General features: G+C 41.6%; 19 protein-coding genes, 1 long non-coding RNA gene and 2 other non-coding genes across 56 annotated transcripts; 12 read left to right on the top strand and 10 right to left on the bottom strand.

Moving 5' to 3' along the window:
• Window positions 1-3459: 3459 nt before the first annotated feature.
• trnad-guc (transfer RNA aspartic acid (anticodon GUC)) lies at window positions 3460-3531 on the top strand. Its single transcript has one exon. It is a non-coding gene; the product is annotated as a tRNA-Asp (tRNA).
• Window positions 3532-4006: 475 nt separating this feature from the next.
• On the top strand, window positions 4007-4078 carry trnad-guc (transfer RNA aspartic acid (anticodon GUC)). The gene has a single exon. It is a non-coding gene; the product is annotated as a tRNA-Asp (tRNA).
• Window positions 4079-5930: 1852 nt separating this feature from the next.
• Window positions 5931-22468, top strand: lonrf1 (LON peptidase N-terminal domain and ring finger 1). Of its 3 annotated transcripts, XM_085911743.1 has the most exons (14): window positions 5931-6691; window positions 8157-8275; window positions 8659-8781; window positions 10635-10832; window positions 11421-11634; window positions 11742-11844; window positions 12205-12319; window positions 12398-12519; window positions 12600-12758; window positions 12914-13076; window positions 13192-13344; window positions 15108-15261; window positions 17454-17578; window positions 21736-22468. In XM_085911743.1, exons 1-13 carry the CDS (start codon window positions 6079-6081, stop codon window positions 17573-17575), a joined length of 2358 nt encoding a protein of 785 aa, XP_085767869.1. In that variant the 5' UTR covers window positions 5931-6078; the 3' UTR covers window positions 17576-17578; window positions 21736-22468. The 3 variants fall into 3 exon arrangements, with proteins under 3 accessions (XP_085767869.1, XP_085767871.1, XP_085767870.1); XM_085911745.1 differs by lacking the exon at window positions 15108-15261; XM_085911744.1 differs by lacking the exons at window positions 17454-17578; window positions 21736-22468 and having other exon boundaries at window positions 15108-16413.
• Window positions 16823-29708, bottom strand: LOC147056943 (calcium-binding protein 2-like). Of its 2 annotated transcripts, XM_085911748.1 has the most exons (10): window positions 29653-29708; window positions 29391-29492; window positions 28923-29061; window positions 27439-27440; window positions 25198-25234; window positions 24830-24860; window positions 24127-24270; window positions 21726-21835; window positions 19865-20012; window positions 16823-17559 (listed from the first exon to the last, which is right to left on the bottom strand). In XM_085911748.1, exons 1-10 carry the CDS (start codon window positions 29706-29708, stop codon window positions 17531-17533), a joined length of 798 nt encoding a protein of 265 aa, XP_085767874.1. In that variant the 3' UTR covers window positions 16823-17530. The 2 variants fall into 2 exon arrangements, with proteins under 2 accessions (XP_085767874.1, XP_085767873.1); XM_085911747.1 differs by lacking the exons at window positions 25198-25234; window positions 27439-27440 and having other exon boundaries at window positions 16824-17559.
• Window positions 29709-44074: 14366 nt separating this feature from the next.
• doc2g (double C2-like domains, gamma) lies at window positions 44075-64540 on the top strand. Of its 2 annotated transcripts, XR_015066021.1 has the most exons (11): window positions 44075-44619; window positions 44967-45046; window positions 45397-45471; window positions 48689-48798; window positions 52682-52808; window positions 52887-52943; window positions 53377-53501; window positions 57458-57539; window positions 57893-57989; window positions 59170-59294; window positions 61927-62074. XR_015066021.1 is itself a non-coding variant. In XM_085911746.1 (10 exons), the coding sequence occupies exons 1-10, from the start codon at window positions 44085-44087 to the stop codon at window positions 62064-62066; spliced, it is 1428 nt and encodes a 475-aa protein (XP_085767872.1). In that variant the 5' UTR covers window positions 44075-44084; the 3' UTR covers window positions 62067-64540. The 2 variants fall into 2 exon arrangements, 1 of the variants encoding a protein (XP_085767872.1); XM_085911746.1 differs by lacking the exon at window positions 59170-59294 and having other exon boundaries at window positions 61927-64540.
• A 1600-nt stretch (window positions 64541-66140) lies between these two features.
• tmem134 (transmembrane protein 134) lies at window positions 66141-68965 on the top strand. Of its 2 annotated transcripts, XM_085912320.1 has the most exons (8): window positions 66141-66355; window positions 66659-66912; window positions 66984-67051; window positions 67340-67426; window positions 67493-67569; window positions 67661-67705; window positions 68510-68563; window positions 68652-68965. In XM_085912320.1, the coding sequence occupies exons 2-8, from the start codon at window positions 66703-66705 to the stop codon at window positions 68732-68734; spliced, it is 624 nt and encodes a 207-aa protein (XP_085768446.1). In that variant the 5' UTR covers window positions 66141-66355; window positions 66659-66702; the 3' UTR covers window positions 68735-68965. The 2 variants fall into 2 exon arrangements, with proteins under 2 accessions (XP_085768446.1, XP_085768447.1); XM_085912321.1 differs by lacking the exon at window positions 67661-67705.
• A 3244-nt stretch (window positions 68966-72209) lies between these two features.
• On the top strand, window positions 72210-75390 carry aip (aryl hydrocarbon receptor interacting protein). Its single transcript, XM_085912863.1, has 7 exons — window positions 72210-72421; window positions 73096-73278; window positions 73356-73544; window positions 73649-73825; window positions 73905-74046; window positions 74497-74726; window positions 74803-75390. Exons 1-7 carry the CDS (start codon window positions 72323-72325, stop codon window positions 74806-74808), a joined length of 1026 nt encoding a protein of 341 aa, XP_085768989.1. The 5' UTR covers window positions 72210-72322; the 3' UTR covers window positions 74809-75390.
• Window positions 75391-75472: 82 nt separating this feature from the next.
• On the bottom strand, window positions 75473-78309 carry cdk2ap2 (cyclin dependent kinase 2 associated protein 2). Of its 3 annotated transcripts, none has more exons than XM_085912864.1 (6): window positions 78202-78309; window positions 77790-77860; window positions 77255-77398; window positions 76978-77069; window positions 76376-76496; window positions 75473-76028 (listed from the first exon to the last, which is right to left on the bottom strand). In XM_085912864.1, exons 2-6 carry the CDS (start codon window positions 77812-77814, stop codon window positions 75961-75963), a joined length of 450 nt encoding a protein of 149 aa, XP_085768990.1. In that variant the 5' UTR covers window positions 77815-77860; window positions 78202-78309; the 3' UTR covers window positions 75473-75960. The 3 variants fall into 3 exon arrangements, with proteins under 3 accessions (XP_085768990.1, XP_085768991.1, XP_085768992.1); XM_085912865.1 differs by having other exon boundaries at window positions 77790-77840; window positions 78202-78268; XM_085912866.1 differs by lacking the exon at window positions 77790-77860 and having other exon boundaries at window positions 78202-78266.
• A 6468-nt stretch (window positions 78310-84777) lies between these two features.
• On the bottom strand, window positions 84778-91532 carry LOC147056948 (G protein-coupled receptor 83-like). Its single transcript, XM_085911606.1, is given in 4 exon segments — window positions 84778-85507; window positions 86457-86590; window positions 89688-89813; window positions 91122-91532. Coding segments are annotated over 4 exon segments (1401 nt in total).
• Window positions 91533-97750: 6218 nt separating this feature from the next.
• ankrd49 (ankyrin repeat domain 49) lies at window positions 97751-100435 on the top strand. 4 transcript variants are annotated; one of them, XM_085912686.1, is made up of 4 exons: window positions 97751-97963; window positions 98555-98780; window positions 99443-99942; window positions 100130-100435. In XM_085912686.1, exons 2-3 carry the CDS (start codon window positions 98565-98567, stop codon window positions 99917-99919), a joined length of 693 nt encoding a protein of 230 aa, XP_085768812.1. In that variant the 5' UTR covers window positions 97751-97963; window positions 98555-98564; the 3' UTR covers window positions 99920-99942; window positions 100130-100435. The 4 variants fall into 4 exon arrangements, with proteins under 4 accessions (XP_085768812.1, XP_085768813.1, XP_085768811.1 ...); XM_085912687.1 differs by having other exon boundaries at window positions 100133-100435; XM_085912685.1 differs by having other exon boundaries at window positions 99443-100435.
• A 4326-nt stretch (window positions 100436-104761) lies between these two features.
• Window positions 104762-117518, bottom strand: LOC147056950 (uncharacterized). Its single transcript, XM_085912761.1, has 9 exons — window positions 117194-117518; window positions 111550-111644; window positions 111196-111277; window positions 110464-110815; window positions 109397-109468; window positions 108208-109232; window positions 107125-107951; window positions 106564-106800; window positions 104762-106139 (listed from the first exon to the last, which is right to left on the bottom strand). Exons 1-9 carry the CDS (start codon window positions 117286-117288, stop codon window positions 105886-105888), a joined length of 3039 nt encoding a protein of 1012 aa, XP_085768887.1. The 5' UTR covers window positions 117289-117518; the 3' UTR covers window positions 104762-105885.
• A 2792-nt stretch (window positions 117519-120310) lies between these two features.
• On the bottom strand, window positions 120311-126331 carry cntf (ciliary neurotrophic factor). 2 transcript variants are annotated; one of them, XM_085913120.1, is made up of 4 exons: window positions 125925-126331; window positions 124213-124524; window positions 123725-123884; window positions 120311-123003 (listed from the first exon to the last, which is right to left on the bottom strand). In XM_085913120.1, exons 1-3 carry the CDS (start codon window positions 126042-126044, stop codon window positions 123726-123728), a joined length of 591 nt encoding a protein of 196 aa, XP_085769246.1. In that variant the 5' UTR covers window positions 126045-126331; the 3' UTR covers window positions 120311-123003; window position 123725. The 2 variants fall into 2 exon arrangements, with proteins under 2 accessions (XP_085769246.1, XP_085769245.1); XM_085913119.1 differs by having other exon boundaries at window positions 120311-123884.
• Window positions 126332-126678: 347 nt separating this feature from the next.
• On the top strand, window positions 126679-127845 carry LOC147056952 (uncharacterized). Its single transcript, XM_085912606.1, has 2 exons — window positions 126679-126951; window positions 127126-127845. Exons 1-2 carry the CDS (start codon window positions 126869-126871, stop codon window positions 127757-127759), a joined length of 717 nt encoding a protein of 238 aa, XP_085768732.1. The 5' UTR covers window positions 126679-126868; the 3' UTR covers window positions 127760-127845.
• Window positions 127835-134319, bottom strand: zfp91 (ZFP91 zinc finger protein, atypical E3 ubiquitin ligase). 2 transcript variants are annotated; one of them, XM_085912604.1, is made up of 12 exons: window positions 133459-134318; window positions 132545-132585; window positions 131929-132045; window positions 131699-131738; window positions 130924-131040; window positions 130738-130836; window positions 130476-130658; window positions 130347-130397; window positions 130134-130212; window positions 129807-129921; window positions 129630-129729; window positions 127835-129535 (listed from the first exon to the last, which is right to left on the bottom strand). In XM_085912604.1, exons 1-12 carry the CDS (start codon window positions 133860-133862, stop codon window positions 128590-128592), a joined length of 2292 nt encoding a protein of 763 aa, XP_085768730.1. In that variant the 5' UTR covers window positions 133863-134318; the 3' UTR covers window positions 127835-128589. The 2 variants fall into 2 exon arrangements, with proteins under 2 accessions (XP_085768730.1, XP_085768731.1); XM_085912605.1 differs by lacking the exon at window positions 132545-132585 and having other exon boundaries at window positions 131929-132032; window positions 133459-134319.
• Window positions 134320-136290: 1971 nt separating this feature from the next.
• On the bottom strand, window positions 136291-158368 carry rbm47 (RNA binding motif protein 47). 14 transcript variants are annotated; one of them, XM_085911358.1, is made up of 8 exons: window positions 157973-158361; window positions 157287-157430; window positions 143043-143910; window positions 142629-142956; window positions 142302-142325; window positions 141720-141929; window positions 139429-139616; window positions 136291-139001 (listed from the first exon to the last, which is right to left on the bottom strand). In XM_085911358.1, exons 3-8 carry the CDS (start codon window positions 143877-143879, stop codon window positions 138753-138755), a joined length of 1836 nt encoding a protein of 611 aa, XP_085767484.1. In that variant the 5' UTR covers window positions 143880-143910; window positions 157287-157430; window positions 157973-158361; the 3' UTR covers window positions 136291-138752. The 14 variants fall into 14 exon arrangements, with proteins under 14 accessions (XP_085767484.1, XP_085767485.1, XP_085767487.1 ...); XM_085911359.1 differs by having other exon boundaries at window positions 157287-157434; XM_085911361.1 differs by having other exon boundaries at window positions 157287-157434; window positions 157950-158361.
• Window positions 158369-163354: 4986 nt separating this feature from the next.
• Window positions 163355-168876, top strand: LOC147056955 (protein NSUN7-like). Its single transcript, XM_085913250.1, has 12 exons — window positions 163355-163391; window positions 163709-163912; window positions 164401-164459; window positions 165113-165249; window positions 165321-165473; window positions 165559-165742; window positions 166254-166467; window positions 166540-166677; window positions 166748-166849; window positions 167334-167451; window positions 167980-168100; window positions 168169-168876. Exons 1-12 carry the CDS (start codon window positions 163355-163357, stop codon window positions 168874-168876), a joined length of 2175 nt encoding a protein of 724 aa, XP_085769376.1.
• A 568-nt stretch (window positions 168877-169444) lies between these two features.
• Window positions 169445-204391, bottom strand: apbb2b (amyloid beta (A4) precursor protein-binding, family B, member 2b). Of its 2 annotated transcripts, XM_085912496.1 has the most exons (18): window positions 204232-204391; window positions 193708-193811; window positions 192501-192575; window positions 189374-190376; window positions 183541-183785; window positions 182776-182901; window positions 181871-181942; window positions 181560-181610; window positions 180116-180201; window positions 179776-179836; window positions 177827-177973; window positions 177540-177667; window positions 173958-174072; window positions 173726-173813; window positions 173567-173647; window positions 173294-173409; window positions 172945-173124; window positions 169445-171601 (listed from the first exon to the last, which is right to left on the bottom strand). In XM_085912496.1, the coding sequence occupies exons 4-18, from the start codon at window positions 190356-190358 to the stop codon at window positions 171431-171433; spliced, it is 2652 nt and encodes an 883-aa protein (XP_085768622.1). In that variant the 5' UTR covers window positions 190359-190376; window positions 192501-192575; window positions 193708-193811; window positions 204232-204391; the 3' UTR covers window positions 169445-171430. The 2 variants fall into 2 exon arrangements, with proteins under 2 accessions (XP_085768622.1, XP_085768623.1); XM_085912497.1 differs by lacking the exon at window positions 181560-181610.
• Window positions 204392-206148: 1757 nt separating this feature from the next.
• Window positions 206149-213682, top strand: haspin (histone H3 associated protein kinase). 2 transcript variants are annotated; one of them, XM_085912518.1, is made up of 17 exons: window positions 206149-206435; window positions 206801-206929; window positions 207279-207416; window positions 207752-207883; window positions 208244-209912; window positions 210059-210188; window positions 210263-210315; window positions 210425-210598; window positions 210682-210767; window positions 210878-210940; window positions 211024-211115; window positions 211277-211356; window positions 211470-211558; window positions 211723-211865; window positions 211958-212060; window positions 212185-212389; window positions 212602-213682. In XM_085912518.1, exons 1-16 carry the CDS (start codon window positions 206281-206283, stop codon window positions 212384-212386), a joined length of 3438 nt encoding a protein of 1145 aa, XP_085768644.1. In that variant the 5' UTR covers window positions 206149-206280; the 3' UTR covers window positions 212387-212389; window positions 212602-213682. The 2 variants fall into 2 exon arrangements, with proteins under 2 accessions (XP_085768644.1, XP_085768643.1); XM_085912517.1 differs by lacking the exon at window positions 212602-213682 and having other exon boundaries at window positions 212185-212541.
• On the bottom strand, window positions 212731-227814 carry fam184b (family with sequence similarity 184 member B). Its single transcript, XM_085912520.1, has 18 exons — window positions 227429-227814; window positions 222736-222924; window positions 221401-222039; window positions 220320-220455; window positions 219341-219489; window positions 218673-219218; window positions 218420-218527; window positions 218033-218331; window positions 217449-217593; window positions 216745-216864; window positions 216391-216550; window positions 215995-216125; window positions 215788-215903; window positions 215335-215709; window positions 215149-215263; window positions 214899-215006; window positions 214045-214406; window positions 212731-213471 (listed from the first exon to the last, which is right to left on the bottom strand). Exons 1-18 carry the CDS (start codon window positions 227576-227578, stop codon window positions 213399-213401), a joined length of 3921 nt encoding a protein of 1306 aa, XP_085768646.1. The 5' UTR covers window positions 227579-227814; the 3' UTR covers window positions 212731-213398.
• On the top strand, window positions 218672-222203 carry LOC147056959 (uncharacterized). Its single transcript, XR_015066095.1, has 4 exons — window positions 218672-219248; window positions 219319-219436; window positions 219891-220805; window positions 221884-222203. It is a non-coding gene; the product is annotated as an uncharacterized LOC147056959 (long non-coding RNA).
• A 1616-nt stretch (window positions 227815-229430) lies between the features above and the next one.
• ncapg (non-SMC condensin I complex, subunit G) lies at window positions 229431-237049 on the top strand. 4 transcript variants are annotated; one of them, XM_085913013.1, is made up of 22 exons: window positions 229431-229532; window positions 229823-229939; window positions 230025-230243; window positions 230536-230764; window positions 231083-231228; window positions 231315-231399; window positions 231483-231675; window positions 231750-231899; window positions 232045-232185; window positions 232275-232398; window positions 233030-233119; window positions 233588-233776; window positions 233879-233989; window positions 234176-234295; window positions 234704-234943; window positions 235034-235215; window positions 235516-235681; window positions 235926-236093; window positions 236176-236299; window positions 236493-236540; window positions 236618-236687; window positions 236779-237049. In XM_085913013.1, exons 2-22 carry the CDS (start codon window positions 229832-229834, stop codon window positions 236906-236908), a joined length of 3033 nt encoding a protein of 1010 aa, XP_085769139.1. In that variant the 5' UTR covers window positions 229431-229532; window positions 229823-229831; the 3' UTR covers window positions 236909-237049. The 4 variants fall into 4 exon arrangements, with proteins under 4 accessions (XP_085769139.1, XP_085769138.1, XP_085769141.1 ...); XM_085913012.1 differs by having other exon boundaries at window positions 229496-229755; XM_085913014.1 differs by having other exon boundaries at window positions 229507-229600.
• Window positions 237050-238386: 1337 nt separating this feature from the next.
• lcorl (ligand dependent nuclear receptor corepressor-like) lies at window positions 238387-252375 on the bottom strand. Of its 5 annotated transcripts, none has more exons than XM_085911637.1 (8): window positions 252178-252375; window positions 251454-251519; window positions 250706-250794; window positions 250494-250620; window positions 249968-250192; window positions 249744-249825; window positions 240066-245065; window positions 238387-239977 (listed from the first exon to the last, which is right to left on the bottom strand). In XM_085911637.1, exons 1-8 carry the CDS (start codon window positions 252269-252271, stop codon window positions 239970-239972), a joined length of 5691 nt encoding a protein of 1896 aa, XP_085767763.1. In that variant the 5' UTR covers window positions 252272-252375; the 3' UTR covers window positions 238387-239969. The 5 variants fall into 5 exon arrangements, with proteins under 5 accessions (XP_085767763.1, XP_085767762.1, XP_085767764.1 ...); XM_085911636.1 differs by having other exon boundaries at window positions 249744-249828; XM_085911638.1 differs by lacking the exon at window positions 252178-252375 and adding an exon at window positions 251884-251950 and having other exon boundaries at window positions 249744-249828.
• Window positions 252376-284198: the final 31823 nt, after the last annotated feature.

The following is a 284198-nucleotide window of genomic DNA, read 5'->3' on the forward strand; positions in this document are numbered from 1 at the left end:
GTAGCAAGTGGCGACTTGACTGGGACAACTATGCATTTGGTTTACGTGCCGATGCTCTCGCTCCCTCGATCACTCTTCACTTGGCCATGAGGAGCTGGCAAGGAGCCACAAGCCTCCAGAAGGCCTCCAGTTTGGGAGATTTCCTTTTACGTATCTCATTAGCAACAAGCGCTGCCAGCCTCACGTCATCCTGAAACACATGCGCCGGAATGTTAGGAGATGTGCATTTTGTGCCGAGAACCCAAACACGGCAGGGAGATTACGGAGGGCCAGATAAGGCTGACCCTGAGTCAGCGTGCATTCCTCCACACTTGTCTGAGATTCAACCACAGAAGTGTTCCCACATTGATAAATGAGTACAAAACATATAAGTGCACGCTTGCATGTGATTGTACGTTTCTGGGCGAATGTCATTAGAAACTCTGGTCCTCGTTTACATCTTAGAATTAGCCACATTGTTATTTACACTATTTTCAACAAAGCAAGCACTTCTAGCCAATTAGAGGAGAGGAGGGTCCGTCAGGAGGTCGAATCTCGGATTCAGGAGGAGCAGTGTGGTTTTTGTCCTGGCCGTGGAACAGTGCACCAGATCTATACCCTCGGCAGACTACCCGAGAGAGGGAGTTGGCTCGACCAGTCCACGTGTTTTGTGGACCTGGAAAAGGCGTTCGACCGTGTCCCTCGGGGAGTTCTGTTGGGGGGCTTTGGGAGTACGGGGTACCGAACCCCCTGATAAGGGTGGTTCGGTCCCTGTACCACCGATGTCAGAGTTTGGGCCGCAGTTCCGGCAGAAAGTCGAAAAGGTTCAAAAATGCAACTGGTTCATGAAGCTTCATTTTCCTGTTATATACATTTCAACAAAAGATGACAGCATCAATTACCATTCAGCGTCAGACATCTTGTAAGAGAGAGAAATTTGACTTTATTTTAATGTCTTGTGAGTCTATATTACATTCAATAACAGATGTTCAATACAGCCAGAGATCACTCTTAAGTCTACATATTTTCTACATGTGCTCATGCAGATGATCATACCGTACATAGCATTCCGTCACGTCATGTAAGGAGAGCAACATTTGCCCGCTGGCCTCTTTACCACTCAATTGAGTAGCTATGTCTGGGTAGAAGCAATCCCATATAGCTGCCAAATATGACACACGTTATGGGTCACAGTTGATTGGTACTGTGCTTGTACGTGTATTGTGACAACACTAGTGAGGTACAGTATGTCATCGTGATATTGCGTTAGATTTGTTCTACAGATAACACATTAAGTCGCTTTTTCGAATTAGAATTCCCTGTGGGGAGACATTTGATGTTTGACAGTTTTGTTATTATTTTTTTATTTGCGAAAACACTGTTGCCGTCGCAACGCTGAGTTCCACAACGCTAAATATGAGGGTCTAAACATGCACAAAACCACTTAAAAGTTTGCAAACACATTTTGCTTAGCAATAGAATCTATATTTCATTAATTAATTGTGTGAACATTCAATAGTATGATGGTTTTCAGCGGCACCCCCTACAAAATTTCAAAGAAGAAGCCCGGGTTGTATGTTCCACCTAGCACTACAGCAGGTTGGTTTTGCTGAGCATAGCTTGAAAGATCCACCCTGCCCTCTGGTGGCCCTTTGTAAAGCATATTTTCACCCGAAAACAAATCACACCTTCATCCATCTACCTTCTACCGCTTGTCCGGGGTCGGGTCGTGGGGGCAACAGCTTTAGGAGGGATGCCCAGACTTCCCTCTCTACACCCACTTCATCCAGCACAGTTGAATGCCTTCTCCAGGTTGACAAAACACGTGGACCTTTTGAGCGAACCTTTATGCACCCTCAAGGATCCTGACGGGGGTATAGAGCTGGTCCATTGTTCCACGACCAGGACGAAAACCACAATGCTGCTCCTGAACCCGAGATTCTACCTCCCAACAGACCCTCCTCTCCAGCACCCCTGAATAGATCTTATCAGGGAGGCTGAGTTGTGTAATTGGGACACACACTCTGGTCCCCTTCTTAAAGAGGGGAAACACCACCCCAGTTTGCCAATCCAGAGACACTGTCCCTGATGTCAACGCGATTTTGTAGAAGCGGGTCAGCCAGGGCAGCCCCACAACACCCAGAGCCTTTAAGAACTCCGGGCAAATCTCATCTACCCACGGGCCTTGGCACCAAGGGGCTTTTTAACTAGCTCTGTGACTTCGACCCACCTCAGAGATGGGAGAGCCCACCTCAGAGTCCCTAGGCCCTGCTTCCACAATGGAAGGCGTGTCAGTGAAATTGAGGAGGCCCGAGTTTTTGCCTCTGCAACCACCGAAGCTGTGTTCCGCTAGGCCATCTGGTCCACCCCATATTGGCTGCCTCCGGAGTCCCACAGGCCAAAACGGCCCGATAGTACTCCTTCTTTACCTTGACGGCATCCCTTACCACCGGTGTCCACAAGCGGGTTTGCGAGTTGCCGCCACAACAGGCAGCGAGCACCTTACAACCACAGCTCCGGTCGGCTGCCTCAACAATTGAAGCACGGAACACGGTCTACTCAGACACAATGTCCCCCGCCTCCCCCGAGATGTGGGAAAAACTCTGCCCGTGGTGGGAGTTGAAGCACTTTCTGATTGGGGATTCTGCTACGCCCCTCTCTTCAACCGAATGTCCAAAACACGAGGCTGCAAATCCGATGACACGACTATTAAGTCCATCATCGAACTGTGGCCTAGGGTGTCCTAGTGCCAATTATACATGTGGACATCCATGTAATTGAACATGGTGTTCATTACAGACCCATCCCCCCACCCAGAGATGGAAGGAGGCTACCCTCTCGGTCACCGGGGTGAATCCCAATGTGCAGACACATAGCCAAGGAACAAAAAGTATGCCCACACCTGCTCCGCATCTCACAGTGAGCATCTCCAAAGTAGAAGAGAGTCCAGCCCCTCTTGAGAGGACTGGTACTAGAACCCAAGCTGTGAGTGGACTATGTCTAGCTGGAACCTTTCTGCCTCGCACACCAGCTGGGACTCCTTTCCTGCCAGAGAGGTGACATTCCATGTTCCGAGAACCAGCTTCTGTCGCCGGGGATCAGACCACCAAGGTCTTTGGCCGCCCCCCAGCTCACTTTGCATCCGACCTCTTTGGCCCATCCCACAGGTGGTGAGCCTATGGGAAGGGGGAGCCACGTTGCCTTTTTGGGTTGTGCCCGGCCGAGCCCCATGGGTGAAGGCCCGGCAACCAGACGCTCGCTTTCGAGCCCCGACTCCAGGCCTGTCTCCAGAGGGGGGGCCCGGTGACCCATACCCGGGATAACTGAATTCATTTGTATGCATCACAATAAGGGATTTATAAACTGTGCTTTATCTGGTCCCTCACCAAGGACCCTTTCATCTTGGGTGACCCTGCCAAGGTACCTGGTATTAACCGTAATTATACAAAAACAACTTTGAGTGGTCGGTCTTTCACCACTTCCTCGTTAGTATAGTGGACAGTATCTCCGCCTGTCACGCGGAAGACCGGGGTTCGATTCCCCGACGGGGAGTTAAAGTTTTTCTTGTTTTCCAAATGTTCTGTTTTCATTTCCAAGAGTTCTGAGGTTCCGCATCGACAAGTGCCAGGTACTTCTAATTTCCACAATCTAGACTAATTCAAACCGTTCCAACGCCTAACAAATTGTCTTTGCTGTCCATGTATTTGTTCAACACTGCACTCTAGTGGCCATTTATAAAAGCATACACTCAAAACCAAACCACACCTATTCAAACTAAATATTTCAACAAAATCACAAATCTTGCACATTATTTAAGAAACCAAGAAGATAACAGTAAGATCTATTTTTATTCTTTTATACTGCCACAAATAATGATAATAATAAAATAAATAGAGAATAACAAATAATTTATATCTCAGATCCGTTTTGAATATGACAAGTGCTTCATAAAGCATCCTTTTTGGGCCAGAGAATTAGCACATTCTTAACAATTTATATTGTTTAATATTTTCCAATTGTTATCCCTTCCTCGTTAGTATAGTGGACAGTATCTCCGCCTGTCACGCGGAAGACCGGGGTTCGATTCCCCGACGGGGAGATAAGCGTTTTGCTTCCCTTTTTTTTCCTTCTGGCTATCTGGAATTTCTGAATTGCTGAAACTATAAATGGATAATTACTAATACTAGATATAGCACAGATACTACTAGCCTTATTTCTCTCATCCCCATGCTGAGGAAGGGGGTGGTAATGCACCATAAATATTTGCCAACAGCCAAAAGAAGGAAGTCATGGAAGAAGTTTAAATTTAGCATGCGACTTCTGCCACGACAAGGATTTAGTATTGACAGTCCTGAAATAATCTTATCAGAATTTGAATTTCTGTCAAAACTTAACTATCTATTTGTTTAATGTTCATATCAGTGTCACTTGTGCACATCAAAAAGCAGTTTCTCATTTTTGTGGAAAAGTTGCAAATGCCTTGACACATCTGTGCAAGTTTCCAACATGAACATTGTCGTATTGATGAAAACGTATCAAAATTGGTCTCAATTGAATCGTGTAACACCCCACAACAATTCATCATGTAAGTCTTTACAAGCAAACTAGCTGAACATGTTGTCACAATATATTAAGCATTTTTTTCCTCTAGATTTCTATTAGACTTTTAGTTTGAATGACTTTCTCTCGTGAAGGGAAATGTGTGAAGCACTCGATCTTTTAATGATCAGTAGTTGCAGTGGTCAGATTGAACTATTTGTATCAAGTCCACTCACTGTGTTTGGAGAATGAAATGACCCAAAGAAAGTCAAGATTGTAGATGGAAACATTTTGTTTTGGATACTCCTTTTCTGCTAAGTGTTCATGGCAGATTCACAGCTCCAATGAGTTGAGCTGAATGAATGAATTTAAAACTCAAATGAGCAAATCAGCAAAACTATATACAAGAAAATAGAGGTATTCCACTTAAAATTGGAATGTAATTCCTAAATTGTAAAGATCATGTAGTAGTTAAAATCTTGAAATAAAAGCTATGGCTCAACAATTTGATTTTAACTCAAGAATCAGACAACCTCGTCTAAAAACAACACTCGTAGACTAATTTCATCATAAAGTATACCCACATTAAGTCCTATTATTACTTTCAAGGCAGTGAAAATATCAGAACTTTTTTTAAGTTTATTTTCATGGCTCCAATGAACAGAAATAGGGCATGTTGTCACACCTGCTCTTCCACAATAGAGCACTTTGCATGTGAACTAATCAACTTTTGGGTTGTCTGGCCAAGACAGAGTAACGCAAAGGAGTATTGGCCTATTTTGTTTTGTAGGAATACCAGTCAATCGAATTCTCATTGTAACATCTGTCTCTGATCTTAAAATAATAACAGAGTTTAGGTGTATTATTTCAGATGTCATCATTTGCTAATTTAGAATTATTAGTCAGTTCAAAACATGAGCAAAGCAATGTTCAAAAGCCTGTTAATTTGTTAATTTATTTTGCTTTCTTTTACAACCATTGTGCAAGTTAAGGGAAAGTATTTTGTGTGTAAAATCTTGATGTTATGTCAGTTAATAGTACTGTATTGTGTTGACAGCAGAGATTACTGATACTTTTGAAATAAAAAGTACATTTCGGTCTTTTTTTTTAACTTTAAGTGACAGGATAAATCATTACTTTCGCTTTTACCATACTTTTTTCAAACAAGTAGGCCACACAATGTTATTGCGTTCCTCTCTGGTCGTTGCGCAACACATCACAGGTTCTGTTTGAAAAGAACTGAACTTCAATCTACAATATAAAGTCGGCAAGGAATTCTTTTTTAATTCACTTTATTAAATTGTTATTTCAGTGTCAAAGAACGTCTTGTCGAAGCATTAATTCCTTCACGTCCTCTTTGCGGTTATGAAACTTGACTCAGGCAAGGTTTTGTAACCCAGTCGCACCGGCCAATCACGGGCGATCCTGTGCTCACGTGACGTGAGTTTTTATGTAACGAACGAGTGTCCACAGGGAAAGTCGGTAGAGTACCAACTCGAGGAGATGAATAGTCGCGTTACCCGAGGAGACAGCTATTACTCGTAACATTTTTCTTTCATCATGTCGCTCCAGCAGCCAGGTGAGGAAGCGATGGGGGAGAGGAGCGCTTTTTTGATAGGCGCCGAAAATGACGACGTCCCCGAGCAGGAGTACGTGGACCACCATCAACTCATCCTGCTAAAAGCCAATGCTTTAACCTCGGAGAACTCTCTTAAAGATGCCATTTACTGGTTCTCGATGGCCTCGCGTTACGGGCCCGTGAAACCCGAACAGCTAAGCACGTTTGTGGACTGTATAGTGCAAAATCTAAAAGAAAAGACTGCCTGCGGGTCGGTCTTGCCCCCCAAGCTGGACACGGAGGAGCAGGATAGCTGCTGGGATCAAGTGTTTGACTGCCCCAATTGCAACCGTTTTTTAGGGGAACCCGTGACGTTAGCGTGTGGACACTCATTCTGCAAGAGATGTTTGCAACGAGGGCTGCTCTCCAGGTGCAAGTTGTGCCACGAACCGGTCGGACGCGAAGGCAAGCCCAACGTGATTTTGTATGGACTCTTAACTAAATGGTTCCCCAGCGAGGTGAAACGGTTCAAAAAACTAAGCGAAGTGGATGAACTGTGTCTGCGGAATCGCTGGGTGGACGCCGTAAGACAAGCGAGCGATATGATCCAAGCAGGTGAGTTTTAAACTTCATTCAACGAGATTTATGTTGACAGTGGATGTTTGCTTCCTGCTATTGAGCATGAACATCAGATTACGTAGACGCGCCTTGAACGGGTTGGCCCCTCGCCGGGATACGTGAACGCGTCCGCCATATTGAATGTGGCAAATTTCAATTTTCGCTATAATTTGCAAAGTACACAAAGTCAATCCCCCACTCATACAGTAATATATTTCACTGAAAATGTAAGCCAATGTCGCAAAAGCTAAGGAAGTTTTTTTGTGTGTTTTTTTTTATCACTAAACGTGGTATAATACGTCCTTTTGTTGTTCAACTGGGTTTATTGTCAAGCAGTTACCATAGCGACGTCATTTACGGTCTGCGCCGAGTTTACGAAAGGTTCACACACGGCGCATGCGCATCGGGGTCAGCTTGCGTAAGTTAGGTCGTGACACTTATTGCAGGTTTTGTAACTTGCGGGGGGGCTGGTCTTAATGGTTATATATGCTGCAGTGCAACCAATGGCATTTAGACAACGAAAATGGTCATATGCATCACTTGTGACTCATGATTAGGCCTCTTACTGTAGGTTTGGTAACACGACAACAATATGAAAGAGGGGGGAAAGGTGGCGACTGTTTTCCTGCAGCAGACTGTGAAAGTAGCAGGCATGCAGTTTGAGGATATGCATTTGAACATCATTAAATAATCCAATACTATGGTTCTTGCATGACATTGCAATGGTTATTTCAAAGTGGGTCAATGGGGTCAATGTATAGTTACGCCAGCAAAATGCAAACTCTTGAATTGCTCTTGTCATTGCAGAAAGAATCTTGATCATCCCGTTCATGTAAAATGCCAACGTCCCCCAAACAAATGACTACATAAATGCATTTGTTCCTAAACAGTTTTTGCTTGTATCTTTGTTTTGTGTAAAAAGCCAAAGACAGCTGACTAATTGTCTAATGCTCATGTTAGACCTCTGCTTAAAATGCAATACAATACAATAATATCTTTATTTATATAGCTCTATCACCACTTTCACATTTTGCCATAACAAAGTGCTTTACAAAGACCTAAAATGATATATGCAATTCAAAAATTCAACAGGAAGTATCACATTAAACATTGGCAATAATACAAATATAATAACTGTCCCTCCATATGACTTGTTGTTTGAAGCGGTTATAGATGAAATAGGAGAGATTCAATCTCCCTTCACCAGTGGATCGAAGGCGTCTGCTCCAGCTAAATTGGGAAAAGAAACACTACCTTAAGCATCCATTGACGAAAAGAGAGACATGAGAGGATGGTTCAGTTCTCCCGTCCCAAATAGACCCGTCCGATTCAATTTCAATTACCGATTGACAGTTGTTGTTGTTGTTTTTTTATTGTGACACAACCCTAACAGTTACACAATGTTTTTTGAGATGCATGAAAATAATCTTGCCTCTGTTTTTGTTCCCCATGCTCTTTGAAGAACCCAAAACAACAGGGGATGTACGACTCTCAAGAGCAGAAGCATATACATCTCTAAAACAATTTGATCTAGCTCTGGAGGACATTGAGTTTTGTCTTGCATCTAGCTGTTCCGCTGAGGTAGGTCAGTCTCAGTCAAAAATCAATCAGAATGAAAACATTCTTCATTCTTACTTGTTTTTTTGTTTTGTTTTGTTTTTTACCTGTATGCTCCAAGTAGACTCAATACACAAGCAGCATCACGCCAATATTTTGATCATCAGCTCAAAAGAATGCAACTATGTCAGTGTTTGTTTTATTAAAGCAGTGAGCACTAATTCTTTTTGTTTGTTGTTTGCTCTTTATCAAAATATGTTACAGTTACAGTTAGATGTGCATTGTTGACTTTCACTTCAAATTAAAAGCGAAGACAACGGCATGATTCCTTTGTTTTTGTTTGTGTCTTGAAGCTGTAAATTCGGTGATTGTAACAACCTACTAAGTTTGATGTTACGTCCTGGTAGGCTTTGTTTAGGAAAGCCATGGTGCTTAACGAGATGGGGGAAGTCGATCAATCCCTCCAAGTCTTCCTCAATTGCCTTGCTGTGGACGAAGATTTCCCCTGTGCAAAACGACAAGTAGAAAAGGTGAGCTAACTGAAAAATGATGTGATGTTGTCTGACTGAGTTGTGGCCACAATCTAATTTTCTGCTTTTTATTACTGTTTGTTGTGAGCGCTATAATCTTTGTTGAGAGACATGTAGTAGCCAATGTGAGAAATCCCCTACTAAATCTTATGGAATCCCCAGGGGTGAATCTGGGCTCCCATATTGAATTGTCATAAAGATCTTAAGCGGCGTATGGTTATTCTATGCAATCAATTGACCCTGCCCCCTCTCGCTGCCAAGCCAAGAAATAGAAACTAACAAGGTTAGTTTGTTACTGATATTTCTTGCCTTGTGCCTGTTTCAATACTTGCGTTGCCTTTTTGAGTGTTCATGTCTTTCTGACTTGACTTGAATTTTGGGACTTAAGCAAGGAATCACTGTTAGTTGGCAATATCCAAAGTTTAATTTTATCAGCATGGCTGAAGGTAGAACTTTGGCATTATGAATTCAGAACAGGGTGATATAACTTTTATTTATTATTATTATTATTATCATCATTGTTATTATTATTATTACTACAATACATCAGGTGATAGTTTATCAACTGCTTATGTGAACATGAATTGCAAGAGAAGCATGACAAGTCCTTTAGGAGAAGTTAGGGTGTGGCCGACAAGGTAGTTTAGATCTAGCATCTAGTGCAGCCAAGTCACCAATTAAAACACAAAGGTGTGGTATATCTGCTTCGTCATGATCCTGATGGCAGATGTGCCATCTTAAGTAGGTCAAAAAGTTAAGCCGTTTTGGTCAACACCCCTGATTGGAACGCAGAAACGAATGCATTAAATACTCAACATAAAAGAGGTCGCAGAAAGTAGTTGGCTTAACTTGAGAAATGAACCGATAAACAATTTCACTTGTCACCGCTGTATCATCTCGGTTATGCTCGCTAAAGAGCAGGTCTTGTGACGTGACAAAATTAGCTTCAATCAACAAAACCAGCTCTGTCGCTGTTATGCAAGAGGAACACAGTTGACTCATTGTATACAGTTGAACCTGATTTTTAACGGCACCTTTATCTGCTCACGATGTTTTGATATGAAATTCTCACAGTTGCCATAATCTTTGTGTAATTCTCTGTGTAAACTATCGGGCTGCCTCGTTTAGTATTGAAATGTATGTGCAGTTTTTAAGAATGATAACAAACACATCTTATGTAAGTGTCCACCAACAAGCACTGTGCTGTACTTTATACACTTTCGTGTCAAAATGTTCTAGTTTTTTTTCCTGCCTCTTGAGGGCATGTCAGATAAAAAGTTAGAGAAGATAAGCAAGTATGGTAACTCATCTTGTTGTCTTTTTCTATCTCGAAGTAGTTGAGTTTGAATTAAACATGTCTGCTGCTTGCAGCAAAGCAGATATATCCGTTTTCAAACCATTCATTGTGATCATTTAAAACAGCCAGTTATGATCATTTGAAATCACAATCAAGTGATTCGATGACATGGTGAATGCTGTAGAAAGTTTTTACCTTACAAGCTGACATGAACCTGGGGGGGTGATTTAGAGCTCATAATGACTCATAAGATGCTATTATTAGAATAGGTAGACATACTGTCTTGGCTGCACATTTATTCATTTGTAAGTTTAATTTGAGAATGACAATTTGGAGATTGACTAACAGCCATTTGCGCTGTGTTTTTATGAGATACTTGGCTTTGAAATAATTTTTTATGGTTCCAATGAGACTTACCAGCTTTTTATTGGACCGTGACAATATTTCTGTTTACACCAATTCCAATTGTTATCTTGTCAGAAGATTTTAAGGGTTTCTGTAGTTGTTGAGGCCTACATAATTGACAGACAGATCACATGCTGTTTGTTTTTAACAGATTTTGTGTGACCTGCTCTCTTCGGCTAACAACAACATCAAGGTCGGCCTGAGGGAAACGGCGCAGAATACGTCACCCCACTTGCGCAGTAAAAGCCTTGTGGCCGGTGCCCAAGTCGGGTCACAAATTCCAGTCCAAAGACAAAGCCAACATCATGTCCGCGCTGTGTCGGCACACCAGCAAACAGACAAGCAGGAGGTCAGATAAGTCAAGACGACCATCGTAATTATTTGAATCATATCGCATTGCTTTCCTTGATTGCACATGTAGCACTGTAAATAAAATAATAAATTAACCAAATCTATTATACAATTAATTGACAACAATTTTATTAATTGAGTAATCATTTAGAGATCATATTTATCTTAACATTTTCCAAATCCTCGGATTTCAATCTTTCAACAGTAGTCATTCTCTGATTTTTCTTCATGAAAGCAGACTGAATATGTATTGTTTCATCAAAAAGATCTTTCAGAAAAGATGTTTCATCTGCTTTAACTTGAAAGACAATGACCAAAACTTGTTACTAAATCTGTTTTAGAGCACATCAAACCCTCTTCTGTGATATTAGTACTTGTTTTTTCCCCCCTTAACAGTAAACAAATGGCCAATACATTAATGATTGGTTAATAAGAAGTAATTGGGAAAATAAACGTTTTTGTAATACACTTTGATGATAAAAAAATGCATCTGATTATTTGATTAATTGATCAAATAATCTATTCTAAAATTATTGGATAGTGACTGTCCCATGTATTAATTTGAATTGTTACTTTTGTGCCACAGAAACGCTGGGAGAGTCTTGAGCGTACCAGTCTGAGTCGAGCTCATTCCCTGCGATCTAACGGCCCCAGTTCTGGCGAGCTGGGACTGAAGAGGGTGTGCTCCGCCCCTCAGCTTGGCGACCAGGAGAAGGCAAGTCTGCTGAAAAGGAAGTTGTCCATTTCTGACATTGAGCCTTGCATTGTGGACAGCGGAAGTAGCAAGTATAAAAAACAAGGTATTGTGTGGCACTTTTTTCTCTCTCCTGGTTTTCTGATTATTATTACAAACAAGTACAAGAGTCATACAGTTTGAGTTAACCTCGTGTTCTCTGTTTCCCTCAAGGTGTGAAAACTTCTCCCAAAACAGCAACCAAAGCTAAAGCTTACAAAAGTGTTGTTGAGGATCTGATTGATGCCAATGACCTTGAGTGCTCTCTCTGCATGAGGTGAGCCCACATTTACACTCTTAAGAATCTGTATGATGATATAAATACAGCATTAGTCTCTGGGATTGACCATCAGACAAAGCGCTTTGGGGGGGGGGGGGGCATAAAGAACTGAAAGAAAGTAGCAATAAAATGAAATAAAATGAAACACACTTAATCTGTATGTATATAAAATAGACAGTTAACTACCCATTCAATAAGAACTCAGCATAAGTAATTCCAATTCAAAGTACGGCTTAGGTAGGAATCATTTGGGACATAAACCATGTCGTTTCTACAAAAATACATCCTGCACTGACAAAACTTGAAAATGAACCTCGAAAGCCCTGTCTAACCGGGCCAATGCTATGCCCAAACCAGGTTATTTTACGAGCCTGTGACGACGCCGTGCGGCCACACCTTTTGTAAAACCTGCTTGGAACGCTGTTTGGACCACATGCCACATTGCCCCCTGTGCAAAGAGAGCCTAAAAGAGGTAAGGGCATGCTCGCATGGTGATTGATCTTTTCTCTATCATGTATGATTAATCATAAACCTCTCCCCCCCTCTGCAGTATCTAGCATGTAGAAAGTACACTGTGACAAGCATGCTGGATGTGCTGATCAAACAGTATTTTAGTCAGGAACATGAGGTGAGGTCCAAGATTCACCTGGAGGAGACCAGAGAGTTTTCTGAGTAAGTTAGCCATTGCTTCTCTTTCCTTATCTTCGTTTAGAGTCGGGTTGTAATTTTCTCCTGTTCTGTCCCGACTGCAGCTTGACAAAGAACGTGCCTATCTTTGTTTGTACCATGGCGTACCCTACGGTGCCTTGCCCGCTGCATGTATTCGAGCCACGTTATCGCCTCATGATCCGCCGCTGCATGGACACGGGCACGCGGCAGTTCGGGATGTGTATCAACGACACCCAGAAAGGGTAAGCGAAAGGGGTTTTGTGTACGTCGCAGTTTCATGAGCTCTTGATGTCGGAGGAATTTGCACACAAGGATCATGTTCATGTGACTGATGACTTCAAGTCATTAGTTGCCAAACATCTTGACTAAATTAACTCTGTGGCATCCACCATGACAGGTTTGTCGACTACGGCTGTATGCTCATCATCCGGAGTGTTCACTTCCTGCCTGATGGTAGATCCGTGGTGGACACTATCGGAGGGAAGCGCTTCAGAGTCCTGTCCCGAGGAATGAAGGACGGTTATAGTATTGCTGACATTGAGCATTTGGAAGACACGAGGGTACGAACTGTTCCCTGAAATGTTGCTTTGTCCTACAGTACCTGAGTGATTTACTCTTTCACTTGGCACGACACAGAATCCAACCGTCACCGGTGTGTTCATTATTGGCTCTTAGGTGGAAGCCCGAGAAGAGCTCGAGAGCCTTCAAGAGCTCCACGATGCTGTATACAATCAAGCTCGTGTCTGGTTCCAGAATCTCAAGATCCGCTTTCACAACCAGATCCTTCAGCACTTTGGACCAATGCCTGAGAGGGAAGCTGATATCCAGGTACAACTCTTGACCCCCTCTGTATAAAACAGATTATGGCCAGTGCCTCCGAATCAATACAGAGATGCAGTCCTTTCCAGCTGGTTCAATCTTCGATTTTCTTGTTTATTGTTCACCCGTTTATCATAGGGAATATGTTTCAGATCCACTTGCAATAAGTGAAAATCTGCATTTTTAAAAAAGTCTAAAAACAATCCTCACGGGACAATACACAGGAACATCACATCTAAAATTCAAACCTGGGGACAAGTTTAATTTTAAATGTGAAACTTCTTCACCATCCGAGAACAGTCCCGTTGCCGAGATTACCATGACCGGGACGATTGAGAATCCACACAGACATGTCCTCTGGATAAATTCATTTCGACATCCATACTTGTCTCACTGCATGATCAAATGTTTCATAATGGACCTCTCCATGACTCAAACAAATCTCATGTCTGGGATTTGCTGCCGATTTTATCTTTTTATGTCTTGTCCAGAAAAATCCATGACCAATAATGTGCTCCTCTGATGTTAGAGTCCTTTAAAATGGTGGTTCTGGCATCCGTCCTTCAGCTTAGTAGACAGACATTGTATCAATTAGTGACAGTGAAACAAATATTAATAGTATTTTTAATTTCACAAATGTTCACCAAAAGTTTTAAACAGATAAAAAAAAAAGTTGAATATAATAAAACACAAAACAAGCAAAAATAAGTGTCTATCTTCAAACCAGAACCCCAAAATACACTCAAAATTTGGCCTCCACTATTTTTAGTGCTTTGTGCAAATCAAAAATGTGCCCTTGTAGTCTCTTCAAATGCTTCAGCCATGTCTCCAATAGGATAAACCGCCATTAGTCGGTCATATAACTTCTGATCAAGAGGAAGGGTACTCTTGTCATGAACACTTTGTTTTGCATCATGGAATTTGCCTCTTGTTTTATATCTGAAAATACCACCTCCATTTGAGAAAAATGCAAATTTGACAGCCAATAGCTTGTTTACTTTCGTTTGGGAAGGCCTGCATTACTGTGGGCTTAAGAGCCTTAGAGGTGCATAATAGCACGTTGTGGTTGGGAGGGGTGCTCGCCTCTTTACGCCAAAGAGGATTACATCTCGACTCCCTCAATAACCTGCGGGGCGGAGCCTTTTGACAGTATTGGCTCAAGAGCTTTATGGGTGCTTCATAGCTAATCTTACCTCCACTGTTGCATCACAAGTGTCATGGAGAAAATCCCCTTGTCGGTATGGTAGACGGTCGAGGCTACGATGAAGTACAGCTATGATCACATTCATGATTCCCTAGTGGATGCACTTAGCAGATATCCATTTGTGGGTACACGGAAATGACAAGAATAAACACACGCGCGAACATTAGCATACCCTTAAGTCATGTGCTTGTTTCCTGTCGTATTACAGGTACAAAAGCATGTGAGAATATTGCAAAACTATTCCCCAAATTGTGCTGTTCAATTAAAATTAGGAAACTCGTATTCTAGATTTATTAAATCTCAACAGGCCAATTACCCCTTTTTATAAGCAATATTGTAATAAAATGTTTTTGACATGGTGATTTTTTTTTTTTTTTGCTGTAACTTTCATGATATATTTAAAACTACAAAAAAATAAAACCATTTCATCCATGTGTACTGAATCTTTACACAAGTTTCAGTTTTTGAAATTAAATAAACCAAAATAATCCTATAAATTGTTGAGATGTGCCTGTATACGGCAGTTCCTTTCAGATTTTATTTCCTCCCCCCTTTTTTTTTTAACAAGGCGACTCCTAACGGACCTGCGTGCTGCTGGTGGCTGCTGGCTGTGCTGCCCATCGACCCGCGCTACCAGCTGTCTGTCCTCTCCATGACCAGCCTCAAAGAGCGTCTGGTGAAGATCCAGCACATTCTTACCTATCTGCAGAGCATCCCTAACAGTTAAGAGCTTCTTCGTCTCGCCTCCACCACGCCGCCAATTGGAAACTTTAACATCCGATCCTTCCGCTCACAGCTATGCTGTGAAAAACATTCTTGAACTTGCGGAGATGTGGCCAAACCGCCTCAGGGATTCTTCCAGTGACGCACAATATTTTGTTTTCTCAAACATGAATCACGACAGATCAATTGGCTCTTGCCTTTCTGGAATGTGGTGAGGAACTTCCCGATGCACAGTAGTGTTGTTGAGGCTTGTGTACACCATTGAAGTGGACATCATTTAGATGGACTGAGGATGTTGGTTTAGATCACCTGTTGAAAGTGGGGTGAAAGGGGAGCGGGCAAGATTCTGTCGGGAAAATCCAGAATGCTGCACAAACAACTACAAGAGGATAAAAAGGTCTACATAATACCCAAGTGCAACCAAACTGACATTGATGGTCCACGCTGGCCTGTTATCAGATTGCCCACATGGTTGTCTTGTTTCCACTGTCTTGTTCACTCTACTTCCATCATGTCCCAAACTTCCTGTTGACGTCAGATATGTTGTTTCCACGTGGCCATGCTCAAATACTCATGACCACAAATCGTCACCCTGAATGCACGCTTGTCAAAATCTTCCTCCCACAGTGGAATATTTACTGCAAAAATCTTCCAAGGCTTGTCACTTAGAACGGGAGTTATTTATGAATCCAACAATATTCAGTTACTCCTGCTGAATTAAGTAGAAGAATTACAAATGTTTGTATATTGTGACCTTATTTTTTTTGTGTAGACATTTTGAGTCAGGGGTATTGCAATATGAAGACACCAAACCAGTATATATGCATCTAGAAGGCAAAACTTTAATATTATTAATATTCCATAGACGCCCCCCTCTCATTGCTTCCATGAGAGAGCCTGTTGCCTTACACAATGAATTTGTGGTTTGAAGTTACACTATACTTGGTTTACCATTCTTTTACATCTTAATGTAAAGTATCATCAAATTAGGATTTATTTTTCCAGCTGTCCAAAGCACCATTTCTTCACTACATTGGAAAGATACAAATTCATGGCTGCTTTACGTGAATCAGTTGTTAAGACATTGTTTTATCTTGCTATTTGCTGCGTGTTTTAAGTTAATAAAAAATACGTTTTTTTAGTAGGGTCGAGTTGGGCCTCTGTGTTTTCCTTTAACGTTGCCTTTCTACATATACACTCCCCGAAAAGGTTTTTGGGGGGAGGAGTCAGTAGCTTTTTATCGTCTTCCGAGGGGCGTACAAGATTTACTTACTTTATTTTATTTTTAAGTGTACATTGCGTCCTGTAATTTGTCAGTTAGCCAGAACCCAGCGAATTCTGTTGCTGCTTAGAATACACTGGCTGAGGTTATGGTTGTTTAAAGATGCAGTGGAAATGTATTATATTTCCATCGCACTAGTGTTGACTTTTAAACCAAGAGCATCAGCTTGACTCTAGCTGCTAGAGGAATGACAGTGCTTTGTGAAGCTTCATTTCCCCTAACTAACAAAATTGTAATTATAGGAAATATTTGGAAAATACTTTGATGGCCTTAAATTCAAACTACCATATTTCTGGACTATACGTTGCACCTGAATATAAGCCACATCAGCTAAAATTAGGAGAAAATCCAGTTTTGTTTATATATGACACACCAGACTATAAGATGCAGGTGCTTAAATGTTTAATTTTTCAAATGTAAGAGAATATACACAAATTATACAATATTATAAAAATCCAAAGATAAACCGCACTGGACTCAAGCTGCAGTTTTCAAAGCGTGTGCAAAAAGTAGCGGTTTATAATCCGGAAAATACGGTAAGTAAAAAGCAAGTTCCACGGTAACTAAGCGTGCCTATCTAGGCCTTCGTATCCTCGCGCTGGTTCTACCCTGGGGCTCAAAACCCTGTCAGAAATCTGTATGCGTAGCCCCAGTTAAATCATTCCAGCATCTTATTTGAGATAAATATTTGTAAATCACTTGTATCAGTCAAGTTTACCCCTTCAGCCCTGGGAAGGAGAAAAAAATCTTATGTTAGCATGTACTGAAATGACTTATCCAGTCTTTATTGCATGAAGGCTTCACTGCGTACCCTTTGCTGCCACAAGGGGACGACAAAGTAGCACCAATGTTTTTCTATTACTGTGCTTTATAACTCACATTGCACTAACCGCCTCTTTATTTTGAAAGCAAAACGTCACGGGACAGAAAGAAGTAACTCAGAGGAGCAGAGTGATTGTGGTGCCGGCCTCACCCTCCATCAGACATCACCGAGCAGAGAGCATCATCATGAACTCTGCGGAAGGAGATAGAAGGTGATGATCACAAAATGATGCTGGTGTACATTATTATCATCTCACACTGAGTTTATTCATACACCTAAAAGTTTCACACATGGTGATGTGATGTCATCAACAGCAGGTTAATGAACCACAGAAGTGGTGATCTGCTAGAAAGAACAAAAATAAATGGGTGAGGACATTCCAGTTTCATATCCCTTTTTTTTTTTTAATAATGGCTGATACCTTTTCTCAGAATGCATGAAAAACAGATCCAAATACTTACTGTGCCTGTCTGACAAAACCCCGTGCCCCATGCCTGACCCCCCCCCCCCCCCCCCCCGAGTGAAATTAGTCTAGAACCGCCCCTGAATTAGAGCCAGGAGAACCCCTGGTCATTGTATTAAAACCAAAGTCCTCAAACTCACACAGGGTTAAAATGAGTTGAAACCAGCAACTAATGAGATTACCTCCGCCTTTATTGGTTGTATCAGAGATTCTAGTCCCTGCCCATCAAGCCAGCCAATCGTCTCTATGAAATCCATTCCAAATCAACTCACCCAACCTAATCAAACCTATTGTCTCACAGGAAGCCTTCTCATTGTCTACATGCACATAGAGCTTTTGACTGGATGGGCACTTAAGTTTAATGCCAGATTAACCCACTATCTTTAGCTTTCATGGAGACTCTTATAATTCTCTGGAAACCATTTACTAAAAGAACATTGGCACTCATTAAAGAGATATTGTTGAAGATTTTTTTTTCCATTTGAATTTAGTCTTAACAAAGTTGATGAGCGTAGCTGCAAGAAGAAGCAGCCTTTGAATGCTTTTACTGCGCACCCAATATAACGTACGATTATTTGTGAATTATCAATAATTCTTCGATATCGTAGTCATCTTTTACACAACTTGCCTCTTAGAACAAATGTATACCACATGCATATATTGTATTATGCATAATATGAATATATGCTTTGCATATTTTTTAACTGATTTGGTGCCTGATTATTAAGATCTACAGAACTTGAAACTGAGCCAAAGGGAGGGCGGAAGAGAGCAAAAGTAAAAAGAAAAAAATATATTAAAACATTGTGACTCAGTCGCATTGTATATGCTGCAAGCGCTTTTCCCCATATACTGTAAATCAGTTTGATGTTCTTTATACAAGGCTTGTGATGGCTTTTCAAAATGATGATGTGAATTTGAGGTGTGAGGCGGCAGAAGGCACAAATCTATAATCCCACTCAGGGCCTATTGGAAGGTCTACATGCGGGGCATTCATTTATTGTTGCACCTTGTTAGACATTCTGACCATGTGACACCTTCAAACTGTACCCTAGAGGCTCGTTGATGATGCCGAGAAGGAGTACTTGCTTATGGATCCCTTTTCACTAAGACACGCCTTTTTATATGTTCTCGATAATTGCAATAGATTGGATTGCTGAGATGAGACAAAACAAGTCACACTTTTGTCTGCTAAATCATGCATTCCCCTGCAATCGTGTGAGTGTGTGTGTACGTGTGTGTGTGTGTGTGTGTGTGTGTGTGTGTGTGTGTGTGTGTGTGTGTGTGTGTGTGTGTGTGTGTGTGTGTGTGTGTGTATATATACGACATGTATTTCCTCTGCAGGTAATGCAATTTCTCCTAAGTCCTTGAGCTGTCCAGCACAGTGTGTTCTCAATGTGTCGCATGTGACACACGTGCAGGCATGTGTATTGATTGAGGAAAAAGCACAATTAGATTGCAAACCTCAAAGGCAAGGCTCCTTCATGTAATCGAGCCTTTTTGCCCTTTTCCTCTCTCTTGTTTATCCTTTGCTCTTGTGTTGTCTTCTTGTAGTTTTGTTTGTTTGGTGCTCCCTGCCTTGTGTTGAAGTGTTTGTTCAATATATGTTTTGACTCACAGGCAGACAATTAATCATACTTACACTATTAGAAGAAAAATTGGGCATAATTGCTAAATTTTTCATTTTCTCTCACATTGTGATAATGGATGGATATAGCATTCATATTTTGCACGTATTTTGTCATACGTCTTGGTAGGAAGTATGTGGTCCTACGTGGCCCCCCCAGTATCACAGATGAAAAACTGTGGCCCCCTCCAGCATTCAATGCTCATTCCTGAGCCTATCCCAGCTGACCTAGGGCATGAGTATTACCAGGTCCCAACGAACTTAAATCATTGCTGCTTGCTCATTGATTTTTCTGGTGACGAATGTTTAAGCCTTGGTGACTTGCGGTCATTCGACTAGCTTTACATCTCGTTCTATCCTTGACGTTGTTCTTTCCTCCTGCCGCGACCCCCAGTTCAGCTGCTCACCATCAAAGTCGATGTTGCCATCTTTGTTTAGGTCAATGTCACCGAGAATCTCCTCCAGCTCGCCTTTCTTCAGCTTCTCACCAAGCAGGGTCTTCATCCCATCCTTCAGCTCTTCAAGCGTGATCTTACCATCCCCATTACAGTCAAACTGCAAATGAAAGTCAAACCAAAGGATGTGGAGGATTAGAGGAGGAGAAGATGAGAGGAAAAAAGGGAAACTTTTTCGGATAAACAGAACACAAACAACAGTGAGGGTTTTAGAGGTTATTAAAAGCCGCATTAAAAAGCCAATTAAAGTGTTTTTCAGATAGAGAAGAAACCGATTGAATGTTGTGGAGCTTCTACGCAGCTCTGTGTGGCCCCTTGAAAGCTGCAAACAGCTTAAATCTACAGATGGGGCAATGCTGACTCATGACATGTTAGTCCTCAAGTGAGAACATCTTTGGAAGTGAGGAAGGGGCTGGAAGCTAATTTTCATTTGCACCCACCATGGTGCCTGGAGTCACTCATGTGTCTCTCCTTTGACTGATTATTTATGGTGCTGACAATGACGCAAGAAACACTCCACTGAAAACATATGACCAATGTGTTGAAAAATAAAAGTGCTAACAAGCTAGACTGAGAGCAAATTAAGTTATATTTTTGGTGTTGGCAAAAAGGCTGCAGTCACATGAAAATATGTTTAGTCTATAGGCCAGGCATCTCCGAGGAGCAGCACCTTCAATTGTACAAATGATAATGATTTTTTTGGATGAAGTGAATTCAATATTAATCATGAAATAATAAAATAACTTTTTATTACTTTTAAAGTAATCAACTTTACCCATACAGTAAGGTAGTGTTATGAGAGCATATTTAATTCCAGACAAGCTCTTAATTGTATCTTTAACTGGAGTGACAAAGCAGTCAAACAAAATCATAAACCAGTTAGTGGATGTAATAAAAGGCTCCTAAAATGTGATCCTATTTGATGCATGAGACTATATTCCAAATAAGACTCTACCCATATAAATAAAAACCAAGTGCACCGTAGCATTTCAAGCATTCTTTAATATTTATTAGCACAGACGCCCTTTATGTCAGTGTCATGCATTCGGCAGTCATGATTAATAACCCCCCCCCACGCACGCACACACACAGTGCTCGGGTGAGATGCTTGCTTACAAATTCCACAAATAACCTAATTTGTCTTGGCCACATCATGATTTTGCTCGGAGGAGGAGGTGGAACTTAGAAATCTTATTTTTCTGACTTTGTGGCAGACCGTGCATTTGGTACCTCGCTGGGCCTGCAGTGGGGTTTTACACAACTTAATCCACCTCTTTATAATTCGACTATTATGATGCAATTACAAAATCATAATAATTCAATACGATACTAAAACACAATATGTACAGTATGTGCAATTGTTCTACCGACTTGAGCGGGTCGGGAATCAATATGTGGACTTGACATGTTTCTACCCTTGCTTATGTGGGATGCCTTTGGCTGTACAGCAAAAGCATTTTGGTGGGTTAGATTTTAATTTGTCACTATATTGTTCAGACATTAAGTTCAATACCATGTGCACTGTTAAGGTAAAGTAATATTGTGTGAGTGGCACTGTTGGTTTAAATTAAGGGTTTAAGAGAATGGAAACTCAGTGTGCTTTCAGCCATATGTTGAACTGAGTGTCACTTAGAGGAGTCAAAATAATGCAACAACTGGTTCATGAAGCAAATTTTAAGCTTCATTTTCCCTTCACTACTTTTGTTCAACCTCCTCAGATAAGAGCCACACACTTTTGATGGCATTGGATTTATTTATTTATTTATTCATTTATTTATTTATTTATTTATTTATTTATTGCAATGATTCTTACCTGTTTGAAGGCGCAGCGGAGCTCCTTGAGCCCAACCATGTGAGCTGTCTCAGCCAGCATCCTCGGGCCCATTAACTCGCAGAAGTCATCAAAGTCCACGTGGCCACCCCCTGCAGAAGGAGAGCAAACTAACTACGCTTGTATGTGCAGGTGGGCAATATTAACCTTGTTTATGCTGAGCAAAACAAAGCAATGACATTTTTACTGCACATTAATCTGTTTTAATGTAATGTTTTTTGGCCACCTGAGGGCAGTAAAACAAAGTGATGGCACAGCAACAAGTCAAACTCTCCTAATGAGTGTCTGCAAAAGCTTATTTAAACATTAGCCAGGTGCTTAGTTATCTCTCAGGTATGGTGGATCCATCCACCTGGTTATTTACTTTTGGCTCTGTCTGGATTCATCAGAGAAAATATAGAAACTGCTCAATACTTAAAAGTGTTATGATTTAATCACTTCTAAATACTTGACTGTGCTGTGATTTAATCACATATTACTGACAGAGGAAGTGTTATTACAACAAAATGGAACTGCAGAATATCACAACACAAGAGTCACTCATGACCCGGGGGCCACATCTTGCCCACTACATCATGAAAGGGATCACACAAGAAGACATGCATAATGTGCCTTGAAATGTAACATACAGAGATCTTGACGTACGTCAAAAAGTTGTATGTACGCCGGACTATCTTGAAAGATTAATTGATGCAAATAAAACACCCATTTTGAATTCTGCTCATACTGTTCAGGGTAAAGCTGGAGAAGCCATGCTAATTGCTAACCTAACCTAACATTATCATAAAACACAGAGAAGTGCTTGCATAATTGATTGCACTCGGTGAAGATGTGAACTTTTTCCACGAGCTTCTCAAGAAAGACATTAGCTCGCCAGCCACTGGTTAACTGCCATATGCTTGTCACGTGATCAAATGTTTTTTTTCATAATGGTGACAGTTGGAACAAAATATTCCTAATATAATGAGTTTCAAAGGGAAAGAGGTTGAACAATCTCACAGAACAGACTGACACTGGTTCCACTAGGAAAGCTTTGTGGGCAATTAATGAATAAACTGTGTTTCCCCCCCATTATCGTTGACTTGCAGCAGCAAATCAAAACGGTAATTTAAAAAAACAGCAGCTGAAAAACTCAGAAATGTGAGACAGCTAATTATGTGATTTCCACCCAGCAAATGATTTTCTTAGTTGCCCTAAAGGTAAGGTACATTTTTCTTGTAGAGCAGCAGTCTGGGATTTTTTTTTCTGCCTTAAGTGGGTCAGCCTATAATCACAGTATGAAAGAAAAAAACTTAACTAAACGTCATAGGAGAAAAATATTTTTTTTCAACTGAGTGTGCTTGACTGATTATGGAAAAAATATATGATTTCATGGCATTGTTAGTTCCATAGAGATTTAACAAGAAAATAACTAAAGCCTCCCTGTAGGGTCAATTTAAATCAGTAGCATGCATGAATAATTCAAATCACTGTATATAGTACAAATGTGAGAAAACACAATTTCCTCATAGCTGTGTAGCCTGCAGATGCCTTTATCATCTATGTCTAGATAGATAGGTAAATATCGTTCAATTTTGACATTGACAATGTTACCTGCTCATCATTAGGACAACTCTAGCGTTAAATTTATTGAAAACATGCCAAGTGGCGTAGTTACAGCGCTAGAAATAACATCTGGACTCTGGTCCTCTGAGATTACAGCTATAATTCTCTGCCATCTTGATGACCACTTTGTTTTGTTTGCGAGCAGCAGTATTTAGGGGAATAAATGCTATTATTCAATCTTGTGTGACATTGACTAAGTATAGTATTGCTTCAGTTCTGATGAAGTCATGACATTTTTTTCTGTTACATTTAAGGTTTATGATCATTTAAGGAGCTGGTCATATGAATGGTGCCATAGAACACGTCAATTAATGATCTCCTGTATGTTAGTGTCTTCTGGAATATCAAAGGCACCTATGTTAGATTTTTTTATTATTTTTTTATACAGCCTCTCCCTTCATGTCTCATTTTCTCAGAATTCAGAATGTAAAAGCTGAACAATTCACTGTCAGGTCTGTTTGATGAAAAAGAATCAAGAGCAGCCCCATTTGTGACCACTGAGAGGGAATATCTCAACACACGCTTCAACATACAGGGTGAGGGCCATTAATCAGTCTGCAAAAATGCGTCCAATGTCCCTGGCTTCAAAGACAAACATCATTTCTGCACATGGCAGTAAAAAAGTGCTGCACACATGTCACGATGTTACATATTACACACACTTGCTCACCTGAGATAGACTCATCAATCATTGAATGACGGAATGGCTGACATTGAATTCTGAGGGAGGAATCACATTCACGCAGTCGCGTACAAAGCCGAAAAAATTAATACACACATCTCATCTTGATCTGCTGGATGATCTCGATCAGTTCCATCTCCGTAGGCATGTAGCCCATAGTCCTCATGCAGTCAGCAATGTCTTTGTAATGTATGAATCCATCCGCATCATAGTCAAACTCCTTGAAGGCCTCTCGCAACTCTAGCACACACAAAGACGCACACAAATCTTTAAAGGGGTGTTATAAGAAGAGACCAAGGGATATAAACTCAAAAATATAATATAACAAGATGTGTCAGAATACGTCTTAAATTTGATTCAGCAAACTAACGGATCGATGACATATGGCAGCATCTTAGTAACTCAGTCCTTTCCTACTGTTTCACTCTATAAAAATGACTGCTGTGAAAATGGTCGTTAAAACAATGAAGCTGTGCTGGGCTGAGACATTAATACATAAGCAGTTCAGTCAACACGTCTCCAAGCAGATAAACTTCTCTCCCTCCATACAAAAACTCCTGTATCAAAGGAGAACCGTTTGAGAGCTTTTTTTTAAAAGGCAAAATATTGAAATGAGAATGAGAGCAGACTGTCCCTTTAGAACACAATAAATAATTTTCCGACAGATGTGATCTTAAGATCTGACTGTAGTCACAAAGCAGAATGACATATCTTCACAGACGTAAATCTAAGCATGCTTGTCAAAGTTCAGTGATGCAATTGACACGTGGCTGCCCGCGTCACCCAAAAGGCATCTTACCATCTAACTCCAGGGGCATTAACTCTCGCTCCTATGCAGCACAAGGAGGAAAGACAATAGATTTAGTTACATGACAGGATTGGAATAGAAGATAGAAAAATCACCTTGATTTCTAAAAAGGTCAAATTCCCTTGAGAAACGCTCCAGAGATAATCATTTTGTTAGAATATCACGCATATCGTGTCGGCACAGCCGCGCATGGTGACAATAAACTAATGGGATTTCACCCTGCAACATTTCTTTCACATTTGCAAAATGACGCAAGATGATACACTCCTTACACACACGCGCGCACACACACACACAGCTGCAGTTTCCAGAGGGATCCGGCATATGCTTAAACTGTGCGCATACAAACACACACCCACACGTAAACAAATGTAATGGTGAGTCGTACTGATTTTGCTGTGTTCAGACAGAGAAAGATGGCCGCATATCCTTGCCAGTACAGGAACACAAAACACATCATTTGCATATCTTCTTGTGTGTGGAACGTTCCGTATTCTCTGCTGTATTCATTTGACATTTGCTCAGGCTCACTCTCCCTCTCCTTCTGTTTCACCCGAGCCATCCACTATAACGCTTTTCATGCAAAACTGTAAGTCAAGAAAAACAAACTGTAAAGTGTAGCAAAGGTTGAGTTTCACTTCTTAAAGACTTGCAGCATGTCTAACAGGGCAGGAATGCCTTCTGATCCAACCCTGCCCCCCCCCCCCCCCCCTCAAAAAACAGGCTTGTTTTTGAAAAGTGACAAGTACCTTGTTTGTTGCCCATGAGCGTTAATGGCACCTAATTTGCCTCAGTCCTCAAAACAATTGTCTCATTTGCATATTTGTAAACACACGCTGTATTTAATTTGCATATGTAATGTTTACTTGCGCTGATTCAAAAAAATGAACCAAAAATGAAACAAGTATGGTTATTAAGATATGTGCACCTTAAATAATAATAATAATAATAATAATAATAATGATAAGTGTTCAAATGGTACAGGGCTGCGCATAATTTGTCTCCAAAAGCATCATCACATCCACATAGCAAAGCGAGGAACATGAAAGCTCACATGTTCTTAGATAAGACTTCTGGAGATGCTGCTTGGCACAAAGCCCCGAGATATCTATAAGCTCAAAGAAACTTGACTGGCACCCCAGTTTAGGAAGCATATAAAAGCCTCTGATCATTTTTTTCTTTCTTGAAACCGCACAACATGAAAATGAAGGCCGTATAATCAAGTCAGAAGTAACAACTACAACTCAACATTTATAGCATTTGCAGTTTGCAGTTTTATTGCCATTCTTGTTAAATTGACACTTGCAGTCCCTTCTCGGTAATTGGAAAGTTTTCACAATGATGATTTGCTTGCCACCAAAACCTATTGCATGTGCTTGGATATTTTGCTGAGGAACCAAATCTGGGATACGTGTATTCACCACCCCTCCAAACATTTTTATGGATTTTCTTTTTTTAAATAATCCCAAAAGAACAAAAACATCCCTCCATCCATTCTCTGTACCAATTTGTACTCCTCAACTATGGTCGCATGTTTGCAGGAGTTAATCACGTTTGATTTTTGGACGAGAGGTACCTTGAAGTGATCAGGCAAAATGAGAAACACAACCATTCACACCTCATCTTGAGTATCATGCATGTTTTTGGAATGAGGAAGGCCATGCAGGCATGGTGAGAACTAAACTGGAAGAGCAGTGCCCAGAATTGATCCTACAACTTCTGTAATGTGAGACAGATGAGCTCACCAATAAGCCACAACAAAAACAAATGATAAAGTTGGCAGAGATAACGAAATGGTACAAGTTTCATCCATTAATCACAGAAGGTCATTTTGTAAAGTGCTGCACCGCCTCAGGAAAAGTAGCAACCCCTGTAGTGTCTTAGAAGCTGGGCCACATGGCCGCCATGCAAACAATTATTCTCTGAGTAACATTGCCAGCTGAGTTAAAACACAAATCCAATGCCAACACGCACTTGTGCCAGCAGTGATTCCACTTTACCGTATGTAGAACTCTGCCTCAAACGCTAAAACCGCTCATAATTTATACAAATGTCTTCATTTTTAATATTGTTTTCGACACTGCAACATTGAAGAGCTGTTACGACCTGGGGAACCTTGGTTGTCTTTATCTTATCAAAGATCCTATGGTCCACAAGGGCATATTTAGATGGCAAGGTCAACACATTAATTGGATTTTTCTTCCATCCACAAAGGATTTGATAGCCATGCAGGCTCCCATTGCATTAAACCCATTAACAGTTAATTTCATTCTGTCTGCCTTCAGTTGAGCAGCTACTGCTTTTCAAGCACGAATACAAATATATGAACAATACGTTGATGTTAACACACGATTGAATGAGATTTTCAAACACCTGTGCATCTGCAACGCATGTTCTCCCAACACCCAAATGCAATATCTGTTCTCGGTATCTTCTGCTTTGGCAGTGTCAGGCATGCAAGGCATCAACTCTCTTTCATTATCTATTTGTCTTGTCCAGCCTCCTCTAATGAGGGCTGACAGTAAACTTAGCTAAGGGGCTAATTAATACTGAGGCAGGGATTAGGATCACTGCAGGGTGAATGCTCGGTTCGCTTCAACTTCTTTGCCACAAAGTACATTGTGCACGGGGACCCAATGCAGGCCATTCTATTTTTCTGGAGGTGACAGCATGGCAATGACCTAAGTTGAAGGTTATCTTGGAGCTGTTTTCACCTCTAGTAAAAACAATCAAATGTGTCCTGTTAGTTATTGAAAAACCCAGTTAAAAACAACATTCAAATATTCAGGCAGGTGGCTCCCTTTGGTGAAGATGGTGCACTTTAATAAATCCCTCCCCTGTGATGACAAAAAATGAAAACTGTGTGTAGTTTTATAATGAGGTCTCATCAGGGGCTCATAATGTTCCTTGATGAAAACGATATCACCATGGTGGTAATAACAGGAAACACAACAAAGCTGAATCAAATTCATAATGTCCCTCAACAGAGGTCTGTTTATCTGACTAAACGATCTCTTATTGCCATGATACTCAATTTATTTCATTGAAAAAATACAATTGAATCTCTAAATTTGAAAGCTCCACACATTATCTGGGAAAACCAAGTCACACAAAACCTCAGACGTGTTGTCCATTATTATTATTATTATTATTATTATTATTATTATTATTGCATTTCTGTGTCTAGAAGAAGAGTCAAATAGGGTTAAACAGCAACTCATTCATTTTGTCCTTGGCAATGCAACGTGCCATTAATATCCCAGACTTATTGTTCCCCTGCAATTAACACAAACCTAAACACGCCTCCCACTTTAAAGTGGCATTGCAGGGCAGAGGGCCAGCCAGTCCAGGTTAGTAGAATTATTTCTAGAGGGTCTTTATTATTCTGCTCTTTGTTTGAATTAATAGAGTCTGGTATGATATTGAATTTTCATGGTCATTTGACCTGCTCTATATAGGCAATTACTGGCTTGCAAATCAAGCATCCATTTTAGTATTGTCATGGTTCGCTGCAGATATCACCCAGTGGTTAAATTCTCAATCAATAGTCATTGTTTCTGCACAACAAATGCTTCTACTCTGTAAAACAAAGTAACTATAATATTAATTCAATATTGTATCTTTTGGGAAATGTATACCTCTTTTTGTATTCCACTCTGCCTTGCATTCTAGTTAACTTTAAGGGCTCTATTTTTGTGCCCAGTGAAAGGTGGGGTCTAATTATGCGCATGGGTGGAGTTTTCCCATTGATGTTTTTGTAGAATTGCACAGTTAGAAATGGGTGTTTGCATTGTTGTGGGCGTGAACACAGCTGTCTATCTTCCGGGCCAATTGAACCGGCTCCTGTCTTTACCTTTCAAATCAGCGCACGAGAGGTGCACAATCTTTTGACATTTCGGAAGCAGAAATAGACTCGCTTGTTTTTACGCTTGGATGCATGTGTGCTGTCTATGAAAATAGAGCTCTAGATGTTTGATTCATTCAAGGTAAAAAAAATTACTTGACTTAACAATTCAAGTACAAAATAGATTTGAGTACATTTTGGGTGTTTTATTGAAACATGAGGGTGCTTTGTTAAACTGACCTGTCCAAAAAGTTTATTAAGGTAGGCGACGTAGGCAGCGGCCACCGCCGAGCTGTTGCTGAGACTCCGTTTACTGCGTCGACGACTTTCCCCGTCACCATTGGCGTTGCTCTTTTTTTGAGTCGCGGGAGACTTTGAACTGCAAATTTGTGCATTTCGCAACATACCACAGGCTTTTTTTAACCTCCCAATGCAATTCAATTAAACACACGTTTTCGGGGACAAAATTCTCATAAAGCTACAGCTGCATCAAACCCACTTTGAAGTTACTGCTTGGAGAAATAATTGAAAAACATGAGCAATCCAATCAGTTGATGTGGCTCATTACATTAGTCATTGGAGAAACAGATGAAGTGTCCTTTAATTTAGCTCTTTAAGGGCTTGTTTTGCAGCCGATGCACCAATCAGTGACTCTAATGCTCTCTTTCTTTTAATCAGTGTTGACGAGAAACAGAGATTGATAATGACCAGAATTTCTTGGAGAGGCTGAGCTGAAGTGCCTTGTTTTTAAATCTGCCAGTGGTCGGTGATCTGCCGGCTGCTGGACCCCGCCCCCCTCGAGGGGACATGCTTGGAGGGGGAAAAAGAAAACATGGTTCAAAATATTTACAATAACTCGAGTATTTCAAATTATAAATAAAAACAAGTTGATGTCTGCCTGTTGGCAAATATACACATTTGTTATCAAATCATTCCTCATTTTTGACCCATAGTGTTTAAATTTACGAACCTGGCTGCAGCTGATGGTCGACTTTCTGGTCCTCCCTTTACACTTTTTGAAGACATTCTGCTAGAATGAAAACAACTTTAAAAAGTGAAATTCCATCCATTTATGTTGGTTGACTTTGGAGAATAGATGGGAAATGGTTGCCAATTAATCATGTTGCACATATAATCAATCAACCAATATTTGAAGTGAAAATAATGCCTAGGAAGTCACACAAAACCAGAATTTGAATTATCATCACGCATAACAATATACAAGAGCTCATAATACCAGCACTAATAAGTTCTTTAATTGTCTCACAAGGGAAAATTCTATTTCATTAGTTTTTTCATGCATATAAACACAAAGCTTGATCTGCATGAATGCAGCCATCAAGGGAGGGATTGATGTCGGCGGCAGCCACTGCCGAGCACACCCAAAGTTGTGTTCAAGGGTGCATTGGTAGTGCTCAAAAGTAAACCGGCATCTACCCACCAACCGCTTCTAACTTCTCTATTTCTGTACACTATTCCCTTAGTTGAAGCATTGTGCCGTAGCTTAGCCCCTACAGAGCAAAAGCGTTGCACTTTCTGAGGCAACCACTGAGCAAAGCTTAAATTATATTGAAAATTAAGTGGAACTGACAACTTTGAAGTTATTTTACTTGTCTCCTTAAAGTGACCCCTTTCGTTTTTGTTCCTGTGTAGTACAATACTTGAGTTTGAGAATACTAAAAAGTAGGAGGAGAGCAGGAGTCAGACACAGATGAAATTCAAACACCTTAAGGTAACAGGCTACATAATGAAATGTTGTGCAATGCAATACAATCACATATAAGCAATGAAAAAAAGAATAGGGGGCGAGTCGAATGATTCAAGAACTGGGATGGGGCTTACAGATGGGTTGCGATGGAGAATGCTATGCAATTTGGAAGACAGGGAAGCAAGACAGGGAGGAAGATTGAAAAAGTGTGTGTGGGGGGGGACTTGTAGAAGCGTAGAGTAGACACTCATGCTTGACTGTTAGTGGGGCAGATTAATGTTCTGTCATGGACCTCTGTGATTCCATGGCCTGATGATGAAGGACCACGTTTTATGTAGATACAATATTTGCATAAACGCTTCAATCCACCAGCGCACATGCCACAGAACCGACGCAAAGACAAGATAGCCATGATCTGCTCCAGCGGCTACCGCTCGGCCCGCTGCCTACGCGTGAGCCCTAATAGGAAGAGACACGAAGATCAGCCAGTCTTCCGAATTACACCCGACCGCTTCATGTGCCAAACGAACGGCATTGCCAACTCCCAGTGGGTTACAACGTGCCATGACTGAGTAGTGATTGCCTGTCTGTCACGCTTCCATGCAATCAGCGTGCATGCTGATTGCAACACGCTGCAAGCATGTTAAACTGTAAAGGGGGAGGGTGATGTTCCTGTCCTTGCCATTAAAGTCGGGAGAGCCTCTCATGTAATGTTACTTGTGACCTTCAACATTCATTGGCGACAACAATCGGTACACCAAAACAATGTAAATGGATTCATATTTAAAGCTAGAGTTGAATATGAAATATCAAGAATAGGTAAAAAAAAAAATCATACACTGCTTAGTATCCTTAGAATAATTTTTTGGGCCAGAGTTTATGTTTCTTACAGTTGCAACTTTGCAATAAACCAAACCAAACTTTACAAGCATTTTTCTGAACACATCTGGGCAAAACAATATTTGGAATTTTTGTGATCTCTTATTGTTTGCCCAAATAATTGCTCTCGTTGTCATCACTTGAGTGCAAATCCCATCAGGGTAAACAAACACACTCCGACTCATCAAACACAACACAAAGTGTTGAGTGACACTGTGTGCCTGCAACTCTCCTCTCTAAGTGGTCAATTGCTGTCAATCATGGAGCGGTCACACACAATTTTATATCCCAATCACGCTAATTGAAACATTGAAATTGGGACTCACGTGGATTGGCCTGGGGAATAAAAAAAAAATAGAAGAGGCTGCTTGAAGGGCCTGAGTGGAGTGTTGGAGGTTAGAATCTAATTGGAGATGGTCGAAATATATTTCACAAGAGCCACCGGAGAGAATTATCTCATTGTTGATCTAACATAATTAACATCAAGCTGTATTTCTATGACATTTGGCGATAATGCACAGATACATACACACAACTTCAACCTCGGATAGTTTCATTTTCCCCTAATGAACCTAATTGTCGATAAATACAACACCTTCTTATCTAGGCAGAAAGCCCAAAATCAGTCGAGTTCATTTGGAATGTTTATTGACTAAATTGGGTTCAGTTGAGGTAAGGCTTGACATCTCTTTGTATCCTCCTGTCTGGAAACAATCTATTCCAGAGGACGCAACCAGCCAATGCCTAATACAGAAGCAGCTGATAGTAATGCAATTGGTTGTGGTACTCCATTTTACCTTCACCGATTTGAACATCTCTCTACTGCTTCCTCTTAGCAACCCCAGCTTACTCACCACCACTGATTTTGTGTCAAGGCTCTAAAATGAGATTGTCTTCATCAGCATTGACACTGATAAGGGGGTTGGGGATAATTCGACCTTTTCCTCACCATCACACATCCATCCTTGACTTTGTAATTTAAAGAACATTTTCCTCAGATCGGTTTTAAAATGGAGCGGTGGAGTCGGATTTGAATTAAGTGATGTTGTCGAGAGCAACAGGGAAGAAACACAAGACCAAAACAAAACCCTTTTGAGGTGTGGCCATGTTGGATTGAGGAACGAAAAAAAAAGTCATTTAATTAAGCAGAGAAATATCTGTCAGTGTCATTAGTGTGTTGGGAAAAAACATGCTCTGTAACACACTCACAAATGAACCATAGCCGATTCCTGCTGCGTTAAATTATTGAGCATCCCAAAGCAAAACAAGATGACACTTGACTATCATTCATGAATACAGCAACTTTGCAGTCTTACCTTCTTAAACAGGAGCAAAGAAAATATATTTATTTCCTCCTTGTTTGACTGGGATGATAAACAAGGTGTGTATGCAAAGCCTCAGCTAACCTGTGGATTATATATTAAAGGTGATTATCCTGATAAATAGAGATGCTGCTGGCCTGTTGTACAGAAAGGGCAGTGATCATTTAAGTGGACCGAGGGGTGGGGGGAGTGTGTCTTGAGAGGTATTTACAGTATATTCTATTTCAATTTGGTTTGAATGTCCTAACGATTTAGCCTATTGCTACATTTGTGTAGTCTTTGTAGAAACAGATTGTAACATCTTTGAAATGATGTCCAAATACAGCCATTTAGTTGCAAACATTGGCATCAATGCAGCGTGTCTACCGTCTTTCCAAATGCAATGTTCTTGCATTTAACTTCCTGGTGCTGTGCTTGATACGAGAACGAGTTGTACTTACCGACGGTGCTATTTGAATCAAGAGGGTGGAAAAGGTAGACATTAAAAAATATATATCTTTCTGGCCTTTGCAGTGCAAGGTCATGGTGGAATTGGACAACAGTGCATGAAACAGGCACTGGGCTTACTATTGCAGCCGCCAAATTTTGGCCCTATGAGATGCTAATCGTAACTGACATGGTGTCAACAAGCAGATAGAGGTAATGTATTGGTGACCATAAGGGGTGAGTGGTGAGTTAAGCCACTGCAGCAAAACAGTGAGGAGAAATGTCCAAGGTTCAGAAGGTTAATGAACTAACAGCTTCAAAATGTAGATTCCACTAAAGCCTAAAGTCCATGTAACAATGCTTGATGTTGATACATACCAAGCCCAGCCAAGGCCAGAGAAGGGCTTAGCCCCCCCCCCCCCCCCCCATGGGCAATTACCTATTGATTTCTCCACTCTTTATTGAATGCCAACTTGTCAAACAAACACTCTGATGTCACTGTGGAGACAGTGTCCATTATTAGAACACGGTCCGAATTGTTAGGCTTCAATCAATAATATCGGCTGTACTTCATCAATGGCGAATTTAGAAGCAAGGGTAATTATCTGTAGATACCTCGAACAAAAGTGATCCAAATGTTTGAGAGTTCTTTTGTCACAGTGTGGCAATGTCTCTACTTGACACTGTAGCACAAATCTTTGTTGGAATGGTTATAAAAAAAAAAGGATACATGAGCGCAGTGCAAATACAGTTTCTAACCAATTGAATTTGTTGTGATTTTTAAGCTTGATACTTATTATATTTTTATTTTTCCCCTCATTATACAATCTTTCCTCCTTCTCTTGAGCGACTTTTCCAAGGGGGTAAAGCTACTGCTCTGTGCAATCAAAATGCAGTCATGCCCAAATGTGCTTAGTGCATACAAACCAAGTTCTTATTTCGCACTTTTTTCAAGAGTGGAAACGCTTCAATCTTCCCCATAAAAACTAGCACAAATGTGTCGCATTTCGTGCAGCAGTCAGCTCCTATTGGAGTGTCTACTTTGAAATTATTGACTTGGAGGGAAAATCAGCTTTGATATTTGGAAAGGATTGGCTGGAGGCAGTGTGGCACAGTACAGACATTTATAGTATATATATATTTTTTTAAACAGAGAGCAGCAAACAGAAAGCAAGATGGGCCAAGTTAGGAAGGCTGAGGCGATCGTCAGGAAAACGACGAAGCGGGAATGTCAGGCAGACAGAGTTGGAAATTATAATTCTATCTAAAGCAGGAGTCAATAGGAGGAGCCTAAATACTACCGGCCGATTGATGATTTGAAACTTGTGCGCCGAAGTAAGCAGTTTAAATATTCAAGTGGGCGTGGCTGAGCATGGAGCAGTGGAGAGGTGAATGGAAAAGCACAAAGAGCGCATAGGTAAAAGTCTCTAGCCAGATTATGAAAACATTCACCAAATTGTATTCATTCCTCCGGGTACAGGAAATCTAAGCTGCGCAACAATTAAACGTGTTTGACAGACACACTCCGAGCATGAGGCATCACACTTAATTTATACAGTATAACCTTTGGGGTGTCTAGCCCATTGTATGTTGTTTACATGGAAGACAAGGCAAGATTAAAAAAAAAAAAAAAGGGCTTTTGGAAGGATCTTGTAGTTAATGATGTGTTCACTTATTGGTGAGTGATAATGTCATATCAGGAACTAATTGCCTGGCCTGTTACCTCATTAAGCACAGCATGACATGGTGCCACAGGGCGCTGACTGCACACTTCCCTGCAATCACTGCTGACTCGATGCCTCCTTACATTCTCCACTCATAACTCATTTGACGCTTTTGTTGCTATTTGATTGCTGGGATGGTAATATGAAAAGATGATGGCATTTAACGACCGGTTCAAAGATTTGATTTCTTGCTATTCGGATCGTTCTGACATTCACCCACAATGCGGAAGTCTATTCTCACTCCTGTCGATTTCTCAGGCATTGTTAATTTATCTCTGTGCCTCTTTATCTCGCTTTCACGCATATCTCTCCATCTCATTCTCAAGCATTTCATTTTTTGCGCATATGCTTCTCTGTTTGATCTCGGTTTTCCACCTTGCAAGTCACCTTTACTCTCCTGATCTGCAATGGTTGGCTCATCTCTCTCTCTCTCTCTCTCTCTCTCTCTCTCTCTCTCTCTCTCTCTCTCTCTCTCTCTCTCTCTCGCTCTCTCGTTCGCTCCCTCTCTCTCTCTCTCTCTCGACATCTTTCCGGCCTCTCCACTGACTTGCCTCCGGGCCACACTGGGAATATGCTGATGGGGCAAACCGAGTTAAAGATAGATTATTTATCATTGCAAGGTGAGAAACAGAAAGGGAAATGGAAAAAGAGGTAGAAAAAAAAAGGTGTGTGTAATTAATTATAGCCACCCTAAAGCATATCAATGTGCAGGTGTTATTTTCAACCCCTTAAGAGAGTTGCCTATTTTCAAATGTTTTACGATGCATCAGCACTATGGCTTTTGTTGAAATTGGAAACAGATACCCTGGAGCCTGAACATCAAATAAGACATTTATTGAGATAGTGTATCAATGGTAAACATTGATTATTGTTATTTATAAGCTGCTTTACGTTTCAAACATACTCACTTTTCAAAATGATTGAAAACACGTGTCACATTTGAAAGTAGACAGAGCAGATGATGTTCGCCTGCAAGCTTGCACGCAAAGCCTTCCCCAATCCATTAAGCCTACTAACACTCTTCACTTTATTTTGCAAAATCTATGACAAGGTTCTTTAATCGCAACACTGAATTGCAACAAGAGCGTCTGGTTTCAAGAAAATGCCCAAAAAGAACAAGAGCGAGAAAAATAAAAATATATCCGCCATGTGCCCTTGGAGAATATCACTGTCAGTCAGTCATTTTATTTGACAGGGGTAATTTACTTCATTCATGAATTGTTACCGGGGCCTGTCACAAAACAGGAGAAAAGGGAAAAATTGTTCGGTGACATTGAATTTGAATTTGGATAAGGCCAAAAAAAAACAACATTTTGCACATTGCCCCTGCTTGTCAAAGTTAAGGACAAATCACAGGTAGGGTTAATGGGATCTGTCTGTGTCAGGGCAGCATTAGAGCGTGAGAATGAGAGACGACGAAAGACTGATAAAATGTGGGAAAAGGGAGAGTGGAAGGTGAGGTGCTTGCTAGTAGAGGAGAGCAATGACGAAAGGAAGCAAGAGTTGAGGCAGTGTGAGAGCGGAGTTGTTTCCTTTTTTTTTTTTTTTTTGCGTGCAAGTCCAGGGGGCATGCTGGGCTAAATTTGGGGGATGTGACACATGGTGAAAAGAGTAATGCACCTTGACAGACTGGCACTCCACCGCCAGCTTGGCCAATGATGCTCTCTAAAGCTGAGTGATGTGTAGCGCAAGCAGCACCTGTGACACCAACTGCCACCCTGCGGAAGCCTCAACAACTCGCCACCTGTTAAAAATGCACTTGCTCGTGTCCCACTGCTGTTTTATCCATTCATTCATAAAATTCAGTTCATCCACTCTCATTGATATGGATTAGCTCAATTTAAAGGATTTTATTAAGATGACACCGTTGCTGGAATAAAATAAGAACTTGCCTACTCCTTTTAGTGGAAACACATTATTGCAGGGCATTTTTTGTTACCAGATCGACTTTCAAAATTAATTGAAAAAGAATACAATTGGACAAACATTTATTTACTAGCTTCAAAGCTAATTTGTAGTTATACATCAATTTGTTGTGTATGTGTGATAGTATGAGGCACTCGTGCTGCATGTGGGTTCACGGTCATAGTCCTCAGAGAGAAATCATAAGTATGATGTGGCCTGATTTGAGAAATTGAATTTGACACTCCTGCTATAAGGCCTTTACCATAACTTGACCACTGGCACATCTAAAATGGGGGGGGGGGGGGGGGGGGTAGCGGTTGAAAGCATGAGGTGGCCAAGGATATCTCAGGGTTGTTGACAAAAAAAAACATACCCAAAACCCCCCAAAATCTTCATAAAACACTGATGAACATATCATGTAGAAAAAAATCGATTGTAAAATACAACTTCGGCAATTATCTGGCCTGGGACCTGGGAGTCCAAGCCTATTTCAGGGGGCATGTGGATTAGTGCCCCTGTCCTCCCCCCCCAGCTACGCCAGTGACCTTGACCAAATTGCCATTGTAAAATATGAAACTGACAATGACAACCCTAGGGTCTATTTGTGCAACAAAATAATACAATCTACGCGTATTTACAATATATGCAAATATCCCGCCACAATCGTGCCTGTTAAAAAAAAAAAAAAACATTTACAGACCGCACTGCCTCGCATTAAGCAATCTATTTTCAAGCCATGTTCTTCCTCCTGCAATATTTCTTTCCCGGTCTGGCTGTTGCAAAGTCAACACTTTGTCTGTGGGGGGGGGGGGCAAAATATGTGTCATGCATCACAGTGTTACAGATTCATCTGTTAAAGAATTGGTCTGGCTCCTTCCTGAAATGTCGCTGGGGAAATCCTGCAAACTCAATACGACATGAGTTTCCCCACTGTTATAAATAACGGCAACGACCTACATTGTTGACTGTGTAGATTGTGCATAATCATTGTGAAGATTGAATCGGGACAAATCATGAGTAACGAAAAAACATCATTCACCTTGTTATTTCCTCTTCTGTCAATGTCATAAAGAAATTACCCTACTCGACTGGAACTTAAAACCCTTCAAAATAAACAAAATACAGTGAGCATTTTTTCAGCTGTACAAAAATTACGACTTCAGTAATGTAGACCCAAAGTCAGAAGAGCTTTTTTCATACTCATGATATCCAATTCTAATAAAGCTTCTGGCTGTTCATCTCTCACTCTACTCACAAGTTAATTGACCTATTGTGCTGTTTCTGTGACTTTAAACCTTACAAACTGTATTTGCTAGAGGCCGCTAAAAAATAACCTGGTGAATACAACTTGGAGTGTGTATAAAAATGTGCACTCATTTCCAAGGCAATCCAATTTATTTACTTCTGACAAAAAAACATGACGTTGTTTACAGACAATTTTACGGCCCAGCATGCCATTAAACAGAAACGCCAATTACATTACTGGCCTCGGTCGGGAGCACGAATGACACTCACTGAAGAGCGGATAAGATATAAGATCTTCACAGTTGTAATCTAATAAGTACATGTACCACAGAAAATTGGAGCCACTCTTCCAGAAGATACTTTCATTTTGTAAAAGATGCAGAGGAATGCGTTTCCAGTATGAGTGAATAAGCAGGATTTCGATCTTTATCACAAAATGTATGCAAATTCCCAACCAGTGCAAACCCAAATGCTAAAAATTCCAGTTGCACAAGTGTGGCAGTCTGCAAACGGGGGGTTACTTAATCTCTGAGTTAATGGCTTGCAAAGAGGCTGGGGAGGCTGCGGTAAGAGTCTTAATGGAAAAACCTTCGCTGCATTGTGCCTTGGTAATGGGAGGAGTTTATCTTGCCATGCAGAGGGATGCCATGAATGCTTCTCCACAAATTGATTGTATCCTCGCTTTCCTTCTATTTCAATCCAGAATCCGGATGTTTACGCTATTATCATAATATATTATTATACTCGTGAGATGTGTGAGAGCTTTAATTTTGCGAGCCATTCTCAGTTTCGTCATGTTTTCAGTTTCTCTATCATTAAGGTGGTTTTATTGTTATTTCTTAATAGAGTGGACTCACTGTATCATTTTTATACGGTCACACCGAATGACCCTACAGTTCGTCGTCAAACGCTTCTGATTTAATTACCGGATCATCTTAAAGATAATGTCACTGTGGAAAATTTGCAGACGAGGTCAACATAGCTCAGGGTGATTGTTCAGCCTTTATTATGTGGGCGTGATTGATTGATTTCTTCCTCCAGGCGAGTCTGACCACACTGATCCAGATAGGTCCACGTCAATCGACTTGTCTGGTCTTCCATCCCAAACACATAATTATTAAAAATACCGTCATCACAAAGTAGTTTAATGTCTGAGTAAGGTGTTCGCAACAGAAATGAAAGAAAGCCTGTAGGATTAAGTCATATGGATATTAAATTAAAAAAAAAATAATCAGAATAAGGAAACAGTTTTTTTTTTTCCATAATCCTGTTGACATTTTCTTTTTAAACTCATTCCTTATAATCAAATTGGGCGGAGGTGTAAATAATGAATCTTAGCAACATGACAACGCTATCAAGAATTGCTTTACTTTTCCTTAATGCCAAAATAATTAGGGATGAAGACATTTTGTGTGCATCACTGCAGGCGTTTGTACAAACACGGGGACTGGTTAGAAAACTTCTGAATCTAATTAAATGTTTGGATTTCCCTTCTAAATTTATTAAGAACATCGGTCGTTCAGGAAATTGCACATGCTTTTTGCAGCATGAGGAAAAACAGAATTTCCCCCAATGTAAAGAAATGAGTTTTCACTGGTCAGCAGGTCACTTGCGAGCATTTTGCCAGTGCAGTGAGCTCAGGAAGTGCTCACCTTTTCATTTTTAGCTCGGCGGCAGAGGGTAAAAACCCTGAGAGGATTGTGTTATCTATACATTCTTTCCAAAGTGGGAAATCATAGAAGTCCTGCAAGGTCAATGTGAGAAATGCTTCTTCATTCTTTCCGGGTAAAACTGAAGAATTCCCTTTCTGGTCAATACTGCAGTTTTGGATCCTCAAATTCAATGACTTCCGCCTCATTGTTTTGACAGTACATTTCTGAATGCACACCAATGGTCACAACATTTGCACAGTAAGTGAGATTCAGAACAGGGCTGTATGAAAATTCTGTTCTGGAAGGCGTTAATTAAAACAGTCCCAACTGAGATATTTGTGGGAAAACTGGGTACTCCTTGGTCTGATTTTGGTGGGCACCAGGGGCGGAGCTACATCGTTGGTGCTGCCCATTGTCATTTTCTGGCTACCCCCCTTGTCAACCCAACACCTTGGGGAACTTTGATTGCAGTGATTGATTGTTAGCTTCCCAATTGGTACATGAAATAGAAGAGGATTATGAGACAGTGGAATAAAGCAAAGCAACGGCAAAGAACATGACAAACAATGCCTTTTTCTTACACTTGTTCCTGCTAGATTGTGAGTGTGGTGTGCATTGTTCTAGATATGTGTGGATTTTATTCCATGAAACCATGACTGTTGATGGTATAATTAAAAAAAAAAAAAAATGACGCATACGAACACTTACTACACACTCTCACTGAAAAAATTCTGGCTACGCCCCTGGTCTACACAGCCAACCAAAAGGAGAAGGACAGATGTGACATAGGGGGCTCTGCAACTGCATCAGCCCTCACTGTTATGGGTATTATGTGCTTTAAAAAAAATCTCCAACAATCAATCTAAAATCCCATGTTTTCAAAATGTCTCGGCATCTCTCTCTTAAACCTTAATTTCACGGCGTTTGATCCTGTCCTGTCTGTATAGTGCATGGTTGGCTTTGGTTCACTTTATTACCAAGGCTGACGCTTACTGCTCCACGCGCGCGCACGCACGCACGATTTATTGTGTTCAAGTCAGTCAATGTGATGAATTTAATTTCCGTTCCTTCAGCGAGTGAATTCTCATTTCATCCTTTGCCTTTATGTGTGTTGTGGACCTGTCTATCCACAATCACAATATATTCGTCTGTATTTTTATTGCCACCATGCGCGCAAAATCCATACCTTTGGTTGTTGGTCTATTTATCACCACATCCTCCCCCCCTCCTCTTTTCTCTCTCTCTCTCTCTCTCTCCTTTTCTGTCCCTCCACCCCTCCCTCCCTCTCTCTCTCTTTCTCTCCCTCTCTCACCTGCTGCGCTGCGAAAGTGAGTGTCCAATGTATGACATGCACAGTCTGCATTCGACTGATGAGGATTTTAAGTGGATACGTCACAAACAAGGAAAAGAGGAGAGGGAGGGACGGAGCAGAAGAGGAGAGTAAGCCATGTACGGAGAGCTAGTGAGAGAGGGGGGCTATATTGACTCAAAGCTGGTCTTCATGCTCCTTAGTTTGTGTGAGAGAGAGGCAGACGTGAGAGCAATTAGGATGGAGTGCTGGCATAGATGAAGACTGCCCTGGGTATGTATTTGGTGGCTGTCTGTGTCTATTCGTGCATGTGCCTCTGCGTATGTCTGATGCTCCGAGCGGATGAGTTTGTGGGCACACCAAGCTTCCAAGTGCTTATCGATGTCATCGCAAGCAGTGATGTGGGGATGTCGTTACATAAATGCGATGTGAAATCACTGAGTGAATGGAGGGAATGATATTGGATCATGGGCTCTTCATATTGCTGGAGGATTTCAATTTGTGGGATTTAAATTTTCTGACTTCCATGTGTGTTTGAATTAGTTTGGGTAGAGGTGTCTGCTGTTTAAAATGCGACTTTACAACTAAGTTGTGGCTTTTGTGACAAAGATGCTTTGCAACAATCGGTTGAAGATGTTTGGATTAACAACAGTGATTTTTTTATTTGGCCTACGCTGGAAAAAAAAGTCCTTTGAATTTGAACATGTACGCCTACATCGGTCACACATGGGTGAAATGTATTGTTTTGATTTTGAGCCAAAATGAGGGGTAATTGTGTCAGTTAACCCACATTTTAACCAAGTGGACCTTAAGCATCACCCCCACTGAATTTTCCTCTTCAAAAAAGATGGCTTAGAGAGAGGATGGAAGCACAATTTTAATGAGTCTGAGCGAAATTCCTTCCATTTTAAAGACTAAGGCAAGCAACACAGAAAGCCGAGCTGACTGCTAAACACAGACTCATTCGACAAAGTTGGTTGATGAATATTATTGCTGCAAATCATTTGCAAGTAAAATCAGTCAATGGTTTTCATAAATGTCGAACAAAACGGAATAATTGTGCCCACTGGGATATGTTGCGTTATTTTTTCTGTCACTGAGATTTCTGCATATTGGAGCCTCAGTGACAATTTATGGGCTAAGTTAAACACAATACTTGAGATCTCAACATGGACAAAAAATAGTGTCTCTTTCGGTCTTGATGAATTTATGAAATGTTGTTGTAGCACTGATGATATACTCTCCACTAAATTCAATTTATTACCATCCTCCATCCATTCACGTGTATGCAGTGAGTTGTTGCTCTATTTAGGACAGAAATTTAGTCTTGTAAAGCTTGACAAGTATGCAAAATTGGTAAATGACAGAAGCATGCAATTTATAGGTGCAGGAAAGTACGCTCATTTAAAAAATATGGCTTCCACTTTGGGCATTTTAGGACGATTAATATACCTCTCCTTCTACATTGCACATGTCGTTAAGGAAAGTTACTCTGTCTTTTTACATCCCTGCATAGGGAAGAGATCATGAGCTGCTTACAGAGATAGCAGAATTCTGTGAAACAGTGGAGGGCAATTAATTTTGCAAAGCGGCCACATGAGAAACTGGAATGTCTCCACTTTAAGAAAATTTAGAAATATTATTGTATTGATTCCAGAAGGATGCTAAAGCCCAGGCAAAATCCCCAGTTTAGCCACTCCAGAATTCATTTGATATTCTAAAATATATTTATATATTATTTTCTCAGCCCCCCCCCCATAAATCATTCAAGCCGTCCTTTAGCCCCAGGAAAGAAAAAATCCTGGAGCCGTGCTTGCTTGGCTCAATAAATTTCTACTTTTGATATTGTCTGTAAAAGTATGAAATACACATTTAGGACCAAATTATAGGTGGTCATTAATATTCTATCTTTACACTTTGAAAATTATAACATCAATTTCATGGTTAGGACTTTAGTCAGGACTCCCAAATATCCAGATAAGCATCAAGTATCGTAATATTATTGACAGTGAAGTATAATGATACAGTGATGACTTTCTATACACCCAATACATACAGTACTATATACGTAGTATGAAATTGTAGATTTGAGGACAGTATTATCAGGCCAAATTTTCTTGGTCCCTGTGTGAAATAAAATTGTTGCTAAAATTACCTTTATTGTTGATTGAAGGGTCAGAAAAGTTGCTCAATATATTGAAAACATTGCTAAATTTGCAATGCTGCAGACACAAGTTGCAGCTTTTATTCTCTACTTGGCTAGCGTCCTCCCGTGTACCTAAAATAAAAGCATAACTTTCAAAATAAAAGTAACTTATGTTTGACTTTGGCTTCATGTTTATTGTGAGGGCCCATCAGAGACTTTAAAGAGTCAGAATGTGGTTGTGCGGGCTATGGGCACACCTCCTTGAAAGAATGCCAGGAAATGTCTCATTATCTATTGACCTGTTCATTGAGACTCATAGATCACTTTTCGATCATTATCAGGACTGTGACCCTCATTTGCTTTTATTGACTCATCACAGTGTTGAATCGGGCACTGTGTTCATGACCAGAAATGTTGAGGATATCAGTAATTTTATGTAACGAAAAAAGATATTAAATGGAATAAAACTTTTCACAATAGTCACAATCGGCAAACGATTTATATGATGGGAGTATTTATCAATACTCATGGGAGTATTTATTAACCACCCATGTCGTGTTTACACATCGGAGTTCATCACTTAAGTAGGACCAGAACGGAAACAATAATCGCAAAATTGTTGTAAAAGGATAAAAGCATGAAGGAAAAAGATGCTCTGATTGGTCAGAGGGAACTAGGAAAATGATGGCCTGATAGTAAATGGAGTTTGTTCACAGTTATTATGCTTCATTTAGAGGTAAAACATGTTAATGACTCAGTTAGACTCTGAGCGGTATTATGTAAATATTGCTGGGGAGAGGCGCTGACAAACACAAGGAGTTCAGGGGAGAGAAAAATCTCATGGGGTGATGTGACATCACATGTTCAGACTTTACAGTGTTACATTGGAATATTCATCCAAAGCACAGACTCGGTGCGCCGACATAAAGTGTGAGTCACACTTTATGAAGTGGCAAACGTTGTGGCAACTTGGCAAGTTCTATTTTGGCATTTGAGAGCTCGGATTCGCATGGACAGATGAAAAGTGAACCATATTTCTCTCTTTTTCTCCCCGTTGTCAGTGTGGAAGATGTGATGTGAATTCAAATGCAACGGATGCTGTCCTACAAAGTCAGTTGCTATGAAAAGTTGGACACTCAGGAGGAAGACGTGTGTTGTTTTGTTTGTCTCCTCCAGGGCCGAGGCGCCGGTTGCTGTCTCTTCAACTTGTCTTCTTTTCCTTCTTTATCCCAGTCCAGTTCAGCAGCCCACATGAGCGTCTCCAAACCACCGCCGCCCCCTTCCGCCTCCCACCTGACCATCCCACCGTCCTCAACTTCCACGCCCTCTTCATCGGCCTCCTCCCCGTCGGCCCCGCCCCCTCCCTCGCCCGTCAAGATTTCTATGCAGGAGCACTTTGCCATCAACGTGTGCCCGGGTCCCATCCTCCCTATCCCGCAGATCTCAGACTTCTTCCCGCGTTTCCACGATTATCCCTGCACGCCGCCACCCCCGCGGGAGAAGAAGATCCTTAAGGAGGAGACTTTCAACGGGGAGATGGGCGGAGGCTTCAAAGATGGAGAGAGGCGGGGGGACAACGATGGAGACAGAGAGGAAGTAGCTGACTCCGATGATGACGACAGTAAGTTCCTTTCGAGTTTATGTCCGTGTTTGTTCATTTATATGGAAATCAAAAAGCATTGCAGCAGAAAAAGAACAGAGCCAGCGCTAAAACTTGAAAATGGAGAGTCATCTTTTTCCATTCAAGGCCAGTTTTTCCTCCGGAGAAAACAGCATGCGCTCACAGTGTAATTTGGAGAAAAGTGTTCACCCATGACACTCTAGGTCCCTGCAGTGCAAAGGAATTTCAAGCTACAAGACGGGTCAATTCTTATTTAGCAACTTTATATTTTTATGACTCACAGCTTTTGAGTGCATCTGTGCGGCTGAGTCCCGTCAGTAATTGGTGTCGTCTTTGTTGTTTTCCAGCCTATTTGGGGACGTTGGAGTTCACCCTTCTCTTTGATCAGGAGAATAATTGTCTCCATTGCACCATTCACAAGGCAAAGGTAAGCGCAACTTTGATGTCTTCTAGACATCCTCCCTGAAATGTATCACACTTCATAGCTAGATAGACACAGTTATTTGGACCAAGGACACCAGCCTTACATACTGTAAACTGTCGCATGAGTAAGAATTATGTAAATCCTTTTGAAAGAGTCCCTAGAGGACACCACAATTGAGTCGAGGGGAGTCAGACACAGTGGCACGGAATAGAAAGGCCCGGCAGCCTTATTGTGATGTTTGCTGTCTTTTTCTGACCCTGTTGTTCGTGCGAAATGTTCAAGGACGTGACGTCACATCCGACACTTCAGTACACTTGTGAGTGTGTGTGTGTTTTGTGTGTGTGTGTTCACAGGGACTGAAAGCCATGGATTCCAATGGGCTGGCTGATCCCTATGTCAAGCTTCATCTTCTTCCTGGGGCTAGCAAGGTCTCGACTCCAACATCACCTCAGTGGCTATCAATATACCACATAACATGCGGTTAAACCTTACACAAACAAAACAAAAAAAACACAAGCATGTTGACTTTTATAAATCTGGGCCATCTTTTCTGTGAAAAGGCTTTTCCCAAAGTGTCACAGAGCAACGGGCTTATTTAGCGCGTCGTGTCGAGCCGCAGAGCAGGGAGCTTCGCGGTGGGCTCTTTCTTATTGCGCCTTGTTCAATACGCCGCTTTATCGAGCACAAACACGTTCTGCTCGGCTGCGCTGTTCTTGTTTTGTCTCCGGCTCAAGCTGGTGGGAAGATAAGGCATGCCACAACTTGCAGCCCCATGCTTTTGGCAACCTGTTGTTGGCCATTTTAGCTCAAGGTAGTTATGAAGTGAGGCTGTGATAAGAGAGAGAGGGCATGGTAAGCCACGATAGGTTCAATGAGGCAGCTTTGGTGAGATCAAGATGCCAACCATCGCGCGGTCTGGGGCGTCTTTGTCCCGCAGCCCTCTCCTGTGTCTGCTCCCGCATTGTTCTTAGTCTCGCCGCTCGCTTTCCACCGTTATCGTCGTCTCTGTCTCACCATATCGCTGTGACCTTCTGTGACCTTGAAATATCAACTCAGAGAGGCGGGAAGGGAGAGGGAGGGAAGAGGGGTGGGGTAAGAGAAGAGATGCGGAGTGAGGGGGGGGCATAAAGGGAGGGCAGCAGCAGGTGGTTGTCATGGAAACAGAGAGGATTGTTACACGGCTCACGTCAACAGGCGAGTGTTGATGGGAGTAAAGCGGCGGGTAGGCGGGACACAGGGAATGCGTCAATGAGGAGGTAAGTACCCGTGGACCGTCATTAGTTTAATATCCACCAGACGGGGGCCACGTCACTTGACAAGTGGGAGCGCACACACGCTGATGTGAGTATGACGGACGCGCTCGCCTACTCGTGCCTGCGTTCAGTCGATGCATGTGAAGGAGGGACTTTTAGCGGGAACGGTGGCGCACATGTTCCACCTCACAGTTTATTTCGCTCTCGTCATTCAGCATATGTCGTTTAAAGTTAACGCAGAATCTGCTCAAGAATGACTCGTCTCGGCTGTGGAAGATTCAGTTAAAGTCAGAGATTTCATTTTAAATGTACAACCCATGTTTGAAAATAGTTGATGGATAAAGTTCTGAACGAAAGTATGTAGTACTGAATTCTGGAGATACAGAGTTATTGATAAAGGGACAAATTATGATGGTTGTGACAAAGGTTTTTAGTAGCTTGTGTTAGGTTATGCTCATTAGAATAATACATATTGATACATTATCAATGGTTATCAGAGGAAAACAAAAACAATACAGTTCTGCTACAGAGTGAGAAGAACAAGGTTGACAATACCTTTTTTCTACTCCAACCCACTCTTTCGCATTAGGAAATCGTAGTGACAATGTGTCAAAACCAAGTCAACTCTTGTTTAATCACATCTCTAGGAAAGAGTAACTGAAGGAGAAAAGTGCAACAAGTAGACAACGGATGCATGCGGACAGATGGAGGGAACTGACTGAAAAGAAATGCGAACGGGCAGATGGAGGATGAAGATAAAACATTTAGAAACAAAGTTTTCAAAGACGGCTGATGATGAAGGCACAGACACAAAGGAAACTGAAATCGTGCTTAGAGCATAACGTGGTGGTGTGGACTGAAACAATCAATCATAGTCAGTAAAACAAAACGTGTGTTTTTGTTTTACTTCTCAACAAACAAAGGTGAATGATGACGGGGTCTCTATTTTGCGGATGTGGGGACAAAAAGAGACAAAGAAGGGCAGAGGAAGGAGCTGTGGGTCTCGAGGCTCTCGCAACAGACTCAGTGAGAAGACGATATAGCATGAAAGATGGGGTGTTTATCTTCGGAGCTGCAGACATGAGCAGGAGTAAGTGATGGAAGAGCATTCTGGCTTTTTGTAGCAGCTGCAGAAAGTGGTCATAGGGCAAGCAATTCTGGGACATGAGTATTACCCTGCACAACACCTCTAATGAAATATGAGACACCATTGTCCAGACTCAAATACTTACCATTTAGAAAGTGTTGTTTCAACCCCACAGGGCAGCAATTTGGGCTTCAGCCTTGATAAGTTATCGTCACAATTTTTCTTTTTCGGAGAGTATTACCAGGGTTGGAACTAGTGTCGACACGATACGACAGTTTGGACTTCCCTACCCTAATATCAAGACTGAAACAATAAAAAAAAATAGGAAAAGCATTGGAATAATCTTTCCTAATCCATCCAATCTATCTATCCATCCATACATTCATCTTGTTCCACTTATCTAGGGTCCGATCGCTGGATACAGCAGCAAGTCCTTACTTCCGTCTCCCCAGCCCCTCCTAAAAAAAAAATCTTGTATTTTATTTTATTTTTCTTTTTTTAAATATTTTTTAATTATAGGAAGGTACTAGCCCTAGTAGGAAGTCTTATTTTAAATAAAATACAATTTGCTTGCGAAAATACTCAAACACTTTAAATGTCATAATATTTTGCGTACAGCCAACATTTTCATGCACACATAAATTTGGGGTATTGAACTCTTATGTCATGTCACCTGTCATGTAAAATGTCAGCCAGAATATCTTGCTAAGATGCTTGGGTCAAAGGATTTACACTTATTTTTGGAATTGAAATCTGTCAACTATCAAGTAAAGACAGGCATAGCTGATTTGGGTCAAACGTAAACTGAAGGTGATGAAATGTTTTTATTTCTTTTTTCTGTGATATTGACATGAACTCTACGGTCAAATCCTCAGCAGGATGAAAACGTCCCTAAGGCAACTGTAGGAAATGAAGCAGCAAGCGAGGAGATGGGCGCACCATTAGGAGCCTGCATGCAATTCACTTCCCGGAAAGCTTTAAATTTTCATTCTGATTGTGTTGGGCACTTTAAACGTCTCCTGCATTTGGAACTGCCGTTGAGGCTCTGCCTCATTACATTGCGAGGAAGACAGATGGACAAGTGAAGAGAGGGAGGCCTCGTGGCCTCTCACGCTCGCTCAACAGATGTCCGAGATCTCCTCAGGGGCCGAGATAAATTATTCCCTCGCGGTCATTTTTTTTTTTCTCTTCTCAATCCTTTGTCCTTTTTTTTCTCTGATCTGATGAATTTGCTATCCTAGCCTTTTGCACATTTCTCTCATCCCCTTCACACGAATGCTGCTCAGATGTTTTTTCCCTCTACAGGCCAACAAACTTCGCACAAAGACTCTGAAGAACACACTAAATCCAGTTTGGAATGAGACACTGGTGTATCACGGAATCACAGCGGCTGACATGACCACCAAAACGCTCAGGTAGGATCTCAGCTTCATATGTCACTATCTTGCAATTTGTGGTGTTCCCCAAGCGGACAACTGACCATTTTCATGCAAAGGGGTGGGGGTGGGGGGGGGGTGAGATTCTGCCCGCAGCTCAGTGCGCGTTCATCTGGGCTTTTCCAAGTAATTTATTATTGCAGCCAACTGCCACACTTGCTGCTTCTCCTCAGGTGTCAGCTGTGCTGAGATTGTCTCCATATGGAGTGGCTGAGGTCAAACATTGGCAACTTGACCCAAAAACTCAAATACACTTTTGCTGTCCCGTAAGATGATTCAGAGACTGGCAGGGGAGCGTATACGCTGCGTGCAATGAGTGTCACAGTGGATTCGTAATCGTGTTGGGTGACTTTGTTTATCCTGAGGAAACACAAGCGCACACACACAGACAGACACACACACACACACGCTCAGTGCATTCATCTCCTTTGAACACAAATGCAGCCAGGCAGGTGCGTCCGTGTGTGTGTCCTCCTTTGTGTATCAAGGGTAACTGGTGGAAGTACGTCCATACATATACGGCTCCTCCTCTGGATATAGACAAAACACACTCTGCCAAACATAGCTCATCTCCCACAAACAAAACCACAATTTATAGTTCTTCCTCAAATGCACCACCACACATACACACACACGCACTAGCAGAGATCCCTCAAACTAGAGAAAACCCATCTGACCTCTATCCAAGGACACAGACACAAACAGCATGGTGGTGCTGGCGAGCCAAAGAGAGGAGGAGGCGGAGCATGTCCGAGAGTCAGGGGTGGTTCCAGAGAAGAACAAAGTGAGCAGGGTGGGGTGGGATACAGTGTGACAGATGCTAAGTGGCAGATACAGACTGGAAGAAGAAACTTGGGATGCTAAGACGAAGGAAGATGACAGGGTCAGCGGAGAGAATCTGACTCAGAGATCATTGTGGGATTGATGTATTTGAGGACTTAGTGAATGGCAACAAACAAAAGAATGCGGACAGTAGGAAGCTGAGCGCAAAGGAAAAGCTCAAATCCAAAAAGAGATGAGAACTTGAAAGAATCAAAATCTCACCGGTTGTGGTTGTATGCCAGCGCCACACCGCAGCCAATAAATGGAGTTTGCTCTCATTATTTCACGCAGAGCAAAGCAGTGTTAGGGAACGGCAAAAACAGAAGGGCATCCCCAGAGAGATGTTGACTCACTGGCTCGTGCCCTGCCGCATTCTACTTGGCTGCTCTCTGCTGCGTGTGCGACAAGGGGGACGCTGTGCTGTTTGATCCGCACGCTACATGAGCCAAACACTCTCTAGGGATGGGATGGTGCTGCCGGTGTCGACCCTACAGGTATTAATTAGTCGAGCTGGGTGAAACTGCAAAAAGACCAAACTCAATTCAGTGATGGATTTCATCAGTAACCGAATCACATCAGGACCCTCAAAAGCAAAGTTGTCTATCATCTTGTCTGTCAACCATGTTGACTTTTTTTCCCATCATAGAAACAATCTATGAAAAATTGCCTTTTTATAGTCTTGGATACAAATAATTGGGTCTCTGGAGTACCTGTCCACCGAGGTGTTTACTCATCCATCCGTCCATCCGTCCATCCATCCATCCCATCCCATCATTTGGATGCTATGGCAAAAGGGATTCAACTGTCCATTAAATAGAAGATGAGTTTCCACATCCATCTGCTTTAAATAGTCCACTACAGTAGTACAATTAATACAAAATTGAAAGTTGGTAGAGCAGTCCTGCCAGTTTTTAAGGATGATCCAGCAGAATGACCTAATTAATGTCCTCAGTGAAGACTTCACGGTTGGACTCTTACAAGCTTTAATCCTTTAATTGATGCACGAAGGCTGCCCGAAGTGCTCCGATCTTGATTGAAAAACCAAACATGGTGACAAAGATGGACTAAATCTGCCTCTGATTAGCTGCCGTCTGTCTAAAACTTTGACATGTTTATATTTATTTCTCATAAAAGTTCAGTCAATTCAGATGTCGTTTTTGTTTTAATACTAGTGAATGTATTGTTCTGCTTTGACATCTAAATATGAAGTACAGTAGCTTTTTTTTTTTTTTTTATATCCTATTTTGTGAAGACTTGATTCAATATCATGTCCAAATACTATTCAATCTGTATCAGTCACTGCGGTCTGCCTCTCCACTGAGGCACCTTTGAAATGGTTAAGACAGCCGTGACAGTGATAATGTGCAGTTGAAAAAATTCCCCTCACAGCAATTTTCGTGCAGCTCATTGCGCCAAAAAAAAAAAAAGGTTGTGAACTGCATACCGCACGTGAATTATGGGTGTCCTTTTTGGATTTGATTGCTAAAATGGCCATCAGGCTGGCAGTTAACAGGGGAGAGATGTAACGGTACATTCACACCTGTGTGTGTGTGTGCCTGTGTCTCTTTCCTCGGTTTCTTCTATCTTTCTATCTCCCCGTCAAACTTTCTAATAGACTTGCGCTGTCCTCTGCCATGGAGAGATAAAGGCAAATGTAATACTTAATTTTGTATTGGATGCAGTCCAAGGTTGGATTTGGCTGCTGAATGCCTCAGGTGAGACATTCAGTCAGGCTCAGAAGGGGTCTTGAAGGAAAATATTCTAATCAGAAGTTAAAGAAAGACCTCTGTCTTGTTGTTGTCTTAAAATACAGAATTGACCTTTATTGGCACGATTGGGAGCTTTTGATTCCTCTGCTTTTTGAGGATGTCGCTATGGGACTTTTATGATAGGCTCTTTCCAAAACAAAATGGCAAAAGGGGGAAGGAATTCCCATCTCGAGTTTAAAAGTAAACTATCAGCCTTTATGTATTTTTGATTTATGAGGAAACTACAATTGTTTTTCTTGTTGTTCTTTTCACAGAAGCAGATACAATAGGATTCCACTAATGTTTCCTTGTAGGTCTAATTCTTCTTCAGCGTTTGTACGCTTTGCAAGAGCAGATCGGCAAAGTAATAATCGCAAGCTATAAAATGCAGCATCGTTGAAAGGATGAAATGTTGGCGGTAGTGATGATGAGAAGCACAGCAACATGTCTGTCGCTGTTGCAGTCCTTTTAAAACATACTTTTTCTTAGAAGGTTGCATATAATCACCATTTTAATTCAAATTTAATCAAAATTTAAATTTTACGAACATGAATTACAACTTTGCATTCATTGCCGGTTGGCTATGTTGATGGCATAAAATCATATCTCTCCACGAGCATCTGTTGAGCTTTTAGAGGAAACGTGGGGTAAACGGTGCAAAGATTTTCATGTGGGCGCTTTTCCCGGAACTGGTGTGACATTTCACCACAACCTTTATCTGATCTCCAACCCATACGACACATCCAGTATGTGATGGAGCTTATGCATATAAATCACTAGACAGCTGTGGTCATGAGTCAGTTGGGGAGCTACACTGCCGAACATCCAAGGGGACTGGAAGAGTTGAAGAGTGTGTTTTTTCATGAGTACAAAACAGCGTATATCTGAAAGAATATAGAAAAGAGTCGCTTCCATTAGCATGAAAAGGAGTCCTTGGTGAATAAAATCCTAGACGAAGGATCTAGACGGAATTTACAGCTCATAACAAATGACATCGCACATTATCTTGATATTCGCCCGAGTTTGCTACAGTCTGTCATCTTTTTTTCTTCACACCATTGTAAAAAGTTGGTAAGGGTACTAAAATCCTTTTAATAAATCAGAGCCCGGTCATACTTAATCGTCACACAAAATTGACTGGCCGACAGAGGATTGTTAATTTCAGAACAGAAAGGATAACAAATGTGCCTTTTTGTGCCAATTGTGTGTCATTGTGTGACTCATCGTGCTAATCGAATCCCCAATTTTGTCTTTTGCGCTGACGCATCTTGTCTCGTGTTGGTGTCATGCAGGCTGTGCGTATGCGACATGGACAGACTGGGACGAAATGAATTCATCGGCGAGGTGAGAGTGGCTCTGAAGAAGCTCAGAGAGGGTGACAACAAACGTTACAATATGGGCTTGGAGAGAATTGCACAGGTAGGGTTGCGATGCCTTGTCCTGTATATTTCATGATCTCTCTGACATCACCGCATGTCCACATTTCTTTGGTTCTAGAACAAAGAATCCAACAATCAAGCAGTGGAGCAAGGAGCGCTGGTGGCAGAGGAGGAGGTACCAGCTTTATCTTTTAATCAACAATAATTTTCTCTCTCATTTTGCATCGACGAGAGTTTCTTATCTTTCACACCGCAATATCCTACAAAAAAAAATGCATGCCAGGGAGACATCGGGCGCATTACAGGGCCTACTGAATTGCCAGTCCGGTGTGGTTCTCCACTGGTTGTTATCGAAACCCTTCTTGTGATTTTAGAGACGCGTGTTAATAGCGTTTGGCCTCAAGGGGTAATGGAGTAGTGTCATGTTCCTAAGCCCAGACAAAGCTTTTAACTACAGTGTAGACTTTCACACAGCAAATGCTGAAGGCTTAAAAAGGAAACTGTAATTCTAATCTTCTCTGGGTGAATTCTGGAGTAGTACTTTTTCCTAGTAGTGTCCCCCTCGGTGTGTGTGTTTGTTTTTTTAAATGTGTGTTTTCTGTGGCCAGCGGGGACGCATCCTGGTGTCGTTGTGTTATAACACGGAGAAGGGCTGCCTGCTGGTTGGGATCATACGCTGTGCCCATCTGGCCGCCATGGACTCCAATGGCTACTCTGACCCCTTTGTCAAAATGTGAGTCACATCTTTTATGAATCGACCGAACTTCCTCTCTTTGTTTGTAGACGCTATGTAAATTGATTTTGGAGGAAATGTTCCCGTTGCAGCATTTGCAGAACATTGCACCGTGTCCATATTTTAGTTCGCCGTTGATCAGTTCTCATCACACCGTAGCAAGAGTAACAGATCAAAAGTGTTGCATGTATAAAAAATAATCCACATTTGAAATTTTCTCTCTAGTTAGCAAAAACCTTTTAAAAATGTACTCTAACTACAGCTGAGTTTATTTTTGTCTATTCATCTATTTACGATTTGTTACAAACTCAAATTTAAACAAGCAAAATCATTTGTCTCAATTTTGTCAAAGATCTACTTTAACACAAAGACAAATATGTCATTTATAATAATCATAGCCTTTTTTGATATTTGTTTTGTACAATTCTTCTTTTTCATTCCTAATTTCTGCCTATTTCTTTTTTCCTATCCTAAATTCTGACTTAAATTCAAGTCCTATTTTTTTCCTTTTCTTCCACTTTGTCAGACTTGTACTTTTGTTCTCATTCATGTGGTGACTTTTTCCCCCCAGTCAAGTTTTTTTTTTTTAATAGACGACACTTTGACTCTGACAGGCAATGACATCGTGTTTTGTCCACTTTGATAGAACCGAATAGTTATTTTCTGCAAATGGACAAAGGTGACACTTTTGCAGACGTTCTCATTCGGGTGACCATAGCGGGGCAGACATTGTGGATACCATTTCACACTGTGTACATAGAAGGGAAAAAAAACTTCAGCTTTCTCTCACTGAACTTGAAGTATTGACCATTGCCGCAGCACATAAGGCTGTAAATATCCTGGATTGAGCATGAGTCACTGAAGGAGCGCACAATGAAGGGTTTTCAAGAAGCATTACTTGGTCAAAGGCAGTTAATGGAAGAGAGCTGAAGTGTTTTGTTTTTTTTTTATCTGCAAAATGCTGAATGACGCGATTGGCCGAAAGCTCCGCAAGTGGGAAAGATGTGCTTCACAACCACGCACTTTCTCTGATATGCACATCTTTTCATTTGGCCCTGAGGCATTGATTTGTTACACTACTTCACATTCTACTTCATCCTGCCCATTTGCACTACATGCAAAAATGTGCACAGAAGTTGTATCTCACACTTCTTTTTCCCTTTCATTTCAAATTTTTTATCATTCCCTTTATTCACTCTTGTACCTGCGATCGTCAACCTTCTTTACCTCACTTGTTCTTTTAAATCATGTTTTTTTGTGATTTACCAATGACTATGTAGACCAATGTCAATAGTGTGTTGTGTGTGTTTGTGTGTGCGTGCATGCGTGTATTTTGTGACTGAGTCGACTTTCGGGGACATATTTCAGACTAAACACCAGAGACCAAGCCCATGACCCTGCTGCTTGAAACATCTGCCAATCTGCGTGTGTGTGTGTTTGTTGTTTTTCTGGGGTTTAAAATGGAGTAATTTAATAGCGAAATAGCTACTATTGGATAGCTGCTGCTGCCGTTTATTAAACTGGCTTGTAATCCAAATCATTTAATGGTTTGCGCTAAAAGGATTTTTATCAGGATATAAAATATTATCAAACAGATTAGTTTTGTTCACGTAACTTTTTTCTTTTACATTAGAAGCCTAAAATTAAATTAAACTGTATGAGGACTCGAGCACAGTACAGCGCCATCTATCCAAAATCGTATTTTTTAATGGTTTAACATGTCACTTCACCTTTTTCCTCACGTTGCTGTCTTTGCCTTTCTGTGAAGATCCGTATTAGAAAACATCGCATGGTACGAGACAAGTATGAATAACTGTGAGTCACAGTTAAGCTTTTTTTTCAGTGACGTGTATTCAGTGTAAAAACCACTGAACATGTTTTTAAAAAGTGCAGGAATAATCCTTCCTATCTCTGCGGACCAGTTTCCTGTGTTCTGAAATATTTTGAATGCAAGCGTAGTTGTATTGGGGCTGTGTAGAATGGTTTTGGCTGAGGCATTGCTATTGTCAATATTGCATTTGTTTGTTTTGGAAAACTGGAAATTGGAATTCCCCCATCTGCGCTGCATTGGAGCCCATGCAAAATGAGATTCGGCACAGGTTGGATTAAGACCCCCCCGGAGCCTCATCCCCAGGCTTCTGTTTACCGGCTCAATTGCTACTGCTCTTTGGCTGCCTTCTTCAAATTACTTTTTACATTATCTTTATTGTACACAAACTTTGTCATTTGAGAGGATTGTTTAGTTGTGTTGAAGAAACTTATGGCATACTGTGCTCCCTTCCAATTGCTTATTTAATGACTCTGCCTCTCGCTCATCAAACAGAAAAATTGAAAAGAAAATTGTTTCTGATACCTGCTTTCCTTTTCATTGCTGACACAAGCGTATGATGAATCACATTTTCCCACCACCTTGTTGTCTCTCCATTTTCACATCTTTTGCTCTGGTTCCGGTGCCGCTGCGACAATCCATCCCTTGCCGTTAGCTGTCTGTCACCCGTGGGGTGGATGGGAGAGGTTGCGCAAGGAGTGAGACCTCGCACCACCTGAAAGTCTTAACTCAGAATTCACACCGATGACTCCCACCGCCCTCTGGCAACCTGTCTGGTGCCTCTTTACTGGAGCGTATCTCCTCCTCCAACCTTGGCATGATTAGGATCTCGCTGTGGTCTTCTGTCACTTGTGTTTCTTTGTCCAAAGGACTTCTAGGTCACAATTATCTTCGAAAGAATTATGATAAACGTGATGTTTCCATTTAGTTCCATTCAGCAAGGTTTATTGTCAAATAAAGGCAAGAGATAAAAAGTAGTCGGATTAACGACTTCCATTCCAGAAAAGTGCGGGTACAATATATTTGGTGAGCTCTGATATTCAAATGGAGCATTTCATTCCACAAAATCTGTTTGATTCCGTCGTGAAAGTTCATCTGATTGAAGTTTGAGATGTAAGGGTGAAGGTCAGTCATCTTGCTCCTTTCTGCACACTAGAAATATGAAGAGAAAGTACATGCCTAGCCTTTTCCAAAATTGACAGGAGCAATCCACCAACACCAGCTAATTAAAGGCTAAAATCACCCTCTGTGGACAGGTGATAAAAAAGTGCCCTGTAACTAAAAGGGTAATTATTTCAATTGACTTGATTTGCATTTGGGCAACGGTGCTGCACTGGTTAGCACGTCCGCCTCACAGTTAGGAGGGTGCGAGTTCGATTCCACCTCCTGATTCTGGCTCTGGCCCTCCCTGTGTGGATTTTGCATGTTCCCCCCATGCCTGCGTGGGTTTTCTCCCGCCACTCCGGTTTCTTCCCACATCCCAAAAACATGCTTGGTAGGCCGATTGAGCACTCCAAATTCCCCCTAGGTGCAAGTGCGGATGGTTGTTCGTCTCTGTGTGTATTTGGATTATATGTCTTCATAGTGGCTGGAAGTTTATACTTAGCTATCTATTAGATCATTTTGCCTACTACGTTTCAGGTCAGCAAGGTAATATTGCAAAATGTCTGCTCCAGAATCCTTTTTTTTTTTTTTTTTTTAATAAAATCAACCTTTTTTCATTTTAATTTTAAGTGTCTTCTATTCAGTTCAGGCTTGAGTGTGCGATCATAATGATGTTTATAATGGCACATGGTGGTATTGCCAAGGTCATAGCAGCTACCGACTTGTGGTTTTTTTTCCCCAGGTAGATAACATAGATGATGCTCGCATAGATAAATTGTAGAGGAGCATCTATGGAGGCGGAAGCCAATTTGCAGTATGTAGCCCCCATTCATCTGTGGTTGAGGTGCCCTTAATCAAGGCGTCTTAGTAGACCACTGTGTCACAGTGTGTGATTATGTTCACTAATTGATGAAGGCTAATAAATGATAACATTTGACGTCTGCATTCAGTGCCGCAAATTTGTCTTACTTTTATACTGATGAGTGATGTAAAGGTTTGACAGTCTTTCTTCTTGTCCTCTAAGCATCTTACAGCCAGACATGGGGAAGAAATCCAAGTACAAGACGTCGGTGAAGAAAAAGACTCTCAACCCTGAATTCAATGAGGTACACGCTCAATGCATGTATTGGAACAGTGAGGCCAATTTGCCTCATTTTGCTGAAAATCCAAAATATCCGGGTCCAGATGATGAACATATAGGACAAGAGATCAACATTCCAACTTGTGTTTCCTGGTAAATAGATCTCGATTGAGTACACATCTAGACTAAAAACATTATTTGTTGCCAAATACACACACACATACTTTTAGATGAGGCATATTATTGGAACTGATATACTTAAAATACATTGAAGTGAAAAACACTTGACATTTTGTTGACTTGAGTCTTTTCTTTAGCAGGTAAAAGTCACGCAGTCAACTGATGTAATTGATGTGTTTGTGTCTTTATTGTGCACAGGAATTTTCCTATGAGGTGACTCTGGACTTGCTGGCTAAGAAAACCCTTGAGATCTCAGTGTGGGACTACGATTTGGGAATGAGCAATGACTTCATAGGTAAATTGTAATGATATTGCCATGAATGAAAGATAGCTAGCTTGAACTGGACTAGTTCGAACCAAAATGTTGGTATCTCTTACTGATCTTGAGTTATACAATTCTGTTGCAGATATCCATAATTAATACAGAAACTTTGAAGTTTGTTTAGCTTCACTTTGGATTAAGAATGGGATTTGATTTAAACGGATATGCCAGTCAAAGCGGGTGAGCAAATGCTTTTGGCAATGTAGTCTATGTTGATGATAAGGAGAAAAAAGATGAGAGAATGTAGCAAATTTCAACAAGTATCAAAACCAGGCCGAGCGTGGGTGGGGGGAACGAGCAAAGGAGAGGTGCATTAAAGAAGGATGCATAAAAAGTGCTGCGAGATGAGACTTAATTATGATGCATGGGGAGTCTGATCGAGCTGGCAAAATAGACATTGAGCATATCAAGGAATTTTATTTTATTTTTTTTGCCAGCTCTGCAGTGTTCATCCTTTTATGCTTGTAGAATCACTTCCACCAAACAGCTTTGCAGCAGCCTGGTGTGCACATGCAGAAGATAAAACACATGGGGGGGGGGGGGTTCAGGAGTGATTGGAAGGCTGAAGGGTGGTACAAAGAAAAAGATTAGTGAGTTCGAGGTGTTATGTTCAGAGCTTTTTACCATGTTCGGTGTGTGCACTGTGCAGCGCTCTGGTTGGTGGGAAGGACTCACTGTTGAGATAACCCAGTGAGTTATTAGCCCCGCTGGGACAAAAGACCGTTAGTCTAACTCAATTGTTATTCAAAGTAAGGTACGAGAGGGTTTGGTTTGGTTTGGTTTGGTTTAGTTTTATCTGTTGCTATTGACAGTGATGATTATTTTCAACTTTTTTATAATTAAGGTATTTTTGCATTGTGCCTTTATTAAAATTTAGGATTTTTTTGCTTCAACATTTCAAATTTAAAGTGGTTCATCATGGTTTTTACTCTTGTATGACAGGAGTGTTTATAGAGTAACATGTTAGTTTGTACATTGACCATACAGTTTATTAAGTCACTATGATTGCAAGAGCTCGATCTACATACAAAAATGTCTGATGCTCGACCAACTGAGCTACCTAGGCTCATGTGGAATTTTCGCTCATGCAACAAATTTTACTTAGAAAAACATGCAGATGTGTCGAAAACCATGACTGCATGTGTCATGTCAGGCAAAGGTGTTTGAGATGTTTGAAGCTGCTGCAGAAAACCATCATTACCACCACCACCACCATCATCATCATGGTCCCCATCTTCATCATCATCATCATCATCATCATGAATCTCATCAAGAATGGTGAGCTCTAAAGATGACAGTTTCACATCCCAAAATAGTTACATCTTCAACAATGTGTTAATAATTAACTTGGCTAAGAGTGGCAAGTGCTGCAGTAAGCGTACCTGACACGTTTCCATCTTTGAAAAGTTACAGGCACCAAAAAACATAGACTGCCTTTACAGTTAGTACAGCTTTTCTTCTCGGAACATTTTCTTCAAGATATTGGGAGTGTGTCCATCCATTAAAAGAAGAGTTGTGAGGTTAAAGGACTTGCCCTAAATCTCTCCAAAGTTCTTTCATATCAAATTCATCCAATTGTGTCCTTTGCGACCTTGCTTTGTGTCCGGGGACAAGAGACATTACATAAACTGTTCGTGCCAGCATAGAATAGCCCAAAATGTCAAAGGGGTCTATCTAATCGTGCCTCCATTTTTGTACCACTCGCCTAGTTCAAGGGTGAGGCGCAGTCTATCACTGTTTTGCAATAGTACCTCGACTTTCAAAACAATAGTTACAATCTCCAAAACCTCACAAGTTTGAGCCAAATATGCTCACCACTAGTATACCATGCTGCCTGTAATCCAATCAATGAGTGATTAATGACTCAATTAAGAGAGCCCTGTTTTGCAGACACCAGTAAAGCGTCATATAAATCCGATGCGTTATTACTTGGTGCCCTTGAAGCTTTTCCAGTCGGAGCTGGGGGAGTAAACATTTTTAGCACTGGAGGTTTTCGCGAGGGGCAAAGTCATGTGAGCGGGCTGCACAGCTGCTCCTTTCCTACCTGGGTGTCAAACTGAACTTCATCATCGCTCAGTTCCTCCTCAGCAGTTCCTCTCCCTCACCATCGAGCGCAGCCGGGTTGTCCTGAGCAACCCTCAGGGAACATCTGTCGACCTCCATTCGGAGTTGGTGGGAGTGTTTTGGAACCATGATTCTATAAAACAGGGGTCGGCAATTCCTTTTGGACGCGAGCCAAAGAAAATTCTGACAATGGCATCACGGGCCATTGCTTTTTTTGGGGGGGCGGGGGTCACTACTAATTAAATTATTAATTATTATATTATATGAAAATAAACATCATCTTACTTTTAAAATGCATTTAATTTAATTCCATTTGAACAGACCTTGTTATGTTGTTAATTTAATGAAATACAGACTATTTTTTACCGTGCCCACTGGAGAAGGGAGACAAAACACTTTGGGGTTTTTTTTGCATAAGATTACGCGCACTCGTGTAACAATACCGTTCCGACCTGTGCGTCATGGATAACTGAAAAAAGATGTTCCACCTGTTGTTGTCACTAAGGACTATATACCTCAATAAATGTTTCGAATTTGATGGGATTGTTGTATGGCATACAACAGCCTGGTCCGAAACCCTAATCTTGGAAACCCTAAAAGTAGTCCCAAACCCTCGGCGGAAACCCTAACCCTAGTTTTAAAACCTAGTTGGGAACCCTACCGGCGCTTTAAAACCGTCGTCGGAAACCCTAACCCTAATTTGAAACCCTAATTAGCGATCCCAAAACCCGCTGGAAACCCTAGTCGGAAACCCTAACCCTAGCCTGAAAGCCCGGTCCGAAACCCTCATCTTGGAAACCCTAAAAGTAGTCCCAAACCCTCGGCGGAAACCCTAACCCTAGTTTTAAAACCTAGTTGGGAACCCTACCGGCGCTTTAAAACCCCCGTCGGAAACCCTAACCCTAATTTGAAACCCTAATTAGCGATCCCAAAACCCGCTGGAAACCCTAGTCGGAAACCCTAACCCTAGCCTGAAAGCCCGGTCCGAAACCCTAATCTTGGAAACCCTAAAAGTAGTCCCAAACCCTCGGCGGAAACCCTAACCCTAGTTTTAAAACCTAGTTGGGAACCCTACCGGCGCTTTAAAACCCCCGTCGGAAACCCTAACCCTAATTTGAAACCCTAATTAGCGATCCCAAAACCCGCTGGAAACCCTAGTCGGAAACCCTAACCCTGGTTTGACAGCCTGGTTCTCCAAATTACTTTTGGACGCGGGCCAAAAAAAATTGTATGGCATACAACAACCCCATCAAAAATATGGGGTTGAAAAAAAATGTTTTTATTTTTTAAATTTTTTTCTTTAATACATCATATTAACGTCATCTCGCGGGCCAGACAGAATAGCCCCTATTTGCCGACCACTGCCGTAAAACCTCCCTCAACAGGTTCCGACGTTATCTCGCCTATGTGAGCGGAAAGGAACATAGAAAGCGAATTCAGAAAATCGAGATCATTTCCAATCCTCCCAGCAGCGTCGTTTCAGGCAGAGTTCATTTCTGAGCCGAGACAAGCCGCACATCAACAAACCCTGGTGGCTTGCGGCTGTCATTTTGTACACCGTTAAAAGGCAGCGGCGCCATAATACTATTTTATGACATTTCATGCTCCTTTAACTGTGCAATGGCAACCAGGGGAAAAAGGCTGTATCATAACACCCGCTGTCGAAAATGACCGTGCTTCTCTTGCAGTCTGTTTGCTCCATCAGCTGGCTCATTTCCTGCAATATTTGTCACCTCCCACCCATCATGCTCACTAGCTTCACCTACTCTCCTAATTCCCCAGCCAAACATTTTTTTTTCATCCAACTCACATTCTTACTGGTGTGTTTTCGCCCTGTGCTCACCAGGTGGCGTGGAGCTAGGCATCAACGCCAGCGGACAGAGACTCAGACACTGGTTCGAGTGTCTTAAAAACAAAGGGAAAAAAGTGGAGTACTGGCATACGCTCACACAGCAAGGAGCCCCGAGCAGCGACAAGACGGACTAAATCTCACCAGACACACAGTAAACACACATTGCACATCCATCCCCCTGAAAGAACAAAGAAAAGAAGAAAAACTGCAATAATAATAATAATGTCATCGTGATGAAGATGAAATCCATCATTTAATGCCGACAGCTCCGATTATTTGTAAATGATCTTCATTCTGACATCAGTGATGTTAAAAAGGTGTGGTGTTTATTTTTTTATGGTGAACCAAATTGCCCTCATAAATGTAACAAAAGGGATAAACACAACGTTGTCATTTAGACCTCGTGCAAGTCGCTCTGATGTCCTTGTTCAAATGTACAACTAATGAAGAGATGATTCGAATTCACTCCGTGAACGAGGCCAGCGACTGCGTGAGGCCATGTGACTCTATGGGCCGGATTTACAAAGATCCCAAATAAGGGGCGCTAAATTGTCTGAACAGATAGCGAGCGGCATGTTTTTAGCAGCAAGGTGTCAAAGTGTTTCTTCTTTCTTATTTGATTCTGCTTTCAGAGGTACTTCTTCAAAGATGTAAAATCAGCCATCGCAATTGGTCTCAGGTTTATTAAATCACATCGAGCATGCCTAAGACATCGATTGCATATGCTTTTACCAAAACGAAATGTATTTTGTGCATTTGGTGGACGCAGTCCGAGGTGCTCCCTGTTAGCTTCTTCCGCATCTGTTTGCGTGACTAGTCAAGTTTGTGCCTTTTTTTTCGCACAAGAATATCTTTAGTAAATCAGGCCCACAGTGTCCAATACACCATTGCTACGCTGGCTTGTATAGTAACGCAGTCTCATTACTTTAAAAGCACAAAAAGATCCATTCGGTGGATTTGTTCCTTTAACATGTCAAGTGTTTTGAAACTTTCATTGTCTTTGTGACTGTAATCTATGTGTATGTGTGAAGCAGGCAGTGAGAATTTATTTGAGTGCCTGGATTTGCAGCATCTCTTTTAACATGGTGCACAACTGAACTTCAAGAAGCACAGTCTGTGGCTCAATGTGAATCTGTGTGTGGATGAGACAACAGAATAAGGGGGACGGACACAAGGACAGGAATGAAGTAGCCCAGCAGACAGCAACCTTCTGCTGCCTCTAGTGGATGTTTTCATTCCTGCATGGAAGGCACAACTGACAAGCTGTCAATCACGTGTCATCTCATCGGCTCACGATCATAGAAGTATTTTTGAGACGGCCGCACAATCCAATGAGATCCGATACAAGAACTGCATTAAAAGATATCCGTCACAAAGCCTTTGAGGGGAAACTACCAGTTGTAATATTTTGGGACATTTTGATTCAGCTCATGTTTTGGTTCTCTTTTGATTGTGTGCCTAATGAAGTGTCCAGTGAGTGTTTATGCCTCAATGCATTCACTTTGCTGCATACTCATCGACGTGCAAAAAAGATTGATGTTTGAGTGGTGAGCTTCTCATTCTTACTCCAAGTGTATAATATCAATCAATAAATGATGCAAGTTTTATTTCCTGCAGGCTAATATCATGCCGTAATTCATCCGTTCGCGGTGCTGTCACTTGATTTTTGGGATTGACATTGCTTTCAACTCCTCTAATACATCCTAATAAGTGTGTCACTTGGAGACTCACGACATAAGGACTTAATGACCATTTCTGTGATCGGTTCTTTTTATAATACGAGTGAATATCAGGTTTATTTTCATACACTAAGTGGCAAAGATGACCCAAAATCTGTCTGTGGAAAAGGTGAAAGCTGGTTGTAAACAAAAGTATCTCCTGCTGAGTCTTGGCTTGTTGACAACATGTGTGTGTCATTTATCAACAGTCCTTAACCGGGCTCTGGTCAACTAACGCACGCCCAGAGACCTGAGGGATGTTCAGTCTAATCGATTCATCGAGTCCTTCGACAACCTTGTGAATGTCTTGTTGGCCACAGAAAAAAAAAGAGAGTATTCTGAATGGGAAAAAGGACTCAGGTTTAAAAAGAAAAAAAAAAAAAAAGCTATGAACATAACTATGAAAACAGCTAAGTCTTTGGATGTCTTTGACAAAAAAGGCTTGAGCGAACATGTTGGCTCCTCCTTTTCTTTCTCTATGCATCAAAAGCTCCCAGTGTGATGAGATAATCAAACCAAAATGAAATGATTGTGATGGATTCTTTGTCAGCGGCTCTGTCTCTCCCTCTTGCATGCTTTGCTCACATTTGATCTGCAATGTAGCTGCATGCTTAGCAATAATCATCAGCTTGTATTAGTGGAGCATACTGATATGTTGACACTTTGTGGCATCAGCGTGCTTTTTTTTTTTTGTGCAGGATGTCATTCAGGATGTTTGTATGTGCTACTTTGTGTTTGACACTTGCCTTCCGAAACGCTCCGAGTGGTAAAAATGCAAAGAAAGGGAGGGAGGGAGTTGTGAGAAGTCTGTTGTTTATTCAGTTAGGATCACAGTGTGACTGGCATCATGTGGTCATGTTGTGTCACTACTTCTCAAAATAAACAAAAGTTGTTTCACCACTTGTTTTGTCTTCACCTGTTATAATACCGGCAGTTTCATTCAGGGGGGATTACTCACGAACGACATTGGAATCACATTAGTTGGTTGTAATAGTCAACTGGGAACAGTTCTGAGATGGAAGGATGGAGCAATTGCTATATCAGATTTCCGGATGAAGTCTGTTCCTCAGATATCTCGCAACACAGAGCAAATCCATTGAGAAGCCTTGGGCTACATGCAAAGTGGATATCAGGACACCATTTTTAATAACTGATTAAAAGGTGCTTTCAAGGCCTGAACCAAAGTCTGCTACGCCGCGGCGCTTTGATCTCCAAATACAGCACTGCAGCCAAAGACAAATTATAATGACTTGGTGGCTCGTCCAGATGGGAACACGAAGGAGACGGGGGTTAAAATTTTAATTATTAAAATAGTCAAGTCAATTTTATTTACAATATGTTGCGCTGATTTATGCCAGAGGTTATCGCAAGGCACTTTACATATAGGGCAGGTCTAAAGGCAAGCACCTCAGCCATTCAGCCATTTCCTTATAAAGGAAAAAAACTGCCTCAAAAATGTAAAGCCTCTGAAAAAAAAAAATCTTTGTAATGACAAAACAGCACCTCTTCTAGGGAATCGTCTTGTTTGTTGCACATGCTCGACCACTTAAGAACTGGAAAACAAATGATTTGCCCACACAGTAGATACCAACAGCAATGAGATTATTTTTATTTTTTTAATTTGGAGAGGGGAAGAATTGAAGAGGTTGATTACACCATGAGTAACCATTAATTCTTATTAGCAGCACTTTGAAGCAAAACACATTTGTGCTAGTTTCTAGATGAGTGGCACTTAGACCTTGGTGCGTTTTGAGTACATAATTCATTTTTCCAAAACTACTGTGGGGAGATAAAAACATAGTTGATATTAAACTGGTGTTTTCATCATTTTTGTTTGGTTCATGCACTTGACTACCAGCTTTTGATTTATTCCAATGTGAGTTGCTCTTTCCACCATGAGTACGTCAAAAATGAAATACCAGCAAGTCTACCAGACCCTTCCTCCCTTCAGTTGTCAGACTTGTGAACCAGTCATCCAACTCGCCCGTGCAACTGCTGCTGTGTTGTGGCCCCTAGATTATCTGTGAAAATTTTACATTTGTTTCCTCCACACGACCTGAAAATATTAAAGTTGTAATAACACAGTTTACCACTAGATGGCATACATCAAGCATTTCTTCATAGAAAAAGAGAACACCAGCTTTGCAGGGCTCCTTCAAGAAAGCCAAGTGAACCTCTACAGTGCATCCTGCAGGTGATTGGAAAATCGTTTTTTGAACAATTTGCAGGACAAATATAGTGCAATATTAGCATATCGCACTTTAAGGGAAAAAATGATATGTTTTGATATATATTCTGCCACAAATTGGCTTTTTTATTTTTCAAAACAATTTATGTAGTTTTATTGTAGCTCTAAAAAATAACTTTACGGTACTCGTGAATTGTCTGGTTGAACTTGAAAGAAGCAAAACTGTGGTCAACAACACGGGTAACTCCATCGATAAATCGATCCTCGATTGAGCGCGCTCCCGGACATCCACTGGGCGTAATCAGGCATGTGCAATCGATAGCCGGCTGCTGAGGGGGGAAAACAACTCAAAAGAGCGAGAGAGTGGGAAGTTTTGGGAACGCATTTGAAGCTCTCCAAAAGCTCGCTACCAGCAGCTTCCGCTGATGTTACTAGAAATTTAGGAGATATGTAAGTCTTGTGTCAAACGTCTTGGAGTCCAGCTGAACTTCTGAGAAGAAAAGAGTGTTTGAAGATAGTAAGTTTTCCTCTTGGTCATCTGATCGTCTAGCGGAAACAAAGACTGAGATCAGAGCAGCTTAGCCTTCCTGTTTGCCCTAACACGCAAATTACTTGATTTTTCCGCTCACAAGTAAAGATTTAACTGGTGTTAACTAGATCACGCAGGAAATCAGGGTTAACTTATAGTTACATATCTTTGTACTAACACTTTAGTACAAAAATCCAATTTTAGAATTGCCTTTAAAAAATGCTGTCTCTATTTTTATGCTCATGATTATGAGTTGCGATGACATCTGTTCTTATTTTTCCCCAACCACAGTGAACCTCAAACCACAAGCCATCAACGCGTAAGAGGCAATCACCATGGCAACACAGTTCACTATCGACGACGCTTTCGTGTTGGAGGTGGATGAAGAAGGAGGCATGTCTGGGGTGGACGCTGAAGGATGGGATGCTCGGGACAAGGACAGAGAAGCAGAGCTCACGTTTGGGCCTCTGACTTTCTCTAAACCTCAACCTCATCCCTCACCCGTTTTGCTTGCCTCGGCCGAGCACAGTAACCTGAAGTATCAAGTAAGATTCACCGATTGCACAAATGTGCTTTTGGTGTTTTTGTTGCTTTACCGTTTTCTGTTCTATTGTAGAATTTGGAAAATGAAGACCCTCTTACCAACAATGGCAATTCCTCTTTTAACAACTTCTTCAAAATCAGGTTGGCCCAAATCTGTTTCATGTTTTTAATGAACCATTACAAACAAAACAAAAACTGCTGATGTGAAATATTTAAAGACACATACTATAAATACATGGAGTGCCTGCCCACAAATTACGTGTAAATTTAAATAATCAATTCAGTCGTTTCGCTGGCCATGTGTGAGTGAGTATTGTGGAAATGTGAGGTTGCACTATATTTTTGTGGAAAAGTGAGGTTGCACTGTATTTTTTTATGAGTTTGTGTTTTGTACTGATACAGTTGAATGTTGTTGTTTTTTTTGCGCAGTGACCCCGCCACTCTGTCTTACTGCAGCTCTCAGTGGTCCTTCAGCACCTTGAGTTCTGTCACACAACTTTCAGCACATTGTTGCGGGTGAGATTGCATCACACATACAAATATACAAGCTGGTCCCTCAATGTACATGAATTTGTTGAGCAGGTGGGTTTCTCATCCGCTGGTGAAGAAAAACAGAAGAGTTGTCCTTGCTTCCTTCCTTCTCCTGTTCACTGGAGTTGGTAAGTTTGATGCCCACATGGGCCCAAACACAGCCCATTTCAATTTGAACCAGACCCTGGTAATTTGCACGTCCTCTTTTTTTTTTTGTAGCTCTTATTTTCACTGGCGTTGTCATACAGCTGAATCCAATTGCAGGTAAGAAACATAAACATCTGCTTTTTTATGTGAGAACATTTATAATATCAATATCAACAGACAATAGAAAAAAGAAACTGTATTGTCTGTTCTAAAGGAGGGAGAAATTCCTCTTTGGCAAAACAGACACACACCAAAACATTTTGTCCTTTACATTACCTTCTTGAGTTCACACATCCTACTTTTTTTAGTTGAATTTAAAAAACAGAACGCAGCTGGTTTGATAAGATGAAAACATTTTTACTTTGTCAAAAAAATTGTTCCTGATAGTCATCTCTACAACTTTCAAAGCGCAGTTGCATTTCCTCAAAATGACTTCCCGATTCACTTATCCTCAGTATAAATGCTGTGCAATTTATTGTTCGTACGATAAGCGTTCTTATCAGCAATTTTACCTCTAACTTTCAACACTAGGTGGTGCTTGCTGCTCTGATGTGATATTGCTCATGGGGGAATGAGATTCGAACTCTTTCACACGACTTTCAGTTCCTGGAACATATGTTCTTGGGCTGCAAAAAAAGTTTTATGTCAAAGTCCATTGTTGTTTTACAGTCATCGAGCAGCTTACATCCATGGGAAATTTACAGTATCTTACAAATCTGAGCACTCCACTCACATTTTTGAAAATATTTAATATAAATTTTCATGGAACAGCATTAAAGAACTGAAAGTTTTCTGACTATTTTTTTCTCAAGGGAAAGACAAGGGTAAAAACCAATGACATTATTATGAACCCCCAAATCTAGGGCTGGAATCAAATGTAATTTATTATGAATACAAGCTAAGTATTCTGTTCTCTCACAGGTGTTTCAAGTGCCATCTTTTTTGTGCCTGGATTCTTGCTCTTCATTCCTGGAGGTAAAGAAATGCCAAGTCTCACTCAGAAGTTTTTTTTTACATTCTGGAATAATAATAATAACGTTCTTCTTCTATGAACTCTCTCCAGTGTACCATGTGATATACATCAGCTGTGCTGTCCGAGGAAGAAGAGGCTTCAAGTTGTTCTACCTGCCTTATTTTGAAAAATGAGGTTTCACCGAATATCACATGACCCACTTTTACTTTTGTTCTTTTGTCAATACATTGGCAAAGCACTGATGTATTGGGTAGTTTTTCTTGTTGTGATAACCACTGACAGTTCTTGACTTTGTTGGCTTTTTCCACTACATGAATTGACCTGTGTACTTTCATGGACATATTGTATATCTGTGCTATGTAACTACAGACTGTGAAAATAAAATAAAAACTTTTGTAAATTTTTATCTCTCCCTCTACTTTACTAAAATGCAGCGCAGCACAGTGAGGCAGTGGTTAACATTTGGCTTTCAAATAGTGTGCCCTGCTGTATGGATTTTACATATTCTCCCTGTGCTTGTGAAGATTTTATCTGGGTACTGTGGCTTCCTCCCTCATTCCAACATGTGGGCTTGTTTTGAACATTTCAACAAGACAAACTGATATGCAGCTCAGCACAACGCACTAAAAGCTTTCATAGTCACAATCGACTGCAAGCCCGCCAACCATCAGGGGGCGCTGATCAGCCGAAACGTGTTAAATTAGAATCGGCTGTCTTCGGTAAACATCGTGTTTTGTCGTCATTTACGACTCTTAGTGATGTGCATTCCAGTTCTTTTAAGTGGACCGAATCTTTAGAAAAGGTTCACTCAAAAGATTCGTTCAAACGAATCGTTGAACGAATCGTCCCCCCCCTACACACACACTGAAAAGTGAAAAGTGCCACACCCGCCCTCACCCCCACTTTCTGATTGGCTGTTGGATCTGTGACGTCACTCGGACACTCCATTAGATACACCGCCATTTTCAGGTGTTCCTCATAACAGGCCACTTCATTAGGGAAAAATCATGGTCAAAGCTTAAATGAAAGTGAAAAGTGCCACACCCAAACAACCCCCCACTTTCTGATTGGCTGGTTGATCTGTGACGTCACTCTGACACTCCATTAGGTACAACACCATTTTCAGGTGTACCTAATCGCAGGCCACTTCATTAGGGAAAAATCATGGTCAAAGCTTAAATGAAAGTGAAAAGTGCCACACCCAAACAACCCCCCACTTTCTGATTGGCTGTTTGATCTGTGACGTCATTTGGACACTCCATTAGGTACACTGCCATTTTCAGGTGTACCTAATAACAGGCCACTTCATTAGGGAAAAATCATGGTCAAAATTTAAATGAAAGTGAAAAGTGCCACACCCAAACAACCCCCCACTTTCTGATTGGCTGTTTGATCTGTGACGTCATTCGGACACTCTATTAGGTACACCGCCATTTTCAGGTGTTCCTCATAACAGGCCACTTCATTAGGGAAAAATCATGGTCAAAGCTTAAATGAAAGTGAAAAGTGCCACACCCAAACAACCCCCCACTTTCTGATTGGCTGTTTGATCTGTGACGTCATTTGGACACTCCATTAGGTACACTGCCATTTTCAGGTGTACCTAATAACAGGCCACTTCATTAGGGAAAAATCATGGTCAAAATTTAAATGAAAGTGAAAAGTGCCACACCCAAACAACCCCCCACTTTCTGATTGGCTGTTTGATCTGTGACGTCATTCAGACACTCTATTAGGTACACCGCCATTTTCAGGTGTTCCTCATAACAGGCCACTTCATTAGGGAAAAATCATGGTCAAAGCTTAAATGAAAGTGAAAAGTGCCACACCCAAACAACCCCCCACTTTCTGATTGGCTGTTTGATCTGTGACGTCATTCGGACACTCTATTAGGTACACCGCCATTTTCAGGTGTTCCTCATAACAGGCCACTTCATTAGGGAAAAATCATGGTCAAAGCTTAAATGAAAGTGAAAAGTGCCACACCCAAACAACCCCCCACTTTCTGATTGGCTGTTTGATCTGTGACGTCATTTGGACACTCCATTAGGTACACTGCCATTTTCAGGTGTACCTAATAACAGGCCACTTCATTAGGGAAAAATCATGGTCAAAATTTAAATGAAAGTGAAAAGTGCCACACCCAAACAACCCCCCACTTTCTGATTGGCTGTTTGATCTGTGACGTCATTCAGACACTCTATTAGGTACACCGCCATTTTCAGGTGTTCCTCATAACAGGCCACTTCATTAGGGAAAAATCATGGTCAAAGCTTAAATGAAAGTGAAAAGTGCCACACCCAAACAACCCCCCACTTTCTGATTGGCTGTTTGATCTGTGACGTCATTTGGACACTCCATTAGGTACACTGCCATTTTCAGGTGTACCTAATAACAGGCCACTTCATTAGGGAAAAATCATGGTCAAAATTTAAATGAAAGTGAAAAGTGCCACACCCAAACAACCCCCCACTTTCTGATTGGCTGTTTGATCTGTGACGTCATTCAGACACTCTATTAGGTACACCGCCATTTTCAGGTGTTCCTCATAACAGGCCACTTCATTAGGGAAAAATCATGGTCAAAGCTTAAATGAAAGTGAAAAGTGCCACACCCAAACAACCCCCCACTTTCTGATTGGCTGGTTGATCTGTGACGTCACTCTGACACTCCATTAGGTACAACACCATTTTCAGGTGTACCTAATCGCAGGCCACTTCATTAGGGAAAAATCATGGTCAAAGCTTAAATGAAAGTGAAAAGTGCCACACCCAAACAACCCCCCACTTTCTGATTGGCTGTTTGATCTGTGACGTCATTTGGACACTCCATTAGGTACACTGCCATTTTCAGGTGTACCTAATAACAGGCCACTTCATTAGGGAAAAATCATGGTCAAAATTTAAATGAAAGTGAAAAGTGCCACACCCAAACAACCCCCCACTTTCTGATTGGCTGTTTGATCTGTGACGTCATTCAGACACTCTATTAGGTACACCGCCATTTTCAGGTGTTCCTCATAACAGGCCACTTCATTAGGGAAAAATCATGGTCAAAGCTTAAATGAAAGTGAAAAGTGCCACACCCAAACAACCCCCCACTTTCTGATTGGCTGGTTGATCTGTGACGTCACTCTGACACTCCATTAGGTACAACACCATTTTCAGGTGTACCTAATCGCAGGCCACTTCATTAGGGAAAAATCATGGTCAAAACTTAAGTGAAGGTGAAAAGTGCCACACCCGCCCTCACCCCCACTTTCTGATTGGCTGGTTGATCTGTGACATCACTTATGGACACTCTATTAAGTACACTGCCATTTTCAGGTTTGTTCGCGAAGATTCTCAAGTGAGTGACAGACAGCGTTGCTGCTATGTCAGCCGACACACGTTATGCCGACATTGATGTTTTAATTTTGTATTTGTTGGATTGTAGTTGATGGTGTTATTATACCGAAATCCAAATCACTCACTGACTCACTGACTCACTGACTCGTTCACTCACAGATTCGTTCAGTTGGTGAACGGGAAATGCAATTCGCGACTCGTTCGTGAACGGGAAGTTAGGTCATTTTCTTCTTTGTTTTGTTTTACGGCAAGGTGGCACCAGCTCCAATGTGCATTACTTACACATACTGGTTAAAGTCACATGAACTGGAAAAAAAACTTAGGAAGTGATTCGTTCACTCTCGTTCACCGAAAATATTCGTTGTTTTGAACGAATCGTTCACTCACGAGCCAACACAAACGACTCTGCCAAGGATGGAGGAAGAGGCAAGAAAGCTATTCGAAGAAGGGATCAGTAAAAAATTGATTAGCCCGGGTAAAGGACAGCTTTCGACCTTCCCCGATGGAACAAAGGTAAAGTTAAATACATTTGTGGGTCACTGTGTTTAATTTAAGTCTTGGGGAATGCTTAGCAAACGTGACGGAGCCCGTTCGCTAATGCTAACTTGTATCTGTTGTCATATCTAGGCTAACATTTGAGTTCTTTTACGCTACCTAAGCATTTTTCTTATTCCAAGATATAGCGTCGACGCACATCGAAGAAACTGGTTGTTAATCGTTTCGTGGTTTAAAAGTATTCTTTTTTTCTCCCTCTTTCCATGTTTTCCCTTCATCCGATGGACGGATATGGGCGGGACAGAATGGCTTGTGTTTATCACTGCTGATTGGTTGGGTTACTGTAGCAATCAATTTTCCATAGATGTGATTGGCCAAGATAGACTAGACTTTGTCAGCCAACTGTAGATATTTTCCGTTTTTAATACAAGTACGTAATCTAGAATGTAGACAACGGAATACATCTTGTTCAATTCGAAAAGTGAAGCTAGTGTATTACATAGACTACACATATTGTAATCCATCCATTATCTGTACCGCTTGTCCCCACGGGGCGTGCAGGAGCCTATCCCAGCAGTCATAAGGCAGCAGGCAGGGGACACCCTGTTGGAACAAACATTATTAGCATTGCACTTATGGGCAACCGTTTACCGTTTATTCTTCAAATAATTACCCACTCTCTGTTCTTCCAGGTGGTCTTCCACTACCGCACCAGCCTGTGTGATGGCACCGTGCTGGATGACTCCAGGGACATGGGTGGATGCAGCAAACCAATGGAGCTCATCTTGGGCAAGAAGTTTAAGCTAGCTGTGTGGGAACAAGTGATCATCACTATGAGAGAAGGAGAAATTGCAGATTTCACATGTGACGCCAAAGTGAGCGAGCTCCTTCGATAGGATGTCAGCGGTGCTTTTGTACACATCTGAGACGGTCTTGTTTTTTTTATTCTCAGCACACCGCACTCTACCCGCTGGTGTCCCAGTCGCTGAGGAACATCAGCATTGGGAAAGACCCCCTTGAAGGCCAACGGCATTGCTGTGGCATTGCTCAGATCCATTCCCACCACTCGCTAGGCCACAAAGACCTGGATCACCTTCAGGCTAACCCACAGCCTCTTGTCTTCACCATTGAGCTGATGCAGGTGTGAGCTGGGGGTTTGGTAGACATTTGAGGTTTAGAGATGATTGTCATTGTGTTGTATGCAGCGACTGCAAGAGCTGCTGGTGATCTCCAGTATTCTTGCAGGTTCTTCCACCGGGCTCATTCCAACTCGATGTGTGGGCAATGACAGATGAGGAGAAGCTGGCCTCCGTGCCTCACATCCACGAGGAGGGCAACATGCTCTTCAAGCAAGGCCGAATCCAGGAGGCCATGGACAAATACTACAACGGCATCGCCTGCCTGAAAAATCTACAGATGAAGGTGAGTGAGATCTGCCTCAGGCTGTCTCCTATCAATGCTTTTCCACTATGTCTGACCCCTGCTCAATTTTTCATTTCAGGAGCACCCAGGAGATGAAGCGTGGATCAAGCTGGACCACATGATCACACCTCTTCTCCTCAACTACTGTCAGTGCAAGCTACTTCAAGGCCACTACTACGAAGTTATCGAGCACTGCTCATCCCTCGCATTCAAATACGAGGGTAAGGCTCAGCTTATTATTCTGTATCAGCTTGGCCTTCAAGGCAGATGTGAATCGATGTGATAAGAGTAGAATTTATTCACACTGACCATCTCGCTTTCCCTTTTTACTGTCTTCCTAAGTAGCCACTTTTAGCTCTTTCAATTCATCAATAATATAGTGGTTACATCACATTGTACATTTTGCCACTTTTGGCCAATCCACTATATGCGGAATGTCACAAGACCAAACCCGTAAAATGTGATCCTTGACTTTGTGTGCATACCACTGGTATTAATATGGTTAAAAAAAAAAACATGACGCCCAACTATAAACAGAAGTTGATGTTCTATGTGAAAATATTTATTTTATGAATGGTCAAGCTCTTGAAATGCCATAGGTTATTATTTGCGCAACATAATGTTGGTGGGTGGACCATCATGGGTTTGACATGCTGGTCCTTGTGTGCCAGACAACGTAAAGGCCTTTTACAAGCGAGCGAAGGCCCACGCAGCAGTGTGGAATGAGACGGAGGCCAGAGCGGACTTTGCCAAGGTGCTGGAGCTGGACCCGTCTCTGGGACCATCGGTCAACAAGGAGCTGCGGGCCATGGAGGAGCGCATACGAATCAAGGAGAAGGAGGAGAAGGGGCGCTACAAAGGCCTGTTCGACTACAACTCACCACCGCCAACTGCTACCACAGTCAGTTCAATATTGACTCATTTTCCATCCTTCTCTGTTGTATGCCCTACAATTATTCTTTTGTTATTCTCATCAGGGTTGAAGAGGGAGTGGAATGCAAAGACACCTGTGAATTTCAAGACAAGCATAGCAAACGCCGCATGCTGGTGTTTGAGTTTGAGCTCCACTCACAAGACAAACTCTGCCCTCCATTAGACACTCAATGTTCCCATTATGCTTCGTATTTCCCTTGGAATATTTAATTGCAGACAGCGACTCAAGGCCTCAAACATCATCGTTTAGTCTCGGTTGTATGTACTTCTCTGTTCCCTCATGTAAAACGTTAAGTGCCACACAAGCCGTTTTGATGCAGTCTCTTACTTTCTTCTAATCGCTGCTAAATTGGGAATATTAGACACCTCTTTGTCTCTTTGGAGATCAATCTCGGGAGTGCTTTCTTCTTGTCCATTTGCCTGGCAGATGGAGACTTTGACGACAATCATCAAACACATTTGGACGTTGTTTATTTCTATGTTCTTAGTTCATGTAAACAACCTATTTAGTTTGTTTCTATACTTTCTGTCACTCTATGTGGAAACAATTGTTGAATGTGTCTTACCCTCATCAAATGTCACGCAAGCACCAATTGTGTAATCCTAATAAATGTGTTTATTCATGCATTTAATTACCTATTCCCCGGGTGGTCCAATTGTTATTTCAAAACAACTAAATGTATCTGTCAAATGTGGAAGAAAGACGCAGGTGCAGAATTTTTTTTGTCATTTAATTAAGATATACATACTGAACTGCAAAAGTTTGGTTTACAAAATTCCCACAATAACAAATTGACTTGAGATGTACAGTACATAGTTCTTGTTGAACATTGACTAGAAAATAGGACCGATGCAGGTGAGCAGGAAAGCAAATGGCCTCTATTCATGAAACTCAAAAGAGCAAAAGGAAAACATTTCCCAACTTGAGGACAAGTTTTGGTTTTAACTTAAAGGAAACATCATTTGGTATTTCTGGCTGTGTTGACCACTAGAAAATGGTTCACTATGCTTTTTATTCACAGCTCGACTTAAAATCTCCACATCACGCCTGAAAATTTGGGGAAAATATTAGTTTAAAGAGAAGGGCCTGGTGGCATGACAAGGACAATGCAACTGTAAAAAGCAACCAGAAAGGATTAAAAGAAAACAAAAAAGGAAAAACAGATGATGGGAAAGGGAGAGGGGCCGGGGGGGGTTAAAGGTTATGTACGGGCGCTCCTTTCTGTCTCTGCCAGACACTCCCTGACCAGTGCACGCGCATGAATGATACCTAGAAAAGATCAAACTTTTGAGCATGGAATAATAAGGTCATTTTCTTAAAAAAATATATAATCAGCCCGAGTCTACTCCACCCTTCATTAGAAAGTCAAACTTTTCCAAGAAACCTTTTACCAGACATGCAGATGACTGAAGCAATTACAGTCAATTAGGCATTGTGTTTAATAGCTATCAAAATATGTGATTTTATTTTCACTGCATCAATTAAGTCTTAATTTTTGTGTTCTCTTGTAGCACTCCTCGCCAATCTTAAATCTACATCAATTGAATCGTGAATAATGGACTCTTGCTACTTTAACAAAGTGTCGGGCATGCAGATGATCAAATGGTGTCTAATACCTCTCTTTAGTCTCTCCATAGCACTTTTGCTTCCAGCATATGTGGGTCGGATCTCGCGACTCATTTCCTCTATGACTGACAGAAGTTCGCTGTAAGTCGACCCTTGACTGACCTTGACGGGCTGATCGGGATTTTTCAGAAAGAGAACGAGAGATGCATCAAATCATCAATTACAACTTGACTTGGGCGTTAAATGTGACCAGAGCACATATTGGTAAACTCATTACTCGCATATTCCATTGAGATGAATTAAAAGTGCAATGCCAACTGTGGTTCTTCTTGACAGTAATGTCATTTCTCCATTTCCTTTTTCACTCTAGGCAAGCAGCAGCATATCCAAAGCTGCTTGAACCTTAAAGTTTGGCTCGCAGCGCAAAGAAAATTTGACCAATTGGCGTAAGCAACTCAAACCCTCCCAAACATGGCTCAGGTTGTTTGCGTAAATTGTCAGCCAGCATGTGGGCAAGTCATAAATGTCAAATAAATTGTTGCTGTTCACGGTAAGGGGAAAAAAGTTGGAGTATCTCCAACAACAAAGCTCAGCAGTCTCCCATTCAACCGTTGTGACTCATCACGGATATGCTGGAGTGCGGCTAGCATACCTGAACAAAGCCCATGGAGGGTGGGCCAAAGTCGCTGAAAGCTGGCCGGAAGTTTGACGACGATGGGAGGGAAGGCGAGGGCACGGAGGAGCCTGAATACACACAATAAAGTCAGCGCTCAACAAAACACAAACTTAGTGGTACCTTTCAAACTCACTCGCACTTGACCCCCGCGAACCATGTGTCAAATTCAACAACAAAGTAGATTTTTTGTCCATTGCGTATTTCTGAAAACAGGTCCGAGTGACTGAAGCTTATTTGGTCGGTGAACACAAACCAGGCGGTGTGTGGTTGGAGCCAGACGGCGCAGGCGCAATGGGCTTGTAACTCATGACGATGTCCACTGGCAGCTCCCCGTACGACGCACCGCTTCCTTCGTTTCGCTTATACAGCTTTACTCCTGGAGATGAGCTCCTAAGAGCTGAGCATGAGAAAGCATTAGCAAATTCTTGACTTTACTCGTATTCCTACCATCAGGTCTCGTAATCAGACCAGCAGTAGGAATTAGCAATAATCATCACCATCATAAGAACATCATAAGCACACTTTCTGCCGAGACATTTGGTATCCATGGACAGTTTAACACAAGTTGCAACAAACACGTTTTTATGCAATTTTCGAAACGTTTGTCACGATTCATGCGTTTATAATTATTTTTGGTGACAAAAGGTAAAGCATAGTATACAGTCGACACTACAATTGTATGCACACATATTTAAATATATGAGAATATCACAAGTAACGTTACTAAACACACCAACTTCAAAAGGGAAAAAACATTCTGTAGTGGTTATTAGATGATGCCGGTGTACCTAGTGAGTTGGCCGCTCCGTGCATGTTGGCGTCTCAAGCCGAATACGTCTCTTTTCATACAGAAGAGATTCTTGTGACAGCCATCAAATTAATCACATAAACGCACCGTTAAAGCGATTGAGTTGATAGGTTATCATTTTGAGTAGTTCTTATGTGTGGAGGTAAGCGTTCAAGTTAAAAATGGGCTTGACTCGATAGGGGCATGAATGAAACAAAAGCTGACGTTAGCTTAACAGGAAGGTACAATGCTAAATGTAGCTAGCTCTCGCCGGTTAGCACAACAATGGGAGAAAAGCAGTGCTGAGGCATTTCTAAGAGTAAAGACACGTCAGGTACAACGTCTAGTTGGAAGTTACATGTAGGTTGACTGTAAAGAGGGCAAAATATCACAAAGGAATGTTCTTTGAGTACCTTTTTAAGAAGATTTAATATCCTCGAGGGGACGCGATGGTTCTTCCTGTGTGTAACGGAGTGCGCATGCGCAATAGGAAAATGAAGCGTATCGCCGTTTTTATTTATTACATTTTAGGTCACACCATTGGTCAATTATTTGACCAATGGCGTAGCTGCACAGAGAATATGAGTATGAATGAAGTGACAAACGGCAGTCTCCCAAACCAGTTTAATGTCTGCAAAATAGCTATTTTTTTCTTCAGATTTCAAGGAATGATGCACATTGATGGAAGAATGTGATTTAAAGTATCGTCGAGAAATTTTCAAAGTTTTTCTTTTTCTTTTCTTTTTTTCTTTTTTTTATATAATCAGTTTTCATAATCCGGGACCCTCAAAATAAAGACAGTTAGTTACCATACATTTTACTTATGGAAAGAACACACTTTTGGGTTTATTATGACATACATTGTATCTTTATTCAAGACAGAAATGATGATGAAAGAATCTCTGTCCATGCCATCTGTGGAGTCACCGAGCTGTGTTCTTTCTCTCTCCCTCTCTCCCCTGCCAGAAGTTATGGTGCTTTGGTTGCTTCTTTCATCATATGACAAATATCCTCCACATTTCTGTCGCTTCCTCTGAAAATGGCTATTTACAGCTTTTCAGTTTGCGTGACATACGGTAAAAGCCTGTCATGGACAATTGAGGTGCATCATAGGAGGTGCATTAGGCTCTCGCCATGTGTGATGGTCTTAAAAATGTCTCTTTTCATATCTTTTAGGCATGAACCTGATGACATGAATGCTGGGGCGACACAAGCCGAATGCTATTGTTTATTTACTTCTTTGCTCTGTGATCATTTTTTCATTGTAAAACCCCCCAAAAATCAAGAAAATCAAAACAAATAGAATAGACCAACCAGAGGTTTGCAGCAAACATTTCAATGATTTTGACTTGGAAGATGAAGTGTTTTGTTGAGTTTAAAAGGCTCCTCAAGATCGAGTCAGCATCTCAATATAAGGGCTCTCAACCTAATCCCCATCACTTGCTGTGGTAGCCCAGTAGAAATGAACTTCGCATTGCAGAATGAGGTAAAGGTTAAAAGAATCCCAAAGAGTAATACAAGAAAGAGGTCAAACCAAGAAGTCAGCCGACACACAATGACATAGAGTGACAGTTGACAACATAAAAGAGACTGTTATGATGAAAGCCATAGGGTGTCAAGCAAAGCACACGTGTCTGCTCGTGGTTGTGTTGTCAAATTGCTTCAAGGTCAGTAATTGCCACAGTGTGTACCTCAGCTGAGTTTGTTCCTTCGTTCATTCATTCTCTGACCCATTTATCTCCGCAATCCTTATGTCATTTGTTTGATTTCACAACACGGCCACCATTAAATTTGAACAGAAAATAATAGTTGTGCTTATTGCCACATTGGGAATGTTTCTAGGTAAGAAAATACAGTTTGCTGCTATTCACAATGCGAATGTACCGAGTCTGACCCAAAAGGTCAACATGCAGCGCGCAGCAAATGAGCTCTCCTCATCTCATCAGAAGCGTGACAAATGAAATACCTTGGCCCTTCTGAACCTCTATCTGCAAGTAATGAGGCAGAACCCTCCATGTCACCATAACCAGCTAGTAGGAAGCCAAACAAAATTATGCTTTTGAATTTTTTACTTGTGGCATTACGCAACTGACTTCAACTGACGTTTTTTTTTCATCACACAAACACACACACACACACACACACACACACACACACACACACACACACACACACACACACACACACACACATATACGGCCTATAAATGATGGTCTGGCCCCATCCCCACACATTGGAGCTGCTCGCTGGGAAAAGGTCCGGCTCTCCCAATTACCCAGCACGCCACTGAACCATTGAATTTGAGTGAGTAACAAGTGGCAACAAGTCAAGCTAAAATTTTCCAGCCAGTCAAAAAGCTCGCGAGTTGTGCCTATTTACTGAAGGAGCCAATCAATGCCATAATTGATCGCTGTACAGCAGGTTGGTGTTGGAGGCCATGTGCACAATGCAAACGTGTGTGATCCAGTTTCATCCCAGTCAAATACTGAATAATCATTCTAATTGGTATGTAACTACCTGTCTCTGGTTGTCCTTCATGTGTTCCCTTGATGGCAAGAGTGGAAAGGGAGCAAGTCGAATACCCCTTAGCATTTATCGATTACATTATTCTGGGAGAATAACAGAGTCTCTGAGTTCAGATTACCTAACCGTAACTGGCAGACACGCACAGGGGAACGTAAGCTTTCACCAATGTTACATTTGGGCATCTTTTGGTCATCTCATCAGATTGTTTGTCTCTGTAATCGTGTGTGTCCTGAAATAAAACAAATAATAGCCGGTCCTGTCAGGTGAATCTGAAATTTGATTGGTTAAAGAAATACAGATTTGTTGTCTCATTGCTTTGTTACATTGACCAGCGGACTCTGGAGGCTGTTACGGTATATCCTCAGTGGTATTTTCCTCTCACATGAACGTGCAATACATTAACACAGGTTCGTTAAGAGACATGACTGAAAAGAGAGTTGTGGATTTCACACAAACACCAGCTGGTTTACTAGTTTGATACATATATTGTAGACATACAGAAATTTTATTCATTGAAGGGCAGAAGTACATTTCATATCAACATTTTCATTTGACAATGGGGACAGAGAACACGCAATACATGATGTTGTTCCTATTTACAGCTAGCATTAGGGGTGGTACATTTCCGGAATGTTTCCAAGAAATTTCAGTGTGAGGTTAAAGACGGGAATTTTGGATAGGTATCATATAACCAGCATGAATATTAACGTTATCGAAAAATGACATAGCAGACATATGTGAAAATAATACAATGGAAAAAGTATGGCACTGGAAAAGAATCATTTGAAAATAAGACTGTATTAATTTTTATCCATTCTGGTGGACAATTTTGGCTGTTGAAGGACAAAAAAGATAATATTGAGTTAAATTCACTCATCTTTCGCCTAGTCCCTTTAGAATTGAACAAAGATCATCCACTCTACATATCTACCTGCAATGTCTCATTCAAAACATAAAATAAAAAGTGCTCCAGAAGACTTTGAGTGACCATGAGAGATGTTTTGAACCTGGTAAAAGCGTCAACCTATGCATGTTTTTAGTATTGTCTTTGTTGCTCTGAAACTATTTTCCTAGCGACAGTAATAGTTTGCTTGTACCATATAGATTTACTTATTTATTTTTTCTAGGATCAAACATCTATAGAAGCTGTAGTGTAAAAGGAAAATCATTACCCTTAATGTTAACCTACTGAAGTGGAATCCAAGGCCGTTATTAGCCGCAACATGTTTGCAAAACAACTGCATCGCAATGTAGAAGAAAGTGTTTACACTCAATCTCGACTGACTTCCGAGAAAATTGCTGTTGCATCAGACTTTTCGTATGCAAAGCACGGTCTCGGTGTATACTGTGCATGCGCACAAATATATCCACAGGGGTCAGAGACTTACATTTTGATTAATTTATGACATTTACCAGAGGTGTATTTGATCCATAGAACATCTTGTTTTAGTCTTACAGCTCTTGGATGAGTTGGAGTCTATTTCAGGCAACCATTGGTACACATATTCACACCAATGAACAATTTACAGCCTTCAGTGAACCTAGCATTCATGTTTGGAACGTGTGAGAAAGGTGCAAGCTAAAGGGATCGTGCATAAATTATATCGCCATCCATAATGTATGAATCTTTTAACATTTGGTGTTACTTCCCGCAAAAGATTCCCATCCAACAAATCAAACTTTATCTTACTGATTACTTACATCAATAAAGATTGAAAATTCGCAGATGTCCATGGAACATATTGTGGTCATCTTCAACTGTGCAGATTTTAACACCCGTAATTTTCAGACTATAAACCGCAAGTGTTTTAAATGAAATTTCCTCATTTTTATTACCTGTGTTACCAAAACAAATCCTAACAAGCCAGTTACGGTTAGGTAATATGAACTCAGAGACTCTGTTATTCATCTTTTTAAACTATTTGAACAGTTTTTCCTAGTCTCTGATTTAAAAACTAGTTATCCATCATTTTTTTCTGTAGCCTCTACTGTATGTAATATATAGAAGATGTTGACATCATAATGGCCCTCCAAGGGAACCGATGACAACAATGCAGCCTGGAACAAAAATGTGCTTGACACCCCTGACCAAGAACAATACAGCTAGCGAGGTGAAAAGGTCAAAGAAATGTCAACAACAAGGAGCAATTATATTGACTCAAAGGCGAGAGAAGTGCAAAGAAATGAACGAAAACATCTGAAATGAAGCAAGCTAAAAATTAATCTGGGAAAGGTTGATCGACAAAGCACAGCATGTTCAAGGATATTCATTTATAATATTGGATATGACTGTTGTGGGAAAAGGGTAGGAATACATTTGGACATTGTTGTTTTGGTGAAAATTAAGAATGTAGAAGACAGCATTCTATTCCAGCCACAAATGAATCTTGAAAAATATATTTGAATCATTTGACATTTTGTGTTATTTCTAGCAAAAAACATCCTCATCCAACAAATGAAAACTTTTGCCAATTATCTTCACTTCTTACTCAATGACCATGGTATGAAAAATTTAGGTCTCAACTGTGTTTTTAAAATTGAAAGGATGGGTCAAGGATAAAACCAACTCATGAAAGAAGAATGAAATCAAACTAAAATATTGCCAGTCTTTGTATTAATAATAAAGATAACGTGATCAAGATTAAACAGACGTAACAGTGAGTCTAAAAGGCAGGTCTGTAGTTTTGCTTTTAAAAAATATTCACATCCTAAATTGTATATCTTCAGTTAGGCGATTAATCCAATGTACACCAAAATCATAAAACGATCCCTGAGTGTTTGTATTCGTGACTCGATTTACAAAACAAGAAAAACGAAACATCATTTATTTTTATACACAGAAACGTTATAAAGCATTTTGATAGAATTTTTTTTCATGGTCATAGACAACCACAATTATACCACGTGGTGTCTGTATTTTAGAGACAGACAAACCGATAGCTAGATTGATCGATACTCGGTTGCCGTGCTCACTTCTCACTCAGTGATGATTGAAGTATGAAATGCTGTTCACTTAAGCACACACCCAACTCAACGTGACACTGAACAGCATACAGTACGTCTATTAAAAAAAAGTAAATACATATGGTGGACTCCTGACTTTTTCATGCTTAAACAATATCAATTGTATTGATTTGAGATATCTTAACTATGAAATAAAAGGATCCAAATGCTTTTGATTGTATTGAGTTGCGCAACTGATTACACTCTGAGACTGCTTAAAAAGAAAACATCTTTTCAAGTGTTGGGAGAAATAAAAAGCGATTTATATCATAATGTTGCATATCCAGGTAGATTAGAAGCAATAGTCTTTTTGTAGCCAAAGGACGGCCCTCATTATCCATGCTTTCCTTTGTGCTGCAAGATACAGCGATGAGCCACAGCATTTTGAGACAATATGAGATTAAATAGCTTTTGGGTGATAGGCAGGGGGCTGAATGAATTTCCTCTCGATTCCAAGGCAGCTCTAACATCAGAGCTCTATACAAATTTCTCCGCCTTTCAAAAGATAATACTGCTGGGTTTTGTTTGACACTGATGCATGCGAATTTATTTAACAAAGTTACGGACGATGGTGCAACTGAGGCCTTTCTATATGTGGAGTTTGCATTTCAGTTTTATGCATGTCTTTGGCTTCCCCTCACATTCCAAAAACCCATACGTTTGGTTCACTGAAGACACTCATTTGAATTGATGTTTGTCTCTATCCATTGATTGATAATTATTGTCCTGTGGCACATCAGTAGGCTGCGAGAAACCATCAGGTGTAATTATGCAATTTTAGCTCATTATTTATATAAACATAATGTATTCTGGCGTATCTACCTAACTATTGAATGGACTTTTGTTTGAGGCAGATGGCACATCCACTTCTTGTGACGTTTTTAACACATCTTGAGCTTTGTTTGGAAAAAAAAAAAAGAGGCTGCAAACAAAGGTCTGTAGTTCTTAATTGGCCAGAGTGAACCCTGCCAGTTGGGATGGGCTACATCTCATCCATGAGCCAATGAGGTGGTGCCACAGAATGTGAGAAGTTGCCAATAATATTTTGCATACCTCAATATGAGGAATAACTCTTATTATGAAAAACTAACAGCGCATTACATATTGGGTGAAGTCCTATCTCAGTGTCAAACTTGTGTAAGGGCTGTATATTTGATTCAACCCGAAACAGATTGGGGAAGTGGTCATAATATTGTTGATTATTAAGAATTGCTACGTATCAATGTCTTAGCAAGAGTTTTGCATCTTGTGCCCGGGTTTCAGCGTTTCATGAGGAGAAACTATTTGTTCACAAGCAAAACCTAAATGGATTTTCAGCGGGTTGATCGATAGGACATGAGTCTCATGAAAGAAAGAAAAAAAAACCATGAACTGAGATGATGCCACTTTTCCCAAAGAACCAAAAGGAAATGTAATAGAAGTCGTGAAGAGGTAATCAAAGACGTCCTGATTGCACTGTGTCACGGGTTTAGTCAGCTCATAGCCACAATGGGCTCGACGGATAGTATGTCAGTTCTCCCCGTGAGGGCCCGTCTGGCAGTGAAAAGAGAGTGCGTGTCCTTGAGATAGGGCGACTGCTGGGATAAAGCGTGGTTCTTCTGCACGGATGGGTGGCTGGGCTGCGGCAAAGCCTGCCTCTCTCCCAACGACTCATCGTTGTCAGGCCAGGCGGTCCTGCGGCACGGAGGGCACGCGGCGGCGGGTTGCCGCTCAAGCTCCAGTTCCACCGTCACTCTGCGGCTCCTTCTGCATACCCTCAGGAGAAGACGTAGCTCCTGGCGGAAGGTGGGGTTGAGACAACAGTAGATGAACGGGTTGTAGCAGGTGGAACTCATAGCCAGCCAGTGAAAGCAGAAGTAAAGAACGTTGGACGAGTTGATGGCGTGGCTGGACAGCAGCACCACGTAGCAGTTGAGCGGGAACCAGCAGACGGCGAACACGGCCACCACGATGAGCAACATGGCCAGAGTACGGCGACGCTTCTTCCTCTGGGTGGCGTGCTGAGCCCTAGTGGCGTCGCCGATGGCATTGTGGTGCCATAGCCGGTGGGCCAACGTAGTGTAAGATGCCGTGATGATGACGAGGGGCAGCATATAAAGGAGTATGAAGGTGAGGAGGTCAATATACTTCCAGTAGACGTCCGATGGCTCGGGGAAGTCTGGGAGGCACAGGCTGCGCTCCTTTTCTTGACTGCAAAAGAGATCAAGCTTGAAATTAGTCAACAATTAATATTTAAGGCAGAGAAATGAAAAATGTCAAATTAAACGGGCTTTTAAAGTGGCTTTTCTGGAGATATTCATATGAAAAGAAGCAGGCAAGTACATGAGATGTTTTCACCTTAACAATGTGACAAAGAGCCATCTACTTGTAATGTTCTGAATAAAATATGAAACGTGCACTTCAAATATATCTGAGAAAAACAGATACATTCACAAAAAAAAAAAAAAACAATCCCTGACTAAACTGCATTTCTGCCTACATGGCTTTTCTCGTAATAATGTTCAATTTGTGCTATTTAGCTTGAGTGTTTTAAGGGCAAATGACAAGATTTTAAATATCACAATCATGGTAAGTAGACCACTTAGCATCACAGAATTCAGAATTCTCAGAATTTCTCAGTATGTGCTTTATTTTGTGGAGGTTTTTTTTTTTTTTAGGCTTAGACTTGTCAATCAAAGAAAGTGTTCTCTGGGATACAGACAAAATTTGAGATTGATTGCAGCTATGAATAAAAAGTCCATAAAAAGTCCCCAAGAAAGTGACAGAAAATGCCTTGAGTCCGGACATGTCTTTCACACACTCAATGTAGTTGCGATTCAATTATTGGAGTTATCACTGCCTATGCAATTTATAATGATTTCATCATACAGTATAACGTAGAATCAATTATATAGTGCCCGCCTGAAAAAATTCGCAGTACATTTAAAACACCTTGAAATATCCTCAACCGTCTAATGCACCTGCACGATCACTCACAATCATATCATTAACTGATATTTCCATCATTATTCAAATATGATAGCAGTTAGCAACCACCTTATTGCCATGGTGACCAAAATGTCATGCTCCTATTCTTGTATCAATGACGAAAATGTGATTCAATGATTCATGCTAGGTTCGTGTGCATGCGTGTCTTTACCTGAACCTGAAAGTGAAGAGTTTCTGATAGATGGCATGTGGCAGGGAGAAACAGCTGGCCATGATCCAGATCACAGCCACCCAAACACTGCCCTGAGTGGGTGACATACGAGGTCTAAGAGGATGTAAAATTACCTGTAGGAGGTCGCACACAGAGAACAGGTCATTAAATTCGTCTCACACAGATGAAAAAGCTCTCAGAATTCCAGTGTGTACCACAGAATTCTCCTGCTTTTCTGTTTTAATCACATTTTTGACGCCACTTATCAAATTCTATGTGATTAAATCTTTCCCCACAGGATTCAAATCTCACCTAAGACACTAAAAATAAACCAGAACCTTTGGAAAGGCCCACATTGGATGAGCTGTTTCAATAAAAAAACTGTGCACCAGGGGTGGCGGACTCAGACTCAAGAAACCAAATTATAGGATTTGCTTGGCTATCTTTCTTAAGACACAACTTGACTTTTTTTTAGTAGTCTTGAGTCTCGAACTCAACTTGAACTACAAAAACGGAAAAACCTTGCCTGTTTACGTTTGGAACTCAGCTGAGGCCACCAAATGAAGAAAAAGTATTACGATGGGAGCTCAGAACACTATTAGAGCCCGATCAGTGACCCATCTTCTAACACTGATCTTTTATCGCTCGAGTGAGTCCATGTCTACACGTTTTTGTGGTAATTATTCGCAACTATACTGTGTGTGCGTGTATATATATATATGTGTGTGTGTATATATATATATATATATATATATATACACATATACACACAAATTCACAAATGTATCAGTCCTATCGAACAAACGCATCGTGAACAACATTTCTAGAACTCGTATGAAATGTCGCTGTCAATATTTCATTCTGCAGCAGTATCTCTCTCGAGTCTCCAAAGATACAATAGGTTATTCACGGTGAGCCATTTGCAACGCGTACTTGTCATCACACGACACTTGCCTAAACAGCTGTCCTCCCATTTCCTTTTGTAGCTGCTGCACTCTATAGTCAAATCAGCCCAGGTCTAGCAATGTCATCATCAGCAATCTCAACAGAAGCTCTTTGGCATACAGAAACAGGTAAAATGTACTTTTACTTTCCACTCCTCCCCATATCAAATATATCGGGTGAGTATAATGAAGTGCTGTGGTTGAATGAGTGTTATAGTGTTCCTGTAGGACCTGCAGGAACTTATTTTTTCCAACACCTTCCATGTGAGCGTCACAAGGGAGAGCTGCTCAATTGTATGATAGTAAAACCTCACTTTTGAGCTTTCGGATGATGCTGGCCTTTGCTTTTAGCGCAGAAGTCAGCGTGCTCCACTTACAAGCTGGCAGCGAGGCGGTAGGGTGGTTTCGGATCCTGATAACATCACCAACCGTGTTGAATTTTTTTTTACCTTGATCACCTGCCTCTCACGCCCTTGACATCACATTATTGATATTACATTTTACTTTATTTTTTAGCTGAATTCAAATTAAAGTCAAAAATGATGAACACCTTTCCTCTTGTCAAATCTGATCATGAGTGAGTTTGCTTCTCCACCTCGCCTACACCTCATACTCTCATCACGTTACAGGTAACTGTTAAGTATGTATAGCATCAATACATGTATTATGCACAATGCAAAAACATTGTACATCAATTGAAAACTTTTAGGTTTTTTTCTATGGCCATGGTATTTGACATATTGAGATCCAAGTTGTTACATATATATATATATATTTTTTTTTTATTATTATTTTTTTTTTTTAACTGCTATGGGAATGAGAGAATTGTAGCACGATATATACTCATCAAAGTGTGTTTAAACTAAAACATCAGATGTTCAAAGAGAGTATTGAACTACGATAGCATGCTTCCCCATAGAAGTGATAAATTGCACTCAGCCAGGATTTAAATGCTGCACCTGCTTTCATACCAAGTTGTAATCGCTGGCTGGCTGCATGAGTGGTTATTTGAACACTGCGGTCTGCCTGAGAAAAAACAGCACGCAGCTGAGAGAAGATATTGAACAAAAATGCTCTAAAATAAAATAGAAATGAACAGAACAGAAAAAAGCAGCACACATCTGAGAGAAGATATTGAATAAAAATGCTCTAGAATAAGCAGAAATGCTCATCGAGTTGAATCCCTAAAGACAAAAAGATCTGTTCTTGTCAACCTCAAATTGATCCCAACTTGTTTGTTTTAAAAGGTTACCATAAAAGAATGACAACAAGAGGAGTAATCAATGTCTTGGTCAAAATGTTGCTATCATAAAACTATCATCAAGCGCACAGGTGATGCTTGATGGAACTGGCAGGTAAGTCTAGAAAATAAAAATAGGCTTAGAAACTTCACTATATTTGAGAGAAGAAACACAAAAAACAATAAGTTGAATTAAAAAAAATGGTCTGGGGGAGGAAAACAGTGCCTAGAGAGAGGAACAGGGAGAACATGCAGTCCACACAGGGAGGGCCGGAGATGGAATCGAACCCACACGCTCCAAACTGTGAGGCAGATGTGCTAACCAGTGCTCCACTGAGCGGCTCATACAAAGGTATTTAAAATCTAATTTCATAACATTGATTTAGTTAATTTGTTGGCAGAGTCAGGAACATTTATGGCGACTGATGAATATACAGACACAATCTGGCATGTAAAACAGGTTTCAAGGCTTGCTGGGATTTAAAGGCACTGTTGCACGTTGCAATCAAAAATTCAATTTTATCCCCAATTAAACACTTTAATTTATATGTGCTATTTGATGAAGAACGGAAATTGAAAAGCTGTCAATGTGTTCTGTGTGCAAGTGTGTTCTGAGATGCTCACAATAACACAAACTCACAACAAGAGAAAAACAATATGGGAATGTGAGATAAACACAATGCAAAAAGTTATTTATTAAGAGAAAGATTTTTTTATATATATAGCACCCTTAGAGGACGTCATTTCCCCTTATCACAATCCTCAAGCTTAATTAAAATCATAATCCCCGAGATAAAAATCAAGCATTATACGTGAGGAGAGCTGGACAAAATTCCAAACAGTGATTAACCTGCCCATTCTGTTCTCACTAGAAATGAGTATGACTTCAACAACAACTGCAAAATGGCAGTAAACCAGTGTAATATTATGTATCGCTATTACGTTATGTGGAAAAAAAGAAAATATATTTATACTGAGCACTATGAAATGTCATGGCACTGGTTAAAGGATATGCATCGGCAGCTCGTTCAGGTCATGCACACTCACCTGTCGTCGGTCCAAGGCGATAGCAGTCAGTGTGAGAGTTGACACATGCAGGGAGCAATATTGCACAAAGCGACTAATGTGACACATGGTTCTTCCAAAAACCCAGGTGCTGTGTACAAAGCGGACCTGTGAGACAGACAGACAGACACGCACACATACACAGATCCCTTGAGGGAAGATGAATCAAAACGCTACGTTTACACTTATTTCCAGGTGGCGATGGCAACCCTGTCTGCCCAAAAAAAACTGTGTGCCACGAGAATATGGCCATTATTCCCTCATTCAATAGTTTTCTCACAGTATCTATGAGAGTTCGTGATGGAGGAAGGTGCAGAGCTGAAAAGTGCCAAGGGTTCAAACGTACACCACGGTTCAGTAGGGGTTAAACCGTCAAGTGGATGTATTCATTTAACCACGGAAGCGATCGTTATGGCTTGAGGCCGCCACTCACGTTTTTTGGGAACAATTTGAATTGCCCACTAAAATCAGTGATGGGGTGGGCATACTGTCACTATACATAAATGTTTGATATTATGTTCAAAAATAACTAAGCAAAAAAAGACTCGCCAGTAATTTTGGCCTGTCATGTTTGCTTGTTATTGTTAGCTAGCGAGCTACTCTGCAATTGTGGCCTCTCACCAAAAGTCAGCTGGAATCGCCTGCAGACTTTATTCACCATCGATTATGCAAACGTATAATGCTGCCTTTAAAGTTGGAATATTTTATTCAGACTCAAGTGAAGTGAATTTTTAGCATTTAAGATAGTTTTTGCCCCTTACATGTAGTCAAGGACAGACCCATTACCGAATGTAATTTAAGTAAAACAAGCAAGCAAAAGGAGAACACTCAAAAGACCCACCCACCTACCCACTCCAGCTCCTGAGATCATCATCACCCATTGTTCTTAAATGCTACATCCAACAGAGAAGTACTTAAGTACGTGCAATAAATGCACTTTGGAAAAATAGTTTATTTTTTTAAAGTTGTGTTTATCGTGTATTATCATGTCTTTACAAAATGCAAAATTATTTTTCTTTATTAAAATCATGCAACAAAAACATAATTTGAGGGGTGCTGATTGAAATTTGATAATAATGCAATTTATATTAATTATGTTAATTTGCTCTTAAATGCAACATCCAACACACAAATACTAAAGTACGTGCAATAATTGCACTTTAGAAAAACAGCTTTTTTTTAAAAGTTGTGATTATTGTGGATTATCATGTCTTTAGAAAATGCAATCTTGTTTTTCTTTATTAAAATCATGCAACAAAAACACAATTTGAGGTGTGCTGATTAATTGCATTTCACATCATTTCAATGAGGACATTTGATACTAATGTAATTCATTAAGAGTTGGAGTCAATTTTGTCTTTTTTTTTTTTTAACTCATGCAAATGTACCACATTTTGGGGGAGAGTGTGCACGTACCAGCGTGAAAGGCGTGTTGAGCAAAGTGATGAACACATCGGCCACAGCCAGGTTCATGATGAACACGCTTGTGGCCGACTGGGTGCGTTTGTTCTTCACAATCACATGACACACCAGCGTATTTCCGAACAGGGAGATGATAATGATGACCGAGTAGGCGGCTACCAGCAGCGCCTTGACGCCCAACTCCTTCCCGCGCCGCCTGTCACCACTGGCCAGGGAACGCCAGTCTTCCAACATGCCTTCGTCAAAATCCAGCAACAAATAAGGCGAAGTTCTGTTGCCCAACTTCTCTGATGTGTTCGCAACAAGTTCCCCGTAAGAAAGCATCCCGCTCGCCTCAGGTGAGCTGTCGTTGACTTTGTTGAGTTCAACTGCTGCTGTTGGGTTCGTGACCATCCAGAAGACCATTGCGGTCAAGCACACAAACCCACTCCTCATCATATTGGCCAAGTAATTATACTCCTCGATTTGGACTCTCCTCTAAGTGGATAAAGGTGTCCGCTGTCCGCCTTGCAAGTGATGTGATGCAGGAGACGACGGAGGGGGAGCGCGCAACAAGTTGCGAGGCGCACTGCTTTTCTTCAGCTTCAGTACTGCAGCGTGCGCGCGCGCCCGCCTGCCTCGCGTGTTGTTGCTCCATTGGGCCACAACATTAGGCACACCCGGCTATGCTGAACAATAACTTTTGAGTTAAGTACAGTCATAACTACACCATCGTTTTTTGTTTGGCTTTTAGGTTTTAGGATAAAGTGCCATTTTGAAGTATTTCTGATTACTCTTGCAAGTTATTTCTATTCCGCCTGACGGAACTGCACCATCGTTCTTTGTTTGGGTTTTAGGTTTTAGGATGAACTACCACTTTTAAATGACACTAAGTATTTCTTAGCACTGATGCAAATTGTTTATTTTCAGACTGAGTTACATCACGTTTAGATTTAATAAGTGGGCCCCTGCCAATAGAATTTGATGCCCCCCCCCCCCCCCACCCCCAATGTAATTCCTTATTGCAGCCAGGGCTCCTTGTTGCATCAACTGATGAAGCTTACTCGAGGGAGAGGCAAATTTTCTTCGAAGAAAAAGACAGAGCAGTCCAGTTGCAATGCTCTGAGAATATTTTGAACGTGGGAAGCAGAAAACCCACGCAAGCGCTGTAAGAACATGCAAAACACCACACTGGAAGGCTTGACCCTGGATTCAAACCCCCAACTTCCAAACTCTGAGGCCAGTGTATATATTTGACAAAGTTTACATCACTTGACAGCCCCAGGCATTAGAGTCTAATGGGTTGACTTTGTTCTGATGAGCGGCACTCTATGTTGGAATGAACTTTTGATAGTACCTCAAATGTTCCTCCTTGCATCTTTTTTGAAAAGTGGGATTAATATATTGGCAATTGGCTATGTCTATTTGTTTAGTGAGAAAACATTTTGAGCGTTCATCGCATTGTTATTCATGTCATATACTGCCTCAAGTCAAAACATCTATATTTTGTGCTACCAAATGGAAAAACCTTCTGGCTGGGTGAACTGTGTGCTTTTCTCTGAGTCTTCCTCATTTTCATAATTCTTCACAGCCTGAGTTGTATTTATAATTATCATTGGAGTCCTTGCTGTTGTATTAGGTTGGATTTGGGTGATTTAGTCATTCAAAATGTGTGGGGGAAACTCAAACTCCATTTTTTATTTCAATTATTCCACAGAAATCATCAGATTACGCATAATAAAATTATGTCGAGCATTTTCTGTTAAATGGAATTATTGTTGTCCCTGATTGAGAGGGAATAGAATGCAGACATGAGATGTAATGATAAGAAATGAAACAAACAACCTTTCTTGAGTTTTAAATCACCATTGGTGAGTACAAAATGTAAATTAACATTCCTGCACTAGGCAACAAGCAGAGTAAGTCAGTATTTCAGACATAAAAGTGGCCTTTAAATCCCCTTGTTCTCTGTTTACCCGAGTTGCAATTCTTTTTTTTTTTTCCCTGTCTAAGCAGTTGCATTTGTCTTCACAACTTCTCACAATGCACTGTAAAGAAAAATAACTCTGAACTTTTCTTTTTTTATTCTTTGAATTGTAATTATGTCCTTGGTGAGTTTGCAGATGTAAGATATCTTCCTCATTAGGCCAAACGTGCTTCTGCATACATACATACATTTTCTGTAACACTTGTCCCCACGGGGGTTGCGGGCGTGCTTGAGACTATCACAGCAGTAGGCGGGGGACACCCTGAACCGGTTGGCAGCCAATCGCAGGGCACACAGAGACGAATAACCATCCGCACTCGCACTCACACTTAGGGACAATTTGATGTGCTCAATCAGCCTACCATGCATGTTTTTAGGATGAGGGAGGAAACCGGAGTGCCCTGGAGGAAACCCACACAGGCATGGGGAGAACATGCAAACTCCACATAGGGAGGGCCCGAGGTGAGATCGAACCCGCACCCTCCGGACTGTGAGGCGGACGTGCTAACCAGTGCGTCACCGAGCTGCCCCTTCTCCATTCACATATTTAAAATAGACACCGGGCCTCATTCAATGCATGCTCACATTTGTGCATGTGCACGGAAGCGTTTTGTTCACATTAGAAGCCGCATTAGTCATGTGAATGACTAGAGATCAGGTTTAACAACCAAAACAATTTTTAAAATTACGCCCTGCAGGGTGAACAAAGCCCTAGTTATTTACTAATTTCGCCAAAACAACTTGATAGAACTAAAAACGCAAGGAAGCTTCATTTACCTGATCAAAAGCTACACAAGAGTTTTTTTTTTGTATGTGGAAACTGATCCCTTTATCATATGCACGGTGATGTAACAAAAATTGGCAGGTATGCATGAAACCAATGGTGATTTTTGCAGGGAACATTTTTTTTTTTTTTTGTGAATCAGGAACATCGAGATCTACCGCATCTAAAACATTTTTGTATTTAGATTGAAAATCAAAAATTGATGAGAACTTATGATGCCTGCTGTGGACATGAGAGTGACCCTTGCTTCAGTTGTTACCAGCTTTGATCATGGTAAGTGACTCACTGCATTATTTAAGCTCCTACTTTAATGTACTACATGCTGTCTGATTTGTGATCAAGAGAATTTTCCAGCTCTTTCACACGTCTAAGAATATGGTTTCTAAGGTCTTAGAGAAAATGCAGTAATGGTTTCTCATTGTCTGCTTCTCTCATGAACCCGAATCAAATCAGGCTGAATAATGCTCAGCAGCGTTCAAAGTGTACCGCCACCTCTCATTCAAAGTCAGGTGGGAGAGGCTCAGTACAGAGGGACGTGGATAGGACACGGCACTTTGAGCTACGTGCCTACGGCAACCCTGCATCACTGGGGACAAAGTGTCAGCACATTTCATGTTTGTGGACGGCACAAAAAAACAAAAAACAAGGATGCCTGCACATTGTGCCGCATACACAAACGTCCATAAAGTTCTTTCTGATGTTTTAGCTTACCTGCCCAACTCAACTCGAACTAACTTCATTTATAAGTGCTCTAAAACAAACACTGCTGCATTGAGCAGGACTACTTTGGTAGCATTCTGTAGATGAGGACCAACATCTCTCCAAATCTTTTGGATAGACACAAGAAAACGTAACGTCCTTCGGTCTCGCTTTATCATGCATTTGATGAGGCCTAATTCTCGATTCTTTGAGCAGTGCAATCACTAGGAAACTGCCAATTACATTCTTATTTTGAATCACTTAGCGTGGGATGAGTAGCTTTTGAAAGCGGTAATCATCGGATGCTCCATTTTTTACAAGTATGTAAGGACTTGTGTACAAGATGTTGATTTTGTCAGATATTTTTTATTTTGGTAAGGGGTGGATTAGATTATTATTATCGGATCCCGTGCCAATCCCAGCAGTCTTAACTCTAAACTGGTTGTCAACCGATTGCAGGGCACACAGACAAACAAGCATTCACAATCGCACTTACAGACAATTTGGAGTGGTCTACTGGCCTAACATGCCTGTTTTTGGAATGTGGGAAAAAACCGGAGGACCCGGAGAAAATCCACGCAGGCAAACTCTACACAGAAAGCCGAGATCTGGGATCAAACCACTCAGCTCTGAATACGTCAAGGTATTGCTAGAGGCCACATCTATTATTCACGCATAATTAAAGATAATAAATCCATGAATTTCCACCCCAATTGAGGATAGGGAGGGTCACAAAATAAAATGAGCTCCACGCAACTGCATCGATCTGGTGCTTCTTTGGCAACAAAGCCATAAATAAATTATGTGCACCCCTGAACATAAACCACAATAACTGAAATGATATTAATACAATATTAGATAATTAAATAGTATATTCTTTTGAAAAAATGAACATAAGAGCTCCATTGACTTTGGGCATACGGAAGGTACAGCGTTTTATTCCCATCTTGTTGCATGGTCCACATGATGTATGAAGCTGTCAGTAGACAAGGCAGGAGCAAGACTGACGTCTCCAACAACCAGACTGAGGACACCAGAATCATAAATGTTGAAATAATATCTTCCTAATCACAGCATCTGTGAAAGCCGTCACATTAGCTACAAGTCGAGTTTGAATGTAAGCAAACTGTTGACTAACAGCCAAATAGTTCATCAACTGATGAGTAACATGGAAACAGTATTTTCAATGTGTACGTAGTTGTCGTTATCACAATTCTTACTTGCAGTACAGAAACTTATCGATACTTATTTTTCCCTCTGGATTCAAACACTGCTTTAAATCAAAATGTTTATCAGGAGCATAAAATGGAGAAGTCCCCCAAGGACATTTATTTGTATTCTAAGTTCACCTATATGGTTAAAAAAAACAAAAAACATACTGCCTTCAAAATCCAATATAAATACTGAGGTGCCACCATTTTTTCACTTTCTCATCACAGCCAGGAGCAAATTACCTTTTTGGCACTCCATCAACCATTTTTTAGCTATGAATACTGTTTTACTATTCAAAGTTCTAAAATCAGGGTCAGCCTTGAAAGCATCTTTAACAAATGAGGAATGATCAAAAATGTTCTTCCTCCAATTGAGCTGAAATCAATGCTGTGAATTCATCAAATTCTTTGCAGATGCCTAGGGCTGAGACTAGATGAGTTATCAATAACAACGGCAGTACGCCACAACAAAGCGTACACAAAGCAATATATGTGATGCGTTGCCACTTGCCAAGTAGTACGATGTGGTCTCAACTGCTCAACATGCAGCAAATAATCAACAAACTCCAGCAGTGACTGTTCTTGAGAAACCTGAGGGAGGATGCAAATTGGACACATGACACACGTGAGACCTCTCGCTGTGAGGCTATCGTACAAAAACAAAGCAAAAAAAAAATAAAAAATTGCTCAATTTACAAAAAATATGTGAACGTTTTTCTGAGCTGCGGCTAGGGAACTCAAAGAATTCTTTTGAATGCTTTAGTGCAAGGCTGTCTTTTTTACTGTGTGCTGTAGAACACAATAGAACAAATGGAATCTTGAATACTAATCGGTGCCTAAATAATAACGTTAATTGAAAAGGAAACAAAATGGAATGGAATATTGTTATGTCATTAAGAATATTAGCATAGCATACGTGATGGAAGCTGGACCAGTCTCATTTGCGTTGTAAGGTTTGATGATGTAATCCATTGGAAATTGCTAATAGTTTTGGGGGAAACAGCCTTACATGTTTTTTTTTTTTTTTTTATTGGCCCTATGACTGGACAATGATCTGTCTGGGGTCTACTTGAAGGATAGGCTGCAGCTCACCCATTTGTGAACATCAGACACAAATTGACAGTGATATATGATCATTTCTGATGGGAAAAGCTACAAGAAATGAGCATCAGGTCAGGGCAAGATAAACAGGAAAAGCTGCATTAGACTGAATTAGACTTCTGAAGTGATCAGATACACTGCGGGGATTCAATGTTTGAAATACTCTACTTTTACTTTGGTTTACATTTGATGAAAGGAGGAGGAATTTAATTGCATTTGTTGCTCAAAGATCAGAAGATTAGGGTATGGTGCCAACAGCCACAATTACAACATACAAGACTTTTAACATCTCACCAGATTTTAGGGCAGTGAGTCTGTTAAGGAATAACTCAAAGAGCATGCTTTATCTTTGACTTTTTTTTTTTTTTTTTTACATTTTGCTATGTTAACCATTAAAATTTGAGAAATATATTGATGACCATACAACCATAATATGAACTTTATTGAAACAAAGCAATTCGCATGTCTCCGTTGTGTGCTTCCCTGTAGAATCGTGTCACAACAGAATGTGGAAGAAAATGTACTGTATTGAATTGAACAATACAAAAATGTATTTCTGTCAAATGTGTTGTTTTTGTTCTAGCCCCCCACCCCCACAAAAAGGGGGAAATATTTATTTTGCAATTGCTATTATTTCAGCAAATATAGATTTTTGTTTTCGTGCATGTATCTTGGATGAATGGAGAGTGGCAAACTGTGAATTTCGCAGTTTACAAAATTACCGCTAGATGTCGCAACATTCAAAATGTAGGGTCAAAAAAACAACAGAAGTCAACGAAGAGGAAAACGCATCACATTTAATTGTGGGTAATGTAGTGTTTGAAACGTCATTCTCATTACATGTTGATTCTTAAAAACTACATTTCCCTAACACAGCAACAAACCAGCTTTGTTTTGAATCCGAAAAGCCGAGGGGTGACAATTCAAAATGTTGTGCGCTCGTTCTTTAAATACGAATTAATTTTGTGACCATGACACTTGCTTGCGCTGCATTCTAAAATACGTTGTCTCGATGCCCGTGATTTAATCGAACGCCATCAAACAACAGCATACGTAAAGCCGCAAATCTTGACAGGTAACTACACAGAACTACGTATATTCAAAATGAAACACGCACAAAAACATTGCTCTTGCATATGGGACAGCTTTAGGACCATGCATTTTCTTTCATGAGCTGTAAATGGAAACCCGAAGATACCTGGAGCAGAACAGTCTATAGGGTTTTATTTATAGCAGCTCTTATGAATACATAAGGTGAAGACCCTTGAAAGCAAAAACATGTTTTGTTAAATTGGCTCTCCAGAAAGAAGCATGCCAAATTTGTCATCATCATGGTGAAAAATCTAGCTCGCTTCTCCTTTCAAATGGGCGTGATCGCTGAATGCGCTGAAAGCACGCCTCGCTCAACTGTTAATGGTCAATCCAATATTACTACCGTGGAAAACGACGATAGCATGATGTCGAATTGCAAGAAGGTACGTACACCTTCCAAAGTGAAAAGCTGTGCTGTGCAAGCTATGCAATCCAACCAAACAACTATTCAACTCGAGCTTCAACTTGGAGGAAGAGCCTTAAGACCTTTTCACATCGCACTCAGCAGGAAAGATGGACGAGTACTGTATGCCACTACTCATTGCTTTTTTTGTGTGTGTTCTTCGACACACAGACGCGCCAGCATGGAGTTTCCAGATGATTTTAACCAGTTGGAGCTTATAAATACACACAGCCATCTGATTCCACGAGGGGCTAATAGCCTCTGGACTGGGAGTAAGGACGAAGAGGGAGAAACGGAGGATGAAGAAGTCCATAGTGAGGAGTGGTACCTACAAAAAGAAGAAAGTCTCAAAGACAAACCAGCAGAACTCATTCTCTGGGCTGCAGAAAACAATCGTGTAAGAATTTCAGTTTATGTAGACTATCGTGTTTAAAATAAACGATATGTATCTGGGTTGCGTTCATCATTGAAGTGCAGAGATAGGTCACACATACAGTAAGTCCTAGCCTTCAAGTCCCAAGTCCTTTTGTCTTGGACATGTCAAGTCAATTATCCCTTTAATCATATTTACAATTTCATATGCCGGGTTGTTTCCCTTGAATTACAGCGAGCACTCATTCGCTCGTCCGTCTCTACGAATTGCCGTCACGTGCGGCGGTTCGTTGTCATCACCCTCCGGTTACTGCCACCAAGTAAGGCGACTGCCGAGGTTCTGGAATATCAGAGGCTGACGACAATGAGCCGCAGTAACGTCGCAGCCTTGCTCCATTCTATCCTTACAGATCCAAAATGTGGAATGGAAAAGTGACCACTTGAGGCTGAGCAAAACAAAAGCCAAACAATGCGATTGTTGAAGGCCAAATGATGCGAGTGGGCCTTGGGCACCCCTGGTGTACTTCATTTTTTGAAGTAGATTGCTAAAGAACATAGTGCATTGCTCATGGAGCACAAATCCTGTGGAGTCAATCATTTTGCAGGCACTTTTTTTTTTTTACTGCTACCTGAGAGCAATTACTATGCAGCCAGAGAGTAAACCATCCATTATCGATTGCCTCACAGGTGTCCACAGTCCAAAGATTGTTATCGGCAGAGGTCTCGTTGGTGCACAGCAGCGACGATGATGCTTACACCCCCCTGCACCGGGCGGCCTATAGCAACCACATGGCCGTGGCCGCTTCCTTGCTGGCTGCGGGCTCTAAGGTAAACTCTCGCACCGTTGATGGTTGGACGCCCCTCCACAGCGCGTGCCGCTGGGGCCAAGTCACCATGGCAACCTTGCTCCTGCATCACGGCGCCGATGTCAACGCGCAGACCAACGGAGGTCTCACGCCTCTACACTTAGCGGCCTCGCACAGCAGTTCGGCCAAAAGTGACTGGCGCCACACTTTGGAGCTCCTCCTCTCTCAGCGCCACCTGAAGGCGGGGCTTCGCAGTTACAGCGGGGAGAGCGCCAGTGAGCTGGCTCGACGTAGCGGCCCCTATCACTTCCTCTTTGAGATGGTAGAAGACTGCGCTAGTATACTTCCCAGCCTGTGAATGTTTTCTTCAAGACCTCAGAGGTAACCCTCGGACAAATTCTTGGTAACTGTTTTAAAATCTCTTTAATAATGCCAAACTGCATATTGACAGAATTGAAATTCAATGTGCTGAAGATTCAACTTTCACATGATAAATGTTTGCTGAACTAAAGCTGGCAAATTTGTTTTTCCCTATCCTTTTTATTTTGACCCTGTCCTTTCCTCTCAGAAGAATCAAAGGCCATCAGCTGATAATGAAAGTTTTTGCTTCTCTTCAGACGTCTCAGACATTTTGGAGGTTACAGTAATGCTAAAAAAAAAAAATGGTCCTGTCTGTGGTGACAAATAGTCAGTTTGCGTTTTGTGTATCTTTGGAAATGAACTGTGCTTTGAATCAATTGTTATTACGATATCACTCCTGACGTTTTCCAAGGCATGGTTTTCAAATATTGTGCAAAGCACAGGTCTGTCTCCTAGCAACCTGAGCACGTCAGACGCACAGGGCAATTGTGTTAACAATAAAGTAACACTGCAAGTCGAAGTACCTAATTAAAGTCATTGCCTACATATTCTGAACACTTGAACCAGCCCATACGCTAAAAAAAAACAGTCTAACTATAAGTGTTAAAAATACAGTGACTTCCTCTGTTTTTCAAACTGTAAGACCTCGCACTGATCTTTTGTGCGCTCCTGAGAATCAAACATCTGTCTGCGTAATTACAATTCGCTCAATAATAAATATGCACAGAAGCAACTGAAGAACGAGGAAGCGGAATGACTTGTTTTTGCCCCCCGGCTTTAACATCAGAAATGCAGATGAATGAGTCAGCCTGCAGGTAGTTGACCTCGTTTATGTCGTGTTTTATGGGTTCTTAATGAACGGACACATAATTGATTGCTTTTGAAATGATCAGAAGCGACTCTTGCATGTGTTGAGGATAACGTTTGAATTCAGTGTCGTAACGTTACCGCAATGCTGCCCTTACAAAAGCAGTACTGTCTCCCTACTGGTCACAAAACCTTGGGCATTACACTCCTTGAACTACTTTATGCAACATCCTCCATCTGTGGAATGAAATGACATAAAAAATAAAAAAAAAAGAGTACTTTCTTTCCCATTCTTTATGTTAATGAAGAAAATGGGGACCGTGTAGTCTGTCCATTTTTGAGAGCAACTTTAATGGATTTACATTCTCTAATCTCTTCTGAAGGGTTTTACCCAGACATGACCACCTGACAGTCCCAAAGATGAGACATACAAATATTCCCATAGCGCTTCAGGCAGTTTGACTTTTTAGCCCTCCTGCCAGAGAAAGCAATTGTCTGTTGAATGGCAGTGCAAACCATTTGATCTCAAATATGAGGTTTTTTTGTTGTTTTTTTGGTACAGATGCAGATTCACTTTGTTCATTTGGTAGTTCAGTTGTTGTGGCAACCTGCGCATATCTACCGGAGTCAATTAGAAATGCGAATGTAAAAGCAATTTGATATTCGCAGCCGCAGGGAAAAGTATTATTTGTTCCCAAGGAGGAAAACCCTTTAACATACAGAAAGGTCACTTGGTCCTGCCTTCTAATGAGCTCCCCTTTAGTGCATTTATAGTGCATCAGATTTTGATCTTAAATCAAAAATCAATGCTGTGAAAAACAGCAGTGCAGGAATTGATCTCTGAAGTTTGAAGCTATGACATACAGTAAATAAGACTTGCCGAATAAAGGTTAAGTGAGTCATAACATTGGTTGTTCCAAGACTGTGAGTCATAGTACCTGATGTTCAAAATAGTAAATTAATTCATCGTGGTACTCGCTGGGTTGGGTTGAAAATCTTGAAAAGAAGCTTTTCGTGACAACGTTCTTCTGTGACGTACATGGACGAAGGCTACTGAAAATGGTACGTTCTTTCTGTGGTCATCTTGCTCCCTGCATCTATGTCTAGAGTGAGTTATAATAGTAAACCTTATCCACCTATTGTGAACCCAAATCTGCATTTACTCAAAAATAAAAAAATTAAAAAAAAGATGCCACAAGAAAATCAGCCCACTGGCAACGATGAAACCCAATGTCTAAATTATGTCAAAATGTTGCAATCTCAAAGACAAAAATGTTGGTTCTCAATTATATGATGACATTTGACATGTAACAGTCTTCTAGAAATGGCTCCTTGTAAGTCTTTATCACTTAGCAGGCATATAAAAAAAAGTCACTGATAGGCGGTAGCACCGCCTCTATTGGTGAGGGAGGCTGGCAGGAAAGAGTAAAAGGAAATTGCAGTGAATGGATAATCAACACGGCCTCATGACAACATAATAGTGTTTTGTGTGTTTTCTATTCACTTCTTCTTAATTCATATTCATAATATACTCTCTGGAGTCTATCAGCGCACATTCCCTGAAATATTATTGTCTGAGCTCCTGTCACATTTGAAAATAAAAAGCATTCCTCTGCTGACAGCTTTTATAAAATGATTGACATCAGTTATGTAAGAATGTATGACCAAGCGCTAGCATGGAGTCAACGGTTTTCAATGCCATCTATGCGGGGCCAAACACTATCAAAAGCAGTGAGTGAATTTTTCAACTTGGATGAATGAATTGATTGTACCTATTTCCAACTGTGCTCTCCACTTTATAGCATGAGTCATTTATCATTTAATTCATTTTTGATCATTTTCATTTGATTTAATCTGATTTCAGTTTCCATGCATTGCACACACACACACTCACGAAGCCAACTAAAAACCACCACACCCCACTGCCGTGAACATATTTGATCCACCTCACTGTATTTGTACGGTCTCCATAAATGACGATTTTCTATATTTCAAGGAAGGATTTTGTCCTTTTTCTAAAGACATCCTGCGACGATAACTGCGTTGGGAGGGATAAGTGGAAGGATAAACGGTGGTGGGGGATGTGGAGGGCAAAATATGAGAGATTGCAACACTGGAATAGATGACAGCTGTGTATGACTCATTAAAATACTCAAAGCCACTGCCATTGAAGTCTAAAAACACACAAGAAAGGTAGCCCTGTAGCAGAGGTTACTTCTGATCAACTTTTACGAAAGGAGAGGAGATGGCAAAGCTTACAGACCCTCAAGAGTTTCCCCCAAGTGATTCGGTTACAATATTTAAAAAATATAGTACAGAACAGTATTTAGAAACAAACATGCATATAAATATAAACGTGAAATACACAGGAATATAACTTCAAGTGAAAAAGAATAGAAAAGGAAGCAAGCTAGAGATTTGCTTTATTTAATCTTTATTCAGAAAACCTGCAAATAGTCACCAGGGGGTGACATGCAATTTGTGGCCAAATGACAAAAATATTCAGATCACATTCACGGAGTGTCTAAATGGCTCGACATAGATGCTGAAGTAGTCGTGATCGGAACCTTGTTGAGGTCTTTACGGACAAATGATGTTGAGACATAGAGCAGCATAGAGATGTTATATTACAGTGACAATACTGAAAACCAGAAAATTGAACACTGGTAGGGGGTGATAGGAAAAGAATAAATCAAACTGTGGATCATTCTTGGAGTGATGAAGGATAAAGATTCTTCACTGGTGATTTATCGCTAAGTGTAAATTGAAGTCACTGTGAGTGTTCTTCAGATGCGTGTGAAGTATGGATTCTTGACACTTAAGACCAAAACAAGAAATACCAAAATGGAATTAAAGTGAAATTTGTTTAAAATATACATTATTTCTTTTTACTTACCCAGAACAAAAGCAGAGAATAAAGACGACTATATTGTACCTTTTATCATTGATTTTTAAAAGGCCAGCTATTCACCGAACGATGGCGTCACACAGTTTGAAGAGCCGATGTGCAAAGAAGTCAAATTTGTTGACTACAGTGAAGCACTGGAGTCAAGCTACGAAGTAAGCTAATGCTAGCGTTAGCAAGAAGCTAACGAATGCATTTAACACATTTGTGTTCCCAAGAATAAAACAACACCTTTGATGCAATTCATCTGATACAACTACTCAAAATATATCCACAAGTGACAATATAGAGCGCTAAAATCAGCAGAAAGTGATGCAATGCCATGAAAACGAGGGCATCATAGACACATAATAATATGAAAGTGAAATACAGCTGATAAAATGTGTGTCATCTCAAGCTTACCGCTTTACTGTGTCCGTTGTTTCCATAGATTGAAGGAATTGAACCCTCAATGAAACTTAGTCTTTGGGCAAATCCTTCTCTGTAGTGACAATATATTGGGATTTCTCAAACACTCAACTTTTAAAATGCTTCACAAAGACAAGCAGATGTGGGAACTTCGTCATGAAAATTTTAACCAGGCACTGTTTTGAGGTTTGTGTGTATTATTTCATCCAACAACGGAACATTTCGAGCTCTCCACTTCGGAATCCTTGAGGTGTTACCTTGGACTACAAAAGTCTCTTGAGTAATAAAGATGGCGGATTTGTGAAACCGTTTGGCTGCACCCATTGCCTTGTTTGGTAGTGCCGCCCCAAAGACTGTGACGTAGGCGATAAAAATACATAGTAATAGAAAATGGATCAAATAGTTGCCCAATAAAATGTATTTAAAAGATAAAAAAAAAAGTGGATTTTCCATGATATATCTCCTGTAATACTGTTTTCGTTGTCCCAAATAAAATCAAATAAAAACTACTACTTCATTGGAAATGGGTTTGAAGAGAAGAACCAATGGGAACATCATTTACAGGGATGTCTATTGAATAACAAATGCTTGCTTTGTGGTGCACTTTGAATGGGGAAGAAGAAAAAAAGAATAGTTAAAGTCCTGTGAAAACTGTATTTTCCAAATTAGAATTGAAAGTTAAAGATCATATTTACAAAATAATAAATAAATCACAAGACATAGGGCTTTAAAGTTTTATAAGACTTATAAAAAGAAAACATAACAACCAAAGCATGTCAAACTGTTCGTTCGTTTGTTTCTCTGAGAAGTATTTACAAAACAGTATTATATACAGATAGTAATGACTCAGAAATGAAGGAGGCTACATATAGTGTTTTTTTTTTTATAGTGATAATATATTTTTTATATACAATGTAGATAGCAAGGACTGGCAAAACAGATTCAGCAAATTTGAATTAACTTTAAGCATCCATCTTGGGTTTTCACAGACTCTTGAATTATGGATGAAGAGATTCTTTAATGCAAAGTTCAGCTGCAACTGAAAAATAAGCCATAACAGACATTCCAACTAAGATGGAAACGCAGAACAATCACTTTTCAAAGTTTGTAACTGCCTACGCTTGAAGGAACATAACACGAGGACGGGTCTCATAAAATAGATATCCTGCCTGTAGGCCGATATTGTTGCACATTTTACTGCTGTGGATAACCATTGTCGCAGAAAAACAACAACACCGTTCCTCAATGATGAAACTGCGAAAGGGAGAGTGGACGTACACTGGTCCAAACAGCTTTGATAAAGGTTCTGTGAGTGGAAGTTTGAACAAAACATTGCAGGTACTGCAAACCTCACAACTAAACATTCTGATATCACATTTACTCTCACATGAAATGTACCACTTGCAACTTTGGAATTGCTCGCAAAATGTAATGTACCTCCATTGAAAGATTTTAGAAGGTTAACTAATTGAATCGTAAATAGTAGACGTACCATAACTTTATTCAAATGTAATAATACTAAAGGCAACACTGAGGTCAACGGCACGAATAGAAGAAATAAATGCATTTGGATTCTTCTACTCTAACAATGAACGTTTTTCTCTACCTCCATTGAAAGAAACGCGGGTGTCTGTGTTAAACTTCCAGTTACATGGACCCCTAATGCTACTTTATCAAACAACAGTGTAGAGATTAAATGCGGCACAAGTTTACACATTAAAGAGATGTCCAAATGGAACAGTGTAGGCTGCAGTCATTGCCATGTATTGCCTAGCACTGCTGTTTTACCACAATAGAGATTTAAAAAAAAAAAAAAAATAATACTCTCCCTCCCGCCTCCTCTCTCAGCACACAGTGAGGGGCAGCGGTTCGCTCTCACGCCGCTGATTCTTCTTCAGGAGCTGAATGCGATTGTGGCAATAAAACTTAATGGCCCGCCAGTCCCGTTGGTTGCTGACCAGCAGAGGGCATTGTTGCAGACAACGCTCACAGTCGGCTTTAGCAGGTACGCGCAGCTCATTGATGTTTTGGGTCAGGTGTTCCTCCACTGCAGCGCGCTCTGCCTCGGACCATGGACGCTTTAGAACGCCACGCTTCCCTGCCAAAAGACATTTGAAGGAACACAAAAAAGGTTCATCCATAGTGGTCAGTGATGGAAGCAGGGGCTGATTGCAAATGTTTTTTGGCTCATTGTAAATATTTGTTTTAAGTGATGCCTATAATCATATGTATTTATATTTCTCAAAGGACTATCAGCTGCTGTATGTTTAAAAAGGCTAACGCATCAAATTGCAGAAAATATATTATGTAATGTTTTGGCACCATCTTGTAGCATCTTGATGCCACCGCATGATGTTGAATTGTTTTGAGCTTCACTCCCTTTACTGCCATCTTGTCATTAACATTTTGATTGAAATATTCAAGAAATTATTCCCATCCCGTTTAGCATTAGGATGGGGTCCCTGATCAACCAAAAGTTTGAGAACTCTGTAACGTCATGTGATCCAAATACAATGTCTTACCCGAGCCTCTCCTTCGACTAATTGGCAGTAGAGGAGGAATAGGTGGAGCATCTGGCTGGGTGTTTTTGAGCTTCTTAGGTCGTCCCACTCTGCCATTGTTCTTGCCCTTCCTCACGTACAGCAGGGTCGGAGTGGATTTTGGAGCTGAGGCAATGGTGGGGGAATCTGGCTTCTCCGTTACTTGCTCCCCTTCTGATTCTGCCTCTGAATAAGAGTCTGCGGAGTTCCCTGACATAACTGTGAATGAACAAAGAGGAAAGGGGCGACTTCAGTAATCTACCATTATTGAGCCAAGGCACACATTTTATAAACCATCTCAAAGAGCTCCACTTGTCAAAAATAACAGGAAAGAACATTACTGTCTTCTGCCATCTAGTGGAAGACCATTGAATTGTTCAGCCTGCCAATTTCTTTGAGACCAAATAAGTGAAATTGCATGATTTCCCATGGCACACCCTATGATCTCTCACAGTGGCAGGCAATCAACAACAATCAAACACCTCCCATTTATCCGAAGGCAACGATAAATATCATCAGTGTCCCTCGTGTGGTCCGACTCACCGTCCAGCTCCAAGCAGATGTGGTTCAGGCTCATGCCTCTGAAGAGAACGCCATCTCTCTCTCCACACAGCACAACACGGCCCACTCTGCCCATTAGACCTGGATCTTGGCCAATTCCGGCACAGTTCTGTGTCACGTGGTACTCCCTCTCCAAGAAGTGCTCCAGCCTTTCCACCGCACCACCTCCCGGCTGTCCCGGCTCCTCTCCTTCTCCGAGAAGCAGCAACTGGGTCAGGATGGCCACCTGCCGCCGTACCCTGGTTTGGGTGAGGGCTCTGGGATTACGGGTGCCGCTGGAGCGGGCCAGGCTTCGGAGGAGGTCTGTGCCTCGCAGTGGCGTGGCAGGGGAGTGGTAGGGCCTGGCGAAGACGTAAGGGTTGACCGGGTCGACACCCACGTCTTGGCGCGTCTGCAGGAGGATTTCCAGGCAGGGCTCGCAGTGAGGGGGCAGAATGAGGGGCTGGATGCGCCCACGCTTGCCCTGGACGCCGACCCGCGGGAGGTGGGAAAGAACCAGCCGCTCAAAGGGAGACAGTGAGGCCTCCAGAGGGGTGAGAGCAGGGGGAGAGCCAGGGGGTACGGGAATGGGGCACTGAGGAGTGACACGCGCCCGGTACTCTGTGATAGACAACTTGGAGACCTCGCACTCCCGCCGTCGGTTGTACAAGATGAGGAGAGCGAGGCTGGAGTGGCATAGGAGGCGCCAGGCCTCGGCTGACTGCAGCTGGCGAGACAGCGACAGGAAGGCCGAATGCTGCAGCCGGCGGAGGTACAGGACGAGGGACGACAAAGACGACAGAAGGGGCAGCATCTGGTGACGCCCGGAACTGCGGGAAAGCCAGACAGCAAAGTGAGCAGGATTACAAGTCACTTTTTTTTTTTTTTTTATTGTATTTTGGCAGTTACTGACACTTATTCAGGTGCGACTTGTATAGATTGAAATTAGAACAATCCCCAACCCCTAACTGTTCCGTTGGATTTGTAGTTTACGCTTTTAACGACGGAAAGGTTTTAGTTTAAAAAAAGGTTTATATTAACGAGAATCTGATTCAAGGCCAATTGACGGCATTTCTTAAGTGTTACCTTAACGAGTCTTTTTCCTTATCCTCTGTGCCACTTTCATCTTCCACGTTCATCACACCATTATCTTCCTCTTCATCCTCCTCTTCTTCCTCTTCCTCCATTTTTTGTTTCGGTATCTCTTTGGACAACTCGTTTCTGAAGGACTGAGCGCAGCCGACCTCGACGTCCTCCTCTTTGGGCTTCTTTGCCTGCACGACCTCCATGACTTCTTCATCTTGGTCGTCATCCGGTCGTTCTTTCTTTAGTCTCCTCCCTCCTCCCTTTCTGGGCAGAGTCACAGCCACCGGGGGCGGGCTCCTCTTCAGGACCGACACCGCCACAGCGTTCTGCCCTCGCGGAGGCGTCGCTGCAGATGAAGCCGGGGCCGGCGGTTGTTTGGCTGCGGTAGGAGGACATAGGGAGAGGTCCTGAACACCGCTCTGTTCTACTCGGCTCTCTGTCGCGCCAGGTGACGCCGCCGTATCGTGAAGACCGTGGGCTGCGGTGACATTTGTGTTATGCGTGTGCAGGCGGGGCATCTGAGTGTAACGCTCCACGAGGGCAGAGCAGACGTCCGGCTGGTGGGCGTGGTGTTTGTCTAAATGGCGGCCCAATGAGCGGAAGTGGCGCCCGCAGTACTCACAAGTTTGGCGCATGGAATCAATGGACACACCTCCTCGAGGGACGTCCGTGTTACTCGTGCTGTTGGGGCTGAGAGGAGCGGGAGCTTTAAACATGGGCTTGGTTGAGGTGGAAAAAGAGGAACTGGGAGAAGGGAGAGGACGACTGGAAGAGGCAGGTGCGGGTTGCCCTGACAGAGTCCGAGGGTGTGTCTTTTTCCTCGAAGGGGTACCACGCCTCTTCTTGCGCCGGCGTGGGGTACGCCCGCGGGGGCTTGCATTGTCCTCATCTCCTGCATCGGACTCACTGGCATCAGAATGAGAGATGGGTGAGGAAGAGGGGGAAAGGGACCAAGAGGGGGTGACATAGTCCTGGTACTGTTGCTGCTTTTTCACTCGCTGGCTGGCGGACACGGGCTCGTCCTCCTTAGAGAAACAGACACGGAAAGACACGGTGTTTGATAATAGTCAGATGGTAATAGTTGATGTGGTAAAAAATAAAATTATGTGCATGAATCAAAACAACTTAGAAGAACGGTGATTCAAAAATGGTCAAATTTGCAAGTAAACATTACCAGGAGAACATCTACCTTTTTGACGTTGTTATTCTCCATATCAGAGTTACACTCATGTTGTGCTGGAGACATGGAACCACGGAAACCCTGAGGAACACAGATTATTAATGTCTGCCTGATGATGAAATTTGATTGACCTAAATCGAGTCTTTATCAAAGCTTAACACTCGCATTGGATTTCTTCCAAGACTTTTGATAATGAATATGATTTTGAGAGAAATTATGCTCTCCTTTCTTAACCACTATCCTCACAATGTGAATTTACTTCTTCGAGTTTAAATGGAAGTGGCTATCATCATTTTGTGGGGAAAAACAGGATCTATAAAAAAAAAAAACAGGATTTAATGGAAGCCATTAAAGAAATAAATATCAGCCACTAACAATGGTTACAGTTAAGCACTATAGGTAGGTGTTGTAGCGCAGTCGTCACCATGGTAACCCCATGCCCTAGCTTAGTGTGCACGTGTGTGTTTGTAGTGTTTGTGTGTGCATACACCTGTGTATAAAAAGCAATGTGCAACTGAACCCATTGTTGCCTCCTTGATGCGATCAATCTCTAAGGTGAATTTTTTATGGTTACAAATGATCCAACACACAACATTTATGCTGAAAACATACAAATGTGTGTTTTCAATTCACATGCAAATAGAAAACTATAGCAGGTCGCATATGGCAGCGCAACACATTTGTTCCCAGAGATAGTCAGCACAGAGATGAGGTTTCAGCTGTTGTTTTGGCACTAACATTGAATTGTGTATTAATTACCTTCACATTAATACCTTTGTAAAACATTTGGAGGTTAACTTAAAAGACAAGGTCTTCATTACAGCCCAATGACTGCAGGGATTTAGAGCTAGAAAAATCGAGGTAAAACAAAAATAAAAAAAGTGTTATGTGAGCAGCATGAGCTTTTCCATTCAATTTGGTCTGCTAATGTTTTTGTATTGTTAAAGCTCATTTTTCCCTGGGTGACAGTAAGATGAAGGTAAAATAGTGATTTAAGTCAGAAGCCGTTTTGTTTGAGTTCTATTCAAGTACTTAGTAATAAAATAATAGTTATTTGAATACTTGAACGTACTGACCAGGTTCTCGCCCCATTCGGTCAGACTGTAGTCCACAGTGATCTCCTCTCCTTTGGTGATGTCTCGGATGGCAATGACCACCAGTCGCACTTGGCTGCCACAGTGAACCTCTCTGATGCGGCAGTTAGGGGAAGGTGGGAAGGAGCCGGTTGCCGGGGCGGTCGCGGAGGCGACCGGGGCGGTCGGTGCTGTCGATGTTGGGGTCACTGAAGGGGCTTGAGCGGAGGTCGCCGGGACAGGAGCGGGCACTGGGGTTGGGGTCCGAGCTGAAGAAGAAGCCGGCGTGGAGGCTGAGCTGGAGCTAGCCTTAGATGTGTTGGAGATTTTCTCATGAGTCGGCTCTGATGGACCACTAGAAGAAAAGGCAGCAGCAACTTTTTAAATGTAAAATGATAGACTATTGCTGCTTAGCTCCCATGTTATTGAACTGGTTCTCTTCTTTTGAATATCAAAACAATGATATAATATATAAATTAATTCATAAATAATGTGCATTCTTTCACCAGGACACAAAAAATAACACATTAAATAGACGCATTGTCCATCAGCCTGAATGGTTTGTCTCCTATCGGCAATTGGACTAGCGACCAAAGATTTTGGGTGTGTGTGTATCCTCCCACTTGCCCTAAGTCAGCTGTGATGGGCTCCAGCTCACCCTCAACAACATAAGCACTGGAAAATGGGCGGCTGGATGGACGGCAATAAGGATATCATGAGATAACCACCACTTACCATCTGTTGGGAGATGGTTGTGTCTTGGGGACAGACCCGTCTACTGCGGGACGTTTACTCTCAGCTGCTTCCTTACGATCACCTGATAAGAGTTACAGCAATCCTTGTAAAAAGGGTTACAAGTACGCACAGACCCACTCAAACAAACAACTACACTAACCAACACACACACACACACCCTATTCTTCTCGATCACATGCACAGCTGCCCGTATGTACAGAATCAGACACTAACACACAGAAGTAGGTCACACTCAATTGAACTAGCTCCGCCTCTAACAATCCCACGAGCAGATGCACACACACACACAAATACAATTGCACGTCATCAGGAAAATGGCATGTACACACGCACTTCTGCTGAGTGTCTGCTCAGAGTTGTTCTCCTCCTCTGCGGACGTGACAAAGACTTTCACGGGTGTCCCTTTCCGTTTTCTTCCGCAGCCACGCCTGGAGAACACACACATACACAATTTGTATTTAGTCAATCAGATCATTGATCAATGAGCTGTTGACCGTCTAAGAGATTGATACGATTGGTCTTGGGTCGTTCTCATAGAAGCTAATAAAATACAAACTAACAGCAATAAGGACTCAATAAATAGATGAAAACTATTTTGCTGGGTGCGTGGAGTGCATCTTCTTTAATAGCCTAACTTGAAGATTGTTTTATTTCCACAAGAGGTGGAGAGCTCAACAAAACACTTGACACACAAGTAACCACCGTTATATGTGAAGCTACGAGAATAAACATCGATTTGATCTTCAGGTGACTTGTACCAATCTCTCAATGTCTTTCCTTAACTTTCATTTCTATGACACTGAAGCCCCTGTAGAGTAGACCATAAAAAGATTGTGTGTTGGATTTAGAAACATCCATCACTGTCCATAAAATTGTGTGTTGCAGACATAGGGAGATCTAGAAATTATAAAAAATATACATGTTGGTGTGGGGTAAGACTTCAATAAAAGAAAAAAGGAGCACAAGAGAAAGCAAAGTGTGTATAGAGAAGAGAGAGAAAGTGTCATTCAGCACAGATATCAACCAGAACCACAGTCGTCGTATTGATCCAATCCACTCCACTCCCATCTGGACTCTTGTGTGCGTGCAACGACTGACCACATCAATCTGCTCGTGTCTCTCTCTCTACTGCCCCTTCTGGCCGTATGAGGCCGGATTTTCTCTTTCAAATCATCATTTGAAATGTGATTTACAAATCCATGTAAAGCAATTCATGCATTTGTTCAAGAGTGGGCACCCTAAAGTGTAACAAGTTGGCTTTTCCTCAATTAAGAGAATCAATTTATGTATTTCCAATGGCTAGAGAGAGTGACTACACCCATATTCAAATGGCCGTTCCATCATCCACAGTGTTTATTCTGTTGGGGCCACGGGGGAGCTAGAGAGACGTTGCAAAGACGCACCCTCGACTGGTCGCCTGGACAAACGCAGGGGTTCTAAAACCGGGGTCCTTGGGCTGTATCTGTATAATGAATAATTACCTCCTTTTTGCTCGATTAACCCAACATCAAGGTATGAATTACAAGACTTTATCCTTCAGTGTTTGTTTGACTTTACATTTTGAAAAACAAATGTGTCAATTATATTTTTTGAGGGCGTATTTGAATGTCAATATCAATCTCTCTATTTGAAGTCATGTCATTTGTGGACGCTGTGCATGTTTGAAATGGTTATGGCTAAGTCATGGATTTAGTCAAGGTCCTTTTCATTTAGGTTGGAAAGTTGATCAACAAATCATTGTCACAAACACAACCCTTTGTTTTGATATATTAGTGCTGCTTTTGAAAATAACTCCCTTTGACCTGTAGAGGGAGACACTGACACAGTGGCCACTTCCTTCGTCACCTGTAGAATAATAAAGTTGTCAGCATTCAAGGCGACGCCAAGTTGACTTGTGTGCACCTCACTGAGCTTGTGGCAACTTTCTTGCTTGTGTTTATATGACTTTGGCCTCCTTCAATCTTCTTCTCTCTCTCTCTCACCCTCATCATTGATTTGGTCTTTCTTCTGTCCTTGCACATTTCGCTCCCTTCACTTCAACCCAACGCACACACAAAAATACACACAAGACTCACATGTGCATGAGCAAACAGACATACAGCTCACAGTCCACATGTGCGCATGTACACACGCACACACAAACACACACACACACCTCCCCCTTTCTAGCCCATATGCACACACACACAAACACACACTCACTCAGTGACACACACATACACACACAAACACACCCCTCCCTTTCAGGCTTACAGGCACGCAAACACACACACACACACACACACACACACACACACACACACACAAATATCCTCTCTCTAGCCAAGCTTGCACACACACACACACACACCCTCCCCCTTCACTAAAGCTCACAAACACACACACACACACACACTCACACACACACATACGCTCTCTCTCCCTCGCTCCCTCTCCCCCCCCTCTCTCTCGCTCTCTCACACACAAATAACCAAACCCACAGTCTCATGTTCCATCTCACTCTCTCTCACACACACACACACACACACACACACACACACACACACACACACACACACACACACACACACACACACACACACACACACACACACACACACACACACACACACACACACACTTTGTTTTTCTCTCAAACACACAATGGTGATCTAATACACAACCGGCACCTTCTCAAACGCACGTATAACTGCCGTGATAAATTGTGTAGTCATGTTCATTAATACACATTATTCATTCTCCTCTCCCACTCACAAACTAATACGACACGGACGTGCATGCACATATACGCACGCTAGGCACTCACACACATCCTCTTCATACACGCCAGCTGCATATATGACCAGATTAAACACAAACGCAGATACAAACTTACACCGTAAGCTTCATGTACACTTTGTTGTACACACAGAAACCTACACACACACACACACATATATATATATACACACAAAATCTTCCATAGTTAAACAGAAAAACACACGCACATCACCACCCTCATTCTTACATTTACCATACCACCCACACACAGGCATGCATGCACACAACTTTTGCTTGGAGCATGTGTACACACACACACACGCACACACACACACACACACACACACACACACACACACACAGACACGCAGTCACACAGACACACACACACACACACACACACACACACACACACACACACACATAGTGTCCTTCCTTCTTTCATAAACAAAGTAGATGCATAAACACAGTCTCCTTCCCTCCATATGACAAATACACACACTCGCACACATTGCCCTTGTCTAGTAGACCCACAAAGCTTCTGCCTGTCTCACCCCTCACTCACACACACACACACACACACACAAACAAACACACACCTCGCTTTCTTCCTGACTGCAGAACAAACACACACACAAGCAAACAACTACACAAAAAGTACACACACGCACACACACTAAACTGCATATGCACTAGCTACCAAGCCCTCTTTTTCAGTTTCCAAAACACACACACACACGGTTACCCTCCCCTTCAAAGCTTGCACGCACACAAGACGCACACACACACAGACACTCACCCGCCCCTTCAAAAGCTTGCACGCACACAAGACACACACACTTGCACACTCACACACACACACACACACACACACAAACACTCACACGCACACATACACTGCGTCACACACCCTCCCTTCTCTTTTCCTCTTAAACACATACACACACACTGTACTCTAGCTGCAACACACACCTTCCATCTTCTTTTTGAGACGCACACGAGCGTGAGCACACATATACACGCGTACACTAATGCACGATCTGGTTTTGTGTGTGCATCACAAACAGACATTGCACACCAGTCCTTGAAGCCATACACACTCTTCAGGTAGCACTTTTTACCTTGCTTGATGCTCAATTTGTCTATATAGTACACACAGACACACACACACACGCAACAGGTAAACACTAGATACTGATCATACAATTGATTATTGGCCCTTCTGATAAACCAAAACAATCCCTTAGAGTCACATACACTCACTCTCACACTCACACTGAGACTCACACTCTCTCTCTCTCTCTCTGTCTCACTCACTCACTCACTCACTCACTCACTCACTCACTCACTCACTCACTCACTCACTCGCACGCTCACACACACCCTCCCCCACTCATCAGACACACATGTACGTGCAAACACACACCCTCCCCTTCCTTGTGCCTCTAACACACTTCCCCTCTTTCGTTCTCTCTCTCACACACACACGCACACACAGCATTATTCACAAACACATACCATATATACACTATATATGTATATATACAAGATATACACTGTATATATATATATATACATACATACATACTATATATATATAATATGCCCCACTCACACGCATGCACACACATGTCCTTCATGTCACATGTCTGTGCGCCTTCTGACACATGGCAAACTCACCTATAGCACCCCATTCACATTGTCATTCAGCACAAACACAAAATTACACTCGCTCAATATCACACACACACAGACACTCATGCAAGCACGCACACACACGCATATACACAGGCGCACACACACACTCTTAGCTCTTTGTCACACACTCCTTGCACACTGCTCCCCCTCCCATCTTGCTCCCTCTGAGACACACACACGCATACACACACAGGCACACACACACAAAGACACACACAGGCACACAAAGATACACGCACACAAAGACACACACAGGCACAAACACACAGGCACACACACACACACACACACACACACACACATAGAGGCAAACACAGGCACACATACACACTCATGTCTGTCTCTGTCACGCACACACTCACTCCCCCTCCCATCCCTTACACACACTCCCTCCTCCTTCCTCTGCTCTCGCACACACAACCATGCAGCAACACACAAGCACACACACACACACACACATTTGCACACACACACTGCCCTGCCCTCCCCCTTCTCTCTCTTTCCCTCCCTTGCTCTCTCTCTCTAACACACACACTCAATACACACACACACACACACACACACACACACTGATATGCACAACACACGTTTCCATTACTTGAGAGGACATCACATTGACTTGCATTTATTTCTTAGCAAGCAGTCACTTCTGACTTAACCTTTGACCTTGCCCATACTTAACACATTATCTTAAACTTCAGCTCTGTCATCATCATTGTCATGGCAACCTGCTCCTGGACCCCAAAAGGCAAATGAGGGCCTCATAAGATGTGATGTATAAACAGATTTATGTCCCCATAGCATACGGATAACCACATATTCTCGCTCTTTTGAGCGCAAGCACACACACACACACACACACACACACACACACACACACAGAATCACAATCACACACACACACACACAGAGCTGCTCCTTTCTCTCCCCCCTCCCTTACGTGTGCGTGTCCTCTCCAACTCACACTAGCTCACCACGTACACGTTCACCCACGCGCGCACACACACACGAGCACGCACTTCCGCACACTCACGCGCGTCACACACTAACACACTCGCTCATAGAAAATAGTAATAGCAAACATGAAACTTTTTTTTTTACACACAACGGTGACTTTTGTAGAGTTTATGCACCCTGGACGTCAAAATACCAACATAGTCCAGCTGTAAATTGGGAAATGTAACACAATTTATTCAAAAACACATTTGACCTGTTCTGTTAGGGCTGTTTGGGTGTTAAGTTCACTGTCTTGTCGCACACACACGTGCGCGCGCGCACGCTCGCCACTGATGCGTTTGATGTAAATCGTAGAAAACAAGCGTGAAAACAAAAAAAGCGACTTCTCAGTGCGAGCGATTACAATTCATACATGTTTGCAACTTGTTGTCATAAAGAGGACACGCTCCGTCATACACGCGCATTACACACCCACACCGGGTCTCGCTGTCATTGGTGAACTGCGTGAAATGTTGGCCCCCGTGTTTTGGTCCTAACGGTGACGGTTAAACGGCCAACTCACCCGCGCGGCAGCGCTGCCGCTTTGACGCCGTCTCCGTCCCTGTCATGAGCGTGTGTCTCTCGGTACTCGTGTGGCGACCGGTCGGTCTCCGCCATGTCCGCCGCTCAGCCTCTCTCGCCTGAGCCGCCGCTCTTCAGCTGCTCAACTGGCTCTCACCAAGGTTATTACAGACGATTCCACTATGGCAGAGCGTAGGGGTAGTACAAGGCCCATACCCGGGGAAAACGGTATTCACTTTAGGATTTTTACACGGCTCAATACGGCAAAAGCAGGGCGGGTGGCTAATTATGAAACTACCACTCAAAACGACACTTTACCGATGTAAACAAAGAAGTCGTATACTACATACAAAGGTGATCGTCACCTCCATGACGGATTGGACGTGCCCACAAAGCTGCTGAAGGGCGGGGGGAGTACACAGCATCTTCGTAGTGATTCGCGAGTATACTTTTCAATGAGTCGTCACAATAAAATGATGTAAACCGATCAACAGTCCACCTATTATGAATAAACGCTTGAAAAGGCACAGAGAAACACGTATTTCATTGTTTTGTTTTTCTTTATAGCATGCGTTCATTTTATTATTATTATTAGAAACCTCTCCAAATGTTTCTTCCTGCGCATTTCAAAATTCAATTGGGATAGACTCAAATGATCGACATCAACTTATACTGTTATAGCCACATGTGAGATTGTATCATAGGTGTTTATAGATGTGGATGTGCTATAATGTAGGATTGTTTTTGTTGTCATAATTCAATGATGGCGTAGGGATACATAAGTCTGACTTTGGTGCAGGTTGAGTTCTCACTCAGTGACGTGTGAATGTGTAAATGAGCTCGAGAGCATGTGCAGCATCCCACTGGCTGACAGCGATGGGTGGGCACACTAATGATTTGGGTGGAGTGGTGGTCAAGTGCTCATGTGCTTTGGCCTTGTTGAAGCTCTTGTGCACCTCAAACATCATATTTAAAGAAAATTATAGGGGTCGATTTGATTGGCTGTGACTAAAATGACCACTCCCACAGCTGCGCAGGCCTCCCTCTCACAGATCCACCGCCCTCCGCTAGTCTTGTGAAATTACCAAATCATACATAACTTTCCTCCAAAGAGATTTACGTCAAAATATCCACATGATCTTCTTGGATTGATTGCCAATCTCAAGAAATATGCAACCACCCAGGAGATTCTTGTATCAAGATAATGACCCATAAACACAAGAACAAAGGAGCTCATCGGGTGCAAGAAGTACAAATTTTGGATTAGCCAAATCAAGCATCAGACTTAAACCCTATGGAAGGATGCATTAAAGACTGAAGAGTGTAAAAATTGAAGGAGGTTGTGTATATGCTGGAACTGCTAAAAGAACTATTAGATATGTATTTTATATGAAACTTCCAGTAATACCTGGAAATAAAAATAATGGCCTCACTGTTTCAACGCTTTTGAAGGAGTAAGCACACACACACACACACACACACACACACACACACACACACACACACACACACACACACACACACACAATTTGCAGTTTCAACAACTGCATGCACAGACAATCCACAAACACACACTGTTCCAATAGAGGACACTTGCTCACCAGCACATAACCACACAACACACACGCACGCACGCACGCGCACACGCACACACACACGCACGCGCGCGCACACACACACACACATACAGATACACACGAGGGTACACACACACACACACACACACACACACAGCATTCATTTCCCTTTCATTCAGCACAGGCACATATTGTGCTGCTGTAACACTGTAACAGACTGCACGCACGCGTGCACACACGTATACACGTTCACAAACACTAACACTCAGACACACACACACACACACACACACACCATTTGTAGCGCTTGTTTCCAGTTCTCCCTGCACACACACACACACACACACACACACACACACACACACACACACACACACACATACACACACACACACACACACACACACGCTCTCTCTCTCTCTCTCTCTCTCTCTCTCTCTCTCTCTCTCTCTCTCTCTCTTCTCTCTCTCTCTCTCTCTCTCTCTCTCTTCTCTCTCTCTCTCTCTCTCTCTCTCTCTCTCTCTCTCTCTCTCTCTCTCTCTCTCTCTCTCATACACACACACACACACAAACACACACAGGCACCACACACAGCAAGTCACACGTACACAAACACACGTACACACAGGCACGCACACACGCCCTTCCCCCTATCTCTGTCAAGCACACAAACACACTAACGCACGCACACATACACACTAACGCACGCACACATACACACTAACGCACGCACACATACACACAGGCACACGAACATGCATACTCCCTCCTACGCAGCACACACACACGTACACACGCTTTCTAACTCATACACGTGCGCGCGCACACACGCACGCACGCACACACACACCCTTCCCCCACTCGGTCTCTCTCTCTCTCTCACTCACTCACACACGCACACACACTCCACATACATGTCCTCTTACTTTTTTCTTCACTAACTCATTCTATTTTTCTCCCTTTCTCTCTGACACACACAAACACACGTTCTCTGCTTCTCTTACACCCACACCCACCTAGCCACCGAGACACACACACACACACACACACACACACACACACACACGCACGCACGCACGCACGCATACCCCCCCCACACACACACACTTGCACACATTCACAGGCAAGCGCTCACACAAACACTTGCACACACATACTCACTGGCATGTACGCACACAGTATTCTGCTTGCTCTACCCCTTCTCTGTCTGTCTGCCTGTCTGTCTTTCACACATGGAGCGCACACACACACACACACACACACACACACACACACACACACACACACACACACACACATACACACACGCACAGTCCCCCCCTCCCACACACACACACTCTTTCCTGCCCTCGCTCCCCTTCTCTTTTTTCATCTCTCTATCTGACACACATACACTCACAGCAACAGCACACACTGACATGCGCAGAAGCACAGAACCACAGAAGCACACACACACACACACACACACACACACACACACACACACACACACACACACACACACACTTTTTCTCTCAGACTTTTTCTCTGGACACACGCACATGCACACACAAATACTTTTCCACAGGCATTCTGATTGCCACTCCTTTCCTAACAACCACACTCAAGTGAAAAGATGCAGGCACACACACTCACACGCACACACACACGCACGCACTCACACACATGATTGTGGTGCCTGTGTTGGTGAGGAAGTCAAAGCCTTACATCATCCTCACCTCAACCACATTCCAACCTCAACTTTAGAACAAAGTCTTTTTAACCTTCAAACTGACTTCTAGAAGTCAATCAGAGAAGGTCCATCCACAAATGATAAGTGAAATGAAAGACAGCAAGGCTGCGGCCCTTTCCCTCAAACAAAGGTGCATCTTGCATGCTTGCATTGGCCCAAAGCAGCACTGCATTCTTAATATTCTACATTAAAACAAAAATCAAAATGCTATTCTCTCAACACCAACCTGAGACATACACACACACACACATACACAGAAAGACAAGAGGCTACCCAAATTAATGGGAGGGATCTATTTATTTCACCCCATACAAATCCAATCAATAATAAATACAATTTCAAACAATATCAAACATTTGCATTCAAACCATAACCTGCCATCGGATATACTGTGCAAAAGGCTCCCCATTAAATTAATTTTTGTTTGTTTGTTTCAGCAATGCTATGAAGGCCAACGGGAATGTCACTCAGTAGCGAGTACATCTGTGCTAAACTATTAAAGGGGGTGTCAACCTTAAGGTGTTCTTTACAATAATAGATTGTATCTGCCCCCACTAAACACAGCATTCTGAATAATATTACGTTAGTAGAATATGAGTTAAGCAGAAAAATTCACTCATTTTTATCCATCTCAGGGGGCGGCTATTTTCCCACTTGCCGTCGACTAAAAACGACATCACAGTTGCCAGGTCTCAGGTCACAACCAATCACAGCTCAGGTTCAGAAAACTAATGATCAATGAATTGTTCTCTACACCCATCCCCAATTCATATTGTCATTACGTTGACAATTTGCAATCTGAATACATTGATGTTAAATATCACACTTTGGTACCACTGGAGTTTTATCACTAGAGTGCAGGACTGGGATTACCATTTCTTGACCATTAAACTTAAAAAATGGAGGGTGATGTCACAGACCGGCATTTATAAAGAATTTCTTTTTCAGGCAACCATTGTGACTAAACGACATTAATCAAATATTTAATGATCATAACAGTCTTTACAATGTGACAATCCCTTTATGCTTTGTTCATCTGTCTTGGATGAACACTCACAGACCATTTCACTGGATTATTTACATCATGGTCTGTGTCGTGTAAAAAATGAAAGAAAATGTTTGGTTTTAACTCAACAAGTAGTCGTCTCACAATGTGTTGATATTTTTGGGCTATAAGTTGTGGATGTTGTGGTTGGTATTTTGTTTTTTTAGATATATTTCTCTCTATAGTATGTGCAGTCACATGTAAATTTCTTAGTGAAAACATCCAAATGTAACATTCCAACTAAAAGCAATGTAATCTCTGTGAAGACGGATAACCTTAGTGAGTTTAATTCTTTCCATACAATAAGAAAAGGAAACCAGGCAGTGTACAAAACTACATTCAGAGAGTAAACACACAACAGTAACTGCACCAGGACGTCAAGAAAATGCATACATACACAAAATAACATTTTCTTAATACAGTGAAGTCAGCAGTGCAGACAAAGCTACAATATGTGAAAAAGGAAAACAATGTGGCCATGCTGGCACATGGGCTCTGAGGCTGCATGCAGACCCTGTCTGTGTGCCACACAGCTTCAGAGTAATACAAAGGCATTACATCATTGGCCTAAGCATGGTGACATTAGTTACCTCCAAGAAAGAACAATTCCAAAATGTTTGCATCCGTGTAATCCCAAGGTTGTAAAACATTACCTCTTTGGTTGTTCTCCATTCCGTGAAAATAAGCCATCGTATTATTAATCAGACAGGAAAAACCATTTTCATTTTGACACTTCCCAACCATATTTTAATGGTCATGATGGTGAAGTATTGGAAGTATTTCTTTCCAAGGTGGTTCTGAGAAGTGCTGAATTTAATGATACTCATATCCCACAGTGCTTTCTCACCTGGAATGTAAATCAAGCCCAGTCCACTTGTTGTGTACTGTATTTTATTTATTTTTGTTAATGTATGATATTTAATTTCAATAGTTATTAATCAATGAGTCAATAATATTGGTAGTAATAGAGGGACCCCTTTCAAATTTAGCTTCGGACTCTATAGAAGTGTGTTTGGAAATAACCAAGTGTGAGCTAAAGCAGAAATGATTCAATGTAATTCCAAGCAATAAACACTAGAGGGTGCTGTTACTCAAATTCCCTCTGTGCTATGTTTTATGTGGTCCCAAGATGCTAATGTGTTTGGAATGATTTATAGCCAGTGTTCAACACTAGTCGCAATACAGTCCAGTCATAACTTGCTGTATTTCTTCTCAAAATGTGTCCCTTGACACAGAAAGAAAGAAAGTTCTAAAGAAAGAATAGCTCTCCAGCTTGATAACCTGATAGCATATTATGAATTGATGTTTCCCCCATGCGGTACAGTTCAGTTGGGCACACCAAGATACAGTTGCGCTTGTTAAATCCTGATTAGGCTTGCATTTTACATCACAGTGTATGTAGGCCAAGGATGGATAAGATCTTCAATCAAGGGCCACACTTTTTTTTTCTTTTCTTACTGTAACAGACAAATGGGCCAGGTCACTAAAAGGTGACTTAAAAAATTAACCTGTATGGAAAAAAAAAAATATATATATATATACTTAAACAGTAAGATAATTATTTCTCCTTTAAATTCTAATCAATTAACCAGGTAAAGTAGTATTTCACAAAATAACGTGTACATGAATGTAGGTATATATAATTACAGCAAACCAATTTCTTAATGAGATAAATGAATACAAAATAAATTAAATAATGAATAAATATATTTTAACAAACCCTTTTTAGAGGGGGAAAAAAGAACAGCTAACAACAACTATTACTGGATTCTTGATTATGGAAATGTTGGATGGGCTGGATTTAAGAATGAAGCTCGCCATATGTTTGCCCACCTAAATGTTAGGTTCGTAAATAATATGACATCGTAGCAGCGAGAGTGTGTGTGTGTGTGTGTGTGTAATCCGCCCATGGATTAAAACAAAGATAAAACACAACACTGTGCTGTGTATCCGTAAACAAGATCCAATCATTCATTTTCTATAGCACTCATCCTCAATAGGGTCACACTGACCTGGAAGGGGCATTGTAATCCCTACAACTTTATTCAGTTTGAGCATTTTGGAAACCTTGAAAAAAATAAATGTGCAAAAATATATAGGTACCAAAATGAACTGAACCGCGATGCTCATCTTCACATAATTCTCGTCTGTGTGGAACCGTTCTCGCTACGATACTACCTCATCTGCGAGAGCTTCTGGTACTCCTGTAACGCGTGTTCCTCACTCGCTCTTTGGGGAGAGCTTGCAAGATGGCGACGGCCGTCTTGGCCCAGTAGTCCACTTCTTTGAAGACGCGGAAGACCCACAGCTTCAGCTCAAAAACACTCATGTTGTCCGGCTAGGGATGAGAAGGCATCGTATCAGCACCTCATTATCTACTCAACTCTTCACAATGGTGGGAAATACCAAAGTAGCCGACTTTGTGATTGTATTGTATTTCTAAGTAGATTTTTTCTGGTACCTGTATGTGAGTACTACTTATTAGTTTTCGTGATAACTTTCACTCCTTACTTTTAAAAATAGATACATGCATGTAGAATTTCCAAATGACAAAAGTTTTTTTCCGAGTAAATATTCCTTCAAATTTCTTTCAGTGTTCAGTGAGAGTACTTTTGCCCCCTCTGACCATTCATAAGGTGTCAGTGTTACCATCCATTGGGGCTTACCTCCAAGCTGTCATTCAAACTCGGGGTCACCACTGCCGCACCGCCCACAGCTTTAACAAGTTCTCCAGTGATGTTTATGAGAAACCATAGCCTCTCCTTCACCATTTTCCTCAGGGTTTCGTACTCCCCCGTCCCATTGCCCATCTCCTCATCCTCTTTGGCGATAGCTTGCTCCATCAAGCCTCGACACTGGAGCAGGGCCGTGTGCAAGCGCCACAGCTTGTCTGGGGTGTCCAGCTGGGAGGAAGGAGGAGGGACGGACACCAAACGACTGTCCTCTATGACATCTGCGCTGAGGTTCTCCCTCTTGCTCTTTATAGGGAACAATTGCATGAAAACAAAGTAAAGCCAAAAATTGACAAATTGATATACTCAAACTCAAATTACACCGATGATGGTGTGTAATGTTTGCTCTTCTCGAGCAGTTCTATAGTTTTCCACCGACAAATGATTGTTGAATTAATAAAGCTCTGTCAGTAAAAACAAACATTTACCTTTACCGCCATGTAAATGTGCAACATCACAGTAGTTTTGTGACAAACTATGACACATTTTTACTTGCATACATATGAACATTTTGTCACTGTCATTGGAAAAGATTTTTGTCATAAAACGAGTACATGCTTTGGATCTAGAATCACCATGTCATAGCCACCTTTATTGCACTTTGTGGTAACTTCATGATTGCTTTTAAAATGTATCCTATTTCACAGATAAGAGCAGAAAACAAATAATGAGGGTCAAATGAAATCTGGGAAATACCAGAGAAAGTTTTGTGCCAAACCACTCCCTCGCTCACAAGCCAGATGCGTGAATAGCGGGAATGAGCAATAAATTGCCTGAGGATAAACTAATTGCTAAAAGAAAAAAAAAAAAATCGTGTAGATTGCAGATGAAGGGGAAAAGACCCACACACACATTTCTTAATGCTTCATAATATCCGGTTCACAAGAAACTCTTTATCTCTCCTTAACATGCATTCCTTGTCATGGCTCCTTCCAGTTACTTACACACACTTTTATCACCCAAAGTTGAAAAACAGAATGGTTGCGTAGGAGGGCACCAGTATACCGACATCAGTTTAAAGGATGAATGGAGTTCACTAGTAGCGAACCTGTTGGGGCAACACCAGAGCATGCCCAGGGCATATACGATAAAATAACCGCCGGCTCAAGTCATGACCACGCAAGGTCCCTTAAGTGCAATTAAGGGACAACAGAACCTGGAGCCCTTTCTTTTTTTTAACTATTGAGGGAAAACTCAAGACGGGGGGAGTCTTTATTTGAGCTATTATGTATCAAATGTATCTTTTTTTTTTTTATTTAGAAAAAAAAATCTTCCAGAACAGTAAATGCATTCTCCCGATTTATTTCATATTACTTTATGTAGTCCTGGATGCTTAGTGCATTATCATTTGGAATGTTTTGCAAATCAACCCCATTCAACGCTTGTATTTTTTATTTATTACAATCATTATAATCCCTCAACAATGAATGGTCGATCATATATATACTTGGCCAAAATAGAGAGTTCCAAACTCCAATTTTGGAGAGGGCCCCCATGCATGGAGGCGTGGGCCGGTTTTGGACAGCATACACAAGCACGTTAAATGTGTTCATTTTCCATTAAGCCCTGCTCTCTCCCTCAGACACAAGAAAACGCACACTGGATGGAAAGTAGAGCCTAACGTGTAAACTCTCACTCGTACTCACGTAAAGTTCCAGAAGGTTAGAGACTTCCAAAAGCAAAAGTTCGGCTATAGCAGCCGCTCGGGCCGCTGTCGTCCTGCCTTGATCTGGCGGTCCGTTCACGCCGCTCCGCCGGTCTGCCATATCGGACCTCCGCAAAGCTCCGGTAGACTAAAGGGCTTGATCATACGAGGAAACACTGAATGACGCCTAGATCACCCCGGCAACGGATTCCCGGTCATTCCCGAGTGACTTCAGCCTTGCTCGAAACTTCTCTCAGTTTCAAACTCACAAGAGCCTCTTGTATGTTTGGGGGGGGAAGAAGCCACACGTTTCTGACTCGCTCCGTGCTCGACTGCAGGATTTACGTCCAACTCTCCGCCCAGGAACCTGATGCCAGCACCGAGGAATTTGGAAGGATGAGCGGGGGCGGAGAGCGGAGCGGAGCGGGAAGACGCAGCTCACTCCACAAAGCTTTTATTTATAAACTTTTTTGCTGATTTACCGGTGCTGACAGACGCTGTTCAAATGGTCTAAATAAAAGTATGTTGTTACCAGGAGAAAGGTCTTTATTTGTTAGGGGTGTCTATTTGTTGTCCATATATTTGCTATATTTATGACTTCACTGCTGGCTGTCGGTTAGTGATAGACTCGGCTGTGTTCCGATTTAGTCCGTCAGAGCGCGCTGGTGGGAATAAAATCCGTCGTAAATTGAAGACCCCCTGTGCAGTAGGTTTAATGTGATGTTGCGACATAAAGAAGCAATACCAAGCACGCGCTGTAGATGTCAGTCAAAGCACCTGGAACGTAAACAACTGTAGAACAAGAAATTAGCCGCTAACATCCTAGCATATGTTCCATCGATTGAGGAAATGGCGACGATCTCAGCTGTTTATACCTTATCGCTTTGATATTTACCCCTACAATACTAAATGTCATCCAAGTTCATATAACGAATAGGTTTAGACATGAACGCTCTTGTTGGATACAGCGGTTCATCAGAGTCCGACAGTGATGGAGACTCAGAGAATGTAAACAGTGATCAAGGAGGGTAAGTTAAGACATACAAATGTATGCATGCTATTTTTTTTGCGTTTTGGCTATTGGATAGCCGATGCTAGCTGTTAATTGACATACGTGCTGCGCACAATGCCTTCGAGTGTAGCTCACTTAATTTCCACTGAATAATGTGGCTTTTCTTCTCTGCACCTATCTGACCAAATAGCACCAGAACGGATCTCATTGATGGGGCCCCACCTGACAAGAAGACCCGTAACTTCTTGCTGGAGACTGGTTCTGCCACCAGTGATTCTGATGAATCTGAACACGGAGACCCGGAGCCTTACAAGTCAAGTAGAAGTCAGACCAGCTTGTCTACTACCTCTTCCACGATCAGCCCTCAGAAACTGCCACCTCCTAGTCTGCACGGCTGTTCAGAAAGCAGCGTGTTCGCCAACCCATTTAAAGCTCAGGCCGAGCGGAAGCTCAGTGCCTTGCAGAAACATGTCCCGCTCACAATGCAGGCCAAGCCCACTCAGATTGGAGGGAAGAGGATATGCGTTTCCTACAGGAAAAGTGGAAGATGTAGATTTGGCATCAAGTGTAAATTTGCACATGACAGCGACCTCCAGACTGCAGTAATTCCCAATGACTCTCATGCAACGAGAGGGAGTGATGAGGGAGAAGTCGGGTCACGCACAGCCAGCTCCCATAAACATCCGAAAGAGGCCGAGCAGGATGCATCACAAGGCCAACGGGTGAAGAAGCGGAAGGTTGGTGTAAGCGACACGCTGATGCCTCCAAAGAAAGCCATGAAGCAGTACAACATGCTGAGGAGCAAAGAACGTCACAACATGTAATGATAATCTCAACATTTGCTGTGACACTGGTTAAAAGTGGCTAATTCTCACCTAGACAACTAATAAAACAATGAGTTTGTTGTTAAGACATTTATTTACATTCTACAAATGAAGAGCTGGCTTATCTGCTTCAACAGCATCCTGACCACAAAATCCAAACTGAAAACAACAATCTGTACAGGTTGTCACTTCAGATGAAATTCTTGAGCGATGAAAGACGGATTAATTTGCGGTACTTACAACAGTCAAGTTTCATGTTATATAAATAAAACATTCTGGTTTTAATCCTGACACAAGACTTTGTTATAGACAAAACAAGATGTTTTAACAATTAATGATTCATCTGTTAAAACTAAGTTCATCTTAAACTCATGTGTTAGTGGCAGCTCAATAATCATTATATATTGTGGACTTAATAAATAAACAAACACATGGCTTAATTAACACTTAGTCAAAGCTGTTCAATTGTTAAGATTTCTACAGTGTGTTTTGGGTGTCATTCAATTCTCAAGCTTGTATATGAGAGGACGCAGACCGGATGTTATGCTGTGACGGCAATGACTTCAAATTACGCCATCATAGTGCCTATTCATAGTAATAGCATTACAACACTCAATTAGCATACTCACATAAAAAGCTTACAGGAATACTATGTACAAAGTTACACACGGACTTATGGTTCCCTGATATGCTATTCTAAAAAAAAAAGCTAACAACGCTAACAAATATGACTATTAGTGATCCTACATAAATCTCTTAACTTTGCATGACAGTATGGTTGTAGGTGAGTGACATCGTGGCTTCTTTAGTCTGCGAGCACCCTCTTCATTTCAAATGGTGATCTGCTGCACGTCTGCTGCAGTGCTGTTGGACAGGACGTCCCCTTGGTCCATTTGTTCCCAAGCTACGGTGCTCGCCCCCACCCCCTCTGTTGAATGGAAGGCGTTTGCTGGTGGAGAGGAGGCCGCTAGCGCAGGATTGTTCCCGTTGGATGCCACATGGGGCCGGGATGGAGAGGGGAGCGGGGGGCCGGAGGTGGTTGTCTGCAGGGTGGTGAGTTGCTGAGAGTTGGTAAGGACTGGGATCTGCTGCATGGCAGTCTGGGTCTGGCTGACGGGGTGGAAGGTCATTTGAACGATTTGCCCTTGGCTCTGTTGCTGGGAGGGGTAGGGCTGAAGAGGCTGGAGTTGAGGTTGGGACTGAGCCACCACCGTCGGGGAGTGCAGGGCGAGTTGCGGGGGTTGTTGAACAAACTGGACGGGCATCTGGAGCTGGAGTTGAGTCTGTTGCTGGTGGTCGGCAGGCGACGGGGGGTCGATGGGGGAAAGAGCAATGGTCACCGGCACCTGCATGGCGTGGAGTGCCTGCTCTTGTCCCAGGAGAACCACCTGGTGACTGACTTGCGGGGTCATGTGACCTACCTGACCCACTTGAGACCCGGCGTGTCCTTCCTGGCCCAGCGGCTGGACCTGCTCCTCCTGGCCGCCTCGGACCATTTCCAGGCCGCCGCATGCCGCTTCTGCTTGCGCGGGATTTACCGGTAGCTCCAGCATGGACGCGGGGGTCGTGATGAGGGCGCCGGCGTTGGCCGCGAGCGCCTCGGCTATGAGTACCTCTGGGTGACTCTTGGCTTTGTGGGCCACCACACAATCCTTTTTCTCAAACTTCTTGCCGCAAATGGAGCAGGAAAACTGATAGCTGGCGTCGGCGTCGTGCTTCTTCATGTGCCAGTTGAGGGATGCCTTCTGGCGACAGGTGAAGCCACAGATCTCACACCTATTGGGCACAAGAACATGCTCCAATCAACAAGTAGGGAAAAATGATGTGATTTCACATCCATGCAATTTGTGGAAATGACGGTGGCACTAACTGGAGGGGCTTCTCTCCTGTGTGGATCATGCGATGCACAGCCAGATTGTGGGAACTCTTGAAGGCACGAGCACAGAACTCACAGATGTAGTCTCTCTGGTCTAAAAAGAAAATTACAAAGAAACATCAATGGCAAGACAAATAAATATCATCCACATTTCACCTCCAAATGAGTAACCTGTATGGTGTTTGGCATGACGAAGTAGCTGCTTCTGAAGTCGGAAAAGTCTTCCACAAGAAGGATGAGGGCACACATATTTCTTTTTGAGCAGGTGCTGGTACTTGATATGGTGCTGGTGCAAAACAGAGCAAACACAACAGCTGCAAGGTTACATAACCCGTATTTGTATAAATCTGAACGGCCCAAAGTCACTGCCACTAACCTAGGCTAAATTACAGTAAATATTTCGATATAAAAACACTTGTCGGTCATACATTTAAACAATAAAAAATGATAAATCAACAGTAATGACGACATTCAGAGCAACAGGTCAATTGTAGCTACCTGCAAGTAGCGAGGGTGAGCCAGGACGGTGCCACATCCTTCAATTTCACAGCGGACGTACTGCACTGGAGGTTTCTTTCTGAATGGGAAACGTCATCAATGTCATCAGAGCTGGGCATACTCAAATCTAACTCCAAGTATTAACTGATACATTGTAAAAATAATGAGGGGGAGGGGCTTTAAAGTGTAACCTTTGTAATGAGCGTAACATACCTTCTTTTGGGCAGCCGTGGCGTTTTATCATCTTTTTTCCGCCGGCCCCTCCTATATAGATGTAGAACAAAGTTTGGAAGTTACAATTCCAAGAACGAATGCAATTTAACAAGCTACTTTATATCTTACTTCCTCGGCCCATCTGGGTCATCCGTTAATTCGTCTTCAAGCTTCACTTCCAGGTCTGGATTCTCTAAGTTTTCAGAGCCCTCCATTATTATCTCTTCCGCCTCTTCTTTCTTGGGTGCTTTCTCTTTTTCTTTCTTGTCCTTCTGTCTCAAAGGAACTCGGCGCTTTGGCTTGGGCGCATCGCTGAACAAATGAGATGCCACAGAGTCAAAACTATACGTAGTCAGTAAAAACAGCAATTGCACCATTTTGCAGCACATACACAAATCTTTCCGACTTGGGGTCATAGCTCTGGTCATTTAAATCGTCTCTAAAGGGAACATCTTCGTCACTGCTTATAATCTCTTCCCCGTCTGCTTCACTAAAATACAATAAAACACACACACACCATTATGAGAAAAACGATATTAATCTTTCAGTCCAAGTGTTGCATTTGAGTCACGTTTACCCCTGAGGCTGTGAGACTGAAGGTGCGTTCAAGTCATTTGTGTCACCCTGAAGTTGAGGGTCCTCCTTATCTGCAAACTGACCACCGACACCTTCGCTCTTCTCTCCTCCATTTTTTCTGAAAGGGGAGGAAAAAACCCAACAGCTCAATAATGAGATATGTTGCCGTCATCACACAATACAAGCACTCAAAAGTACATGTAAATGTACACATGAGGTACACTTGCACAATCAACTGAAATTAAATACAACAACCCCCCCCCCCAAAAAAAAAACCGTTTAAAAAGATAACATTTCGCGGTGGTGGACAATACGCTAACACGTAAACAGCTTTCACTACGACGCAGCAGTTCTCTTATGTAATAGGTATAACCAATTTATTATTTAATAATATATGAACTGAATTTTTACAGCAACCCAAGGGCACCTTACAGTAAGTTATGGCAGTTGAAAACAATGGCCCCCAAGTTATGCACGTTAAGCGATTGTGTTTGTTTGTACACATGCGCTTTGATGACCAGATGATGCTTGAGTAGTTTTGTCTTTGACTCTCCAGTCAACCGACATGACAGATTTGAGTATTATATCTGAAACTAGATCTTGAAATGGAAAGCAAGTTGCTAGTTTATGCAAAAAGCAGAATACTTCAAAAGTCCTGCTCACATTTTGCTCATTAATCATATTTGTAAAAGACAAAACGTTTTCCCAGCGAAACCAACTTGAGGAACCTACGTTGAGTAAATCTCAACTCATTTTAAGGAGCAAAATAAACTTACATGTCATACTTTTCTTTAACGTTCGCCTCCCCTGAAGCGGCTAAGAAACAAGAAGAGAAGGCATCAGTAAATACAACCCAAATCCACTGTCTTTAAAAAAACCACTAATTCTTTCCCGGTGCATGTTATTATTTTCTGTTTTTTGAGTCTGTAAACGCCCGTGTCATATTTGGAGTAGAAATCAGCTTAAGGTTGCCGTAAGCTCACAATGACGCAAACAGGTTGCTCACCAGCTTGATTCTCTATTCCGAGCTCAGTTTTGCACACTGGCTTGGCAGAGCAGCGGACGGCCCTGCCGGATGAAGGCTTGGCTCGACTCTGGGCTGGAGAAAGCCTGGAAACAGGAGCTGGGGAGAAGGAACCATTCAATATTATTTTCATGCCCAGATTGATACTGTATACTCTCCTATACACCAAAAATTAAGGTGACATTTCAGGATGAATCTAAAATGATCTTTTCAGGGCGAACTTGTCTAACAAACATTTGAATGCATCAAAATCAGAATCAGCTTTATTGGCCAAGTTTGTGCATTCCGAACAAGGAATTTCACTGCAATAAAGCTTTAGAGAGACTGGAAGAGTCACAGAAAGGCAGAGTTCCAGATGTCTTTGAAATTATATTGTGGTTGTGTTTTTTTGCCATTCAGCTCCTCATTAGAGAAAAGCATGGACATGAACATAAAGACTAAATAGTAAATTCTAGTTGAATCCTGAAATTCCATCTCAAAGCTGAATCTGCCAATGTTTTTTGGAGTCAAGTAAATAAATCATAAATAAATAAATCAGATTTGAAAAAAAACGGATTTTGTGTCACATGAATGCAAAGGTTACAAAGAATTCAATTACCTTCAGCATTAGTGGTGGCTTTCTTGGGTTCCTCTGCAGAGCTACATGAAGAACAGAAGATGCTGTTATTCAACTAATTGTTGTGGCGACCCACAGAAATTCACCAGGAACAGGGAGAAGTTAAGTAAAAAAGATTCTTTATAATGTCGTCGTCAAAACATGGTACGTGGTTACCATCGGGCAGTGATGGAAAATGAAGCTCTAAATCTGCTTCATGAACCAGTTGTTGTATTTTTGAATCCTCTAGACTAGGTGGTACTCTGTTCAACAGCAGGCTGAAAGTAAACTGACTTGTCACACCTTGAAACCCTTTATTGAAATCAAAAGTGCCATCTAGAGTCAAACATTATAACAACTGGTTCATGAAGTAAATTTGAAGCTTCATTTTCTCATCACTGCCATCAATCAACTGTCACAACACCCTTCGGTCTTTATACCACCCTTGTTTGTCCACATGGAGGACATCCTGTTGCCAGCAGATGCAGAGGAATTCCTGACACACCCATCCTGCTCTAATTTGGCACTGTTGATGATTATCTGATAAATAAATAATTTGGCTATTTCCTGGAGAGTGGAGTCTGTAATTACCCACAAGGGAGAACCATTCACCGGGAATCTGTACCTTTAAGGGAGGGGAAGGACCTGACATGTTTCTTGGGTTTCAAAGGAATTATAAACATGAAAACTTGAATTACAGTCACTGGTTGCGTGCCGTGTAAACAATCAATTCATCTCATTTACCGATTCTCCACATTGTCTTAATAAACCAGGTAAGTTCCGCCCCACCCTCCCCATGCAGAGAAGGGGGACGCATTGCATTGTATGCTGAAGGAGCGTTGTTGACGTTAAACGCTGTTTAAGGTTTCCTTAATAATTCCCAACATGTCTTGATTAATAATGGTGCTCAAACTTACTCGACGCCTTGCGGGCTGTCACCTGCGACGCCATCACCAGCTTCCACCGACCCCGAAGAGTCACCGTTTTTCCTCCGACGAGAGTTGCAAACTTTCCTCCGTTTGCTGGTCCCGGCGTCCAGGCTGTCCTCGTCTTCGTCCTCTTCACTTTTGTTGTCCTTAAGCCAGGCCGGGACAGCCCTCGTCGAGCGGTCCCGTAAAACCCTTCCAGAGCCTTGCGTAGCTCCATTGACGGCCGCTTGTGTAGCGGGGTCGCCGGATCTCGTGCGGGTGGTTCCCCGATCCCTGAGCCCTCGCCGCGGGGTGACGGCCGCACTAGCGGTCGTGGTCTGTTCTGCGGCCTTGTGCTCCACCAGCTCTTTGCCTTTATTTACATCCTCAATTCGGTCATTCGTCGCTTCCATCACCAAGAACGCTCTCAGCTTGTCTTCAGTTCCACAGAAAGTCCAAAGGGTTTACTTGTAAAAGGAGGAATAGCGCACATCTAGTATGGAGACATTTTGATGTCGGGAGGCCTTTATCCGACTGTGGGGCATTTTCTGCAAATGCGCCAGGCTCATCGCAAATTATACACATCGATTTATTGATGGCAAAATGAAAAGTTTTCTCAATTATCTATTCAGCAATAACCCGATATAACCTTAAAGAAGCAGCCGCCGTTTTCGCGTTCTTAAAGCTATAGTAAACCTACTTTCTTCGAGCGGCTCCGGAGCGCGACCATTTTGTGCGCTTTGTTGCGTCTCCTTTAAGCCAAATACAAACCAAGGGGGAACGTTAAGGAGAGCCGCTGCGCTTTAGCAGCAACACAAATCACCTGGATTCGGTTGCTCTGTTCAACACTGGCCCGCAGTCCGATGGTGCCAATTATAGATCTGCGAAAAACAGCAGCAGCCGTGAGGGCCGTAGAGCATGCTGGGAATTGGAGTTCACATTGTGACAACAATAATTCAATTTCCTGCCCTTTGAACAGATTTTCATTTTTTGTTGCTGTAATTATTTTTCCAATGTTTATATGAATGCTATATTTAATACTGAATGTTGTCAATACTAACCTAAGACGCAATAAAATGATACAATGTACATGCGTATTATTACTGTATTTTGTTGAGCAATATTGTGTTGAATTTTTCTTTAAAATATTTCTTCCCCCACGGTACTATCAACGATAATATCCGTGGAGCCAAAATGGCTGACGATGACAACCTGCACCAATTTTGCGCCTGTCAAAATAATAGTTACTACAGTTTTGTCTAGTGGCCACTAGATAGCGTTATTGACTATCAAATCTGTCTGGTGGCCAAGTTCATGTCATACGCATCTTTGGCAAAAATACAAGCACCAGTACTTTGGTAAAAGCATACGTATTGTGAAAAAGAAGAAGTAGGGCTACTGATTCAACTGTGGTGCATCAGTAAAATAAACAAATCAATAAACTAGACAACAGACTCTGAAATGTATCCTTCTTACTTTATTGGCTTACTGACTAGGAATCAAACACGTGCTGTATAAAAGGCAGCAACATGTACCATGTTTGCTTTTTACCCTCTGATCTCATTGTTTGGGTAAAAGAAAAAAAACCTGAAATGCATTCTGAATGAGCTGCAGCTGTTTTGATATTCTTTTGAGAGCATTTAAGAAAATCAATTCTTCCGGAGCATGGACAAGCTTCTAGTCTGCTTGGAGAAAGACAGTATGTTACCAGCAAATATTTTCTTCATCATCAATAAAGCTCTGCTATCTAAATATGTCATCTGCAGCAAACTTCTCTTCCTCAATAAACTTTTTTTTTTTTTTTTTTTTACAGTGTGTCATCGTCCATTCAGGATGACACACAAGGTAACAGTCATCTGACAAATAAAACTTAACCAAAGTATTTGTACTTCAATTCTTTCCACCACTCCCCAACAGTTTGTAAAAGTAAGTTGGAAAATGTCTCAAAACATTATACTATATGTTATTTGCTGTCTCAAACATTAAATTTAAAAATCTACATGTTTTCTTGTGGGTTCCCATTTTAACACAAGACTGTGTAGTGTCAGCTGACAGATGGTGACAAAGTTAAAGAACGTTTTGCATAATTTACTGTATTTCTGTTCTCAAATCCTCCCTGCACTCTTTGGTGGGTGTAGCATGTTTCTAGAGCAAAGTTGACCAACAGCAAAGGAGTTTATGAAACATTTGTCTAACTATTTGATCATAGTTGATCTATAAAGACAAGGATGTGTGTCCATTCACCAAGGTTAGTGCCAAAGTCCCCTGTCTTGCAAAACATTTATGACCGCTACTCATTCCACCATTTAAAAAAAAAAAAAAAACTTTCCACAATTACGTTGTTAAAAGTTAAAGTGTGGCAATCATAGTTTGTAGTTTTTTTTTTCCTACAGCAATTGTTGCCCCAATTAAAGGGTACAAGAGGCAATCCACAACTGAATGCACAAAAACAAGTGTGGAACGTTTCATGTTTTGATATAAAAGTTTTATACAAAACATTTGAAAAATTTGCAGGGGCATCAAAATATCACTAGGGAGTTCACAGTTCTTTGGCAAAACAGGAAAAGTATGATGATGACCACATACCAAGCAATGACACATAATTATTTTTGAAAATGCTTTTATTTATCTATTTCTTACTATAAATATAACAAGGAAGAAAAAAATGCATTTTTAATACAACCCCTCAGATAGAAGTCAGTCTTCATAGGTCTACAAAGGTAAAGCACATGTTGGCAATAAGGCACAAACTAAGAGTTTGTATGGTGACAGACACTATGGTTAAACTAGTCTTCTGTGTAATGCAGCTCCATACCAATGAGCGGTGTTGTCGTGTGGATGAAATGCAAGCAAATGAAAAAAAAAAAAAAAAAAAAAGCAGTTTGGAGTGATGCACAACCAGGAAGTGACATTTGTCAAACATGTTTTAATGGCTGTTGGTCCATACTTTTTATAGCTTGGCCAAGACTGAACTACACTATTGTTAATTAGCACTGCAAAGTTGTTGTCCTGGCTTATAAAATGAAGCTTAAAGACCCACTCAAAACACCTAATCCAGTTCAAAATAGTAAAAAATAAGGAGAAAAAAAAAGAACATCACACAATACAATAAGTTGAATGCGTTAAACTATTGGACACTTTGGCAAGGAAAAAAAAAACATCTCTACTTTTGTTACTCAGACCTTTGAAAAATCTCTAACAATGTTAATAAAGAAAAGTTTTCAAATATATTAGACCTTTTCTTCTCACTTCATACACGATATATGTAATGCATATATTAATTAAATATATCCCAATGTTTTGTCATTATATAAGAAAAATAATAAAAGCAGTCATCACCAATTATGGGCTTAAAATGGTGAGTATGACTTGTGTGTCTCTTGTTTTTTAACCTATGTCAAATTCATAACTGGTCGTGATCTGAAAAAGTGTTGGAAAACCCCGACTTAGACTGATGAGCTGTCCTTCATAATAACAATAAAGAGTTGAGATAATGCACTCCGGTCAAAATGGCTGTTCTGTCATGTGGTTGCTTACCACTGCGAGCTGGCGGGACTGAAAACTCGTATTTTAGGTCAACACTAGGTCTGCATTGCTCCAGTTGTTTCCAGTTTGAAATCACACGTGCAGACTTTTTTTTAAAAAGTGCCTATTAAAACATTCGTCATTGTGACCACGGAGAACTGACTCTGCACTCTTAAAAATAACCCAAAGTGGGTAAAATAGCAAACCCAGCATTGGGTCCAAAAGAAACTGAGCCAATGCTAGGGCTATTTTCCACAGAATATTGGTCAAGATTTTGATCCAACATGGGGTAAGAACTATCCATACGGATGAGTTAAAGCTACCAAGAGTCAAAATATGCAACCTTGGGTAAAAGTAACCCAGTGTGCTCAAAATCCACAGCACCACAGCAAGTGGGCTAGGAAAACAACCCAGGATTTTTTTTGTGTGTCAAGTAGCCTGAGTGTATCTCTTCGTCTGTTCCGGGTAAAGAAATGAAGATAGTATTTTTTATGGTGGAGGTAGCCTTGTGATGTTAACCCAATACTGCAACACTGCAAATTCACCAGACCTGTGAGTCATATAAGTCTGGAACCATTTAAGAATCTTTCCACTTCAGATTTTATTATGAAAGGCACAGTGGAAGATTTAAAAAAAAAAAAAAAACAGAGCAGGGTGGCATAAAAGGTATGTGCAAGGCACCATGGTGAAGCCTCTTTTTAATATCCTCACACTGCAGTGTACATAAGCTAATGTCCATAAAGAAAAGGCCTCCATCCTCTTTGCATATTTGTTCACCTTTCACGAGTCAAACATTAATTCTAAAATTCAGTCTCAGTCCCCAGTGAGATAAAACATATACGTGATGTCGCCATTTTTAGACATGAAAATGTATAATGTATACATGTTTGCTTATTATCTGTCCAAAAAAAACAAAACAACTGGGGACTTTTCTTCAAATCAGGCACGAAGTGAGTTCAAATAGTTCAAGCAGCGACACTGAAACGAGCAAACTAGTTATAGGCCGTTAAACCGTTTGAAAACCTTCATTTGAAAAAGAACCACAACAACACAAATAGAACTAAATGAGCCAAATAAGTACCAAACAGGCATATGTGTTTGAAGCATAAACATTCAATCAGCATGGACGGTCAGCGATAGCACTCAACAAGAAAAAAATACTAAAATATACTAGTGGGGAAAAAAAAATATTAAACATTCATTAGTATATGCAAAACAGCCGGCTTCAGTGGTATCCTTTCATGTCAGTAGTCCTGAACTTTTCTTCCCCCACTTTTCCTTAAAAAGGTTATTTTTACCCCCTAAAATACAAAGCTAAACCTACAGTAATAGAACCTTAAATATATGTCTTCTCTTTATAAATACTTGAATGTACCTTCAGGGTTTTGTTGCCATAGCAACCTGATGATGTGGCCGTGGGTCAGTGACAAGGTGGTGTTGTTTTTGTTAGTTTTGCTCACAGTTGAGAGAAGGCTGCCTCCGCACAGAAGTAAACTTCCTCCATCAGAAGATCGCCCCATCGAATTTGCATAATCAAGTGTGTCATTAATTGCTTTGGTTTAAGATGAAACGAGGCCAATGGGTTGGGGCACACGGTTCCACCATGTGTGCTCATAATTGTTTTCCTCATGGGTCACGCGCACTTTGGGTCTGCTCAGAGAGTACCTGAGTCCACAGGTATGTACTTTAAATGCACGCTGTCGAGAAGTCACAGCGGCGGATCAGTCACAGGCAGAATAACGCTGGTGTTTACTTCACGCGGGCCGAGCCACCACACATCAATACTGGTAGACGTCGTGGATGGGCAGCTGGAAGGTTGTGGCCGGGAAAGCCTGCGGCACGGCGTAACCGGCGTAGCCTCCGTACGCCGCGGCCGCAACTGCTGCGTTCTTTTGCAGGGCGGCCAGGGCGGCTGTGTTGGCCGCATAGTTTGTGATGGGGACGTAACCTGCGCCGTACAGGCCACCGGCTGCTTGGATGCGCGGCACATTGTGGGCCATGGCATAGACGGGAGTGATTGGACGACCCTGGGGAATGAAGGCCAAAGAAGATGAAAAACTGGCAGGTGTCAAACTCAAGGACCGAGGGGCCAGATCTGGCCCGCTACATCATTGTAAGTGGCCCACTAAAGCACGTTTGTCTAAGTACTCTAGATTTCAAATAGATGGCCCAGTGTACTGTGTTGAAAAAAAAAAAATCGATGACTTGATTCATTGACTGCAACTTGACTATTATCACATTATATCCAATGACAAAAAAATCTTTAGTCATTCAACTATGTGATGCTTTTATGCACCTATGATTTTCAGTTGGTGATGAACAATGTTTTGCAACAATGTCAACTATAATCTAGCATCATTATTTGCATACTCTTCAAATAGAAGGAAGTCTAACAATAAACGATCAAGGAAATAGGTACTTCATTTGTACATATTTATGAGATGACGCACGTACCTGAAAAGGTGGAGGAGTGGAAACCGGCAGAACCGTGGCGGCGGCGGGAGCCGTGGTGTGTTCAGGGTGCTGCATGGCCAGAGGGTTAATAAGGTGCTCCACTGCGTGCACCTTGCCTTCCTCCATAAGCTTGGCCGCAGGGGCCGCACTGAACACTTGGTACTGCCCGGCCAGAGTTGGCAATGCCACTGCAGATGGACATAGACGTGAGCGATTGTTTGGGATCACAGAAAATAGTATAGAAGGACGCGACGTGGCATCTGACTAACAGCAGAAGACCAGCACATTCGGTACATCCACCCATGCTCAAAAAGACACACTGATTAAAACACAAAATGCTACAGAAGCTAAAGGACAGAATGTTAGAAGGAAAGAATAAGTCAAGCAGGTGGTATTTGAATTTTAGAATGGTTTCAATTGTGAATTAACTCCATTGCATCTTTTCTGTTGTTGTTTTTTTTGGGATGGACAAAAGTTTTTTCAATCCCGGGCTGATCTTGTGATCTGAAAACAGTCCACCCCCCGGCTCACTTAACATTTAACAAAACTTCCAATCAACAAATCTTGCAATATTAGTTCAACAAGAAACAAGTGTATGTGGTACGTGAAGTATCGTTTGTGTGATGGAGCGGACATTGCGTCATTGTCGTATACTGTTGAAGCCAGAGCTTGTGCCGCTCCCATTAATGTACGAATACATCAGTGGCTTGGTATTTATTCTACAATTTGCATTTTAGAAGTTATAATAGTGTAGTAAGTGTCTCGAGGTGTGTGACGTCTGCATCTATAATATGGTTACACAAGTCAAGGAGCCAAGAATAAAAGAACTACTTGGCAGTTACGTACACATTCCGTTGCAAAACCAACACAAACCACTTACAGGCACCTTCTACAGTTGAGTAAATTCGCGCCCTTGGCCACAGTTTAAGGAAACTCGGCACATGAAAGTACTTTTGGAATGAATGTTAATGCTTTCGTTTTTATTCATAATTGGTGACGTCATAAGTCATTCATTTCAGTCAGCAGGAAGTCCCACAAATGATATCTGAACACAATACAGTAACAAATGCTTTGTTACTATTTTGTGTTACTGGTCCTGTTTTTGGTCAGAAGAGTGAACGCATAGTAACAAACAAAGTGAAAAACATTTCTTAAGCTTGAGAAAAGGTTTAGAATTTTGATTCCAGTCTTGACTGAAACTGCAGTGAGGTGATTGACACAGAGCGCCACCCCTTTAAAAAAACAAAACAAAATAAAATTGTATTTTCAGAGTCTGATTAGATATGAAACTACAATTCAGTCAAAGGCTGGAGTTGCAAGTACATATGAATAAGAGGTTATGGAAGTACAGGTCTCGATGCATATTATTTACAACTATGTTCAGACAGACAACAGCACTGAGTGATTCACATTTCGTTTCATTGCTTATTTTGAATTATCACTCAAATTTTCTGAAATGACTTAAATTTACTAGCCAGCAAAAAGCTATTAACGGACTTACTGGATCCCATTTTTTTCCCACGTTAGCGTGCAATGTCGGTTACAATGCAGCCACCCTGTGAGCCGGTAACATACTGTAGTCACCTGACACTCCAGATGGCCTGTTTGACAAAAGTTAGTTTCACAAATCTACGTGGGAAAGAGCCAATTGAGACTGGTTGGAAAATGGCAAGTACTTCGACAGCATGACGCTGCACTTACATTTAAAGTTAAAAAGTGCCAACTTGACAGTGAAAGCATGCTTTCCATCAAGATAAATCTGCTATTACTCCGTTGTTTTTTTTTTGGTGGAGAAATATCTTTTAAGATCGAAAACTACCGAACTTACCTAACCAGTTCTGTTGCCATGATCTCATTTTGATGAATTGTTACAAACTGACTTCCTCATACTTGATTGGTGATTTGACTTGATTTGGCGTGACAAATTTCAAACCCCTACAAGATTATTAGCAGAATGTTGTTATCAGTCTGAACAATCCGTAGGACGAATTTTAATTTTTTTTGCATTAACAGCAGTTACTATCTGAGCACGCAAGAAAGGACAATTTCATTCTTTGAATCATTTGACAGTAGCAGTCCTTTAGCGTGTCCATCCAGCAACAACTATTATTTTGATTTTACAAAGATGTTATTTAAACCACAAAAGACAGAGAGAGGAAGAGTTCTTACGGGAATACGTGCAACGACCACCGATGCCTGTATTCTCCGCAAGAACAGTGCGGGAAGAAGAAACAGATGGGAAGGCTTTTGAGATGGGTGAGGGTAGGGATGGCTATGTCTATCTCACTGACTTGTGCCTGGTTTGATGGCAACTGGGTTGACGGAGGCAGCAAGCTCCAGACTGGGCATCAGTTCATAGGGCTTTTCGGACAGCTTGGTCTTACCCTCATGGTAGCGGCTGTAGATGCCACGACCGGCAGAGTAACCCCCCAGGTACGAGCCCCGAGGACCAGGGGTACGGTTACCTGTGGCGGCGCGACCACGACCTCGCACAGTACCTGCTTGAATACAACGGGGAATGGGATTACTGGGGTAATAGTTTGGGACTTGCCGTTGAAATTTTTGCGATAGACAACTGGCTAATGGGCAAGGTGAAGATGTCATTGCAGTGTGGATGAAAATTGAGTGGTACAAGCAATGCTGGTTTGAGTTAAGTTGGTATTTAAGGGCCATGTTATTCCCTTTCGGATGTTTTGGGTCCTAAATTGTATCTGGGCTCTGTGATGTTCTCTGCCATGTCGTGGATATTCATCCATGAGATGGCGGAAGGAGACAGCGCAGCAGGAAAGGGATGGTGTTAGAAAATGTATAGTTTGTCACATAGCAGGAAGGCTAATTGTTCATTGAAAGAATAAGTAGAAATGAGCAATTACCATTGTTCTGTATCAATGAGGTTCCTTTGGAGAGAAAACCAAAACACAATGATTGTTGAAAGTCAGATGGATTAGCCTGCTTCCACCATATTCAGTCAATCAGCAAAGATAACGGGATTAACATTCGTAACATCATCACCCAGTTGTTGTCTTTAATCATTTAAAGGACAGACATTTGTCAATTCAAGTTTATCTTGATCAAGATTGAGTTTCCCTTAAATTAAAAAAACTTCACATAATTATAGGTTTTTAGCGACTGGATTCCCCAAGACCCGCAACTACGGACATTTACGGAAAAAATTAAGAAACTAATGAAAGTGTTCTAACCTTTCACAAAGTAGTCCCTGTTTGGTCCGATGAGTGTGTTGTAGGGATAACCGTAGTAGGCCAATGTGTAAGGGTCACACTGGTAGACGTAGTTTTGTTGAGGAGCTTCTGGAGCAGCAGAAACGCCCTTTGATGCCTTCTGGCGAGAATACTGCTCTTTATCAACTGGCTTGGCAAGCGTGACCTCAATGCAGGAGCCCTCCACTTCTGTTCCATTGAGGTGATCCATGGCCAGCACGGCATCATCACGGGATGTGAAGTGAACAAAGGCGTAGTCACGGATTTTCTTCACTCGCTCTACGCAACCTGGGTTCCACTGACTGAACACCTGGTTGATAAAGAAAACACGGTTATTGTTTCTCGAAACAACGTGATTAGCTGAAGTCTTCCATGACTACTGTCAGGGAAACAAACCTGTTTAATGGTTTCTTCGCTGGTCTCCATCATAAGATTCCTGACGTAGAGTATTTTCACTGTCTCCATGACATCTTCATCCACATCAATTTCTGGTTCTGCCCAGTCCACCGCAATCTGGTGACCCCACAGTTGAATGCGTCCGGGCATCAGTTTCCTGCGGGCCATGGCGGCCGCACGGTGCGACTCGTATTCTACAAAGGCAAAGCCACGGTTCTTCATCTTGTCTGCAGCGCTGGCGTAAACAATCACATCTAGCACGCCCTCGGTCACCTTGGAGACCTCCTCCAGAATCTCCTCGCGTTTTTTAGTCTTGGGGATGCCGCCAATGAAAAGACGGCAGTTGTCTACGGAGGAGCAGACCCCGAGGAGCCTACCGGGCCGCACCTCGTAGTTGTTGAGCTCCCGCACGGCCCGTTTGGCCTCGTGTTTTTCCGTGTACATCACAAATGCGTAGCCCCGATTCTTCCCATCAAAGTCCATCATCAGGCGCATCTCATAGATGCGTCCCACAGACTCGAACACGGGAACCAGCTCATCCTCGTAAACATCTCTTGGGATTTTGCCCACGAAGATCTCGCATCCCCTCGGCGGGGATGGGCCGTTCCAACCGGGAGGAGGGCCGTATTTACGTTGGCCATTTTCCTGAACCATGCCGTAGCCGGTGCGCTCCATCAAGGCCACCAGTGTAGCCTCATTGGGAGTCCCTGCAATACCATCCGGAATGCTAATCTGTCCAAGGAGAGCGTGGTGGGAGGCAGCGGAGGGTTTGCACAGCTTGGAGGGGGCAGTATTGTTGCTCATGGTTGAAGAGGAAGCAGGATCTTCGGCTGTCATTCTGACAAAAGCATCCAATTAGATCTGTGGCCTAAGGAAGGCAGAGAGATTGAGAGAAATCATTCTTTAGTTTCTGTCAAATACATTTAAGCATCCTTGAACAAAACAAAGATTATTGGAAACCTAGATAAGGTAAGGCTTAATACGACAATCATCTATAAATCCTCAAGTTGCCTCACTATCAGTAGTTTTACAACCCTGTTTTGTTCGCTTCTTAAGACTCTTTTCTGATCTCTGACCCCCATAAGAGAGATTGGCAAGTCATAAAGCCTTAAACTTTCGTTCAAGGTTCACCGAGGTCGGCTCGGTCACATGTTTACTATGACGGAGGGCCGGATGGACCACTGATCTGATGTGCACTGTACCTCCATGCACGTTTCACTGTTTGGCGCACAAGAAGGTGTTGGATATTTAACTCCCCTTCTCAATATGAATGTAATGTGTGTGTTTGTGTGTGTGTGCAGGTGCACTTGCATTCATTTTTATGAACACTGTACCTCCATAAAAAGAACAGTGAACAATCAGGCTCCTAAGCGTAAACCTCTTATTGCTTAACACTGGTGGCATTCAGAAAACAAAAATCCACAGCATTGAGTCTCTAATCACCGCAATGTGAGGCAAGCAATCATCTCAGACTATGCGTGTGTGGGTTATGTGCGACTGTGTGCTTTGCGTCTTTCGATTGTTGGGACATTTGATGGTGAGCACGAGAAAGTCAACAAAGGTAGAAACTCTGCAAAGCCAAGCAAACCATGGTAACGCAAGCATTCATTTGACCTGACCCAATATTTCATCAACCCCACCCAAAACACACACCCACACACACTTTACAATCGCCATGAAGAAGAATTGAGATTTTTTTAGTTCATGCAAAGGTGCGGGAGCCAAGAGTGACGAAACAGGATGTTGCTTATTTTCTATCATCACTCATTAGCTGAGTGTGACGAGGTTAAAGTGACATATTATTAGACTGTTTTATGTTCCTGAGTTTTTATAAGCTTAAAAATAAAAACAACAGTCAAAAGGATTATTACAACGCAAGGAAGGACCACCTCTCCGACTGTGTGGACCGGTAGTGACATTAATCTAATCCAATCATGACACATGAGTGTGTGTGTGTTGTGCCAGAGAGGCAACAGGTTAATGATTAACCCACCACCACAAATTGTAGCTTTTACTCAAAAGTGAGCTTTACTCCGAACCTAAATCTATATATCAGAGCGAGACATCAACAAAAAAAAAAAAAAGAGCCAAGAACACACTATCTCAAATCTGACCTGTCTCCATTTTATGACAACAGGATCATGTTAAACCTTCAAGTCATTCAACAGCTCTTGTGGTTAAAGGTTGTGAATGAATCAGGAGAGATGTTAAAGGGCAAAGACTTGATTGACTAATCTGCCAGGTTAAAGAGTCACTGCAATGGCTCTGAGAGATCAGCCACATGTTTATAATTGATAGAAGCACCTGACTACGTGTGTACTAACAATGTGTTATAGAGGACCACATTGTTTTATGAGTGCAGAAAAGGCGTTTACGAGTATCCTCTGAACTCGGCCATAAAGTCATCTTATAGTCTGTACACAAGGTTTGACGTTGATGAATAATTCCACACAGTAGGAAGAAGAAAGAATAAGGCATTATGGCATTATCAGTCATTCTGCCTTACAATAATTACAATGCCAAGTTCTGCTAAGGTATCCATTGAACAAAACAATTATTTTTCAAAATATGTTTTCATTGAAATCACTGTCGTAAAGTCAGCGACATTTATTACTGTATGATTATGATTATTGTTATTGTAGTTCACAGTACATCATACTGAGCTGTTCCCAATCAGTTATTTTATTTTGCACCATTTGATGACTATGATGCAACCAAAGTATTTGTTGACAAATTGAAGAAAGAAGAGTATTTGCAAAACAACAACAACGCACATCTCATTTTCTATCCAGATATTAACAATGCAAACAGGCCCAAGTTACCATGCAAGCGTTGACGGAAACACAAACAAAAACTTTAACACACATTGCTGCATTTTCACACAGCCTCAAGTCAAAATTGAATTCTAAATTTCCCTTCCAGGGTTGAGCAAATGTCATAGTGACTGAAGCAAGAGACAAACAAGGTGAAGTCTTAATAAAGAAGATTAGGAATGAAAAACAAGAGAAGTGAGGATAGCTACCAAAGTTGCTTTTTCACCGCTGGGCCGTCTGCTCTAAGGAGTGCTGGTCCACCTCCATGAGAGACAGGTACAGCGGGGCACTGAGCACACACAGGCCGGCCTCCTCTACACAAACACTGCAAGCATGAGCGATGATCGGGGTGGAGCTTCAACAGGTACAAATCTTCATGTGATGTGTGTGTGTGTGTGTGTGTGTTAGAAAGAAGGAAGGAGAGATGGCTGATGGGAAATGAAGTTGTCTTTTTTTGCTTAGAGTTGCAGAAAATGAAAGGTGGAAAATAACAGGAAGCTTATAGAAACATCCTCTGGTTCTTTGAGGGGGGGTTTTCCGGATGATTTCTGTCCTGTCTGCACAAGATGAGAGCGTCTTTGGGCATGTGGGTTTTTTCTTTTTTTGGTCTCCGGCTTACTTTAAGCAAACAACACACACCTTCCTGGGCAGCTAAGTGAGCTAGAGAGCAGAAGGAGAGGGAAAGAAGGGTACAAAGTCCCCAGATGAGAGGACTTGACTTGCTCTTGTAGTTTCTGTCTAAAAAGAAAAATGCTCTCAAGTGCAGGACAAGAGGGAGTGAAGGACAAACTAGAGCAGATGGGATGAAATCAAGTGAGTGAGATTAAAGTCTCAGTGTGTGGTCGGTCAACAGTTTGCAGTTTGCTTGAGTATCAGCTGTTACTGAAACTGGCACCACTCCTTAACGACCAGGAAAACAACTGATAAGGAAGTCGAAATAGCACCAAGAACAAAGGGAAAAGACGAAAAAATTTGTCATCATGGCTTGAAATCTAAAAAAAACAAAAAAAAACTCCACTTCACTGCGATCGCTTGTAAAAAGTTCGATATTAGCACAAGCCAGTCAGAATCACGACATGCATCAGGTGATCTGGGGTGAAGGGGATGTGCTGAATTTCAGAACCATCAATGGTTAACTGTGAACTCTCTCTATTTTTAGGAGGGGGGTGGAATTGATCATTTGTTGAAAAGTTTCAATATGGTGAAATGAAACCTTACCTGAGATGTTTAAAATGAGATTTAAAATGTTGTTATTGTTACAAGATGAATGATTTATTTTGAGCATATCTCTTTATGAGAAAAGCACCTAAAAACTCTAATGGGACAACAGGTTAAACTGAGGCAAAGTTGTCACTGTATGACTTTGTTCTCCTTTAAGGACAGCCAACACACACACACACACACACACACACACACACACACACACACACACACACACACACACACACACACACACACACACACACACACACACACACACACACACACACACACACACACACACACACATACATACAAGAATCTGCCAAGCAGACAAAAAGGCAGGAATAAAGTCAGCAATAAAACAGTGCTTGTAATCAGTATCTTGGCCTCTGAGCCCGTTTGGTTTTGCAAGTCATCCATGAAAGTAAATAAGTAGCATGTCACGTGTGTAAAGGGTCACAGAGAGCGACGTGACCTGCAGGAGTGCTGTGTTGAGGCTCACATTGGACTTTTACAGGAAGCGCTTCCTCCTAATCATATGAGGACACCGAGAACCAGCCTCAAAACACTCAAGTTCCTGTTGTGATATCCCACACATGCTCTATAACAGCTGACAAACCCCATCTCCTTCACAACAAAGAGCCAATATAGATTCAGGAGCGAGAAGTGATGACACCATATTTTCTGTCTCTTGTGCATTCTCCAAGAAAATGAATGAGCAAGTGAAACAAGTTGATGAAGGAGAAGTGGGAGCTGCGGCTAACCCTTCAGGACACATGATGTCCTCACAGCGGAGGTTCACACAATACGTCTGTCAACACTCTGACGACTTCCCTGGAGTAGTGAAGGACTGGCTACATTCACACTGATAATTTAGTCAAGTGATAATTTGACAAGCCTTTTATTTGCTTGGATAAAGTTAATGTTTATTAGGTAAAGAGAAGGATACGTGTTAAAACTATACCTTGAAGATAAAACTATTGTTAAGTTTACAATGTGTCCGTATAATAATTGTTTGTGTCAATGAATGGTGCTTGTTCCCTATGCATAGTTGCACCGGTACTCATTTTGTGCGGGCTTGATTTCCAAAAAGCATCAGTGAGGCGAGATTGGAACTTTTGAAGAAATAAAAAAAACTTCTTTTTTTTTAATTTCAAGATGTGTGCACTGTTTTCCCAGCTTCAATCAAGAATACTAACAATATAATGCTGAATTAAAATAATAAATTGAAATAATGATGAATTACCGTGAACTAGTGATTACACGTCTGTTTGTAAACATTTTAAACATGAGCATAATAATTCTCAAAAATCTTCCCAACAACTAATTTATTTTTCTTTCAGTTTCATAGTTATTCCTTGGGCTGGACTGAACCAAAACTGGCCCCTATGTTTGACACCCATGCTCAGACATGGTGTAACAGTGAGTTTGAATGGTTGTTTGTCCACACATGGTACCCTGCGATTGGCTGCTAACCAGTCCAGGGTGTAACCAACCTTTCACCCAAAGTCAGCAGGTCACCCATGACCCATAAGGATGAGCTCCTGGTTATACCTGATTATTAATACACAAACATCATAATTAAATGAAATTAAAAACTTAAATGTCAGCATTTTTACACATGCTCAAAATTTAAAATGGAGATTCCCACTTGCTTTACCCTATTCCAGCATATTGTAAAGAGATGTACAAGAAGTGTCAAATTTTGATAAAATTGTACTTCAGCTGCGATTTAATAAAGTGTCCCATGTGTGTATTTCTCCACTGGTCGGTTTGTCTTCCATCCACCATCATTCCTCTGGCTCACTCGAGCTCAAATAGAGTGTGTGTGTGTGTGTGTGTGTGTAGGGGGGGTACATACAGAATTGTGACAGAACTTAGTATGACTATCGGGTGCGGGGCATGATGTATATAGGAAGATTTACAGACAGAGAAAAGAGGGGACTAACTGTTCCCCCCCACGATCTCGTCAGGCCTCCCTCGGAGCTCGAGAGCCCTTCAAAAGTGAAGGTGGCCTGAAGAATTTCAGGTCAGACAGAGTGTGTGTGCGACTGCCCGCAGCCTGTTCCCACTTCACCACGGAGAGATGATTCCAGCTCATTTACCTCAAGAGCCCCCCTGCCTTTAGGAGCCACTCGAAAAAAAAAAAAAAAAATTGCAATGTAACTGTAGACTTTAAACTCAAAACAGAGCATTTGGATTATCTGATTGAGCAATCACTTAAACCTTGATTCAAACCTTAATAAAAGGTTGCAGAATGAAGTTTGTGTCCTTGATCAACATGCATCACCATTAATATAAAGCTGATTTTGCTTTGGCTCGGACAAAAAGGAGTTTTGCCTTCTTGGCCAAACACATTCCTCGCGTTAATCAGCCGGCCTGACAAATGCAACAACTTTAAAACAATTATTGGAGCTGACGGTGATATTGTCACTTACTGGGAAGAAACGCTTAAATTCAACACTTAAATTGTGACTTTGTTCAACGACTTAAACGAGGAAATATGAACAACTTCATTCCTGCATTTTTGTCCTACAACATTACTCCTCGCCCTTCACCATCAAACATTGGTCCGCCCATTCGACAAACACATCTTGAAACGTCCGTGTCACTATCTGTGGAAACCGAGAATTCCAATCAAAAGTGTTTCTGTGGCATGTTTGGTTTTCCCTTAGATCTAGTTCACACTGTTTCACAACACACACACACACTTATGGACACAACAAACAGCTCTTTTAGTAGGGCAAAAGTCCACAGATTACAAAATATATAGCCTGGACACACACACACACAGACGAATGGACGGATGCACACACGCACGCACGCATGCACGTACACACACACACACATAGTCATAGCACAGTGTCCTCATGCCACTCCACTGGTTCCACTGGTTTCACTGAAATGGCCATAATGACCTCCAGTCCAATCCATCATTGCTTCCAGGTGTTCTACTCCTTATTTCTCACTGACTGAATGAGGTGAAATGAGGAAGGACAACAAGCAATACTTTTCTCGATACAGCGAAACGTTCTACATTGCAATATATTATTTACATGTTCAAATAAGAACGTAGTTTTAGCCGTTACCCTGTAACGGTTGCTTACTGAGGCTTCATTAGAAACGTGCCTTGAAACAATTCATGTCGAGTCGAAATAATGTCCATGTCACTATGTTTCAGATAGTTTTAAAATTGAGACAATTGGCTGCTCAGAGACATAGTAAAGAAGACAAAAGACTTGAAGGTGAAAGTCACCACTGTACCTGTGGGCCACACTGAGGAGTACAGATGTCAAGCAACAGGTGGTCCAAGATGCAACCTCTGCGTTTAGAGTTTGTCTTCTTGACTTTGCCGACGGTAGATAGAGGGAGGCAGCGAAGCAGAGCGGATCTCTGCCTGCTTGCTTCTGGCACAGAGTGTGGAGCTAAGTAAAGGTGCTTTTGTGTTTACTCATTCTCAATGACTAGAAAAGAGAGGTGGGGCTGTTTAGTGCAGGTAACCCCCCCCCCCCCCCCCAACCAACCCTCCAGCAATACACACAGAGGCACCACCTATTTATTCTTTCTCTCAGCTGATAAGGAATAAAGAGGGGGCAGAAAAGGGTGTGACAAGAAGAGATGATTGGAAACAATCAAGGAAAAGCTTGTCAGCGTGGAGATGTGTTTACAGCACTATCTCATACACGTGACCTCTTGAGAAAAGCTTTCATGAAAATGATCAAGTGAAACAGATAGAGGGGTCTTCTTTGTGGTTTGGAAACATTTCAAGTACAATCTACGGTGTTCAAAAGGTTTTCTTCTAACATGGACAAATGCATCCGAGAGATCTCAGAAACAGCAGTAGAATGCCAATCATAGAGGACTTGATCTATAAGACGCAAGAGCTAAGTTCTTTTTTTTTTTTTTTTTAAAGGTTTAAAAGTTTTTTTTGTACGTTGTCAGCTATAAAAATGATTTCTGGTCGATGTCTTATCTGGGTTAGCCTGGAAACCACAAGACAGTTGTGCCATGTTATAAAAAATGTGATTTGATATATAACTGATAGGCAAATTCATGTGTATGTTTTACTTTGGTGCTTAAATGATAATTAAGTATGCCCCCCCCCCCAAACATTTAAGTAAAACAGTTCAATCTGAGTAAACCAGAGTATTTTTTTTTAAACATTGACAGATGACCTGCAGAACAATATTGGTCAGCAGTGCAGTAAGACTAAAGTCCACATTGTAAGTAAATACATTTAAACAGGTTTGAAATAAGATGCTTTGAACTGATAAAGGTTTCGCTTCTGGAAATTTTGCAGCACAAAAGACGTGATGAGATTACAGCGGCTATTGTTTTCATTTTTCATACTCTGAATTAATTCAGTGTGTTGATTACATCTGAGATTTCCCCCATCAAACAGTCCATCCATAGACTTTTCAAGTGGCCCCAAAAAAATGAAATATTTGCACAATTTATAAATGCATCATTTTCACTGGACATCAATCATACACTAGACAAAATCTAAACTGAGTAAACATTTTAAATAGATGTTAACCCTTTTACAAGTTCAATGTAAAAAAATCAAAAAATGTAGGTCAAGAAGCAAATAAATAAATGAATAAATAAATAAATAAATAAATAAATAAATAAATAAATAAATATTAAATGTATTTGCATTTTTGCAAATTCTAGTCTTGACAGTGTTTCCAGCAACACCATCAAATACCCAATATCTATCACTTTTCAGATGTGGATCATTCATTGACCACAAAATGATCACTCATAAGCCGGCCGGATATCCAAAGTGACTTTGACAATTCACTTTCAGCACTGACCTAACTTTAGCACACTTAGACACACAATGAAGTGAGACAATCTGCAATAAAGACTAAACACATCACATTCCAGTCATTTTTGTCAGACACACAAAAGGAACATGTGCAACTTTAAACACAACCTTGAACATTTTTTTAGTGCACAAGCACAACGCTGTTATCACGTGCGCTGCAATTGCCAATGTACCAGTGATACATTAACCAATGGCTCTGTTAATGAAGGACAGGATTCTCCTCTCTCTCTCTCCCTCTCTGACTCTCTCTCTCCCTCTCTCTTTTTCTTTCTTTCTTTCTTTCTTTCTTTCTTTCTTTCTTTCTTTCTTTCTTTCTTTCTTTCTTTCTTTCTTTCTTTCTTTCTTTCTTTCTCGGGCACACACACACACACACACACACACACACACACACACACACACACACACACACACACACACACACACACACACAGAGCAAAGTTTGCAAATGGACAAATTCTGTGTTCCCGTCAACATGGTGAAATTAGAAGTGAAGGCCAAACAAAGTCATAAAGCCATTTAAGAGGCGGAGGAGAGCCCAATTCCGAGATACTAAATAGCAGAAATACACACCAAGACAAGCTCATGTGTGCAGACTAGACTGACACAGCACACATTAATATATATATATATATATATATATATATATATATATATATATATATATATATATATATATATATATATATATATATATATATATATATATATATATATATATATATATATATATATATATATATATTTTTTTTTTTTTTTTTTTAGAAGCAAATATAGGAAGAAGGTGGATGAGACACGGGCTTGGAGGTGATAGCTATCAAACATGGGGGAACTGGCCATACTGGTCTGCTGTAAACCCACACAGTGATTTGACGTGCGGTGCCATTTTTAATCTTAAATTCGCTTTTTGCTCAAATAGTTCCATATATCTACAATATACATGTGCACAGCAAAATTAAAAAAAAACATGCTGATGCCAAAAAGACATTGTAAGCCAAACAACACTTCCCAAAAGGGAAATGTGTGTTCAGTTGTAACATTTCCTCATTCAAAGGTTTCACCTCACATCCTGAAGCAAGAGTCAGCCAATCGCAATGTCCCCGCTTATCATGAACGAAAAAGACTCAGCACAATCACAGTGACGCTCTGCCTTACACTCACCTCAAACGGGAGCTGACATATTTTTTCTCCATCCTGATTAAAGCCGAGTTCTCTTTTGCCTACTCTTTTGTCTGCTGACACTCTATCATGTGCCTTGCGGCTAACCAATGGCAGATCAAGCACAATCAAAAAGAAGTTTGGCAAGCTAAATGAGTCAGACAAAGCATAAAGTCAAATAAATGCATATGACTCATCAGCCATGAGAGATACTACAAGCAATGAGACAAAAAAAACCTGAGCTGATTCCAAATGGCAGTTATACCACTTATTCTTACAACTTAAACTTGAAATAGTGGTGTCACTGTTTGCACAACATCCTCCAACATTCATTGGAAGACAAATTGAGTAACACCGAGACAAATCATTCAAGTGAACAGTTAAGATGGGACACTTCATACTATTAAACAAGTTTAATGAAGACTTTTAGTTAACTCTCCACGCATTGTAAAAATGAATGAATAAATAAGCGGTTTGGAAGATAAATGTATAACCGTACCTCATCACAAGAGTAATCCACCACTGTGTAAAGGGGAAGTCAAGTCAAAAAATGCTTTTTCCCGTTTTTATCCATTTCAGGAGGCGGGGGGGCATTTTGCCACTTGCCTCAATCTAATTTTGTAAATTTGCATTAGATTCATGAAATGTTCCAAGTTAAGCTCATTAAGTGTTCCCCCCCCCTGAATAGAATGCCACTTTTATTAATCCCCTGAGAATGTAAGCTGTGTGTGATGTGAGGTAAAGTTGCAAGCAATCTTCAACTTCAAATGTTTTCTTTATTTGAGAGATGATTCTTTTCACACACAGTCGCACCCACAAACGCACATACACAGGCACTCTGGCAAAGCAAGAAGGATATAAATAAGCCGGTTGGACTGCCATATTAACACCCTCCAAATACAAATTCCTAAACACACAATGACTAAGCTCCTGAGCAGTGTCACGAAATAGGGATTTTATGACAAGAAACAAAAGGCTGAAAAACAGTTCCACCTCTTTTCCATCTCGTGAAGGATGGACTGAAACTGTTCAGAACGTGTGAACAAGATGTGTAGGTTATATTTGTGTGGCCTTCAAAGCATCTCTGTTTTTTTTTAAATTTGCTATCATTTATTAATTATTTTATCATCCAACTATTTGTACAAGTAGTACATGCAACTCTGCAGAGGCAACAAAGGCAAAGGTCCTGGTTGGGCCAAAACTAAAGTAGGTGATCCAGAGTTGTCGCAATGACAGAGACAATATTCTCCTAATTAGGCTACAATGTCACAAGCAAAATGATTTAAAGGCAGACGTTAATTGTTACCTATTGTTGCTTTATGGCTTTAAGGCATAATTTAACTTCTGTTTTGTCAGACCAAACTAAGCCGTTGAACAAGACAATCAAGTCGACAGATAGACAACTCTTTCCGACATCAACCTCTGCGTCACAAAGCGCACCTCTGTCGCCTAGCAACTTAGATGACGGAGGATAACAATCATGAATGGTAACATAACGTAGCGATTCGAGTCTTTGGTGAAACCCAATATGGAAAAAGTGCACTGCATTGTTTCCCTTTGGTCTCGGTGGTCCTCTATAAACGCTCCGGGGGGAAACAAGTCAATAGAAAGAGACAGATATCAATTTGTTTAGGCCCTCAATGAATTTCAGTGATATACGGATTAACTGAATGGTCTGCCAGAAATGCGTTCTAAATGTTGCATGGGCAGACATTGGCTCAGAAGTCCACCCTAATGACAAAAAAAAAAAAATTCACAGCCTAGTAGATTTGGAGAGTTTTTAATGACTTTATCACACAAGCTGGTGGTCATTTAAGTTTAAGTATTAAGGTGGCTCAACATGTTTGACGCAGTATGTTTGAGTTATATCTTGACAATCGCACATTCCCTCACCTGCAATTCAAACAACTACCTCATTGTGTGTAGTTACAGGTATGCAGTGAGATCGGCCAATCAGGTGCATTTGTGCAGGCTAATATGTCTCGCGCTGATTTAAAACTATTTTTTAAAAAGTCCCATCCCAATAAGAGACAAAAGGAGGAGTGAAATCAAGCATGATGACAGAGGTAGTAGCGTTAGGGGAAGAGGAGAGTGGAGGGTTCAGCTGTATCACCACAGTAGGTGGCCCGGGGTTACGCCGGGGGTCAAAGGTGGGACGCGTGGAGAAGGACTGTTGTTGTTGCAGCCTTCACAATGGGTGGATGTCACCTGTTTACACACGCGCATAGTGCATCACAGAGGCTGGAGATTGCGCAATAACCTTTTTATGAGCAGAATTGAATTGGAACTCATACAAGAGCATGTTATGCTCATCATGACAAGGATGAATGAGGATATTGACATGCGGGATAATATGCTCAGAAATGGACCACATTAATGCAAAGTGGAAATTGAGATTTAGTGTGCGAGTCCCAGCTCCAGTTTTTGCAACAATTGACTTCTTTACACATTTTTACAAAAATGTTATAATGTGACACCATCCATCCATCTTGCACAGTTGATTGATGTATAAAACAAAAAGTGGATCGGCTTAATCCATTTCCCTAAGCGTCTATGTTAACAACGATTTATTAAACATTAGTTCACGCTGGCGTCAAATACTGGTTTGAACATTCGAGGAGCTACCGAGGGAGGCCAATAGAGAAGAATGCCACCATTGTGCTTTTCAGGTATGTGTGTGTTTGTCACTAACAGAGAGAGAGCAGCGGTGATCTGATCAGATCTTCTTACAGCTATTTCATAAACAACGCAATAATACCAACAAGTTCCTCCCTTGCAACCACACGTTTCTTTTACTGGGCAACTTTTTAGTGGATTAGGCTTATGACACGCACACACACACACACAAGCAGACTTAGTGTTCCGTTTCCCATTGTGAACATGAGATAGTCATGTGACAGTCATGTGACATGGGCCAATATGTTGTTTTTCTGTGTTCGACAAGATTTCTTTCAAATATAATGTATATATTACAACATGAGTTTCTTTTAATACCAACTGCTCTTTTTCCTTCCCTGAAATCTGATATGGCTCGAAGGCAATTGCTGATACTGCGCTTAGGAAAAAAAAACCCACGAGATATGAATTCCTGTCTTGGATGACCGTGTCCCTTTTGCAATGGAGTAGCGATCCTGTGAGATGAGATACTAAGTCTCCCTGTTTTTCAAATAATATATTCTGTCATCAGGTCTGACCAGTACTTCGAGACAACCGACGCACCTCGCAGATCACGCGCTCGCACGCAGACACACACACACACACACACACACACACACACACACACACACACACACACACACACACACACACACACACACACACACACACACACACACACACACACACACACACACACACACACACTTGTGGAAGTATTTACAGTATTAACAAGGAAGCAGCCTGGAATGGAGGCTAACACACAAATAGAAAAATGGGAGTGGAAGCCACATTTCAGTTTTCAGCTGGGATGAATGGATGAATGATACAAGGAAGTAGTGAAACTAACATTTTGTAAGAGAAATGAAAGAAAAGAAAATCCAGTACTAACAAGTGAATTTGTAATACAAGAGTATCCAATGTCCGATCATCTAAATCACTGATTGATTTTTGCCTTGTAAAACAATTTACATTGTTAGCTTCATATTCTGACACTTTCGTTTCCTGTTTAACAATACCCATAGTAAATAATCACAAACTTGCAATGTGGCTTGGGTGATAAATAATTTTGGATTTAACTCTTCTGCGTCGCTATACCGGACTGACACCAACAATTTCCCGAGCGTTTAAAACTAAAATGATAAAAGGAAACAGCTCACATTATCACACGTGAACTTCTCCAAAGTCACGCCGTTACCTCAACCACATCCAACGTCTCCGTTCCCCTCAAAAGTGCAGCATCACATACAGAACGAGCAAATCTCGTTTGTACATCAGCAAGGTGGCCAAGGCTAAAGTGGCGCCCTGCTTAACCAGTTTTGGGAAAACACATGGGCGAGATGACGAGACAAGACAACAGCGAAACACGTACACACACATGCATGCACACACACACACCTCAGCACAAATAAACACAGTCGCTGTCCCATAACCTTGCAGTGAAGGTTAGAGCCGTCAGCTGGGTCAGTGTGAGCACTGGACCAGCTGAAGAAATGTCCTTCCAGATACCCACTGTGTCTATCTCAATCAACCCAAGTGAGAAAACAGACATGTTTCCAAATAAGCCCATCACAGCAGGACACCCACCTGGAGGATGACAGGGATGTGTCGTCTCGCGTGCTTTGGTTCTTCTGGCGACGTTTTGGGACTCACTGTCCAGGGTCACGTTCTCATCTTCACTTGCCGTCCGTCAGGTTCTGTGCGGTCTCTCGTTGGCTGCCCAAGCACCTCCTGTCTTCAATGAGAGGCCCCCCCGCACACCAGCACCAAGAGCACAATCAGAATTGTTCTATCATACAAAGTATCAAATAAGCGCACACTGAAAAAAAGAGGACAAGCCAGAATTTCTGTTCCTCTTTTGGCGTTTTTTTGGATTCTGACTCAGATCCTCTGTTTGCCTCTGCTCCAGTCACGACAGCACTTCTTGTAGACGCAACAGCAGGAGACAAGAACTGATTTTTTTTTTTTTTTTTTTGAGAGACGGGGGCATTAGAGCCCACAAGGTCTTCAAACAGAGGGGAGAGGGAGAGTACAGAATTTGAAGGAGGGAGGGATGGAGGGAGTAAGGGCAACGATAATTAGTGAGTCTGTACCTGACTCTCACTGACATAAGCCCCGCATTCCTTGGAAGCGAGGAAAGGAGGAGGGTGAGGAAAAAAAGAGGGACAAAGTTCCAGCACACTTAATGAACCCCAGGAAGTCATCAGAAGACCCCTCCACACACAGCCCACCACCAGCAGCAGCACTCACAGAGAAGAGAAAACCTTCCTTACAGCACACCATCGCTGACTTGTCACTCCAGCTTTCAGGTGGATCCCAAGTCACCGCTGTTCTCCGTCCATGGCTTTTCTGCTTCTGTTCTCGATCCTTCTTTCTCTTTGCACCTGTGTACGGTGTAAACAGTGGCTCCTTCACAAAACTCACCAAACCAGAATGGGACTGCCCAAACCCCCAACACTGCTCCCTCCCGCCCTCCTTTCTCTGCTATCGCTCCGGATGGGAAATGCTATCCTTGTGTGTGTGTGTGTGTGTGTGTGTGTGTGTGTGTGTGTGTGTGTGCGTGTGTGTGTGTGTCTCCAGCCAATCTTTGTTCTAGTGTGCTTTTGCGTGTGTGTGTGCGTGTAAGTATGCGTGCTTAACGGCACAAACCTGAATTGTAGCCACCAGAGCAACATTCCACCTAAGAGTAGCACACCTTAGTACAAGCTTTCATTAAGGAGCACATCCACCGCAATGCCCGTAAGGCTACAGGTGAGTTTTACACACTCGCTGATGTTTACAACGCCGAGGTCACCGTCACACGCTGCCTTCATGCTATAGGGTTCCCTCCCGTGACGTAGCTCCCGCTGTAATGACGAACTCTCAGGAATAACAACACACATACTCTCACATTTCTCACTCCCTGATGTGATCCCAGGGAGAAGATGGCTACCCATGACTCTGGGGTGGATTCTCACATGGGCAGTTTCTCATTGCTCTTTTTAAAACTCATTTTGTATATTTTTCTTTCACTCAGAATTAGGGTACGATTTATTCAAATTTGCCCAAAATGATTTGACCTCTCGTTGTAATATAGGGCAGTACATGACCCAGTGAAAGTGCAACAAAAACACCTGCCTTCTAGTGGTGATTGGTGATATCGCAACTTAAAACCTGATTAGGCCAGCAGAGAAGGCTTTGCTGGTTTGATGATTCTACCATTGCTCAAATTGCTAGGGGCATCCCCTGCATGCTACAAAATTACCGGCTCAACTGGTGTTTTTTTTTTCTTTGCTTGTCATTCATATGTTTTCACTTCATCACTATTTTAATCCCGTCATAGCGCATGTTTGATCATGCAGAGTAGTTTCAACACAACAAACACTCGCATTCCCCCTTCATTCAACTCAATGTGTGTGTGTGTGTGTGTGTGTGTGTGTGTGTGTGTGTGTGTGTGTGTGTGTGTGTGTGTGTGCGTGTGTGTGTGTGTGCATGTGTGTGTGTGCTTACTTACCTGAAGATCTCGCAGGAATCAAAGTGGGGCGGGATCATGCACTTCCTTCTTCCTTCTCTCCAGCTCTTTGCAAACACCTTGTCGTCATGGAGACCAGTACAACCGGAACCTCTCCGAGCACTAAGGCAACCAATCGTGCTGAGGGATAGAAGAGAGGAAGCTGGATTTCTGTTTAGAGCAGTAACACACATACACATGCATAGGTTAGTGCATGCACACTCGCACACAATGTGCACGCAATGTGCACACACAGTAGGGAACTTGTGTGAATAGGAAACTGAGATTGAGTCAGATGTGTTCACACAGAGAACTAACGTTTCAACAGAGTGGTTGAACTCTGTGCTGGGTGGAGGCAGAGGCCGTTGGATGTGTTGCTCAATGCACAAATGCTTACTTAACACATATTTGTTTACTTAAAACATTAGGCCTCACCAAAAGTACGCACAAGCATGAGTAACCATACTATATTTACACAGTGACCAGTAGACAACACAGATTCTTCCAAGTTGGCATTGACAAGAGATAATATAACAATTTAACAAATACAAAATTTAGAATCTTAAATAGTTTCATATTATTTGGACCTTATTGTTCTTGATGTTGTATGACATTGTGCCATTTAAATGTTCACACAACAACCTGCAACAAGTTGAGTCAACCAAGCCAGCAGATGGGATGGGGTGGGACATTGTACACCTTGTTTGAAAAACGTTTTGCTACATCATATCGTTTCTTGGAATACAAATATGAATATCCAAGAAAGATTCAACAAAGGAGCTCTCATGCATAAATAGGGTCAAAGTTCTGACCTAGTACTTTTCCACTTAAGCAACTGCAACTAGTAGGTGTGTGGTTCTATGTAAAGTTATTTGAAGGGCATGCTGAGCGTGTGTGTGTGTGTGTGTGTGTGTGTGTGTGTGTGTGTGTGTGTGTGTGTGTGTTAGTATGGGTTCTCATACATTGTAATTGGCTTTTGATGAGTGAGAGATCAATTCCAAACTGATTATCATCAGTAACACACATGCGCATGCACACAGGCACACACACACACACACACACACACACACACACACACACACACACACACACACGAGGTTGTCATTGAAGTCGAGCAAAAAATCTGACTCGTCCCCGAGTGTTTGCATGGCAACATCTATGGCAAATAGCATATTTTAGCAATACTGTAATTAAAGTAAATATATTAGACTGGAACAATGTGACACATTGAAACAATAGACCTGACTCATTGAATAACTGATAAGGTGAGTATATAACCCGAGAATTAAGACTATGATGCATAAGTGCAATAAGGAAAGCAAGACGGCCTTAAAGCAGCATTGTACAGCTTCCTGTAAAGATTAGACCTTTATTGAGAAAATTCCAGCTTGGCTTAAGCCCACATGACCCGCCATCCCCAGCTGGGCCGATTATTGAATATGGTGTTGTAAACGCACGCACACACAATTGTGGCCACACACAAACACAACACGCACTGCACAAAGCAAGCAGAGTCCTGTTGTGAGGCGACAATGATGACGCGTGTTGGACGGGATAATCTCTCCAGCTGGACTCCCACCCGTGGACAAATGAGGTTCATTTGGATGAAAACCATGCCATGGTTTTTCCACTTACTGATTAAGCCCTTCATTTTCAATAGTCACTGCACTTGATATGAAACCAAATAGCAAAAACTAGATTTAATATATTCTTTATAGCTCGCTGCTTACTTCGCCTCTTCCAATATTTTGTAGGTCCCAAATTGTGCTGGAGTATTATTGAAAAATTCCTCGCCCTGCTGGTATGATGGGGGAGTACATTCTGTATTTAAACTACTAATGCCAGGTGAGATGTTTACTGATAAGTAATGGATAGAAAAAGTCTACAAGCCCTGTTCACTTCCTGGAATTTCATAATGTAAAACTAAATAAGACCACGATAATCATTTCTAAACTTTTTCCGCCTGCACACTCTCTTAGTGGGCGTGTGGCTGTGTTCAGAATCAACACACTTGTACAGCCGCATTATCACAGTTGTTTATTTTTATTTCTTACCTTAATTTAATTTTTTGGAGGAGGTCATATTTCACATTAATGGTGGAAGAAGCTTTGTTGTAATTTATCTTGCTCTATTTTGTTATTTCACAGAGACAAGGCATTTGAGGGGTGTGTAAACTTTATATATCTAAGAAGGAAAGAAAAACCACGGGGTCACCGTGATGTTGTTATTGCCTAATGCAGCCTAACCTTTGTACTGAAGGAGATTGAAAACACCGCAATAAATTAAATGGAAAACGTCATTGTTATGAAACATGTAAATTAATCCATGATACAATTATGGGTTTTGTAGGGTGTGAAAATAATCACCAGTGCCAGTGCCATGAAATATTGTTTACTACACATATGGCAATTATAATCTTTAATAGAATAATTTTTAATTGTGAATAGATTGTAATTTATCTATGCCAGCAATGAAAAGTGATGGAGAGAAATTAATGGGGGTTTTTTCACTACAAGAAAGAAAGTGTGTAAAATCAAAGAATATTACTCCTTGTGCTTTGTGTTCAACTTAACAAGCCAAGATTTAAAATCTGTGAATTTGTGAGTTAAGTTCTTTCCGTTTAGCTTCCTTGGAATTTTGGAGGGTGTGCTGTGGAGCTGGAGACAGCAGGTGGCAGAATCGCTCTTATTTGAGACCTTGAGTGAGAAGTTTCAAAAGGAGCCAAAAAAAAAAACTTTTGTAAAGATAATATGTTTCGCATACTATAATCAACACAGAAACATTCTTATATGATTTTTTTTAATTGTTGGCGTACATTCTATTAGAAATCCCCTGCATGACACGGTGTGGTCTTACAAGCATCTGACTGTCGCAAAATTAGGGTAAATAAAATTTCCCATTGGCAGTACAGTTCCTTTCTACACAATTTCCAACTGCAACACACAATTTGAACAGTACCTTGATAGTTTCTAAATGCATTTTAATATAAAAATATAGCTGCTTTTCATTAGATTTTGTATTAATGTGACAATGTTGTATTTTTCAAACAAAAAATGCAGGCGTGCATGTTTCACAGCAAGACAGATCAGTCAGATTTATCATCATTATGTTCTCTTTTAATGGGTTGAAAAATTACGAGTAAGTAAGGTGTTTACAATTTAAAATATCCAAGATCTACCTGATCAAAAATAAAATTAATAATATAATGTATTGTGTTCTCTCTATCTGAAATGGTAGTTCTTCTGCTCATTATCATATTGTTGCCATGGCATTATAAACTAGAGCGACCACGTTCCAGCACTTGATCATGCACAACAGAGGAAAGGAAGGTTATTAAACAGGACAGTGCGGCGAAGGACTACTTTTAGGCAGACAGGTTAGTTTGTGACAACTCTCAATGGTCTCTAGCTCTATAGAGAAAAGCTGAATGGAGGAAACGTGCTGCTCTGCTGAGAGGACTGTGGATGACAAAGGTAAAAGTCTGCTATAGAATTTTAAATAGCTCATCATCACTTATGCAGATTACACTAATCTCCTGTAGCCTCTTCTTCCAGAACCAAAGCTTCTCCTGCAGCATTGGCTATGCTCACACAAAAAAATAATAATATTCATGCATTTTCATTTTTTGCACATATGGTCCATTCCAACCATTCTTGACGGCTGTAAAAGCCGATTAGACCCTCAATGTTTCTCTGTATTAATATTAATCCACTTTAATCAGAAGTGAGTGGATTTTGGAATTTAATCCTCATTGTCAAGTCATGTCATCAATACTGTGTGTGCGTGTGTGTGTGTATGTCATGAGTGAGGCAGGTCACAAAGACGTGTACTGCTGTGCTGACCATTACTAATTAATGCCACAGGAATCCAAGAGGGTGTTTCATTGCAACAGCAAGAGCCCAATTACCCTCAGCAGCCTGCAGACTGAGTCTCACACTCACAAACAACTAAAGGTGGATTATTCAAACCACAATAATCGGAGTCCTCGGGTTTCGCTCACTTAACAAACAATAGTCGTCATTGCTCACGTGGCTCAATAAGGACATGTTAGTAAAAGTGAAGCGTCTTACATCTCAGTCACCTTCCACATTCTTTCTTTGTCCACTTCGCATAGCTCCACTAAGGATGTCAAAGTACAGGAATGGTCAACTCGTGCCAAAAGCTAATGGAGGCCAAGGAGGCACTCGCCTCTCGTCCACTTGGTGAGATCGAGCTGAGGATAATTCATTATTCATCTCCAACTATAGATAAAATCTACGTATGATCGATGACTATTGATGTATAAAATTTTGTGAATAGGCAAGTGGAGAAGTGTGATGGTCTTAATAAATGCATGGATGTGCAATTCAGAAGTGAACCATTATTTATTTAGTTATATGTATTTATTTATATATTTATTTATTTCCCCACCCAAAGACTAAACTCCAGCTCACACAAGAAAAGGATGCTTTCCCATGCATTGTCATCACATGGCTTTTCTTTTATTCTGCCACTTCATCCTTGTCTTTCTTTTCTCTAGCTATCACCCTCGCCGACATCCCTCCTCCATCAGATCAAGCTTTCCTGCAGGCGGCGGCCATCTTCCAATATCTACGTACGGAGAAGCCGCTCAGGCATCAGTTTCTGAGTTATGAGAAGAAAACGGACACGCTGTCTCTGCCGGGAGGTGGAGACAAGAGAATTGAGCATCAGGCCTTCCAGCTAGCCTTCAGCACTCTCAAATGTACATCAAATTAGGATAATTTCTTTCATAAGTATATTTAACTATTTTAAAGTTTCTTTTATAAGGAAAATTGAATATTTAAGCATTAAGTCTGAAGAGAACATGCCACGCTGGCCTCATTTTGAAATCCAGAAGATTCGAATTACATTTTGGTTGTATTTTGATAATGTCATAATTCTTGCAATAATCCGTTAATAATGCCGAAACAATAAGACTCCCATTTCATTAAGGTTTGTCCTCTCAAACAAGCAAAACTCTGACTATATCATTAACAGATTTATAAAGTTGATTTTTTTAAAAAAAGCCATAATAATAGTAACTCAAAATAATGAAAACGTATCTCAATATACATCTGCACTGTAAAACTAACCACCATTAATTTAAAATCAATTCATCTGATTTTGATTCATCTTGGACGCTTGTAACTAATGTTGTGGCCAGTGAGTGTATATTCTTCAATAAAGACTTGCATGTTGTTTTGCTACCAGACCAAGATTTACTGGAGGAGATGCTGATGGACAGCCATTTCCACATGGCGCAGAATATTGTGAGTCCCATACTGTGTGACAAAAAGTCCAAACACAATTTTAACGACACCCTCACTGACCATTAAAGTGCCTGGTAAGATAGCCGTGCGTCGTCGTTCTCCGCCACATCAGAAAATGGGGGGAAAGAAGGATGGACTTAAAAGGCCATTTGTATTCACATCTGTGTATATCGTCGACCCAGTTACAGTTGTCAAATGATGAATTGGTAACGCAGGCAACTGGGAGTCTGTAAATGACACAATAAAACATGTCCGAGGACACATCCATAGACAACGAGAGTGTGTACGAGAAAGCAAACGACTGCATTAAAGAGGGTGAGTGAAATGCAACTAACAAGCTGACGGGTTGATAGTCTGCTGCCGTTAAAGTGACAATCAAGCACACCAGGGAGGTAAAAGTTGAAACAAAAAATAATAATGGCAACTCCTCACAGAATCACGGAAAACAAAAATACTTGTGTGGATGTATTCGTTAAACAGTTGCACATCATTGTAATCCATTGGAATTAAATACAAGAGTTATATCCAAAACTAAGACTTCACAATAGATTCTCTTTTTTGTTTGTTTACCCTGAAAAATGCTCTGGGTCAATAATTGTAACCTGTTTAATAATTACAATAGCAAATCCAACTCAAATTGATCTTCTTTCCAGCCTAGTGGCCTCCTGCCACTAGCAATGGTGATGCTGTGTGACTTCCGTGATCGGAGCTTTATGCCGCGGGAGCTTTCGACAAAGGAAGGGGACGAGCCTCAGCAAGAAGTGAGAGATCTTGAAAGCAGGCTACACAAGTGCGTATGTGATGAAGCATTTACATGTGACCATCCAAAATGTGTCTAACGCATGCACGCTTGCGTGTCAGGTATAAAACCAAGCTGGCAGCCTCTCTGGCACGCTGCAGGGTCAAACACAGCCTGAGGAGTATTTCTTGCATTTTGTCTGAGCCCGTGAGGAGCAAACAACAACAAGCCAGATGTCTTCCTCTTTATGCATGGGTCAACACTCTCAAAAGCAGGTCCGACTTGACTTCAATGTCAGATCCACAGTGGAAACGTAAAGACAACTGTCCACCCTCAATAATCTCTTTTGATTGTAAACAGTGTGGAGAAAGTATGTGAGGAGTTGCAACTTTGCGGGATGTCCGAGGTGGACCATGTGGCTGAAGTGGGTGAAACTACATTCAGTCGAGACCCCCTCTGTCTCGACACATTCATCCTTCCCCGAAAGTTTCTCGGCTCCCAGCAGCTCAGCTACCTCACTGCGACTCACATACTTAACATACAGGTAGTAACGTTGTGTGTGCCGAACTACTAGCAAATCGAAGGTAGCACTCAATGGAGACCCCAAAGTTAGACATTAAAGCGAGGTAAACCAAGAGCGAATTTAAATTTTTATTCATTTATATATATAATATAATATATAATGTAATTTAATTAATTTTAATTTGTTTTTGTATGTCAGAGGCAAAATGACTCTTTTTAGTTTGCAGAACTGTTCAGTCTAATATTTTGACCCACGACCCTGACAAGTAGTTTGGATGAGGTTTATTGATTTTTTATTTTTTGCCACTATATGAAAACACAAAATTACAGTAACTGATGTGATTTTGAAGTAGAGGTATAATGATGGGATTTATTATTAGTTGCATTTTTTTTTTTTTTGACAGTTGCTCCTGGTGGACTTGAAATTAGATGAGAAATGCAGATAAAACTATTTTGGAACAAAAAAAAAGACACTTGGCCATAGTGTGAGTTTGTATTCACGACTCACCGCGCTGTTGTGTGCCTCTGTGCAGGACAGGAGCACAAGCTTGGTAGTGAGTGCATTATGCCCCCTCTTATTCAACGGCACCGACGTTCTGGTGGCGGGTTCCTTCTCAGCCTTGACTGTGGCCCACGTGGCCATCGTGGCGACCGCCATGTCAGTCGGGGTGTTGGTGTGTGGTGGTGATCACACCACATCACAACTTGAAGACATACACGAGCTACTGAAACACATGGACGTAAAAAGTGAGCAATAAACGAGGTAGAATGTGCAAGTAAATATAAAATAGATCTTGATGTGAAGCTCAAACCCTGCAGATGTGCGCATCCTCTCTGAAGCATTCTTCAGTCTGGATGAGTGGGACTGTGAGCGTTTAAAGGTCATCGTGGTGTTTCCTCAATGCTCGTCGTCTGCCCTCAGTGATCCCGTGGAGACCATCCAGCGTGAACGTGGAGGTGTGCAATGATCCTCAATGAGAAAGGCTATGGATAAATGCTTAGACAGACATTTCCGTTTTCTTGACAGACTGGAATCTGCTGCAGGACCTGTCTCGTGGTTTAGTGTCCCAGAGCAACATAAGCAAACTTACAACTCAGCAAGCAAGACTACTGGCCCGTGCTCTAACCTGTAACACCCCCCCCCCCCCCCCCACACACACACACATAAATGAAGATGGATGAGATGCAATGACTTGAACAATCAGCCAAGCTTGCAATTCTATATCCCTTAAATCCTCTCATGAGTAGGTTTTCTCAAAATATGTCAGGTGTGATGTTCTATTCAATGCAATATTTTTCTATTCTGCCTTGGCCAAAATAAGAATTGTGTCACTTGAACCATCAAGCCTAAATCTATACTCAGTGGTTATATTTTTCACACTTTACCCCCTATGGCATAATAATAATAATAATAATATAAAATAATAATATTCTCTCTCCAAGCATGAATACATTCATGCTTATATGAATAGAAATATGCCTTCCTTCTTAAGAATCTGCTCGCAACGTTTGCACAACACACTATGTCAAATGGAACAAACCCCATGAAGTGAATGGTATGCCGTAGTTCTATTTCCTAATAGTTAGTCCTTGTCATCATTGTTCTCTTCAAGTCCCACAGGTTCAGACCGTGCTCTACTGCACACGTTCAGTGTATGTCGAGGAAAATGAGCAGCTTGTGAATAGAGTGTTGGAAAAAACATACACTCCATCCAGACTGCGGCCATTCAGGTAAACGCACAGTTATGTGGCTCTGTCACTAAACTGTGGTTCAATGGCTCATTCTTTTTAGAATTTCTAATAATAAAATAAAATACAGTAGTAATAATAAGAAGAAAGACAACCCAAGTCAAGGCGAGTAGTTTGAATGCAGATATGTTGTCCCTCCTTCCATGGCAAGTGTGTGCAACCATCTACAGGGAAGTTCTTGTGCCTTTGGCTTCCTCACATTTCGCTTCAAGTGGCGTAATTGCGATTTCACGGCTAGTTGGATTCTGTCACTCACGGTGCATTTTGCCTTCAATACAAAACCTTTGGGCACACATTTAAACTGAAAGTGATGGGGCGGTCACCTTAATAATGGATTTTCTCTAAGCCATAGAAGAAAAATGTGCTTGAGATGAGGGAACTGTTGAATTGTTCCGTTTTTTGCTTATTTGCAGTCTAAAGTGACACTTACTTTTCATAAATGCATTTAAAGCATGTTCCATATGTTCCAATGTATTTTTACCTGTCATGTGACTGCTGTTGCTTCCTCAGGGTGAATGGACCTATTTTCCCTGAAGAAACTCGGTCTGGAGACACAGCAGCCTGCAGGTTCTTCAGGTTGGAACCCTCTCCGGTCACCAACGGCTGCTTTGTGGCCCGTTTGTCTCGCCAGGTAGACTGTGAAGCGTGTGTGGAAAAAGACAAGTAGAACAGATCTGAGTTGAAGCAATGGCTTTCCAGGCAGATCCAACTAAGGTCGAAACAGTCCAGGAAGTGCTGGCGAGGGCAGTGGCCAAAGGTCTCCTGGATGGAAATTTCCCTGGAGAACCAAAGACAAAGGAGAACAAGAAGAATCCCGCGGGACATTCAGACCAGGAAAAGGACAAAGATGAAGAAGAGCTCGAGGGGGACGAGGATGGAAAAGAACCCGGACGCAAGAGGAAAGTGCAGAGGAAAAGACGTAAACATAAGATCAAGTCCAAAAACTCCAAGGAGATCTCCGAGCAACATTCAACTGGCCACAAGAAGAGGAAGAAGAAAGTAACAACCCAGACGCATCATAAGAAGCGTATAGTGAAGAGCAAAGCAAGAAAGATCCCTCGGCTGACACTCAAGTTAATATCCTCCACTAAACCTTTCAACCACGTGTTTGATGCAGCAGCCAAGCTGGAGTCATCCGTAGCTTCTGCTAAAAAAGATTCCTCCCCTAACAGGCCGCAGCCCAACAAGGGACCGGCAACTACGAGTATAGAAGGACGTTCAGTGAGAAGCTACATGGAAGAAATGGCCACCGAAGAGGCCATCATGTCAGATTTGGTCCTTTCGCTCACCTGCAGCTCTATGAACAACGAGAGCGACACGTACCTCAAGCAGACTTCAGCCTCCACATCCCAGCATGCTCAGAGGTCTACATCATCATCATCTTCATCAAGTTTTAACTTCATCTAATAAAAAAACTGCATCAAACATTATTACAGAGTAAAAATAAATCATTTAAAATGTCAACAAATGTATTTTGCCAGTCACGTTGAAACAGGATTTGAAAAGAAAACATGAATCCTGCTCATATTGTAATTTCTCATAATCACGCACATTGCCAGCAGAGCTCTCCGACCATTGCTTGATGCCATTAAATGCTTTTGAGTGAATGTGTCATTGCAGGTGACATCGTAGTTAGCTTTTTCACTCTAGTGGGAAAATAATTTAGCAGTAACACCAAATCAGCAACAGATGTAGACAGACAATATAACAACACCTGCAGGCATACATTCTTTATCCTCCACACAACCAATATAACTTTTCATACACATCTGTATTATACTGCCCACTGGTGGCCAAGATGAGCATACCAAAAGGGGCACAATGTGGGGTGGGGAACTAATTGTTGACATTTTCATTCATTTCACCAAAGAAAGATGATTTTTAGATCAAGATTTTGAGTTACAAGCATGGTCAGAGAGCAAATAACTGTTGGGTTAAAACCAGTTAAGTTGCAGATCAGATGCAGACAGATGAGTCCATTTTAAGATGCTGTTTATTCTCACAATTGGTTACAGTGATAATGTGTACAAATCGGTGAGCAGCAAACAGGAGCCTACACATCCATTGGCAGGAAATGGAGTGTGTGTTGTTATTGTTTGAGACACTGGGAGTCCTCCGCAGCCTCCTCCTCCCCCAGCAGAGAACTTCCAGCTCTTGGTTAATAGTTGCACTTTTCTTTTTTTTTTTTTCTTACTGCAAAGCGGAGCCTGTTGGAGCGTTGCGAGCACTGAAACAATAAGTCAAAGTGAGACTTCACCAGCCTCCATGAATAAAATCAGTATATACCTTTATAAAATAGAATAAATAAAATAAAAATATTTCTGTTCAGTACATACAGTCTTCTCTCGGTCGTCCTGGGGCATGCAAGGCCTTGTAATGAATCTTGCCATGAAAAGAATGCATAGATAATCGCTTATCAGGCGTCAACTTAATTGACAACTGTGACCAAAAAGTCATTATTTGCTTTCCTCATTTTCTTATCTACAAGTTATATTTTACACTTTGGCCATTTGGTGAGTTCTTAAAAAAAAAAAAAAAAAAGGCAATCAATAAAATAAAATAAGGCATTCAAAATGAAAGGAATAGCTTATGACAACAATAAATGGCAAATGTTACCTTACATGAAGACTATGTACATACGTTTGACAACCCGTTCACATTTCAATCAGACAAAAAAATAGCAATGGGAAAAATGTGCTCATTTCTTATAACGTGTGTTGCATGGCCTAAGTCAAAACACTTCAAAAAAAAAAAAAAAAAAGAGACTGGGATTTGCTTTTTCTTTTTCCTTCTCACAATATGAATAAAATGACAGCAACAAGTATAAAAGCACATTGCTGGGGTCCTGACACTGAGCAGCACATCTTCCAGCAGCAGTAGCAAGCCCACGTTTGCCGTGCCGGGTACGAAAGCAGCAGTCTCTCTGTCACCCCACTCAGTCTCGTGCGTCCTCCACCATTATGGCTATCATCCGTCATCATCCAAAATGGCGAGTATGTATGAGGGGATGATTCGGGTGACAAGTCACCGCTCGTTTAGTTTTTTTGACCGTCTGGACGATTATCTGTCTTTTCGGACTCCTTCGGTATGTAAAAGCAGAAGTGGTGTACTGGTATTGCCTCTAGTGTAATATTTGTTTAGGAAAGGAAGTTTCATGCGGGATCATGTCGAGGGACGTACGTTTTTTTTTTTTTTTTTTTAAATCACGTCCTCGTTCATTGGAGCCGTCATGGTCATACTTCCTTAACCGGCGCATTTTACAGTCTTCGGCCTATTAGGTGTGAGAGCAAGGGGGGGAGACCATAGACAGAAGTACATAGACAGGACCTGTATTAGGTTGACTCGTTTTTACGAAAAATCTTCGCTTTTGCCATACTGGATGAGGCAGACAGACTACTATCAAATATTTTTACAATATATTATCCCATCAATTAATCTGCCATTTTATTTAGCATGAAAGAGTATAACTGCATCTCTACGACTCTTTCCACACCCAAATGGGAGGTGACGGATAATTCAGTGCTCGAGGTGATGTCTATGTGGAACTGATGTCTATCGGTGATGCGCCATCAAACGCTGACGAGGTGGGTGGAAACAAGCTTGGTCGAGTGTGCGGGGTCATGCTGCAGCACGTGCAATAATGACGGCTAATCGACGCCGTGGCGTCTTTCTTGCCCCGCCCTGAGGGGGATGCGAGGCGCTTCTATGTACACTGTTCACAATTTGCCGTCTCACATTGAAAATACGCTCACAACTGATGAGCATGATTGAGTCTTGGGGTTTACTTTTGGCAGGTTGGGGGGGGGGGGGGGGAATGACCAAACTCCAGAGGGTCTTAGCTGTGTTACCATGGTTACAGGAATCCATGGTACTTTCTGCAGCGATGCGGGTAGTTAGTTACCATGGTGACCGGGTGCAGGGTAAGGCCGGGGGAAGTCGGTAGCGCTCGGTGCTTTCCCGGTCACTGCGGTAACTCCGTGACGGGTCGCTTCTGTTTGAGGGTGTCGATGAGGGAGAGGACGCCCCGCTTGACGCTGGTCGAGACCCGGCGGGACACAGAGTCGCCAGGCGGTGACGAGCCGCAGGCCTTCTGGGAAAGCGGCCGCGCCACCAAGCACTTCTGATACCGCAGCTGAGAGAAAGGGGAGGGGTCAATCAAACGGAGTCAAGTGCGTATTCGCGTGTTAAAGGGGAAGCTGATCAATAAGACTGACTGATGACTCGTGTCATTGTGAATTAGTTGATAGGTGTGAATGCGCATATGTGTGTGCCTGTGTAATATCTCAGTGTACATGGAAATAATATATTTTAGGGTCAGATGTTTGTAATCTCGAGCACATAAAAAACTAAATATATACACAAATGCCATTGTCCATTGAATTTTTTCCCCCAGGTTCTTTTCCTGCCTTTCTTCTTTGGTTTTGCTTTGTATTTTTTGCATCCTTATTACTTTTGCTGAAACCTCTCATGCATCCATTATTTGCCAGACCTTTTCTCCTTTCTTTTTGACCTCTTTTCTGCCTTAATTCCTCTTCTGACCCACATTTTCTGGCACGTCAACCTTCCTGACCTCCTTTTTCTTTCAGGACTTCCTTAAGACACACTTTTTATTCATGCAACGTCTTCAAATTAGTAAACCAATTGAAAAAGTATACATGTACTATCATCCCACCCTGCCACCCTAGCCAAACTACTTATCATCATCATCGACATAATATGTCAAGTGTCCTGGGAGTGCAATAGATAATTTAGTTCCTCCATGAATGTAATATTTTCTTCTCAGAAATGAAATGTTTTACTTTGTAACAGATATATATGAAACTTGGATGGAGAGAGATTCCAAACATCTTTTATGTCTCTTAATTACAAATCAACAAAGCTAAAGTCTGTAACTTATTTCAAGGGCGGCTGCATTTTTTCGTGCCTTGCATCTAAAGTAATTCATCACTCCTAACTTGAGTGCACACATAATACCCCGAATGCAGCCCTTCCATTTTCTTTTTATAAATCAAATGTAGTAAAAGCCCTACAAGGCAGATAACTTTTTATCTTCCCATTTTCAGCATAAGCCACTTTCACGCAGCAAATTGGTGCATGAGAGGCATAAAGCCCGCCCTTTCAGACCCAACTTACAAAAGTGGGGCATGGCTATGTCTGAAGTATGCAATTGCAACAACGTCTTTTAACAAAAGGGGCCACAAAACTGTTAATCTTACCTGACATTAACTTGGAAAAGAAACAATTTGTAATTTGACATCATCAGCCTCATTGTGCATTGGTACATTTTACACAGGGCAGCAAGCTGGGGAAAAAGATGTAAAATGCCAACGAGGCTAGTTTTTTCATTGATGTGTTTGTTTGGAAAATTCCGGAACAGCTATTTTATTACTTGTATGCTGATGAAGGAAGAACTCATGAACCCGTTTTGTCATAGCCACAAATCCTTCAATACCCGGAGAATCTTTAACAACTTACCATACAAGCAGCCTGAACAGCCTCAGACACACTTCCGGCATTGGGTTCGCACCAGAAGACATGACAGTCGAAGCGATGGCCGCCGGCGTCCATGATGAAGGCGAATGTACGCACGTCATGTCCCACGCCCATGAATGACAGGAAACGTACACGGCACTCTACCAGCACTTCCTCTTCATCCTGGTTGTCAATAGTCACATTTAAAAAAAAAAAAAAAAAGGGGTGACCTTTTAATAAATCGGACCACTGGAGCAGATGAGCTTTGGGTGTTACGGCTTAAATCCATAATCTGTTATTTTTTTTATGTGCGGTGCTGTTCAATTTTTCTGTCATTAGAGGAGCAACTGACCTTGTCTTTGCTGATGGTGACTGTGGCATCGGCCACGTTGAGGGCCACTGGAGTCCAGTCCTCTTTGTTGGAAGAACCAACTAAACTACTTATTGCGCCATTTAGGATGTCCATGCCTGTGATGAGTTACATAAATCACATTTTTAGAACAAATGCAAACTAACTCTTAATATTTGTCCTGTTCTCCAAATTTTCCCAATCTTAATTTTTCTTTTTACAGTCTCTAAAATCATAAATTTTGACTTATTTATTATGGGTTGGATAACCACCCACCTATGGGTCTGGCAACAGGCATCATTCCGAGGTAGAGCACCTGAAACTTTTGAACCAGCTCAGTCTTTGGTGTGGGGAATTCTGACCATAAGAAAAAAATAAATAGTATTTGAATAATTTGCTTGGTTTGAATTGCATTTTAAATGGTGAGGTGCCAACCTTGTAAAGGGAGATCTAGTCCCGCCTGAATCCGGTCATGGAGAGAGCCGCCTGCCATCGCTTTGGCATTCTTTCGCTCCGTCATAATCTGAATGTGGGTGAGGGAAAGGATGGGAAGGGTGAATGCAGTACTTTCTTAATCACTTTGTTATATATCTTTAAAAAAAAACATAAATGTTTAGCTGGTATTCTACAGAATTAAAGAGAATAAAAAAGATATGCCTTGTCTTACCCGGGAGCAGATCTCATGGAGGCTGGTGGCAATAGCTTTGGCAGGCGTGTCACAGCGGAACACATGACATTTTAGGATCCTTGTATTTTTATCTCGTGCCACGTATGCAAAATCCCTGTGAAGAAAAGAATAGTACAGTAATTTTGTGAGCGCAGTCAAACAAGAAACATATCACACATACAGGAGGCAAAAATGAAAGATACATTGAATTTCTCCCACTTGAGTTCAAAGTGCTTCCATTCATCTAGGAAGACCTTTTAAAAATGTTCTGTATTAATCAAGATTATTGATGTCAATGGACCTGAGTCACAATCCAGGTTCTATTTTTCAAATTTTCTATACCAAGTGCCACCTCAAAAATATTTTACACACTAAGTATCACCATCAAAATATTAAAATACAACCGCATAGTAGGCCTAAGTGTTAAAAAAAAAAAAAAAGGTTGTATTGCTATTGCTATTCTATTGACTGTTATTGGTCTGAAAAATTACACGAACACACCACCCAGGTAGAGATCGATAGCGCAGCATGACGTGAGTGAGATGAATAAAGTAAGAGGGAATAGATGATCATAAGGCAACAGGAAGGAGTGAGCAAGGAATTGGACCATTACTGAGAAAGAACAGCATGAAATTCACAAACATGCCAAGACATTTACTCAAGAAGGCTACACTGCAATAACCTCCTTGGAGGTTTTCTCCCCCCCCCCCCCCCCCCCCCTCAATTCGTTTGACGACAGCGGAAACACAAATCTGCCCGTTAACAAGCAGAAAGAGTCTGGCTCCTCGGGGATGATCTTTTCATTCCTCTCTGTCTGTGTGCATACTGCAAAAACATGCTTGTAGGCAGAAAAGGACACAAGGGGGTCACCCTCATTTCCTTGATGTCTACAATGTGTTTGTTTCATACACAGTCATTTTGAAGAGGCGCAGAGGAAATGAAACAATAAGAAATGACAAAGATGATATTGAGATGCAAAAGAAGAGGAGAGGAATGCGATTACCTCTCTCTGTATCCACGGAAGCCGGGAGGGAAAGCGAAAAGGTTAGTAGAAGATAGAGTTTTTAAATTACTAATCATCATGAGAGCTGACAGACAAAAAGCGTCCAGTTGTTAATGGCACATTTGAATCTTCAAATAGTTGATGACAAAGACAAAGTTCGATTCAGCACATGCAACTTTATAGCAGCTTCTGACCTTGATTACATTTAGTTCAAATTATTTAAACTTCTTTTACAAACCAACTTTTATAGGGGAAATTTTATAAGACAATGTCTTAATAATAAGTCACCAGTTATTCTCGCATTAAAAAACCCACAAATGATAAAGAATTATTAACACCTGATAAATAATGATACTTGTTGAAACTTCTTGGCTAAGAGGCGAATGCATTGTATGGCTTCTGTTACCATGACAACATGGGTCAAGCTGGGGCGAGGACTGCTCAGAGGTTTTTGATTTTAAAAGTAGTCAAACAAGCAATTTACTTGGTTGTTTAATTTAATATATTTTTTTAATGTTTCCAAATGTACTATCCATTTGTGGTACCACCCAAGAAATCCATTGTAAAAAAAAAAAGATTCCCAAAAGTTGTGAACAAGCAAACCCGGTGAACAACAAATAAATCCGTGCCTGTGAAAACACGTCATTAGAGGAAAAATCAATCTGAGAAATTTACAAGCAAAACATGAAAATCCTCTGGAATAAACTTGTCCGGTGAGAAGGAAAAATGGTGCCAAAGGGAGCTATTGATGCAAGCCCATTTATATAATATATGTGTAGAAGAGCTGAGTCGGGAGAGGAGAACATAGACAAAGACAAGGTTCACTTGAATCACTCAGGTGTCTAATATCCAATACGGTCCCATCATCTCATGCCAATGCTCCTAAAAATGTCAAGGGTCAATTCTATTGAGAGAATGAGTTTAGCGGTCCGTGGAAGGAGTGGCAGCTGATACAGAGAACACACACATACACACTTTGTGTTGAATAAATTTAAACATTTACAACAATAATGGTTTTCATTTTGCATCTCTCATAGCAACATTGAGTACAAGTTCCTGTAAGAACAAAAAAACCTACATGCACAGTAACTCTCCATCTGGTCTACTCATTTTGGCCCCTACTACTATTTTATCAAATAAAAATCAAGAATACTCACAGTGGTTTTGTTCCCCTGTTTTAGGAAGATGAGATGCTCTGCTTATAAGTCTCTGCATGCTGCAGACCCGGTGAGTAGTAAAGCAGACCTCCCCCCTTCTTTCAGCCTCATCCCCCTCTCCCCTTCTTCAGTCAACCCCCTCCCCTATCCTTCCCTTCCCTTCCCTTCTGAGCCGCCTCTTCCTCCTCCCTCTGATGCAGTTGACTGAGATGTTATCACTTCTTCAAATAAGAATTCTACAAATAAAGGTTAAGAACGTACGGAGCACAAGGTCGATTTTTCTCACACCTTTGAATAGTGTGTGTGTTAGAATGTGTGTATGTGTGTTCGAACTCTGCAGTCTTGTGTGAGCGTGGTGGCAATGTTGCCATGACAACATGAAAACTCAAGTGCCTTTTTTTTTTTTACTGTAATGGCAATGCACAAATTAATCAGTTATAAATTGGGGAAAATGGCTGGCTGCCAAAGTTTGTGAATTAGATCTTTTGAGCTATTGCGCAATCTGAGCATCTGCACTGGATTTGTTTCCCCGTGTGAGGGAGTAGTTCTCTAAAAATGGTCAGGAACCGTGAGAGACAATATTTTATTCTTATTGTAGTTCAAAACCAACACATTTAAAGTTAAAGTTGGTCAGCCCCTTTTTTTTATTGCAAAATAAAAATTTTACTGAAATGAATTTGTGTCAATTTAATCGTATTTTATTTGAGTTATTGTTTGCTTTTGTTTTAAATGCGAACTGTTTTAAGAGTTTTGATGTGTTTAAACATCACTTTTCATTTCTTTGGTTCTGGGAATTTGGTACATGATTCAAATTCATACAGTGCTTTCCTTTCGTAGGATAACAATATTTATGGTACACACAAACATTAGCTTTTTCACGGAAACCATTGTAACCACAAATCAATGCAAAAAGATAAAGGAAATGTGCTATTTTGATATCGTTTAACAAGTCAGCCACGTGAATCAAATCAATTCTGAGGTCAGGACCTTTGGCCTGCAAAATACCCTCAAATGTTTCCTTTACACAAAGCTGCCCTCTGTTATTGTCCTTTGTTTTCTACATCCCTTTTTTGTCACTGAATTCATTGGCAAATTGTCAAATACAGTTAGTGTCTTCCTGTGGGACACAGCTCCCTCTAGTGGTTATCTTCCGTCAGCAATGAACAAAGAGAGGTGAAAGTGAAGGAAGGGCAGCTGGTCTGTGGTTAACCCGGTAATTCACACACACAATGGTTTGTCATGATGAAATGAATTTTCATCAAGTCCCTATGTCAATTATTTCCCGTGCTTGCTTTATTAGTTAAAGTACTAAAACCTAGAGAAAATATGCAACAAAGGAACACCACTAGGAAATCACGCTATTCGGAAATATTACAGCATGGATCTGCTATAGGTTGCTCTTGAGTTGCCACGGTAACCTACCTGCCATTATCGCGGCCGACACCCCAGACGCGGATACTGGCGATTGGCTGAGAGTGAAGGACACTGCGGTCCATCGGGTCCACCAGGTTCAACATATTATTCTCCAGCAACAGGTACATGTCCTTCCCCTATGCACATGAACACACAAATGCAGTCGAAGTATTCACATGCAGTGGCAGTGACAAGACCTGGATAACCCTTCTTTGCATTACGTCATTTCATTTGTCTGGCTTGCAGCTCTCAAAGTGGATATAAAACTGCCACAAAATATTGACAAGCTCCCTCACCTCGCCCCAGATGCCGACTGTGTCTCTGATGTCGTTTTTAGAGTAGGACAGCTGTCGTATGCAGTTGTTTACAGCCACGCTGCTCTTGCCAGGGGCTAAGTCCTCCTCGGCCATTTCCACCCATCCCAGAGAGCGGACGGCAAAACACTGAGACGCATACAAACAAGGAGAAATAAGATGATTTGAACGTATATACATCATGTTAAAACAAAAGGTCGCTTTTCTGTAAATGGAGTCTCGTGTCACGGGTAAATTCATGAATCCATGAGGGTCTTTTATTCATAGTCAAAAAACGTTCATTTATTGGAAATATTGCATTTTTAATGATCAAATGTTTTATTCATGTGCACTAATGAGACTTAAGAAACATTTTTCACTCGAGGACTTAATTACCACGCCATCAATTCCACTAGTTAGTTTCAAGACACGTTAAGATCATAAAACGCCAAAAGTAGTACATGTATAGTAATTAACATCCAGCGAGAAAAACGACCATGTCTACATACCTGACAGAGTGAATTTATTTCAAAAGTTTATTTCAAAATAGGATATTGTGGCATGCGCTAGCTAACCTTTCATATTTGCATTCCCTTTGATAGTTGTAACAAACGCTGCTGACGCAAATGATGTCAATTCACAATGTAATCAGACAGAGACAAATGTTAATCTTGGTTGAAACAGATCGGAGACAGCAAACAGAGCGAGACGCGTCACCATCAAATATTTATTGCCCTTTCAGACAGGACTCTGTCACCTTGTCCAACAAATAGTCACGATCCCAAACAATAGAGATGATGACCACCTTGCAATTGCTCAACCTTTCTCTGGATTATTTGGAGCAATTAACACTTAAAATGTGCCTGACAGCTATCAACATACAAGGGCAAGCATCTCTTGAGACAGAAGAGGTACAAGATAAAAATGCAAACACAACAGATGTACTATATGAAGATTGTGCAAAGTGTGCACTGGCTGACCCAGATTGTAAAGTAGAGCAATGTGTTTTATTTATGGAACACATAGTCCACTCTACATTTTCTATTCAGGGATGTTTGGGTGAGTGGGCCTGTTGAGTGTCTGGCTCGTTCTTAATTCCAACACTCATTGCAACAAAAAAAATAAATAAAAGGCTCCCAAGTCAGTACGATGAGTCTTGGGATGTGACTAGATCAATAATATCCGTACATGCTAATGCACTCCAGGATGAGTACCATAAAAATAAAAAAAAAATCACCTTTAAATTTATGTCATCTGAATGTCACTGCATAGTGACTCTGCATTTGAAGCAGGGGAGGCAGTGTAGCACCAAAGCCAGCAGGAGGCGCTCGTTGTCTTTGTAATAATCATATCATCCACAGACCAGTATTAAAGGTGAGCAAATAACCCCGATTTAAAATCCTGATCGTGCTCTTCATAGTTCATCATTTAAGCACTAATATGTTGACCAGACCAGACAGACCACTGTGAGGCTTGTGTTTTTCTTTCGAAGGCAAATTGGTTTGGTTTGAAACTATGACAGGACATCAAAATGAGTTAAATTCAAACTGACATTTGTAGCTTTTCCTCTGTCATGCCACCACAGATGTGTAGCTCATTATTTAGAAAAAAAAATCAAATAATGGATTTAATCGCAGAAGAGATTACATTAAAAAAAAATAGTACTGCAAGTATACTGTCGTGTTGACCTTTGGCCAAATACGCTGTCATGGCTTCAGAGTCAGTAGTGCTGAACATTATTAGCAATGTGACTGTTTGTTCAACTAATCACATTTCAAACTGGCCTCAAAGTACGTCATAATAACGTCAGTATTTTTCCGTTCTCAGAGAGCAAATAAATGCAGACAGGAAAGCAAGTGGCGCCACTGCACTTCCTGACCACTAGGTTGTGCTACTGAACTTGTGTCGAATGCCTCCAACACAGACAACTCAAACCATTTCTGAGTCTTTACCTTTGATTGTGGGTCACTGTTGCCACTGCTGGAGTCGTCTTCTTCCACTGCTGGACGGTTTCTGCAATAAACGTCAAAAGCAAACATGGAATATAGTGACGATGGAGTGTTGCTGTGGCAACCATCAGCTCCACTGAACACTAATTTACCAGAGGTCATTACACTAACAGACATCCATTTCCTGATCGGGAGAGTAAATTTCCTGCTTCATCGGAAGTTATTTGACAGTGATTAAACAGTAGATAGGAGAAACTAACCAGATGTAGTTGGAGCATCAGATAATTGAGTCACAAGAAAATAATTTAAAACTATGGGAGGAGGGTTGCAAAAAGTCATTTACCTTAACTTTAATGATGCATAGCGAAGCGTTGCACCCTCAAACTCCTTTAAACTGGGGTCAGGGTTCACCGTGGCCGCTTGCAAGTCCTGGTGTGTATAAACAATATAGTCAAAATGTAGGAAAACAAGCAAAACACACATAAGACAAGACCTTAAAGCCCCCTTCACACATGGAACCACTAATATTGTGTGCTGAAGTCATTATCCTTAACCCTCAGGTGCATGAATTGTAAAAGCCTGTGTCAAGATTTTTATGTTGTGTTTTTCTTCTTCTTCGGTTCAGTGCCAATGTCTCGAAGCCATTGCATCATGAACGGGCTTCACAACTGACTCAAACTTTCCCTGCCATCCAAGCAGAAAATTTTCTATCACATAATACGCCAGACTCTTTCCTCTACCTGTCCGGTCCTTTTTTTTTTTTTTGCCATCTTACCACACCTACCATTGTTCTGGACACTTGATTCAAGAATTAAAGTCCTCCACCATCACTTTCTCTTCTCCCTGTAGCCTCAACTCTTCCTACTTTATCGCTACCTCTCATTCATACGCCACATGTTCTGTTTTAATTCAGCTAATCTTTATTCCTCTCCTTCCAGAGGAAGGAGCTCAGCGCTAATAAACCGATGTACTGCATATGCTTAGTTCCATTTATCCCTCGAGTGTATAAAAGTTAGCAAAGCACTAAAGCGCTGGAAAAAAAAAAAACTTTTTGCTTTTTGTACTTTCCGTCATCATAAAGGCACACCACTTCGTACCGCTCTGGCTGTTCCCAAACCTCATTAGAAAAGTTCTGGTAGGCTAATAAATGTCAAACTTGGACACATAGCCATAATCTATTCTCTCCCCCTACTTTCTGTTTTGGTATGAACTGTAGGTCCTACGTGTAACAGGAAGGAGGGGGGGGGGGGCACTTATGCAGCAAAAGAAAAGCCTGTATGTTCTTGGACATTTTTACTCGGCAAATCGAGAATGCGCTGATCTTAATGCAATTTAATGTGTGTGGAATACTTGGCCAAAAAAATCTTGTGCCCATGGCGTGCATGTGGGAAAAGGGCTAAAAGGACAAACGGTTCAACACGACATTCCAGCATGCATCCAAAGTGCTCTGGCTGGATGGAGCGATGGTAATGGTGCAAGGACATGCTCAGACATCAAGTTAAGGCAGTTTGCGTAATATGTGAAAACAATCTGTGTCAACACATTCATGTCTATGCAGCAGGAAGGTTAAGTGAACAGACAAGAAAGGCACACGTTGGTTCGGTGTGTTGCTGAAGCAGCCACGAGACGCTTCTGCTCATCAAGCGTATGACACAATGCTGTGCTCAGCCGGTTGATGTTAGCGCTTTAGCCCGCACATGCTGTCCAGGCAGTTAATGGCGAGCATCATTTATCCACACATTCAGTTTGAGGTGGCAATAAGGCTCATTTGAATGCATGATACTTGCCTTCCACACCTCACTATCAATCTTTCCGCCAAAATCACCCCACGTGTGTTTCTACAAATGGTGTTTAGAACACATATAGTTGAGGGTCAAGGTTGAAAGGGGGGAGTCAAGAAGAGAGAGACAGACAGAACAAAGCTGTTAACTAACTTGCTCACTGCACACTTGGTGTTTGTTACAATGAGGAGAAACTTAAGTTCCTTGCTCCCATTGAACATTCACCTTTCCATTTGGAATTAGTAATATAAAAAAAAAAAAAACATGACAATCGGCAGGAGTTTCATTGAAAGAAAGTGAATTCAGCTGTTTCCCACCTTGTCTTTGTCCTCTTGATGCTCGGGGGTACACTCCTGATCTGACATCCCCTGTAGCGATGTAGAGCGAGGCTGCACAGAAAAACGGCATAAAATTCAATACGCTATCAGGACCAAATTCCAAAAGAAGAATGTCATTAAAATAGTACTGAATATGTTACAAAAAAGTTTTGGGATTTTTAATGGCTACTTCCCTACCAATTGGTAAGGAGGTGGGGAGACAGCTGTGACACACATACGCAACTCATTTAGTTTTTTCTCATGTCCTCGTTACTGATCAATAACTAGGGTGGCTCTAAAAGATTGAGAAAAAAAAAGTCAATCAATAAATAATCCACAAGTTCTCATTTTCTATCCTGTGCTAGTCAAGCATATCAAATACAGAGCAGAGATGTGGAATCATACTAATTCAAACAGCCGCGACAATGGCTCGGGCGTGAAAAACTTCAAATTGCTTTTTGAAATTGACATTAGTATGCTAACAATGTGAAAAGGAGCAACTTAATGTGGCGCGCACATGATGGTGCATTGAAATGCAAGGCAGTAAACATTGACACCTTCACCAGATGGATGTTCTTGTGGCCCATCTCTCTGCCAACATCAGTCAATCCCATCTAAGTCAATGTTTTATCTACCAGCCGCAGCTCTCTATCAATCTACTTTCCTCTTTGTGACTATCCATCATTCCGCATGACTGACTGATTGATTGTCTCACTCGTCTTGTATTCTACTACGCCACGGGATTATTGACCGTCTTCTCTCAATGCTCGCTTGTCTTGTTAGGTTGTTTCTTGTTGTCAGGTATACAGGAAACTATAGATCACGTCATTAGGACTAATTCGTAACCGCATGTTCAGACTGTGTCTATCAAGGATAGGAAAAGAGGTGCATGCCAGGTTCCTTACAAAATAGCAGCTGTTGACAAATCCACATGTGGGCAGGATGTGTTCGTGGAGAGGCTCCACTGAGCTGTCGGAGGTGGTGCTCCCAGAACGGGTGGAACCCCTGAAGAAGACCTCAGCCTGACATGCCTACACACACACACAAAAAGGAAAACCGCAGGCAAGGAAAAAGTCGTGAGAGAGTAGTAAGATGTCAAAGACGTTTTCCAGGGAAGTCTTAAAAACACTCATTCACCAAATTATTAATTAAAAAAAAAGGTGTAAAAGCTGTAAAAATCAAACCACAAATATGTGGGAGCTAACTGTCAGCAACCAAAATAAAAGCCCCAGCTGTCCGTAAGACGCAGTGCAGTAAACTACAAGAAACAATCTAGTCATCTTTATACAAGCAGAATTCATAGAGTTCTTGCATTGAAGTTTAGATTGTGCAGGTGTAATTTCATCAGCATATGGCTGATGAAATTAAAATATGCATGCATAATCTCTTATATGTTGGGGAACAATGATGACTATTGGGAACTACTTTCAATTCACTGCATGCAACGTCGACTCATCACATTCAGAAGCTATAACACGACCGCAGTAATTTGTCTCATTGCATTTAATAATTCTCAAAGGCTTATCTTTCTATTCTAATTTGCAGTAGCTTCCTTTGTCATTTGTTTCCTCAAACCAGCTATTATGACTAACTCAAGCACAAAGGAGAGTTAAATAAAAGCATTGTCTAAAACAACTTAGCATATATGTTTGCATTCCCCAGTTTCTCACCTCTTGGTCAGGAGTTGGGGAGGGGCTGAGTGAACCTAGCGACTGTTTACGTGGTGTGGAGCTTGTGTGGACAACTGGCGCCTGGAGCTCTGTCTGTCCAGAGGGTGTGGGGTGGCTGACGGGTTTCTCCCACTGGGTAGCGCCCGTGGGAATGTGCCAGTAGTAGTTACCCGCCATGTCTGTGATCTTTTTCCATCCGGGCGGCAGGTCCGGGTCTGTTTGGAACGACTGTTCATTCCAAATATCTGTTAAGAAAAGGAAAGATGTTATTTGACAGAATGGATGAGCAATTAGCGGTTTGTATTGCCGGCAAAAGCCATACAAGGAATAATTTCATGGCAAAACAAATTAACACGATGTTATTAGACGTCATTTGTTTGGGTGGCTAAAAAAAAAAAAAGCAGAAAGCAAACGTAAGCTTGTTTGAGAGAAGATTGCTGCTTGACAGTTTTTTCTTTATGCGCTCTTACTTGTGCAATTTGGGTTTTTTTTTCCATTGGTGAAACTTGCCAAAACAAGCAAAAAGGAAATGACATCATGTTTGCAAACCGCAGCTTGAATGCACCACATGTGATGGCAAAGCACATCTGTTATTTTTATTTTTTTGTTTTGCGTCGCTTTTGGATTGCCCAAAATGTTTCCTTGATTCATTGCAGATGTCAGAAGAAGCTCAGAATTTACACTGAGATTTAAACATCTCAGTAGCATAAAGAGCACATCTAGACAACACGAAGCAGATGGCAGATGTCATTTATTTGGCAGTGACACATTTGGAGGAAATACAGTAGGTAGCAAGATGACACAAACGCACACACTGACGTGGTGTAGCGATGAAACACAAACTTTAAATCACAGTTATAGCATCTCTCCCAAAAAGTCCCCTCATCAGAAAGTAGCAAACATTTACACACTCAGCTCTTTATAGGATTTTGGTGTGAGTGAACTTCGTGAAGATGGTAAAAACTCCACAAGGTGGTAAACCATCCAAGACTTTATTAGTTACACCGATTAAATAAGATCCAACACAACTTCTATCAAATGATTTTGATTATGGTTGTATTTTGCGATGTTTTTACTGATACTTTCTCTCATTTTACGAAATAGCTTGACAAAAACATTCGAAACACCTCTCAGGATGACGTAAGGAAGGTCAAGTAGTTCAAGAGAGTGATAGCGAAAGAGAGCGAGACTTCTGAGCATGCTGATGAAACGCAGCATGACGACAGCAGGTGATATGTCACAGTGATGGCCTTAACGCTCTTGGACTAGAATGAAATGCAGGCACTTGCTTGTACACAAACTGCTGTTTTTAGTTAAATTCTTGTTGTTTAGCCAAATAAATCACTTGGAGGTCTGAACAATTGGACGCAGGATCCAAACATCATCTCCTGGCCACCGTTGGATCATTTTGCATTTGGCAACTCTATTAGCAGCGTTAAATATGTCCATATTTTTTGGTCTATGCTGATTCCAGTCAGTGGACATCAACTTTTGATTTTATGTTATGGTCTTATTTGTGTGCGGACATGCACACATGCAAGTACGCCCTTTCATGCACTTTGAAAATTGCAGACCCCCACAAAGCTACAATTGAACCTCGGTAAGGAGTACTCACTGGTTCCTAATAAACTGAAGGACATCGACGGCTGATGACAGAGTAGATCTCGAAATGTCTGTCATATTAAATTATTCACTCCTCACTGTCTCGCCAGAAGTTCTACATCAAGGTTCTCTCGAAGTCTGGACGTAATGCTCTTATAGTTTTTTTTACAAGCACGGGCCTAATGGAAACTAAGGGTACTCAGAGAGACGTTTGATTATCGGACATCAATTCTAGCCACAAAAATATAGTTCTTGACTTTTCGTCCTCTACCAAAAAGAGGCTTCCGATGATTGTGATTCATAAAAAGTGGCCTGAGGGAAGTGGTAGCTTCTGGCAGCAGTCTATCTAAAGCAAAAAAATAGGTCAGGGCATCAAACTACAAGTATCTGCAGAGAGCGTTTTGGTGTGAGATGAGACGACAAGTGGATGTGGATTAGGCACATAAACACTCAGGAGAGAGAGAGACAGAACGCTCCAGCAGCCTTGGCTTGAAAGCTGCATCGTGATTCAAAGTTTGCACAGTCACCCTCGGGCAGCATCCCTCCATGTAGGTCGGATTCAGAAGTCTTAGCATGACGCCAGCGAGACTAACTGTCAGCGTGCACCTGTGTTGCTCATGCAATTATGTGATCCTTTCTATTTAGCCACATGAGCTAGTTAGCATGCAGCCAGCTCTGTGGCGAGTTGAGTGTAAGGGGGAGGGGAGAGATTGTGGCGCAAAACTGAAAAATTATACATTGTATATACACACACACACGTTATGTTTGATTAATGCAAACACACACACACAAACTTAGATCAATAGCATGCACACTAATGATAGATCAATAGCATGCACATGAATGATTGACATTAAAAAAATTGTCTAGGTAATAAAACTTGGAATAACATTCACTCACTCACTCATACACACATGCTCGTTTTAAACTACCACAGTCACAGAGAGAGCGAGAAACACACCTACCCTCGTAATTAACAATGACAATGGCGAGCATGTAGTCTTTCCCCAGCATCATATTGTAGTTTGCCAGCTGCCTTGTACGGCATGAAAACCCAGAGCTGTTGCCAAACACACACAACCCCAGACAGAGAAGAGCGAAGACGGCGAAGGGGGGTGCAATGCAAGAGAGGGGGGTGATGAGAACCGGAGAGGCGAGGGAGGGAGGAAACGACAAAAGGGGGAGAGATGCCAACGAGAGACGGCAAAAGATGGAGGTTACGTTGTATTTCGGTTTGTCCTGCGTGCACAAGTGCTGATATACACTCAGATGTCCGTTTTACTCATCCTCATGAAATGTTGATTGCAAAAGTCTTCACCTGACATGGTTGCCCTCTGGTCATCTTTCCTGCTCATTAAGGTTGATGGTGATTAAAAATCGGTCGGTTTATGCAATCGTGGTTCACAGAAAGACGATAAAGCCAAATTTTTTTGGGAGTGCTGCAGATTGCTTTCAGACCTCTTGTTAAAGCACGCACCATTGTGCGCGTGCATGTTTGTGCTTGCGTGCTTGTGTGTTTTGGCTCCCTCGTGCGAAAGCGCTGTCATACAGGCCCTGGAAACCGCAACATCCCGAGAGGAATCTGACGCACACCTGGGAAAGCAACACTGCTCTGTCAGCTTTGGAGACAGGCACATGGGAAGTATCGACAACTGTGAAATCAGTGTCCATAAATTCGAAAAAGATATTCTTAAAAAAAAAAAAAAAAGAATCCAGAGGATGATGAATTTTAGGGCGTGCAAAACTGTCTCCCCATTGCTTTCAATTCCATCAATACTATTCATATTGATCTCAAAGACCGACTCTTGAGTCATCGGAGAAAAATGCAATGGAGAACGTAATTCAGTTTGTTGCAGCAACAAGACAGGAAACTGAGTTGATGTTAAATATACTTGCAACATATTAAATTTGCAGATGTTTCCAAGTCACGAGGGGCAGGATTTACAGTTCTGTCCAATGTGATTTAGTTGAACTTTGAGAATTGCATAAGAAACGCACAGAGGGGAAAGATATTCCTTTTTAATCATTCAGCTCAGCTTCCCGGATCTTTTAGTTAATTTAGCTTTTGGAGATCATTTTTAAAGACTTTGGAAATTGAATTTGCTTTTAAACAAATTACAGTTTACACAATTGAAGATAAATGCTGGAAACGAGTGTACCAGTCATGCACTTGGCCGCCTAAGAGTGAGTCAGCGCTCCCTACTAGATCTAACTTATCCCTGGCCGCAAAGAGCCTTTGCATAAATTGTGGGCACGACTTACTGTAACTTGGATTTTGTTCACATGGTAACTGTTGGCACTAATCAAATTTCTATGAACGTTACAGACTTAAATCATGTAGGAACAAAAGTTATCACATCTTAAAAGGCAAAACATTACAGTCCTGCTTCCTACTAATGTATATTCTGAAGAACTATTTTATATACTATATTTTGAAATACATTTATATTTTGCAGTGTTGTTAACAACTCTGTTATTTTGACCACAGGCTATATAAATTAATATACAACTGAATCACTTATTAGGGAAATTCACCATTCCTTATCATTTTTTTTAAAAGTGATACACAATATAGCAAATATGGCTCTGTTATTTTGCTATTACTCAGCACCACAACATTTTTCTGATTTACTTGGATGAAAAAGACTCCGCCGATGCACCAGAGGGTAAGATAAGAGGTATTCTGGGAGAAATTAAACAGCTAGTTGGCCTCATAACTCAGAAAGGCTGAAAGCTTGGTGTACTGCTGCGCTCATGTCACAAGCCACTCCGAAGTAGATGAATGAGATCGACAACAATAAGAGGCTTTTAAAAGCCCAACTGACATGAACGACAAGATTTTCCACACAACGCTGACCAACAAAAGTGACCGGACCGTTTCAAGAGAGAAGCAATAAAGCATGAAGCGGCTAACATATATCAGTCAAGTTTTTCAATGATAGTCATCCTCATTGATTTCATAGATTAAAAGTGCACTAGGGATGGCCATCATAATCAGTAAGTCGATAAATTGATCATTATGAATGAATAATGCAGACTTGAATGGGGACAACTGGAAAGCAAAATGGAGTGCACTATTATTTAGCTGAGAGCAGACGAAGCAGAACTGTGAAGAAGTGCGATTGACTGGTGACCAGTTCAGGGAGTACGCCCCCTCACGTACAAGCTGTTCTTGAATGTGTGCGTAAACCATTTTGAAAATGAGGGAATGTCCTGTATGCGATTAAAAATGTATGTGAGGCTTTTGTTGATAATTAAAAATGCTCCAAGTTGATTAAAAACAATGAAAAAATGATCTAATTATTTCTCTAGCAAGGTGATATTACCAATTAAAAGTCAGGTAAAGACGATTATCAGTAGCTATCAATCTGACCCAAATTATATCAAGCCTCTTTAATCATCAACTACTTCAAGTTGTTAGAGTTCAATGTTAGAAGTTCTCTTAAAGGAACAGAAAAAAGAAAAAAAAATCACACCCTCCTGGAGTTGACAAGGAACATTTGGCCAATAATCTGACCATTGACTTGAGTTACTGCTATCATCTTCAATAAGGAAGACATTACTGCCAATACCAAGAACTATAAATTATTGAAAGTTTAAAGAAAGTAAAGTGAGCTGACAAAAGAAGTCTAATGATATTGAACGTTTGAAATTAATTCTTACAGGGAGACAAAACTTGTGCACATAAAGCTAAATTGCCACACAAGAACTTGGGCCTCAGCAAGTTTTTTTGTTTTTTTTATAAAGTAGAATTAATTAGATGTTAAAAATTAAGGTATATGTCATTTACTGAGGACCCGACCAAGCCTTCTTGCCTTAAGTCAATTGGGATAGCTCACGTGTGACAAAAGCGGTAAAGCAATGAAATGAATTATATGAGGATTATAAAATTTAAAATAGGGAATATAAAACAAAACGCATGTGGCAATTGAGAAACAAGTAAATGAGAGATTAAGCTCTTGACTGGTCTGTATGCAGACACACAAACACAGGGACACAGATTGAAACAGTCTAAATGTTTAACCACCCATGAGGCTATGAAGGAACTTGCTGTCCCAGAAGGATTGTGGGGGATTTACTGCAGACTGGAGTGTTTATTCTCTTCCAGCAATGTCCCAAGTTGGGAATATGTGCACAAATAAAGTCACCATAAATGGATGAAGGGCACAAGGGATAGTTAAACCAAAACAAACCTACAAAAATAGAAATCTACATCAAGCGGTGTATGTACCTGTCTCCTCGGGGGAGTTGCTCTCCTGGGACAAAGTGGTCCAACTCAACTCTTCATCGCTGGGGTTCAAATTCTGGATACGGTTCAGAGCGCAGTCCGTCTTTGCTCCGGTCCTTCTGTCTTTCTTAGTCTCTGGAGAGGACGAGGACGAGGAGGAGCAGGATGCCACCGAGAGTAGGGGTGTGTCCTCTGGGCTAGCTCGTCTGGGTGGGAAAGGTGGAGGGGGCACAGGGGAGTCCTTAGAGAGGAGGTCTGAGATGATCTCCAAATTGGATGATGTATTCACTGGAGACTCGCTTCTGATCAACAATAATGGTTTCTTCTGATCGTCTTCGTGCTCCTCCGCCGCGTCATGGTCCTCAGTCTTCATCAGGGACTTCAACTCCTTCTCAGACAGGACACTGATGTCATCGCTTTGCTCCGCTTCAATGTTCAAGTCATAAACAATATCTCCAGAGTTGCCATTGAGTTGGAGATCAGCGTCCTTGTTGACGTTGCAGCCACTCTCTGATTCTGAACTTCGGTCCGACTCGGGGTCAGCGTTACCGTTTGAGTGAAGCTCGACAACATCCCCCATGTGACCTTCAGACTCCTCTGGAGTGTTAACGCTCAGCTCTTCCCTTATGATTTCTGGATTACTATCAAGGTCTGTCACATTTAGGTCTGTAGTATTTTTATTGTGATCCTGACCAGCTTTACGAAGCTGGTTGACACCGTTCTTGGCCAGTTTGGGATTGTTGGGGGTCAACTGTTGTGAAGGCGATGATGAAGAGGGTGATGATGAAGGTGGCACTACCTCCCCAAGGCCCATGGCAGTCTGGATGTTTGTGAGCGCGTATTTTTTGCGGCACTTGGGCGGAGTAGAAGAGCCCTGGTGGATGACGTCACTGCTGAGGAGCTGATTGTGAGAGGAGCGTAAACTGAGGGAAGTTGGAGGCTTGGCAGAGGGGCCATTGCGATTGGTCACGTCTACTGACATCATCATGGCAGTCAGTTAGAGCCGCTGAAAGAGAAAGGAAGCCAAATGTGAATGGACTAGAAGAACCCTCCGCCAAGACTGAAATTACAGGTGGAGCAATTAATCGACTACTAATCGATTTAATATAATCGCATTTGCTATTGTCAAGTGATACTTTGCACGACATTTTTTTAGGTTTGTTGTCTTTAACCTGAACGGATATTTACCTCCATTTAACTATAAACATAAAGGACAGAAAAAAAAAAAACGAGTCTGTCCCAAAAACTTAATTATGATTTTTATGTGCCCCTGTAATTTTCATTTGGGGTATTTTTTTTCCTCCTGAGTTTTCATGTGTATATTTTCCTTACAAAGGACAAAGGTCATTAAGCAGCGGTGGGAAAAATTCAACTTTTGACTTCCCCAGATGCTCAGGGTTAACGTCAGCTTCAAAACGTCTCATCTCAGATAGAGGGAAATGGAGTGTGTATATTTGTGTAATCTGGTTTCCCTGCGAGATATGCAACACAAATACACATCAGACAAAGTGTGAATTGTTTTAACCAATCCCCAGGGATTATGAGGAGTATAAAAAACTGGGGGAAAAACATTCATTACTCGTGTGTGTGTGTGTGTGTGTGTGTGTGTGTGTGTGTGTGTGTGTGTGTGTGTGTGTGTGTGTGTGTGTGTGTGTGTGTGTGTGTGTGTGTGTGTGCAAAACCCTCCCGTTTTCATCCAAACTACTTTTCCAAGTATAAACGTCATTTTGTGACTAGAAGATTACCTATTCATTAAAGCAATCCAGGTTGATATATTGTATCAAAAACTCTAGGCAGGAAGTTGTGCCTTAACTAATAAATAAACTCAATGGAAACATAACCTCCTTGGCAGAGGTCATAAATTCACCGGATACTGCGGGGGAATAGTGTAGAAATCCCTTGCACTCTGTGTTGCCGATCAAATTTAAGGGATCGCCAAGTTCGTAAACCTGCTGGGACGAGTAATGTCCACCAGTAGGTATTTTAAAACCCATAAATAGTCGAAACTCTGCAACAAAATAAGCAGTGTTGGGGTAATGCACAACAAAGGTGACATCGTTACATAAATAAAGCATGTTTTTGGTAGAAAGAATGCAGACAGTGCACCACATTACAGATGAGCTGTGTTCAAAAAGTTCCAGGACCAATTACTTTAATGCATTACACTGTTAAAGGAAAATAATAAATATAAACTGTTTACTATCAACACAAGTGTCAAATCCAGGTGCAGTAAGTAGAAACCCAATCACGGTTTGGCTATAGCCACAGGGGGTAATTAGTCAACCAACAGTTAAATGAGCTAGTTCGTTCACATGTCGGCTAGGTTGATTAGAAGCACCTAAAGCTAAAAGCCAAAGCCAAAGCCAAACTGTGGCTAAAGCGTTGTATTTCGTTGTGTACCTGCTGTATAATGACAATAAAGGCATTCTATTCTATTCTATTCTATTCTATTCTATAGTCAAACTGTGGCTAAAACCAAACTGTGGAAGGGTTTCTACATCATAGACCTGGATTTGACACCTCTGACTTTCAATATTTATATAAATATACACTTTCCATACTTGTACTTTTCCTGACAACACATACAACACAATGGATTCTTCTCGTGTTTTATTCATGTTTGCATCGGTGCTGTGAAAACGTTCTTCTGAATCCAAATTGCTGCGTTGAGTTTTGCATAAAATCATTAATCGAGTTAAAAAAAAACAGAATATCTAATGTGCATGGAAAGAAAATTAGTCTGTAACATTCAATAAGTGTCAGGAGTAATTAGAGCAACTGCAAAATCAACATTTCTTATTAGGTGTCGGCCAGCAATGCAGTCAAATGTTTTATTTGCCCAAGATTAAATAGCGCCAAACCCAAATCCTCAGCTGTCCATTGTGAGAAATTAAAGTCGTTGTTTTTTCTTCTCAAATCATTGACTCTTTTTTGCATCATTAACTGTTGATGTACTTTCCCCTACTGCCTAGAGCTGAAACGTTATCTGTATACTTAACCACTGAGCAGTGGGTGTGCGAGCCTGGAGGTTTTCATTTGATTTAAATCCCTAACACAAACACAGCATGTGTGAAAGCGTGTGTACATCTGTGTGTGTGTGTATGTGTGTGTGTGTGTCTGTCTTGTGTACCTGACAGGGGGTCAGTCATAGAGCATACGCCGGTCACGGTTCAGGGTTCAGCACACTCAGTTGCACATCTGAACACTGCCGAGGGGGGGGTAAACAAAAAAGGAATGATCAGCAGAAGAATGTGAGGAATCTTTTTAAGTCTCAGGGATCCCTCCGAGACCAAATTCATCTGTGCGAAACCACGACGACAGCTGGTTTCTATGGAGAAGGCACAGCAGCTTTTTAATACCGCTTTTAAAAAAAATGGAGAGGGTGAAGTAGCAATCAATCCAAGGTGACTTCTTTGGATCGTTGTTCTGCATATTGTGCACAACAATTTCTCATGCATGACAGAATGCAAAGTTTCTCCCTGCCAATCACAATAAAGCCAATCCGTGCATTGTATTACAAAATGAAGGTGGAGGCCGATACGCAGACGATTCATGTTTTTTTAAAAACACAGAAATAAAGAATCTTTTTTTTCTCAAAGGACATTCCACCCATTGTGTGGTGTAATGGTTATTTAAGACACTGTGGTAAATACAAATCAATAGCTGTAAATGTGCATTTGTAGGCATGTTGAGTGAGATTAGTTAATTTGTTATCATTAGTTTCTATTGAAAATACATTAGTTAAGAATGGAGGTATGACACGACTTGGGGACCAAAAGATTGCTTTTAATACTCTTCTAAATCACAACCCATGCAGACACACCTGGACCACACACACACACACACACTTACATACCAAGTCATGGTTGGATTGCAAAAGCTTCCTGAACCCCGCCAAAGCCCCCAAATGCTAACGACACCCCCCACCACCCTTTCCCTACAATTTGTACATGTATTGCATGTGTATTTCTTTGGCATGAATTAAAATGTTCCTTGTGGGGAATCATAAAAAGCCATATTTAGAAAAAAGATAAATCAGGCTTTGCAATTCTTTGAGTAGTGAATGCCTGTCCAATATGTAACATGCAATAGATGCAATATTAGATGCAATATTTTATTAATTCTTGGAGGGGAATGAAATGCAGTGTGATTATCTTTTTACACTACTGTGACTGAAAAGAAATACATTTGTGTATTATTATTCAAATTTTAGCACTCAATTGATTGGGTTGATTGTTGCGGTATGCTTCATATTTTGTTTTTTTCCACTGACTGGTTCTTCCCAAGTAAATGCTTCTACTGTATGTTGAAAACATTCCAAAATTTTCTGTACTTACTAGTGGTCGAGCATTATGCGGAATATAAATGGAGCGTGTCCATGCCGGTAGTCTGCTTTTCGCTCTTGATCCAATCACGATGGCCTAAGCGAGGCAGCAGCGTCCTGAGGGAGGGACAAACATAAAAATGGGATTTATGAGCAAGCGAGAAAGAGGGAGGAGGGAGGTGACTGAAAAGGAGAGAGAGAGACAGAGAGAGGTCCGCAGGACACCGGAGGGACAAATAAAGATACATTAATAATTCACAGCCGCCATCAAACATTAATATGTGTGCGTTTGCATGTGGATGTGCGAAAAGAAAACAAGGTTCATTTATGTATAAAGCTCAGTTTGTCTTTGCTTGCTGCAGAGCCTTCACTGACTGGAACTCTCGTAAACTTGATGTCACAGGAGGATTGTGAAATGGCCCCCCTCCCACCGCCACCTCTACACCGCAATGCTTCCTAACAATCAACACTGCATAGTGCAGACTATACTTCCACACATTTCCAACAACACCAAACCTACTGTTTGGTTGGACTGTAGAAATTTCCACTATGGTTGTTATAAAAAGTAATGGAAGTCAAAAGACAATAATAAGAATTGAGCAGAAAGGTAACGTTTAGATTTTTGACCACATTTAAAGGTTATGTGGTATCGCAGTTTATTTCTCTCACAACAAAACAAAAAGCAGATTCACAACATGAGGACTCCGACAATGTTATGACATCATATTCTTCTTTGCGCTTTTTAAATAATCTCCAACGCAAAGTTCAGTTCAGTTTTTAGGATATCATATGAGTTAAGGATGAGGGGGGGGGGGGGGAAGAAATCTGAAAAATGTATTTGGTTGCATATCATTCCAGTATAATAGAGTGTCATGGAATAAACTTTTGCTTTGTTTTTCACATCAAGCCACAAGCTGAAACTGCTTCCCAGCCACAAATTCCAATGGAGCAGTTTCAAATTGCCCAGATGTGGCCTTAGAACACAGATACAGACTGAACGATGAATTTCAAGGGTTACGTAATAAAAAAATTTTTTTTTACATACAAACAATTGAACTGTGCTTACTACTATGGCACTGAATTCTTGCCTCTCAATGGTATTTAAGATCATTTGATCATAGATTGAAGTGTGGGTGAGCCAAATACAGTCACCACTTTCTACCGAGAGAAAAACAGATGAGGAAGATCTGTTTTTCTTCCTCAGTATTTAAACCGGTGACAAATAACTGTCAACACAATAATATAACGTAATGCACAGCTTTTACTTTTTTTTAACACTCTAAATTCAAATAGCAAAGTTCAAAACACTTATATGGATATTCCACTCATGGTCAAAACATTAGGTACATCCGGTTCATCTGCCCTTCGTGGATTTGACGAGAACCATCGCTAATAGAACTCTTGTACTGAATCTCATTCGAGTGCACAGCTGTACCTTGCGCTAGCCAATCATTGTGACGCACAAGGGAATCATTATTGAAATATTGGCATAGAAAAAACAAAGTTGCATTCTGGGACTAAAATTACAAGGCACGTGTGGTCCCTTGAATCCTGCTGCAACAAGTCTACATACCAGTGTGTGAGAAGATACACTAATGTTTTATAGCGACGTCTACATGACAAAAAAACATGAAACATTTGCCAGCATATATTGCTTTTGATTTGAGGTTACTGCTCTGATGTGACACTCCAGCCCTTTACACAAATAAACATGACCAGAGGCAGCCATGAGCTTCCTGTAGCGGGAGTCTAAAAGGAGGGAATCAAAACAGTGCAAACTTGGCAGACTTACATAAACAAAATTCAACAGTCAGGCTTGGAGCACTTATACTAAATCTGGATTAACTAATCCTTTAGTCTCAAAAGAAAAACCTGAAAGTCACCGATCAATCGCGGACCTCTTTTTAAGGTTGAATAGTTTTGAACAAGTGTTTGATTGAAAAATGGTTCCAGTAATTTGTACTTAGCAAGGCAAGTGCCACACACAGAACACTTTTTTTTTCACCTTCAGTTGGATGTGGTGAGCACTACCCACACTTGACTCCCTAAATAGATTACAACAAACATTTACGTAAATACTTTTAAGACCAATTTTTACCCAAATTTGACAGAAAATATTTTGGTTTTGTGATCCTATATGTATTTTTTTTAGGTTCTGTAATTTGTTAACACTAGAACAATCAACATCTCCTTCGCTTGTGGAAGCGCACTTGTGTTGTACTACCCACTCATCGTAAGAAACCTCTGACTTAGCTTCAACTTGTCAAAGATCAGTGAAAGGCTTTAAATCAGAGTGATTTATTATATTCTGAAAGTGATGGAATGACTTCGGATGCATGCCAGTATCCTCAGCAAGCCGTTTTAAAGTTTAAAAAGCTGCACTTTAATGTACAATGCGTCCTTGCAAACAAACCCATATCTTTATGTGACTAATTGGCGGCTTTGCTGCTAAACATAAAAGACACTCAAGTACAACCAATGAAAGTAAACACTTTAAATTTAGGGTAAAACTTTGCACTTTGTGGTGAAGGTCCAAATCCAGATTAGTGGGAGGTGAAGTGAAACCACCTAAACACTTACAGATTCCTCTATATTTTCCACATCACGACTGCAGCTTTTAGAAACAGACCAGAACGAAAAGAAAAAAAATCCAGAAAGAAGTTTCCACAAGCGGGGTGGAGTGACCGTGGTGCAGAACAGCGTTTATGCATTGCAAATGTAGCTTGGAGTCCCCTTCAGCTGTGGATAAGGGGGTCTTGGTGTAATTACAGGGTGCCGCTTTGGGCAGAGAGCCACTGGCACTCAAACACAAACAAGCCTTGCAAATGTGACGCGGACACACTTGCAAAAGCTCCGACAGCCACAAGGGGGACGGGTGGTAATCAGATCCAGGTTGTGTCACAGCAAAAACTGACTTCTGACCTCTACGCCAAGCCTGCAAGTGTTTGCTAATGTTTGTGCAAATGTCGTTGGTAAGATAGGGGGGTCGGCTCGCACATGAATGAAGGGAACAGCTGCTGCATGACACCCCCCCCCCTCTTCCAGTCTCACTTCACATGTGTGCAGAGTGTAGCCACCGACGTTTACAAGACGGTGGACTGAGCTTTTAGCTCCAAAGCACGTGTGGATTCCTGCCAGCAGTTTGCTCGGCCTCTCATCCATCCATCCTTCCTTCCTGCCCTTCCCTCTCAAGGTTTCTCGTCATTCCAGTTCTCCCGCTGAATCGCAACAGACTATAAACGTTTGCCTTTGTCTACAAGAGAATTGCTACCCTTTCTCATTAAAAGTGAAGGTCTGTAAACTCTCATAAAACCACCCGTTTCGTTCTACAACTCTAATTTACAGCTTCTCTGCTGCCAGTCTTCTCCCTAACTGCCCCCCCACACACACACACAACTCGTGACAAAGCCCATCTGCTCCCAAAAGATGGACAAGAAAGCAAAACTGTGCAGGAAGCTGGCCAGGAAATAAACGGCCATGGTGACAAATTTCTATGTGCAGGCAAGGCACGCAGCTGACAAAAATGCAGCCGTGTGTGTGGGGGGGGTGTTCCACCATTTGAGTTAGGATGTTAACGTGTAAAGGCAGTTACACAACAGCCGGCAACCTTCCCAGATCACTCTTGGCTTTGTATTCACTGGCTAAAGCGAACACCGGGTCGTCTACATTTAGATGGACGCCACATCCTCTACGAGAGGAGGAAATAAAACTAAGATGAAAACATTTGTGTTGACATTATTTTAGATAGAACTACTGACAGAAATTATATATTGGCAGTCATGACATTCTTCATGAAGCACAGTCAATGGAATCTCACATATCAAAGAAACCGGATATCTCAAGGAACGATTATTAAGTTTTTTTTACAAAAAATAAAAAGGTTTCCGAAGTCCTGAATACTGACAATACAACAAAGCCCCTACAAACAAATGCGTGCACATGTGTTTATCCTTGTCATTTCAATCACAGGAAATAGCAAGAGGCAAAATGGCACTCAATGATTGAGACTAAAACCTAAACAAGCAATTTTGTCTAACTACAACACCAAACATGCACACAGAATGCTGCATTGGCTATTCATTGTGGTGTAACGAGTGACAAGGAAAAACAGAAACAACTTTTAAAATCAACCTTCAAAGTAACAGTCAAGAACTTTCTTTGCACGAATGTACCATTGTGTGTGTGTCCACTGTATACATTACACTTACATTGGTGTGGTTTCGCAATGGGTGGGAAGACTGGCAAGAAAATAACCACAAAGAAAAAGAAAAGCAGGAATTTTCAGGGCGTGCCAAAGAATCTGAGGCATGCCTTTTTTTTTTGGATGACTGTGGGGCATGAAAATCATTGTTTAACATACGTGCCCGGGAATTAGCGGCGAGGCTGACCATTTGTGAACATTTAACTGTGAGCTTGTGCAAGGGCATATGATGTGTCACTGTGGAAGCTTTCCCGATTGGAACACAGGAAGTTGTTGAGACGCTGACAAGTCCTTCAATCACAAATGAGGTGGCTTAAAAGAATTCCCAGACTCTCAACCAAGTGATACAGGGGAGACATTTGTCAAACACAAGCCAAGTCACTCTTCGTGTATTTTCGAACTATGGGAGCAAAGGAGAAGGGGTTTGCATATGCAGTAACCCCTCCCCCTTTTTATCCAACCTCTCTTTCCGCAGGGGGAGTCAAAGGAGCTGAGGAAAAACATATTGACACCAAACTAAACATTCTGCTGTAGCAAAGGCGCTCCAACTCTGTCAGGTTAAATTCTTGCTGTAGCTACCAAGTCAATAAATAACTATCCAAGTCTGATTGTGTATTTTGCCAGGTTAACAGACATCTAATTTAGTTATTTATTTTACACATCCTCTCCCTCCCCAAAAAGTCACTTCCTTTTATTGATTTATACGTGTTTAAGATCACATTAATACGGATAAAGTTTTGAAATGATTTATCTCGGTTTAATTTCTTCACACCGCAAAAACCTGACAAACAGGGGTGTTATTGATATTCATCCACTCAGTATGTGTGAAAAGTAAACGTTTGGGTATAAAGAAAAAATTCTAATGGTCAGTTCGCCCGACATGTACAGGAAGAAAAATTCCAGGCCAGGGAGGGAGCAGCGTGAAGAATAGTCATATCCTATATATAGTTGAATGTGACAGGATGTCCGACGGGAGAAGGAAGTCTATGAACAACACACATCTGAGACTGTGTGTGTTGGCCTTTATTTATCCATCCCCGATGTTGCCTTGCTTCAACATTTCACCAGAAAGCGTGAAATGTCACAATGCTTTATCATGACCTCAAACGTGTCTAATTACATGGAAACAACCGTGAACAAAAGGCGAAGGAGGTCCTGATACGTGAGGACATCAAAAATGGGTACCAGAGTAAAAACCAGACGTGAGGAGGGAAGAAAGTGGATCAGAGCGCTAGCTAGGGTGACTCATCAGAAAAGGAATGTCCTGTCGTTGCCAGAGGAGCCACAGACACCACTGCAATGCCCCCCACCCTCTTCAGCACTTTCAATCATCCGATCCCCCAACTCTTGTTTTTCGTTTTTCCACCACCATCTACTTTTTGTTGTTAGCAAAGCATGCTTTAAGACTCATTTTCCATTTATGATGCCCTGTCAGTGGAAAGTCAAAATCCAAATATGTTAATACACAGAGTCGCTAAGATGGCTTGAACATATATCCAAAACGTTAAAGATTTTTGCTTGGCTCCTGAGCTTGACAAAGTTTCATAGCAATCTGGTGAATACATTTTAAGTCATCAGAATAACTAACAAACAAACGGATGAAAGAGTCTCCTTGGAAGAGGAAGTCTATTTTATTTGAGCCACCACAGTCCCGGCCGGATATGACAACGAATGTGGTGAGAATGACCACAATCGTGATTTTTCATTCACATTGTGTTTATTCATCCAATAAGAATGTGCTCTTACTGAGAATTTGGGTTTTCTTTATTTCAACTTAAATTTAGAAACAATTTTATTTCAAAACAGTCTTAAATGAATAACAATATTTTTTTGGATGACTCTTTCTTGTGGGTAAAAATACAAACATCTGCGTATAGATGATCTAAGTGTGTTTTTTTTTTTAAACGCTTTCAAAACAAGGTCTCTAAGTGGAGGATTTTTTTTTTCAAATGCACTCAACACATTCAAAACAAACGGCTACTTTTAATCATTAGCTGCTTAGGAGTCTGGACAGAGGTCTCACAAGTGATATTGTACATCCCTGAGGGCGCATTCAAATACATTGATGAATAACACCGACGCTGTAATGTTATGTATTGCACTACATAGCCAGCGTTGCTATTTTTTTTGACAACCCCACTGTAGCATCGGGAGAAAAAAAGGCCACTTTGCAAAGTCGGTGCTACTATGTACCACTGTGTGATCCAAATAACTCAATATTTCTTTTTAAACAAACGCTTCGATCCCACGAGTCAATGCAAGGATGCAGAGCTTACCAAAACAACATCTCGACAGCAAGAAAAGATGCCCTGAGGCCAAAATGCCATGCACTAATCTTTACAGTAAGTAGCCTCCTGCATGCTTTCTAATTAGCAGGGTACTGAAAATCACTTGGCAAGGTCTACTTCCACAGTCCTGCTGATTCTGTATGCATTAGAGGTGCCCATTAATAGCTGAACATTTGCCAGTCAGCTTAAATGTTCCTGGAGATCACAGTGAGGAGGGAGGAGGAGGAGCACCTTGCTGAAGAAATCCAACAACATGTTGGAGAGTGCCAATTTGGAGACAGACCTGAGGCCTTTACACATTCTTTCATCACTTTCTAGCTTTCATGTGGTGGCGTGGTTGGAAAGCGAGGTCACAAAACAAAAGATGTATGGGAAAAACATTATGCACTTAAACTGGGACTGGGAGTGATGGATAAAAAACAAACTCATTTTTCAGCAGTTAATTATGATGACCACTAAATATAATAATTAACAAAATAACAGCAAAACAGTCCAAGACAACAATCAAGAGAATACATCAACAGAGTGACCATCGCAGGATCACTACAAGATAATTACATTAGTGAGCCTCAAAAACAGGAAGGCCAGATTAGAGTTTGCCAAACAACATCTAAAAAAGCCTTCACAACATCCAATGATACAAAACTTGTACCAGGGTGATGGGATGAGAAGAGCGACTCTGCTCGTGATTTAAAACATATCTCATCAGTGAAGCGTGGTGGTCGTAGTTTTTATAGCGTGGGCATAGACAGCTGCCAGTGGAACTGCTTCCCTTGTTTTTATTGACGATGCGATTGCTGACAAAAACAGCAGGATGAATTCTGAAGTGTTTTGGGCAATCTCATCTGCTCATATTCAGCCACACGCTTCAGAACTCAATGGACGGCGCTCCACTGCACAGATGGATAATAGCCCAAAGCATACCGTGAAATCAACCAGGTTTTTTTTTTCTCAAAGCAAATACGTACAAGGTGATGCATTACCTCAGGCTTATATACAAACTGTTGTAATTTCTACACCATTCACCGGACTTGCAAGTGGAAACCCTCAAATTAAAGATGCAAGTCTGCAGTTAAAACAATTAGTTTTCTTTGCAATTCATTGTGTTGGTGTATAGATCCCAAAAAAAAGATAATTGTATTGATGGACCTGGTTGGATGTGAAACTACAGTCTATTCAAAAGGCTCATTTCCATTGTGGATTAATTAAAATAAAAAGAGGGTATTATTAACGACCAGTTATTAAAAATGATTTAATGACTCCTTCTTGGACATGTCTGAATGAACCTCTCCGAGGGAAAACTCAACGACAAGAAGGCAGCCGACTGGCAAAATGCACCGATTAGGAGCATGTGGATGAAAAGTGCCAGAATGGACAAGACTATTAGGCAGATGGAAGCAGAAAATGCTCCCCTCCCTGTCATTTAGTGTCCCACCCTGCAGGATGAAAGGGGGCCTCTGAGCTCCTTCTCTGTTCAAACACACCTCACGGGTGTCTGCTCCCTGCAACAACAATGCAGACACACATATATTGCGGCCTGGCTAACGCAATAAGCCTTTTGAGAGTCAATGAAACACACTGCACCAACAAACTGCAATGTGGTCATTTTGCCAAGCTGACAGTCTGCAAGGAATCTATTCTCTGCTGTCTTAAATTCATCATTCATCTGTCCAGTCCGGTCGGGACCTTCACACACCATCATGTGCACATGTTACACATCTACACACTTGTTTGGTCAAGGGCGGACAAGCTGTATTGTTTCGCTAGGGAAGCGGTGCGGCGATAACAGATCTCCACGTTCTTTATCTGATTGCTCACACACACACACAGATGCCCACGGACGCACTCACGCGCACACAAACACTCCTTTCTCGTCAATTGCTGTGCACAAGCTTAACCACACACACACAGATGTACATGTTTAAAGTATGGCCAACATAATTACATCCAAACTGCAGGAAAAGATATGTCCTCATGTTTTGGGCTTCACAAAATGGCAGATGGCATGAAGTAAACTGCTATTTTTGGATGCAGTGGTAGATAATATAGGTTGTCACTAAACTGTTAGTTGTATTAAACGGATGCACTTTTATCAGACAAAAGCAAAGAGCTGTGGTCAGTGCTTGTCATAAAAGATGGCCTGTAAATGCCTGAGGCACTTTTTTTTCTCCAAAGTCAGCCGCTCTTGATGCAGAGACGTGTTACAGAGCAGTGAGTGTATGAGTTTGTGTTTGTGTGTGTGTGTGTGTGGGGGGGGGGGGGGATTATGATATTAAAAGAAAAGGAAGGCAAAGGAGTAGAATGGAATATAACACTGGACAAACACAAACACACACACATTGCATTGCAGGCAGGTCTGGAGCAAGCCAGCCTGGGCAATGATGGGGGGGGGGGGGGGGGGTCTGCAGGGATGACAGTGCACCATTTCATCTACAGTGACACATTTACTTGTTTGGACCAATCTAATGCTAGCCTGAGCTCAGCCTTAAAGCTTCTTACGACACAGTAAACAGATATTCTGAGTTTTCAGTGAAAATAAATGAGCGCGTGATGCAAAACAAGACAAGACTGATGTCGCCAAGAAAGAACAGGAAAAAAAAATCCAAGATGTGTCCTTTGGCAATTTTTGTTATTGTCAACAATGTCTGCGTACGTCTATGAAAACTGGAGAGGCAATCCCTATATACACAGACACAGTTGGTGTTCAAGAAAAAAATCCCCACAAATGTTCATATTTTAAGCATAAGAAATCCTGCTTTTTTTGTAATGCCCCTGACTACATATAGAGATAAAAGTGCACATAGAAAAAGCTCTAGGCTTTACAAATTCATCTTGGGACTGATGCTACGCCTTATCAACTTTACAAATAATGCAAACAGTCTCTCCTTCAATTAGAACATAGAAAAGGAAATAAATGGCTCCATGTGTGGACAAAACAAAGAAGCATAATATGTATTCTCTCAAGGGTCAAGCTTGCTGGAGATAGGCTGGGAACAATTATTGCTGGCAATCTCCAGTACAACCAGCACTGTGCACCAATACAAGTGCCTGAAGCCTCAACACAACAATGCGTGCAAAGTCAAGAGAGTGTCCTATTTTTATGTGTTCAATTCACAAAGACCTCATTTGCACTGACTAGAGAAATCGTACATGGGACAAGACGGGTGTTGTGCATTCTCTGGATGACAACCATGTGATGTGTTGAAATGTTAGCACGCAACATGCAACTCCACACAGGTAGGATGGTGCCCGAATTTGAGCAAATGACTTTTGCACTATGAGATGGTCATTTTATGACACATTAATCTGTTGCTATGAACTTTTTCTCATCCCAACCCCATACCATTCTATCCTCAACCAGTCTAAACTCAATCGGTTAATATTTCTGGCCACCTCACATTTCACCTCGTGGTTTCACCAAGATAAAATGGTTGCTCAAATTAAAGTATTCTCATTTAATTTTTTTAGAAAGTGCATCCTATTGGCTGTCAATATCTAAAACTGGCATGACAAGAAAATATTCCAAACTATAATCCCATGCTTGCAAAGGATTGAGTCACGTAGCTTCGTTTATTTTGTCTTCATAGAGTTTATGATTAAACAAACACATTATAAACAGGAATCTTTAAGTCATGAAGGGTTGTCATTTCGTAAACCGTGAACTTCAACTCATAGATCGCTTATTCCGCTAGATAATTATGATGTGCAATATCATTTTAACGCATGCTTCTCCAATATGACAGTCATTTAAACCGCTTATGCGTGAATACAATGAAAAGCTTCAGTGGCTTGTTTTCAGGAGGGGAAAAAAAAAGTCAATCACAGTTGACACTGAGACAAAACCCACGATCAGGGTCCGTGAACGCCCCTTCTGAGACTCCAGCTTCACTACGCTCGGCCGCGACCCGTCCGTCCGCAACACAGCGGGCCCATCCGTGGCGACTATCCCTCTCTCCCTCGCTTCTTATAAATTTCAGAGCAAAATGCATCCAAAAGAGAAGAGATCGACGGCGGTCAGCCGCTATTAAAGCGTCAATTCATCACTCACCTCCTCTCCCGTGCGTTTGCGTCCTACTCGCTGCTCTCTCGATGGAGCTCTCTGCTCTCCTCCCCTCCGTTTCCTCTCGGCGTCTTGCTCTTTTCCTCCAGCCCACCCAGATGCCGCTCTTGGCCGTCAGAGGGAACCAGGGGACGCTGCTCCGGAAGCAAAAAAACAGCCAAGGCTCCTCCCAACCCGCAAACGGTCACAATAAAAAATCTCGACACCTCAGTTCAAGTGGCCGAAATTAAAGAACAAATCATTTCCAAACTTTTCCTACCTTTATTGTGAGCAATATCAATATCATAGTTAAAAAAAGATAGTGCGACTCAGTTGTTGTTTTTTATTTTTTTGAAAGCAAAAGTAAAAATCAAATCAAGTGTGCACAGTTTACAAATTACTTGGCTATGTTCAGAATTGAACAATATATTTTTTTTCCAAGCATATGTGAGAAAATGTTCTACGGTCAATCAAAACCAATCAACTCTAATCATGTCCCCAAAGGAAGCAAGTGGGAGCAGTAAAGCCATCCTAAAACACAAAGACGCTCCAAACGCTCCCAATGCGACAGTGAGCGCACGGCCGGCGAGCTGCGGGCGTTTGCGCGATCGGACCAAATTAAGCTACCTGCGCACTGAGGTCCACTAAAAGTTTGGAAAGTACATCAGAACTTTAAAGATATTTATTTAATTTTAGCGACCGCTTTGTCACAATAATGCAACCAGTGCGATGCAGTTGCGCGGTCGGCGGCGCGCTACGGTTGCGCGTTCGGCGGTGTAGTTGCGCGATAAGACAAAATTAAGCTCCCTGCGCACTGAGGTCCACCTAAATTTTGGAAAGTACATCAGGACTTTAAAAATATTTTCTAAATCTTAGCGACCGCTCTGTCACAATAATGCGACCAGTGCGGTGCGGTTGCGCGGTCGGCGGCGCGCTAGGGTTGCGCGTTCGGCGGTGCGGTGCAGCTGCGCGATCAGACAAAATTAAGCTCCCTGCGCACTGAGGTCCACTTACATTTTGGAAAGTACATCAGGACTTTAAAAATATTTTCTTAATTTTAGCGACCGCTCTGTCACAATAATGCACCAGCGCGGTGCAGTTGCGCGGCTGGCGGCATGCTACGATTGAGCGTTTGGCGGTGCGGTGCAGTTGCGCGATCGGACAAAATTAAGCTCCCTGCGCACTGAGATCCACTTAAATTTTGGAAAGTGCATCAGGACTTTGAAAATATTTTCTTAATTCTAGCGACCGCTCTGTCACAATAATGCGACCAGCAGTTGCGTGGTTGCGACGCGCTACGGTTGCGCGTTCGGCGATGCGCTGCAGTTGCGCGACCGGACAAAAATGCGCAAATGAAAAAATGCTTAAAAAAGGCATTAATTCGATTCGTAATTCGAACGATTCACTTCTCGAACAGCCTTCTGGAACGGATTGTGGTCGAAAACCGAGGCTCCATTGTATATGTAATATATATTACATAGTATACTTGTATCCTATTTCTATACTTGTTTTCAATGAACAGTCAGGCTAACTAACGTTACTGTATTTTTATGTTGGTCATGACAGTGGCATGAAGTGCTTGTAAGTATTTTTTTAGGTGGTACACTTTCCGTACAAAAAGTTTATCAGTTGAATTGATTGGGATACCCCCGAATGCCTGCCCCACTATAGCATAGTCCTCTGTTGACATCTAGCGGCACTTCCTGTTAATGCAAGTCTACGGCTACATTGTTAGGTTAATCTTTGTTGATGTTTATTAAAACAAAAAATACTTTTTTAAACTTGTACAAACGGTAGATGGGTTGATTTGTGTATTTTAACTCAGGACAATTTCTTCATTCCAAAAAGTGACGTGACGTGCGCTTTATTCGTCACGTTTCAATTCCTCCAATCCAACAGGCGGCGTCCTATAAAGAGTTTTACACATTGTCGACCAATCAGCCGGATGATACTGTTTGAACTAGGAGCGGGTAACACGGGTAAAACTGAGCTAATGACGAGAGCTGCCGCAATGTAAGCAAATGGTCATAAATAAGTATTTCATAAGTATTTGCAGAAATGACCACCGCGAAGCCAATATTTATGCGGACTTACGGGAAGACAAGGCGAAAACTGACTCCTTGGATTTCACCGAAGGATCACAAGCAGGCCTTTGATAGCTCCTTGTCTTCAGATGATTCCTTGGTTGAACTTGATAAATTCACAAAAACCAGGTGAATAAATAAAAAGGAGCATCCGATCCTCGATGTTATTTATAGGTTCAATGGTTCTATTTTATTTGTTAATTTAGGAGAAATTGTTTGCATTATAGGATTGTTGTAAACTTAGTAGGGAATTGCTTATTTTTGCAACACACAAAATGAATGAATGAATTATTCGGTTTATATTTTTTACAACTCTAATTCAAGTGCTTAAACTGTCCATAATCCATATAGTAATTGCAATTGAATTATTTTTAAAAATTCAACTGAAACTGTGTTTTGTACTATCTGTTTGGGATTTGAAATGACTGCTGGAACATGTCGTGGCAGAGATTTTCCTTTCATACTGTTTCTGATCGGATTATTCTTATATGCAGGAAAAGAAAAGCCTCAGTCGCAGCACTCACAAGAGGGAACAAGAGATTGATTATCAGCGAGAGTGAGGATGATATGTCATTTTCTTTGCATTGTCAGAAAGTGCAACTTGAAAGCAATCCAACTTCCAAGTAAGTCACTATATTACTTTGAAGATTTTAAACTCCATGCCAATGTTGTTAAAACAGAGTAATGTTGTTCAAAAGAGCTGCGACATCTCACCTCAGGTTCCCATTGCTTATATCTTGTTGTTTATCTTGAGACTAAACCCAATCAACAGTGCCCGGTTGTAACCAAGTGGCACGTGTCACTTTTCTTACATTGCTTTGCAAATTTAAAGTCACGCGTTAAGGGGGAGGAAAGAAAATGTGCATCGTAAATCAAATGTAAAAACACGAATAATGAAATTGTTATTGGTTGTGTGATGAGCCCATGGAGAAGCTGTGCGAATGTCACTGGAAAATGCTTTTCAATTTTTAGAGCAAAGAAAGGTGCTTCCAAGGCAAAGAAGGTCCGCCCAAGGAAGGGGAAATTGAAAGAGAACAGCACTGATGAAGATATTTTCAGTGTGCCCTTCCCCTCCTGCCCTCAACCTGTTCCACGGGCTAGAGCAACCAGGTCCTTGCACCAACACACACATTGATTGACACGATCAACTCCTTCTTATCCTCACAGTTATCATGCTCATGTTAGATGCACACTGTAAGGACTTTTGGAGCTGTAATTTCAAAACAGTTTTTTTCTAATTTTCAAGCTGCAGTCATCTGCAGTCATCTGAGATCAGAGATTTAGCTTACTGATAATTGGAAATAATCATTATTTCCAATGACAAACAAACAACAACTCACAAACCCTGAAATTACTTAGAATGGACCCTTAATAGAGATAATGGGTTTTTTTTAATTTCCTGTCCAAATAGTTTCTTCTTTTTATCTTTATTGATGCACAAGCAGGAAACTAGCACCAGCCAGAGCAGCGGTCACATTTAGACGGAAGGAGCGGCGTTGTCCGATTAGTAGCGAGAGCAATGAAGATCTGTCTCCAGCAAAAAGACACAAAAATCCACTTCAAATCAACGCTACTAAGTAAGTCTTTGTATTACAATATTCAAAAGTTCAACTTTTAAATATTTCATATCAGTCAATATCAATATTTATTGATTTTCTTTTCATTCAAAATAAAGATTTGGAGAAAAAAATGGAATTTCTCTTTTTTTGCAATATAATAGTTAACCTTTTATAAAAGATCATCACAACAATGAAAAATTGAAATAAAACTGATCAGTATAAAGATGAAATATACACCTATTTAAACAAATAGTGCAATGTGTGTTATCTGATATTATTCCAATATAGAGAAATGTATAACAAGCCGTCCATCCAAAATTTGTTGCCAACTCCAGTCGTCCTCATATATTATATTCATCCTTCCTTCCTGTTTTCCAGTCCTCCACATGTTTCGCCAGGCTGTTTTGTGACTCGTCGTCGTCCCATCACCACTAAAGTCCAAGCCTCAAAGGTCAAGGTCTTCAACTCTTTGGAAGATTTCACCTCTGGAGAGGAAAGTCAAGTTTGCCTTCCTAGCAAGAAGAAAAGAGTCCCTCTGGCAATTCTAGAGTCAAGTTTGGAGAATTCCACCAGCGACTTGGATGCCGGCGCCTTGCAAAACATTCTCCCTTATGATTCAGCAGGAGATCACAGCCTTGGGCCCCGTACCAGGAAGCCCATATTTTGCTCTACGCCCTCAGTCAGACTGTCGAGCAAACGGCCCCGTATTGCTCTGGTAAAAAATCAGTCCCCGAATCCCACGTCCTTGTCCGTCAGCCACATAAGTGCAAACGCATGCCAAGAAGACCTGGACTCTCCAAGTCAGCCATGTTGTTCACCACCCATAGTGCTCCACTCCAACAATAAGCAGCAGTCGAGGCTCGATGTGCCGAATGAACAAGCATGCCCGCCTTTCCATGAAGGACATTCAGAAGAGCTTTTTACACACCCATCGAGTATGAACACAACAAATCGAGACGGCAAGATGAAAACCGATGGGGCGTCGGCAAGCATCCATTTGCTGACTGCAGACAATTGTTTAGTGTCCACGGTGGAAGACTTGCTCTCAATGACTGAAGTTTTGAAGGAGGAGTGTTTGGCCCAGAGCTGCACTGTGAAAATGACGAGACTAGACAGCCCAACTGTGAGGCTTTTTTGCAGCCAGACCACCGACTCCTCCTGCCTTGCCGATCTTAGCTCATCTCACAAAAGTCCAACTCCTGAGCGGCATCCCATTTGCGTGGATATGTTATCATCAGAGCAGTCATACCGGTCTAGTTTAGCTGCTACTGAAGATGAAACTTGTGAGCTGTCAACCACTAGGACTGAGCCAGAATCCCGAACTTCAGATATTTCCACCAGCCTTGCACTGTCACAGTCGCTTTCTGCAGAAAGTGATTTCAAGGAGGTGTCAACATCAGCCTCCACCCAGCACACCGGCAGTCACTTTGAATCTTTTACTTGTGCACAATTAACAGCCAACTTGTCTGGGAAAATGTCACCAAGGGAACAGGATGACACATTTCAAGGAAAAAATTGCAAAGTTGTGCTTGAAAGTTTGGGGTTAGAGGAAATTCAAAGAACAATCTCTCAAAGATTGTCTGTAGAACGACAACAGAACACTTCTGAGGGAGAAAGCCTCTTGATGGCATTGATCCAAAAATGCCTAACTGACCAACTTACAGTAAGATTACAGAGACTGACTTTAACACAATTGAAGGAGCTGCAGCAAAAAGGCACCAAATGTCAATTATCCACAAGTGGTTCGGATTCGACCACCTCTTGTTCAGACAGGGTTTCGGGCTCGGACAGAGAAGCCATTAAAAAACCCTCCAAAGTTGACCGACGTGCTTCCCGACCGGTTGGTAAAAAGAAAAAGAAGAAAAAGAGCCCTTTAACGAGCCGGCCGGGCACAACCCGAAAGGCATGCGTCAGTGGTTTGAGCGTGAGCCGCTGGAAGAATGACAGCAGATTGCAAGCGCCGCGCACGTTCAAGAGAAAGAGCGCAAGGAGGCCTGCCGACTGCAACATCAGCGATCTCATCTCAGTTGAACCCGCCGACCTCCAGGTGAACCTGATATATATGACTATTGTGATGGAGAATCAGACTAAGAGCATTTTGTAATCATGGGATTCGTTAGTTAACAAGTCTTCTGTAAAACGTGTAGAGATGATGCAGTTTTCTCCAAGACTAACTTCTGTCCTGACGTGCAGGGGCTTATATTGAATTTCTCCACCCCAGTGAGGATGTGCCCCCTCAACATGTCATCGCTGCTGGACGATGACACGCCGCGCACGCAGCACTGGAATCGATTTAAATCGTCTTTCTCTATTCACCGCAAAGGTACAGCTCATATGTGTCCAGCTATGGATTTATGCTCATTTTGTCTTCCTCTAACCTTCAACTGCTCTCTTTAGTGATGCTCACTCCACAGAGTTGTAAAAAGCCAGTGCCAAGAGACATCAGTCTGGTAAGGGTGACGATGTCATGATATTTTGGCACCACATGGCCAATCCAATTACAAAGCCTTCTCAAATGACCCCCTCGGACCCCCTCCGCTTTCCACCAACCCCCTACAGCTAGATTTGTCCGATGCGGAGAAGGTGTACACTGAGTGCGGACAGCCGGGTCCGCTGCCCTGGAAGGAATGCTTTTCCGCTCTTCAGATGAAACGATGCGTCAAGATTGGGGAGGGTACATTCGGTGAGGTCTTCTCCACCAGCAACTCGTCAGGAGAAACGATTGCTCTTAAAGTACGCACGGGCATGTGAGACACGCACATATATATTGAAGTTGTTATTGAAAATGATGAATGGGACGACGCTTCTTCTTGCAGGTCATTCCATTGGAAGGCAGTGAGAAGGTGAATGGGGAAGACCAGAAGACGTTTGGGGAGATCCTTCACGAGATTATTATCTCAAAGTAATTTGTCCTTTTTATTTGTCTTGCATTTGACCTAAGATCCACGTGTTATTCACCCTCCATAGTTTTGTTGAATTGTTCAGCATGTAACACATTTTGTATTGTTACAGGGAGCTGAGCAGCCTGAAAGACAAAAATCATAATCAGACCAACTGCTTCATTGGACTTAATAAGTAAATCGTCTTTCTGCGTCCTTTTCTCATTTGCGCGCCTTCGTCTCTCTGCGCTTGTTGACTTTTGTCTCGTTTCCAAATAGTCTCCACTGTGTCCGAGGCTGCTACCCGCCCGAATTCCTGAAGACCTGGGACAACTTTGATCGGAAAAAGGGCTCTGAGAATGACAGACCAGGTTTTTGTTGTGTTCTCACTCCCTTGAATCCAGCACTGAAGTCTCGTTAGAAATATTGTGTAGTAAATATAACCTTAGTGATTGTTTTTACTACAATGTGGTAAAAATAAGGGAGATTGTTTTACACGTTACGTACTGATGCTTCTCTCTGTGTTTTGTAGATTTATTCCAAAATGACCAGTTGTTCATCATCCTGGAGTTTGAGTTTGGTGGTGTCGACCTCGAGAACAGCAATGGAGCGGTAGTCACACCCCAAACGTTGAATTGCATTTTTTTTGTGGTGTCAAATAGTCCTATTCTTTCCACATCTGGTGCTCTCCGCCTCTTACATCCAACATCTCTTATGTCTTCAAGTTGTCGTCGTTGGTGGTGGCAAAAAGTATTCTCCATCAAGTGACCGCCGCTCTGGCTGTGGCTGAGCAGCAGCTGCACTTTGAACACAGGTACATGCAAAATCGTTTGAATCAAGCCGTGGCGGCCGAGTGTTGACCAAATGCAACTCGTGGGGAAATGTTCTCGTAACAAACTCATTTGGACTCCTTTGAATTCTCTCAGAGGCCATGTTGTGGAAATGCATTCGCTTTGTCGTGTGTCACTCTTTCTAAAGGGACCTCCACTGGGGTAACGTGCTGGTGAAAACCACAAAGGAGAAGACTGGAAGCATCCTTCTCAACGGAGCAGCACATTCTTTGGAAACAAAAGGCGTGTTTGTTCGCATTATTGACTACTCTCTTTCCAGACTGGAAATCGGTCAGTGGCATTTCCCCCTTGTCTATCACCTCAGGACAGCTACTTTTTTTCATTTAAATGAGACTCATTGCAATGGGCCGTGTTCTCTTTAGATGGTCTGACAGTGTCCTGTGACATCTCAAATGATGAAGAGCTCTTCATGGGTCAGGGAGATTACCAGTTTGACATCTATAGACACATGAGAAAAGAGAATGGGTCAGTCCACTTATTTTTTCTAATCACTTATTTGGCAACGTGTGTTGGGAGGAGGTCAGTAACCGTAACTTTCGGGGTTCATAAATCTGTAACTTGTACTTTTGCCTTTTTTTGTCGGTCACAGTAACGACTGGAACAGCTACCACCCTCATTCCAACGTGTTGTGGCTCCACTATTTGTGCTCCAAGCTGCTCTCCATGAGGTACCGCGGAACGGGCGGGAAGAGCAGCAAAGACGCCCTGAAGGAGCTCACGCGTTTTAATGACACTGTCCTGCAGTACACTTCTGCAACTGAAGCACTCCAAACATGCCCCATGTTTAAGTAAAAGGTAAAGTGGACAAAAGGGCAAATTGTCTCCTTTGGTCAATATTTTCTATATGATGTTCTTACGCTTTGCTGTAGATAAACAGTGTTTTGATGGCCTGTTTTCAAATTACATTTAATAAACCAAGAATTTCATTCTTGAATTGCATTTCTAAACTCTTTAGTGCCGTATCAAAAGTGTTCAAGTAAACAAATAATTCCTCATATTTTCTTCAGGTCAATGTGTGAAGACAGAACTGCAAACATTTTTGAACAGACAGACACATCATTAGCCTTTAGCGGATAAGAAAACGTCAAGAAGAATCAAGTACAAAAACAAAATATTTATTCAATTTGTTCATTAAGACTATTGTACATTTTTGCATCAAAACAACCTTCATTTTTGTATGGTAAGTGAAAAGTGTGTGTGTGTGTCCATATTAATGAGGATCTCGATTGAATACATCAAATGCCTTCATAGTTGAAGAGACACTTGGTTCGGCGACATCCCAAGATTTGCCTTCAATAATCATGTGATCATATGGAAGCAAATGTTGCGTTGAAAAAGGAAGACCGTTTAAAAAAAAAAAACACACATGGAGACATTTCCGACAACAAACAAGATCCAAGAGGCCGAGAAGAGGTCAGGCATGTGTTTTGAGAAGCACTTTTTGGTTGAGCTTTGAGGCAATGTTGGAGATGGCCTTGCTGGTGATGAGCCCACGAGTCTGTTGGATGAGCACTCCACCGATTTGATACCGCTTGGCGTAAAAGGATTCATATCAATGCAACAGAACCAGATCAACATATTTTCGGCAAAAATCCATGCAACCTTATTTCACAGTACTACGTGACCGACTGGAGTGTCTGTGTGGAGTTATGTGCGGCGATCCATCCGACGGAATCGTCGTTCCGTGAGATCCACACCGATTGCAGTTTCATTTTCCTTGTCTTTGACCACGTGAAAAATGGGTGGAGCTCTCAGTCGAGTGTGTAGCAGAAGCGATGAACTGTTGACAATGTTATGTTTGTGCTCAGAAAGAGAAGTATTTGGTGAACCACTCTTGTTTCAGCCCCTCAGTGCCTCTCGGCTCCATATAAGGCCCCCTAAAACATGAAAACAAAGGGTTTAATTTTAATCTGTTTCATTTGTTCTTTCCATTCCAAAAAGACAAATGGACATGTTTCACAATTCATTGCAGGACAAAATTGCTAAATATCCTATCCTGTAGATCATGATGAAAATGTATTTATTATTACAGCCTGTCTATAATAATTCAATAAAAACATGCATACATTTAACCCCCTCCTATTCACGTTTTGTATGATAATACCTTACTTGACTATTTAAGTGATCAAAGTTGCACGTTATTGCTTTCCGTACTCAAGTAAATGTTTGACCTATTTTTTTTTGCATCCTCTAGTGTCTTTATTTAGCTCAGAAGAACACAGGGCTGCTATTTTTTCCAAAGTGAACCAACTCCAATGAGTCACTGTCACTGCATAAAGGTTCCGGAACAAAGCCGTCTGTTCGTAAGGTAGGTTATAAATAATGCAAGTTTAATAGCACAATTGCAAATGTTATATTGGGAAGCGAGTTTGACGCCCCCGGAAGAAAAGTCGTTGATGCTGTCAGATGATTTCACACAACAACACTCGGAAATCTTTTCAAAATCGTACCTGATTGACTGCGCCTGCAAGTACGCATATGGCTCCTGGCAGGAGGGCGACACATAGCGAATGCCTGTCTGCGGCGAGGGGCAGACGGGCAGCGGCGCGGTGGGCGCCGGCGTCGGGGGGATGCAGGACGTTCGGGATCTGGGGGAGCGAGGCAGCGACGGGGGGGAATTTTGGCTGAAGGAGAGGGAGGTGTGCTTGTGCGGAAGAGACGTGGTGGAGTAGTGCGGAGACGTGTGTGGGTGGGAGGTAGACTGGTGGGGCAGCGTGGAGGAGAAGGACGAGGACGAGTAGGGAGGGAGGCGGTCGTAAGCACCCGAGCAAGATATGCTGCTTCCGCGAGGGGACGACTCCACGTGCTTCTTCTGCGGACACAAATGAACGCTCGATTCAAAAGCACATCAGGTTTTCATGAGGATAGAATAAAAATAATACAATATGTAAATACAGTGATGAATTTATCAATATTTATGACATGAGGGTTCGGCTCAGCAATAGGATTTTTCAAAATGTGTAAAGTCAATGATATGCCGCAGCTTTTTAGAGAGCAACGTGAATGCAGGTGAATAAAGTCACATTCGCTTGCCCGGGTCAGATCATAAAATGTTTTCTCAAGTCGTTAAATATGTTTACAAGTAACTGTTAATGAGTCAAACATGAATGTGTAATTTCAAATGAGAATTTCCACACACACACACACACACACACACACGCAGGGGTCCAGATTGGACACTTTACTGTCTGTGCACCAGAAAGAAAACTTGGCTTGAATTCAACATTCCCTTCTGGCAAGAAGGAGTGCTTTTTGATGAACTCATTAGAGTATGTGCAGGACTCACACGCACTCGCACACTCACCCTCATGGTTGGCGTGGTGCTCCCAGGGCAGGGCTTGTTCTCGCGGAGCCTGAGGCCGCTGTTGTCCCCGACAACAGGGGGGTGTAGCTGCAGCTGATGCCGTTCTTCCTGGAGGGAGGGAAGGAGGATGAAGAAGGAGCTTGTTCACAGTTGGTGTTGTCTGGAAGTCTGATTCGTTTGCTTGCTTGCATCCAAAATAGTCAAACGAACAAAAATATCTTTGTATTAAAAATATTGTGCGTCAATGTACCACTAATCGCTTAATGAGCTGGTCTCGTTCCGTCAGTCTCTCCTGAAGTTTCCCCAACTGGATCTCGTCACATCGGGGTTCTCTCCTCCTGCAACGCTCCTCCCGCTCACGCAACCTGGAGCAAGCGTATGCTATCAACTTAGCATCACCGCGTTGTCACGGAGATGTCACACGTGGGGGACTTACTCGTTCTCCAGGGCTCCGATGCGAGCCTGCAGCTGCATCTGAGCGTTGCTGTATTCCGACACCAAATTCTGAATCTCCCTCTTGTGCTCCTTCCTGATCTCCTCCAGCTCTTTTTTCCTCATCACGTCCTCCTCTGGCTTCGTCTCTTTCTCCTGCTCCCCTTCCTCCGCCTTGTCGTCGTCTTCTTTCCTCTCCCACAGTTTCTGTGACTCTTCCAGTTTCTCCATCTCCACCCTCAGTTTCTCCACTTCCTCCTTCAAGCGTTGCGCTTCGTCTTCCAGATGAGCATCTCGGGACTTTTCCAAATCTGGGCTCTCCTCTTCTTTGGCTACCATTTTGGGGTTCACCTGAATGAACCTGTGAGGAAAGCGATGCCTGGAAATACTCCAGCAAATTCTTTCTTAGCCTCAGAGGCAGGACAATCGTTTTACATCCATCTACATGTCCACTTACTTCTCCTGTAATTGCTTCTTGAGTGTGGTATTCTCTCGTTGCAGCTCCAGCATGGCGCAGCGACTCTCGTCCAGCTGCCGCTCAAACACCTGGTTCTGGTTCTGCTGCTTCAGGTCCTAAATAGCACGCACACAAAAGCACACTTAGCATATTTAGGTCAATAGACACAAGGGGGAAGAGATTGAAATTGAAAGGAGTGTGTGTTACCTGCTGCAGCGCCATCATCTGTGTGTGAGCTTGCAGTTGGGCCTGAAGGTCTTCAATCTGCTGCATGTGTCTCTGGGTCATCTGTCTACTCCACTCTGTGTGCTGCTGGGTCAACTCCGCACGTTGCTTATCTGACATCGCGGGCACGCATATAAATGCGCGAGGGAAAAAAAAAAAAAAAAATACATCCATTCATTCGTTGTCACAGGTAGCCTTCCGCTTGTTGCCATGGTGAAATGTATCCATGGCAATAAGAACCTCGCCGTTGAATACATAATCTCAAATGGCTGCCTGTCTATGCGCTTGCACGTGCTGGTTTGTCCATTCATCCCGGGGCTTCGCTAGCCGGCGCTCGTGTGTCAATTCCCGATCGGTGTGTGAATGTGGACGTGTTACCTAACTCCAGGTGGTGCATGGTTTGTAGTCGGTTGCGCTCAGATAGTACGTCTTCTTTGGCTTGCCTCTCCAACGCTTGCAGCTGCATGGCGTGATTATGTTTCTCCTCAGCTAAGCACTGGCTCTGTGGCTCCTCCAACACACAAGAATGCAAACAAACCTTACCAAAAAAAAAAAAAAAAGATGATGGATCTTTATAATAGGGAGAAAAAAAACTGTGGGGCGTCCGTTATTAGAATTTTTGTTATTTGCGACCTCCAACACAAATAGCAGGAGTTATACTTTCTGTGACATTTTTGGTGTGATTTTTTTTTTCAAATGTAAAATATGTGTATTGATATGATATGCAAGTACCTGCAGCAGCTCCCTCAGCTTCTTGTTAATCTCTTTGGTCTCTTGGACCTCCTTCCTAAGTTTGTCAAGCTCCCGGTTGCCATGGGAATTGTCTTCAGATCCCGCCTTCTTTGTCTCTGTCTGCATTGTCAAGAAAAATGTGGATAAAAGTAACAAAACATGAGACCTTGATATCTACAGGAAATGGAAAAATAAAGAATATGCCATTGGTATAAACATTTTCAAGAAACAGAGGTTATTGCTAAAAATAATGTTGCCAACTTTATATTGTGTGATTATGACATTTTTATGCACAACATGGTGATTAGTCATCATTTTAATTGTGCAAAGAATATAAAAGCATAACTTGATTTCAGTTCCTACCACTACTGTATTATTTTGGTTTGAATTATAGTTGTTAAGTTACTGATAAATATATGAGCTGAATTTAGCAACTCACTATGCATTTTTTTGGTAGCAAAACAAACGGGTTGTGTTTTTCTGATTGAATAATTTGTCAATCTCCAAATATAAGCAGCAGCATTAAAAGAGTAGTTCGGTCATTAAACGTTGCACTCACTGGGTGCATTATGTGGATCGTTAACGATGGTGTGCAGGGAGGAGTGAAAAGAGCAAGACTCAAAGCCCAATTCGAGTCAACATTGCTTGCCGCATCCACTCTGAATGAGGCCAAAGGCAAAAAAAAAAAGAAGAAGTCGGCTCACCTGCAGCTCATCCAGCTGACTTTGCAACTCGCCGATCTGAGTGTGCAACTCTTGCTCCTGGTTCTGCCACCTCTGCTCGCTTTCGGCGACGGCAGCGTTCATCTCGATACGGAACTCTGCCCTGAGGCGATCCTCACACTCGGCTCTAGAGGGAACATGGCAACAAAGTAGATGGAATACAGAAAATACTTTTTAACTGTCAGTCAAGTGTAACTTGAGCTTCTTTGGGAGGATTGTTGATGAAACTTGTTTATTTATTATACCGACAAATCTGAGTTACTCTGCAAAGTTGCAAATATGCTCTGATTTTGCATCTCCTACTCAAGTGACCAGTTTTCACACACCAAATGAGGATGAGCGTATTAAGAAATATTTTTCAGTAATTATCCAGAACATAACATTTATTTCCTTGCTTTGCTTCATTACTTTCGCGACCCGTTGTTTTATTGGGCTTCACGCAATAATCACAGTCTGCATCAAATAAAACGAGCTATAGTCATTAAAAAAAAAAAGAGACAGTGATGATACAACTGAAAAATTTGTTGCTTTTCTGTATTTGGGGTCAACTACCATGACTGGCTTACCTGATGCGTTCCTCGATGTGGCGTTGGCTCTGTTCTAAAAGGTTCCTCTCTGTGTTCAGCCGACTCTGCTCCAAAACTTTCTCCTCCAGCCGATGTTTGTCCGCCTTGAGGGAAGCGATGTCTCTCTGTTGTCTTTCCCGTTGCTTCTCCGCCTCGTCCTGCATCCGGGTAAGTCGGTTTTGGGTCTTCTGGAGGTCCTCCTGCAGGCGGGAGCACTGCGGTCCGCATGGGGGCGATGTATCTGGCGCTACTTTGTCTTTTTCTTCTTGATGATGCATAGCCGTCTTCAAACGAAAGATCTGAACACAAATTTGCAGCAGGTATAAATTTACAATCGATTGAGGTCATGTAAAATAATTTAAAAAAAAAAAACGGTGTGCACTTCACCTCATTGTCTGCATCTTTAAGTTTAATCTCCAGGTCTTGTCTGTCCCTCTCCAGCCTCTCATGAAGCTCACGATTTCTTCTCCTCTCTTCTTCTAGATGTGCACATACCTTTGAAGAGCATCCCCAAAAAAGATTTAAAAAAAAAAAAAGGTATTTGTGAAATGTCAAAAAGATGACATTGTACATGAAAGAAAAAGAACTAGGGAGAAAATAAATGTTCTTCTCATGCGACAAAGTTAAGCCTAACTCTGACCTCTTGGTTGGTCTTCTTCTCAGAGTTGAGAGCTTCTTGGACGCCGTGCAGTTCGGCCGCATGTCTCCGCATCACCTCCTCAATGGCCTTCCGCACCTGCTCCTTTAGTCGCCTCCTGTCCTCTTCCGCCTTCTCCACCAGCCTCTTCTTCTCCTCCTCCAGCTTATGCTGCAGACCCGCTCTCTGCGCCTCCACCTGCTCGAAGCGCTTGTCCAGCTGAGCGCGGACACGGACCCTCTCTACATCCAGCTCCTTGCGAAGGCGCTCCACCTCCTCCTCCTTTTCCCTCCTCACATGTTCTCGGACTCCCTCGGCCTCCTTCCGCAGCACCTCCTTCTCCTCGTCTCGCTCCCGCCGCAGCCGGTTTCGCTCCTTCTCCAAATGGCTCTTTTCTTGCTCTCTTTCCCTCTGTAGGTTCTCTCGCTCCTTTTCCATCTCCCTCTGAAGTTTGTCCCGCTCTTCGTCTGCATGTTTTTGGATACGACGCAGTTCTTCTGTCTGAGCTCTCACCATCTCGGAACGCAGACTGGACAGGGCTTCCGCGTGCTGAAATACACAGACCGGACACCTCATTAGGTACGCAAAAATAATGCTCAGTTTTGTCTGATACCAATTTCAACTTGTACACACATCAATTGTGTTGTAGGATGGATAGATATTTTTGTTACCTGGCGGATTTGGCGTGCGTGGTCGTTATTCCTACCGCTGGTCTGGAGCTCCAACTCTCTGTTCCTGCTCTGCAGACGACTCAACTGGCTCTTCAGGTCCTCCACGTCAGCGCACACGCATGCCTTGCAGCCCACATTCAGAATCTCTTCTAAAGCCCACACAGAATACACACATCATTGAAAAATGCCACTAGCTAGCCAATGCAGTAGCTCTAAGTAGTGCATGTTTTTTTTTCTGAATTATTTCATCATTCGTAACTATTTGAAATGTTTATACTCTCAGTAAAAACGAATACATGAGTTTGTGATTGAGGTGGTACCTTTAAAAAAAACAATGCTTTTGTACACTTGACAAATCAGGTGTTCCTCAGGGCTCAGTTCTTGCCCCACTGATCTTGCTATGAAATAATATTCAGCCTTTTTCCATTGATAATAACCAAAATCACTTGAGGTGAAATTGACTGTACTGCCAAAACCGGTTTTATGTTTTCCTTCCTGTCTTGTTACCTTCAGTCTTCTCCACTGCTCATTGTAATTGTATTCTTTAAAGGTTATCAAACACATCATCAGAAGATGTAGTGGAGTCGGCCTCAACGTCCATGCTGTAAGTGCTCCTTAAATATTTAACAGTATTTCACTATGCCTTTCTTAACTTCACTTCTCTGCTGATGACACGTAGTAACTCCAATCTCATTTCTCTCCTTTCTGACAATCAATTTGAGAGAAGCATCTCTGCATGTCTTAAAGACATTAATGCTCGGATGTCAGTGAACGGCCTTAAGCTTAAGCTTGACAAATGGAGCTTCACTTTCCGCTACAAACATCATCACCCCCTTAGCGCCGCAGTGTTGGAATAAGCCTCGCGCTTATGTCAGACTCAATACGTCAAATATTTGAAAGTTTCTTAAGGACAAGCACAACTGCCAAATGAACACATGCAATGTAGAATGTAGCATGTGATGGAAGTCTCGTGAACTACCGGCTCGAGTCTGCAGTTCATCTTCTTGCAGCAGTAGCCTCTCTTTAGCCACGGCGAGCTCCTCCTCTGCCCGTTTGGCCGTGCTCTCAGCTTCGGCGACGCGCTTCCGATCCAGTTCTAGCTCTTCCTCCAGGTTCTAGGAATGGGAAGGAGTGGCCAGCATGGGGGCACAGTGGAGCACAGAAGAGGAAGGCAAGTTTGACAAAGATAATGCAAGCAAGTACACATTTGTAGCTTTGTAGGCCAGCTGCAGGATTTTAATGGTCTGCTATCATGTCAGCTTCAGCAGGGGGTCTGAAATCTCAATGCTTGGCTTCGGTGGTGACACTGAAACAATTCTATCTTGTGCAAAGTACTCATTAGGACAGAGCTGACAGTGGAAACAGCACTCAGCAGGCACCGCCTGTGGTTAGACAAGCAAGTTCCCCCCGTCTCTGTCTACCATGGAACTCGAGCAACGGTCATTAGCTGGCAACACCAGAGACGGTAGGCTGCAACATAAACGTGAACTTTATCTGTTACATTGGCTGTGCAACTCCAAAGTACAAAGTTACAATAGGGCAAATATGATATCATAGCAATAAATCTGATAACATTAAAAACGGGGAAAAAAAACGATTTGAGAACGAAGATGTAAAACCAATGAAGCGGCAATTTGTCTCGCATCAGTCATAGCAACATTGTCAATTCCTCGATTTTGGTCGCCGATAGCTGAGCTCTGATGTTTAGTGCACTAGTGACACAAGTTTGAATGATGGAACAAATTATTTTCACAATCGATTATTCTATTGACTGTTTCGTCGATTAATCGGGTATAATTTTAGTTTCAGTTTAAAGTATATTACCAAGTGTGAAACCATTTTTTTTTCAGCTTCCGTTTGTCAAACAATCGATGTTTATTTGATATTGGCATTTGGTATTTGAGTTGTTGTCGATGAATCGGTTAATTTGGACACTTCACAAACAAAAGGTTTTGGATTGTTTGGAATGTAAACATTATCTTGGCAAATCAATTATTTCGGCAACCCGTTTGTCGGTTACGTCCGCTGCGTGTATGAGAACAAGGAGTTACGGTTTCTACCTGAATGCGTTCCTGCAGTTTTAGTGTGTTCCGTTTGTTCTCGGCCTGCCTCTCCAGATGGCTCTCCACATCGGCCTCGGCCTTCTTCACTCGTTCTCTTAAAGCACTGTGCATTCCTTTCTTCTCCTCCTCTTCTTTCTCTTCCCACCTGCGCTGTTCCTCCCGCCATTCGGCCTCTAACTTCTTCCTCATTTCTTCTTTCTCCTCTTCAAGCCGATTCATCTTTTTCTCCCATTGCTCCCTTTCCGCATCGGCTGCTTGCCTTCTCTCCTCCTCTTTTTGATCCCTTTCCTCCTTCATCATGTTCACCTCCTCCAAAAGCTCTTTCACTCTCTCTGACTCCTCCTCTGTCTTTTCCCCCTTATCTTCACCCTTGTCCTCTGTATCCTTCCCATCCACACTAAGTCTCTGCCTCAGCTCGCGTTTGGTGCTCAGATCTAGGATCATCTCCTCGGCCTCCTCCAGTTGTTTGCTCAATCGCAGGTTTTTCTCCTGAGCGGCGCTGATTTGGGACCTGGCTTCTCTGAGCTCCTCCTCTGCCGCCAGGAGCCTCTCCTCAAAATCCCGTCTCAGTTCGGCTTCAGTTTCACGCTCCCTCTCCTCCGACTGCATGCGGAAGAACTCAAAGTCGGCTTGTACCTGGAGGCACAGGTGGCGAGATGTTACACACCGTGCAGTCTAATGAGCTACAATGCAAGAGCTGCAGAAATTATGTATTCGCAAAGTGGAAATTAGGGAATTAATTTTCTGATTTGAAGAGAAGCCACATGCGCTGGCTCAAATTTGGGTATAAAAAAAAAAAAATCTGGATTAATTGAATGAATTATTATTAAAGCTAAATGATTCATGTCTCGTTGAGTCTCCTTTAAATCGGATGTTGGAGGATGTTTTCATTTTTATGACAAGTGGTCTTATTCGTCACGTATATCGCCAAAATAGCAGCCAGAAAGATTTTTATTCTCTCCTTGTAATAATTTGCATGTGAAAAAGGGGATATACACCAAGCTCCTCCTCGACTTTTACAGAAACCTGAATCTCATGCTATTATAATGCAGTTATATATGATTAATGCGTATGCTTTATTGAGGCACATTATGCAAATTGCACATGACGAATGGGTTAAGTACCACGCTGTTTTCTCCGGTTTGATTACAGTGAGGCACATTCGATGCGAGTTTGATTTGTGTCTCTAATGCGAGCACATTAATTTTACAGAAAAACAACATGGCCTTGGAAAGAGATTGGGCTCATTATTATGGGGATAAGGTTGGCAGGGTCATTACACACATGCGCACTCGAGCTCAAGGACACACACACACGTGCGCACGCGCGTACCTGTGCTCCGACCCTTTGCTGCTCATCTAGAGACTCCTGCAGCTGGAGGAGTCGTGTCCTCAGCGCTGAGCCCTCCCCCTCTTGACATGTATCCATCAGGACGCGGTGCAGCTCCTTGTCATGGGCGTGGTTCAAGGCCTGCAGAGCCGCCTCCTGCTCCTCATTCTTCATGTTGAGAGAATAAATCACCTGGAGGGCATCAACAACACGCAGTTGGGATGATTTGGTTTTAGAGACGTGAACGCATTAGCTAAATTAATGAGATTGTAGTTAATGTATGTTCCTGCTTCTTATGATCTGATCTAAATGCAAAGTATTGAAACTTCTTGTGCAAAATAAAAACTCTATATTTTAATGGCCTTATTCAGAGGCCAATGAGATGATGCAAGGAAGAACAATTTACATTTTGATGTTAATAATTGCTTTTTTTTTTTGTCACTGATTGAGTTGCTATGACAACCTTCCACTGCCTGGAATCATACTCCAAAACTTCCTGCTAAATTACAATTAGATGCAAAGCTTTTTCTTCTTTTCTTCTGTGTTTAACATCGCTGCAGTAAATACTTGCCTGGTTACAAAATCCAAAAATGTGACTTTCGGAAATCAAACAATAAAATGTATACAAACATTTTTTTTTTAAAAAAGGAAAAAAAAAAGTTGAAAATCTCAGAAACATCCATTTAAAAACAAAAATGACTCGGCCACTTTTTTTTTATAAAGGAGACAAAATTAAAAGCATTAGTCGGGATGATGTGCAAGCATGAGCATCATCAAAACAAGTGTGCACAGTATTTCCAAGCTGTGCGGCGGTGGTCTCTTCCCCATATAGACTGTGACTAACCGATGAAATATGGCCTGTTTCGTATTCACTTTACTGCCGTGCCCACAGTGTCATCATCTGATGACCCTGACGTCTCACTTACACACTCTGGGAGGTGAGTATGCAAGGGGAGGGGGGTGGGGGACGCAGGGGCTCATATTTTACGCAGACGCCGTTCTGTCTGCGGCACACAGCTGTGTCGCGGCGCATTCCCGCATGCGTGTCAATATGGGCATGCGTCCCCCCTCCCACCTTGAATGCACAGTGCATGGTTTTTCGCCTGTGATATCAATGACAAATGTGAGATGTGGCAAAGCTCCTGTCTCACGTTCCTGTCGGCCCAACACTTATATCCGATCATGTCACGGTGCAAGAACTTGGGCTCACGCATTGCGAGTTGGACCGAGAGGCATGAAAGGGACTGTATCGAGGGCAGGCTCTGAGGGAAGAGAAGGTTCACGCTGGGCTCCTCGGCCTCACATTTTTATTTTTTTTTTAGGAAATGAGCGCAATGAGCTGAGAGAAAAGGCTGGAATGAGGACAATTTAACAGCATAACACACCAGAACATTAAATCCCATATGCTCCTCGTGCAATAATGTTACTCCAGCCTTTATTTGGGAAGATTTGGTTCATCGGAGAGCGTAGTGAATGACTGATTAGCATATTTGCCTCACAGCACCTCAAGTGTTAGCACTATTGCCTCACAGGAAGGGTTTGGGTTTGAATCTCAACTCGCAACTATGTGCGGAAGTATCACAAATGGTCGGACTTAAGATATGTAGATTGTGCGCTTCTCCAGCACTGACTTTAAAAGAATGAAGTAAAAGTAGCTCCCATTGGCCTGAAAGTAAGTTGGCTGTATCCACGCCCACAACGGTGCAAACGCCCCTTTCTAACCGTGCTTGTGTGTGAAAATACCAAAAGAGAGACAAGTCCACCCATGCACGCAACAAAAATCCCAAGAATGAAGTCAGCTCAAATGCATCAGAAAGGTTTTGCATTCTTGGTTCTTGCTAGGAAATACTACATGACGAATTGGTAAATTAACCCCTGAAAGAGTTTTGATTGGTGGAGTTAAAAACCGCTCAGCACTAATTAGAACTGACACAGCTCTAATGTGCCTGATATCTAACTCAGCAGAGTGCTTGGTTTGAAATATTCCTGAAAAAGTTCCAACTGCAACCACCCCAAAAGCCTAAATGCTCAGACTCTACACTACTCAAATTGTCAAACAGAATTGAAGACGCCTTTAGGATTAAAGCTCAAATGTCTTCAACAAATAAAAACAGTCCAATTACGAGTACCGGCCTGACTGAGAATCAATTTTGTTTTTCCATTTAGCAGTTCAAGTTCAGATCTGCTCTTCTGTGTTCTCCCCAGGTTGCGGTAGACTCTTTTCCAATTCAACAACAAACCCGCGCTGCATTGAACACACCGCTCGGAGCGACACACGCTACCGAAGGTCACCTCTACCTACATTTTTCTTAGCAGTACCGACCTAACTAACGATTGGATGAAAAAGAGTCTACAATGCATTGCGTCACTTAAGCCAATGTAACTCTAGATTATTTATTTGTGTGGCCTCGCAAGGGCTGTGTTTACTGACATCAAATTTATAGTCAGCAAAGTATTACATTAATATTCTGTGCAAAGTGTAAAGCCGGGCAGCTGAGTGTAAAGATGCTGCTGCAAAAAAAAGAGAGGTTAGACAGAAAGATGCACTCTCGCTTGCATCAGCTCACCTCCCACACACACACACACACACACACACACACACACACACACACACACACACACACACACACACATACACATGTGAGTGCGCGGCTGAATTACAAAGCAGGCCCCACTTTGACAGTGCAAGCTGGAGAAGAACAGGACATCACATAGACCAAATTAGATCTGCCTATCAAAATGTTGCTATGAACACTCACACCAGCACATACACAACTGTACTTCTATTTCGAAGTCTATTCATTGTGTAAAATTAGAGACTTTGACTGTGTGTGTATGTGCACGCAGAAGAAAAGACCGGTGTGAACATCCACAACAGCTGCCCCGACGGACTCAATTCGCACTTTCTTCTCATTGGCTTGTTGTGCCACGTAAACACACTCTTGGTTTATCTTTAGCAGCACCCATTCAACTAGGGCACACTAGAGCAGGCAGAGGATGAAGAGCAAGGAGGGAGGGATGGAGGGAGGGCCAAGTGAGAAACTGTGATTGGTGGAGAGGACCTGAGGAGGTGCTTTTAAGTTCATGAGTTATTAAATATATAAGGTTACTACTGTTGACCCCATTTCCTGTTGCAATCCACTTACAACCCCCATAAAAGAGTACTGAATAGGTCAGATGTCAAGAGGTTGGATTACAGTAGTTCCCCTCTTCACTCTTGATCCCACATCTCAACAAGACAGCGTGGACGGCTTAACCCGAGCAGCCATCAAACACATTTGGAACGAACGTCAAAACTGAACCATGTCCAACACCGATGGTGTTTCAAAACCCCCTCGGCCTCATATTTTTGTCCACCGAGCACACAAACAAAAGGACGCAGCGGATACAGTAGTTTTGACAAATGTCAAACGTCCTTAACGAGTGCAGACACAAGAGCTGACCCATCCAGTGTGTCATCTTTGCGCACATCCTGCGCATCTGCTCGGACAACTTGCTGCATGTTGCTGCAGAGCACATGCTCCTTTGACACACACACATTCAGGCAGCGCGGAGGTGAAGCCACGAGGGAGGACGGCGACTGCATCGTCATCAGTAATCGTCACCTGCTTCTCTAAGCACTATTGTGAAGAGCTCACACATGTAGGTCCCCATGCAGTGCTGAAGAACCTCGGAAGATATGAAAACACTGAATACTGCTGCGGGAAGCACATTGGCTTCATTTATATGCACACATTACATTACATGTGTTGCGGCGGGTAAAAGTTATCAGAGTAAGACTGATGATTAACACAAACGCACATTCCATTAGGTACACTTGCACAAGCTAAAGAGAGTTCAGATAGGATGTATGCGAGAATTTACATAAGGTCATCTAGACAGTTGCTATATTCTATCGTGCTTATCCTCATCGACGTTTGGGATGAGCTGGAAAATAGCCCCGCTGACTTTGGGAGAGAAGAGACGCACACCTTGGACTGGTCGCCAACCAATGACTGGATGCATAATAGAGACAAAAAATGATTCACAATGGACAATTTAGAGTCTTATTTGCAAGGTGGGATGAAAAGAACCCATGCAACGGCACAAGAAGGAACAAGCGAACTCCAGACATGATAGCCAGAGTCGGGAGTTGAACCCGGAACCTTAGCAATGCAAAGCAGATGTGCTACCTTCTCAATACAATGTGTAAGATTTTAAGATTTTGCAGTGGTGCACAACTTCACCATGAATCAAATATTTGTTTAATTTTACTATATGGTGTAGTCAATAGAATGCATTACATCACAGAGACGATACTGTCACTTAGATATTTATATTTTTAAGGGAGACTTGTTAAATCTCTTGAAACAGATTTGAGTCCAGGAGTGAAGTATTCCGGCAGCTATTTTTGTGTTTGAGTACATAAAACAACGAACTTGGGGATGGGTTGCCATGCATTCACAGCACAGTAATATGCAAATCAATTGCAATTCATTGGCGCTGCAAGTGTAACAGATTTCAATCATCTCGAATTGCTGGAAATCTCATCATTTCCAGGTAACATTTGCACGGGATTTGAGAGCAGGTTTGCATGACAGGGGCTAAAGAACAATAAACGTCCACGTAAAGCTCGATTGTGACAGCTCCACCTCAGTGAAGATGATCCAGAAGAGGTAGCGTTGCTTTCAGGTTCGTCCGGTCACGTCCCACCTACCTTGGTGAGCTGAGCGATCTTCTTGCACATCTTGTTGTGCATCTGGAAGTCACACTGCTCCTGCTCGACGTTCTGGAACTCTGCCGCATTCCCGTTGACGGCAGAGCCCGGCCCGGGTGTCTGTATGGCTTTCCCGGGGCCCGAAGCCATTTTGACAGCCGTCTTCCCTCCAGGGAACAACTTTCAAACCCGGAGGATAATCACAAATGAACCCGCCGCCACCAGTCGACTGCAGAACCCCGCCTAAATTGTGACAACTTTTCATTCGTGCATGTCATTCCTCCGTCGGTAGGCCCCCTCCCGTGAACGGCAGCCGGTGGGATTGTGTGGAAAACATTTGGGAGTAGATCGGCGGAGCTCTCCGCGTGGAGCGTTCCGGTTGCAGCCCCCGACTCCGGCTGTCCACCGCCCGGCGATGGCGGAGGTTGCGCGCTGGAAGTCCATCGGGTACGCGCTCGCAGCGAACGAGCGAGCCTTGCCTTGGTGCCAACAGATATTTGGTACTCTCGAGCGCCGGGAGGATGGAGGCACTGGACGCCAACCACCTGTCTCCGAGCGGAGGGAGGGAGGGAGGGAGAGGGGCGTGCGTAACCCGCCGAACATTAGCGGAGAGGAGACACAAGCAGGAGGAGGTTTACTGCTGCAGTGCAGCCCCGCCTCTATCGGTGCTGCTCTATCACTGTCCATCAGCGGAGGATGGGTGGGGGTCCACTCGTGTTGTTTTAATGCAACAATAAAAAAAACTACTGGATCTACTACTGCGTGCATGTCATTGTCAATTTCACACTTATGGACAATCTAGAGTCCGAATTTGAAGTGTAAAGGTTTGTATTGGCTGGCAATCAGCCTGCATCTCCTACACTCACTTACCTGCATGAGTATCTGCACTGAATGAACTATTGAGGTGGACATTGGAGGAGGCCTCTCGCCCCAGCAGGTGCGCGGTTTGGGGTCGTGTCTGTACTTATGTCTTTGTGATGCAATGTGTGCTTGGTTTTTCACGCGGCGTTTCATATAGTACAGAATCTTGTTGGCAATCTTGGAATAAAGTCGTGTTTGGAAAGAGCTGTGTGTTCAATCCTGCCAATTGTTTATCTGAGACGGGCCATTGATTTGATAGAAATAACCGTGTGCTTTCCCTCAATTCATCATGAGACATTTTCGTGGACAGCTATTCTTGTGGTCTATATTTGCACATCCCTTTAGATTATAGATATAAAAAAAAGCTTAAGAACTAAAGGGGATAAAGTATACCCCTTCATATTACCTATCATCATCTATGTCAACAAAATAATCTGATGTAAACCCTGAAAATCTCAAATAACTTTGAAGTCAAATGGAAACAAAAAGTGTGCAATCTAATGAATTGATTTCCAGAGATAGATGGCTGACGCTTGCACAAATATTGTGCACTCTCATGGATAAAGCAGCCTGCTGCTGTGACCTCTGTACAGCTTTGGCCTGGGACACAAACAAAAATACCAAATTGTCTTCCAGTGTCTAGTTGTTTGTTGTTTGAGAGGTAAGGTCGCACCTTCACATATAACTGATCATCCATGTCCAAACCACACAATTTGTGTTTGTGTTGCATTTGCTTTGTCAATTATTAGTAGACAGTTGAAACTAGTTTGCATAGATCTGAAAGTCAGAAGTACAAATTTATAAAGGTGTCCCGTCTCCACTACACAGACAACAAACGGTCTATTTTGAAATACAAATATATAGTACCAAAATAAAGCATAAATTCTGACAAAAAAAATACATTTACCACTGGTAAATTACCAGAATGATTTTAAATCACTGACTACAACATAGTTGGAACAAATGATGTAGCCTTTCCCTTTACCAGTGCATGCATCAGATTGTGCAAGTGTACCTAATGTCGTGACGTTTGCAGTATCTACAAAAAAAGTAAATATTTACATCCAAACAAAGAGGTGAAAACATTTTACGAGGATTTAAATTGATAAACGTCAAGGTGTCCCAAAGTGCCCCTGCGAGACTGAAATGTGGGCAAAATAATAGGGTCAATTCTCGCGAGATTGCAACGGTGAATGGATTTAAAAACTGGCGGTAGTGTTGCGTTCACGATCAAGTCGGAAAGGTAATTGAACTTCCTAAGACTGACGATAAATATGTTGAAAATATATCGTCGATTACTTCATTAAGTTCGTGAGTATTTTGTAGCGTCTTTGGTTGAACTTATTTGGACTTAGACGGGCCATGGTGTTTTTCTCTGGGTTTTTTTTCCCGTGAGTTTAGCGGGTTGCTGCGGTAGCTAACGATACACTGGGAACAAAACTACTGACAGCAAAAGTCGACTAGGGGTAAACAAAGAGAATCCTGTACACACACTTGTCTGGAATTGATCGGTTGGTGTTGTCGTCTGTAAAGGTAAATACTATGGCCGCGGACAACGAAATAGACGTCAAGGATGCGTTTCAGTGCGCCCAAAAGGGCCACAGCAACAAGGCGAAGCTGGTGGCGAGCCTGAAGAACCGCTACAACAAAGTGAGTCCTAACCAAATGTTGTTGAAAGTTCTGAATACGTATCTATTTGCTACTTTACTCAATGTCCCTCTTTCTTCTCTGTCAGCTGGAGGACAAGACCTTATTCCACGAAGAGTTTATCAGCTACCTGAAACATGCCATGATTGTCTACAAGCGTGAGCCCACAGTGGAAAATGTCATCGAGTTTGCAGTCAGATTCACCACAAGTTTCCAGACTCCACCGAAAACTGATGAAGATCAAAAGGAGGAAGATGAGGAAGACGATCATCCATTTTTGAGTTTCCTTTTTAACTTCTTGCTGGAGGTACATATACACACGTAATCGTATCCAATTAAAACACTGCTTTAAGTTGCCTGGATATGGACGTCTAAAGGTCAACTGCCCTAAAAGTGCTAAAATTACTGTGAGGAAATATCAGCTCTAGCGTACCGTAATGAGAACAAGCATGATAGAAGATGGATGGATGGATGGATGGATCTGACTCACTCTGATTAGTTTGTCTGTGTACAGTACGACACTCATAATCTTTCCCCATCCTGCCTGTTTGTCTTTTGTCTGTACTAATGCAATCTCCTTCTTGTGTACCTCCTCTCAGTCTCATAAGGCGAACAGCCATGCGGTGCGCTTCCGCGTGTGCCAACTCATCAACAAGCTGCTCGGCAGTATGGCGGAGAACGCTCAGATCGACGACGATCTCTTCGATAGCATCCATCAAGCCATGCTGGTCCGTGTCACTGACAAGTTTCCCAATGTGCGCATCCAGGCCGCCTTGGCCATGACCCGACTGCAGCAGCCAACTGATCCTGATTGTCCCACCCTCAATGGTGTGTAACTCCAGAGGAGTTTATCCATTGATTTCTTTTTTTTTTTTAATAAAATTTGAGACAACACACCGAACAGAGGGTCATGTGTAACGGACATCAGATTGAAAGATGGAATAGTGTAGAATTTATAAATAGCCTTGTAATATGTAATTTACACAATACATCGTAAAAGTCATGGCAAGGTTGGTTTAGCCTGCCAACTAACAAAAAAAAAAAAAGAACAGCGATAAGTAGAGTATTATGAAGGTGAAACAACAAATCTAAGCCCTTTTGCCTGCTACTGTCTATATCAATTCTCCCTTTTCTCCCTTTTTTCAGCTTACATGCTGATTCTGGAAAACGACACCAATGCAGAGGTGCGACGGGCTGTCCTCTCCTGCATTGCCATGTGTCCTCGTACCCTCCCAAGAGTACTCAAACGCACCCGTGATGTGAAAGAAAATGTCCGCAAACAAGCCTACCAGGTAGCCATCTATGCACTCGCGTACGCTTGTGTGTGTGTTTTGCAACATTTGAATATATGTTTCATTTGTGATTACAATCTTTTAAGGTTCTGGCTGACAAGGTTCACGTTAGAGCTCTATCCATTGCACAAAGAGTGAGTTTACTAGAGCAGGGACTCCACGACACATCAGGTAACAACGGTTTATAATCATTGCAGTTTCCATTTCAAACCGAGCTTAAAATAATTATCTCCGACCTGTTGCATGTTTTGTAGAAGCAGCAAAAGAGGTGGTTTGCACCAGTCTACTACCTGCCTGGCTCCTTCGACTGGATGGAAATGTCGTGGAGCTTCTCCACAAGCTTGATGTGGAGAATTGTGCCGAAACAGCTTTGGAAATGCTGACTGCCATTTTCAAAGGCATGGACGCTGATGATCTGCTGCAGAACAGAATTCAGTTGAACAACAGGTACACTTAGTCAACTTGCATTTTCTGCCTTTTGAATGGCGAAATCATGATTGAATGTTTGCGTGTTTAAACAGGAAACTGATCCCAGTGGAGTGCCTGACGTGCGAGAATGTTCTTTACTGGCGAGCTCTGTGCAAGTTCATCAAGGAGAAAGGCGACGACGGTGACGAAATGTTGGAGCAGGTCTTGCCGGATGCTGCCACTTACGCCGAGTACCTCTACGAGTATGAGAGACAATACATATAAAAATTTAGGGCCCAGTCGATCGTGGTCCGTGAGTCTTCGCCCAAATGCCCACTGTTTGCTAAATGTTGCTCTTTGGAGGTAGTAGCCATTGCTGTTTTCTAACTCACTTGTGACACGATGCAGGTATCTGAAGGTGGTTCCGGAGCTGTCAGAGGAGCAGAGAGCAGACTTGACCCAGCTGGAGTTGGTTATGACCAAGGATTTTATCTCTCAGCAGCTCATCCATCTCATCGGCTGCCTGGACACCAACGAGGAGGGTGGCAGGTAAGAAAGACGCCTCAGCGAAACGATGCGTTTTTGTCTTTTGAGCAAAGCTGGACTACCTTGTTGCTAATATCGATTCATCGTTACAGGAAGCGAGTTCTGGCTGTGCTGCAGGATATGTTGGCCCTGCCGCAGACGCCCTCCTCGCTGATTCCCTTGCTCACCGAGAAGCTCCTCACACTCGTGTTCGATGACCAACGACGCATTCAGACTGTGAGATACATTTCTGTCATGCATCTTGGCCTCGCTGTTAGCCATTCTGTGAACGTTTAAAGTCAAACATCTTTTAGAGGATACAACACTTAGCACAGCGTAATCACACGAGAGACATTTGATCTCTTTTTTTTTTTTTTTTATGGTCATGTATTTTTCTTTTTTTCAGAACACCCCTTCTAACATGTTGACTTTTTTGTTTAGCGCATGACTTGATCACATCATAGTGTCGATGGGTGATTATTAACAACAATTTTGAATTCATCTGTCAGAATGATGCCTTTATTTGGGCCATTTGAGCAGTTTAAAAGTTAATTTAGTTATGTTTCTTCAACATTTATCTGTCTTGATTCATTCATTGTTCAAACATCTGTAACACAACAATGGAAAAAGTTCAACATTTACTGGAGAGAATTTGAGTCAAATTTCATATATCAAAAGAACAAATGGAATTGGTACTCGAGTGAGTACTTGTATTGGTATCGGTCTGAAAAAAGTGGTATTGAACAGCCCTGGTAAAAAGGGGACACTTTTGCAGCAGCAAAAGCCTACCACTGTTTTTTATCCCAAAAATGACTGTGATAACCGTGTGTCTCACACTAAGAGCGAATCTTAATTTGCCTGTCTACAGGTGGCAGAAATAATCTCGGATATGCGGGCGCCAATCTCAGAAGCAAGTCAGCCGGTGGACGAGAACGTCAGCCGTCGCCAGCAAGTTCAGGTGGGAACATGCCCAAAATCCTCCTCCAAATGTTCTCTTTCCATCCAACAGATGGCTGTTATTTATTTGAACGGGCAAAGTGATTCAAGTTGGATATAATATGTATGCAGAGCTGCTCTCTGTTTACTTGAATAAATAGAAAGTCTTGTTTTTTTTTCTCATATTCTTCCATCAGTGAGAACCTCTCAGGATTTATGCTCATTGCTTGCATCTTAATCTCAATCAGCATCCTTTGCTCCCATCTGCTACATGCAGCTGCCCCCCCCCCCCCCTCTCCACTGTATCCCTTCATTCAGCCATCTTTTGTACCCCTGAAATCCTTTTTCATATCATCAGCCCCTCTCCATTCACACGGGTTGAAGATGATCCATGGTATGATGTAATACAGCTGATCTTTAAATCTCAAATCTCCTTAATTGTCACATTGAATTCTCAGGCCTTATACTTGCTCCTCCATGTCCCGTTTAGCTAGCAGAGGTGAAGGTGAGAATCATGGAAGCTAAGCAAGCCCTAGAGGAGAGCATCGCCGCTCAGGACTTTGGCCGCGCCGCCGAGTTGAAGGAGTCCATCACAGAGCTGGAGAACCAGCGCAACAAGGTCCTCGAGGAGATCTCAGCGATCGCCCAACCAACTAACACCGAGATCCGCACTGAGAAGGTATTTATTTTCTTTTCAAGCAGGACGCCGCTGTCAAAAGAAATCTGATATATGCAGAAGACGACCATTTAACAGAACCATTGTGTTTTTTCCTTTGTCTAGAACGACCCTGAGACTCTGTTGAGGTGTCTGACAATGTGTGCTGAGCTGCTCAAGCAGATGAAAACCAAGAATCGAATCAGCCCCACCATAAGCGCCTTAATGTCCTCACTGGTATGAACAACCGTCTCAACGGCCTTGACAGTATTACCGTTCGTGACCCTTATGACTTTTCAACTGTACATGTCATTGGTTGCAACTTAGATGAGTGTATGACTATTAAATTTATACATGGGGAACACTTTGAGTGGTTTGATAGATTTCTGGTTGAATTGACTTTTCTTTTTTTTACCCTGTCAGATCCTGCCTAGCATCGCAAGTGCTCACCCCACTGTCCGCAGCATGGCCGTGGTTTGTCTGGGCACATGCGCTCTACACAGCAAGGAGCTTGCCAACACCCACATGGTCCTTCTGCTACAGGTAATGCAAACTCAATTTTTTTCTGAAGTAAGCACAAAGAAACACTTCAAATTTACCATTTCACAATTTATTAGCGCTATATCATATTAGATCGTTTTTTTTTTTTTGTGTGTGCGTGTGTTAGGACAGTAAAGGCAGGGTTTCAATGACCAAGGTGTCTTCTGGGTTAGAAAAAATAACCACTAAAATAACTATAAAAATAAAATAACTATATTATATAATTAATACTGTATTTAATTAATTGCCAGTAATTATTGGTGGAAAGCTTAAAATAGCATGATGCAGCTTCTTTTAAGAATTTGTGTGTCAGCTCTTTTGTTACAGCTACATTGCAGCATTTTTGCAGGCTCTCTGTTAAAGAGGCAACAACCCAAAAAAATTAAATACAACTGCACTTTCTCTTTTTAGATCGCCCAACTCGATGAGGTCAAGATTCGCATCAGCGCTCTGCGAGCAGTTATCGACCTGCTTTTGCTGTTCGGCTTCCAGCTGTTCTCTGAAAGTAGCAGCGGTCAGAAGACTCAGCTGCCAGGGTCACCGGACCGGGGGGAGGAGGAGCAGGAGGATGAGAAAAAAGTGGCAGCACAGAAGGAGAAGGACACCGCTCAGAGCATTTTGGTGATGCTGTCAGAGCTCCTAGACAGTGAGGTCAGCCTGCACACGTGATACTTTGAGTACTGGTCCTTCATTTGAACACTTTTTTCAGCATGTAAATATTGTCCTAAATGTTACATGCAGATGTCTGAACTGCGTACGGAGACAGCTCAGGGTCTGGCCAAACTGATGTACATGGGACGCATTTCCAGTCCCAAGATCCTGTCACGCCTGATTCTGCTGTGGTATAACCCAGTCACTGAGGACGACGTCCGTCTTCGACGCTGCCTGGGTGTCTTTTTCCAGCTCTATGCCCGCGAGAGCAGGTCGGAAAAAAATACCCTCACTTTCTGAATTACTTTTACTTGTACAGTGGAATCTCAGTTTTCATATGCCTTAGTTTTGTACGATTAGGTTTTTGAATTTGAAAAAAAATGAATCTCATGTGAAATCACAATTTCTGGAAAGAGGGACACATAATGGCAACTTGAAAATTGTTCAGCCTCTCGTGTGGGTAGTTTGTTTAAATGTGTGCCTGGAGTTATCTGGAAGAGGCGCCACCACACCAGCGACACTAACAAGCATGGCCCTTGTGTTTTTTTTTTTTTTTTTTTAATTATTATTAGAGCCCACCAGGAAGTTGTGGAGGAGAGTTTCCTTCCAACCATGCGTACGCTGATGAATGCCCCCGCCACTTCTCCATTAGCTGAGGTGGACGTTAGCAACGTGGTGAAGCTTTTTGTGGAACTGACCCGTCCAAGTTCCCTCATGAAGCCTTCTGCCAACACCGAGGTTAGCAATCGCTCACTCACATAAACTCAAAGTTCCTCGCTGACACGTTTGTCGAGTAGAAAAAGAGGCGTGTTCTTGTTTTTCTTTTAACCTACACCTCCGCTCCCTATTAGAATCAGAGACTTGAAAAATATAATCTATTCATGTGTACAATATGCCCAGGAGGTACAGCTCTTCATATTGTATCGATGAGCTCATCTGCCCAATGACAAGAGACTTGACGAGTGCGGTTATGTGACTTTAGGAAGTGAGCGTCCACGACTACTTGGCGGTGCGCATGTGCAGTGAGATGCTGCTGGATCCGACTGCTCCCGAGGTGCGCCTCTACGCCAAGACGCTAAGCTACCTGGAGCTAGCCGGCGACGAGATAGTCAGGGAGGACCTGCTGTCACTTTTGCAACAGCTCGTCCAGGTACAAAAGCACAGCCGTTGACTTCTTCCACATCGGCTCCGATTTAAACTTTCAATTTCTAAACCGCGCTGGTCCGTTCCAGGTGGTGAAGGACCGCGTCTGCCTCCGTGCCTTGGAGAAGATGATTTCTCAACTGGGGGCTTCGAAAGAGCAAGCCGAGCTCGTCAACGCCTCAGCGCTGCAGCCGCTTGATGTCAATGCGGACGGTACAAAATGCAAACACAAACATTTTGTCTCCACCGTGCGCTTACGTCACATTTATGAAAATTCTTCTCGTAAGAGGATTATGTTTTTATTTCCAACATGTTGGTAAGCGGATTAAAAAAAATGCCCTACCACGTGGCAAAAAAAGGGGACTGACCCATTGAACTCTACAGAATAACAATGTTGTTTCTTCAGAAAGTGTAGCCGACGAGCCATTGAAGGCAGCCAAGAGAGGGAGAAAAGGTAATGCGGCCTGTAATTTCACGTTGTACTGCTTCCAGCCGCTCAACGTTGTGAGGTAACTTGACTCGTGTGTGCAGGTCAAAGGAAGGTCTCAACTGCCAAAGGAGGCAAAAAGCCCAGCAGAAAAGCAGAGTCCTCAGAGGAAAGGTGAGACTTTTTATTTATTTTTTTCTAAATCATTCAAATAATCATATCATACATTGTTTATTTTTCCTTTTTTTTTTTTTTTTTCCTTAAGCAGCGATGGAGAAAATGTTCCCGACTCAGTTCCTGCTACGCGACCTTCTCGTAGGGCCAAGATTGCAGCTATAGAGAAAACAAAATTGGATCTTAATCCACTCCTCAACCAGGAGGCCAATCTTTCTTAACTATTTCCCGTAAAGTTGGCTACTGTTGAATTATTCCCCAAGCCCTCCCAAAATACAGCAGGCAAGGGCACATTTTAAATATATATAATCTTATGAGCTTGCATTTGCTAATTTGTAACTGTTTTTACAATAAAGGTCTGATCTGTGTAGATTGCCTTTATTTTATTTGAGATCTTGAGACTCACCACAATGGTTAAATACTTAATATATACATTGTTCCCCCTGCTATATTCTAGTTAATCTTCATGTACCTCACTCCAACTTTATGGCAAAATTTGTTTAGGATACATATCAATATATGGACAGACGTGCAGTCTATAATGATTTAAAAGATAGATATTGATTAGGTACTGAATTTATGTCATCTACTGAACAAACGTAAAGGCTAAAAATAAGTATAAAGTTATGAACATTTTAATAGTCATAAGGAATTTTGTCTTGATGGTACCACTTGTACACTCGTTATTAAGAGTTATAACGCACCGCTTTGCTGGGCGGAGGGATATGTGACACGGTCAATGATAAGAAAAGTGGTGTGTTGATCGCATATCTGTCTGCCAGGCAAATAGTGCCACACAATTGACGCAAACAAGAGACAAAACGAGATCGAGACGGACATTACTGGAGAAAGAAAGCTTTTGTACACAAAACCTCAACATGGGGGACAAAAGAAATGCATGTAATGCCGCTTTTAAATTAAAGGCAGTCGATTTGGCTGAAGGGAATAGAGCTGCTGCATTTATTGTGGAGGTTTCTTCCAGCCGCTAGAGGGCACTGGGCTGCTGTTAATGACAACACGATGCGTCACCCTTTTCGTATTTTTTTTCTTCTTCCGGAGCATTACGTGGAGTTCGTACAGCATTGCCAACTTTACACCTGTAAGTGGTCCCATATTTATTCATATTTGTGTGTTGATAGTGTTCCCTGCACATTAAGTTTATTCTGGTCATTGCTGAGATTTATACGATTGTATGTTTGCAGAGCTCCTTCATCTTGCAAATGATAAGTAAACATTAAAACACACACATATATATTCCCCTAATTTTATATAAGATTATAGTTTAGAAATAATGTAACATAATTGCACAAGGGTTTTCAAGCGTTTTCTAGTCAGCCATTAGCCTGTAACACAATTAGCAAACACAATGGACCATTATGGACCATTAGAACACTGGAGGGATGGTTGCTGGAAATGGACCGGTATGCACCTATCTAAATATTGCAATAAAAGACAGACATTTGCAGCCAGAATGGTCATTTACCACATTAACAATGTATAGAGTGTTTTCCTGATTATTTTATGTTATCATTGAAAAATAGTGATGAAAAAAAAAAAAAAAGACATTTCTAAGTGACCTCAAACTTTTGAACGGTAGTGTGTGTGTGTATATAAAAATTCATGGTTGCAATTTTTCAACTTCTAGCCTCGTGGATTTTCACTGGTGTCAACAATATGAGTTTAATCATGACAGTTGAAATTTAGGGGGGAAAAACATCTTTATTCCTCCAAATACAGCCGCAGTTGTATCATTAAAGGACAGTACAAAACCACAAGAAAAAAAAAAAAATACAACAGAAGTTTAGCACCAGATTATTTTGGAGCGGGTTATTTGCCCCCCAAAACGGGTCACCACCCTAAAATGTGACCGCAGTGACATAAATACACGGGTAGTCAGGCACACACTGTTTCTGTACAGAGATATAGTAAAATATATATATATATAAAAGAAAAATCTTGGATAAAGTCACTCGCTACATAAAGGGGAAAGGACAAATTTGAGTTTCATCCAAGATTAGTGTTAAGTCAACATTCATACATCTTGGAGGAAAAAGACAGTGGACCTCATAAGAGATCTCATGCTGCACACAGAAGGAAAAAAAAAAACAGGAGCTTGAAAATCCAACATCTCTCAACTGCATTTAAATAGGATATAATTCTGGAACATTCATTAATGCTATGATTTATAATAAGGTGTATATATATTTTTTTGCTTTAGTTTGGGATCTAAAAGTCACATTCAGGGCTGGGATTACATCACTAAGAATTTGTCAAACTCGGGCCAGTTGATTTAATCACAACTACTAGCCAACGAATCATGGGTAAGAGAGGACGACAGGTTGAACTATAACAACATGGGCAAGTGCTCCTGAAAACTTGATTCTCCTCAACACTGGCATTGAAAAAGAAGCTCAGAACATTCAGACGGCGCTTCATACATTGTATTCAAAGAATTTTACTCAGTCTAGGAAATTTAGTTCTAATTCCAATGTCCAGCTCGTGTACATACATGTCAGTAATAAAATAATGAGTAGATACTGATAGAAAAAAAAAACAACAAAAAACATCTGGGTCTGTATTGCACCACATACAATTCTCGAGTTGTTCAGTAGGTGTTGGTAGTGGAAAAGAATGTGCAAAACATGGGGGAGGAATCTAAAAGGCGGGCCTCCAAATCTCAAACGGGATAGTGCAAGAAATGTCCCATTTGTGACAATAAATGCTTTGTTTGGGTGAAAATGACAAAATCTGCAATAAAAAATTAATAAAAAAAAAAAAACAACCTACATGATGCCAATACCTTCATTAATTATGTTTGTGCTAATCGTGTGTTTGTTGGCAAGACCAGCGGCTAATTACAAAGGAATTGTAGTTCCCAAGTTGCAATCCGCCGTCGACGTTTAAACTGTACCATCAATTATTTCACTGTCCAAAATTTGTTTGCTGGGGGGGAAGAGGCAGTCTTGACCAAGACTTATTTCTAGGGCACAGTGCTGTCTTCTTACAGTCGACATTTGTCTTACAGACAGCTCTTCAGACGAGGCATGTTTTTTGTTGTTGTTGTTTTGTTTTTTTATCAAAGACAAGGGGTATTTATCAAAAAGTCCAATCCCTACATATAAAAATAGTGCAACATCAAGCTTTTCTTAAGTTAGACTGCTACATAATTGCTGAGGGAAAGACTGAACCATCGGTCAGTCCACACATTCAGCTCAGTGTCCAAAGGCACCACAAAACACCACAGTTGGTTTTCCCACGAAGGACGGAGGCCTTGTGCGTCATCTAGTTTCCTGCCAGAGAAGAAAAACAATTACAGATGATTTTGTTTGGTTTACAACGATAGTTCTGACAGATTCAGTAAAGAAAAAAGGTAGTTACCCAGCACAAAGTCGCACCACCTTGGCCCACTTAAGCCCTTCATCCGCGATTGTCTCAACGTTTTAGCGGGTGGCGCTTCAGCAGACACAAGGCCAGGACGTTTGCCCTTCTGCCTCCTCAAAGGCATTTCATCCAGCTTCTGGACTGATTCACATGCGGAATCTGTGCCATTTTTTTTCACAGCTTTAACGACTTCTACCAGTTGTCTGTTCTTTCCAGCAAACACAAATGCCGACTTATCCAGTGTCACGGTACAAGAGTGCCACTCCTCTGCTGATATGTTGTCTGTATGTCTCTGCTGATAGTTGATCTTTTTCAGAAATACCCGACATTCCTTCAGGGTCTCAGGACTCCAGGCTTGAGAGCAGACGTTCTGCTCTTTTGGTGTACCCACAGGCTCCTTGGATTGGGATTTAGAACTGTTCTCAGAACCTTCAGAAAAGTCGTCTTTTAGCGACTTCAATATTTCCAGTTTTGGTTGAAGTCCGATTGCTACTTTTGGCTTACATGGACTCACTTGTGCATTTTTTTCCTTCTTTGTCCACTTTCTTTCTTTTTGGGTCAGGAAGCGTTTCCTTGCCCGAAGTAGTGTGGCCTGGTATTTGCTTAAGCGCTGCCGTCTTCGAGTTCCTTGACTGAAGATAGCCCTTTCGCTCTTGTGAATCAAGAGTCGATGCTTAACATTATGAATTGATTGAGCTTCTTTCATTTTTGTTAATCTTTTTTGAGCCTTTTCAAGTTGGGCAGGGCTCTTTGGCACTGTTCTGGCAAATTTCTTGAGATGTCTGCGAAGTCTTTCTGCCTGAGGACTTTGGCACTTGACACCTTGTTTGTTAACGGAGCGAGGGAAGTGCATAACTTCGTAACGATTGCGAGAACTTTTCCTCTTGACGATAGCCAGCGACTGTGTCTCTGTGGTCTCCATAAACCAGGAGCTGATCTGCCGCATGCTACAGGATCGGGGTTTAGTAGGAGGGCAGTTGAACAGTGTTTGAACCACTGAAGAATGTTCGGTCTTGGCAACGGATGACCCAGTTTGTTCAGTATTTATTTTGAGTGGGAAATCTTCCCTCTGGTTTTCCGCCGCATCTGAGACCCAGGTGTCCGACATGAGCTGAATGCGTCTGGCAAGTTCTTGGTCCAAGGTTTCTTGTTCAGCTGATGCTGCCCACCAGCGTAGTGTCTCCTTTGGAGCAAAAATGGAGTCTAAAGAAACACCCGCTACTCGCGCGAGATCCCGAGAGATGTTATTCTTCTCATGTTCGGAACGGTGCCTTTTCACTGCCGAATGTTCGATTCTGTTTTCTTTTTCTTGTTTTCTTTGATTGCAGGCCTTGTTCAGCAGAAGTTGTTTGGAGCGCCGTAACAGAGCATTACTGTGACTGTATGTTCGAGTTGTGGAGCTGGCAATGGCATGCAAGAAATAGATTGAGGGTTTGATCACTCTTTTTGAATGACGCACAGCCGAAGGCTGATTGAGTCCTTGGTTACACTTTTTACGCTCGCATTCTCTTTGTTCCTCCGGTTGCAAGCTTTTGCTAATTGATGGACACCTAACTCTTTTGGACTCTTTAGAACTTTGAAATTCTGGCAAAAGTGCTTTCTTGTTCTTTTGTTTATCAGGAGCATTCTTCTCAATCAATATTTTACGTTGCTTTGGTGACACTGTGGTAACAGTGACCGAGATTCCGGAGATTTTCACTTTTGCTGGTCTACCTGGTTTCCTAGAAGGTAAGGCCTTCTCTCTTTTCTGGCATTTAATCTTACTGCTCAGGTCCCGTGCAGCCACTTTGACAGGGTTGGCATTATCTAACCCTTCAGGAAATTCTGGTGAACCCATTTTGGGATCACCAATATTGATTTTAGAGTTTTGTGTTCCATTCAAGTCGTTTTTAAGACCTACTGCTCGACAAGCATCTCTGAATTCTGTTTGGAGCTGATCAAAACTCTCAGAAACTAATCGTTTGTTTCTTCTTGAACGGCCGTAGACAACGGTTATTTTGAGATTCTTGTTGACTTTCTCCTCCGTGTCTACGGATACATTTGCCGTGCTTGTCCCTGTCGCTGCGTGTTCAGGCTTCTGTTTCCGTGGTCGACCAATTGGTCTCTTCGCTTTTTGCTCCAGATGCGGCCCCAGCTTCTTAGGCCGCCCTGGGCGTCTTTTCAGGGGAGTGAGTTCATGGAATGATTGCAAGTCGCCCGGTGATCGGCTCATCATTCCAAATGAATTCTTAGGTGGAGTGACTTCACCTGATCTCTTAGATGCTGTTTTGGGGGAGGAAGACTTTGGTGAAGTACATTTTCCAGATGTTGACTTGGGTGATGAAGAGAGGGACTTAGCTGGTGAGGAACTTGCCTTAAATGGAGCAGATGCTAATTCAGATGATGAGGAAGCCGACTTTAATGGTGAAAGAGCGTGCTCGGGTGATAAGGATAACAACTTGACGGTTGAGGAACCACACTTAGGGGGAGAAGAAGACTTAGGAGTTGAGAAAGGTTGCTTGGCTGGTGAAGAATCTGACATCGGCCGCTTTGAAGGAGACTTTCTTGAGGTCCCTGCATATTTAAAAGGTGAGGTAGAGGATTTGCGACTAGGCCTGAGACGTGGTATGGCACATTCAGTCATCTGGCTTTGCTTCTGCTCGGGTGTGTCTGCCCAGGACGGCGATTTGCATGGGTCAAAGGGTTCCTCTGTTTCTGCATTTGAGCCAGATCTTGGCGACGTAAGACTATATACAGTACCGTCTTTATCTTTTAATGGTGATACAAACATTAACCGAATTGGGCTTTTGTAAGGGACTGGAGAGGTACAAGAATTCTGATCATAGGCGGCAGACCTGGTAGTAACCCCAACATTTGGATATTGGAGCCTTCTTGATGCAGTATTTTCGACTGATTGTCTTTTTGGATATGGTTGTGTTTCTTCTGAAGGTTTCGCAATGGACGTGGTCTTTTTAACTGCTGCTGTTTGTCGCACATCCGCGTTTTGCTCTCTTGATTCTGTATGAGATGAACTGTGTCTTTCTCTACTGATTGATGTAGATGTGTCAGGGAGATTAGACGTTTTGGTGTTTGATTCAAGATGAACATCATTAACATCGAGTTTTTTCAATAAGGCATCTGAGGTTGTGGATGTGACAATATTTTTGTTATTTGTTCTCTGGTTGAATATACTTTCAGAGAAACAAGCTGCAAAGAGCATCTTCCTGGTTTCTGTGACGTAAGAGGAGAATCGTTGCGGAGGCACAATGTTCCTCCGTGATCTCCTTGAGTCATTGGGGGAGGATTTTTGACTTTGATGACTGTCAGTAACAGTTGTATGGCTTTGATCTTCAACTGGTCCATTATCAGAAGTGCCACGGCCTTGACTTAATGAGGCATTTTCAAGAATCATGGCATCATATATTGCAGTAACCTTGTCCGTTTGGCAATGTGTGTCACACTGAGTTCTCACCTGTGATTCCTCATTGTCTACTTGAGAATGGTTGCATAATTTGCTTTGCTGGTCATGGGACATTGTTTGGTTTGGGTCTTTTTCTTCTATGGTCGCTTCTTTTTTCTCAATTCCCTCGGTTTCATCATCTTTGACTTCATTTATGTTACTTTCCGGAGTAATAATGTTAAGCTGTGCCCCCATAACTCCTTGATAGTCCATATCTAACTCAGGTTCTCTTTCCTCTTCTGGCATCACGTTTGTGTCCAACAAAGTGCTACATGTATTTACAGCTTCATGACTTTCTTTCAATTGTGATCTCTTTGCTCGTGATGACTTTCTCTTGTACGGCAAGTTAAACATTGCAAGCTCTCGTTTAATTTGCAAGCTTTGCCTTCGGGTCGAAGCACCATCGACAGGTGTCGCCAGAGCAGCAAGCACTTCCTGGCGACGACGCAAGCGCGTATTAGGCGATTTGGGATCGTTGGTATATTGGCGATGAAAGAGCTCACTGAGGTTATAGTCGCTGGCACTGCGTGTATGTAGCACAGTGGTAATAATTTCAGTCAGAAGGGCATCAGCAGGAAATTTCAAGTTCTGGCTAGTTAAGGAGGACTGTAGGTGCTCCTGTTCAGGAACATCAATAGGTGACGACTGCAAAGCTGGGTCTTTCTCTGGAGGTCTGATGGTATCGAGTTTCTCAGTGAAGCGGTTCACCACATCCTGCAATAAACTCCCACTTGGGTTCTCCGCAGCTTGACTATTTCTTGGAGGCAAAGATTCATGCTCCACTGTTTTTGTTGCGTCTACTTTGGACTTCTGGCGCCTTCCTGGGCGATCATTAATCATTTGGGCACATTCCCCTTCTTGGTTATGGTGAAGCAGGGAAGGTGGCATTTCATTGGTTAATTTATCAATTGGCAAAAGGGGTGGAGGAGAAGGGCTATGCTCTCTATTCAGGACAGGAGGGAGCTCACAATCTCCTCTTGTTTTCTTAGGATGGGTCACACGTGTGTGGTTCCTAGCACATAAATAAGAGTGCTTGCAGTGGACTGAAGAGCAAGGACCAAATGAACACATCAAGTTGTTGATGGGATCAGCAGGCAGCCTTTGGCTAGAAGTACAGTGGAGCCTCTCAGGACAAATTGGAGTGTTGGTATGTATCCTACAAGTTTGCATACTGATGTTGTTTAGGTTCGAAGGAGCTACACTTTTACAGCCTTTTAAAGGTAAGTTGCTCGGATGGCAGGCTGTGCTTCCACACCCTTGATGACCACAATCAGACAAAGGGTATGTTGAACTGCTGCTGCTGGTAAGTGCTTTATGGTCATTAAGGACGTCATCTGCTTGTACTTCACAATGACACTCGTAAGCTTCTGTAGGATCAACAGGTTTGTGGGCAGGGGATGGGAGCAATTTTTCCGTGTGTGCCAACTTCAGCATCTGGTAGAGTAAGGAACAATGTGCTGGGCAGAGAGAGCTAAGGACAATATCCAGTGCAGATTGCTGGTGGCACTTCCTCTGTTCTATAGCTCTTGATTCTTCTTTTTCTGTAGTAGATGGGCAGCTAGGAGCAAAATACAAAGGAATTAGTTAGTAGTCTGATATCTTGGCTGGGTCAAATTTTGAATCATAAAGTCATTGTACAGAGTACCTACAAAGTCTGACTAAAGTATAATGCATCCATCAATTCATAAATGGCCCACATATGTATCACAAGATGACCAGGTAAACTATCAAATTCAAAAGGTAAAAATTATGACAAATGAGGACTTTGTTGAGAGCCGTTTTATTGAGTTGCAGAAGGCAAATGAACATTCTGCTAAACACAGCAGGAATGATTGTAGAAACGCTCAAACCTTTGTACGGCACTTTCACCAACAATCTCAACGGATCAACCAACTATTGTACAAGTCAACAGTTAAATCAGGTCATGACAAAAGATTTCACAATAAACAACACAAACAATAACATGTTTGAAATGTTATGCCATTGTCAAACTCTTAGGTTGGGTTTAAATCTAGACCTCGCCGGTAATGGACTAGTCTAAATCCAGTAGAGCAGAGGCCTGCTTGAGGTATGATGCCAGTGTTATATTACCTGTATATTCTTTTATTTATTTATTGACTATCCTTCATGGATACGATACATGGATATTTGATTAAGATTAATAACGACACTATAGTGAAAGCGTACAATAAAATCTGAAGAAAAACTAAGATCATTATGTACTCAATGGCAATGTAGCAGCTCCAGTCCTTCAAGAATGAAGCTCTGTAGCGCGACAAGCACAGAGCATGCTGAACTTGTGATAAGTCTGTTTCTTCCAAAATCTGTTACGTTCTAGTGTTCCTTTTTATTGTCTACTAATTACTCAATAATCACTTCATCACAACATTCATGGGTGTCATTTGGGGAATAAATTAAATACAATAGGTTAACATTTAAAAGCATTCATGCAATTTTTGCAATACACATTTTACATTAAATTTAAGTGCTCTATTACAAATCAATGAATACAACAAGTAAACTAGTAAAACGCGGCCAGCTTTGAAACGCAAATAAATTAATATGTACCACACATTATAGGTTTTCAGAGATATGATTTGAATAACTCAAAGTGCAATAACACCAATGCAAAAGTGGCAGGATTCTCTTATGATTTACCAACAGGGAAGGGGCAACTAGCTAAGCTGGCCATCTAAATATACTGCAAATAAATGTACTGTACATACTGTACCTAATCACTCAGCTTTCTGTTTGTCAAGAGACGTTTAGGTTTGGTTGTAAACAGAGTTGTTCATATAGTAAGTAGCAAGCAAAAATAGAGACATCTTGTTGCGGTACAGTATAGTTACAGCCACTGATGTTGAAGAAACATCAAGAACATTCACAAGCGGAGATATCCAGTATCAGAGTATCATCTGATCAAATTCAAAGCACATAAGATGAACAAGAATGTAAACCAAGTTACAAAAACAAGGCAGATCTGTAAATGCCACAGTGCCCGATAAAACCACTAAAAATTGTAGTACGTGCCAAAGATGGGACTAAATTTACACGGTGTTCCTTAAGAGACAGAACTCGGTAAAGTACCATTCCATAACCCTTGAAACAGACGGTGGTGAAGAAAAATAACCTGAAGCCAGGCTTTAGGCAAATTAAGTTCAGAGGTATATGCGACATTGAGGTTCGCTCGAGAGGCATGCGGGCTGACATCCCAGCAAATAGCAAAACAGCTTGTTGTTGGTAACCCTGAACTGAACTGCTGCTTTGGTATTAACGCCGTCGGTGTGGTTGTCGGAGGTCAGTCGTTCTCAAGGTCAACCACCATTTCCAAGGCAGAAAGCCGTGCATTGAGTCGAGCCCCTGTCAAACTGCAGCCGTCACCACAATCAACCATTAGGACACGCAATCCGCATTAAGTTATGTCTTTGCATGCCAACTCCCTGTCATCTTGGTTGAAATAAACTGCAGACTTTTATGGAACTAATGGTTCCGTAAAAAGAGACATTTTAAGCAGCAGTCATGTATGAGGTTGTACAGTAATGCAGCTACAGTAGCAACATTAGTCAACATCTGAGGTCATAAAACATCTTGAACAATACACATACACAATAACATAGTGCCTGAGCTTCTCAGTGCACATTTGAAAACATGCTACACAAATGCATTCCCACAACAAATAGAGAAAAAAACAAGGACAACACATGACTTTTTTTTTTCTTCCCCTCATACTATTCGATTCAACAAAAACTCACACTAAAATAGTTATCACAGTAGTTAATTAACAATATACAATCTTCCTATTTGCAGAGGTGTATAACAATAATTACAATGAGTTTATTGTTATGATGGCTCTAAGTCACTTCAATGGCCTTGGTCAGATACCCAGAGAGCTAGAAAGCTGCAAATGACAATCATCATTCCTTCATTAACAAGGAGAATTAAGAGTTACGGCAAACCTGAAGAACCTATTTTCCTAACACTGGAGTCATCTTTTTACTGTCACTGCATTTCAGCCATTTGATCCTGGGAAATCTGAGCTCATGACTGGTGGTTTAGGACCAGACTATTACAATCAAAGAAAGACCTAGATTAGAAGATCAGCATTCCAAGTACAAGAGAACACATTGACGTTTTTCAGGAAATCTATCTTAAAATTAAAACCAGTCGTCTACTCTTTTCCTTTTTGATAATTGTACTAAAATATGAAATTCATTTCCACAGAATAAAAATGATATGAAAAACGTCAGCCTCTGTGGAGAAATGCCTCTTGAAAATCTCCCTATCCCGGCGGGAACTCAGTCAAAGTCCAGGACCAAATTGCAGAAACACAGCAGAAAGTATGACTATCAAAAACAGACTCACAGTCGAACCTGAATAATATAACCGTATATTTGGAAAGGCATGTGATGTGTTTTATCAAGATCCCAAGAAAACATTAATCTTGTAAGAGGTGGAGTTCTGGACACGTTTCTTTGTCTAGAACATATTTGCAGCAGCGGGTGAGGCAAGAGTCCCTGAGTTAGTAGAACCGGTAATAGTTCCAGACAAAGTGGAACCAGACGAGAAAGAGATGGCAGGTTTCTTCTTGGGAGGATTTTTCAGTGTTCCGGTGCGCTCCTTAACTTTGTATTCCAGTGTGCTGTGAGGTACACCATAAACTCCCTGGGCCTTAGATACACTCATGCGGCCAGCCATCACCATAGTGATGGCTTCCTCCATCAGTTCGTGGTCATACTGACGGTACCGTCCACGTTTCTTCCTGGGTTGCTTGTCTTTGTCGCGGCGGTCTGCTCCCTCCTCGGAATCATCCAAAGAGGAGCTGCGTTGCACCAGACGAAGAGGTGATTGGTTGGCATTTCCCGCACAGCCGTGTACCAGGAAAGGCGATCTGAGTTTGAGGAACGACGAAGGTCTGGCAGTGGTTGTCAATACATTGGCAGCACCTTCTGTTGGTGAGGTACGGCGGTTTTCGGTAGTACTGTGAATCTCGGCTGGGGGTAACCTGCCGTGATTGGACATGGAACGGACCTGAGGGATACGAAGGGGTGCGGGGGCCTCGAGACTGGGAGTGGGACTTGGAGGGGGCTTGAGAGCATCCCTGAGCTGGGGAAAAGAGGAGTGTAGAGCACTTGGCTGATAAAAGGGAAGGGAGGACAGAGAGAAGCTGAGATCGCCGTTCTCTTCGGCATCTCCTCCAATTTCAGCCCGCTCGGCCCACGCCGCCACCTTCTGCAGGACGAGACGGGCTTCGCCGCCAAGCGTGGATGACATCGCGCTGTACGTTGTCATTTCCTCCCTGAAATCTCTGTGGCTTTGTGACGCTGGCTGCAGGCCTCCCAACCGTCCTTCTGACCAGTCTTCCAGGCCCCGCCTCAGGGTGCGAAGGGGAATTCCGTATAGCAATGCAGCACGCTGCTCTTGCAGCCTTCCTGAGCGTATGTCCTTCAAGGCCTTGGACAGCAACCCCTCAGACAGCTCCAAACTCCTCTCAATGTACTCCTTCTGCCTGAGCTGCCTCCTAGGGATGGGAGGACCAAACAGCAGGGTCAAGATGGAGGTGATGGAGAGGGTGTGATTTGGGCATAGGAGACAAGGGGGTCCACTCCTTTATGCCTTGTTGGTAACATCACTGCCTGTTATTGCATGCCTCTGTCTGGACCTTCATCTCTTTCACACACAGCCTCTTCACGACCAGGTGGGACAGTCTGTGAATGGCTGGCGTTACTCACAAACAACCGCTGCAGGTTTGCTATCCTTCAGTGACAGTCTGATGTACGTGTTAATCGGATTCAGAAGTGGATAGGTTTGAAAAGGAAATAAACTCATGATAGGATATTGTAATGCAACTCGTCAGTGGACAATGCTGGCTGGGCTTTTGGCATTGGTTGAGATACGGTGCCAATGCTGTGACGTTACCGCTCAAGAGATAGAAGAGTCAACCCCACTTAACCAAAATCCAAAACAACAACTAAAAATGAAATGAGCCAAGGTGCAGTCGATCAAAGATGGTGCATAGCATAGCGTTCAACAATCGACCCATCGTAAACATTCTTAACTGTACAACCATCATGGCATTCTCTCACTTGCTTTTGGAGAGCGTAAAAATCAGCGACACACCCTTAGCATGTCAAACCAGTGTCTTTCCCAAGTAATTTTCATGTCATAGCACAGCTTCCACTGGTTTTTCAACACAAGGCTCAATACCATAAATGTCTGATCCGTAATAAACTTCTTACCCTGAGGCTTGGACGTTAGATGACAATGTTGATGAGGTTGAGGAGCTGCTGCCGCTTTTTTTGGAGAGGTCGAGCACAACATCTGCTGCAGGAAGATTTAAGTAAAAGTTATTTAGCTACCAATCAGTGTGATTTTCAGGCTAACACACTAAATACAAAGTTATGTGGTTGAATAGTGCTTATTTCAAAAATCTAAATTGGTTTTTATAAAGATTGCCACTCACCTGTACCAGATTCCTTTTCTGATTCTTCTGGGCTTCGGCTTACGGTGAGGTCCAAGGGGGCATCTGATGTTTCAGAAAAAGGCGAGGAGGTCCTTGTTGTTACATCCATTGAAATGGTGTGGAGTAGGCACTTGGATGCATACTCCTTGGCGAACTGGTGTATCATCTTCTTCATAAGCTCTTCGGCAATGCGAGGAATATTGGCATCACAGCATGGCGACGCATCTTAGAAAGGAAATGAAAATCCCACCCCATTATATAAAATGTTTCCATCATTTCAAGATTATTCTGATATCAGGAAATTCCGATTTCAACCCTGCAATACGCAGTTGAATTTGCACAAAATTTTAGAGGATGAACTGGGAGACCTCTGCATGAATTGACACATTTCAACATGCTGTGAATATTGAGCTCGGTGATAATCTAAACAATTACCTCCAAAAGTGTTCTTCAATTCTCAGTTGTTTTTGTGAATGAAAACAACGAAGGACAAGTTGTGTCCAAACTTGTGCCCGGTTAGACTCACCTTTTTTGTGGAACACAGCTTGAAGAAACTTGTGAGCTGTGTGGCTGCTCTCAGAGATGGTTGGAGCTTGACATGGAGAGAATTCAGAGGGGGAGGAGAGGGGTGATGTGGTGGCAGGTGCTAGATCCTGTAAGGGAAATAAATAAATAAACAAAAGAACACTTTGTATGAAAGCACAAAACTTTTGAACAAGGCTCTATTCCAGTTCTTACACTGAGTTTGTCCAGAGGAACGTTACAGAATGAGCAGTGAGAGCAGTTTCCCTCTGGAGACCAGTCAACCACCTCTTCGGGTTCACAGTCTGAAAGGAACGACAATAAAAAAAAAGAATTAGCAGAGACCAAGGGCTTTGTCTAACCATCTATATAGTGTTATTCAATCTTTGTGAAAAAAACTGCACACCACCAAAAGCTATACACACTGAAATGATAAGGTAATTCAATTTTTTTCCCGACATATAGTAGAAAAGCATTTAATTGTTTTGTGCTGCCACTACACATCAGCGGCATAACTTGATGAACAAAGATGCCTTACATTGTGGCGGACATTAGAACCATGCCTCTCACCCAGCAGGCATGCAGTTAGGGGCGTGTTTATACATATGAATTTACTGCACGTTTTTGTGTTGTTAAACTAAGATAAGTTAACACTATTCACTTGTTGACAGTCTTTGATTAAAGACATGTTTTCAAAGTCAGAAGTGTGTGCTTTTTACTGCCACAATAAGTAATAAATGAACAATTTTCTGACCAATTAAATAAAACTAGATAACTTCCTGGGGCACGCTGAAAGGATGACCACAGTATTTGGGAATTATCTATATACGGTTACCTCCACAGGTGTATATTTATCTTTGGTGTACTGCAACTTATGGACTCATTTTAAGAATAAAAATTCTTGAATTTCGTATAAATATTAACACAAATACAAAAAGTCGTTCAAGTTAGACAAAGAACCCACCATCAAATAAGTTAAGGTCTCTTGCCAGCATAGAACCATATATTCCCTCCAGAATGCTTTCAAACCCTGCAAAACAAAACAAAATTACAGTCAACTATTTTATAAACAGATAATAATTTGGTGCAACACTGCAGTTAGTTTTCAATCATTTGTAAACTATGTAGCCATGTCCTCAATAAATGAAACAAAAAACAGTAATTTAAGTGGTTTATCAGACGATAAACGGGCGGTAGGTGCAACGTTGCCAGCTTTTGTTTTTTACTCCAACTTTTTAAAAACGCTGCAAGTATTGATCTATATTCAGGCTTCTCGTTCCTGCTTTATCTCAGCCACAACATCCGCCCCCCCAATCAGCCTTAATATTAGCAAGGTATTGGCGATTAGAATTTTCAAGAACCAATTACAGCTAATGGCATATTTTACGACACACCTTCATGCTACGTGTGTAGTGAGTGACCACTCAAAAGCATAACCTGGTTGAAAACAAGTAGTGTTAAGGACGTTGGCCACAAAGAGAATGTGTCGCTTAGCCAGCTGGTACATTCTCGCTGTCAATTTTGGCTGCCCACCGACGGAGCTGGCGCTAGCAAGCTAGGCTACTAGCGAGCCAGCTAGTTACTAGCTACCGAGTAACATAGCCGGGTGGAGCAAATCTCTTCATGTCTAGCGCTCCGTACGGTGTAGTTAAATATATATTTTTAAGAAAACAACTCTCGGATCATACCGACGCAGTGAATCAGCTTGTACCGCCAAGAGTCAAGTTCCCGCCGAAAGCCCTTTCTTTCTGCCGTGCACTTGGAGCACGGCACGGCCGCCATTCTGCGTCCTTCCCCCTCTCACTCCGTCCTTACGTCGACTGAGTAAAAAGAAGTGGACGGAGCCTCCCGGACCGAAAAGGCAAGCTCCGGAGTGAGGTAGGTGGCTTCCTCTCACAGGTGCATTCTTACACTTGGCCACTTGAGGGAGACAAACACAAGGTATCAAGGTGTTGAACTATGGAGGACCAAAACTATGGAGTAAAAAATCATCCGAAAACCAGATAAACAAGTACAGATGGCCTCCATGAAAATATGTGTAAAATGATTTGCCCAAAAAAGAAATGATATTTACTTAAAGAGCCCAAAACCTAGAAATTTCTTTCACTTAGAAATTCAACCATCACTAGGCCGATGACAAGCTCTGTATAAAATAGATGGATGGATTTAAATGCATAATTATAAGATAATACATTTTGTGACAGATGCAGAAATCATAACCCTGCTGTCTGCTTAATTGCTGCCTTTGTGTAAAACAACCACATGGTGGCCTCAGAGCACTTCATGTGCACATAGATTGTTTTGCTATACTGTAATAGGCAATAATGAGGTCTGATGATGTCAACGGAAGTTATTTGTCACTCTTTTAAAAAGGCCACAAAACATGTTTACCCAACACAACTCAGGTAGATTTTAAAACAAACAAACACAAATCCATGGAAGGTAAGCGCCAGAGAAAGGTTCAATCAAAAGCATGAAAAATGGTAGTCCGGAGATCCATTCTGCTGATGCAATCAGTGCAGAGAATAGTGGGTGACATTGGCAAAACGTACATGTGTTCACATATATTGTGGCATAACATGACAGAAAAAGAACAGCTATATAGCACCATGGTAGTGGTGGAGGTCCATCAATTGGATTTGCTGCAGCCCAGAGGAACATTCAACACCTCGCCACCACCATAAAACCGTAGCAATGCATTTCAATTCTCCTCATTTTCACTATCTTGTCATTATCGAACCCTCCCGACATTCCGATTTTTAGGGTCCACTGTTATCCCACAAGATTAAAATAATCATGACCGTTATCATTGCAGGAATAATCGTCTCAACTTGAACAACACCCTAAACATCCATCTTATTTAACTCCGCAAATTCCTGTTTGTCAGGATCATTCAACACGTCTTTCTAGGGCTTTAACGTGCCTGCTGGCTGAAGCCTCTCAGACAGGGGTGTTTCATTTAATTCCATTTATAGGTGCGTTCCATTGGATTTTCAAATGATTAGAACCAGATCTCCCTATACCATAAAGGAAACACCTCGCACATTCAATCTAAATAGAATTTAGTTGCATTAGTTGGGGTTTTATTGCCCAATTTAACAATAGAAGTGGCTCAGAATGAAGCCCTCGAGCTCCTTGACTGTGACAAGTTTCCACTTGTCTTACTCTACTTTCAATTTGAAGTTTTTTTGTTTAATTGTAGGTGCCTTGCCATGGATCCAATTAATCGTTCCAGTTAAGTGTTATTTGGTGGTGTGCAGAAAGAAGCACGAATCATATTTCACCAGAAGCAACAAAATTAATTTGATAAATTAAGCATTTAAGTGAAAGTTAAGGATTACAGCAGGGGTCTTGCTGTTTCTTTTTTTCCATGTAAAATGTTGAATGATGATTTGATGGATTATGTTTGCGATTTATGCTAATATTCTGACCCAATATGTTTGATCATTTGTATATCTAGTGAATGGAAATAAGTTTTTTTAATGGAGTAGAACCTCCATCGGGGCACACTGAGAAAGTCCAAGGTCTCATTGCGTCTTTGGCAAGTGAATCCTTTCAAATTTAGTCACTGACATGAAGCAGACACCCTTCACCCTTTCAGCCGGGCCCTTTAAACCAGGTTTCCAAAAACGACTTATTTCACTCAAATGGAAAGTTTGGCACTCGTTTTATGAAGCAAATGAAATGGAAAGTAACATGAAAAATGAAAAGTAAGAAAAATAAATGAAATGATTACATGAGTGTTTTTTGATGAGTGTAGTTCAGAGAGTAGAGTACAAGAAGATTTTGGGGGGGCTCACTGTAATTATTGGATTTTGGCCCTAGTGTCGATAGCCTTTCGGGATCCCAAGAGAAGTCATTATGTATGTTTTACTCATATGAAACTAATTGAGGGGACTCAAATCACTTGAGTAGGCTATATTGAGAAAAGTCCCCCCCCACACACACACACACACGGACAATGCATGTACAGAGATCTCGAGTAGTGTTCTGCTGTCCACCTAAAGAAGTCTCATAACTTTAGCTGCGTCAAGCTGCTTTCTCCTGACCCCCCCCCCCCCCCCCCCCCCCCCCCCCCCCCTTTCCCTCTTGCCCTCTAAGCCGTCTGCCTTTTGTGAATCTGGACAGTCTGAAGGTAAGCCAGGGGGCTCAGGCTGACGTGTGTTCTGGACGTTAATGGTGAAAAGGAGCTCGGGAGGGGCTTATGAGTGAGGCACAAGGGGGCTGTGGAGGATTATCATTATTTCTACTCACAATAATGCACTTGGCTGTGATCTCGCACACCACGCGGGGAGGAGGTGAAGGTACGCTGTATAACTTTGGAGGTACAGGGTCATTTTAAGTGAAGGTGCACAAGAAAAGATCTCGCCCTGGGGGAGTATGGGTGAAGGAGGGACAGGAGGAAATCGGCAAACTGAAAACACATGCAAGGTCAAGTGTACTCAGTAGCCAAGTCCAATAAAGCCACGATCCCAGTTGCGCGTTGCAGTTTTCTGAAGTCTGCTTAGTGTAAAGTAGAATTCATAAAGTTGGAGCAAGTTTTCCACTATTTTACTTAGAAATACCAATCAATATGGGAAATGACTGCAGGATTTGTACCATGTTGTCAGTTTTCTAACCATAAACTCAGTCAGTGTTTGGAAAGGAATCATGGCTCCAAGTCAAATTTGTACAATTTTGGAGCAAGCAGTAAATCAGGGGCCCTTATATTCTGCTCTTCTGTGGATCAGCATCGAACTGTACACCTTCATCCAATATATATTTTTTTGCATATACCTGCATGGCATCAAAACTTGACACACTTTTATCTCAATTTGTCTCTGCAGCATGGCTGAGGATGAAGAAGGTGGCTTTTTGTGCTACAACATGAGAACATATTCTGAGGGAAAAAGAAAAAGATCGGCGCCACCTCTAATTCAAATCTGCACCCAATAAAGACTTGGCAACCCTCAGCGTGGAAAATCAAGATCTTGGCACTATTTGGGGAAATATGGTATTCAGATAATGCACCTACACAGGCATAGGTGATAAATCTCATCTGGTAACAATGGAACTGAGGTTGCTACTAACAACAATGTGCATCTCACCTCGGAGTACCGGGAGAACATTATCCATCACTTTGTGTAAGACGTGAGCCGTAAAACACCTTTGAGTGGAACTGTTCTTGTATCTTTATACCACAAATTGTGTCGGTCACATAAGAACAAGTACGGCGCTGTTGATGGAAACATTCTCTTCCTTTTCCTTCTTTCCCAGTCTCCAAAGAGACCCCCCCATCCCCCCATCCCCTTCCTCAGCACTCCCTCACTGTCCCTCTTGCTCTATATTTAAGAACAATGCTTATAAAGCTCGACAGGCCTGGCTAATCTAACCCACATGCCAACAGTGCTGTGCCCGTTCTCTCATATGTTCTGATGAAACAAGTCTTCACACTCTCATGTATGTGTGTGGGAATACCAGACCTGCCAAAGGAAATTCTACCTAACTCTGGGCCAACAATGAGATACCGCAGGCATGGAAAGCAGAATTTTCTCACTGTAAATCGATTATGACTTACACATACACACACACACGTTTGAGCGCTCATCCATGCACGCACCGATGTTTCATCAAGTTGGTTGCGAGTGCATGGCGGATACGCTCAACTTTCCCCGTTTCCGACCCTGTATGCATTGACATGTTAATCACAAGTTGAATAACACCTTCATAACTTTCCCTGTATATCATATGAAAAATAAATCTAGCTGAGAACTAGCCACTATCTTGGCATGCAAACGGCGTCATTTCACACATTTGTGAATACCAGGAAGTGAGCTCCAGGAAGAACTGCAATAACCAAGCACAAGGTGTAAATGTATATGTCAGTTATATAGTGACATGATGCTTTCACCAGAGGAAGTGAGAAAATGGCTCTCTGTGGAAATTAGACTGCCACAAACTACATCAGCATGTGTAGCATTATTGTAGGTATGTATGTGTGACAAGTGATGTTTTTGTTCCAGAGTTGGTGTGACATCCTGGAAGGATGGGCTGTATACGATACTCTATAGGCTTTCAGGATGCAAAGTCTTTCTGTGATATTTTGGAGTGTGGGCTTTCATCCAGAGGATTTGTGTGGTCAGAGGTGGCTGTGTTAAAGGTCACCCTAAAGGAGTTTCAGGGGTTGGAGGTCAGGGCTCAAGTCAAGTTCTTCCTCACTAAACTCAGGCAAGTCTTGTAGAACACCAAATTTTTTTTCAACAATTAAATTGTCAAAAAGATTGTGGTTGGTCAGTGCAACCTCAGAATGATAAATGATTAGATTACAATACTTGTGCGTTCAATAGGCTGGTATTGTATTTATGTGGTGGAATAGATGCAGCCTACGCAATTTATTTTCTCTGTCCCTTTATTTCCTATATCCTGTGGATGCTGTAAAGGTAGGTATTGTCAATATTTAGGTATCATTTTAACATTTAATTGACTGGCTTTTATTTTGTTTCAACTCCATTAAACATTGAAATAGATTATATGGACATAGAATGTCTCAGCTTCATTGTTTGTTTGTTTTTGTTTTAAGAAAAGTATATGAAGTTAAGACGTATGGTTTATTCCTTGGACCTTGCAAGCAGTAGTTGACATAATGATTTACCCAAAAGTACTTTACCTTTATCCAGTGAAGAGTTGTCATGGAAAGACAATTTATGATCGGCCATTTTACTAAAGCACCTTGGCCAAGTTAGAATAAAACTAGAGACATAAAGTTTATTCTTAACCTTGAATTGTTGCAATTTCAAGAGCAGTTGCAGTGAGGCCCATCTGAAGATCTGGTTTTGCTGTATATCCCACATTCATTAAAAAAAAAAAAAAATTACATTTGTCACTAAGTCATTACTTGAACCGAAATGTTTGCACTTTAATTGTAATGACCTCACCCTTTCTTTAACAGGATAAGTGTGAAATATGTGAACGTTACAGCAAGTGTGCCATGAATTCTCATTTTAGCGTCAACTTACTTTTTGACTTTTACAAGAGTGGATTTCCAGACTCCTTTAAAGTGCTCTTGTTATATTTCATTTGCCAATCACAATTTATACGGAAAAGACCATGATAAAGTGCACAATTGAATGAAAGTGCCAATGAAAGTAAAGTCGTGAAAACAGTGTGCATAATAATATATATGCATGGTATGCATTTAGAATATGATAGTGCTGCTTTTTGTATTGCCCCTCATGCAACCTGCATGTTTGTTTATTGGCTTGTATTTAAATGTGTATGGATTTGCACTAATCAGTGTCACCTTCCTGTCTCCTTCCTTGCTTGTCCACACATTCCTGATGGGAATAAGTAATGAGAAAATGCTAGCGAGAATGGGAGGGAGGACATCTGCATCGTGTCAGAGTTGGGCCGGTGACTCCGGGCCAATAGAGGGTGCTGCTTCGCCACTGCCCCACTACTCACCACGTTACCTCAAATTTAAAAAGAGAATAATAAACTAAATATATTGTAAGATATATGTAACCTGTGTCTGTTTTCTATGATCAGGATGGTTAATTATGTGTCAAGTTTTTTCTTATATTGCCTGAATTGAAAGTTTGGCCATTGTTTGCGATTTTTAACGATGCCAGTTCCAATTCCAGTGACTTGTTTCAATTTCAGTGAAGTCTCCCTGATGAAACCCTTGACTATTCATGTGTGAACATTGCTATGTTGGCATGCTTGCTCATCAGTGTGTTTGGGTGGATGCTGCAGCCCGGGTTATTGATTTGCAAGGGTGAGTATGATGAAACACAAGGTGGCCTTTCCATCTCTGTCTTTTGTCTAACACAGATCCCTGTTGCTCTGTATGCATGTGCTCCAAGCATTGTAGTCTCTTATTCATTATCTGGCATGGGTGGAAGTGGCTCTTGAAGCAAGTGTACAATTTCACCTTTGATGAAATGCAGCGTAGTAAATGCCATACAGATGTAGAACTTGCGGGACCTCCACTATTGAACCGTGGAACATTTATTGTTGTTCATGTGCCAGATAGAATTTCCTTGAACCAATTAGGTAATTAAAATGTTACACAAACATTCACTGATGCTTGAGTTGTGAAAAAAAAAGTTGCCTCTGAGCTTAATCTCCCTCAGGAATGACCTGTGATAAGCCATCCAACAAAATTAACATTTGCCTCCGGGCGCAGCTCAGTAAAGGCTCACGCAGATGTCAACATGGTTGTAAATTATTACCATTGTGTAATTGCCTGACCATCAACTATCCACATCAAGGGTTTTACTATTCATGTCAACTAGAACCTAAATGATACCTAGAAGTCCCAATTGACAACACAAGAGCTTGCCAGAAGAAAGTCGTGCACTTTCTCATAGTCAGCTGGATAGATTTGTTGTGTGTTATACCAAGAAAGGGCCGGATGAGGTTATGGTGGAAGGAACCGAAAAACAGTGTGTCTTATTGTTTGTTCTAAACCGGGACATGACTCCACAATCCGAGATGGGGGAAAAAAACAAAACGGCCGAGTTCACTTGTGAGAAAAAAATGTACGATTGAATCCAAATCCCTGAATTGTGTTTTCTATTCTGGCCACAGTGTAAAACAATAGTGTAATTCAGTGACAACAAAACAAACTACAAACAATCAGAATTAAAAATTAGATGACTTAATCTAAATTATTTTCTCGTGACTCCTTAAAGTTCCAGTGCGGCTCACTGGTTTTTACTCGACATGTACCTGTATGGACTCTCAATTACGTCTGGCCATGCTCGTGATAAGACAATGGATGATCTCTCTGATCCCAAACGTGGATCAGTGCATCAATCAGGTCTCTGGAATAAAACAAAACAGCATGTCCCAGAGGTGATTGATTGGATTCTTTGTCATAGAGGACCTGAAAATTGTCCACAGCAATTCTAGACTGTCTTTCACATGGTCAGTGTGAGCACATTCTCTATGGGACCGAAGCACGCTTTGCAATCACCCTTTGATTGACTGGCGATGAGTTCACAGTATACAGTAGTCTTTCTTCAGCTCATAAAATTGATGAAATTGAACACTAAACCATCTTATAAAAAGAAAATCAAAAGAGAAAGCCATGAATTTGAATTGATCGCCCAGTACCTCAAAGAATATAAACGCCACTTATTTTCTATGGTCAATCCTTCAGACACACAACAAATTCCAAAAGCATCATTTTATTAATGCTGTTCTAAACGCAGATGAACATGGCACATGACACACGTCTGAAGCTGTCACAACTCAATAAACTCAAGATTGCCTCTTTCAAGCGCCACCGTATTTGATTATGTCTATAAATGCCAGCGAAAACATTACAGTGCCAAAAGGAAGTTGTAGCTAGGCTATGCCCAGAAATGTAGTCTCTGGGCTCCAAGGCGCCAGGGATGGAGCATCACTCAGTTGTCGAATGAGATTTTGCAAGACATAGAGGTAGCATGCTCTGGAACAGAAGAGAAAAAATCATCCAAACTATAAAGTCTAGAAGCCAAAATCTGTCACAATGCGGGGTTGTGTATTGGGCAGTGATTCTAGATGAATGTTGTTACAGTACATTTATTAAATGATATACTGGTAAGAGATTTCAAACAAAACAGAAAGTTCAGGTTCTCCTATCATGCCAAGAGTTGTCTGTGTGTGTACACGCACACACACACTTACACAATGGTTGATGGTTTCCATGGTGACTGTATTCCAGTGAGTAGAATTTTCCTGGCGGTGTGCAGAACAGAGGCCACTTCACAGTTTGTCCTTTAGGTTTGCTTTGATCTAAGTGGGTAGGTCAATGAGAAGGGAGGACAAGCCTGACCTGTAGCTCACACACTTGCATGCCCAAAAACACATTCTTGAACACGATACCGTTTTGCAGTTTTTTTCTTAGAACTTAATGCTAAAAAAAAAAAGTCTCATACCCTTATATAAAATACTTTTGAATTTATGCATACGTTTTAGAAAAGTGGGATCATAAAGGATGGAGGAGGTAGATATAGATTTAATCAAAATGAGAGATAGATCTTTCTAACATTCACACCCGCACACACATTCTTAATGACATCCACGGTTATGGTTTAGACTAGACTTGGTTATAAATGATCTCTCCGGCTGAGTCAGACGATTTTAATGGGGCCTTGCGCTGCAGCGTACGTATTTGTGTGTTTGAGAGTGAACGTGTATGCCCGAAAGCAGATGTAATTAAAGTTGATATGTTGCATCACATTTATTTATTATCAGTCTGCAAATCTGAGCTAAGAATGTAGGCTTATGAACTCATATCAAATTCAGGTTCGTAATTTAATTGGGCAGCATCAGCGAGTTGTAACCAATTTTCTTTTGAGTTGACTTAAGGAATGGTAGTCGGGACTGAGAACTTTCTTGAAAAGAACTGTGATGAGAGTCGGCAAAAATGTGCTTAGCTTGGATGACTAACCATCAGTTCACGTTGCACATTGAAATTGTTGGACCAGATGTGCATTGTAGCTACATGCGCTATTTTAATGTCCAGCGCAAATTTAGCGCAAAGTGCAATGCTTATAGGTGGATTTTTTTTCAGATGTTTTCATAAACGAGAGTAGTTAGGAACTGCCGCCTGCGCCGTTGTGGGCGTGAACACCGCTTGCCTCCCATCCAATGGAAGTGGCTCTTCACATTCACTTTAAAGTCAGCACAGGAGAGGCACGGGATCTCGGCTCGTGCTAAGCTAAATGCAAGAAGACTTCCTCTTGCTGATGAAGTCAAGTTGGCACTTGGAGACACTGGCACGAAAATCAAGATGCGCTCGTTTTCACGCCTAAGCTCATGAGCGCTGTCCACGGAAAGAGCCCAATGAGTCAACCCCCTTTTGTCGGTGGACTCGGCTGACGTATTACGTTATCTACAACAGCTGTGGGAAACACCCAGTCTGTGAAACAACAAGAAACCTAAAGAACATCTGGAAATGAAAACATGGGCTGTTTGTCAACACCATTCAACTAAGGGAAAGCTGTAGTCATAACATGCTAACATTTACAATTTGCCCTTAATCGCGTAACCATAATAGTAACATACAGAGGTCCCACTTTGTTACCTCACTCAGCATATGTAGGGAAGCCAGTTACTTTATGTGAACCCAATTTAATACAAAGTAGCGACACTTGATACGCAACACCATCTGCCATCTTTTTTAGTCAAACAAAATTCGCTTCTTCCGTTCTGTTCTAAATTTACTTGCAAATTCACGTCATTGTTTTCAACTTATTTTTCCACTTGTATGGATATCAAATGTGCCATAAAACACATCCTGTAAATTGAATAAAGCGGTTTGAATGGATACTCTCAATGTTGAGACAAATTGTTTTGAAATCTGAACAAATTAGTTGTGTAGTTTGACACAATGGACCTGCATGTGACCTTTAAGGTTCCATTGTATTTCTTCAACTGATTTATATAAAATATGTAAAACAGCACCACCCTTTCCGAAAAAAACACATGTAATTACAGTATTCATGTAATTCTTTTTTTCCCTACCGTAGTTGTTTATGTTTTGCAGTTGCTCAGAGAGCTACCCCACAGATTTATGGGAAAGAGGTGGCACTGAGAATACGCTGATCCTTCCTTCAATTCAGACTGTTCCAGAAACTGTTTGAAAGCATCCCAGTAGACAGGAAATCGGCGTGTGGTTGGTTTTTGTGCCTCGTTAGACACCCTCTGGAGAAATGCACCCACCATGTCTGTTTGCACTGGCAACATCATTTAGAACCACTTTGGATATGGTGGTTTATCTATGACGAACTCTCCGGATATATGCACCCAAAAAAAAAAAAGGCCCAGTGTGCAAAAAAATGTGCCACTTGGCATGTCAAGTTGTTCATGAGTCTCCAGAGCTGGACAGTGTCAAATTGAATCTCTGTTTTCAAAAGCAGTGATTGACTTATCTGCATTGATTGGCGATGCGCACCCGTCTTTAGGTTAGGCCAGTACATCTCGTTTTCTTTGGCCCCATGAGAGTCTTTGTTTGTGTACAGCAAGCGAAGGGGTGTGTTCTCTTTTCTGTATTGTACTGGCACTTGTTTCGTATGTGTCATAACCTCACTGTCTTTGTGAGGAACGAAGGGGAAATTTCCTGTAATGTTATCCTGAAAAACACACGTGATGTCTGGGAAAGGTTTTCCAAATGTCACTATTGCGGCTGGCTAGAGAAACAATTTCAACAAGTGGAAATAAGAAAAGTCATACGATGGAAATGATAGAGGTCAGCTTGTATCTTTGTCCATCCATCCGCCTCGCCCTCTCTTTTGCCTCGTTGTTCGGAGAACACTGATTCCTCTCATTCTCCAAGTGGTCATTTCCTTACTGCTGATGGACGTGTCCTGTTGAAGCTTTGACAAAAAAAAAAAAAGCCTGCTAACGCATAGTCACCTGGTGTGGGATGGCTGAGAGTTGGGTGACACGCACAAAGGTCAATACGGGTGCAAAGGTTATGCTGATTGTTTCTCCAAGATGGATTTGCTTTCCAAAATGTTACGTAGATTGCGTGAATGAGTTGTGTGTTAAAGCAACATTTGATATTTAATTGGGAGACTCATCAATTTGTCATTGGCATAGTAACCAAAGACAGATGGAATGGAAACATTTTTAAAATTTGGAGTGCGATACCTGTCTGCAACCAGTAGAGGCGCTGTTGATTCAAGCTTAACTAGTTTTCTGCCCAAAAAATAAAACATTATGCCCTTCATTAACAACGACCCAGAATCATCTACATTAGCATTTCACTTTTTAAAGTTTTTTCTGAATGAATGCCTTGATTATGCCGTATACTAAACCGTGAACTCATGATAGATGCCAAAAAAATAATGTAACTTGGCCAACAATGATGTTCGACCTGTCTTTTTATGCAAAAGCCTTCTTCTCCTTTGTTTTGCTTGCTGGATTTTGAAGACCTAGTTCCCATCCACAACCTTATGTTGGTCTGCATACAATTTGATAATCTCAGATCACTGTTCATGTTTGTCGTTTCTGTCCAGCTTTTAGGTTGTGTTTCCAATTTGTAACGCTTGATCAAAACCATGAAGACAAGAACATCTTTTTCCATTTAATTAGGCAGCAAAGTCCTGCCTCAATCTGCATGCAATTTAAAAAAAAGGGATCTTGGACTAGAGAGCTGATCCTTTGTGGAGAAGTGGGAATATAAATATGCAAACTTTCAACACTTTGAGAATGTTACCTTCGCTGTTATCATTATCTTATCTCAAGCCGCTACGCAAATCCGGCTGTTGCAAACGTGTTTAACATTTTCTTTTAAGCAGATTCCTTAATGTAGAATGAAAAAGCACATAAGTCCTCCAACAACACGAGAAACATGGACTTCATGTTTTAGTCATTTTCTATCTGGCGTAGATGTTATGAAGGTAACCGGAGACTGAGCGCTATTTGTTTCTTATCACAGCCATCAGCAGGTGGGCTCTAACTTTTATAGACGCATGACATATACATCCCGAGACCTGTGCATCGATGCCCCCAAAGTTAAATAGCTGAGAGGCAAAGACTGCAATTTTAGCCCCCACCCCAGCACACACACACAAATTCGTTCTCACATACCACAAAGTAGAGCGAGCGTAACAGAGCACACTGTTCCTCCCGTTTAATCTGATTTCACATCCACAAATGGAGGATCAAACACACGTCACGCGTATACATATTCATATACATGCATACACAGGCAATGTGTAGTTTTGACATTTTCAAGTCTTGCATAAACACGTGCCACAAATTTGGTGATGTGAGACCAGCCCGCACTTTTTGTTTACAGCTTGTTTGAAAGCCTCATTTCCACTGGTATACTTTGGATTAACTAGCATGCCTTTTTCATCATTTCTATTGTGAAATGCCCCGGAAATATGATCGTATCATCGAACTGTTCAGCAGGCCTTCATCGGTGACCATTCACAGGCTCGGTTGTGTTTGGATGGCACGTAAGTGAAGAATGACGAGAACGATATTAATTACAACAGAACTGCTGTCTTGTTTTAATACGGAAATTTATTTCTGATTAATTACTGTCACATGAGACATGGAGTGGAAAAAAAGCATCACTATAACGTTAGAATGCATCATTTATCACTTTTACATTATCAGCATAATGACATTGGTTTTTCAAATCATCAGATGTCCAATTTGATTAGTTAGTTCGTAGTTCATTAGTTCCTTTCATTTACAGCAAAAATATTAATGGAATGAATCAGATTTGCATACACACGAGGATATGTTGGTACACTTGAAAGGAAAAAATATATAATGAAAGACAAAAAAAAAAACTGAAATAGTACTATTATTGAAAAAATAATGACAATTAACCAATTAAATTAACCTAAATTGTAGTTTAACCAAATTATTAAAACAACAACAAAAGAAACCTTATGACGCATGCCTGGACAAAACTAATGGCACCCTTAACTTAATATTTGTTGCATAACCTTTTGAAGCAATTCAAATTCATGTTTCTCAACAAAGTGACATCATCATCCTTGCATTCGTTTCAACAATCATCTGTATATGAAATGCAAGAACGGTAACATTTTTATACTAGGTCACTGTTATATACCCTGAGGCTTTTTTTTTTATTATTTATTGCAAACTCAGGGATATAAATGAGGCGCCACGTCATTGTTACACATCATTTTGTGTTGCTACCTGACCCTCAAAGGAACTTGTGTGACGCCTTCAGCGGCTATGTGGTACCGCACAGGATGTAGGGTGGGGATTTTCTGCAGCGGCTACCACAAAAGCCCGGAGGCCATGATTACAATAAAAGCTTATTTCATGCTCTCCATGGCCTTATTCCCGGCCTTCGGTTCACCAAAAGTATCTTTGAGCTCCTGGTTGTGGGGGACAGCTTCGGGGCTTGAATAATGTGACACGTACTGCTTCACTGATCTGATTTCCATTGAGTCCCATTATGTCCCAAAACTTTACAAGTGCTACGTCACAATGATATCTTTTCAGAATGCTTAGTTTTTTTAGTGTTTTACAAATACAATATTTTTTGAAATATAGTTTTTTACATATATTGTTTTTACAATATGTTATATAGTATATTGTAGGCAATATTTGCATTTGTTTTATATACTTTTCTGTATATTTTTTACATTTCAAAATTGAAAAACCACAGAAGTATCCCAAAAAAAAAAAAAAACTATAAAATGTCTTCATGTTAACGCTAAAGTGCCTGCTGCTTGCTCAACCAAAACATTAGACACAACTCTCAATAGGATGTGGAGCTTAACTTTTACAATACATTAACAATGCCAAACATCGGAGAAAATATTGTCCCACCAAATGAATGACAACACAAATGATGAGTGATGAAGCTGCTGATTGACAGCTCGCTCTATAGCAACATGTTGAGGTCACGATTAATTTACCTTCATTTACATACCAATCTTCCAAAATGGAGACCGGGGTGCTATTGTCATTTCCTTGTGTGTACGGGCGTGTCTGCCCTCTAACTGATATGATGTTTGACATTTCATTTACTGCTCCTGGCCGCGGAGGTTAATAATGCTACCAAAAGTAATCAGACGCACACACACACACACACACACACACACACACACACACACACACACACATCAACACACACAATTGAGACAACATATCCTGACAGGCACGTGACATGTAAGCATTACATGCACATGCAGGCTATCCTCAATGATGTGGTTAAGTGGTCCAAAATAACATGTCATTCTAAACCAGAATTGTAAAATACACTCTGTCGTGTTACTTAAATAAACATACATAGATGACAAATCCTTTCGTCACTATCTCTACAGGAAATGAGTTCCTACAACTTTAATGAACAAAAAGCACTTAAATTGGAGGTTGGGCCAAGAAAAAGAAAGTGGAGTGGACATTGGATGTTAGATCTCAAAGAACAACAGGTTTTGGATTGTTTGGGAGTCTGACGTTGGTTTTATAAAGTTCATTTGATTGGTTTTCCTTTTCTGTCTGTATTGGCCATGATATAACCATAGCTGCTGAAGTGGCAAAAATGTAATCAATTGAAGAAAGGTTTTAGGTCTCTTTAAAGAGCCTGGAGGTGTGAATACATGTGCACGTGTGTTCATTCTGGGGGGCCCAGCAGGTCCACCCTGATGATTAACATTACCAAACAACCACAGGAAGAAAAAAATTGGATCAGGATCAAGTCGACATGGTGACGGGAAGACGGAATGATATCAAGGGACAAAGTGGTTGAATAGAGAGCTTTGCCATTCAAAACCACATTCATTATTTTCACATTACGAAATAAAATGTCATGTGTTTGCTTGAATAGCGAAATTCTGTTATCTTATTTACAAAGTAGCTTAGCAACAGGTCTAGACTGGGGATTTCATTGGAAACATAGACACATTCACACCAATTGGCAATTTAAAGTCTTCAATTAATGTTTATGAGGTTTGTGGCGTACTAGTATAAAATCCTGTTTACAGGCTACAGCCTTTGCAAAATCAGAACTAAGACAATGTAATCATGTGACCTCTGAATGACAGTAGACTTCATGAAGGTGAATCAATTTATGTACCGAAAGGCAGTGTTGCTTATTAAACAAAAGGCTGACGCACATCTCGGCTAACTGACAGCCATAAACATGAGCAATGGGGCCATCCTGAATCATAACCTTTCCTGCAGTTGTCCTCTTGGCTTTGGCTGTATGTGAACACAAACCCTGGCCTCTTTATAAGGATGGTTAAAAGCATAGTGGTGTTTTATTGTGTGTGCCAGGAAATGCAAAAATCTAGGGAGTTTTGGTATAAACAAATGGAGACAAGTAAAGGGGCTCACAAGTTCTCGTACGCACAAAAATGAAAGAAATGTGTACTGCAGAAAATTTCGTGCTGTCACTAAAGTGAGAACGGAACACATGCTGCTTACACGGAAGTCTGGCGAGTGAACTACAACACTATCAGCACTACTTGCTCATCACTGCTGATTCAGCAGTGTTGAGCAAGCTAATGGACTGAACCAAGCTATTCGACATTAAAGGTATCTTAACTGCATTCGAGCTACCCACCGGAAAACTAGCTCGCTAAGCTTTAATAAACAAACAAACAAAAAAAAACACCTCAATGCTACTTAAATCAATTAGGCCAGTTTTTCTCTTTCATTTCACTATTGCAGGATAAATAAAATACTTGATAATCAAGTCTTCTTGCAATTGCAATGTTAATGTTAGTGAACTAATACAGTGATAGTGTTATTCTTAACAGTGTGTTCTAAATGATCACTGTATCATAAATATAAATAGTGGAATTAAGTTGCAGGATTCAGAGTTTTCCAGTGTATTTCTATGCTGTCACATCAGAAACTATTGCTCTGAGCACCTTATTGCAGTCATGATGTGTATGTTGCCTTCAGCAACAATGTACAAGTGTTCTTTCCCTTCCTTCCTCCGTCCTCTTGCCTCCTTGTCACTAGTTATCAGCCTTCAAGTCCAACTGTGGTGGTTTTTTTCTTTGTTTTTTGCTGGGAGCTGTCACACACATGTGTCATGCCCGTGTGACACTTAACACGCTGGCTGACAAATGTGCCACTCCATCCTGAGCTCCAATAAATCATTTTGTAATAGCCGGCAGACAACCTTTTGTTATCTATTACCCGTGGTCACGTTATTTCAACAATTGTTTCTGGATAAATTATGTAGAAAAAAACAATTTGCAGTTGTGGCTGGTCACAATAATTACTCTTTAACAAGCTCGCAGCTTTTTGCTTCGACCGCTTTCATTTCAGATTTCAATGCTGGCATTTCCATTTCATTTTCTGTAGGTACCGTCAATAAATAGTCAAGGCTCACAATGATAACGTTTATATATATATTTTTTAATGAACGTTTCCTGTGGTGGAATGATTTTCAGAGGAAAGCATCATAAAACAGATAATAGAGACAGTTGTCTTGCCGATACACACACGCGCGAGCCATCCAAGCGCACAGGAATAACAGTGTCAATATGGACTCTGTTAATGCAGAAGATGCATATTGAAAATGAAAAATTGCTCTAGTCATCAGACTTTTTGTGCGTCTCCATTCATCAATTTTCTATTGCTATTTGATATTCCATTTCTGTTCTTTTTCAGAGTTGGGGAACTGAAGCATCAAGCCAATCAATGCACACCCCACCCTTCACACACAAACACTGTGCATGTGATTCATTCGAAATCATGTCCTTTTCACATCGCATATTTTTATGGCTAGTCCGTTGCTAGGCAGGTTTCTAAAGCAAAACAGCAATTAGACACACTATAATATTTACTTTTTTTTTTTTTTCTTGTGCTGTTGCTCTGCAAATTAGAGAAAGTGTGCTGGTATGTGTGCATACCAGACGTGGCAAAAGTGCACACAATTGTGAACGATTGCCAGACAATCGAAAATTCTGAAATATATTTAAGTAGAAAAGTAAAAACTAAAGGACATTTTTAATGTAAATTGGTAAATAACTGAAAAAAAAACCAATTTTCCATTGTGTGTGCGTTTGCTTTTTTTTTAAAATACAGATTAAGCAGAGAATGTTTAAACAGCAAGATCTGATTCCTTTGAGACTGGCACAAGACTCAACGAATTTGCCATATTCCACATATCCAATTCATGACATTCATACATACAATTCTCTTAAATAAACCCAAAAAAAGGAAATATCTTGCTTCTCAGAATCTGTTGTGTTGTTACTACTCTTTGATCCACGTTCCTCCATGTCGCTGCCTTCTTTCCCACCCCTCACCCACTTTTTCATTATTCCCTGAGCTCCTAATAAATCAATCCGTGCAGGTTGACATAAAGGAATTAACTTGTCATGAAATAGTAAGGTGTAAAATAACCTCTTTCCAAATGTAGGAAGAATACTAAATACCCAAGTAAAGTGCAAATAACTGAAAATTCTTCTCGAGTGCAGTTCGAAAGTATTGACACTACCTCCACTGGTGCGTACGTACAGTACTCGCACCAGACACATGCTCGGCCAAATAAAATCAGGGTTATTCAATCATTGGGAATCAGCATCAAAGCAAATAAAAACAGCAGTCACCATGCCACCACCGCAAGCCCTCTGTCTCCAGCCTTCCACACCCCTTTTTAAAATGTCACCCTGATCAAAGGCACGCACCCCAGAGACGTTTTGGGTGGTGAAGCAGGCGGCCGGCTGGCGCGTTGCACGTGTGTCAGTCGAGTCAGACCCGGAGCGGCACCATTCCATGTGAAATTAAGTGTGGAGAAGGTTATAACCTCACACACTCATACAAACACCCTCCCAACAAGGGGAAATCCTGTGAGCCATCACCCAAGTATTCTGATCGCGCGTCCTCGCCAAGCGAAAGTTTGGATTTGTATATTCAAAACAAGGCTGGGTGTAATTATCAAAATTACCCCTTTTCTTGGTTTTCAGACTTATTGATGTGAGGCAAATTATTGAGCCAAAACTGCCGCGTGAGTGAGTCATCAGGACAGCGAAACTCCCAAATGTCATCAAGAGACACTTGTGATTCATTTCGATATTTCAGGATCCATCAATATTGTTCTTGCAGAAGGTCCAAATTGCCACGATTCCTTTTTCTGGTCGGTTCGCATGCTTGTTGCGAGGAAGGATTTGATTCATCAAAAATACTTAACCCATGAGAAGGTTGCCATCCTGACATCCTATAATCTTGAGTCTTATGTTGATGATATACTGTACGTAATGTTTGGCATCTATTATGGAAAAGAAGTCATCATGCAGACATACAGTGAAGCCCCAAATGTTTTGTAGCTTGGCCAAAATTGAAGTGAAAGTGAAATGTTTGACTTTGTGCCGGTTTAGAAGCAATCTTACCGATATTAATGAAACATATTTTGACCGTTATGAACCTAAAATACATTATAACTGTTATAGGTGCATTTTATCTGATCTTCTCCAAAGTTTTAATCGCCCATAGTCAACAGCTCAACCAGGAACTGAACGGTAAAATTCAAACCAGGTGTTTGATCCAAAATTGCCAGAGATATTCGCTTCTATGCCTTGTGAGCGCTCTTCCTTTTCTCTCTTGCAACCTGATGATGACATTTCAAACTCAGTGGCTACTTCACTCTGAGAACATCTTATTCAAGTGACTAATTTTAGATAGCCATTGTCATGATCTCGTTTTAATCTCAGCTACGTATATTACTCTGTACGCTTTGATACATTCTGCAAATGAAAAGAAAATCACGTGTTTGTATGCGGGACATCATTTGTTCCGCAGTTTATGTTCGTATAAGTATGCTGGTTTATTTCTCCTCAAATGTTCCACACCTCACACTTCCTCACTTCATGTGAGGGTGTGACTCAATGAGTTGAGGGTAGGGGGTGAGCTGTGAATGGTGTTCAGTGGGCGTGGTGAATGGATGATTTTTCTCATAATGTGAATGGAAGTTTAATGTGAGTATAATATGACAGGTCTGGTCTGTCACACACACACGGGCTGCGTCAAACGTAGTGTATGACGCCATATTGGCAGAGTTCACAGTGACACAAGCGGTAAGAACCGGGAGTGTCCGTGTCAATTTAACCCTAAGATGCTATGCGGGCCTAACCAACATTTGTCTTGGCTGGAAGCCTGGAAGTTTTTTTTTAAGCGGACAACGTTTAATAATGTGTCAAGTGACATTTTGTAGCAAATTTCAAACGCTTCATTTTATAACATGGAACCTGGCTTTTACATCAAAAATATGTGTAATGTATTCCTCACTTTCTCATCTTTCTCAGAAATGACATGACAACCATTGTGGAGCTTTGAGATGTTGCCAAGTGTTTGACATTAGGACCTGTTCTGCTGGATGAGGTAAGGGTTTTAAATTAAACTTCATTAGATTTAAATAAATCAAACAATTCTATTTAAAGTGCATACCTTTACCAACACCAAAGTCTAGATGAAGTATTTTTTTTGTGTAATCAAAACTCAACTTATGTTGTTTGGAAATGATATTAACTTGGAACTTCTATATGTGAAACATTTAAAAAAAAACTGCCAGATAAATATTTTTCAAGTCAATAAAGAAGTAAAAAAAAATCTAAAACGCTAACATATAATTTGAAATGACTTTTATGGGCTTGTGGAAATTAGCATTGACTTTACAGTAATTATACTTTAAACCGCTAACAAATGTGACTTCAACATACGGTGCAGCAACACATCCAAACAAAACAAAGTATACTCGCAGATATGTATTCCACGGGGGACACACGTATTTTAAATGCCGTCAATGTGTGTTTATGAACGTTGGCCACTTTCTGCAGTCGTAGCCTCAAGTCGGTATCGTTGTGACTCAATTAACACTTGGCAAAGCAACAACACTTTGCACCTCTGAGTTGCCTACAGGGCGACAACCCACATGGGCATGCACACAAGCCTGATTCAGACTTTTAGCATGCAACCACACCACCAGCTGTGTGTATGTTGAATATTTTCAGCTTGATGTCAGTGAAGCAAGCCCTATGCACCCTGACAGATGACACAGTCGGACGGGTGTGTCCCTGAGTGCCGGACTTATGGGAGAATGGGCGCTGTCACGATGGCTTTTTGTAAGTAAAGTGCCATGAGGGACACACATTTGCATCACAGTGGCATGGGGGAACAACAGGTTAGAAACTAGCAATAATCATAATGTATCCAACACACACACACGAATGTCTGTTTCCACAGTTTTTCTATTGGGTCTTTATTTAGAGCGTTTTGAAAATACGAAACATAGGTTGTTGTTTATTCTAAACAAGTCAAGACATTTTGATGAAACTGTATTGCTGATTTAAATGTTCCTACTAAGGGTGTCATGTTGCACATTTGAATTGATCGGTTATGAGGGATTTCATTTTATTATTAGGATTATTATTATTATTCCTTGTCTTTGCTGAAATTCACATGACTTGCTCCGGAACACTGATCACAATGTGGGCCTGACCAACGTTTGGTTTGGCTGAAGGCCAGGAAGCTTTTAAAATTGACAAGTTTGAATACTGTGTCAAGTTTCCTTTTGCAGCAATTTCAGAAGACTGGATTTTACAAGAAGGAATCTGGGTTTGACATCCAAAATGTCATGTGGAACGTGTTCATCACTTTCTCATCTTTCTCTGAGATTAAATGCGAATGGTGATGGAGTTTTGACAGTTCCCAAGTTTTTTACATTAGAACCCCGTCTACTGTATGAAAGGGTTTTAAATTGAATTATATATATCTTTGAAAAGCATAATAATCTATTGCAGTACACAGAATGTGAAATCTGATTAGGAAAAAAAATCCATCATTCAAATTTATGCAATAGATTCTTGTGAATAATAAATCCATACAATTTAAATGACCAAATATTATAATTTCAGTGCTTAGGCAGAGAAGGCCTTGCTGGCTCACCACTATTTCAAACTATTACCTCTCTACTCTACTCCAGTTTCTGGAAAATGTGTCAAGTGACGAATACAATATAGCGCAGATCCTCTGGTACAGTTTCTTCGTAATTTATCGTGAGAACGTATTGCCGCAGTTTTATATCCATCATCAGTTGTCCATCAATAGTGGTAACGCAAAGGAATTTAGGATGCCAGGAAAAAGAACTGTATGTGTGTGCTGGAAGTCGTTGTCAAGGTGTGTTTCGCTTTCTTTCCGTGAAAGTACTGAAAGACAAGCGACGTCGGACATGCGACGCCCAAGGTCAAACAAGTCGTGCGTTCTCAGCAGATGCGTTCATTGTGTTTTTATGGCAGATGGCGACAAGGCTACAGTGGGGAAAGTGCTACGTTAATGCCACATGACAAGGTTAGATAGAGTTGACCTGTTCCCTGACTTTCTCTCCTTTTTCACATCACTTTGTTGCTCTGTGAACTCAGTTGACAGTATTTGTATTGAGGGGAAAAAACCTTGCGGTGGTGTTTTTTCTGTGTCACTTTGAAACGTCGTCATTTAGCCTCAGACGCTTGTGCCAATTGTCGTCAGCGTCCATTCTTTCACCGGGGTGTTTGTTTTTATGGAGCGCTACACATTCAAGCAACAGTACGTGATATATTTTGATTTGAAATGAGACAATTAGAGCAAAACGACCAAAGTGGTTAACACTGCTGCCACATAGCATTTTAGGTTGGGATGTGGCTTTGAATCTTGGGTTACAGCCTTTCTCTTTCAAGTTAGTATTTTTCTCCTGTGCTGGTCTTCTCTGGCGGGTACAATGCTCTGAATTGCCCATAAATGTCAATGTGAACATAAGTGGTAGGAATTCCACGAATGAACCTTATACTTTTGGTTGTGTCCAACATTAACATTCCTAACGCTCGAGCAAAAATATTGCCAAAATTAACAATACGAGAATAGACAATTGTTAAAACAATAGACAATAACTCTTATTCTTACACCCTGATATAATGTCAGTTTCTTCGAGAAAAATTATTTCAAAAAGTCAAAGGTTAAACGAGGTACTCCGAGTTCTCACGCCATCCCAAATGTTTCCAGAAAGTGTGTGCCAGATTTCAAACAAACTTAACGGCCTCAGTTAAATGGTTGGCGTTCCGCTGTTCTGCTTACTGCTTTTCGTTTGTGGAATTGTCCAAAGTTTCTGGTCAGTGTGTGTGTGCTTGTGTACGCACTTCACCTTGCTACTGGCGAGACATCAATTTTGCCTGCTGTGAGATCACGCAATTGTACACCCCCCCAAAGTACTACCTCCAGGCATCTCTAAGTCGTATGCCTTTTTTCAGTTTTCTTCTGATGAATTCACGTGGTGCATAAAACTTGACATCTGACTTTGAGGGGAGGAGGGCTGAAGAAGAACGCAGATACTCTACTATAAGGGAGGTGCAATTAATAGCTTAAGTTTGTTGGCGGTAGAAAATATTTTGAGATTCCAGGCGGGAACACCTCCCAAAATTTGAGGAGTTAACGAAGAGGGTGCTATCAATCTTTCTACTATCGCACACTTTAAATATCATTTCTCAATGTTTACTCACAACGGCTGTAGATATGTGATTCAAGCATGTTTGATTTGGGGGGAAGAGATAGCCTACAGTTTATCTAACCAAAGATTTACTTTGCTGTTCAATTTCACACTTAATGGGTGGACAGGCACTTCAGAGAATCAACTATTTTCATACAAACAATAAGCATACAAAAATGTATGCATAAATTCACCCCCTGTAATAAATTTGACTGGATGTACAAACAGGTTTTTTTTTTTCTTTGCCCTTATCATGACCTTTCTCTTGTTTCATGGCTTGACTTGAGAATTCCTCACCTGTCAGTGCTTCTCTCCACCTCTCCTCTGAGGATCTGCTTTCTCCATCACCCACTGAGGGAATCTGTCAAGGATATTATGAATGTGATAAAGACTTTTTGCTTCCTGCTCCTGCTGGCTTGTAATAAAATCTTTATCTAAACACAGCAGAGTGGTCTGCAGCAGACATGACACAGATCCTTGTCTTGGACCCTCATTACCATCTCTGGCTTGAAGGCCGTGATGAAACTGCACAGTACGGCAATGTTGTTTGCAAAGCAAATGTAGAACAATCTTCTTCTCCATCGATCCATATGTTTAATTCCTGGTACCTTTTCATTAATGGAAAAAAACAAAACAAAACACAGTGGGCACTGAAATATTTTTATATAACTCTCTCAAAGCAGCTAACCAGTTTTATATGTATAGTATCCATGCTGGGAAATCATTTGAGAGGCTTTTAATCTTCAAATTATATCGCATTTTTCTGCATTACCTGCAGTAAATGAGGAATGAATAAACTGGTGCTGGAAATACGCCATGGTCATTTCCTGACAATATTGTCGAGCCAGCTGTCCCTGTGTGTGTGGTGCGAGCTAAAGTGACCACAGATGATAGCTTAGTATATAACAGGAACCTTTGAATAGTTCAAAAAATGGGCACACACATGAATCTTTCTTACACATTCTTCATATTTTTCCACCCTGCGAAACTAACCGAGGGATAAAAGGTGCCAACAGCCCGAAAACCACAGGGAAATTGCATTTCGTAAATCCAATCGTAATATCAATAGCAGCTGATTGGAGGAAGGGAACGGGCTGTTTTCCCAATGACTCCAAAGGCAATGTAAGTGACTATTTCCATCCATCTAACGATACCTCAAATTCTATATCACCAAACCAGACAAATGGGTGGTTTAAAAAAAAAAGAAAAGAAAAGAATTGCACTTGGTCTTTTCATTTTATTGTTCATCTTGTGTCTAATGTTTTCAAGCCACTCAGATTGGGAAAGTAAGCATGCACAACAAGCATATCAGTCCGAAATGTACTTGGCACTAGTGGTGGTTCTTAAAACATTGTTTCATTGCTGGCATATTTTTGCGGGCCCGAACATACGTCACTGTTGATGCAAAGGCTGGAATGGAATGGAATGGAATGTGTGTATGTGTGTGTGTGCATGGGCGTGCATGATTAATGGGACAAGTCTTGAGCAGTTTTAAGTCATCTCTAAACACACATCTATATTTATTTGAACATGCACATGCTTTCTTTGATTTGTGGGAACTTTTATAGAACTTCTATTGACTTCATATGTCTTTTTCCTTCTGCCTGCTGTTGTTATTTCACATTCTTTCTTTCTTTCTTTCTTTCGTTCTCTCTCTTCCTCTCTGGGCTGCAGTTGTCTCTCCATGTTTAGCCTAAAACGCATTAAAGAAATGAGCCTTAACTCGATTTCTCCTAACTGCAAGCTGCAGGGCAACTCACCCCTTTTATCTTGATTTCACTTTCACTTCAATTTCATCCATCTTTTCCCAGGTATTCCACTTTCCTCCCACATATCCCCAATGGAAAAATCTAAAGTCTTTAATTTACATAACATGCATCATATGTTGAGTCAAGATAAGTTTCCCACGAGCGTAAGTGTTAACCGTCCCCCCCCCCCCACACACACACACACATATGGTCGACTAAAAAATAAAAATAAAAGGAAAAATAAAGAAACTGGTTGGATGTGAAATAAATAAATAAATAAATAAATAAATAAATAATTGCAGACTCTCATGCCGAGTTGAAACCCAATTATGTTTTGAATACTGAACAAACAACTGACATGCAAACGGCAATATATTTAAATTTACTGATGACAAAATAAGAAAGGTAAGAAAATAGATGATGCATTTTCAACTTCCAAAAACGTACATACTCGCACACACATTTCCCATGAGTTCACAGAGCAGTCCACATCTCTTAATCCCAGGATGTTTGTGAGACAAAGCAAAGTTGCCCTCCACGCTGCAAAAAGCACTCTGGCTGCCTTTCACATTGTGAACAGTCGGAGTAAGACAGAGTTGCACTTGCACACAGTTTAGGGGAGCAAAAGGCATGAGCCCACTTGAGTTTATTTTCTTTGCCCCAACTACAAGCCTGATTGAAATGTTAATACAGCAGAGAGCGCTGCCGTTGCCTGCTCTCCATGCAGATAAAATGTGCTGCCCGGAGAGCGCAGGAACGACAAAAAGAGCAGAAAAGAGAGAGTGAGTGTGAAGAAGTGGGACAAAGAGGCTGGAATGTGGGAACAAGCAGTAAAAACACGGGAGGCCTACACCCCGTGTAATCGCCAGAGTAATCCTTGTAAAATAACCCTGTGGAGGTGTGTTGGAGATGTTTAGAACTAGGAAAACACAAGGGTAGACATCACGTTCCTATTTTCTGAATCGTTGCGATGCTTTGGTGTTGATATTTGTTTGTCAGGTGAGGCTGGTTAGATTTTGTTGAATTTCATCGTTTTAGAAGTAGTACAATCTATTAGCCCTTGAGGGATGCTGTGTATTTAGAAGCATGGAGTAGATGAAGAATTGGTGCCTTGCACAGCGGCAATGCTCTAGACACAAACTAGATATTTAATTTATCCATTAATTAATTATTATTATTTTCTTTTTCTTTTTTTTATTTATTGATTGATTTATTGACAATGCACGTTAAGGAATATCAGTATATAATATAAAATATAATATATATATAATATATATAGAGAAATGTAAATATGCTGGATTATAATTACAAAGCTAGTTTTCGTCTGTCGTCCCCAGGCAGGCCAATACATAAAGAAAAATATAACATACAATATAAGTAACACAAGGGAAATGTAAGGAGTCTTGTAGTCACATGACTGGTTTGTTTTCAGCCATAGTTTGAGTTCAGTTCTAAAGGCGATCAGTGTAGGGCTCAACTGGATATGCAAAGGAAACAAAGGTGGTTACTTTGAACCTGCCACGGCCGAATTCTACAAATTTTATAATGCACACATTTCTCCTCCGCTCATATGACACCTTCAACAAATTGTACGTTTAATACACTCTGCTACGGCAGTATTCATAGTAATAGTGTTCCCCTCTTGCTCTTTCGGAGGACCATCAAGGGTAAAATCCTGCACTGCAGCATTAATAGGATGAATTTAATCTCCGTGAACCTCAGTGGATTGGTAATCAAGTGGTATCGAAGTAACACGCTTTCATGAGATTTGCAGCGCTGCATTAACATCCAAATTCCAACCTTGATCAATGTTCCTCTTGTTCACTCTCCGTGCCGATGGTCCTGTCGACCTTGCAATGTGTTTATATACAAAACATACTCATATAGGATGCAGGGCGATCCTTCCAATGTGAACACAAACAAACATCTTGATTGGGGTATTAATCATGCATGAATGCCCGCGTGCATACACAATCATGTGCCACGCCTCTGGGTTGTTAAGCAAATTAATTAGCCCAATGTTCAATAGGCTCTTAGCTTTAATGAATAGAGCTATAGAAATGACGGAGGGACAGCAGGACAGAGCTGGGAGGAACGTAGGGCAGACGGAGAAAAATGGAGACGGCTGTTTATCAATCCTTCTGGCCCTGCTTCAGAAGTTAATGAAGCGTCTTGGCTGACCAACACTCACTATTTTATTTTTTTTATTATAATTTAGTGACCCTTATTGGTCTTGGGATAGTCCCCGCTGGGGAAGCTCTTACGCATCAAACGAAGGATATAAATTTGTATTTATGAGATGGAAAAGAATTGTTTAAGTCATGGCTAGCCATCCCCGCTGAGGGTTTTTCACGACACCATCCATCATGAGGTCAAGGCATCTCATATAAAGTGAAAATTGTTGACTCTTTGTTCACTGTTCAGCTGGCACACTTGTGACTAACTTGAGGCAAAAAATAATAATATGACGTTTGGACGGTCCCTTCTTCAGTAGCATGATGCCAGAAAGTTCAGGGGGTGACGAACAACCAAACAATAATGATAAATGTTTCATAAGATCTTGATACTTAAATGAGGGAACTAATCTTTCAGTTCTTAATGGCTCAGCAGGCACTGTAGGACTTTCCCACATGGTAGTAAATTCCATGTCCTAGTCTATGGTCTTGATCATGTTTTGGTCTTTGTCTGCTTCATTGAAGCATTTGTAAACATCTGATTTGAAGTTTTATGTCATGTATGCCAAAGAAACATTTTGACAAATATTAGTCTTGTCAATTTCAAGCTGATTTAAAAAAAAAAAAAAAAAATAGTAGGATTTTTCCAAAGCTGTTTGATGGAAAATAAGAATTTTGCGATTATTTTTTATCCTTTTTTGAACACAATTATCTGTTAAAATGACACTTTCAAAGAATCGATGGAAACATTTCAAAAGGATTCTTACTAGCTGAAAAGCACTCGGATGACTCAAATATGGGTTTGTTGTGGAAAACCATCATTATGTGGATGGTTAAGCGGAATGTTGTGACTGATTCAAAATATCACATTCATTTTATTTTTATTTTTTTTACATTGCTATTGAGATTTTTTTTAAATGACAAACAGATTTTCCATCAGACAGCAACAATATTCGTCATCTTTTTTTTGTATACGCTCTTCTCCCTCATCGCTTTACCTTTAAATTGACCAAATATGTTTTATCAGGAAAAACAAGGCCCCTTTATTGTGACATATGTGTGTGTGTGTGCGCCCATTTGTGTGTCTCTTGGTCTGAAAACGCAGACGTGTGGGACATGACCTTTTTGTGTGTACAAGCATGAGATTCAATGTCGATGTGGCAAGTGGATGCATATGCTGCTTTGTTTGAATATGTGAAGTTCTGAAGCGTGCGGTTGTGTGTTTGCATGTGTGTGTGTGTGTCTGTGAGAGATGTCAGACCAACGTGTAGTTCACATTAGTGGTGTTTGATGTCTCCATCTGAGTCCTCCATCCTCCTACTGTTTGATCTGCACCAATCTGCTCCCCATCATTGTGCCTTTGTTCATGCTCAAAGACACTTTCCCTTTCGCCATGTTCTACGACGCCCTGTTCACCCGCTCGCTGTCGCTCGTTCTGCACGCGTGTCTGCAGGTTTCAATGTCTTTGTTCCATCGGCGGATGTGTCAGAAGAAAATGCACAAAAGTCAAAGTTCTTTTACATCTGTGTTGCTGTCCTTTTGGCCTGGCCCATCACCCCCCCCCCCCTACCTTCCCCCTTTTCTGGAATTTCTTTTAACTAAAGTCAAGGGAAAACATGACTTTGAGACTGAACCTTTTTTTTTATGATCCTGATTGGATTTACAAGAAACACGCTGTTGGGACTGAGCAAAAATCTGGACGTGCACTTTTATCTCCTGTTTTTTGGAGTTGCAGCATCTTGTAGTGTTTTATTCAAAGCAGCCATCAGTTACAGCTGTCAGTCTGCATGCATAAACCACAACATGTGCAATCTAATCCAATGAAATTCAATACAAGAACTGCATGAAGGAAATAATCTTGAGTTCTGATTGATGCTGTCAAAGTGGTTTTCATTTAAAAACGTAGGAAGGTGATTCAAATATTTCATTGGCTTATCTTTGTACTTGTAGTTCTCATGTTGGATCTCATTCATTCATAATGAAGTGTCTGATGATTGTACAGTATTTCAAACTTCTATTGCGTTCAGGAGTAACTTGGGATTTTATTATCCTGTGTCAGCTCATCCAAGCCACAAATTTATGATGATGGGTGAGGTCATTCTTGCATATTGTTCCACTTTTATGACAAAAGGAAGGCAAAACTTTTGTGTCTCATGTCTGATTTGCGAAAAAAAAGTAATGAAATGAAACTATTGATGCAATGTAAGGAAAAGAATGTAATGCGCTTTTGTGACTGAATGGTGCACTCAATTTTTGTTGCTGTTGAATTTATTCCATTTAATTTTGTCAGGTTGGTACAGTCAATAAAATCATGTCGATCCAGATACATAATTTTCAGTCAACTATGCTGTGCATATACATATCTAGATGCAGATTATTTTATTTTGCACTTGATAAAATAAAATTGAATAAATTCAACATACCATTTTTTTCCAGTCAACAATTATTGTTTGCGAGACTGGACAGCTTCTGTCAACCAGGAATTTAGTGATGAATCTGTTGTCATGGTAACACATGTGGCTCACTGTGTTACTTGTTTTAAGGGCTAATCAAGTGTGGAATTTGTTACTGGTGGTCCCATGGAGATCTTTTTAGGAAAAAGTCAGCAATTAAGAAAGCAATTAACTAAAGCTGGTGGCTCATGTTGGACAAAAGACAGTTGCAGTCAACCAGCAGCAGGGGGTGTACATGCTTGTGCTCTCTCACGCTTTCACTTTTCTGTGTCAGACCTCACAGTCTGCTTTGGAATGAAAGGTTAGACAGTAATAATGACAGTGGTGGGCTTGAACGCAGTAGCTTGTCTTGTCGCTGTCAGTCATCGTGCCGCCTCTCTTTTTTCACCGCAGAGGACTTGAGCTGATTAGATGGGATGCAATTAGGTCATAGGACGTTGACATAATGGAAATGTGTGTAGTTGTCCCATGTGCTCACAGTTCTTGTGGGACTGAAAAGAAGCTTGTTAAACTTTATTAGGGCGAGCAGACTTGTAGGGTCCACAACACGCTGGGGACGGAGAAAGAGCAGGGCTACAAACACAATAAGAGGTTTCTCTGCCATGCCTTGATGCACTTCTGGAGGGATTCTTCTGAGGTCCTCTGCATGGCTGTCGTCATAGCCATTTAAAATGTCTTCAAAGTAGCTTCCATTGATCTGCCAAAGTCTGTCAAAATCAACATTACGAACATAGAAATAGACTCGCTGGACTTACGGCCGTGCGTGTGTTTGTTTAAAAAAAAATACGGTTCTATTATTGGTTAACAATTTACAACCAAACCTGATATATATACTTATATTGTATATACAGTACATTTTTAAGCAGCAACACACATAAATATAGTGTACATGGGACATGATGGAGACATCATGGATGGATGGAAGAACTAAAGCACTTAAGATGGTATTTTGTGTGCGCCTGCATGTGTGTGTTGCTTTTTTCGGGGGGGGGGGGGCTGCCTTGGCTGCAATCCTAGTCGTGTGCGATGGAGAACTCGACGAATTTCCAAACAAACAATATGGAAACAATTAAGATGGAGAAGCAGACAAAGAATGAAGTTCACCCCCATGCAGGTTGAACACGTCAAAATGAAGCATAACACGGTCCCACAGCAAACTAGCAGCACGTCATTCAAGGTGAATGGAAAAGACACACAAACATGTGCTACGTCGTCTGTGATGAATGAAAACAGACAAGAGTTTCATGTCCATGACACGATATTCCCAATTCACAGGAAATGATTATTTCCAGATCAGGGCAAGTGTGCAGAGTGATATCAGTCAGACGCCGAGGAGAGTTATGCGGACCTCCACATCTTGCTGCTGAGTCACACAACTGGCAAACAGATATTTGTAACCTCGGATATCCACGTTTGCTCCTAATGGGAAAGCAACCTGGACGATATTTCCTTCTTCAGAACTTGCCGCCCATCTGAGCCAGCGATGGCACTCCGAGGATGTTCAAAATCAAGTCGGTAAAGACTTGACAAGCAGGAAGCTTCCAACTTTGAGCTGTTTTTTGACTTTGCTTTCCATCTTTACCGACAGCCCAATGTCATTTTCTTCCTGCAGGATGCTGAGCTGGCTCGCTCGTAAAAGAGTGAGTAGAACCAGACTCACATACAGAACCTGCACCAACTGATCACATCATAGATAACCACAGCAAATCCAAAATGTTTTTTATGATCGTTTCCTCTTTGAACTTGAATTACATTCTTCTGGAGTCCACAGTGTACTCACGGGACAAACCATTAGGTACACTTGCAGAAGATAATAGCAACATTTTGGACTTGCTTCGAAAAGACTGCACTGTATAACTGCATTTTTTTTAAATATTAATTTTCCAAGAATCATGGTAATCCAAAAAAAGTAACCAAAATGACAGAAGTGAAAAACAGGAAATATTTGACAGAATTGGGCTGAAGAGTTTGATACATGGCAACCAAGTAGACTTGAATGTTCTCAAAGAGCAAGGATCCATCCATTTCCATTCTTATCATCTTCACAAAGATAGCTGTCACACTCTCACAACTTGCACACACACACACACACACCATAGTAAAACCCATTTTGATGTTTGTTTGTGTTGTCATGGTAATGCGTGTGTCTTTCCTGCCTCAGTGAGAAAAAAAGTGTAGGTGGCACCGTTTTCCTTCCGTTTAATCTTCTCACTTATCTGTCTCTTCATGTTTATCCCCTCGTTTTATCTCACCAGCTCCTTTATTTTCCTTTCAGCCTTTCTTTTATCCCAGAGATGGTCTCAAGGGAAACGCTCACAGTCTCACCTTCTCTCATGCTGCAGTAGCCACACAGAGACTAAAAATATTGGGCTTTCTTTCTTCTATGGGGAGGGGGGAGCTTTCCAACTGCGCATGCCCTCATCATGTTTCACGGAGGTCACATCATACACTCGCAGCAGGAACTTCATTTCCCATCGTCCACTTCACGCTGAGCCAAGTCCATCTCAGCCAGGTATGATGTTTGACACGTGAGAAAGGGACTAGTTGAGCTGTCAGCGCTCGAAGTAGAGAAGCAGGGATGCGAGATGCGTTTGGCCAACTCTAAGGGGCTTTCCTGACTTTAGTCTCCACTCTATTATTTGTTAGGGAAACATGTGGTCTGAGTTTGTTTTGGAAAAAGAAATGAAGGACAAGGTCACACAGTAGTTGTTCACACAGACATGCACATCTTTTTTTGTGCATGCAAATGTGCGTATCATTTAGATGAATGTAAACATTGCGGATTAAGTACAGGATCTCTGAAGTGAGACTTTTCACAAATGTTTCATCACTTTGATTCCTCATCTGGTTATCTTTCTTTCGTTTAATTTCTTCTCTTCTCACACTCCATCCACCCGTCACTTTCTTCCCACACTTGTTTTTTCTCAGTTGGCCCAAGTAAAGACAAGGAAAACCCCTCGAGCGTGTGGTTGCTGATGACAGGGATTGTGCATGCATGGAATTTCATCAAAAAACATGATAATGCACCCAGTTGACTTTTTTATGAAGTGCTGTTGTCTTGTGATTTCCACCTTAACCGATTCAGCTGGTTAGAAAGAAAAAGAAGAAAGAAGAAAGAAAAAGTCAAGCTTTGTTGTTCCACTGTATAGCAGCACTTTACCTTAATGATCTTTTATTTTGCATTTGGAGCTTTGCCCAAAAGGCCGAGGAGCATTTATTGTTGTGCAAGCAGTGCGCTAAAAGTGGTACACTGAAACTGATTTCATCATCCTGTGACTTAAAGGCGGTCAGCTCTGAAGTTGAGAGATGAGATAAGTAAGACTCGAGAGCGCGCTATCATCCAGTGAAGGAAATCTTAGAGGTTGCATTAAGATGACTCACTCCAGTCCCACG

This window comes from Syngnathus leptorhynchus, chromosome 5 (assembly GCF_054491065.1).
Source record: "Syngnathus leptorhynchus isolate UIUO chromosome 5, UIUO_Slep, whole genome shotgun sequence".
Classification (NCBI taxonomy): domain Eukaryota; kingdom Metazoa; phylum Chordata; class Actinopteri; order Syngnathiformes; family Syngnathidae; genus Syngnathus; species Syngnathus leptorhynchus.

What these genes read in the sequence shown, in the direction of transcription:
- lonrf1 (XM_085911743.1), top strand. Translation starts at nt 6,079, where the DNA reads ATGTCGCTCCAGCAGCCAGGTGAGGAAGCGATGGGGGAGAGGAGCGCT. An exon ending in GAGTGCTCTCTCTGCATGAG is followed by an intron (nt 11,845 to 12,204) that starts GTGAGCCCACAT and finishes TGCCCAAACCAG; the next exon opens with GTTATTTTACGAGCCTGTGA. An exon ending in GAGACCAGAGAGTTTTCTGA is followed by an intron (nt 12,520 to 12,599) that starts GTAAGTTAGCCA and finishes TCCCGACTGCAG; the next exon opens with CTTGACAAAGAACGTGCCTA.
- LOC147056943 (XM_085911748.1), bottom strand. Translation starts at nt 29,708, where the DNA reads ATGTCTTCAAAAAGTGTAAAGGGAGGACCAGAAAGTCGACCATCAGCT. An exon ending in ACCATTACATTTGTTTACGT is followed by an intron (nt 24,861 to 25,197) that starts GTGGGTGTGTGT and finishes TGTGCTGCATAG; the next exon opens with GAGCGAGAGTTAATGCCCCT. An exon ending in TGGCAACATCGACTTTGATG is followed by an intron (nt 17,560 to 19,864) that starts GTGAGCAGCTGA and finishes CTCCTTCCGCAG; the next exon opens with AGTTCATGATGATGCTCTCT.
- doc2g (XM_085911746.1), top strand. Translation starts at nt 44,085, where the DNA reads ATGCAACGGATGCTGTCCTACAAAGTCAGTTGCTATGAAAAGTTGGAC. An exon ending in GCTTGGAGAGAATTGCACAG is followed by an intron (nt 52,809 to 52,886) that starts GTAGGGTTGCGA and finishes CTTTGGTTCTAG; the next exon opens with AACAAAGAATCCAACAATCA. An exon ending in CGCTGGTGGCAGAGGAGGAG is followed by an intron (nt 52,944 to 53,376) that starts GTACCAGCTTTA and finishes TTCTGTGGCCAG; the next exon opens with CGGGGACGCATCCTGGTGTC.
- tmem134 (XM_085912320.1), top strand. Translation starts at nt 66,703, where the DNA reads ATGGCAACACAGTTCACTATCGACGACGCTTTCGTGTTGGAGGTGGAT. An exon ending in ACAGTAACCTGAAGTATCAA is followed by an intron (nt 66,913 to 66,983) that starts GTAAGATTCACC and finishes GTTCTATTGTAG; the next exon opens with AATTTGGAAAATGAAGACCC. An exon ending in AACAACTTCTTCAAAATCAG is followed by an intron (nt 67,052 to 67,339) that starts GTTGGCCCAAAT and finishes TTTTTTGCGCAG; the next exon opens with TGACCCCGCCACTCTGTCTT.
- aip (XM_085912863.1), top strand. Translation starts at nt 72,323, where the DNA reads ATGGAGGAAGAGGCAAGAAAGCTATTCGAAGAAGGGATCAGTAAAAAA. An exon ending in TCACCATTGAGCTGATGCAG is followed by an intron (nt 73,545 to 73,648) that starts GTGTGAGCTGGG and finishes GTATTCTTGCAG; the next exon opens with GTTCTTCCACCGGGCTCATT. An exon ending in TGAAAAATCTACAGATGAAG is followed by an intron (nt 73,826 to 73,904) that starts GTGAGTGAGATC and finishes TTTTCATTTCAG; the next exon opens with GAGCACCCAGGAGATGAAGC.
- cdk2ap2 (XM_085912864.1), bottom strand. Translation starts at nt 77,814, where the DNA reads ATGCACGGAGCGGCCAACTCACTAG. An exon ending in CGGAGCGGCCAACTCACTAG is followed by an intron (nt 77,399 to 77,789) that starts GTACACCGGCAT and finishes TCTCATGCTCAG; the next exon opens with CTCTTAGGAGCTCATCTCCA. An exon ending in CCTCCATGGGCTTTGTTCAG is followed by an intron (nt 76,497 to 76,977) that starts GTATGCTAGCCG and finishes AATCCCGATCAG; the next exon opens with CCCGTCAAGGTCAGTCAAGG.
- ankrd49 (XM_085912685.1), top strand. Translation starts at nt 98,565, where the DNA reads ATGGAGTTTCCAGATGATTTTAACCAGTTGGAGCTTATAAATACACAC. An exon ending in GGGCTGCAGAAAACAATCGT is followed by an intron (nt 98,781 to 99,442) that starts GTAAGAATTTCA and finishes ATTGCCTCACAG; the next exon opens with GTGTCCACAGTCCAAAGATT.
- LOC147056950 (XM_085912761.1), bottom strand. Translation starts at nt 117,288, where the DNA reads ATGGCGGAGACCGACCGGTCGCCACACGAGTACCGAGAGACACACGCT. An exon ending in CAACCATCTCCCAACAGATG is followed by an intron (nt 110,816 to 111,195) that starts GTAAGTGGTGGT and finishes CTTTTCTTCTAG; the next exon opens with TGGTCCATCAGAGCCGACTC. An exon ending in CATCTGCTTGGAGCTGGACG is followed by an intron (nt 106,801 to 107,124) that starts GTGAGTCGGACC and finishes GTTCATTCACAG; the next exon opens with TTATGTCAGGGAACTCCGCA.
- cntf (XM_085913120.1), bottom strand. Translation starts at nt 126,044, where the DNA reads ATGGCAGACCGGCGGAGCGGCGTGAACGGACCGCCAGATCAAGGCAGG. An exon ending in CTAACCTTCTGGAACTTTAC is followed by an intron (nt 124,525 to 125,924) that starts GTGAGTACGAGT and finishes TTCCCTATAAAG; the next exon opens with AGCAAGAGGGAGAACCTCAG. An exon ending in GTTTGAATGACAGCTTGGAG is followed by an intron (nt 123,885 to 124,212) that starts GTAAGCCCCAAT and finishes TCTCATCCCTAG; the next exon opens with CCGGACAACATGAGTGTTTT.
- LOC147056952 (XM_085912606.1), top strand. Translation starts at nt 126,869, where the DNA reads ATGAACGCTCTTGTTGGATACAGCGGTTCATCAGAGTCCGACAGTGAT. An exon ending in GTAAACAGTGATCAAGGAGG is followed by an intron (nt 126,952 to 127,125) that starts GTAAGTTAAGAC and finishes CTGACCAAATAG; the next exon opens with CACCAGAACGGATCTCATTG.
- zfp91 (XM_085912604.1), bottom strand. Translation starts at nt 133,862, where the DNA reads ATGGAAGCGACGAATGACCGAATTGAGGATGTAAATAAAGGCAAAGAG. An exon ending in TCAGTCTCACAGCCTCAGGG is followed by an intron (nt 130,837 to 130,923) that starts GTAAACGTGACT and finishes ATTGTATTTTAG; the next exon opens with TGAAGCAGACGGGGAAGAGA. An exon ending in CTCACCCTCGCTACTTGCAG is followed by an intron (nt 129,922 to 130,133) that starts GTAGCTACAATT and finishes GTTTTGCACCAG; the next exon opens with CACCATATCAAGTACCAGCA.
- rbm47 (XM_085911358.1), bottom strand. Translation starts at nt 143,879, where the DNA reads ATGACAGCCGAAGATCCTGCTTCCTCTTCAACCATGAGCAACAATACT. An exon ending in GCGAAGAAACCATTAAACAG is followed by an intron (nt 142,957 to 143,042) that starts GTTTGTTTCCCT and finishes TTTATCAACCAG; the next exon opens with GTGTTCAGTCAGTGGAACCC. An exon ending in TGCCATCAAACCAGGCACAA is followed by an intron (nt 139,617 to 141,719) that starts GTCAGTGAGATA and finishes GTCCATCTGCAG; the next exon opens with TGGCATTGCCAACTCTGGCC.
- LOC147056955 (XM_085913250.1), top strand. Translation starts at nt 163,355, where the DNA reads ATGGAGGCCAAGGAGGCACTCGCCTCTCGTCCACTTG. An exon ending in GTCAACACTCTCAAAAGCAG is followed by an intron (nt 165,474 to 165,558) that starts GTCCGACTTGAC and finishes GATTGTAAACAG; the next exon opens with TGTGGAGAAAGTATGTGAGG. An exon ending in TCCAGACTGCGGCCATTCAG is followed by an intron (nt 167,452 to 167,979) that starts GTAAACGCACAG and finishes TTGCTTCCTCAG; the next exon opens with GGTGAATGGACCTATTTTCC.
- apbb2b (XM_085912496.1), bottom strand. Translation starts at nt 190,358, where the DNA reads ATGATGATGTCAGTAGACGTGACCAATCGCAATGGCCCCTCTGCCAAG. An exon ending in ACTAGATCTCCCTTTACAAG is followed by an intron (nt 173,648 to 173,725) that starts GTTGGCACCTCA and finishes TCTTATGGTCAG; the next exon opens with AATTCCCCACACCAAAGACT. An exon ending in TCACCATCAGCAAAGACAAG is followed by an intron (nt 173,125 to 173,293) that starts GTCAGTTGCTCC and finishes ATTGACAACCAG; the next exon opens with GATGAAGAGGAAGTGCTGGT.
- haspin (XM_085912518.1), top strand. Translation starts at nt 206,281, where the DNA reads ATGACCACCGCGAAGCCAATATTTATGCGGACTTACGGGAAGACAAGG. An exon ending in GAAAGCAATCCAACTTCCAA is followed by an intron (nt 206,930 to 207,278) that starts GTAAGTCACTAT and finishes TTCAATTTTTAG; the next exon opens with AGCAAAGAAAGGTGCTTCCA. An exon ending in CTCTGAGAATGACAGACCAG is followed by an intron (nt 211,116 to 211,276) that starts GTTTTTGTTGTG and finishes TGTGTTTTGTAG; the next exon opens with ATTTATTCCAAAATGACCAG.
- fam184b (XM_085912520.1), bottom strand. Translation starts at nt 227,578, where the DNA reads ATGGCTTCGGGCCCCGGGAAAGCCATACAGACACCCGGGCCGGGCTCT. An exon ending in AGCAAAGGGTCGGAGCACAG is followed by an intron (nt 222,040 to 222,735) that starts GTACGCGCGTGC and finishes CTGTGCCTCCAG; the next exon opens with GTACAAGCCGACTTTGAGTT. An exon ending in TTAAAGATGCAGACAATGAG is followed by an intron (nt 218,332 to 218,419) that starts GTGAAGTGCACA and finishes ATTTGTGTTCAG; the next exon opens with ATCTTTCGTTTGAAGACGGC.
- ncapg (XM_085913013.1), top strand. Translation starts at nt 229,832, where the DNA reads ATGGCCGCGGACAACGAAATAGACGTCAAGGATGCGTTTCAGTGCGCC. An exon ending in TGATTGTCCCACCCTCAATG is followed by an intron (nt 230,765 to 231,082) that starts GTGTGTAACTCC and finishes CCCTTTTTTCAG; the next exon opens with CTTACATGCTGATTCTGGAA. An exon ending in TCCGCAAACAAGCCTACCAG is followed by an intron (nt 231,229 to 231,314) that starts GTAGCCATCTAT and finishes CAATCTTTTAAG; the next exon opens with GTTCTGGCTGACAAGGTTCA.
- lcorl (XM_085911636.1), bottom strand. Translation starts at nt 252,271, where the DNA reads ATGGCGGCCGTGCCGTGCTCCAAGTGCACGGCAGAAAGAAAGGGCTTT. An exon ending in CAAGCTGATTCACTGCGTCG is followed by an intron (nt 251,520 to 252,177) that starts GTATGATCCGAG and finishes TTTGTTTTGCAG; the next exon opens with GGTTTGAAAGCATTCTGGAG. An exon ending in TTCCTCTGGACAAACTCAGT is followed by an intron (nt 250,621 to 250,705) that starts GTAAGAACTGGA and finishes TTTCCCTTACAG; the next exon opens with GATCTAGCACCTGCCACCAC.